The 288,358-nt window shown below is 46.6% G+C and overlaps 3 protein-coding genes and 1 pseudogene across 5 annotated transcripts in view; all 4 read left to right on the top strand.

Moving 5' to 3' along the window:
* The window catches only part of LOC146353177 (intercellular adhesion molecule 3-like), a 20,630-nt gene extending 1,440 nt beyond the window's left edge, over window positions 1-19,190 (top strand). For 2 of the 3 annotated variants that reach the window (XM_084835887.1, XM_084835885.1), the window contains exons 2-8: window positions 1,950-2,018; window positions 7,211-7,468; window positions 9,603-9,920; window positions 10,570-10,848; window positions 13,515-13,772; window positions 14,800-15,111; window positions 18,299-19,190. In XM_084835887.1, the coding sequence (XP_084692013.1) occupies window positions 1,955-2,018; window positions 7,211-7,468; window positions 9,603-9,920; window positions 10,570-10,848; window positions 13,515-13,772; window positions 14,800-15,111; window positions 18,299-18,438 (1,629 nt within the window). In that variant the 5' untranslated portion in view covers window positions 1,950-1,954 and the 3' untranslated portion in view covers window positions 18,439-19,190. Of the gene's footprint in view, window positions 1-1,949; window positions 2,019-7,210; window positions 7,469-9,602; window positions 9,921-10,569; window positions 10,849-13,514; window positions 13,773-14,799; window positions 15,112-16,584; window positions 16,732-18,298 lie in introns of those variants that run through there. The other variant, XM_084835888.1, reaches the window with a different exon arrangement.
* A 9,947-nt stretch (window positions 19,191-29,137) lies between these two features.
* Window positions 29,138-62,015, top strand: ICAM5 (intercellular adhesion molecule 5). The gene is made up of 11 exons (XM_084835889.1): window positions 29,138-29,263; window positions 33,659-33,931; window positions 34,549-34,866; window positions 38,478-38,756; window positions 41,102-41,380; window positions 47,280-47,522; window positions 48,426-48,668; window positions 49,104-49,346; window positions 55,555-55,797; window positions 58,367-58,630; window positions 61,174-62,015. Exons 1-11 carry the CDS (start codon window positions 29,197-29,199, stop codon window positions 61,389-61,391), a joined length of 2,670 nt encoding a protein of 889 aa, XP_084692015.1. The 5' UTR covers window positions 29,138-29,196; the 3' UTR covers window positions 61,392-62,015.
* Window positions 62,016-86,798: 24,783 nt separating this feature from the next.
* On the top strand, window positions 86,799-284,739 carry LOC146353174 (A.superbus venom factor 1-like). The gene is made up of 40 exons (XM_084835880.1): window positions 86,799-86,869; window positions 104,895-105,087; window positions 116,259-116,421; window positions 124,291-124,361; window positions 127,555-127,646; window positions 131,313-131,395; window positions 140,402-140,492; window positions 143,024-143,126; window positions 143,591-143,711; window positions 145,924-146,039; window positions 146,200-146,358; window positions 147,536-147,739; window positions 151,674-151,868; window positions 154,174-154,335; window positions 158,947-159,076; window positions 159,226-159,297; window positions 161,144-161,344; window positions 164,085-164,187; window positions 170,166-170,251; window positions 170,394-170,533; window positions 176,351-176,563; window positions 179,428-179,491; window positions 184,385-184,471; window positions 194,556-194,759; window positions 198,240-198,315; window positions 222,196-222,355; window positions 234,788-234,883; window positions 238,225-238,375; window positions 252,428-252,591; window positions 256,126-256,281; window positions 258,455-258,608; window positions 261,154-261,208; window positions 264,188-264,275; window positions 271,909-271,998; window positions 275,751-275,856; window positions 277,039-277,128; window positions 278,086-278,163; window positions 280,893-280,976; window positions 283,402-283,540; window positions 284,105-284,739. The coding sequence occupies exons 1-40, from the start codon at window positions 86,799-86,801 to the stop codon at window positions 284,244-284,246; spliced, it is 4,953 nt and encodes a 1,650-aa protein (XP_084692006.1). The 3' UTR covers window positions 284,247-284,739.
* Window positions 210,618-217,994, top strand: LOC146353175 (uncharacterized; annotated as a pseudogene).
* Window positions 284,740-288,358: the final 3,619 nt, after the last annotated feature.

Here is a 288,358-nt window from a genome sequence, read left to right as displayed (position 1 = left end):
CATGGGCTTCAGATTCCATTCACTTAAAAATTATGCCTATAACATTAATAAAATTGCAATTCAATACAGCAAGATTAATCTTATCATGTCATCAGTCTTATAACAAGGAAGCAGGCCTACAATTCATTTCCAGTGACCATATAGCCAGTCTAATAATAATAATAATAATAATAATGAGAGCAATTAAAAAGGATAAATAATGATAACAAATCACTAATAAGTTTTATAATGTTATATGATAATAAAGGTTAAAAACAACCTTACAACAATCAATAATATATTTTATACTAGATATATAAATGGGTGTGCAGGTTTCTATGCACCCTCAAACAGTATATTTAGGTACAGTATGTCATATCCATTTTAAAGAAGAAGGATTTTTTTTTAAAAAAAAGGAGAAAGAAAAATAAGAGAAAGCAGACGGAGATATATATATATATCTATATATATATCTATATATATACAATTAACTCTGGCCTAATCTGCGTCACTCAGACTAGACATAACCAGTTAACAAAAGCTGTTTATTATGGATTCCAGTTCATGGGGCTGTAACAGAGATCTCACTCATTTTTGCGTTTAGCCATGCCTCTGCCATTTCATGATTCGGGAACTTCTTCATCTGACCTTCAGAAACAATGCACAGCGTAGCAGGATATTTTAAGTAATATTGTAAATTCATTTGTTTTGCCAGATTTTTCGCCTTGATTAATTGTCTTCTTTTCTCAGCAATTTCTTTAATGTAATCCGGGAATAACATAACTTTATCTTGTTTCCAAAAAAGATTTCCACCCCCTCTTGCCAAACACAGAATATAATTTTTTTGTGGAGATTCTTGCAAATTGGACTATAATCGTATAGGCAGTCCCTTTGGAATTTGACACACGGAATACCTGCTCAATATCAAGTAAATAAACAGATGACACAGGGAGTATCTCATGCAAAATCTTATCTACAAAAGTAGACAAATTTACATTACTTACTAGGCACATCCTTAATGCCAATTATACGTACATTGGCTCTGCGAGTAAAAGCCTCCAGTTGAGAAATTCTGACAAGCGAGTAGTTAAAAACCTGTGATGCAGTTTCGTTGACAGCCACCCTATCTTCCAGCTCTTTAATCTTTGCCTCCATTTTTTGCCAAGAATTGTTAATTAAATCCACAGCCCCTTGCAGGGTAGTGATGGAATTTTGAATTACATCCAGCCTTTTAGCCTGTTCAGCTACTTGCAAAGACAAAGTTTTTATCAGAGTAAATAACTCCCCTATATTTTCAGTTCTCGGCACCTTTGCCAAAGGAGGTACGGGGGGAGTAGGCGGAGATACTCTCCTTGATGTAGCCATGTTTCTCTTCAAACAGATATTGCAGGTCCACAGATATCCTCAAATATTGTTAATATTTCTTAAACCATTCCTCAGATGTTGGTATTTCTTAATCCATAAATTCAATGGAGCACGTCAGCCCTAATTTCTCCTATTTAAATAGGAGTTTCAAAACAACTTTTGGCAATGATTAAGCTCTGGGAGGGTAGTCTCGGAATCCAGCCCCCCTGCCGCTTCGCCAAGAGGACTAATTTACCAAGACTTAATCCAGATGCTGCCTTGTTGACTCCCCTTTTCATTCCAGGGGAGGGATGAAAAGGTTTTTCAACCTTTTAAAAAGCTGTTTGAGATAGCCTCCCGCGGAGTCTCCGTGGGGTGCTGCAAGGGCGACATTGGCTCTGACCGGAAGTCAAGGGGAAGCTGAGTTTCCCTTTCAAACAGGTTGAAATTCAGGGTGTTGCTGATTTGTCTTTCGAACTATAGGGATGGATTTGGGGTCTGGAGCTGGTGACTAGAGCTCAGCCTTCCCTAAAGTCCAGCCTCACAGTTGTCACTGGGAATTTATCTGCTATAATCTTTAAATTGTTTTGTAAGTTAAACCCCTGCTTCTGTTTGTTTCTTACCAGTCATCATGAGACCCTGGCAGTTTTGCACTGGCTTTCTGTGGTGTGCTGTGCTCCTCCTGACACTTGCAAGTAAGTGCCCTGCAACTGGACCTGTATACTGAGCTTAATCCCAATTCAGAGTCTTGGGGTTATTATTATTATTATTATTATTTATTGCATTTATACCCTGCCTTTTTTCCTCTTGCAAGGAACCCAAGGCAGCTTACATGATCCTCCTCCTCTCCATTTTATCCTCACAACAACAACCCTGTGAGGTGGGTTGGGCTGAGAGTCTGTGACTGGCCCAAAGTCACCCAGTGAGCTTCCATGGCCGAGTGGGGACTAGAACCCGGATCTCCCAGCTCGTAGTCCAACACTCTTGCCACTACACCACACTGGCTTTAACTTGAAGTATTGCCTCTTTCCATATGTATCTACCTGAAATTTGAGGCCCTTCTTCAAGTGTCCCCACCATGAAGTATGGTGGGTGGCTACTAGAGAGAGAGGGCCTTCTCAGTCGTGGCACGCTGATTATGGAATACCTCCCCCGAAAGGTGGAACCTGGTGGCTCTGATGTTGGTGGGGCTGTGAATCCATTTCAGGTTTCAGTCAGAACCAGCCAGAACGCTAAAGCAGCTATCCAAGGTGCTGAACCCTATCCCCAAAATAGGCTCAGCACCTTGGATGCCTCCTTTGGAGTTCTGGCTGGTTCTGACTGAAACCCAGAAAGGGTTCACAGCCGCACCGAAATCAGAGACACCAGCAGCATCCACTGGTGCCTATTCTAATCTAATTTCAGTGCCAAACGCCTTTTTATTTTCCCAGGCCTTTAAAGTCTTGCTGTATCTTTAAACCAGAAGTATATAACTGTGTCCTGGGGGTTGCAGGAACCCTCCGAAGTCGCAACTGTGGCCCTGGTCCCCCAGCCACTGAATTCCTCCCTCTGCCAATTTCCCACCGATTGTACTGATGCTACCAGCAATCTCAATTGCTCTTTCCAGTGGGGATAGAGTGATCTGTATGAGAATCTCTGGGGGAGGAGAGAGTCTTCTGCATCAGGATCATGGAGGGAGAGGGGGGAGAGAAGGCTCTCCACTCCCTCCCCCTGTGATCCTCATACACTTCGCTCTTTCCCCACTGGTGCTACCAACGAGGAAAGAGTGATCTATAACAGGATCACTGGTGTTTGTATGTGCATGTGTGCGCATGCATGCATGTGCAGCCCCTGAACCCCGAGTCAGCATCACATGTGGCCCTTGTGGTGAAGAGGTTGCACATAGAATCGTAGAATGGTAGGGTTGGAAGGGCCCACAAGGCCATCTAGTCCAACCCCCTGCTCAATGCAGGAATCCAAGTCAGAGCATCCCCGACAGATGGCTGTCCAGCCTAGTCTTGAATGCCTCCAGTGCGGGAGAGCCCACCACCTCCCTTTAAACATCCTTGCTTTAAAACCAGATTTAGCTTTGCTGGTTTTTATTTTCTGCTCTGTCTTCCCAGATGTTGTTTTAAAGCTGCATTTTATCTTATTATATTTTTACTGTATTGTTGTATACTTTCCATTCTATTTTATGGGAACATTTTGTTACAGGGCAGCCTGCAAATAACACACGGAAACTTTCATGATAGCTATGCAAGGCAGCCTTCCCCAACCCGGTGCCCTCCAGATATGTTGGACTGCAACTCCCATCATTCTCAGCAAGCATGGCCCATGGCCATTCAATGGAGGGCACAAGGCTGGGGAAGGTTGCATTATACAGATATCATGAAAGCCTTCCCCATCACCCCATGCAAGTGAGTAACATTGTCCTTCACTCCAGGCCAGAAGTGCAAATCGCACGGTCCGCACGCTAGTGCCATGAGGGCTATCAGTGTGGACTGACTGATGCCTGTTATAACGGATGGATTAATTAAGTACCAACAAGCTCTTCTGAATGAGAAAATAATAATTTTGAATAGAAAGACTGAATGGGCTCTACCATTGCAGTTGGCTCAACTACTTTCGGTTTTAAAATAGGGCTCAATGGCCATTTCTAATCTACACAGCTCTGTAAGCACCCTGTAAGGGCGTGTCTCAGGTTCAACTTATTATCACAGCCAAAACATGCCCAACGTTGCATGGGCTAAAGAAATACATTTATCTAGTGAACTGTCTGGGGGTCAGATGCACAGAAATAACACATTCACTGAGTTCCCTCAATTACAGCAGTGTGGATACACCAGAAATGGTCGTTACATTCTGTGCCCAAATTCTCCACTGAGAAAGCAGACATACGCTGGAGTTCCAAGGAGTTCCAGGCAGCATAAGGAGGGTTACCACTTTTATCCTTGCCCGGAAGTAGGTTATGCTGAGAGACAATGACAGGCCCTTGGTCACGCTCTGTGCGCTTTTGTGCTGGAGTGGAGATGGCACCCAGATGTCTCCACTCTGTGCCTGATGCGCGAAGCGCTGCATCTCACTGGCTCTGCTCTCATGGTTCAGAGCAGGGGTGGGAAGGCTTCAGGCTTGCAGGATCCGCACTGTGTTTTTTTTACTAGAATCCTGAGATCTGCCAGCTGGAGCCTGGTGTAAAAGGCATACCGCTGGAATGAAAGAAGTTATACCTGTTTTGAATACCAGAACTGAGCAGAGCCTAGACTCCTTCAACACAAAAATCCACTCCTAGCTATCCCAAGCGTTTTCCATTTCAGGAGTCCAATTTAGAGTGGGATGGGGGGAGCCATTTTTGTTGTTGTTTTGTTAAACAGTTGAGTGTCAACTGTTCCTTGCAGATCTACTGCAAATTATCCAGAGATCTACAGACAGATCTGGGGGGTGGGGGATCTTCACAACAGCAGAATGAGACACGCGTTGGATTATTACCTGGATTTCAATGGAATTGGCTTTGGTCCATCAGGGACACACGAAGCAAGATAAGCAGACTGTAGCGTATCTTTAAATTTTGCTTTTCCACACTTGAAAGGAACATACTTCCGGGTGGGCTGGGAGAAGTAGAACTGAACTGGCAGGAGCTGCTCAACTAATGAGAGGCTTGTTTGCAATGAGTAGAGGTTGCCCGCTGCTGCTACTACATTATGAATGGAAAGCAACTAATTCTCCCCATGTGTGCAGATTTCCCTGAAGAAACCAAAATCCCCAGTTTTCCAGTGCAGCATCTGAAGGCTCCTGAGAGTCCCCCACCCCAATTTCGCCACATCCCAGCAATCAGCTGCGGAGTTATTGCTTCCACCCCATTTTTCCCCATGGGTGCACTTTGGCCTATTGCTTCCAACCTCCCTTCCACCACCACCCTTTCTCCCTTTCTCCTCCTCCCTGCTCCCAATGAGAACTGAAAGATCATTAAAGTATTATGTAAAGGGACTTTACATAACAATAGAGGAACTACAGAACATCAAGAAACACAACATCAGGAAAGAGCCCTTTAGGGGAGTTATTAAAGTTAGCCTTTAACCCTTTCACTGCAGGGGAACGAGATTTATTTCTTACTTCTGAGTAAACATGCACAGAAAGGGGGGGGATATGTTAAAGATTAAAAGCAGGCTACCTAAGGTGACTGAGTGTCCCCACTACTGTGGTAATGTGAGGGGCTGCTGCTGTGGTCCTGGGGATTTTCTCAATGGAAATGGGAAAAACTACTTCCACTGGGGAAATGAGAGGGAATGGGGCACCCACCCCCTTTACCACGTCACTGCCAGGTCACAGGGACACAAAAGAAATGTAATGTGGGGGACATGGCACACTGTGGTAAAACCGCTGGGGAGCCGCTTTCAGTAAAAAAAGTTGGAGTAAAAGGAGTTTCAAAAAATGCGGCTTTTCAAGAGGGAAACGGCTGATTGGTGACAACATCATCTGTCGCGAAGGAACTCAGACTGCCCCAGCTTGGAACTAAATTGCTCGTGAAGACAGCCCCTAGGTCTCCCTTCTGCCTACCCTTGTGTTAGAGCAGGGACCCATCACTTTTTCGAGCCTGAGGGCCAAATTTGGTGTTGGTAGAGGTTCTGGGGCTCGCAAGTGCACGCATGTGCACACGCCCACTAGGAGGGGAGGCGCACGTACACACGCGCGCGTGCGCACACACCCCAGTAGGGGAGGCATGCGCGCACACAGGGATTCCTGGGGATGCCTACAGAGTTGCTAGAACCCCAATGAGCATTATGGTTTTCACACTGCCACTAGTGGGATGGAAGCAGCTATCCTGGCTGCTTTGGTGTTGATGGGGAAGGAAGAGGCTTACCTCCTTCATGCTCCAGCAGCCCTGACTCAGTTGCTGCCTTACATCCATTAGGAGTAAGCAAAGTAGCAGTCCAGGCTGACTGCTGCCCAATTGCCAAAATTGATTCACACTGTGCCGCTGCATGTTTCTTTTCAACGACGCCTTCATGGCAGCAGTTGGAGGCATTAGACGGCTGCCAAAAAGGGCTTGTGGGGGCTGTGGATTGTGCATCCTAGGATAGAGCCAGAGAGCCTGTGAGGACCACCTCCTGCTTCCTCTCATCCCCGGCACTGCAAAACAAACGGACACTATGCTCACCCTATAAAACTCACATGCTTCCTTCCGGTATCTTAGATTCACTTCAGAAATTGAGTGTAAATGGAATGAAACTTTCAATAAAGGGTTTGAAGAAATGGCAACTAGCACTGGGAATGTAACCTCATGATGCAAAATGCTAAGAACACAAAATCGGAGACAGAGAACAGAGAAAAATTGGAGACAGAGGCTTTCTTTGCATGGAGCTTTTATCCTGCGATTGAGATTGCTCCTTCACAGAAGCTTGTGGGCTCTTTACATGACACCATGTCCTTCCAGGGCATCACCTGCACTAGATGCCCTTTGTTCCATTTTTAAACAGATTGCAGCTACTGAGCTATCAAATTACCCCGTTGTGTTCTGCTTCAGTTTCCTCCGTGAAAAGAGTTAAAGTGGCAAGAAGAGGAACGAGATCCATGAAAGCTGATGGATCAGCTATGGGGGGAAGGAGGGGGGAAGCGGAGGGGGAAAAGGAAGCACATAGAAAAGGGAGTAATTGTGATCCTGCATTTAAAACAGAAGCAGAAAGCCCCGTTTTAAATGCATGATTTTAGGCTGGTGTAGAGATGACCAGAGTCAATAGGTTATACAAATTCTTTCTCCTTTCCTTTAAAATGATGTTGGAGAGTGGACACAGTGAGATCTTGCTTAACTGAGAACACTGCATTGGGTGGTCTGAGGCACTTCAGACAAAATTGGGATGAATTTACACATTTTCTTATTACATTTAAATGAAAATTGTATATGGACTTTCAGGAGCTAAGGAAGCAAAATTCATCAGAATTTGGCCAGAAGAGCCTGTGGTGGAATTTGGAGGCTCCATTGTGCTAAACTGCAGCTCCAACTGTGATAGAATTCTCCTTGAGACCAGCTTAAAACAGGTTTCTGCAGGAACTGGGACAACTTGGGAAGCCTTCAATCTCACAAATGTCACCGACTGGAAGGCCACCGCATTGTGCTATGCTACTTGTGAGAGTGGTTTAAAACCTCAGCATACAAAGATCACGGTTTACCGTAAGTCATGCGTCAGGCTGTGTTGGGATAACAAGTGGTCATGAAGGGCTGCTGACAGTCGAGGGTGCTGCTTGCCTTGAGGGGAGCTGGAGGCTGCTCGCTGAACACCGGGAGGACTCGCCCTTTCAGGGCCACAGGCAGCTGGAGGTTGAGTCTCAGCTGGAAAGAAAGTGGCCGGCTCAGGAAGCTCAGTGTAAAACCCTGACTGACTCCCACCATTGGTCCATCCAGCCCAGTAATCTGACTGGGAGTGGCTCCCCAGGCGTCACGCAAGGGATCTTTCCCCGCACATTAACCTAGGATCCAGGGCCGTGGTTCCCTGACTTTAGAACTCTAGACTTTAGAAGCTTGCCTTGGTGCTGCTGGCCCTGGGCTTTTTGGCCCCAGCTGAAGCCCTTTTGATTTACCCAGGCCTTTGAACTCCATTCATTCCTAGCTATATTCTTCTCTTCGCGTTGCCGACGCTGGGTTTCATGTTGCTTTCTGCTCTTTTAATCACTGCACTTTTCTTACTATTGAAACAGTTTTATAATGTATTGTTGTATGTTGTAAACTGCCATTGCATTTTTATTATAAACTGATAGGATATTAAAATAAATAAAATAAAATGAGAGCTGTCTAGGGATGTACGAAAGTCACTTACCTTTTACGAAACGCTACGCTATTTGCGTTCCCCTTATTTTCGCCGTAGTCTACGTAAATGTTTACGTAGACTAGACATGCCAAAAAAAGGAACGCAAATAGCGGCGCCCATGGGCGCCGCCATTTGCGTACGCACGGTTGTTGTTGTTTTTTTTTAACTCAGCCATGATAGGTTATGTAAACATTTACGTAGCCTATCATGGTATTTTTTAAAAATCTAGCTGTGATAGGCTACGTAAATCTTTACGTAGCCTATCACTTTTTTTTTTTTAACTTGGAAATGGCGGAGGTGGCAGCCGGTCGAAAGACCGGCCGCCGCAGCCGCCACCGCCAGGGAGATTTGCCCAAGGTAAGTCCCGTCCCGGGGGGTGGCGGCGGGGGGGTGGCAGACTGTTTTGCCACCAATTTCGGGGGGCCAAATGCGCTGGCATTCGGCCTCCCCGAGATTCGTGGCGAAATTCTCTGACATCCCTAGAGCTGTCAGAGATTGAACCTGGGAGGTTTTGCTTGCAAAGCATGTGCTGTCCCGCTGAGCTATGCCTCTTCCTCTACTCTTCCCTGCCCAACTGAAGGATGATGTAGGCCCCAAGCTCCAAGAAAACTGTCATTTGATATGTGCATAAAATTCGGAGTTTTATGCAAATGTTTAATGGCAACCCTATCCCAGAGTATGTAGTCATCTATTTTTAATAGGGATCTTTACAATGTCCCAGCCTAAAGGCCAAGGGCAGATAGCTATATATTACCAACCATGCAAAATCATCCAGGTCAAATGACATAAATGCTGAAATGCCTCCATCACCCCCATCACCCCTGTGTAACCCTATAGCAAAACCATCCCCGATGAGAATGGTTTCCTGGGCTGCAGTTGGTTAGATTCTGGATTTGGTGAGGGAAAGTGGCCCACCGTTGAGGGCCAAACCCTGGGAAAGTCCCTCTAGAAGCACAGAAATGTCTCTTAGGAGAGAACATTGGGAGCACCTCCTCCCCACGTTTTCCCTTTGCTCATAGCCAGTCCTGCCCCAAGAGGCAAGACTATCTAGTCTTTGGACTAAAAATAACAAAAATACATAATCTCTGTACCAAAGTAATTTGAATTCTTGTCCTGGAGAAGATCAACTCTGTGACCTGTATAAATTATGCGAATCAGGTACTTTTTCCTGTTTCCATGTAGGTTGCATAATTTAGTCTGCCATTTTTACTAGTTTGCATAATACAATCTAAATTTGTAGAATGCAGGCACTGAAGCTTCACATCTCCACAAATTGTTCGAGGGTTATCTGAGGATTGTTTAACCCTCAAATAACCCATGGTGCCCGGGTTCGCGCAACATGACCACCATGGCATGTGCCTGCCACAGCTCACATATTCAAAATGGCAGCCCACACTGGTTGTCAAGATATGCAAACAGGCCCAGAAAATTAATTATTTTAAACTTTCACCCCCTCTTAATTATATTAATCAAGATTTATGCTATTGTATTCTATTCTAGGAGCTCCAGAGCATGTCGTGCTGGACCCAGTGCCAAAGATGGAGGTGGGTAAGAAGTATACTTTGACCTGCCGGGTTCCCAGTGTTGCCCCCATCCGGAAGCTCACCATGACCTTGCTCAAAGGGCGAGAAAAACTTCTGGTGCGGACATTTGTGAATGATATTGCACCTGAAGCTGCCGAAGTTGTGGTGACCTACAACATAACCGCTCAGCAAAATGACCACAAGGCAGAAATCACCTGCCACGCAGCTCTGGATCTGAGACCTGAAGGGCCACGCTTTGAAAAGGCATTCAGCAGTGAACCACTAACAGCTGTTGGTGAGTTCACCTCTGCTGCTCCAATTCCCTTATAGGAAAGTTGCAGCTAGACAAAAGGCATGCATTCATTGAATTTCTGCTAATGGGCATAAACCCAGTTATACATTTTGATAGTGCAAGTTGTCTACAACTCCAGAGATGATGGATTTCCCTCATGTTCGTTATTTGGGTTCCCTTGCATATCCTCAAGAAGGGCATCTTTGGGCTTCAGTTTCCCATCCATGATGGAAGTATTTCATTTTGTTATTGAAATGGAGTAGTTCCTGGCAATACGCAAAGAAACTACAGCTGAATATAAGCTCATCTGCACATCATTTTCATGCTTTTGCCTATAATGTATTTCCATTGCTCCAACCGGAGAAGGCAGCAAGTGCACAGAGGCATTCTGTGGCCACGGAACATATTTACTTCTCAGTTTGTGGGGATTTTTGCCTCCTTGGGTTCATTTTTTAAAAGGTGTTTTGGACTTCGGCAGTCCTTGGCATTCCCCAGCCATGCTGATACTTTTTCTTTGTTTCTCTGTGGCATCGTTTTGACTCCATTTCTGTTGCACCGGCACTCACCACCAGAGCTCGCTATTTGAGGAAGATATTATCTCAGCTGCGGTTGCTCTTAAATAACTGCCTTGGTTCTTTTCTTGCCTTGACAGTTTTTCCAATGGATCCCCGTCTCGAAACCCCGCTGTCCATAGAGACCAATACGGAGATGACCGTGACATGTGATGTGTCTGGAGTTTTCCCAGCTGAAGACGCCCAGTTCGATCTCTCGTTTGCAGGGGAGAGAAGGAACTTCAGCAGAAGCGTGTCAGGGGACAGAGCGAGTGCCCAGGCTCTGGTGTCCTCCCCGTCAGCAGGGGAACATAAGCTGATCTGCACAGTCTCTCTGGGGCCAGTGACCAGAACGGCGGAGAAGGTGGTGAATGTGTACAGTGAGTTTCATCTCTGCAATTAGCCTGTCTGAGCTCCCGACGTAAGATTCCCCTCCTTCCATCCAATCAAACTGGAAAGAGCTACAACTTGAAATTGCCTTCGTTTGGAAAGAAAACCCACGAGTGGGCCGGATCCAAACTAAGTTAGTTGGACTTGGTTCCATTTCACATCATTTGGGACTTAAGTTAAATGATGAATAACTTGTCGTGCTGATATTTTCAACGGGGCCTATGTCCAGCAAACTTAGTCTGGACCTACCCAAGGCCACTGGGTGAGATCATGTGGGGAGGTATAGAATTTGAGGTATTGATGCCATCCGGCACTGTGGTCCCAATCTGGAGTGTTCCATTATAAAATGTGTATGAGCTAACACACGGAGCAGGGTTTTTCACTGATGTTCCCAACTTGCAGTGCCCGCCTCAAAATTCCTCCACCCTCTGTTAGTCACTTTGTCACACTAAACATATTTTTCACAAAAATGCATTCTCAATAGTATGTTGATATGTTTTTTTGAGCTGAGAACTTCGTTGGAACATTTGGGATGGGCAAAATACAGTGAAAAACTAAGTTCCAATGTACACGTTAGTCCAGGAGGTGAAGTCATATCAGAATTTGCAAATACCAAAATTCTTCAAGCTTCCCTAATTTATAACCCACCCCTGGGGTTCTTACGATTCTATGCAAGCTGCTACAGCAAGGGAGGGCAGCATGCGCCTCCCCCACTGCAGCCCCTGAGGGGATTTTTTAATGGTGTCTGCAGTGGCTACAGTGCTAGAAGACCCCTTGGATACCTGCTGCAGGTCCAAAGAGTGTTTTGTTTTGTTTTATTTGGGGGGGGGGGAGAGGTTATTAAATTAATTAATTAATTAATCACCCATCTGGCTGGTCACCCAGACACTCTGGGTGATGTACAACAATAAAAACAGTTTATACAATAAAATTCTACATTAAAAACATCACATTTCTAAAATTACCCTAGCCCACCCCAAATGCCTGCCTGAACAGCCATGTTTTTAATGCATGGTGGAAGCTCATTAAAGAAGGGGCATGGTGGAGTTCCCTAGGGAGGGAGTGCCACAGAGTGGGGGCCACCACAGAGAAGGCCCTCTCCCTCGTCCTCACCAGCCTAGCTGTCCTGGCTGATGGGACAGAGAGAAGGCCATCCGAGGCTGATCTTGTTGAGCGGCCTATCTGGTCTGGTGTTGCTGGAGGTGCTCCTTGAGATAGGCTGGGCCAGAACTGTATAGGGTTTTAAAGGTCAAAACCAACACCTTGAATTTGCCCTGGAAAACAGCTGGTAGCCAGTGCAGCTCCTTCAGCACTGGAGTGATGTGATCTCGCCGGCAGCTGCCTTTAATCAGGCGAGCCGCCACGTTCTGTACCAGCTGCAGCTTCCGAACCATCTTCAAGGGTAACCCCATGTACAGCACATTACAGTAGTCTAAACGAGAGGAGACCAGGGCATGTACTACCAATGGGAGCAGATGGTCGGGAAGGTAGGGGCGCAGCTGCCGTATCAGATGGAGTTGGTACAGCGCTGTCCGGCTCACAGCTGACACCTGAGCCTCCATGGACAGCTGGGAGTCTAAGATGACCCCCAAGCTCTGGACCTGGTCTTTCAAGGGTAGCCGCACCCCATTCAACACCAGGTCAACATCCCCCAACTCCCTCTTGTCTCCCACCAAAAGTACCTCGGTCTTGTCAGGGTTCAGCTTCAGCTTATTCCTCCCCATCCAGCTACTCACCGTCTTCAGACATTTGGACAGGGATTCTACGGCCAACCTTGGTGAAGATATGAACGAGAGGTAGAGCTGCGTGTCATCCGCATACTGATGACACTGCACCCCAAACCTCCTGATGATAGCCCCCAGCAGCTTCACATAGATGTTAAATAGCATTGGGGAGAGGATGGAACCCTGTGGCATCCCACAAGTAAGTGGCCACGGGTCCGAAACCTCCTCTCCCAGTGCTACCCTCTGGTACCTGCCGGAGAGGAAGGACCGGAACCACCATAATAAGGTGTCTCCAATGCCCAACCCCTCCGAGCGGTCCATAAGGTAACCTTGACCAGGATACCGTGGTCAAGGTTAACTTATGTTCAACATGTATGGTCACATTTTTAATGTTCGAGCCATAAGCACTGGTAGCATTGCAATGATAGATGCCCTCATGTTCTATGTTGACATGCTGTTATACACCAGTGTTGTAAATCTTGTCACCTTCCTTGCAATCAGCAGTTGGTTGTGGGTTTCCCCAGGCTGAACAGGTAAAAGTCCCCCCACTGCCCTCATCTCAGGTCAACAAGGGCAGCTAAAATTGTTTTTTGGGGTCCGTCTAGAATGCGGAAGGGGTTATTTCCTTTGGCAAAAAAAATCCTGCTATCCGGGCTCCAGACACGCCCTGAAAGATCAATGCCAACCATCCAAACAGGTTCATAAATGTTACTAAGCCACTTTTTTCTTTTTATTGGTCCACCTCCCACATATTTTTATATTATCCATTTGTAGTGCATGGTTGCCCCGAAAGAAGACAAGTATAAACTCTCACAAATTGCAAAAGCTTCCCAGGCTAGTTGCCTAGAAGCCATTCTTACGCACCATAGGCAAGTGGCTATTTACAAATCACTGGGAATGTAAGCGGGAATGTTTTTTTTTTGTCATTTTAGGGGTGTTTGAAGTAACCGTTTTTCCACAGAATGCTGTGTTGAGACCGGGCAGTTCTGTCTGGTTAAACTGCAGCTCCACCTGCAAACCTTTAACCCAGCGTCGCCTGGATACAAATCTTCAAACGGGGAGAGTACTACGTGGGCCGGGGTGGGTGTCCACTCAGCTCCTGAATATCACGGACTGGACGTCGTCCCCTCAGTGCTACTTTCAATGTGGAGGGAGAGTGAAAAGAACAGCAGCTAAGATCTTAACTTACTGTGAGTGAAACAAGGGGGTTGTGTGCGTTATGGTTTGATAAGGCACGCAAGAAAGATCCCAGGACCTACTTTTGCAAAATGGAATTTCTGCTTTGCCACATGCCCAGCTCAAGAAAACACCACTGCAGTCTTCCACGAGCATTTTGTCTGCTGCTTGGAGCAGATCTCTCACATGAGCATTCATTTTGCACTTGTCATCAGCTGGCTCAGTGAATGTCCAAACAGTTTCTCGGGTCTACACAAATAGGAGGTCACATGGTAAAGCTATTCCCAGATTGTACCATTTCTGACTGCACGTTGGGCAAAAGACTAATGTTGAACACCCCGTGGTTTTTGTTTTAAAGATGGCCCTGCGCGCAAGAGCCCTGCTACTAGATTCTTCCTCGTTGACATCTCAGCCCGTTCCAGGCAGATATTCTGTATACACATGTCAGTCAGGGGTGGAACCTCCCTATAAAGCCACTTCTAAATACTTGACATTCGAAGAACAGGCCGTCTCTGACTCCAGCCTAAAACCACATTCAGAGAACTATTATCCAATAAAGAAGCAGCTCTTAATGAGCTTCTGTAGCAAGTAGGGGTGACGAAGAAGTGGGGAGCAGGGCCAGGGCCAGTATGTGGCATACGTGGGCAACTGTCAGGACCCTGGGGCCCGTGTTGGGTCTAATGATGCTACCACAGGACTGCTGCCACCATTGCTGCTGAAGTGGCTCATCTTGGTGGTGGGGGCCTAGGGGCTGCCTGGGCCTGGCAATGTGGCCGAGTGGATCTCCAGGCCCATGTGACATGCCTTCACATGGCAGCACCGCCCACCCCCAAACCTGGAGCTGGGCCTGATGGGGAGGATGCCTTCAACCCCAACAGGTCCAGTTGGATCAGTGAAGGCACTATCAGGGTGCATTCAACCCATCCAGATCTTGGCAGTTGAGGTGGGAGAGAAGAGTAAGGCTCCAACTTCCTCTGGAACGGGAGTCCAGCAGTCACTCCAATTACCTTTGTCTTTCTCTTGCTTAATGTGTCATTTCAGACCCTCCAGAGGATTTGACAGTAGAACTCCAAAAGTCTTCACCAGGCCGAAACTGGGCCTATAACCTGAGGTGCCGTGCTATACGGATGGCCCCTAACAGTAACATCACTATGACCTTGCTCAGAGGGGCAGAGAGGCTGCATTCACAGACCTTTTGGAACCACACCACGCCTGAACGTGCCAACTTCACGATCACTCATCCCTTTACCCTTCAACCACAGGACCACGGGCGGGAGGCTACTTGCCACGTGAATCTGGAGTTCAGCCCGCATGAGGAGCCATTCAGTTCTGCAGTGAAGCTCAAGACTGCTGGTGAGTTTGCAGGCGCAACACATGCTTTGAGCACGTTTCTTAATCCAGTTCTTTATTGGAATTAATAGTCCGTCTCATCCTCTCATTTTAGCAGGGCCTGCAACTTTTAAAAAGTTTTTCCACTTTGGATTGTATCCTAACAATGTTACCAAATGCAAGGAAACCCATTGCCCCCTTCCCCGCTTCACTATTTCTTACCCTCCATAATAAACCCATATTTGCCATAGCTAATTTAGGGCACAAACCTATGCATGTTTAGAGAGAGAAAAAGTCTTACAACTGCCAGCATCCCCCAGTCAGCCATGCTGGGTGGGGAATGCTGGGAGTTGCAGGACTTTTTCCTGTCTAAACATGCAAAGGATTGCACCCTTGAACACACAAAGGTTGAGGGAGAAAACAGATTCTTCCCTAACCAATAGCTTCTCACCCACTCCTTTCTCATATCATCTGCACATCTCATCTCATCTACACATATCACAAGCACATCAATCATCTGCACATCTACTCAGAGGTAAGTCCCATTGACTTCAAAGGGATTTACTCCTGGGTAAGTGTCTCTAGGATTGCAGCCTTATCCAACTGAAATAACACAGCCAAAACTCTTCAGTGGTGAAATGAGTGGGCAAGTTTCAAGTGTGGAGTGCATAGGAATGTAGGAAGCTGCCTTCTCCTGAGTCAGACCCTGGGTCCATCTAGCCCAGTATTGTTGACACTGACTGGCAGTGAGTCTCCGGGGTTTCAGGCAGGGGTTTTTCCAGCCCTACCTGGAGATGCCGGGGAGCGAACCTGGGACCTCCTGCATACAAAGCATGTGCTCTGCCACTGAGCTACTGCCCTTCCAGAGCACCAGCTTAAAGTTTAGCAGTGAGCATATAAAGCCAGTCCATCATGCCCAGTAACGTCTACTGTGGGCTCCTTCACACGGAGCTTTTATCCTGTGATTGAGATGGCTCCTTCTTGGAGGTTTTGCAGGTTCTTTACGTAACAACATGATCCTTCAAGGCGCCTCCTGCACTAAATGCCCTTTGTTCCATCTTTAAATAGATCGCAGATATTGAGCTATCAAATTACCCCGTTACGTTCTGCTTCAGTTTCCTCCCTGAAAAGAGTAAAAGTGGCAAGAAGAGGAGCGAGATCAATGAAAGATAATGGGAGACTCAGATATGGGGAGAAGGAGGGGGTGACAAAAAGTCTTGTGACACCTTAAAGACTAACCAATTTAGCCTGGCACAAGCCATAAAAGTTTAATCAGATGCATGAAGCGTTACTGAGAGTTTCAGGTTTTTATACAGTACATATGGGGCAGGGTGGGGAATTGTAACAATGGGTTCAGAAGAAAATTAAATGTAGAAAGTAATAGTTATTACTAATGCTATTAATAATGGCCATTCACAATTCAGTTGCTGCTGATAACACAAACATTATTGACACTAAGTAAGCCAATTAACACATGTTGTTGTTGTTGTTGTTCAGTCGTTCAGTCGTGTCCGACTCTTCGTGACCCCGATTCAAGCATCTGGCAACCAAAATGAACCTGTTGATGAAGTCTAACTCAGCAGTTTCTTGCTCTAATCTCCCTTTGAAATTTCCTTGCCCCACAATGGCCCCTTTAAGATCAGTGACAGAGTACTTGGAGACTGAAGTGTTCTTCCACCGATTTTTGAAGATTGCCATTTTTTGATGTCAGATTTGTGTCCATTTATTCTTTTCCATAGGGACTGGCCTGTTTGCCCTATGCAGAATGTAGAAGGGCATTGCTGGCAGATAATGGCATATTTCATACTGGAAGAGGAACAAGTGAGCAAACCCCTTATGTTGTGGATGACAACATTATTAGGCCCTGCGATAGTGTTTACGGCAAAGATACAGGGATGGGAAAATAATACATGGATACAAGTCTGACATAAAAATGGCAATATTCAAAAGCCAGCACTTCATTTTGAAGCATAGGCTGAAGGTGATGGGGGGCACCCTGGAAGCCTAGGCAGTGGAGGTGGGGCTAAAGGATATGGCCAGGAGTAGGGGTGTCGGAGGAATCCCCAATAGAATTGAATGAGTTCGGATTTCTATGAATCTGACCTACGGATTCTGCAGCGCACCGGCTTTTCCCGAGCTGCACAGATTCTGCTGAAAATGTGCATTTCCCCTATAGGCTAAAGCATGAAAATGCACACTGGAGGCATTTGCACACTTGGGGGGATTTGCACATTTTTCTAGTGCAAATTTGCACAAATGTGGGAAATTGGAAAAAATCTGATTCCCTCAATGAGCAGCTGTAGCCGACAGAATGAACGGCACCGGACAATCCACAAAACGCAGATGGAACCGTTTTTACAAAACCCGTGAATCCCTAGCAAGGAGTGACGGGGGGATTTTGCCTTAGCTCTGTGTATGTTTGTGTCTCCTGGTTGTTTCTTTTTTGGTGTGATGCATGTTAGCTGGCTTCTTTGCTTGCTATGGTGTGATGTGGGTTTATGCCTAGTTGTGTGTGTGTGTTTCTCTGAGCATCGCACCAGTATGCCTTCTGTGAAATGAGTATTTTGCTGTGCACGGTGGGGGCAAATATGTGATTCGGCAGGCATTGTGGTTCAGGCTCTCCCTCTGGCTTGTACTCAGTTTCTTGGCCAAGTTACTTATCTCTTGCAGTTCATCTTCTGCAAAATGGGAGCTGGAGGAGAAAGCTGTGGATTTAAAAGAGGGTTTTGTATTTTGTAGCTCAGACCTCACTTCTGCCTTGCACTTAGGTTTTTGGGCAAGTTACTTTTCTTTTAGCTTCACCAATTTGCCTTCTGGGAAATGGGTGTTTTCTGAAGGGCCATGGGCACCATGGCAGCCATTTTGTGAGAGTGTCCATGACACTCTCTCAAAATTTCAAATGTGCCCACTGGTACAAAGAGATTGGGGACACCTGTCACTTCATGTTCAGAGACAAGTTTGTGCCATGTAAACAAAGTGACCCTGAATTGCATCTGCTTTAACACAGACTGCTGGTTGGGAGGTATGAAGCCCAACTTAGTGAATGCATCCCAACTTTGCTCATTAATGTTCTAGAGAACCTTGATCTCGTTGGGTGAGATAATTACTGTTCTTTCTGGTTTTCCCTGTCTTGGATCTAGATATGTTGTCAGTTACCTCTGTGTGATTTGCAGGAACATTTCCCCTCTTCTTTTCTTTTTCTCACTTTCAGAAAGCTCTAGGGCTATAACTGTGGCGGCTGTTTCTATAGCTGTGCTGGCTGCTGAGCTGGTGGGCTTTCTCATCTGCAGTCTGATCCAGGTGCGTGGATCCTCTAGCAAAACAAGATTAAGAAGGGCAAAACAAATATGAAGCTAAATGAGCAACAACGACAACAAAAGTAACAACACAGACTTCAGCAGAACTCCTGTTTTATGAACATCCCATATGCGAGCAATGAGTTATGAGTCATGAAGCAATTTTGAATTGTTTTGTACATGAAAAAATACCACGAATGTAAAGTAATAATAATGAACATTGGAATCATAGTCAGGTCGAGTCTTGAGCCTGATGCCCACAGAAGATGATGCCAGGAAAGTTATTATTTCCTTTTGGCCTCAGGTCTCCTGTACCACCACTCAGGTCTACAGCATTTTTCTTCCCCACCACCACTCTCTTTCTTCTGCTTGAGGTGAATCAATCACAGTCCCACTGCCACGGTGGCTGGTAGGTGTCATAAATCTTCTTGATGTATTTAGTACTTAAGGGTTGTATGTATTTTGGGAGTTTGACTATGATAAGTAGAAAACATACAATAGAATGCCATTGTCCATATTTTCTCCTAAAAATCAGGATCCCAATAGACAACAATACATTTTATAGGAATGACAAATCACAGATGGTATCCTCCCTCTGGAATGACCTCCCCTCTGCGATATGTCAGGCACTGATGATCATGCGCTTTCAACAATGATTAAAAACATATTTACCGTGGGCTTTCCTAGTCATTAACTTGTATAAATGTTATTGTGCTTTTATAATGATGTATTTTTTATAATTTGCTGTAAGCCACTTCAAGGTTTTTAAAATGGGAAGTGATATTCATAAATAAATAAATAAATAAATTCATCCTTTGATAGTCTGACAGCACAACCCTATACATGTCTACTCAGAAGTAACCCCCCTGGGTTCAATGAAACTTACTCCATATGGACTAAGTTCCATTGAACCATTGAATCTATTATATGGATCGATGATACCACAGTTCCACTGAATCTATTAATCATAGATCCAATCACAGATCCATTTAATCTATTAATTCTAATAGAATTAGAGCCTGAACTGAACAATGCATCTTCTACTGATGTAGCACACTTGGTTACCAGTTGAGTTTGAGACATGCTGATACCAGATAGGGAGAATCTGAGCACAAATCTGTTCAGTAAACGGGACATTTCTTAGGGTGGGGGGAATGGGCAGGAAATGTGTATTTGTCTTCCAGAGGAATCCTTTTGCAGTGCACCAGATTAAATAAACAAAAAGGTCCTATTTGTCTTGCCCCACTGCTGCAGTGAGAGGCTTGGACTATCCATAATTGGCCATGTTCAAAGGGGGCAACCTTATCTTAGCCTGGCTTCCTGGCTATGTATATTGCTGCCATCCCCAGAGCTTTCTTTATACTCAGGTGCTCTAGAAATAAGGGTATACCAAGTGGTTTACTAGCTTCCTATATGTCTAGGGCATGCTCTACTCCAAGCCAGACCAATCACGATATGGAGGCCGTCCCTCCAGGCTTCAAGTCTGGGATGTAACTTGGAAGTAGCCATCTTGGTTCCCAAAATGCTGCTCCTGGTACCCAAGTGGGCTAGATCTTATGGCAGCAGCAGGGAAAGCACCCCCGAAGATGGTGCTGAGCATTATACCCCAGGGGTGGGCAACTTGTGCCCCCCCATATGTTTTGACCTACAACTCCCATCAGTCCTAGCCAGCATAGTTAGTGGTGAAGGTTCATGGGACCTGCAGGCCAAAACATCTGGAGGGCCACATGTTGCCCACCCTGTTATACATTATGTGCAGACTTCCTATAGTAGCCAGTCTAGGAGGGCTGAGAAGGACAACAGAAAGATGCCATCTTGGACATGCTTCCCCAGCATGCAGCTGTTGTCACCATGTTTGAGCATGATGCACCCCATGTTCTTAAACCAAATCTGCAAAGGACGGTGGGGGGTGGGGGTGGAGCACCTCGAAGACGGTACCGTTCATCTGGGTGACTTCACTACACTTCTTTTCGGGTCCTCTGCTGCCCGGCTAGCTTTACTGTTCGCCGAGAAACAATAGAATAGAGTGGCAAAGTGATCCCTTTAGTCAGAAAGAAACTCAGAGCCACACACCTGATTCTGTATCTTAAACAAGAATATATGTATTCAAGCAAGACTGAATACAAGCATCGTACTCAAAGAGGAGAAGAAACGACTCTAGCATCCTATGTGGTCTCCGGATCCTTTTTGATGGAACAGGTAACATCTAGGGTGCAATGAACTTACCCAGTATTTCCAGGCTTTGTTAGCCGTTGGTGCCTTTCACTCCCTAAAAGCTGGCTTTAGGGATGTACGAAAGTTCCGCCACGGATCTCGGGGAGGCTGAATGCCAGTGCATTCGGCCCCCTGAAATCGGTGTCGGAACGGCCCCCTGCCCCGCCCCCCCGGGGCGGGACTTACCTGGGGCGGATCTTCCTGGCGGCGGCGGCTCCGGCTGTGGTTTGGCGGCGGCTGCTGCAGTGCCCGGTCTTCTGACTGGCCGCCGCCGCCGCCATTTCCAAGTTTTAAAAAAAACAAACGTGATAGGCTTCGTAAAGATTTACGTAGCCTATCACGGCTAAATTTTAAAAAACACCGTGATAGGCTACGTAAATGTTTATGTAGCCTATCACAGCTGATTAAAAAAAAAAAAACCCGCACGTTCCTTATTTTGGCACGTCTTAGTCTACGTAAACATTTACGTAGACTATGGCGAAAATAAGGGGAACGCAAATAGCGTAGCGTCTATGCTATTTGCGTTCCCTTTATTTTCGCAGTAGTGTACGTAAATGTTTACATAGACTAAGACGTGCCAAAATAAGGAACACAAATGGCGGCGCCCATGGGCACCGCCATTTGCGTACATGCGTTTGTTAGTTTTTTAATCAGCCGTGATAGGCTACGTAAACATTTACGTGGCCTATCACGGCTGACTGCAGGGACGCAAATGGCAGCGGCCGGGCAGAGCAGAGCCGGCTGGCCAGGATTCGGGGGGGGGGAGGGATGAAGCGCCTCCCCCCAGCATCAGCATAATCCGCGAACAGGTGAGTGACTTTCGTACATCCCTAGCTGGCTTGCCCTGGCAGTGTGACCTCTCTCACAGTGAGTACAACTAGCCATGGCAATCTCAAATAGCACCAAGAAACACTTTGAAGTGCAAAACCTATATTATTTCCCCCCCACCCCGCCCCGTTCCCATCACCTTTGAAAATCAAGCCCTGTGCATGCCAAATGCTCATTTCCAGGCTTCCTGTTAATGAGCACACGGTGAGAAAAAAATAACTATATTCTCACCCACATCAGAATGCCAAGGTATAAATTAGCAACCCACAACAAACGGCTATTCTGTACTCAACTAGATGCTAGAATTCTAGGTTGCTCATACCACCTACAACCAAGTGCCTTCCATAAAGACAATTTTGTAAGGTGTCAAATCAGTCTTAGCAGTAAAATGTTAATGATAAGGGTCTTTTTAGAAAAATGAGGGAAGAGATATTATCCCACTTTGATATGTCAGGTCTCCAAAGCATCCCAACTCCTGGACCTTGCTGAAGGCAGTACAAAGCTGTGTGAGCAAATGGGCTATAGAAAGACTGACTACTTGCTCGGGGTCAAGCTCAGGGCCACATCTTTAGCCCTTGCATGGCTGGTTTTGAAAAAAATGAACAGCAAGTGCCCCCCTCAAATCGGATCAAGACCATAGTGTGTGTGTGCAGACCTTAATCCGCCCCCCTGCCATCCCAGTTCACTTCCCCTGTCCCGTTGCCTGTTTAAATTTTTTAAAGCAAGACCCACCCAAAGCCTAAAGCCTTGAACGCCTTCATGTCTCATTTGGCCCTCGCTCAGCCAAAGCGGAGAGTTGCTAGCCATGGAATGGGCACAGGAGTGGGGGATGACACAAGGTTGTAAACAGAGAAGGAAGAGAGGCAGATTATAGACAAAAGATGCTTGCCCAGAGTCTGCTTGGCGCTGCCGCCCCGCCCCTTGGCCACCGGCACAAAGCACCAGTAGAAGTCCTCCCCCTGCAAATGGGACGGGGAGTGGGCTGAAAGAAGATCAAGGTGGGATCCTGAGCTGGGTTGGTTGGGAAGAAATCACAAAGCCATGAGGCTGCCGCCGCCACCGCTGTTGTACTCGGCCCCTTAGTCTCCTCATCACTGTGGTGCAATGTGTGGTGCTTGCTTTTGAGTCGTTGTGCGTGTGAGTCATGCTTCCATGCTGCCCTGAATAGGCCGAAGGCCTCCCCCTCCGGGGCATGAGAGAGTGGCGCTGCGGGGCACAAGCTTGGAGGGACTCTGGAGTCTGGTGGGAAGGGCATTTGTGGGAGAGTTGCCAGGGGAAACAGGCAAGGGGGACTGTGCATCAGCATGCAATGAAGGAAGAGGGCGGCAGAGTTGTGTAACTGTGGGCATGAATGTTCATATTCACCAGCCTTCCTCAGCCTGGTGCCAATCATAATCATAATCATAATCATAATCATAATCATAATCATAATACAAATAATAATAATAATTTCCCTCCTTTTTCCCAATACTGGGACTCAAGGTGACTTTACAACATTAAAAATGTGTACAGTTAAAACATATAATTAAAAATATACAAAAGTTATAGATATAATTAAATCATCAATAATACTAAAATTGTACAAAATATCAATTTACAAACAACAACAATATAAACAATAGTACCAATCCATCATATTCTCACAGCTCCAGACTATCTATCCCCAAATGCCTGCCAGAACAAAAAAGCCTTGGCCTGCCTGCGGAAACATACCAAGGAGGGTGCCACTCTTGCCTCCCTGGGAAGGGAATTCTAGAGCCTTGGGGTAGCCACCGAGAAGGCCCTCTCTCACGTTCCCACCAGGTGAGCCTGTGATAGTGGCAGGGCCACAAGAAGGGCCTCCCCTGAAGATCTCAGGGCACAAGCAAGCTCATAGGGGAGCATACGGTCTTTCAGATAACCTGGACCTGAGCCGTATAGGGCTTTATAGGACATGACCAGCACTTTGAATTGTGCCCGGAAACAGACTGGGAGCCAGTGAAGCTGTTTTAGCAGGGGAGTTGTATGCTACCTGTAGCCAGCCTTTCAGATGGGTTGGAGCACAACTCCTATGATCCCCAGTCAGCATAGCTAAGTGGTGGTATAAATTGACACCCTTTTACTTTTTTCCACAAGTGAATTGTTGCCAGCCATTTCCAGGGTGAAAAGTAACGAGCTGCATGGGGTACGACATTGCAGTGGAAGCTAAATGGACAAAGCGCAGCAGAGCCCTTATAGATGGCGTGGGGGAGGGGGGGATCCACGAAGAGGTGAAATAGCCCTTCTTCGTTCTCTAAAGGCAACTCTGGGGTTGCATGGAAGGATCCAAGTTTGGATGGCCTTCACTTAAGCCTCCCACCCCCACAAAACCCAGGATCAGTAGATTTTTTTAAATGGACTATTTTAATACAAATATAACTATAAAAACTGCAAATGACAGGGGCCACCTTAGAAGAAGCTTCCCCACTCCTCTCTCACACACAGGAAGGAATGCCTCTTCCAAGAGCTTTTCTACATGAGGCTGTTAATCTGCTGTATCTACTGTGGGTTTCGTCGCAGAATTAAGATTCGAGCACTACATGAGGAGCATTTCCTTTCCTGCTTTTCCACTAGATAGCCTCTAGGTGGAACTATGGTATAGCAGAATAGCATAATTATACAAGTGGAAAAAGCATTTTGTTTCACTTTCACAAATAATACCACATTTCCCCTGCTTTAAAAAACTTGCTGAAAGTGCTGTTTAAAAAGAGAACCAAAACTGGAGGATCATGTCTTCATCTAAAGAACTCATAAACAAACATCAGTAGGGAATGATGAGCTTATGATAAATGCTCCATGTAGGAAAGCCCTGAGATAATGCCTGGTATGACACACTTCTAATCAGGAAAAGCAAATAAAGTATGCTTTTTGCTTCAGAACTGTTGGTCTTACTCATATACACATTTATGTAAATCTAATCGATAACTAATATTCATATCATAGAATCTTAGAGGTGGAAGGGCTCTTGGTGGTCATCTAGTCCAACACTCTAATCAAAGGAGGTATCCAGTTGCAACTACAGCATCCCTGACACAGCCGTCCAGCCTCTGCTTAAATATCTCCAGCAAAAGAGAGACTCCTGAAGCAGTCTGTTCCACTGTCAGCAACTCTTACTGTTAGGAAATTTATTTGAATGCTTAGCCAAAATCTGCTTCCCTGCAGTGTCCAACCACGGGTTCTAGTTCTGCTCTCTGGAACCACAGAGAACAACTGTGCTCCACCTTTTGTGTGACAGCCCTTCAGATAGTTCAGGACTCCCCTTAATCTTCTCTTCTCCAGGGTAAAACATGTCCAGCTCTTTCCACCATTCCTGATTATTAATGGACTAAGATTTCTCTAACGGACACAATTTTGCAGTGTGCATGGTACTCAGCCTTTCTTTCTCTTGCCCCTTGTTGAAGCCCTGGGCAGCTTACACAAAATGTATCTTTTTAAAGGGGACAGGAAAATAGTTTTCCCTGCATAATTCTATAAACCTCTAACACAGCCTGCACCGTTTGGCAGCCAGCCAGCCAGTCACCCACATAGCACCTGGCCCCCCTCTTGCAAGTTTTTGCCAGGAGGGAGGGTGCACAAGCTCCCAGCAGCTGTCAGTCCTCCGGCGAATGGCTTGGCCAGGTTGTCCTTCTCCTTGCTTCAGTGGTCAGAGGGCAACTTACAGCTGGGTTTTTGTGTGGAACTCTTAACAACTGTCAGTTCAGCATCTGAGGACAGACTATCCTTCCTTTTCCCTGATGGCGTTCTTGCTGAGACTGAGGGATGTGGCACGCGCTCAGAGCAGCTGCTCTTTCTCTGGCTGGTAGTTACAGGGCCAGGCTGTCCTTCCTTGTCATGAGTGGAAATGCATCTGGTTAGATTCCTGCAGGAAAATCTCTCTCTACCCAACTACCCCTGCTTAGCAGTGACACTGCTGCCACCCCTCTTTGCCACTTCCCTTCCACTCTCAGTACTGATTTGTTTCTCAGCTTTCTTCTCTTTCCTTCCTTCATCCCACCAGTCTCACTCCTGCTGCTGAACAGTTATGGAGGGTTCACTGCTAAAGTTACTGAGGGTTTATTTAAAAAGAAAAAAAGCAGATCACAGCATGTGCTGTTGCAGTACACGCTTACATAGATGTCAATGAGACTTACTCCAAGGTGAGCACATACAATTACAGCCTTAAAATACATTCACAGTGTTCTAGCTAGGGATGTAGTATGCCTATGATGAATTCCTTGCTGGATGTGGAGCCATGTGTGCAAACAAATGATGAGTGTTGCACATGAGCAATTCCTAGGTCCAGGGCCAACTGAAGACATTTTGCTGCCAGAGGTGATGGACAAAATGGTGTCTCCTCCCATTCCATGTGCAAAAGCTAACAGAATTGGCAACTGAACCTTACTTAAACACGGTAAGTGGAATAGCATCCTCCACTGCACTAGAGGGCAGCAAGCTGGCTTAGGGGGTAACATGGTACACAGAGCTCTGTTCTCCTACACCTGCCCATTGCTTCCTGCCTCCAGCATCTGCCTAATGGTAGGGCCGGCTCTGCCCATGTCTGACCCAACGGCTGTGGATTCTGCACACATATCCCTTCAAAGAATGCTGGCACTTACTGGGAATTTGAAAGCACAGCAAAAATGACTATTTCTTTATATGGGGGTGGGGGATATCGCTGGAGGTAGAATAGTTCTACAGAGTATGAAACTTGGGGAGTTTCTGGATGAGGCTTTTCTTGTGCCATCACATTGCCTCATTCACAGAATTGTACAGGGGCCCAGACCTCATCATCTTCTTCCAATTCCAATTCTGCCAAAATAACAATACAATTCAGTTTGAGAACGTCACCAAATTCCTATTTGTCTGAAACAGATATTCCCACAATAAAACAGGGCCACTGTGTGTGCGGCGTGTTGGGTGGGGGGGTTGAGTGGGGGCTTTGGGCTCCCGCTCCACTAAAATTTGAAATGCCAAGCCTGCACGCAGTCCCAAAGTAATCTCTTTAGAACCATCTGGAGCCATCAATTGTGTGCTCAAACCACCCACATATGACCAGACTATTATTATTCCTGCCTCCTCACCACCACCACACACACACACACAGCCTCCTGCTGCTGCTGGGAACTATCCTTGCAGCCACTTGTCTCCAATCAGTATCACAGCAAACACCTTTGCATGTTTACTCAGATGTAAGTCCCACTGAGTTTGATGGAGTTTACTCCACAGTAACTGTGTTTAGAATTGCAGCCTACGCTCTTTGGAATACAGCCTCCCCCCCTTTTTTTTTTTGCTGTGTGTAGGCATGTCAGTCAGTACATAGCTTGAAGAGGGAGGATGGATGCACTAATGCAATGGAAGGGGGCAGCACACGTTTATCTGTTTGTTTAAAATATTTTGCCATGTCTTTCAACATAAAATTGCCAAGGTGGTGGAAAACATATTTTAAAACCAATTACAAAAGAACAATTAAGACAAATAAAACAATAATATTTCCCAACAGTGGCTGAATCCCCAGAAGCCGTTTAACACCACAAAGCCACGAGAAGCCAATTAAAAGCCGAGGAGAAGAACAGAATTATTTTTACTTGGCAGCTAAAAGTCCCAACACCTTGCACCAGGCAAGCAGATAAGAGTCAGATATGGTGGTTATATCCCAATTCCCACCTTTCCTCCTAGGAGCCCAAGACAACTTACATGCTCCTCCTCCTCTCCATTTTATCCTCACAACAACCCTGTGAGGTAGGTTAGACGGAGAGTCAGTGGCTGGCCCAAAGTCACCCAGTGAACATCACAGCCAAGTGGGGGCTAGAACCCGGGTCTCTCAAGTCCCAGTCCAACACTCTAAACATTGCACCACACTGGCTCTTCCACAGAGGAGGAAGGGAAGGTACCATGACTTGAAGAAAGGTCTGGCTCAGGATGGGAGTGCCAAGGAATAACATGCATTAGAGCAGGGCCAGGCCAGAGCGGGAGAGCAGCTTGATGTGTCTTCTAGCAGCAGCCCAGTTTGTATTACAGAGCCAGGGAAGGGGCCCTAGGCTCAGAATTTGGGGTTCTTCTACAGTTTGCCTTGTGGCTATTGCTGAGAGGCAAGTCAGGAAAACAAAATTAATCCAGGCAGCTCTGCTTTTGTCCCTGGAGCATCCTTCGAACAAGAAGCCTTGCCAAGGTATCCTCTCCGGGAGCTGGCAAGGCTCATAAGCACACCCACAGGACCAGATTCTCTGTAAGGCATCCAGAGTCCAATATGGCTCCTTGTTTTCATACCTAAACAGGGGATGAGCCATCTGTCACTACAATTATGTCACCCACACTTGTTTTTGTCTTAGTAGGGCCTCCCTGGCGTTTTCTGCATGACATTCTGGAGCTTCTTGTCCTTGGATTTGAAACTCCCATCTCAGCCCGCAACACCCTATATATTTGTTTCGTTCTATTTTCCCACATCAAGATTTTTGAATGATGGAAATGATATAGTTCTTTGGCTCTCTACCATATCATCCTTGTAAGTTTCCTTTCTGATGCAGCTTTGTGACAGACATCTTGGACTAACCAGATTCTCACAGTGTGCTATTGGGGCATGTTCTGCCAATACAACAGCCAGGTCTGGCTTGAGATGTTTTGAAGGGTGAAGTGAGGGTGGAAAATATAAATGACAACTTTCACTGCTACCATCTGCATTCCACTAAGTATCATGGGGCACAATTCATAGCAAGTTCTCCTGCACAAGCCTCAGTGAAATTTGCATTCTGGCACTGCTGTGTACCTTTACAAATATACAGGTAGAGCAGGTAGAAAGCAAGTAGGAAAACAAGCAGGGCAGTGCTAGTCTTAGAGAAGCATGTAATAATGATGACGATATCACCTCAATGCACATGGTACTTGACAGAATAACTTAAGGGGAAAAGACAGATTTCTGCCCCACAGAGTTTACAACTTCAACACGCGCTACAAATGCAGGGAGAAGTGACTGGGGGGTGTGGGCTAAGGATTGGGGGGGGGGCAGGTTGACCAAGGGAAGTTCAAAGCCAATTCATGTGAGAACTGTACACAGCCACTTTCCCCTCTGCCTCAATAGCATCATGCTATTTTATTGTGTGTTGTTTGGTTTTAGTTTTTGTGAACCGCCCAGAGAGCTTCGGCTATTGGGCGGTATAGAAATGAAATAAATAAATAAATAAATAAATAAATAAAAATAAATCATGCGTGTGCAAACAAGTTGGTTGTCTGACTCTTCCATCATGGTCCCAACAAGCCACACTTTTGTACACTGTGCCGTTCGCAACCCACATTTGGAAGACTTCCAGACCAGCAAGCTAGGTTTGCATCCCATTATTCAGGTGACCCCATTCCTGCTATGATGTGCATGGAGCGATCCAAGTCCTGCACTTTGCTCCTCGGTAGGGCAAGGCTTCCTCGGGACTCCTGCTCTGCTGAGCTCCTGCATCCATTCCGACCACGGTATTGGAAACGGGATGCAGGAATGGATGGACCATTCCGCTGACGCTACAGAGCTGGCTCTCCGTCCCTTATGAGTTATTGGGGAGTGGGAAGAAAAACACCCACCCACAGCTTCTGCCCCTGAAAACAGTTGGACTCCTGCTGCAGCTGAGCTTTCTGTGCCGCCTCTGCTTCTTCCTCTTCCTTAGATACCAAGTTACCAACGCTAAACCAATCGGGAGCCCTATTTCCCCTCCCTCCACTCTCTCGCTAATCTCTCCTCCCCCCACCCCTTCCTCTCTCCCTCTCTCTCCAGCTCAGCTTTGCTTCCTTAGCCATGAAGCTCGAGAGGCTTTGGCACCCTTTCCCCTGCTGCTCCCTGCTCCTGATGCTCCTGCTGGCCGGTAAGTGTCCAGTGGTCCACGCACGGATGCTTTCCACCACCCCACCCCAGCCGGTGGCGACGGGCTTTTGGGACGATCTGGTGACAAAAGCCGGGGGAGGGGAGCCTGTCTTTGCTTGTCTTTGCTAGATGGATGCAGCTGGAAGAATTCGCCTGGCCTGTGTGAGATCAGAACAAGGGGGGCATTCTCCATCCGTGTGCATGTGTGTGTGATTCCTCTGGACTGTGCAGGCATCACTGCCTAGATCTTGCAGGGAATCCGCACGTGTCTGAACCAGACAGCTTGTCGTTCTCCTAGGGAAATCTCCCAGCCCCTAGTTCTCGTCCATGCTCTGTGTTTCCTTTCACCCCTTTGGGTTTGGAAAGGGGAAGAGGGAGACTCGTTCTTTTGGTACATTTTTTATTGTTTATATCGTAGCAGTGAGCTTTTATTCCACGCTCTTACACAGAGAACGGAGGGTCCGAGCACTGCATGGGTGTGTGTGTGCGTGCGTATCTTGGTGGACTCCTCTGGGGTTCTCTTCCAAGCTATGTCTGGGATGAAGGCATGGGGTTTGGATGGCTGGGAACTTGGGATGCCCTGGGTTTTTCTCCCTGGCTCTAAGAATGGAGTTCCTTCCAAGGTCTAATGGCGCTGCTTAATTTCTAAAACAAGAGGTACTGGAGCTGAAGACCATCTGGATTGTTAGAAGAAATATTTCCTATTCATGCCACATGTGTGTGTGTGTATGTGGGGAGTTTGTGGTTACTTAGCAATACAAGAAAGTCCCTCTGCACACGGTCAATGACACTATCTTGACATTGTCCAGCATCCAGCCCTGCCTCAGCTCAAGCTGTGTCTGCTGGGCTAGAGAGAAGGGCAGGGATGAAAGCCAGGGATCTGGGTTCTGACCCGGATCCAAATGCTGGGAGGGAGATTGGGGCCTGCGGGGTATTCAAATGGACACTCTTGCCTTATCCTGCAAGCTCAGGCAACTTGCAACATTTTAAAGTATCTCCCTCTTGTTGCATTCATTCACACAGCTAGCCTGATCACTTAGCTACAAAGGAGAACAGCAGGGCTTCTCCACTGTGAGGCATAGAAGAGGGGATTTTGACAGGTGGCAGCTTGTCATACTGGAGGGTGGAAACGCTCTTTTATGCACAGCTATTACAGGTACAGGAGCCTTGTCCTTCTTTTGCATCTGATCATCCAACACATATCTATGCATCCCTCCAGCACAATCCCATAGTTTTAATCCATGCAGCTGAATAGAACACCTATTCTTCACCTGTCTCCCCACACCTCCATCTTCCTTCCCACCCTTTATTGCCTCCCTTGTGTCAAAGATTAGACTGTAAGTGCCTCGGGGCAGGGATCTATCTTTTCATTTCCTGTTTCCCTTCTATTTACGCTGCCCCATCTCTATCTAAGCAGCCAAAATGCCTTGCTAACTACTTCTGCTCCTTTTGCTCCACTCATGCAAGCCCTCGCCCTTCCAGCGTAGAAACTCTTCCTTAATTCAAAGCTCCCCACCACCCTTTATATTCTTTATCTGGAGCAACCTAAGTGTAAAGTGGAAGACGAGGTTCCTGCACCTCCCATAATTGTGCAGAAAAGGGGATTTCAGCAGCACACCTGGAGTACTCTGTCCAGTTCTGGGCACCACATAAGAATGAGATCAACAAACTGGCACATGCCCAGAGGAGGGCAACAAAGATGGTGAAGGACCTGGAGAGGAAGTCCTATGAGGAAATGTTGAAGGAGTCAGGTATGTTTAGTCAGGAGAGAGAGCGATGATTAAGAGGTGATGTATGATGGCCATCTTCAGATATTTGAAGGGTTGTCACATAGATGATGGAGCAAATTTGTTTTCTGTTGCTCTAGAGCAGCTTTCCCCAACCTGGTGCCCTCCAGATGTGTTGGACTACAACTCCCAGCATGCCCCAGCCAGCCATGCCTCAGGGTAGAAACCAACCTATGGAAAAGGTTTCCAACTAAGCATTAGGAAGACCTTCCTGATGGCACAAGCTGTGGCACTGACTGCCTCAGAGGCTGGTGAACTCTGCTTCATTAGAGGTTTTTAAGCAGATGGCCATCTATTAGCGATGCTGTAGCAGGCAGCAAATTTCCTGCATTGGCAGGGGGTTGGACTGGAGGACCTTTGAGGTTCCTCCCAACTCTATGAGTCTGTGTCACAGGGGATGGAAATAATGAAAGGGACAGGAACCCTGCTCCTCTCCTTTGCATCTGGTCACTCTGCTTCACCCATGGATTCTCTAATGCTATTGATTCTCTCTCTCTCTCTCTCTCTCTTACACACACATACACACACTTCATTGCCACCAAACAGAAGATGCTCTTCAGACGTTTTAGTGTTAAAAAAGGTCCTGTCCTTAGTATTGAGGGAAGGGGACTTAGTTCCTACCAGCTTCTTTCCAGCTCTGGGAGAGGATCAGAAGTCTAGCTAAGTGTTAATTAAACTGAGTGATGGGCACAGGAATGGTGGAGAGGTGATGGAGCAAGAAATTGCCAGGGGAGGGAAAGGAACAGATGCCCAGATCCTATTTCTCCTGCTCTTGCTCCAGTGCAGACACACAAGAATTAAGCCACTGAAGCTTTTTGCATTCCTTGGTCCAGAGGCAGCTCCACATTTGGGGGGAATGGGACTGCGACTCTCTGCCTTTCCCCCACCCACTTGTGGCAGAGACATCCCCCCTCCTCTGACAATCTCAGCAGAGTGCAGCATATCTGCCCTACCCTCCACCCCACCAGCCCCAATGAGCACCAGCCGCCACTGCCTTGATCTCTAGTTTAGGGCTGATTCCAGATTAAGCTTTTCTTATGCAACCGCCCTGCCTCATTCATGCAATTTTACGAGGGGTCCCAGCAAGCTCATTGACCACCTGTGACCCTCTTGTGCTTCCCACCAGTTCCTCCATCTTTTTTCTTTTCGTAAAAAAATGGAACATTAAGGAGGAAAAGACAGAATAGCTGCACAATCCCTTTTGATTGTTAGCACCAGGAGACCACCGTCTGGAAGCACTGCAAGAAGAGAGGAACACGCCTTATACGATTCAGACCACTGGGGCCTCCACCTTAAGACTGGCTACACTAATTGGCTGCAGCGGCTCTCCAGAGTTTCAGGCAGAAGTCTTTCGCACCCCTGCCTGGAGATGGCAGGGTTTGAACCTGGGACCTTCTGCATGCAGAGCAGCTGCTCATACCCTGAGCTATGGCCCCCTCAAAGCAGTCCCCAGAAGAGGGCTCCTGTGTGGAATGTCGCGACTGATATTTATTTATTTCATTTCATTTCATTTTTATACCGCCCAATAGCCGAAGCTCTCTGGGCGGTTCACAGAAGCTGATATTGATACCTTTATACAGATATATAAGCATTTTTATTTGATCGCCCTTACGAATTAATGCATCATACACGCTGATGTTTTGCATCTTTGTATGTACTGGAGCTCCTGCTCCACCACAGTGTATACCATCTCCAAATACAGCACGTATACTGCTCTCAAAATTACTAAAAGTTGTGCGCACGCACACACAGCCCAGAAATTATGCACAATAGAAAAAACCAGGCTTCGACTGCATCATTTATGTAGGTCACAGAATTCAACTTTTCTTATTAGTGCAGAATACACACCGCCCCTGCCTGCAGCCTGCCGCGTCGGTCAGCACTGTAACCCCCATATTGTGGACGGTGTGAAACCGAGGCCTGGTTCTCACTGGGATGGTGAAAAGCACTTCTGCGCACTTGTATACTGGAGTGAGCTTCCATGCACCAAATCCCCTGCCTATAGAAAACTAGCATGTGAGGGAGAAGGCTAGGGGAGAACCCTTCTCCCCGTCTGCCAGTCTTCTATGTAAAGAGACTTTTTTTGCGTGGATGAGCATTCCACTACGTGAGCAGCACCTGTGGCCTGCGGTGCCGCAGTCCTTCGGGCACAGGTTCCCTGTGTCACAGTACAATCCTGAACATATTTACTCTGGAGGAAGTCCAGGTGTGTCCAATGGCATTTACTCCCTAGTAGAGCATTCTTGGATCGGATGCCTTCCAGATCTTTTGGACTACAACTCCCAGCATTCCTGACCATTGGCCAGTCTGGTCAGAGTCAAAGTCCAAAACATCTGGAGGGCTCCAAGCTAGAGGAGGCTGTTTTAGTGAGTCTAAGACTGCAGCTTCGGTGAGAGAAGGCCCTTGTCCTTTTAGTTCTTTCAGCACCATGGCCACCACCGTGGTGTTTCTAAAGTGCTATGAAGGGACTGGGCTGGATTTCTAAGACTGCCGCAGCCCTGGATGTTACATCCTCTTTGACTCTGGATTCAGAACCCTGTGATCCTCTGTGTGACCCGTTTCCTTTTGGTTTGCCAATTGGCGAAATGCTTGTGGATGCCCTGTTTCAGGAGCTGAGCAGCACGGGTTTGATGTGACCGCTTGGCCGGAAAACCCTGTGGTGGAGCATGGAGGGTCTCTCTGGCTGAATTGCAGCACCAGCTGCCGGGAGGCAGATGCCAGGGGAGGCGTGGAGACGTCGCTGATCAAGGAGGGGAGAGACAATGGGACCGGCTGGGCATCCTTCCAGCTTGTGAACATCACGGAGTGGGCATCTGCAACGGAGTGCTCCTTCAGCTGTTATGGGGAACATAAATCTGTTCGTGCAAACATCGTGGTGTATCGTAAGTGGCTATGAAGCAACCATTTGTTATTTATCCATTGCATTTGTATCTTTTGGTTCCTCCGAGGAGGTCGGCGCAGCCTTCCCCAAGCTGGTGCCCCACAGATGTATGGGACTACAACTCCCAGCATTCCCCAAGTTGAGGTTCCTGGCAGTTTCCATTTCGGAAATGCTCTTGGGGGGCCTCATTACAGTGGTGGGTGGGGCTGAAGGCAGAATGGGTGATGCCAAAGGCAAAAAGGGCGGACCCAAAATTAAAAAAAAAACACACCACCAGTATATTTTAGCTTAAAACTCTTACTGCCAGTAAATAAGCCTTAGGAGAGGCATCTCAACCATTTATAATGGTGTGTGTGTGTGTGTGTGTGTGTGTGTGTGAAGCCTGCAAAAAAGCCAGGAAGCCACCAAACGATTGGTGGTTGGGACAAAGGGGATGTGGCCAGGGAAAGAGGGTGTGGCCTTCTGGGGAACCTTGGAGGGCTGGATTTGGCCCCTGAGCCTGAGGTTCTGCACCCCTGGTCTAGAAAGATTTGACCCTTTCCCCCCTGTGGGATTTCTACAGCAGCTTCCACCTCCATGTGGAATTCCACACCAAGGTGCGTCTATGTCTTGTTCCAGAGATTCCAGAGCAGGTAACTTGGGATCCGGTGCCCCTGATGGAGGTGGGCAAGATGTATAACTTGACATGCCGGGTTGCCAGCGTTGCCCCCATCCGGAACCTCACCGTGACTTTGCGTAAAGGAAAGGAGAAACTGCACGAGGAGACATTTCAGAATCGCAGTGCACCTGAAGCCAGTGATGTTGTGGTCACCTACACCATAACTGCTCAGCAGGAAGACCACAGGGAGGAAGTCACCTGCCATGCGGCTCTGGATTTGAGGCCGCAAGGACAGCTCCTTGAAAAGGCATCCCTCAGCAAGGTCCTAAAAGTTTTTGGTGAGTTAGCCGGTTATAATTTTGTATATTCCTTTTTCTCTTCTCTTAGGAACAGAAATTAATAAATTATTTTTTCCACTGAACATAAATTACTTGCATAACTGTATAATGAGAAAGAAAATAGTTCAGAAGCTGAAGAATGAACCAGCAGAAGTATTTTTTGTTTTTAGACAAGAGACTAACATACATTAAAACGGGTGGGCAGACTTCAGGCTTGTGGGATCTAGTTTGTTTTTTTACTAGAACCCTGAGATCCAACAACTGGAGCCTGGTGTAAAAGTCATGCACTTCCAATTCTGAGCCCAGGAATTCGTTTTGAGTACCAGAGCTGAACACAGCTCACAGCTTCTTCCACAGAAAAGTCCATCCCTAATTATGGCAAGCTTTATTTCTTCATTTCATCAGTATAATTTAGGGTGGGAGGCAATTCATTTTGTTGCTGTTATTATTAAACACTTGGAAGGTCAGGAATCCTTGCCAATCTACTGCAAATCACCCAGAGATCTTCCAGTAGATCCAGATCTACCTTCTGCCCACCCTTGTATTAAAACACTCCACATACCAGAGCCAGCATCAAGGGTAGGAATGGTCGGGTACCTGCTGAGGGCCCACACTCCAGCAGGGGCCCACTGACAAGAGCTTCACCTTTGCAACCTGCTTGTTCACCGGCCTCTTGCTCTGGTCTGGACTACAGTGGTGGTGGTGAGAAGCAGGAGCAGGAGATGCCCCGGCCTCCTTGCTCCCTGGCTCTCAGCCTGGCGCAGCTCCTTGGCTCTCAGTCAAGCAAGCAATGAGATGAGAAAGGAGGAGCACAATAACAGCTGGTGACAATGGTGTGAGCAGGTAGGCTGACTGAGAGAGGCGGGCCTATTGAGGGTGACTTGGCCAAGGGCCCTCAAAACCCTGGCCTCTGGGATCAAACCGGGAGTAGGCACTAGCGAGTATCAATCCCCCCATTGTTCCTCAGAGTTCTCAGTGAATCTGACTTTAATTTGGATTTCCTATATGAGGTGCAGAGGGAATTCAATGGCAGGGGGAGGGACCTGCTCCAGTCTCAAGCCAAGGAAGCAGCGGAGATGGGAAAACGCGGAGAAGGCAGAAGAGGGCCGGGTTAGGAGAATGACCAGGAGGAGTGAAGGCTTAAGGAGAATGACCAGAAAGGAGGCCAGTTGATTAGGGATTTTTAAAAAGTGTATCCTAGGGATTAAAGAGGGGCAATTATTCCCCTTGGAAGGAAAATGACCCACTGGGAAGGTACATTTAAAATGCAAGTTGCCCTAGAGCTACAGAATATTTTCTATAATGAAAGTCTCCCACGTCTGTGCGGCACACAGGAATCCGTGCGTCCACTGCAGTCCTCCTGAATGGCTTCACTAGTGTAGGCAGAAAAGGGGCCATTAGAAAGCAAAGAGGGTCAGATAAGTGGAGTGCAAGTGGATGGGACTCCTCTTTTCTTTCTCTTTCTGCCACCCCCTTTTCTCTCTCTGCCTCTCCCTCTCCCACACCCAGTGGGCCGCCAGAAGAAGGACATATCGCTTGTGCTAGAAGCCTGAACTGATTGCTTGCAGGGGACTTTTGAAATTAGGCTGAGGGCCACATGTAGCCCTAGGACCGCACAGGCTGCCCACCTCTGCTTTAAAGATGCTTAGGGTGCAATCTTGTGCATGTTTAGACATAAAAAAGCCCTACAACTCCCAGTGTGGCTGGCTGGGGAATGCTAGGAGTTGTAGAATTTTTTTCTGTCTAAACATGCATAAGATTCCACCCTTAAGGCCTTTTTAGAACTAATGATATAATCAAGTTAGTTTCTGGAGCTGGAAGTGGATTCAAGAAGCTGGACCACTTAAGAATTCCCATTTGCCTCCTTTCATCTCATAGCTTTTCGGACATGTCCTCTGAGCAATTATAATTCAGGGCAGGATGCTGGGTTTGAAGGCCATTGTTGTGAGCCAGGTTACCAAGGACCTTATCCTTACTACAAAAAAAGGATCTCTGGCCCTTGTTTTTTCTTCTCATCCCCCCAATTCCCAGTTCCATGTCCAGGAAAGGTGTTCTATTGCCGGTGGGCATGCAGGGAATATGTCATTATTCTAATCCTGTTAGTGAGAGTCTATTAATAACTCTGTGACAAAGACACTGCCTATTCCCCTCAATCTTTTTTCTTCTTCTTTTTGCCTCTGAGCTTGGTGCTTTAATGAAGCTGTGATGGCTGGTTGACTCACAGCCTTTGTTCTGGTGCCCAGAGACAAGCTGCCCCCAACCTCACCTGGGCGTTTGGAACATACTGAAAAGGGGCTTAATGGATGGCGGAAACGCAGGAAGCTTTCTTTGAGGGGTTACTTTGCAGTGTGCTCACACACACACACACAGAAGACATTGTACCCTGCAAATATTATTTATTTACTACTTTTGTCACCTTTCCTAAAAAGCTCCAGGCAACTTTCAGGAATAAATTTATTTAAATTTTTTAAAAAAAATTTTAAAAAATATTTTTTTTTAAAAAATAAATAAATCAAATCCTACAAGAATATCAGTTGAGAAGAACAAAGAAAACAGTGAGAAGAGCAAAACAATGAATGGATGTGTTATGTTGCAAAAGCCTTCACACACTGCTCCATCACGTGACTGCTTGCACCGGAATGTGAATGGGGATGCACACTCACAAATATGCATCCCATTGAAAGCTGTGCCGCGTGGGTGGACGGCATACGCTCTTGGATGGGCGTGCAATTTACACTTGCTGTTCCCAATCCAAAGAAGGGGAACCATGTATGGAAGACCGTTCTGTGGGCGCAGATCCCTTCGCTGGATTGGGGCAAGAAGGCATGACTTCTCTCTCGTCACAGCAGTGATTCTCAAGGGGTTCCTTCGAAGCTTATCAAGGGGCTTCCTCAGTGAAAGCCAGCATGCCACTGCTACGGCTGGTCCCCTGCTTAGGGTGCCCTTGAAGTGCATAAAGAGCAACCGTGAGACCTTAAAGGACTGGACAGCAGGGGCTCTTTCAGACCTCATGATGAACACTGGAAGATTGAGCATGCGCAGTCATGGCCTATTTCCACACATTCATATGTTGTTTGGAAAGGGCTAGAGAGAACTAGGTTTGAACAGGGCCGGCCCTACCATTAGGCAGAGCGAACTGGCCGACTCAGGAGCAGCAAATTCATTAGTTATTTAAGTTATTGTATTTTTACTGCCGAGGAGGGAGAAGAAGCACTTGTGGAATTTCCGGCCCAGGGTGCCGAAATAACTTGACCAGCCTTGGGTACTAATCACCTTAACTGGTGGGGAGGGGAGGGGGATGTACTTTTCCTTTTTAGTCAGCAAAATATATGCCAATCCTGGATAAAAATATAGGAGTATTGCTAATGGCGTTAGTAGAGAAATGGAAGTGCAGGGACTGGCTGAATTTGTTTCATTAGATGACGATGATGATAAAGCTCTGAAGAGGGGTGTACATAGAGTGGATTCTCCTCCTCTGGCTTCAACGTGGTTGGGGGCTGCTAACAAAAAGCATGAATCTGCAGAGGTTTGGTTGGCAGAGAAATAGTTCGAGCGCCTCTGCACTTGGACATGAGTCCTGGTCCATCAATGGCATGGTTTCTCCTTTCCAGACTTCCCGGTGGGTCCCCAGCTCCATGCCTTGCGCTACATAGAAGCTAACACCAACATGACCGTGCAGTGTGATGTAGTCAGGTGTTTCCCAGCTGAGGAGGCCCAGTTTGACCTGACCTTCGCAGAGGAGAGACTGAATGCCAGCATCATTGTGTTGGGCACTACAGCAAGAGCCCAGACTCAGGCCTCCCCTTTGAGAGCAGGAAACCATACGCTGAGCTGCACAGTGTCCCTGGGACCAGTGACCAAATCTGCGGTGGAGACAGTGCATGTTTACAGTGAGTGGCTGCTCAGATTTCCAGAGAACGATGGTTCATATCAAAAGTGACCTTGTGTTAGAATCGTTTCTTCTGTGAGAGGGAATGATAATTGGAAGCACAATATAGAGCTTTTCTACATGAGGCATTTACTGTGTGCTTGCGATTCCTTATGTTTCTTTGCAGGCTCTTTAGATGTCATGATCCTCCAGTTTCGCTTCTGTTTTTCAGAGCACTTTCCCGGTTTTGTTTAGAACAGAGAAAATGGGGTATTATATCTGAGAGCGCTGTTTCTCCATGTGTATTTGAGCTATTCTGCTATAGCACAGTTCCACCTAGAGGCTATGTTGCAAAAAAAGCAGGAAAGGCTACTCTTTGTGTAGACTTTGAATCTATATCCTGCAACGAAACCAAAAGTAGATATAGAGATTAACAGCCTCATGTAGAAAGCTCAGTCACCAGTGGGCTTCACTGTATAAGAATGGATGGGAGAGAGATGGCCAATCCATACATGCCATTTGTAAGTGTACAGTGTGGACAACAAGTGAGGATAACCTTGTGTTTACTATCATGTGTCTCATATACTGGTTCCTTTGCAGTGGAGAGCAAAGTGAGGCAAAGGCAGCGGTACAGTTAGGTAATTTTAGACTCTGAACTTAATTGTCTTGTGGTGGTGGTGGTGATGGATGGGTAGAGGGCTGTATAGATCATAGAATCATAGAATCATAGAATAGTAGGGTTGGAAGGGGCCCACGAGGCCATCGAGTCCAACCCCCTGCTCAATGCAGGAATCCAAGTCAGAGCATCCCTGACAGATGGCTGTCCAGCCTCGTCTCGAAGGCCTCCAGTGTGGCAGATGGTAATGTGTATTACTGCAAATGGACTTACGGGGGCCCCAGCTCTTTAGAATATACTGTGCGTTACTTCACATCAAAATGTGGCAAGGCAGCCAGCCGTGCTGAATTTGGGGGCCCTCTTACTCATGCTACTGAGTGGGGCCCTGGATGCCCGCCCCACCCCGGCAAAGGCCGAGGGGAGGAAGTGAACACTGTCTGTATCAACAACACCGACTCTCCTAGTTGCTCAGAATAGCAAGCAAGCCTGACGCAGGAGTTTTCATAGGGGCTCGGGGGTATCACTTGACTCTCTCTGGCCTACTGGTGCAAGGGGGCTTTCTTAACTGGCTGGGGCTGGTCTCCCTGCAGTTCCTTCCTCCACAGCTGGGTGGCAGCACACAGGCTGAATGAACCCCATCTCTCTCCCCCCACCCCCCAGAACCACCGCTATCCCCCCGGTCACCAGTTCGAGACTCAGTGTGGATGTGAGTGCTGCTGACATGTAGATGATACCATTAAAAGCTTCTTCCTACTCTCCTACTGTTAGAGGAGGAAAAGACCTTGGCCTGCCTGGGAAACTGCGGCCAGTTAGAACAGCTAGTACTGCTCTAGGTAGACCAGCGTTCTGCCTCATTAGAAGCCACTGGGCTAGCATCCAAAGCACTGTGCAGCTATTCCCCACACACCCAAGGGTGTATGTATGTGTGCGTTTTTCTGTTTCTCAAGCAGCCCTTCCCTCATGCCTCATAACAAACCACTTTTGAAACTGAGGCTGGGGAGTGATCACAAATGCAGTTTGTGAAGAAGCATAAGAGAATCTGCTGTTCAAAGAAAAGGTAAAAAACACACCCTCAAACATCTCCCAAGTTAGCACTGTGGATCCCTGTGCATCCTTGCTTATTTTTGATTAACAACAGACCCTCGAGTGTGTCCATGATCCCTAGTGCCAGTCTGTTCTTTTAAACATTAGCTTTTCTCCTAGAACAGGGCAACAGCAAGAATTCCTGGTCCCAGACCCTACAACGAATTAGGCTTTTAAGGTAAATGTGTGGATGGCTGATGCCCCAAACAAACACCACACGTCAAGTGTCCCCCTTCTCCTCCATAGCTTCTAGCAGAATATACCTCATTTTAGGATGCCCCAAGATTTCTTATGCTCCTGCTTCCCACCATTGGCAGTCAGTGATGTGAAATGGGGTTGGGAAATGCAGCATTTAATTAATGTATTTATTAAAATATTTCTAGCCCACCCTATATCAATAAATGTCACAACATTACAACCTGAGGTAAGTTCTATTGGTTGTTATGCAGGGGGAGAAGAAAATTAAGCCACATGGCAGCTGCTTTTTAGTGGCAGTCACATGTTTAACCACCACATCTTGTTTAGCCCTAATGCCTTCTTTTTTAGAATGCCCTGATTCCCATAGACTTCTCAGAAAAGGACTGGCATTTAAAGTCATTAACAGCTGGCACTAGATACCATTTCCTGAGCAGTTATAGGAATGACATTCTTCTTCATGCTAATTGCAGGTTTCCCTGAGCCTTCCCTGGAGATCCACCCATCTCAGACCCTCGTAAACAATCCTGTGGTCATTATATGCAATTCTCCAGCTATTCAGCCACCCAGCATTTCTCTTCAGATCAAAAATGCTTCTGGAAGGACCTTGGCATCTGGTGATCAGCTCCCTCTGCAGTTCACCTTGATAGCTCAGGAGGAAGATGATGGGAGGGAATTTGTATGTGAAGTGGAACTGGCAATTGGCAGAGACATGATAATTAAACGCACATATGCCAATCTTACTGTCTTCTGTGAGTACAGAACTTCCCTTCAGAAATACCGTTTGGTTTGTTACCTTTACATTAAAAATGTGTGCATTATATGATGTTCAGTGGCATCTCCATAAACCCACATCCTTCAAGGAGTGAGGTATTCTCTTTTCAACCCATCTGACAGCGAGCAAAGGACCATTCTGGGATGCATTCCCAAGATGCATCGCATTTTAATTTTTGTAATAACATTAAAAGGCCGTGAATGGTATGGTGTGATACACCAGAATGCTACACCAAGGTGGCCTAAATTCTCTCCCCAAAACTGCTGAATTGTGCAACCTGTGTTTATTGTGCAAATTGGGCAACTTTGTATACATTTACCTGTCGAACATAGCTCATTCTACTTCTGTTTGAGAGTCTACATCTGGCCTTCCTGGGGTCCCAATCCAGCCCTCCAGAGTTCCCCAAATATGATGATGATGATTTATTGCATTTCTATACTGCCCCCTAGCCGAAGCTCTGGTGGTTTACAAAAGTAAAAGTTTACAAAAGTAAAAAGTAAAAATAACGGTGTCCCTTTCCCCCAACCACTGAGCATTTGGTGGTTTCCCAGGTTTTGTGCAGTCCGTTTCCCCTCCTCCCATTCTTAGTTACTGGCAATAAGACTTTTAAGCTACAGTATGCTGGTATTTTTTATATGTTGGCCCTGCCCCTTTTCCTTTGGCTCCACCCCCTTTGCCTTTTTTATATGTTGGCCCTGCCCCTTTGCCTTTGGCTCCACCCCCTTTGCCTTCAACCCCACCAACACCTGGAACGCGGCCCCTGAGAGCTTCTCTGAAATTGAATTTGACCCTTGTGCTGAAAGAGGTTCGACACCCCTGATCTCCACATTCAGGCTCTTCCCTCCTGGGAATCTGCCAGTTCAAAATGCAGCGGTGGGTGGCGGTGGGGTTGCCTGTTCCTCTGAGGCTCCAGCAGTATGCAAGCTCTTGTCCCCTTGCCACACCTGTAAGGCCCCCCCCACTTGCTTTGTCAGCAGTCCTTGCAGCTTGCCTTGAAAACAAAAACCTAGCAAGGCCAGCCACGCTCATGCCTGCCACAGCCACTTCACATATAATACAGTGTCAGCCGAATTTAACAGCCAGCGGGAGAGAAGGAGCCAGACTAACCCATTTGCAGCTTGCTGTCTGTCAGGAAGAAAGAACCAAGAAATGTGATTAAACGCTGCAGCTTGTCAAGGACTCCTGGAATTCGTCCTGGTGATTAAAGAAGGGCCAGAGAAGAGAAGAGGATGGGAGGAGCGGGGGCTCCTGGGTTTAGCTTGTGTCATGGGGAAAGGGAGCAAAGTCGGAGGGAATCTCGTGGGTGGGACCGTGGAGTTGAGGCATGGGGGTTGTTTCTGTGGAAGCTGAAATAACTAAGGGTCACACTACATGGCCCAACCAAGCATAGCGTGTGTGAGGGGGGAATCCAATTTTTAGAGAAAAGAGGGTGCACAGGTGGTGGGTGGTAAACCCTCCTCCTCCTCCCACAGCTCCCATCTTTCTCTTTTGATACCACTTTCTCCCTAGGCCCTTGTGAAGGAGTTAATCTGCTCTGCCCGTTTGTGTTATCCTTACTTACAAAACGCTTGCTTTCTCTTTAGATACTGGTTCATTTGTAATTTAATGTTCTAATTGGTTTCATTTATTATTTTTGTATTGCCATGTTGTATTTTAATGTAAGCCATTTTAATATATTAAGTGGTGTAGAAGTATTATAAATGAATAAGTAGGTAGGTAATTTGGAGTTTAGAGGGTGTGCCTGCCGGGGGAACCTAAGGGAGGAAAAGAAACAGTGCAATTCTATTGCATGTCTACTCAGAAGTAAGCCTCATTGAGTTCAGTGGGGCTTACTCCCACATAAGTGTTTGCCACCCCCACTCCCCAACACCTCATTTGCACAAATCTATCCGCACCATATTCACACACCTCTCTCTCTCTCTCTCTCTCTCTCTTCCCCTTCTCTGGCCTGGTTCACATGATCACAGCAGGGGGAAATAAGCCATGGTGGCTTATTTCTCCTGCTGCATGCACCAGTCACATACTAGGGGGATGTGCATAATCACCCTCATCACCATGGCTTGTCATGTCGTGTAAACCCAGAGAGGGTAGCTTGTTGTGGTGGTTAACAAGCCATCCCAGAACCCTAAAACAGCCCATGGGTTCTGCAAATTATGCAAATCCCACTGGCATACAAATGGCATGTGCGGTGGGGGAAATAAGCTACCATGGCTTATTTCCCTTGCCATGATCCTGCGAACCAGGAATCTGTCTCCTCTTCCCTGCTCTCTAACCTTCTCTCCTTGCCAAAAATCCCCTTTGCATGTCAATTAGGTTTAGGCTTTTCTAAACTGAATTGAAGTTGGGGGGTGGGGCAGCAGTGCATGGGGAGGCTTAACCCTTTCCTCCCCAAATGCTGCTACCCTCCTGAGCTCCCTCCCCTGTGTGGCACTTGGGGGAGGGGGGAGAGACTATAATTGGGACCTTCTTTTCCCAAGCCTAATCGCTGTATGTGGGGGAGCAAGGAAGGCAGGCCATGCGCCAGATCCAAAGATGCCATGGGCCTTATTCGGCACACGGGGCCAGAGGTTCCCCACGCTTGGCACAGCCTATACACCAGGGGTGTACTATGAGAAATGTTACTGTGAGAACCAGAAACTTGACATAAATCTGATTAGCTAAGAAGTTGGGAGGCGGAGCTAGAACAGGGTATATAAGTGAAGCTAGGAAGTGGTCAGTCAGTTCAAGAGGTAGAAATTGGAAGGAAGAAGCAAGGATGGAGGGTAGCAGAGGAACCAGACTCCAGGGACAAAACTGAGCTGAAACCAAGGAGGCTGGAAGCTACACTGCCAAAGTACTTGGATGAACTAGGAGAAATTACTTTATTAATAAGACTTGGCTTAAGTATGGAAACGGTCTAGATCAAGGATAGGCAACCTGGTGCCCTCCAGATGTTCTGAATTACAAGTCCCATATGCCCCAAACTTCATGGCCAATTGTCAGGGATTATGGGAGTTGTAGTCCAGAACATCTGGAGGGTACTGGATTGCCTACCCCTGGTCTAGACAATGTTTAGAAGGACGCATTTGGATACTTCCACCCCACTTTATGTGCAATTGGGAAAGAGCAGGTTTAAACAAATGCTGTAACATGTAGTCTGAGTCTTAGACAGTAGCTTTATCCCAATGACTATAGTAGAAATGGAGGGCGGGGAGATGTGCCTTTCCAAAGAAGTATCAATGTACATGAGGGTTTGGCAGTACCTGGGACTGCCACACACACTAAACCTGCACTCAGATGGTCTGGCAGAGAACAGGTTGATCGTCTGCTGTTAGCCATTGTAGCTAAATGGAACCTCCATGTTCAATGATAATATACCTCAGTAAGTACCCAGTGTTAGGAGGCAAGAGACAGGGGATGGCCATCTCTTCATGAGTCTCTTTGTGAACTTTCAGAGGCATCTGGCTGGATACTCCCAGAGACAAAGCGGGACAAGTGGAGAATGTAGACCTTACTCTTTCCAGGCATCTTTCTCTGACACAGGTGCTAGATCACTGAGGCTTGCAGCTGTGGTGAATTTCTTGGAGGCAACAGCTCATTATTATAAACTTGATTCAGTCTCTGGTCTTTTTACATGATCAAAGAGTTGACCCAAAATTTGGTGACCAGCTAATCAGGGGATTGTTTTTTGAGGTGCATCTCAGCTCATATACTTGGGTAAGCCAGCGGTGGGCTGCAGGGCTGGTCTAGCTTCAGACAGGTTTGGGGGTTCTTCAGTTTGGGACTGGGCTGTGGTTTTGGAGGTAGCGAATAATTGTATAGGGTCTTATTTATTTATTTTGGAGGGCAGGAGCATTAATGATGTGGTTGTTAGCTTCCTTTCCTTTTCCTTTTTTTGTTTTATTTACAGTTTTTCACCATGGTGGCAACTGCTTCTAAGGAAGTAAAAAACCACCCCACCTGCCCCAGCAGCCGCCTGAGTGGCAGGACTCCCCTCTACGCCACATTTCCCTCTCAAAATGTCCCTGGAACAATGCTAGTGTCACTCTGCTAATGTTGTTCCGGGGACATGGTGGTGGCTGAATTTCTGCTCTGGCTGCTGTCAGCACGTATAGCAGCTTTTTAAACCTTAAAATAAAAAGAGCAGGGGGGAAAATGAATCCCGCTCCCCCTCATTCTGTCACCCGCAAATAGGAGAGTTAGATTGGATAGGCCATTTTGGGTCAGCCCAACTGGGCAGTAGACAAGTCAGAAGTAGGCAACCTCATACCCTCCAGATGTTTTGGAACACGACTCCCTAGCCACCATGGCCAATGAACAGGAGTTCTGGGAGTTGTAGTCCAAAACATATGGAGGGCACCAGGTTGCCTACCCCCAAGATAGGTCATAGTTCAGTGGTGAATTGCTGGCCACTTTCTGTCACCTGGTCCTTGAAGGTTGCTGGGATTTGTGCAAAGACTGCTAAATTAAGCACTGATCCAGAAATGCACTTCCAGTGTTCTCAAGCAAGAGGGCATACTTGGGCTCCTTTAACACAGATTAGCTATGCTTTAGCTAAGTTTGAGTGAGAATTTTGCTCAGTTCAGTTGATTTGCAGATTTCTTCTTAAATGGGATGGAAAACGTTGAAATAAAGAATGAACATAGGAGAAAGCAAAACTAAGAGGTTCATCCACCTAGGCCTACCTTTGTATGCTTAGCCCTTAAATGCCTGGGTTTGAGTCCCATGGTATTTAACCATGGCTGTGGTGCTGAATTAGGGTTACCACCTCTTTTTTTTCTGGCAGGCTCTTTATGTTTAACAGCTCTATGGCAGGCAGGTACAACATCTTCCTCTCCATGCTGGGAGTAGCTGTACCTATTGAATTTGGCCAGTGCAGATGGGTGAGAATTTCGTTGGGTTCGTTTTTTTTATAAGAACTTAACCAAAATTTACAAATGTCTTCATAAACGAGATTGAAAGAATGTAGGATTTAAACAAATTGGGAGGAAGTAAAACTGACATATTTCTCCATCCGTAGCCTTAACTAGTTATGCCTTAACAGTGTGTTTAATTGTTTGTTTATAAAATATAGCCTGCTTTTCTATTGCATATAGCAGTGCCCAGGAATGTAAGCACTCATGCTTCCTAGGTTTACAGCACAATGGTGGACAACTAGGATTCTAGTTTTAAAAAAAATAAGGCATGCAAGACTGAAATCCCCTACCCCTGGTGTAAATAATACCACAAGGATTGCAAGCATTCAGAGATAGATGTTCAGAGTTTCCACTATAACCATGTAATTGAAGAGTAACCTGAAAAAGTGAACAAGGGACTAAGTTAAAATACCTGTCATTGCCCTGAGTTCACAATAGCTCTGAATTCACAATAGTAGGGCAGGAAAGTTCAACAGATCATTTTATTTTCTTACTTATTCATTTAAAATATTATACCCCGCCTTTCCACTAAAAGGTGCTCAGGGCTGCCTACAAGATAAGAAGCCAATTAAAGCAACAATAACATGTAGGTCAAAACTGTGAAACCAGGGCCAGCCTAAGGTGTTTTGATATCTGAAGCAGAAAACCACAGCAGGCAAGGCTAGCTCAGCCACAAGAGTTTCTTGGGTAGCAAACTTTGCTGGCGCATCGCCTGGAATATAATAAGTAACAGACAATTTTTCACTCTTTAGCAATAGCCAGAACTTTCCGCTTGAGCCTATCACCTCACCCTTGCTCATGGTAGGACCAGATCTTCCCAAAGCAACCCTACATGCCAATGAGGCTTAAGTAATTGTCTTTGCCCAATGCCACCCAAATATTCCTGATCAACATTATCCAGCATTAAACCTCCCCCTTTATTTCTTACCCAAAGAGAGAAGAGCCTCAACCAATGTGTGTGTTCCCCTCTGCACACTGCAGATGTGCCAGGAATGGATGAGTCCACTTGCCCCAGCAGCCCTACGTGGGTAGAGGGAACACTGCAAGTGCTTCGCTGCATGGCCAAGGGAAACCCCAAGCCATCTGTGGCTTGTACCAAAGATGGCCGCGCTTACAACGTGGAAAAGGAAGAGCGAGTCAACCGGAGCCATACCGGCATCTATAACTGCACTGCCACCAATGAGCTTGGGTCCAGCACTAAAATAGTCACCATCCGTGTGGAATGTAAGTGACATTTTTGTGTCATTGTATACGAGGCAAGAGAGGATGGTGTCCCAGCTAGTTAATCTGTTCAGGTATCCAGTGATAAGAGCTCTGAACTTAGCACATGAACATGTCAGATGCAACAGCTTGTCATATCCTGACCTCAAGCAGAAGCCCAGAAAGGGCAATGGGGCTGTAGCTCAGTGGTAGAGCAGCTGCTTTGCCTGTAGAAGGTCCCAGGTTCTATCCCTGGCATCTCCAGGTAGGGCTAGGAAAGAATCCTGCCTGAAACTCTGGAGAGCCATGGCTGCCAGTCAGTGTCAACAATACTAGGCTAGATGGACCCAGGGTCTGACTCAGTACAAGGCAGCTTTCTTTGTACCTACGTTCCTAGCTCCAAGTGAGCAACATGGACCTACAAAAGCTGGAGGCTGACCGAGGCCTGTAACTCCCTTGGTCCAAACTACCTGTCCTGGGCTTGCCACCCACTCCTCTCTGAGGGGTGCAGCTTCTTCTAAAGACAGTTCCCTGGCCTGGAGGCAAGTGCTTCTGTGCCTCTTGGTGGCTTCTTGCCTGGCTCGTTCCCAGTGCCGCTGTGAGTGGGAGGTGCTTGGCTCATAGGAATTGGGCTCAGTGGGGAATGGTCTACAGGAGGCATGGCTCAGCGTCTGCAGGTTCACACTTGTCAACCTCAGGTTCAGTATCTGAAACCTGGTTGTGTCCTCCAGTTGACAGTACGGTGGCCACAGATACATCCAGCTCATCCTCCTCCATCTCTGAGCCTTGCCTCTTGCTCAAGGCCAAAGCCAGGGCCTGACACATCCTTAATTATGAAGACCCCAGAGTAACCTGAGCTGCTTTGTGGCATATTTGAGTTTCCTCAGCTATCGCTTAATGCATTGTCCCATCTCCTCTCTGTTGCAGATGGGCCTCAGCTGGGTGAGTTCGACTGCCCAAGTAACCAAACATGGCTGGAAGGGAGCCTACAGAATCTCAGTTGCCAAGCTGATGGCGTTCCAGTGCCGGAGGTCTCCTGCACGAAAGATGGCAAAGCGTATGATGCCAGAAGGGTGCAGAACGTCACACAAAGCCATGCCGGTGTTTACCACTGTAATGCTACCAACGCACATGGGTCAAGCAGCAAGACGGTCGCAATCAGGGTGGAGTGTAAGTGCAACTTGCACATTACATGCAGGACATGTGAGCTGATGCTGAAGAAATAAAACATTTATTATTTTTTTTAAAGGAAGAAGAAGAAACTAGGCACAAGCCTGGTTTCTGCAACATGTGCAGATGAGTCCAAACTTTAATCCTGTGGATTTTAATGGGGCTTAAGATATATAGTATCTCTCCACAAAATTTGCAGCTCAATAATGTACCTAGGATTGGAGTGTTAAAAACAGACTGAGTTCCCACCAGAAACTTCCTAGGTGTCGGAAATTAATTCCTTTTGCACTGAAGAGGCCAATGTGTCTTCAGTGGGAATTGTCAGGAAGTTTCTCTGGCTCCCCAGCTCTGGATAACTGTGATTCACATGAGACCTATGTTTGCACACAGCATTTCCATTGCAAAATCAGTGTCTATATCTTTTTTATCTTCTAGATGAGCCTGAAATGGACAATTCCAGCTGTCCCCAGAATTGGATGTGGACAGTGGGGGAAGAGCAAATTTTTACCTGCTTTGCCTGGGGAAGCCCAGAGCCGACTGTTGAGTGCACTAAAGATGGTGTAACTTATAGCCCTGGGATTCTCCAGATTGTCACTAGAGAATACGCCGGCATCTATACCTGCACAGCCACAAATATGCATGGCTCCAGCACCAGGGCTGTGAGCATCCAAGTAGAATGTAAGTGAGCACTGACTGGGGGGCCACATTGGCAGGTTTTTGACTGCCTGGTTGTTTAGGGCCGACCCAAAACAACTGATATCATTTTGTGTTCTTTTTTGTGCCTCTCATTTTAGGGCACAATCCTGATTCTATCTAAACACGCATAGGATTGCATCCTTGGTTGATTTTTGGCTCAGTTCTAATGATATGATGGAATGATAATAGGTAGGGAGGTTTATAGCATTCTGGGGCAGAACTGTGAGGTACACTAGAAAACTGAGACCCTGTTTTGGTTTGAGCTCTGTCTCAAAGGAATGTGATGAGCTACTTTTTATCTGCAGTCTGAATTCAGCTGAATGACCAACTGGCACTCCCCCCCCCCCCCCCGGTAGATGAGGGAGCCTGTAATCACAGACAGCCAACTCCATATATGAAGTTCTGAGTATGCAGAATGGATAGCTATTACCTAGCCCTGTGATTTTCAAATTTTCTAGCTGAAGGAAAACTGTCAACATTTGCCAGGGAAGCACCAGTGCACCACACATTGCAGAAGATTCTAGGGTGCATAATCAGTTAACAAGGGGTGCAGGCCAGGTTGGTTAGTCTCACTGTTGATCTGCTGAAACAAGAGGGCACCCAGGGAACTCTCTCAAAACTTCCCTGTGGCTGCATGTTGCAAGAGAAGATCAAGCTGTCCACCATGTTTGATCTTCTCACTGAGGAACCCGTGATAAGCTTCCCCCCAGGAGCACTTTTGAAAAACACTGGCCTCGCTTTTTGCAAAATGTCATGCTCTCTCTTGATGTTTTAGATAAGCCAGAACTGGATGAATCTAGATGTCCAAGTAACTGGACCTCGGTGGAAGGGGCACTGCCCACCTTCGCCTGTAAAGCTAAGGGGGTTCCGCCTCCAGAGGTTGTATGCATCAAGGATGACATGTCATACCACCTTAGCCAGGGACAAGGGATCCTGATCCACAATGGAACCTTCTGGTGTAATGCTACAAACCGGCATGGGACTGTGGCCAAGGCAGTCAAGGTTGCAGTTGAAAGTCAGTGGTGGCTACGGTCTGGAGCAGCAACCTATTGAACCTTGTCAAGCCCTTATTCTAACCAATGCTAAGGGGACTGGTCCGAGGTCTTTGGTTAGTCTAAGTAATGTTCTTTTACTCTGGGAGCCAAGTTTCTCTGATGCCCTTAGTTAGGGGTAGATGGTTTGTGTCAGGGTGGAAACTGAGCCAATAGAACCCCAGAGCAGTTCTGATTCTGAGGAGGATCAGCAATCCGTGGGAGAGGAGCCAGCTCATCCCTCACAGGCACAGCAGCTGGCAGAGATTCCTCCTGCCGGCATTCCTGAGATAGATAGTGATCCTAGCAGTGAGAAAGTGTGGGAATGGGGCTTGATAGACGCTCGATGCAGACGCAGGGAACGATGAGCGATGGAGGGCGTGGAAAGGAGGCGTAGCGCCCATTTGGCGCGCAAGCAACGGTCACCTCCCATGGACCTAAGGGAAAGAGGGAGGATCTTTCCCTAGCCCATAACTTCAGGGTCTTCAAGTGACTCTCCTTCAAACGGGGACCAACTGCCTACCCGGAGCATAGGCTACTCTGCTGTTCCTTGCTTAGTCGCTGGTGATAGCATCTGAAAGGTCATTAAGTTGTAAAAGGATTAAAGCCTTGAAACGAATCCTTTCGTCTGTGTCTTGAGTTGGCTATTGGAGTAGACTGAAAGAGGCCACTAGGGCACTCCTGACAGTTTGCCCATTATGCTGGGTGAGGGGGAGAGGCAGAACCTTGTAGTCTGGGAGATTTCCCAGGTTTTGAGGCAGTTCAAGGGGAAAGTGTTTGCTTGAGTGGCTTTTAAAAACTTTTTTTACCTGCTGAATCCAAATCTGGCTGTACCTAAGCAATACCTTGTCAGGAATGGCTCAGGATTTCATGGCCACCATGTCAGCCATGGGCCTGTCTCATATAATATCTGGTCCAACACACGTGGCAGGGCACACTTTGGTTCTGGTTTTCTTTACTGGATTGGTAGAAAATGATCTGTGGATGGGGGAGCCGGTTGTGACTCCATTGGCCTGGTCAGATCATTATCTGATCAGTTTTGACCTTCAGGCTACCTGTAACCGCTGCAGGGGTTAGGGACCAGGTTTGATGGTCTGCTGCTGGAGGCTGATGAATTCAGATGAATTTCTAAGGTCTTGTGGGGATTTTCCTGCAGGTTTAGCTGGCAGTCCTGCTGAGGCCCTGGTCTTCGCTTGGAACGAGGGGAGGACCTGGGCTATTGCCTCGACCCGTCATAGAACTGTGTCAGCTCCTTGGTATTCTGAGGAGCTCAGGGCGATGAAATGACCGTGTTGATGGTTAGAGTGCAAATGGCGGGAGACTTGTAACGAATATGATAGAACACAGGCAAGAATCCATTTGCAATCTTATTCTGTGGCAGTGATAGAGGCGAAGGAACCTTACTTCCCCACCATCATTACAACTGCTCAATGTCAGCCAATGGAGCTTTTTCAGCTGGTTAAAGGCCTCTTGAGTGTAGGCTTTAGAGTACAACAACTTGAACCCCCAAAGGCCCAATTTGCTAGACATTTTGCAGATGCTATTGCTCGTATTTGTGCTGAATTGGATGCCATTGTTTTGACAGAGTCTGAAATGGATGGGGCTAGTGCACCATCTAGTCATGTTAGGGATACCTTTCAACTTGTACAACCTGAGGATCTGGACTAACTGCTTGAAAGACTGAGGCCTACTACTTACACCTTAGATCTTTGTCCATCCTAGCTTGTGAAATCTGCCAGAGCTGCACTGAGTATCTGGATGTCCAAGGTGGTCTATGCCTCCTTGAGGGATGGTGAGGTTCCAGCAGCTTTGAAGGAAGCAGTGGTGAGGCCCTTGCTGAAGAAACCAGATCTCGATCTTATGGTTTCAGATAACTACCCACCCTGTATCAAATTTGCTATTCTTGGGCAAGATGCTGGAGCATGTGGTGGCCTTGCAGCTTCAGGCAGTGTTGGAGGATTCTGATTTTTTAGATCCATTCCAATCAGGTTCCAGGCCTGGCTATGGGATGGAACCAGCCTTGGTGAGGGGAGTGCAAGTTGGACCTCTCAGCAGCTTTCGATATCATCAACCATGGTATTCTTCTGGATTGTTTTGGGGTTGGGAGGCATGATTTTAAAGTGCTTCTAGTCCTTCCTGGAAGAGCAGTCTTAGAAGGTGGTGCTGAGGGACATTTGTTCCACCCCATGGCCATTAGCCTGTGGGGTGCCACAAGATTCCATCCTGTCCCCTGTATTTTTTAATGTCTACATGAAACTGCTGGGGGAAGTCATCTGGAGGTTTGGGCCGAAGTGTCATCAGTATGTGGATGATACTCAACTTTATCTCTCATTTCCATCTACACATCCTAGGGAGGCTGTGGAACTCTTGAACCAGTGTCTGGAGGCTATTTTGTGGTGAATGAGGGTGAACAAGCTGAGAATTAAGACAAAATGGAGGTACTGTAGGTTGGGAAAAGATCTGGAATTAGGAGTGAGCAGTGAAGTGGCCAGGTTTGCAGATGACACCAGATTATTTAGGGTGGTTAAAACAAAAAGGGATTGTGAAGAGCTCCGAAAGGATCTCTCCCTGGGAGAATGGGCATCTAAATGGCAAATGCAGTTCAGTGTAAGCAAGCATAAAGTGATGCACGTTGGGGCAAAAAATCCCAACTTCAAATATAGCCGGATGGGATCTGAGCTAGCAGTGACTGACTAGGAAAGAGATCTTGGGGTTGTGATGGACAGCTCAATGATGAAGATGTCAACCCAGTGTGCAGTGGCTGTAAAAAAGGCAAACTCCATGTTAGGCATAATTAGAAAAGGAATTGAGAATAAATCTGCCAACATCATACTGCCCCTATACAAATCTATGGTGCGACCACACTTGGAATACTGTGTTCAGTTCTGGTCACCACACCTAAAAAAAGATATTGTAGAGCTGGAAAAGGTGCAGAAAAGGGCGATTAAAATGATCAGGGGGCTGGAGCATCTCCCCTATGAGAGAAGGTTACAACAGCTGGGATTGTTTAGCTTGGAAAAAAGGAGGGTAAGGCGAGACATGAGAGAGGTCTACAGAATTATGCATGGTGTGGAGAATGTGGATAGGGAGACATTTTTCTCCCTCCCCCCAAATACTAGAACCCGGGGTCATCCTATGTAGCTGATTGGTGGGAGATTCAGGATAGATTAAAGGAAGGACTCCTTCACTCAGCGCATAGTTAAACTATGGAATTCGCCACCACAGGAAGTAGTGATAGCCACCAGTTTGGATGGCTTTAAAGGGGGCTTGGACAAATTCCTGGAGGAAAAGGCTATCCATGGCTACTAGTCCTACTGCCTCTATGCTGCGTCCAGTAATCAGAGGCACCAGTTGCTGGGGAACATGGGTGGGAGGGTGTTGTTGCGCTCATGCCCTGCTTGTGGGTTCCTGGTCAACAGCTGGTTGGCCACTGTGTGAACAGAATGCTGGACTAGATGGACCCTTGGTCTGATCCAGCAGGGCTCTTCTTATGTTCTTATGAAACCAACTACCCTGGATGGAGGTTTACAACTGGGCTTAGATGGGGTTGCACTCCCCCTAAAAGACCAAGTATGTAGTCTAGGAGTCCTCCTGGCATCTGCACTAACTGGGTGCTCAGTTAAAGGACTGCTCAGAGAACAGCTCAGGTGGCTGTTGTGTCCAGAAGTGTGTTTTACCAGCTTAGGGCCACAGCTGACATACCAGCCTATCCAGAGAGGATGGACCTTGCCTCAGTTATCCATACACTGGTGACATCCAGGATAGAATACTGTAATGTGCTTTATGTGGGGCTGCCTTTGAAGACAGCATGGAAACTTCAGCTGGTGCAGAATGTGGCTGCCCAAGTGTTGGTGGTAGGGATGTCAGAGAATTTCTCCACAAATCTCGGGGAGGCATTCGGCTGGCATTCGGCCCCCCGAAATTGGTGGAGAAATGGTCTGCCCCCCCGCCCTCCCCCGGGACGGGACTTACCTTGTGTGAATGTCCCTGGCGGCTCTGGCGGCTCTGGCGGCTCTGGCGACGGTTTGGCGGCGGCTGTGGCGGCCGGTCTTCTGACCGGCTGCCACCGCCGCCATTTCCAAGTTAAACAAAACAAAACAAAACGTGATAGGCTACGTAAAGATTTACGTAGCCTATCACGGCTAGATTTTTAAAGAACACCGTGATAGGCTACATAAATGTTTACGTAGCCTATCACGGCTGAGTGAAAAACAACAACAACAACCGCGCGTATGCATGGCGGCGCCCATGAGCGCCGCTATTTGCGTTCCTTATTTTTTGGCACGTGTAGTCTACGTAAACATTTACGTAGACTACGGCGAAAATAAGGGGAACGCAAATAGCGTTCCCCTTATTTTCGCTGTAGTCTACGTAAATGTTTACGTAGACTACACGTGCCAAAATAAGGAACGCAAATGGCGGCGCCCATGGGCGCCGCCATTTGCATACGCGCAGGTTTTTGTTTTTTTTCCCACTCAGTCGTGATAGGCTACGTAAACATTTACGTAGCCTATCACGGCTGACTGCAGGGACGCAAACGGCGGCGGCTACGGCCGCTGCCATTTGCGTCCCAGCAGGACAGGATTCGTGGCCGGAGGGATGGGGTGCCTCCCCCCCGGCCAGAATTTTGGGGGGGGAGGGATGGGGTGCCTCCCCCCCCGGCCAGAATTTCGGGGGGGAGGGACGGGGCGCCTCCCCCCCCGGCCAGAATTTTTGGGGGAGGGACGGAGCACCTCCCCCCCACCGCGAATCAACTTTCGGGTTCAGGTAAGTGACTTTCGTACATCCCTAGTTGGTGGGAGCAAGGGGTCAGTTCATACATTGCCTCTACTGTGCCAGCTGCACTGGTTACCAGTGTGTTTCCGAGCCCAATAAAGTACCGATTTTGACCTTTAAAGCCTTAAACAGTGTGGGACCAAATTAATTGAACGACTGCCTTCATCCATATCAGGCTGCCTGCACTTTAAGAACAGAAACAGAGGTCCTTCTCACTTGCCCACCTTTGAGGGCAGTTAGGTGGGCAAGTAGTTGAGAGAGGGCCTTTTCTTCAGTGGCCCCTCACCTCTGGAATGGGTTGCTGTTGAAGATCTGTCAGGTCCCAACATTGTGGGCTTTTAGGAAGGCTCTGAAAACCTGCTTGTTTTCTCTGTGTGTATCAGCCAAGCCTAAGATGGACGAGACCAGCTGCCCAAGCAACCAGACCTGGCTGGAAGGGACTTTGCAGTCACTGGCCTGTGAAGCAAATGGAACTCCCACCCCGCTTGTCTTGTGCATCAAAGAGGGAGCCACTGAGGAGTTCTACGGAGAGCGGAATGTCAGCAGGAATGACTCTGGCATCTACCAATGCAAGGCCACGAATGGCCACGGGACCGAGAGGTGGAGGGTGAATGTGCAAGTGGAATGTGAGTCATCAGTTTAAACACAGCCCTTACTCAAAATGTCCAGGGGCATCTATGCCTGACAGCGGGTGGGGTAGCAGTGGTGACTCTCTTTATCCACAAGCATCCCTATAATCCCCTGGTTGGCAATTATTGGGCTGGCCATGATGGAATGATGGGAAGATGAAGGGGTGGGAGAGCAAGCCCCCTCACCAAGTGGTTTGCTGGTAATAGAGGCCCCCTCACACACACACATTCGACCCTCTTCCTATTAGTAAAGTGTGTGCAAGAGGGATGTACAACCCTCCCAAAAAGGCAAGAAGTGGCAAATTTAGAAATAATCACAATAATTTAAATAGAAATATAACCCTTCTCACCATAGTGGGGAAGACTGTGACTGGGTAGCCAAAGTGTCTGCCCAGTCTGCTGTCCAGGGCCAGATCTACACCTTGTGTCATATTCATATGATCCCATCATGGTGAAGCTATATCCGTCTTGCGCATTTATACCTCACACACAGTGACATCTGTTGTGGTATTTTGGATAATACAGAATAAAAACCAGGAAATAATGCTAGAAAATCGGTCCCAGGGCATGGTCTGAAGGCACATGAGGCAGCCACCTTGCTAAGTGGGTCTGGGTCTGGTCAGTGCTTGGAGGGGAGACCACCTGGGAACTTCATGTAGCCATCTTGAGTTCCATGATGGAAGAATGGTGGGATATAAATACAAGAAATAATAATAAGAAATAATAATAATATATGGAATGCGTAATGTGCCCCAACAGTTATCAGTGCACTTCAGTGCTGATAAAAACCTCTAGTGTAGATTTAACCCAGGTGCAAATTGTTGATGGGCAACTTCAAGGCCCTTCCTTCCTCTCCCTTCTTACAGTTCTTTCTCTTTAAACTGGACTTGGACTGGTCAGCCTTTCAAACAGAGGAATGCCTTCAAACAGAGGATTGTCCTCTGACATCTCTCCTTCTCCTTCTCCTTCTCCTTCTCCTTCTCCTTCTTCATTTCAGCCCTGATATATTGGAATGCCCTTTCGTGAGAGGTGTGTTTGACCCTCTGTTGTCCTTTTAGAGGCAACCTAAGATTCCCCACCCCCACCCCCACTCTGCCTTTGAAGGCTAAATTATTGCTGCTTCTGATCTGCTGCACTTGTGCTTGTTTTGTTGTTGTTGTTCAGTCGTTAAGTCGTGTCCGACTCTTCGTGACCCCATGGACCATAGCACGCCAGGCCTTCCTGTCCTCCGCTCCCTCCCGGAGTGTGCTCAAGTCCATATTCATTGCATCAGTGATGCTATCTAGCCTCTGCCGTCCCCTTCTCCTTTTGCCTTCAATCTTTCCCAGCATCAGGGTCTTTTCCAGGGAGTTTTCACATTAGGTGGCCAAAATATTTGAGCTTCAGCTTCAGTATCTGTCCTTCCAATGAGCACTCAGGGTTGATTTCCTTTAGGATGGATGATTTGACCTCCTTAAAGTCCAGGGGACTCGTAAGAGTCTTCTCCAACACCACAGTTCGAAAGCATCAATTCTTCGGCGCTCAGCCTTCCTTACAGTCCAGCTCTCACAGCCATACGTTACTACTGGGAAGACCATAGCTTTGATTATATGGACCTTTGTCGGCAAGGTGATGTCTCTGCTTCTTACTATGCTGTCTAGGTGTGCCATAGCTTTCTTCCCAAGGAGCAAGCGTCTTTTAATTTCATGGCTACTGTCACTGTCTGCCGTGATCTTGGAGCCCAAGAAAATAAAATCTGTCACTGCTTCCATTTCTTCCCCTTCTATATGCCAGGAAGTGATGGGGCCAGATGCCATGATCTTATTTTGTTTTTAGCTAGTTTTAAATGGATATATTCTCAAACCTTTTTGTACACCCCTTTGAAATTCATGGAAAAGCAGTGCATCTTAAACAAATGTTTCCAGGCCTTCTCTGCCTGGCAAGTATTGCCCCCAGTACCTCCAACCATGCATGTGTGTTTCCCTGTTTTCTTCCTGACACTCTAGCATATTGTTTAGCAGTCAAGTCTTACTATTAAAATTGTATGTACTGGAGGGAGGACAGGGCAATGCCATTGTTAGGAACACCACCCTGATGATGGTGGCACTCAGGCATGGGAGTAGCTTTGTTCTGCATGGGCTGCTAGGCAGCATTTTGATTTAGCAATATGTCACGTGGTGCTGGGGCTTGGAATGATGCAAACAGGTATGAGGCAAAGGAGATGGCTAGAGTAATAGCGCCTGAAATCACAAAGAAAGCATTCTTGTGTTGTCCCCTGCCCCCTCTTCTTCCTAGTTCTAATAGGAAGAGGCAGTTGGTAGGTTTCCAAAGGTTGCACCAGTGAATTAAACCCAGGGGGATTAACTTCCCCTCCTTCTGAATTTCCAGTGATATATTTCTCCTGACCAGGCTGGAAGGCTAAGAAGGAAGAGTTAGAGTGATCAGTTCAGATACATCTTGTTTCCCTTGTAACTCCTTGAGCTCAGCTAACTAGCAGCAGTGAAATACCACAGTAATGAAGAGGCAGATACAGCTTGGGTTTTCTGGGTGAACTGGAGCCACCCCTTTCTTCCACTTTTGTTTCCAGACAGGCCTGTTATCTCTGGTCTGGCTGTCAGTGCTTCTTTACCCATCAGAAGGGGAGAAAACGTCAGCATCACCTGCCAGGCGGATGGGTCCCCAGCTGCCAGCTATACTTGGAGAGTGCCTCAGGCCTCCAACCTCAACTATGTCAGCAACAACAGCACAGTGACCATTGTCGGTGCAGATGGGCAGAACAGTGGTGTGTACCAGTGCACAGCTAGAAACAAACATGGGCAGCAGCACAGCCAGGTGGAAATCCAGGTGGAAGGTAAGGCCACAAAGTGGAAAGGGTTTGAAATATACTCCTGCAATTGCACCTTGGGTGCTAAGATAACGAAGTCTAGAGCAGGGGTGTTTCTAGATGGAGGGGTCCTAGTGCTATCAATCAAAAGGCACTGTGTAGCTATTTTATCTTTTCCTCCTTAAACAGATTTTCCGCAGTAAGAAAAAAGGTTGAAGAAGTGGTGGGAAAACACAGGGGGGGGGGGGTCCAAGTGGAAGATGTGGGTAGACTTCAAGCTTTCAGGATCTACTTTGTTTATTTCCTGGAACCCTGAGAACCATTAGCTGGAGCCATGTGCAAAATCGTAGCTTTAAAAAAAGGGCAGACTAAGAATTAAGGAATGAAGCACCCCTGACTGCATTCAGCTAGGAATTTGTTTTCAGTACTGAACTCACAGTCCTTACACACAAAAATCCACTCCTGGTTTTCCTCCAAGCATTCTTAATTTTAACAGCGAAATTTGGGGCGGGCGAGGATGAGGGAGCTGTTGCTATGGTTAAACAATTATGAGTCAGACATCCTTGGAGGTCTACTGCAAATCACCCAAAGGTCTACCAATAGATACCACTCTAGTTTCTGCCCACCCCTGGGCTAGACCAGCCACCATAGCTGAGTGTTGGCAAAAGAACAGGCCAGTCAAGGACATGGTGAGCGGTGTCTGCTTGACAGACCTGTATCAAGGAAACTTTACATCCATACCGAGGGAAACTAGATGTTACACAGCAGATGCCTTCTCCCATCATTCTTCTTTTTTTAATGGAACGCAGTCATAGAAGGCTGGTCCCCTCGAATTTGCAATGGTATGGTAGAGATGTGGGGAGAGGGACTGCTTAACCTTTTTATTTGTTCAAAATCACACACATCCCCTAGTTCAGTGTGGTGTAGTAGCTAGAGTTGGGAGATCCAGGTTCTAGTCCCCACTCAGCCACGGAAGCTCACTGGGTGACTTTGGGCCAGTCGCAAACTCTCAACCCAACCTACCTCACAGGTCTGCTGTTGTGAGGATAAAATGGGGGAGGAGGAGGACTATGTACGCTGCCTTGAGTTCCTTGGAGGATTTATTTATTTAAAACAAACAAACAAACAAATAAAGGGTTTATTTATTTATTTAATAATAAATGTCATAAATAAATAAATTCAGGGCTGGAGAACCTGTGGCCCTCAGATCAGGGATGTATGAGAATTTCATTTTTGCTCGCAAAACATGCAAGGGCAGCCCATTCAAAGCTCCAAACGTGAGCACAAGCATGTGTCCGCCAAAAATATTCACAAATTGTTGAACATGCCCTTGCGTTCATCTTGTTCCCAATTCCCAGTTTGATTTGTGCAAATATCCTAATTTGTGCAGATTCCCTCTGTAGACTGAATCAGCCCCACTTTAGCCAGTGGAGGAAAGCTGCACAAATTAGGAAAATGACATAGATTTGGGGAAATTTGTGCAAATTTCCTGTTCGATCACTGCTCGATTTGCGTAATTTTCCTGTTTGTGCAAAGTGAGTAGCAATTGCAAACACAAACAGGAATCAGGCTGCTTTTCATTAAAAATATTTTTTCCAGTCATACAGAGACTGTGGGTGCTCCCAGGAAGAGAGGTCCTAGCAGTACCCATCAAAAGGCATTGTGCAACTATTCCATCCTTATCGGATTTTTTGCAGAAAGAATCAAGGATGCAAGAAGTGGTAGAAAAACATAGGAGGGCTAAAAATGGAAGATGACAACATCTGGACACACACATACTCTGTAAAATTCCATGAATGAGGGCAGGGCAATTGCATCGCCTGAAAGCATCCTTTCCAACACTTCTGTCATCTAGTTAGAATAAATTATGCAAATGCAACAATCCAATTAAAACTGTAACATTTATGCAAATTTTGTTCTGCTCCATTCTGAAGCTTCTGCAGACTTTGGAAACGTTTAGCAAAGAATGTTGGGAGCGGGACGAAGAAGAAGAGAGGTAACAGAGGGGCAGTTGGAGTATATGGGGAGGAGAAGAATATGACTGGTTCCAGCACACTGGAAGCCCAGAAGCAGGACACAAAGACAGCATTCTTCTCCTGTTGTTTGTCCTCCAGCACCCTGCCTCGGAGATTTCTTTATAGTGATAAATTAGCCTTCCCCAAGCTGGTGCCCTCTAGATGTTTTTGACCACAACTCCCAGCATTCCTGACCACTGGTCATGCTGGCTGGGGCTAATGGGAGTTGAAGTCCCAAACATTTGAAAGGCACCAGGTTGGGGAACGTTGATCTAAACCATTTGTCCAGATAAAACAGCTCATTTAAAACAAATTAATAAAGAGAGGCTTATTAAAGGTAAACTTTTCTCAGATGCAGGATGAAATTGAAAAAGGAACAAGATACCCTCATGCCAAATGCAGCCTGCCCCATGTGGGCTGACATGGCTTGCATTTAAATTTTTACTCAGGACCTAGTGAGGGTTGCTGAAAGCTTCCCTGGTTCTCATGCAAGAATTCCTTTTGTAGGGCAAAAAGCTGCTAACTATATGCTGTGTTCTGCTTCCTCCTTTGCAGATCATTGGCTGTATGTTATTGTTGTCATAGCAATTGCTGGTGCCACCATGTTGGTCCTAGGAGGAATGGCTGGGGTCATTTACTACCTCAAGTCCACAGCCTGTAAAAAAGGAGAGTATAATGTGCGCGATGCAGAGAACTCTACTGAAGCCACTTGTCTCAACCGGGAGAGGCCCTGCGATGGTGACATCTATGGTATACAGCTCACCAGGACCTGAGCAAGTCTGGGCAGGTACCTTTAGGCCTTGTCTCCCCAGGCAGAGAGGAATAAGTGAAAGCAAACTTTCTGTACAACCCTCCTATTTCTATCACCATCTCTGCCTCTGAAGGAAGGGTGTGTGAACCACACAGCCCTCTGCTTCGCTGTGGAATTTATTAACAGCTGATTGATGGGCACACTGTTGAGTGTTCTCAGGATGGAAGGCCAATTTTACAGCCAGGCACTCATAGCACTTGCCCAGATGAGTGTTAAAGCAGCCTTTCTCTGTCACACTTCGTCCAGGCTCTCTATTACTTCTGTAGTGGAAATGTGGGACTGCATTGGTCCTCGGAAATGTTACATCTGAGCAACTAACTGCTGTTCCGATATGGGATCGGTTTATACCTGTTAATGCCGGTTAACATATTATGGTTGCAACTTCAGTCACTCTGGAAAGTTACAGATGATAGGATGCCTTGCCAAAATGGGAAGTATCACCTCTGGACCACAAATCCTCATCTATGGAGCAGGACTTCATGCTTTCTAGGAGGACAAGACGAAGATTGTAATTTTTAAAAGAAATATTATGGAGGCAAGGAACCTTAATAGCACATTGAATAAATGCAATTATTAATTGATGGTTACACAGAAAGTTACTCTGAGAATTAGTCAAACTGGATTAAGATACCAAGGACACACGCTTAATCTGGATTAATATAATTTTGTTCTAGCTTGGCTTAACTATGATTCTAATTGAATTACACTGAACTGAATCAAGCCCATCACTTCCTGAAATAAGATACAATAGGAGATCAAGGTGAACCAAATTAATCCTGAACGTTCATGCCTTTCAACTTAGTTTGATTGGTTTGCCTATGAGACTGAAAAACTGAGGGGTGTCCTGAAGTCAACATCATCTCCCCACCCCTATACTTAAGCATGGCCAAGGAAGTGTGAATACATTTTGTGAAAGTGCCAAAATAGCCTCTAGCTGACTGTTAGCCTAGGTAACCAATTGCATATTTAAAAAGGGTCAGAAGGAAGGAAGTTTGAGGGCTTTGGGAGCCAGTAAGGCAGGGCCAGGGGCCAAATCCGGCCTTCCTGGGTCCCAATCTGGCCCTTGGCAGTTCTCCAGATGGCCACACCTCCTTGCCATGACCCCACCCCCTTCCCCCCAACAACCGATTGTTTGGTAGTTTCCAAATTTTCTGCAGTTTTTCCTCATTCTAAAAAGTTGAAATGCCTCTCCTAAGGCTTAGTTACTGTCAGAAATGGATCGTCCTTTCCCTTCACAATCAACACCACAGTGGACAAAGCTTCAGGCTAATACGACTTTATTTTGACTCTGAGACTGCCCCAGACCCTGAACAACTAATCAACAATCTCTAAGTGGAGGAGATGAACCAGAGGGTAGAGAAGTTGCTGGCAGTTTAGGTATGCTTGCTTCGCAGTGATGCCCCTCCCTTAGGGTGGCTCCCTCCTACGTTGGCTTCCAAGAGCAGCTATCTGAGTGGAGCAGCTGAGCCCTGCCCCTAACTTTTCCCACTTTGTTTTGTGACACGCCCCAGTGTCTCTCAAGTCATGCCCCTCTTCCTCCTCCTCGGAAACTTGAGTTTTCACAGTGGAGGGAAGGAAAGGGGCAAGGACTCAGCCTGGGCCATCTGTTTGTCAAGGCCTTCGGAGGAACCTCTCCCAGCATCAAGGCGCTCTAGGGAGGGTCCTTCCCCCATGCTTTGATCTAGCAACGCTGACTCAGAATCAGAGCTGTCAGACATCTGAAAGTGCTGGGACTCATCCCTGACAGTTACTGGCAATAATACCTTGAAGCCACGATATACTGGTATTTTTTGTATTTTTGGACCCACCACCTTAGTTTTTGGCTGCACTGTAATGCAGCTGCTGAGAGCTTTTCTAACACTGAATTTCACCCTTGGGCTGAAAGAAGTTCTCCATAGGGATGTTAGAGAATTCCGCCACTGATCCCAGGGAGGCTGAATTCCAGTGAATTCGGCCCCCCGGAATCCGTGGTGGAATGGAGCAACCCGCCCCACCACCCCATGAAAGCCCCACGAAATGGAGCCTACCGCTACGCCGGCCGCCATTTGCATCCCTGGCAAGCCGTGATAGGCTATGTAAGTATCTACATAGCCTATCACAGCTCAGGGCAGGGACGCAAATGGCGTAGCTGCTGCCATTTGCGTCCGTGTCTTTAGCTGTGATAGGCTACGTAAATATATACATAGCCTATCATGGCAAAAGACGGGCGCAAATGGTGTAGCGGCCGCCATTTGCGTCCGTGTCTTTAGCCGTGATAGGGTACGTATATATTTATGTAGCCTATCACGGCTAAAGACACGGACACAAATAGCGGCAGCTATGGTGGCCGCCATTTGTGCCCCTGTGCAGCCTAGCAGCCAGATATCCAGCTGTGGGCGGCCCTGGCCGGCGGCTCCGTGGAGTCGGCTGGGGAGGATTCCGGGGGGAGGGACGGAGTCCCCCCCACTGCGGATTGCCCGGCACGGAGCCAGGTAAGAGTTTCGTAAGATCCCTAGTTCTCCATCTCTGCAGTGAGGGAACCACAAATGAGTGGATGCAGGTCCATGGGATCCATCTCCTACTCTTTCAGTTAGAATTCCAGAACCTAGCACCCTCTAGATGTGTTGGACTACAACTCCCATCAGTCATGCTTATTGGGAATGATGGGGGTTGTAGTCCAACACATCTGGAGGGCGCCAGGTTGAGGGAGGCTAATTTAAAAGTTATGAACCCCGAAAGGACAGCTATATAAATGAAGCCTGAGAAAGCAACCAGTCCCCTCACTGGTGCTTTCATATTATAGTGGTAATACATAATGGGATCAAGGCCTCACCATGATCTGTTGCTCCAAATTACAAGGTCATGGTTTGTAGCAGATTAAGGTTCACAGCCACTGTGAACCTTCAGGGATGTAGATCTGTCGTTTGCCATTCCTGAAGTGATAATCGCATATTTGTTGTTGTGGACAAGTGTCCCAAGCAGATTACAAGTATGCGAATATTATCACAGTCATGAAAGAAAAGACAGTGGTGGCTTAATTGTAGGAGCTGTTGTAAGTTCAGTCAATTGTGCACATGTGGAACGCAATGAAGAGTCCAACCTGCATTCATGGATTCTGCTGCCTGAGCTTTGGAATGAGGAATGTGATGCCCACTTGTCAACTGCGCAACAGTGTGCTGCTGTCTGTGCTTTTGAATAGGAAAGACAATGGTCCGTCATGAAATGCACGCACACTTGTACACAATGCACCATGATGGAGTCAACCCCCCTTTGCAAAAATCACACCTGGGCTTTTAAGCAACTCCCATTCATTTCAATGGGGCTTATACAAGAAATCTAAAGGCACCTGATATGCAGCAACCTTGCTAAATGCTAAACAGGCCTAGTCTGGCCAGTGCCTGCCTGGATGGGAGGCTACAAGGGATCTCTGTGTGTGCCACCTGGAGTTCCTGAAGGAAAGGTGGGATGGGAAGCTATACTTCCAGGTGGGGGGTGCTTAAAGTGAACAGCTCACTTTTGAAATGCTTAGTTCCCTCTGACACATCTGCCTAGAAGTGACCCATGGGGAAGTCTGCAAGTGTCCCACTTTTGAAAATGAGACCTTCCTTGGGGTGCTTCCATTTAAAGATCAAACTAGGCATGAGGGCAGAAGCCATGGGTTTTATGTCCATCATGTTTATGTACAAAGCAGGGGTGGGGGTATAATTTTGCCATCAAGAGGGGTGTGTAGGTGAGGACAGTAAAATCCTCGCCCATCTTAATTGTCACGCCAACTTAACTGCCAGCCCCATGCTCTGTCATGCAAGCTTCTCCCCCTGCCCCCAGTTCACCTTTGATACTGGAAGCCAGCCAGCTAGAAAGGGACAAGAGCCTGGGGTGACAGACCAGGGGAGAAGACAGAGGGCTCAGTTCTTCTCACCTGCAGGCAGCTTTTGATGCAAACAGGTCCGAAGACACAGGAATAAGCAAACATGGGTGCTGCCATCATGTCTAGTTTGCCATTATCAGCAGCTTCCCACGCTGTTGATCAGCTCCGCCAGAAGCAAAGGAAGTGGGGTATAGTGGATACCTTGACAAAGCCAGCAGGTACCTTCTTACCTACACGTACAAGTCCAACCCTTCCTATGTTCCTCGGCTGCGAGGAAGGCAGCATGGCTTTTCTCCAGTATTGCTGCTGAAACAACTCAAATGCAAACCAGAGAATCAAATACAGGCAGCTTAGCTAACAGTCTTGCCCCTCCCATCATGGCAAGGTGAGCTGTCTTCTTTGATTTTTAAACATGCCATATGACTGGCCCTGCATTTAAATGCAAGACCATTAGTCTTTTAAGGAAACTATTAAGAGTGCAAAACTGCTCTGAGGATGCTTCTCAGGGCCATCACAGGGTGCCAGCTGATCAGCACACAGGCAGCTTCCACTACAGACTTGTAGAAACATTTTCCCAGGCCTTGGCTCTGAAGAGGAATGGGTACATTTGGACTGAACACACTGGGGTGATTCAAGATCATTCCCGCTAGTCTATATACTATATAGACTCCCACTAGTCTAAATAGTGGGCGATCTCAGGCCCAGGGTCCCAATTTAGCCCCCTGAGGTCCTGCTCTAGCCCTCCAGGGTAATCTACATGGCCATGCCCCCTTTCCCTGGCCCCACCTGCTTTTCCCTGACAACCAATTGTTTGGAGGTTTCCTGGCTTTTGTGCAGTTTTTCCTCATTCTAAAAGGCTGAAATGTCTCTAAGGCTGAAATGTCTCTAAGGCTTAGTCACTGGTGGTAAGAGCTTCATAGAATCATGGAATAGCGGGGCTGGAAGGGGCCCATGAGGCCATCGAGCCCAACCCCCTGCTCAGTGAGGGAATCCACGTCAGAGCAGCCCTGACAGGTGGCTGTCCAGCCTCGTCTTGAAGGCCTCCAGTGTGGGAGAGCCCACCACCTCCCCAGGTAATTGGCTCCATTGTCGTATTACTCTAACGGTCAGGAAGTTTTTCCGGATGTTCAGCCGGAATCTGGCTTCCTGCCACTTGAGCCCATGATTTCGTGTCCTGCACTCTGGGATGACCAAGAAGAGATCCTGGCCTTCCTCTCTGTGACAACCTTTCAAGTACTTGAAGAGTGCTATCATATCTCCCCTCAGTCTTCTCTTCTCAAGGCTAAACATGCCCAGTTCTTTCAGTCTCCCTTCATAGGGCTTTGTTTCCAGTCCCCTGATCATCTTTGTCGCCCTCCTCTGAACCCTCTCCAGGTTGTCTGCATCCTTCTTCAAGTGTGGTGCCCTGAACTGGACACAGTACTCTAGATGAGGCCTAACCAGTGCTGAGTAGAGGAGAACTAGTACTTCCCGGGATTCGGAAGCTATGCTTCTATTAGTGCAGCCCAAAAGAGCATTTGCCTTTTTTGCAGCCACATCACATTGTTGGCTCACATTCAGCTTGTGATGGACAACAATTCCAAGATCAATTCATATCCAGCTTGTGATCGACAACAATTCCAAGATCTTTAAGCTACAACAGTCTGGTACTTTTTGTTTTTGGCCCCGCCCCTTTGCCTTTGGCCCCACCCACTACCAGAATGTGGCCCCCAGGAGCTTTTCTAAAACGGCATTCAGCCCTGAGGCTGAAAGAGGTTCAACATCCCTGATATACATCTTTACATCCGTCTCCTTCCTTGGATGCTTTTTAAAAGCACTAGACAAATTCAAGAAGGACAAGTCTAGCAACAGCTCTTAGCCAGGATAATCATGATAGCCAAATTGAACTGCCAAGCACAGCAGCAGTATACCTCTGAATGCCAATGCTGGGGGCAAAATGCAGCCCTTATGCCCCGCCAAGGCTAGCTACTGTTTGGAAGGAAGAATGCAGGGCTAGATAGACAGACTTTGGTCTGATCTAGCAAGGCAATTTCTTATCTTCATAATTTTGTTAAAGATGCAGCTCGTTTGCAGGAAAGAGAGTTCCAGCAGTAACCATATCTCAACACAGCAGGAGCAGCAGATGTGTCTGTTCCCCCTGCCCCCAAAGTGATAGCCAGCCAACAGCTTTTTGTTAGCTCATACATTTTGTAGGATGATCAGTGGCAGCTTCACACCTGAAAAGATCTCCTCTTTGGCAAGGAGACTGCAGCCTAATAAAACAATCCAAGCATAAAAACAATCCAAGCAGGTGGCGAGTCCTACTGTGAGTGTGAATGCTGAAGGGTGACCCAGGAACAAAGGAATGTTATATTCTCCCTCTTTAACAAAAGAGACAGTTTTCTATGCTGATGAAACATCTATGACAAATCTTCAGTGAGAAACAGTGTCCTAGACCAACCTTTCCCAATCTAATGCCCTCCAGATGTGTTGGATTGCAACTCCCATCATTCCCAGGGTGCCAGGTTGGGGAAGACTGTCCTAGAACATTGTGGCATGTAGCATATTCTTGGGGATGTTTCTGGACCCCTTTCTTCAAATAATGTTTTACAGACCTCACTTTGTTGATTGTTCTGTTCATTTGGCCATGGTCCCAACCTTGAGCCACAGGAATAAAAGTAAGCTAGCAACTGTTTTATATGAAGATAGATAGATGGTTTCTGATATTATAAGCATTTGATGATATGGAATGTTTGTATAATTTTAACCTGGTGCCTTGGTGGAGGCCTACAAAGAGCAGAAAGTATTCCCTCTGCCCCAGTATCTCCTGCACTGATGTTTTCTCCTCTTCCTACTTTGTAGTACTGGTGGCCACAGATGGTCCACCAAGGGCTGTGGCTAGAGGCCCAGGCAGCCTGTAAGGAAAATAGTTTTTAATAACCCAGGTGGAAATATTGTTGCAACACTGCATGTTGCTCAATAGATTTCTTATTGTAATTGAAGATTATTTTGGGCAAGGTTTATTGATAAATCATTTTAAACACATCCGCACCCTAGACATGTACTATATTCAGGGCACCAAAAACCAGCCCATTTGAGGAGGTCTGACATTGTTTCCATGATCAGGCACTGGTGAACCTCAGCCTCATCATACAGCTGCCCTCATTCTCTTTCACAGGCCACACTCCAATGGCCCTTGTTTGCAAGGATCAACATATGCTGATTGGAAATGTCTAATTCCCCCATCATCCCACTCCCCATCACAACCACTCCCAGACATGCAGAAGCAGTCTAAGACAGCCTTCCCCAACCTCATGCCCTTCAGATGTTTTGGACTACAACTTCCAGCATTCTTGACAATTGACCATGCTGGCTGGGGCTGATTGAAGTTCAAAACAACTGGAGGGCACCAGGTTGGGGAAGGATAATCTAAGAGTTCTAGCATAGGAAAACATGGATGCAACCTTAGATTCTCCTGTCTTGTAGACATCCAGTTGCCCACTGTCTGTATGGAGAAGGGATCCAGGTCCACCCCACTATGGATAGGTGGGGTGGATGGATTGGACAGACTGGTCCAGGCAGAACACCTCCCTATGCTGGAGCTCTTAAAGAAGCAGGCACCCCCTCCAAATCAGGATCTTTGGAATCTCCTAAACCAGGCCTCTTCAAGTTGTGACCTACCAAACCCAATGGCAGCTTACCAGCCATCTGTTATATCCTGCCAGACAACCCAGACAGCCTGTTTTTGCAACCCTGGGCAGGCACCAAAAGCAGGAGGTGTGCTGAGCCCCTGGTGGTGGGCTGCATTTAACTTGATGCATTGCAAGTGCAGGCCTGCCTGACACATTTAAGACCCATTCAGATATATACCTGGTTTGGTGTTATAACAACTTGGAGGCCAGGTAGCTTCCCAGGAAAAAGCAGATATCTGTTTCCCCATGACGTAGGGGTGGACGAAAGTCACTTACCTTTTCTCGCAGCTTGTTCGCGGTGGGGGGGAGCGCTTCGCTGCTCCCCCCGCGAAGTTCAGGCCAGGGGGGGAGGCTTCCCGCCTCGCCCGGCCGAAATTCAGGCCGGGGGGGAGGCTTCCCGCCTCGCCCGGCCGAAATTCAGGCCGGGGAGGAGGCTTCCCGCCTTGCCCGGCCGCGAACACGAAAGTAAAAAAAAAACAAAACAACGTCCCCTGATAGGCTACGTGACGATTCACGTAGCCTATCATGGCTAGATCTGGAAAGTCAGCCGTGATAGGCTACGTGAATCGTCACGTAGCCTATCACGGGTAACTTAAAAAAAAAAAAAAAAGCGCATACGCGAATGGCGGCCCCCATAGGGAGCCGCCATTCCCCTTCCTTATTTGGTCGCTGTAGTCTATGTCAATGTTTACGTAGACTACGGCGAAAATAAGGGCAATGCAAATAGCGTTGCCCTTATTTTCGCCGTAGTCTACGTAAACATTTACGTAGACTACAGCAACTAAATAAGGAACGCGAATGGCGGCTCCCTATGGGGGCCGCCATTCGCGTACGCGCTTTTTTTTTTTTTAAAGTTACCCGTGATAGGCTACGTGACGATTCACGTAGCCTATCACGGCTGACTTTGCAAATCTTGCCGTGATAGGCTACGTGAATCGTCACGTAGCCTATCAGGGGACGTGTTTTTTTTTTTTCTTTCATTGCAATGGCGGGGGCGGCAGCCGGTCGAAAGACCGGCTGCCGCTCCCGCCCCGCTCGAACACCGGACGAACCGCCAGCCGGACCCGCCGCCGGGAGGGACATTCAGGGAAGGTAAGTCCCGTCCCGGGGGGGGGGGGGGCGGGGTGCGGGGGTGTGTGGAGGATTTCTCCCCGAAACTTGTTCGGGGGGCCGAACACGTTGGCGCTCGGCCCCCCGAAGTTTCGGGGAGAAATTCTGACGTTCCTGAGCTGGATGTGAGAAATCAGCCATGAATACCCAACCATTTCTGCTGCTCTATGGCAGGTTTGTAGATGGATGGGAGCCAACATGCCTGGAGGATGCCAAGTACAGCCCAGACACAGGTTTGCCACCTCCATAAGCACTAGGCCTTAGATGGCTTTAATTTAAAGGATCAGAAGGACTGTCTCAGTGCCATTCATCCTTTCAGTGCAGGTGCTTGGGGACCGTAGTAGCTGAGAACGTGCTTTGCATGCAGAAGGCCCCAGGCTCAGTCCCTAGTACAGCCTTCCCCAACCTGGTGCCCTCCAGATGTTTTGGACCAACACCCATCGGCCGCAGACTCCTCTAGGAAACCTGATCAAACATACTCATTTCTCCTTCCACTGCTAAAGACACTCTCTACAGACTCCACTGCTACTCTCTAAAGCTGCCTTCTCCAACTTGGTGCCCTCCAGATGTTTTGGACTTCAACTCCATTCAGCCCCAGCCAGCATGGCTAATGGTCCAGAATGCTGGGAACTGTAGCCCAAAACATCTGGAGGGCACCAGCTTGGGGAAAGCTGCCCTAGCATCTCTATCTATAAGGAATTCAGGGGGCAAGGCAGGAAAAGCATCCTGCCTAGGACAATACTGGCTAGATCAGGGGTGGGGAACCTGTGGCCCTCCTGATGCTGTTGGACTCCACCTCCCATCAGCCCCAGCCAGCATGGCTAGTGGTCATCAATAGTGGAAATTGTAGTCTAATAACATCTGGAGAGCCCACCCCTGTGCTTGATGGAACTGTGATCTGACTCAGAAGAAGGCAACTTCATATGTTCATTTGGGTGGTATGTTTGCTCCATTGGAGAAAACCCCTAAGAGCTTTATTTTGGTTGTCTGAACGCAAACCTATCTGTGCAGCCATTGCCTGAAGCTTGACCAGGATTCTGTGAGAAGTGTGGGATGTTCTGTCAACATAGCTGCTGAAGTTCCTCTACACCTGCTCCAGAGATGCATAACCCACTCCCCTATCCATAACTTCCAAACTAAAGTGTGCCAAGCAGACAACAAAAGACAACAGGGCTCTCCATGGCAGACACCTTGAGTGAAGGAATAAAACAATCCACATGGTTTCTGAGTAAGTGAACTAAACCTTATGCTGTTGGGAAACCAGCCCTGCAGGGCTCCTAACTTATCTGGCCATTGGGCAACCTTTCTGGTTCAAAACAAGGAAATCAGGTGCACTCCAAACCTGAAGATAAATAATCATAATTTGATCAGTTGATCTGTCTGTCTGTCCCGTGGTGGCTCCTCCTCCCACTCCCCACCCCACCAGTTTCTTTCTGCTTATGTACATCTCTCTCCAGCCAATGTTCTCAAAGAACAGATTTTGCCCATTTCCGTCTATCAGAATGACAGAAAAGGAACTGAAATATAATTGAAACTTGTTTCCTAAAACCAATTTCCTGAAAACCAATCCCTTTCCAGGGACCACAATGTTTTAGTATGAACTTTTTCCCAGCATATCATTATTTCTACAGATTAGAAGGAACACTGAAGTGAAAGATGAAAATCCAATCTCAGAAACATAAGCATAATAAATAAACCTGTATTATAATGATTCTCTCATTTTTAAAATCGCAGCCCTATTTTTCATGTTAATTAAACCATGCGTGCTCACATGTGGGTTCACACGGCTTGTACAGAATTTAAAAGTCTCATTTTGATGAAGACAGATTTTTAATGATAAATAATTAATGGGAGAGAGGTTCATTAACAAAGCTCTTTTTTTTAAACAAAAGCGGGACTAATTGCACTTTGTGATTGCTTGCTCCTTGGGGGCAGTGACGTAGCTATTTTTGCCTATAAAACTCTGTAAAGCTCCATGTACACTGATGGCGTTGTATAAAATTAATAATAGTAATAATAATACTTCTTGACATGTAAAAAAAACCCAAGTTACCAGTTTAGACATCAGTCCTTTCTTACAAAGAAGTGTTTCAAGCTATGTTTTAAATCTAGTTTTGTAAATGTATATTTCTGGGACAGCAGTAATTTTAACGACAGGCTGGGTTCTGTAATGCTGCTTAATTACTATTTCCTCTACCAAGTCCTTCAGCGAACCATGTGCAGTATGGATGGGAAACAAGCATTTCCTCATTGTATGCAATGAAAGGGTTTTTATTTTAAATGGTAAAAGGATTTGAATTGTGCTGACTCTGGGGCACCTTGTTGGATGAAGAAGAAAAACCGCAGTCTTATTGAACTAGGTCAGCAACAAACACAAACTGGAAGGGAAAAAGAGTTATGATCCCTTTATTGGTGACCTGCTATCCTCTTGCCTCCAGCTGCAGCACTGTTTTTTCATCATAAAAAGCCTGGGAAGACGTGATGCATCAAGAGTCAAATGCAATACAATAAGCAACGTCTTCCGGAATGCAACAGCATGGCTTTGGCAAGAACGAACTGGAGAGACTTTGCATCATGTCAGGAATTATAGTGGAAGGTGTTTTTATTTTGTGTACATATGCAAGTCTGTGTGTGTGTGTGGGAGGGGAGCATTTAATGGACACTTAATAAAACTTCATGAAATTGTTGAGCGAGAGGCTGAGCTTGCCAGCAAGTTAAACTGAACATTAGAAATCATGGTTACTAGGAAAGATACTGTAACTCTTACATGCTGACCAAAGGGAAAATCTGCTTGTATGTTGTGGCAACTCCTCACCCCCATCAAATTATATGCCAAGGGCCTTTAAATCCTGCACTTAACTTCAATAATGCATGTCTGCTCTTTAGTATAAATGTGGTCAACCATATGCCTGCTTTATTCTGAAGATTATTTAGAAGTTTCTGCAGAATTTGAACAGTGGAAGTATGGAGCACTGGTCTGGAAGATGAGAGTGTGCCTGAGTGATATGTGTTAAGGGTCTTTAGCCTAGATCAGCCTTCCCCAACTGGTACCCTCCAAATGTTTTGGACTACAACTCCCAGATTCCTGACCACTGGTCATGTTGGCTTGGTCTGATAGGAGTTGAAGTCCAAAACATCTGGAGAGCACCAGGTTGGAGAAAGTGTGTAACAGAATGAATTGGGTTGCTCAAGTGGGGAACAGGCACTAAACTTGAGCCTGGGCCCTTACTTCAATATGGAGACTTAGCAATGACACAAAGACAGAGATTAGAATAATCCAATATATGCCTAATACAGAAATATAAAGATGTTTATGTGTAAAACATGGAGGAAGCCTCAGGATGGGGAGAGAGAGAGATAAACAGAGTGACATGTGAGTATGTCACTCTGCTCAACAGGGGTAGAAGGGTGAAAGGGTTTCAAGAGCCTGCTGTTATCTGGGAGTTCATCTTATGAACTGGGACACTGGTCAGGAGGTTGGATCCTTAATATGAATTATGGATGCTTAACCCATGCAGGGCTCCACGAGCAGGTTCTCCGCACCAGTAAAAATCGCTTCACAGAACATACTTCCTGGTGGGGGTGGGAGTTAGAGTGAATGTGGTCTGACTGGCAGGGGCTGCTCAACCAATAAGGGAGGCTCTCCCACCCGCCCTCCCCCCTTTCTCCTTTCCCCTGAAAGTCCAGATGCACCTGCATTTCAGGAGTAAGCCTCATTGAGCACAATGGGAGTTACTTCCGAGTAGACACATATACGCTTGTGCTGGGGAAGGCGGGGGAGAACACAAAGACAGGAAACCAGCCCCCACTTTAACTTGCAGGATCTCTATAATGAAGGGTCGAAGCAGTTACTTCCTATGGCAATAAACCAAACAAAGGAGAATCGGAGCCTTGAGATTGTGCTTTACCACACTTAGGGAATTGGGCTTTAAACTGTGCCATGTCAATTGAGGGGGATCTCTGTAAGTTCTGATGTGGGCATTCAGAGGGCAAGCCTTATTCAGCACAATGGGAGTTACTTCTAAGGAGACACTAACTGGTTTGTGCAGGCACAGGAAACACACAGGAAACACCCCTTGACCAGGGTCACCGTGCAAGGCACACCCCTGGGCAGGGCTAGCATAGCCGAGGTCAATGCGGGGGTTGGGGCACACAGCAACTATACCGCGGAGAACCTGACTTAAGGAAAAGAATCAGACTTCAAGCAGTCTCAGGAAATCCGGTTTTTCCCCGATAAGCTCCGGAGTGGCTGCTGGATGGCCACGGCGTCATGTATCTCTAATGACCTCAACATGCAGCCAGCTCGGAGTAAATCATTGCTGGAGACACCCCCCCCCCCCCGTGGTCTAGTCTAGCAGTTGCCTTTAGCCTTGGTCAGATCAAGGATGATAGCACTGGTCATGTTGGGGAAGATGAAGGTAGACCCAGTCTTCTCTGCTTCCTCTCTATTTGAACAGATAATCGGTAGGATGATAAGCAGCTCCAGAAAAGGCAGACCGGTCATGCATTAAAGCCGGGATGGGGAATGTGCGGCCCTCCAAATGTCATTGGTTTGCAACTCCTATCAGCCCTCACTATTGGCTGTGCTGGCTAGGACTGATGGAAGTTGCAGTCCAACGTCTGGAAGGTCACACATTCCCCATCCCTACATTAAAGGCTGCTTCAGATAAAGATGCATCTTTTATAATTCTGAACAATAGGGGGAGCAGTGAGCTAACTGACCCAAATGAGCCACTCACCCCCTCCCCCTGCCTAGAGATGTTTTCCTTTTTTTTTTTTAACAAGAGGCAGATCCAAGGGGTGTCTTCCACAGTTCCAACCCTACTTCTCTCTTTCAGCATATTAACCAGAGAAGTGTCTGAGGGCATACTTCTAGGAGATTGCATACACCCCTGCATGAATCCATGTATCCCATCCTCATTGCACATATACTGGCAGAGAGCTGTATACTCAATGCTTCCTGGAGCCTCTTCCTCCAGCGGGCACAGAGGTGGTGGATATATCACCTATGGTGGCTTAATTTTTCAAGGCACTTTCCAGCCCCTCCTCAGTCACACCATGATACCCATCCAGATTCACAGTTTGAGAATCACTGATATGCTTTATAAACAAATGAAGTAGTGTTCAAGTGGTCTCAAGTTCAGAGATTTCATTGCAATATATTCTGGATCTTTTCTAACCCTTCACCCTGCCTCCATAAAACTTCAAACAGGATTATGTTGTAAATGTACATACCAAGTTTCAATATGATCTCTCAGTACTTAAAGAACAAATCGCATTACAGTATGTTTTACATCTTTCCTGGCCAACTTGCAAATAGTGCAAGACACAAACCACACATTACTTTAAAGATGTAGCTAGCACCTATGTCTTCCCACACTGCCATTTTTACTCAAAAAGAAGGGCAGGGGATCTAATCCAGATTGGGATCCTAATGTGGGGGGTAGGAAGGCTTTAACCCCTTGCCCCCTGCTGCAGTCTTCAACCAGATTGGGGGTCCCACACTTGCAAGTTACATTGCTCTAAAGTCATCCATTGCTTTCCATCATTTTGTTTCAAGAGTCAGGGGTCTGAACATGAAACACAAAATGGAGTCCTAAATATGTGCATAGCTTTTATTAATACTGTGCTCTTCAAAGACATTGCAATCCATTTTCCATTTTCCTTCCCTCCGCTTTGAAAACAAGTAAAAGGGACAAGCTGATATTTGCCCAGAATATGTACCAAATTTCATTCTGATATCTCAGTTCAACAGAGTTATTGCCTGACAAACAAACAAAATGGTGAATGGGCTCGTAAGCCAAAAACCTCACTTTGCTCGGTCAACAAAATAAAATAAATGCATCTGGTCTTAGAGGCACCAACTTTCAATTAAATTTTTTTAAATAGATTTTCATAAAAGAAATAATAAGAGTGGAAAATAAAAATTTTAAAAGTCTGTAAAACATACTGATAATAATATAAAGACAACAACGAGGACATAAGTATAGCAACAGAAGTAATAAACATCCAAGAAATTGAAAAATAGTTGGGATTATATCAATACTAAAATATTAGGCCTGATGCCAATTATTTAGACAGTCCCTGCCCACAGGGTTACAATCAAAAAGACGAAGCACAGCAGGAAAAAAGAATGGGGAGGAAAGAGGGGGGAAAATAAGCTTTTCAGCAGGGCTGGTGGAATGGCGTTATTCTCTCTCTCCTCAGCTCAGCCTGCTGGAATGGCTCGCTGGTCATTAAAGAATTGTTAGCTGATTGCTAATCAGCCTCCTAAGCCATTAACCAATAGACAAAAAGTAAATAAACATACATATTATCAGAGCTTTCACATAGGTGCCCTTTTCAGACAGCGAAGGAACCTGGGACAGAACGGATAATTTAGGTCACAGTCCTATGGCCTCTCTCTCTGCCCCATGGAGAGGGAGGTCCAGGGCTGGACAAGGAGGTTTCCCCTTGTAGGCCTCCTGTTGGGGGCGGAAAGCTCAGCTGCCCTTGCTGCTCTGGAGCTGGTGCTCCGGTGGTATCAGGGGGTGTGCTGAGGAAGGATATGGATCCAGTGGATTTTATTTTCCCCTTGTTGTATTGGTATACCAGGAATGACTGCAGGAATCAATGGGCCTCCAATGCGACTGTTCTTTAATTGGCACACACAGAAGTGAGAGCTTAGGAGAAACTCCACCTACTGTTGCTGCTCCCAATTCTACGGGAGCTGCCAAGCTTCAAAAATAGTAACTAACCCACAGTACCCCCTAGAATACATAATACCCCTCTTAATTATTGTTACTTTTATGAAAATGTATTAAAAGGGTTTAAAAATGGTTTAAAAGGGAGGGGGGAAAGGAAAGTTGCTGCCTTGAAGACCAGATACATTGTCCAGTGGATCCAAACCCTCCCTGTCCCTCTGGCACACCCCTGCAGCAGGGGCAGACTTGGCATACTTATTTCCCCTCCGGCCCCCTCCCTCCACTTCTGCCCTTCCAGGGCTGTTCTTCTGCCTTTGGTTCTCCTTCCACCAGTGCCTTTGGATTGCTCAGCCTGTAAAGCAAAGGTATTATGATCCATTAGAAGGAACAGCCATCTTTAATATTCCCAGTTACAGGTAGACACCAGGGGAAAAATTGCTGCCAAAGGACAAACAAAACTGCCTTTCAGTCCCCGCCCCACTGATTAAAATCCTCCCCCCCAACCTCCAACACCCCCCCCCCCAGACACACACTGTAGGAGTTAATTTCTCTAGTGGGTCAGTTGCGATGTTCTCCTGGGGGGGGGGACTGCGTCATCTTGTCCTGGAGGAGGAGCTGTAGTTATCTGAGGAGAGCTGGAGTCCTGAGGAGAAAGACTCTTGAGAGGGGAAAAGGCAGAGAGCGAGAAAGAGGGGCAGCACCTTGGAGAGTGGGAGGCTCTGCGGCAGCTCCACAGCCAAGCCAGGGAGCGCCTGGAACGGCTGGCAGAGGCCTGGTCACTCCTTGCTTGAAGAAGCAGGTAAGGGAACCTCCAAAGTAGAGACTCTGGGACAGAAAAGGCATCGCCTTGGCGCCAATGGGAGCTTTCCTCCCACTCCAAATAGCCTCTCTGGATTGGGGCTGTGATGGCGCAGAACTCCCCCCCCACACTACAGATCTTGTCTCCCCTCCCCTTCTGAGCCCCTGCTATTTCTTTTTTTAAGCGGTCACCACATGAGGGCTAAGGACAAGAGTAACATCACATATAGTTTGGCCCCACAACAACAGTGGTTATTTGAACAAGGCCCAGGCTGGTGCCAAAATGTGGTATTCTGTCAACGGCCTCTGAACCATTTAAATGCCATGACACTCGTTTGGCCTTATCCTGCTTAAATAGGTTTCACACATGTGTGCATGCACCCCCCGCTTCCCCTCCCAGTTAAATAGGCCCCATTGGTTTGGGTATTCTAGAAATTATTTACCTGTTAGCATTTTGCCATCTTTGCTGCACAGCTCGTCTACCATTCCTTTTTTTCTCCTTTTGCTTTTAACATACCACATTCACACCTGTAATGTTGTGTAGATTGCCCTTTACAGCCACTATCTCCGCAACACTCCCTTCCTGGAAATGCCTGAGCTGCCATTGTTGCACAAAATGGTGGCTCGGGGAAAGAGTGGGTGGGTCTGCAGCACTTGTCAGTCGCTCACTGAGCTGTTGAGGCGCTTGCATGGCAAGCGGGTGCGGGCGGTGGCGGAGGCTTGGTGAGCAACCAACGGCCCCAGACGGAGGTCCCTAAACAGCCATCCCTAAACAGCGCAACCGCGTTATTATGAATGGCAGGCTACCATTGCCAATGGGGAAAGCAAGCTACACAGCTGTTCTGAATGAATGAGACAGTACTGCTAAGTGGGAAAGAAAGCCTGTGTCCAAAAGTGCCCTGGGCCACCCCACCCCTTGACCAGGTCACTGCCAGGTCACAGAAACACCACACCCAGTATTTAATATGGGGAGGGGGGGACCAGCTACACTGCAGTGAAACTACTCCAGAGCCGCGTTTAAGGAAAACTACACACTAAAACTTTCCGAAAATGTGCTTTTTTCAGAGGGAAGCTGCCAGGTGGCTGCTGATTGACGACAGCGTCATCTGTCACTAATAACCCTGACATGTTCTCCCTCTGCATTAAATTGGCCATGTAGATTGGGCTCATCTCTGCAATTCTGGGCTATCCGACTGTACAGTTCCTTAGTGACCTGTCCCTCCTTCCACTTCCTGTTTGTATCCTTGCTTGTTTATTTTCAGATAATTGCTTAGCTTTTTGTGTAACCACATTGGCATCTTCTGTTGTCTTCCTTTCCCCCGCCTTGTTGGGATTGTTTCTAATTGTACCTTTAGTATCTCCTTCGTTAGGAACTCTCATCCCTCTTGAACTCCTCTTCCTTTTAGTTTCCTAGGGATGTTGCAGGTGCCCATTTCGGTCCACAAATCTGCTGGACCGCCGGTGCCAAAGCCCACTGAGCTGCGCCTGCCAAGCCCTCCCCCCTGCTTGCCAGTCCCCGGACCACCCTCCCATGCTCAGTAAGCAGCCCGCTACTTACCCGGGCCTGTTTGTCTCTGTCCCGATCGCCATGTTTTTAAAAAACATGGCGATCGGCAGCCCGTGCCCATAGACTTATACGAAACATAGTGCTGTGAAACTAGAGTCTATGGGCGATTCACACCAGCTGAACAGTCCCGGGTAAGGAGCGGGCTGCTTACTGAGTGTGGAGGAGGGCTCGAGGGCAGCCTGGAGCTAGTGGGGGCAGGGGCTGGGCGGGCGCCCGGAGAACCCGGATGGGAGAGTACTCGTCCATCCCTAGTTTTTCTTGCCATGGAATCCTACTTAGCATTACTCTAAGAACTCTAAATCAACATCTCTAGCATTACACGGTCACTTTCCCCCAAAGTTCCTGCTATGTTCACTTCATCAACTAACTCTTTCCCATTGGTCAGAATCAAGTCAAAGATGGCGGATCCCCTCATTCCTCCCTCCACTCCCTGTAAAAGAAAGTTGTCAGCAAGTCACGTCAGGAATTTCTTGGAGAGACCATGCTTGGCAGAGTTTGACTCCCAACAGATATCTGGCTAATTAAAAAACCTCATTAATACTATGTCTTGGAATATCTGCAGTTTGCTTTCGGAAAACATCATCCAGACTTTCTCCTTGGTTGGGGAGGTAGTAGACTGCAACCACAGAATGGTTTTTATTCCTTCCTTCCTTTATTTTGACCCAGATGCTTTCAATAGGGCTACCATTTTTTTTAATGTATTTATTCATTTCATTTCATTTCTATACCGCCCAATAGCTGAAGCTGTCTGGGCTGATCACAAAAATTAATGTTCATTCTCTTGAATTTCTGTGCTGGTGTGTACATATTCGTGTTTGGATAATTCAACAAGATATTCATAGCTGCTGTTTCTGTATTTGGCTTTTATATGCTCTCAAAGCCAAATACAGAAACAGCAGCTATGGGTATGGAAAGGGTGGTCCTAGCCAAAAGGAAGGCTCAAATGGGACCTGGTCTGCTTTACATCCTCCTTGCCTCTTTCCTTTCTTAGTGTAGGGAAAATATTTTTAAATATGGAAAGTGGTATATAAATTGATTGAATAAAAAAATAAGTAGCAGCTCTTGGAGTGTCTAGGGAAGTGTCACTGCTGGTTTGCTTCACATTTTTAAATCTATTTCATGAATCAATCAAACTTTATTATAAAATTACAGACTGAGTCATTATTCATTACCCTGCCTTTTTCCTCAGGAGGAACCCAAGGTAGCATACATGGTTCGCTCCCCCTCCCCATTTTATTTCCACAACAACCCTCTGGGGTAGATTAGGCTGAGAGAAAATGACTGGCCCAAGGTCATCCAGTGAACTTCATGGATGAGTGGGGATTTGAACTCAGGTCTCCGCATTCCTAGTCTAACCACTACACTTGCTTTCTTTTACTACACGGTATATTTTATAGTATATGAGGCTACCTCTTTGTTTTAGTGTCTGCCTGCTTCTATCTCTGCAATTTTTTAAACTAACTACATGTCTTTTTTGTTTGTTTTGCTTATCGGCACATGTACAAAGTAGAGTACATGTCCATTGGGAGGTCAAGGCAAATTGTGGCTCCCCTCCCTCCTAGCATGGAGAGGCAAACGATGGGTAGCTGCTTGAATACAAGCAGGTTGTATACTATAAAATGTGTATTACTTCTTAAGTTCTCATTAAGGAGAAAAATGGAGCAAATATGATCAAATATGGACTAGAGTCCATTTTAGCAGCTACCCTGAAGCAGTGATGGCATCCAAGAAAGCTTGCTTCTCTGCCACCATTGCGTCTATGCTGTGCTGTTTGGAGGAAGTATTCTAATCCTAAAGAGGATTTGTCTTGTAGGGCCAGGGGAGATGCTTTTTCCAAAAAAAGTATGGTATCATCTTGTGTGATTGATCACATATCCCTGCAGGCAATGGAGTGGGACAGGGAACATGGATGCTTCCATAAGACTAATACCAGCTCTCAGATTAACTCCATGTCCAACGAAAAATTATGTCCAAAAAAGGCAGGGCTAGCCTGTAGGGGTACAATATGTGTAGGGCTCCAGTGATTCCAGGGATGTTTCCATTTGTATAAGTGCAGATTTGACGGCCTCATTGTGTGTACTCACAACTTGTAAATAGTGGGACACATGTCTCAAAAACACATTGGGTCTTCCACTAATGTTCAAATGTAGGAGATATGTAGCTGACTATTCAAAGGTCAGGAAAAGCAGTAGTTTCTGGCATTGTCCAGCTGTTATTTTATACATAGAATCATAGAATCATGGAATAGTAGGGTTGGAAGGGGCCTACAAGGCCATCGAGTCCAACCCCCTGCTCAATGCAGGAATCCAAGTCACAGCATCCCTGACAGATGGCTGTCCAGCAGCCTCATCTTGAATGCCTCCCGTGTGGGAGAGCCCACCACCTCCCTAGGTAATTGGTTCCATTGTCGTATTACTCTAACAGTCAGGAAGTTTTTCCTGATGTTCAGGTGGAATCTGGCTTCCTGTAACTTGAGCCCATTATTCTGTGTCCTGCACTCTGGGATGATCGAGAAGAGATCCTGGCCTTCCTCTCTGTGACAACCTTTCAAGTATTTGAAAAGTACTCTCCTATCTCCCCTCAGTCTTCTCTTCTCAAGGCTAAACATGCCCAGTTCTTTCAGTCTCTCTTCATAGGGCTTTGTTTCCAGTCCGTTGATCATCTTTGTTGCCCTCCTCTGAACCCTCTCCAGTTTCTCTGCATCCTTCTTAAAGTGTGGTGCCCAGAACTGGACACAGTACTCCAGATGAGGCCTCACCAGTGCTGAGGAGAGGGGGACTAGTACTTCCCGGGATTTGGAAGCTATGCTTCTATAAATGCAGCCCAAAAGAGCATTTGCCTTTTTTGGAGCCACATCCCATTGTTGGCTCATATTCAGTTTGTGATCTACAACTATTCCAAGATACTTCTCGCTTGTAGTGTTGTTGAGCCACGTATCTCCCATCTTGTAACTGTGCATTTGGTTTCTTTTTCCTAGGTGCAGAACTTGGCATTTATCCCTATTAAATGTCATTTTGTTATTTTCTGCCCAGCACTCCAGTCTATCGAGATCACTTTGAATTTTGTTTCTGTCTTCCAAAGTATTAGCTATCCTGCCCAATTTTGTGCCATCTGCAAATTTGATCAGCATTCCCTGCACCTCCTCCTCCTCCAAGTCATTAATAAACATATTGAAGAGCACTGGGCCCAGGACTGAGCCCTGCGGTACCCCACTCGTTACCTCTCCCCAGTTTGAGAAGATCCCATTGATAAGCACTCTTTGAGTCCATTTCTGTAGCCAACTGTGGATCCACCGGATCATTGTTTTATCTAGCCCACGTTGAGCTAGTTTGCTCATCAGGATATCATGGGGCACTTTGTTGAAAGCTTTGCTGAAGTCGAGGTATATGATGTCTACAGCATTCCCACAGTCCACAAGGGAGGTGACTTGATCAAAAAATGAGATCAGTTTCGTCTGGCAGGACTTGTTCTTGACAAATCCAGGTTGGCTTCGAGTAATCACTGCATTGTTTTCAAGGTGGATTGCTTTATCATCTGCTCCAGACTTTGGGGATTGATGTCAGACTGACTGGTCTGTAGTTCCCAGGTTCCTCCTTTTTAGCCTTTTTGAAGATAGGGACAATATTAGCCCTCCTCCAGTCATCTGGCACTTTCCCCGTCCTTCATAATTTCTCAAAGAGAATAGACAGCAGTTCTGAGAGTATAGACAGTGGTTCTGAGAGTATGTCCTTAGGAATAAATATAGACAAAAGTAACTTGTGGTAGGGGCAGGTTATGACTCTTGCCATATAAAACGCAGAGATGTCTGTCTGAACACCAAAGAGTTAATCAGGAAACACTAGTTATCAGTTGGTTTCTAATAAGAGGCTTGTTTTCCTAGCCAGGGTATCTGGAGAGAAACAGAGGTTGGGCAGTTCCCAAAGATGTTCAGTTGCAACATATTTATATGTTTACTTGGCAAGGCTTGCTCAAAAGCAAATTGCATAAGTCTCCCATACAATCCTATCCCCAAGTTTGGCCCACTGTGCAAGGATAGGACTGTTCCTTAGGGAGCAATCCTATGGCCACTGGTCAGCAGTTAGACGGGCATAGGATATCTTTTCTTCCAGGAACCGACCTCAGAACCCGCGTGGAACAGCCCCGTGCCCCGCACTCGCAGGAGGAGCGTGAAGGGGCCAAAACGGGGCATTCCAGGGGGCATTCCGGGGCAGGGAAGGCGGAAATGCTGGTACAACACATCCTATGTGTCGTCCAGCAGCCTCCTCCCCCACTCCGCCTTCCCGCAGCTAGACAGCCGAAATCAGCTATCCAGCCACAAATGCAGGGCAGGAGAAGCGTGGAGGGAACAATCCCCTCCGTGCTTCTCCTGCCCTGCATTGGATAGGCGGTCGCCTCCGAGTTCGGAGGCAGCCGCCTATCCCCACAAGATTGTGCCCTAAATCTCCCAGAGCTGGTGGATCCCAAACACAGTAAATCCACAATGGTGTAGCAATATCTTCCCAGGGGTAAAGTGAGTGAAGCAGAGAGGACCAGAGCTTCTTAAGCTCCCAAGTGTTACTTTCCACCCACATGTGGTGGCATTACGTTACACCAATGAAAGAGGAGACATCGATTCCTGTGCACCCATTGAAATCAGTGGTGAGCGGCATGGGACTACATCATTCTGCCACTATGACTTTAAACAGAGCAATTGGTTCACATGAAAATTCGTACTGGAGGTCGTTAGCAATGTCTCAATTTCTTTCTGTAATGATACATAGGAATATAGGAAGCTGCCTTATACTGAGTCAGACCATTTGTCCATCTATCTCAGTAGTAGTAGGGATGTACGAATCCCTTACCTGGCTCCGTTCTGGAGCTTCCGCAGTGAGGGGGAGGTGCTCCGTCCCTTCCCCTGAAATCCTCCCCAGCTGGCTCTGCTCTGCAGCGACTCCGCAGAGCCACCGGCCGGGTGCATCCGCAGCCGGACATCCAGCTGCAGCAGGTCTGCGGACGCAAATGGCGGTCGGCATAGCGGCCGCCATTTGTCTCCCTTCTCTGAGCCATGATAGGCTACGTAAATATTTATGTAGCCTATCACGGCAAAAGCGGGGACGCAAATGGCATTTGTCTCCCTTCTCTGAGCTGTGATAGGCTACATAAATATTTATGTAGCCTATCACGGCAAAGAGAAGGGATGCAAATGGTGGCCGGCGTAGTGGCCTCCATTTGCAGCCAGTGGCCGCAGCCCAGCAGCAGCTGGAGCCGCTGCTGCTGCCTGAGCCACAGCCAGGTAGGCTCCGTTCTGGGGGGTTCTGCAGGGTGGTGGGACGGGTTGCTTCAATGGAATTCGGCCTCCCTGGAATCCGTGGTGGAATTCTCCAACACTCCTAAGTAGAAGTACTAGTAGTAGTTTATTTGTATTTAGCCATAGGCCATCTACTCAGACTGGCAGTGGGTCTCCAGAGTTTCAGACAGGAATCTTTCCAGCTCTACCTACAGATATTAGAGGTTGAGACTGGGACCTTTCCCATGCAAAATATGTGCTCTGCCACTGAGCTATGGCCCAGAGCAGTGCTGACCTGAAGAACTGTGTGACCTACAGTGATACTTCTTTCCAGATACATAAGCATTTTCACTTGATCGCCCTTCAATCAGTCATTCAGTCACTTGATCACCCTTATGTAATTAGGGATGTACGAAAGTCACTTACCTTTTCAAAGGGTGACATCTGCGGTGGGGGGGAGGCGCTCCGTTCCTCCCCCCGAAATTCTCTCCGGCCGGCTCTGCTCCTTGGAGATTCCGTGGAGCCGCCGGCCAGGGCTGCCCACAGCCAGACATCCGGATTTCGGGGGGCTGAATGCACTGGCATTCGGCCTCACCAAGATCCGTGGCAGAATTCTCTGACATCCCTATATGTAATAATGCATCACACGCTGACGTTTTATATCTTTGTATGTATTAGTGCTCCTGCTTCATCACACTTCCTGCCATCTCCAAATACAGCACAGCAACTGCTTGGCAGATTCCTTAGGCTACTTTCAGTAATGTTTAATATTTTATGGGTATTGGGCCATTCAGGTAGTTTGTTCAGGTCTGCATGATCAGATTTCTTCCCAGAAGTCCCCATTTCATCATGCTGTACAGTAGACATGTGAGGAATTCCAGTAAGCGTGGTCACTGCTGCTTTGTATACTGGCACACGTAAGCATCCTGTGCACCCAAATTATTTGCTCAGTTTCCATCTTACCTCTCCCCAGTGCCAGATAAAAGCTTTAATTATTTTCATCAACGTTTGCTTCATGACAAGGTCTGTCCAAAGGTGGTATGAACCGTTTGCCATCCAGGCTTCCTCAGGGAGGGATTTCCATAAAAAAATAACATGCCATTGATTAGAAGGACCTGACTTTTGTGACCACCCACCTCAGTTCAGAAGGCAGGGGCGCCTGGAGTAGGGATTCAGTAATGACCTAAGTACCCAGATAGGCACATAGAGAGACAGGCAGTCCTTCAAATATCCTAGTTCCAGATCATGTTGGGCTTTAAAACTTAATACAGGTATTTTTAATTAAGCCCAGAAACTGTGTCATGACCCTGACCCTGAGCAGCAGAGTAGGAGGAATCAGCTGGATTGGGAAGACCAGGAGTGCAAGCCATGGAGGTCCTGAACATACAGGCCTGATGCCAAGGTTGAGCTGGAGGAGCCTGTCAACCAGAAGCCCCTTGAGCAAGAGCCAGCCAGAGTGGGACCCCTGGAGGCATAACCCCTCGAGCCAGATTCCCCTGAGGAATCAGCCCCTTTTTGCACTCCCCAGTGCCTGTTCACCAGCACTGGCAATGCACAAGGCAAAAGCTGACTCAGAGGCTATACTCCAGGCTAGAGGACTACCCCTTTAAGACTCTCCACTCTTCAAGAATGGGGTGGAGCCTGGGAGGGGAAGTCTGGCTATAGCAGGATAAAAAAGCCTGTTGCATGCATGCTAGACCTTATTGGAAGAAGTTGTCTGCCTGGAGCAATCCAAAGTCATGCAATCCAGCCCTACCCTACCTGCTTGACTAAACCATCCTCAGGTATCCACCATACCCCATTGGCTGCTGCTCATGATCAGGACAGGACAATCCAACTGAAAGCCAGGTTGTTGATTAAGCACAGGTGAGGTCTGTTCCCTGGCCCTCTATAGCAGTGATTTCCACCCATGGGGGACCCAAGACTGCTACTCCCATCATCCCCAGCCAGCATGGTCAGTGGTCAGGGATGATGGGAGTTGTGGTACAAAACATCTGCTCTACAACATTCTGCAGCAGTTGTCATTGCCAAATATTTTCAGAGCACTCCCATGGAAAGGGCATTGCCATAACCTAATCTGGAGTGTGTGCGACGTGTGTCCCCATCCCAGTATGTGGCATGTGTATATCCCTACCCCAGAGCATCTGTGTGTGCACGCTTGTTTGTGTGCATGTTTGGCCTCCAGATCCCCCAGCAAAATAGGATTTGGCCTTCAAGGGCCAAAAAGGTTCTGCACATCTGTTTTAAGGCATCAAAACAAATTGCCATGAAATTCTATTATTTTGCCTCTGCTAGTCTCCCTAATTCTCCTCCCTGTTTACTGATTAACCACTGGACTGTTTGCACAAGGGCTTAACTTAAAGGGAAGGGGGGCTCATAAGACAAATATCTGACTCACAATCTGCTGTCCAGGCCCTCTGGATTACCATGGAGGGAGCTGTTCTCTATTTTGTGGCTGCTCTGGTGGTCAGTTTCCCAGCTGCTTCTCACAGCCAGCTGTAAGTATTTTAAAAATTCTAGCATAGGGACTTTAAGCAGACCTGACCTCAGCTCAGAAGAAGCATTTTCTGTGCAATTTCCACCCCATCTCTTCTCTGATGTTATCTGCCGAGGAGATCCATCAGATACAGAATTTCCTCCTCCTTCTAAAGGTTTATATGATGGCTTCTTATGAAACAAATTTTCCCCATGAAATGCAATTCTGTGTTCAATGTAGCAATAGCATTGGAACCACATGTAAGAACAGAAGAGTCCTGCTGGTTCAGACCAAAGGTCTAATCTAGTCTATTATTCTGTCTACAAACAGTGACGTTCCTGGTCCTTCTGGGAAGGTCTCAAGCATGGAGCAGTGGAAGTAGCCCTTCCCTGGATCTGGTATGCAGGGGTATTCTGGCTCTAAACATGGAGGTTCCATCATGGCTAATTATTTAGCTGTTATTTAAATCAGCATGCTTAGCAACTGGATACATCTGTAGTTTGCTGGGTGTACTTGTGCTGGGTTGCTGCAGTCAACCCTGGCTTCTCACTGTGTGTTTGCACAGCCATATAGTCATGTGACTGATCTTGTATTGATGATCTCAGCAGCAGTCTGATTACTGGGTAGGCTGCAATTCTCACATGCCACTGCTGAGGTCCAGACAAGAGAAGCAGGAGATCCATGATCACACCTCTACTGGAGGGGTATGTGTTAAAGAAGTTAAAAGCAGCCAACAGGAGGGGCAACAAATCAAATTGAGGTTGTGACACTGGGAGAGGGCAAGGTTAACCTTGTTTTATTGTGTGCCATTTGGTTTTAATTTTTGTGAACCGCCCAGAGAGCTTCAGCTATTGGGTGGTATAGAAATGAAATAAATGACTTTTTCCTCTGTGCCATTTCCTTCATCTAAATTGTGCTCTGCTCGAAACTGTTACTTGAATGGGACCTGTGTGTTCTTCTGTACAGGGCAAATATCAGCTTTGGGGATGAGCAATTCAGATAAGGGAAATGGTACAGGGAGAAATTGTTAAGAGGGCTAAAAGAAAGAGGGAAGGAGAAATGAAAAACAAGGGAAGAAAAAAAAACATGATCTTCAATAAATCCTTTATACCAGCTTTCCTCCACCTGGTACCCTCCAGATGTTTTGGACCACAACTCCCAGCATTCCTGACCATTGCTATGCTGGGTGGGGCATCCTCTCCTCATGGCTGTCAATTCTCTCCTGCAAATGCTTCCTGTGTTCCTACATTCACATTACCTCAGCAAATATGGTTTTGGAACACACATTTGTCAAGTTAATGCACAGTTCCTCCCTGAGGCTTGCTTGTATGGGAGTGAATCTGTTGCTGCCCCTTTAGCCTTTGCTCAGCTCAGAACGTGGCCTAGCTTAAATGAGTTGCTGACTAAGTTTCTACACCCTTCCTTGAACTCCTTAAAATATGTCATATAATTATCACTTTCCACTTGGGCCTCATCTACACGAGGCTTTTACTCTGGTTCTGCTCCAGCTCCAAGTCGATCATGTCAGATGACATGTGCTGCTCTCTGTAGCTATCCTGGCATTTCTTGCCCTAAATCGGTTTTTTTTTCAAACGCATTTTGTGTCAGATTTTCCCATCACAGTAGCTTCAATGCAGTTCGGGAGTCTGTGTGATCTTACCTGCCTTTAGCATGGACTGGCGGAAGTGGTGCTGATTGGCGGAAGGGAAAGTTGCATGGGGCGGGGGTGTGGGGAGAGCAGAGGGCTAAACATGTCTACCTGGAAGTAACTCATTTCCTTCAGTTCCACTTTGCTGAGTACAGGAGCAGCCCTGCTGCTTTGAAACTGCACTGTTGCAAATGTGGGCTCAGTCGCTGCCTCCCACTTTAAATATTGATTGAGTGTGGGAGTGGAGAGGGGAGCCAGCCCTGCTGTTTTGAAACTGCACAGCTGTCAGGATTGATTCTGAGAGTATGGAAATAGCAGTTTAGACTCAGAAGGAGAACAGCAAGAACCGGCTGTTCAAACTGCTAGCAAGCTGTTCCCTTGGCCCCACCTTCCTCATGCACACACACAAGAAGAGAGGCTTCAGTCTCACGTCTTTAATTCACTATCAACAGGTTCATTACAGATGCAAATCCCCAAAGACTCTCAGGCTACAAAGGAATAACAGCAGGGAATCCAAATGGGGACTAGGATGTTGCTAGAAATTTGAACAAGGACTTGCTGGCTAGAATAACCTAGGGAGGGAAACCCCTCCCATCCAGTGATGCTCCTCTACATCAACCCTCACGCATTACCAACCGTGTCGACCGTCTGAGCTCCACCTATAACTTTTCCCGCTTTGCTCTGCGCCGCAGTCTAGCATCTCTCAGGTCACGCCCTGCAATTTCCTCCTCCTCCTCCTGGATTCTCATGGGGGGGGGGCCTTCAGGCCCAGCCATCTGGGTGCTAGCATCCTGAGAAGCATATCTGAACTGGCTGGGGAAGATGCCTCCCCCGGTTCTTGCTGTTCCCCTTTTGAGTCTGAACTGCTAACTATCTCCATATGCTCAGAATCAATCCTGAGAGCAGCCATGAAGGAGCACAGCTAAGAAACGGTGGACGCCTGTTGATTTGAAGCTGCATATCTAAGGAAGGGTGGATGCCAGGATGGATGATTTTCATGAATGTTTAGCCAGAAGCACTTCATTGAGGCTGTGCGTGTGTGTGGGAGGGGCGGAAGCCTGTTGATTGGGCAGTTAATATTAGGGATGTCAGAGAATTCCGCCACGGATCTCGGTGAGGCCGAATGCCAGAGCATTTGGCCCCCCGAAATCCATGGCGGAACGAAGCCCCCCTGCCCTCCGCGTGAAAGGCGCGTGAAACGGGACACTTAGCCGGAGCCATTTGCGCTGCTCTGTGAATGGCGGCCGCCTCCGCGGCTGCCATTCCCTTCATCACTATAGCCGTGATAGGCTACGTAAATACTTACGCAGCCTATTATGGCTAACGCAGGGACGCCATTTGCATCCCTGCGGAAGCCGCGAGAGGCTACGTAAGTATTTATATAGCCTATCACGGAAAAAAAAGAGGGAACAGAAATGACTGTGGCTATGGCGGCCACCATTTGCATTCCCTTTTTTTTGCCATGATAGCCTACGTAAATATTTACGTAGGCTATTACGGCAAAAAAAGAAAAAAAAGAATGCAAATGGCATAGTGGCCGCCATTTGCGTTCCCCCCCTTTTTTCCATAATAGGCTACGTAAATATTTATGTAACCTATCAAGGCAAAATAAAGGGAACGCAAATGGCGGCCGCTGTACCGCCGCCATTTGCGTTTGCTGTTTTTTTTGGGGGGGGGGTTGCCGTGATAGGCTACGTAAATATTTACATAGCCTATCATGGCAAAATACAGGGACGCAAATGGCGGTGGCTATGGCCTCCGCCATTGGCGTCCCTGCAGGCTGCCCAGTGGCCAGATGTCCGGCTGCGGGTGGCCCTGGCCGGTGGCTCCGCGGAATCTCCATGGAGCGGAGCCGGCCAGAGAGAATTTCGGGGGAGGGATGGAGCACCTCCCCCCCACCGCAAATGTCACCCTTCGAAAAGGTAAGTGACTTTCATACATCCCTAGTTAATATACATCAAAGACAACATGCTAGTCGCTTTCCCTCTTTGCCGGCTCCGCACTCTCTGCTTTCAGTGTCTTTTGCACTCCTGCTCATTCTGCTCAGTCTCCAGGCAGTGGCGGCTGCCTGCCTGCCTGCCTTGTAAATGCCTGTGTTTGTGGGGTATGTGGGGTTTGTCATGAACATCTACTCATAAGCAAGTCTTACATTGCACTTTGTTGGACACCCGGGGGACGGGGAGCAAGCCTCCGCTCATTGGCTGCCCCTCACCTACGCAATTGCTGATGTTCATTTCTATTGGATAAGTCTGCAGTAAATCACAACGTGTGCTGCAGCAGAAGCTAATTCGCAGCCGCACTACTGCGCAGCTACAGCGGAATGAAGGTTGAAAGTAGTGCCATGTAGACGGTCCCTTGCTCTGTCAAACCCTGTGACTGAGATGAATATCAGCACTACCATCTTAGAGGGTGTTTGTTTCTTGACTTTTCCAAAGTAAGAGAGTTAGAAGATACATATAGGAAGGACAGGGAAGGGTGTACTGGAGGAGGTGTTGCTCTTTACATCAAAGAGGACATAGCGTTGAGCAGACTAGATAACCTAAAAGGGACACACTCTTCCACAGAAGTGCTGCGGGTAACAATACCAGGTTCTAAAACTAATTAGGTACTAGGAACATGCTATCGTTCCCCCAGACCAAAATGCTCAGAGATACCTTGAGATGGAAAAAAAAAAAATCAGGGAGGCCTCCAAACTAAGGATGTATGAAAGCCACTTACTGTTTTGTGGATCTGCTTCGCGGTGGGGGGAGAGGCACTCCGTCCCTCCTCCCGAAATCCTCGAGGGGGGGGAGGTGCTCCGTCCCTCCCCCCGGAATCCTGCCCGGCTGGCTTCGCTCCGCGGGGATTCCACGGAGCCGCCAGCCGGCTCCGCCCGCAGCCAGACATCTGGCCGCTGGGCAGCAGGGATGCAAATGGCGGCGGCTGTAGCCACTGCCGTTTGCGTTCCTGTACTTAACCGTGATAGGCTACGTAAATATTTACGTAGCCTATCATGGCAAAATAAAAAAAACACGTACCTGCCATTTGCGTTCGCTGTTTTTAGCCGTTCTAGCCTATATAAATATTTATGTAGGCTAGAACGGCTAAAAATAGCGAACGCACATGGCGGCTGTCGTAGCTGCCGCCATTTGCGTACGCTGCACCCAGCCAGGAGACCAGCCGCTGCCGCCCCCTCACCTGCTGCCGCCGCCCCTGCTGCCCCTGCCGCCGCAACTGCCGCCCCTGCTGCCGCAACTGCCGCCCCTGCTGCCGCCTCTTCCGCCACACCCACCGCCGCTGCCGCACCTTCCGCCCCCGCCCCCGCCGACTGGGTCCAGGAGGCTGGTGGACTCCCCCACGCTTGGCCTCCCAGACCCTACACACTGAGCCGTGGGCACTGATGGACCTGGCCGCCGAGTGCCCCAGAGCTCAGCAGCACCTGGGATCAGCTTACCCCACGCTGCTGGTGCTGCTGCTTCCTTCTCTCCCTCCCAGTTTGGCTACCTGGGTGGCAGCAGCAGCACCGGTGGGGCAGGAGGACAATGAGAGAGGCTTCCTTCTTGTTGTCCTCCTGCCCTGCCGATGGGATGGGGGGAAGAGGAGAGGTGAGCATGCCTCCCTTCTCCCCCTCCCCCCATCCTGGCAACTGTGGTGGCAGTGACACTAGCAGGGCAGGAGGACTTACTGGGCCCATCCACTTGCACATGTCCTTCCTTGCCTGTCCTCCTTTGTGGCCATCATTTTAATGCAAGATGGAGGCTCTTGTTTTTTGTAAGTCTTTTGTTGTGGAAATGGCATGTCAGGGCCACCATTGTGTGCAACAATGGATTTATGAAAAACAAGAGCCCCCGTCTTCTATTAAAATGCCAGCCACAAAGGAAGATGGGTGCAGGAAAGACACAGGTGAGCTAGGTCTGGACGTGAGTGGAAGGGTCACCAAACCCTCCAGGGGCTCGCATGGTCTGGCTCACACATGCTGAGTGCAGACTCAGTGGCATCCATACATCCATCCCTAAAAGGATAGATATCTGTGCCTGAACTTATGTTTTCAGGAAGGGAGTCTGAGTAGGGATGTATGAAAATTCCGCCATGGATCTCGGGGAGGCTGAATGCCAGCGCATTTGGCCACCCGAAATCGGTGGCGGAATGGCCTGTCCCCACCGCCCCCCCCGGGACGAGACTTACCTTGGGCGGATCTTCCTGGCGGCGGCGGCGGCTCCGGCGGCGGCTCCAGCGGCAGTTTGGTGGCGGCAGCTGTGGCGGCCGGAATTCTGACCGGCTGCCGCCATTTCCAGTTTAAAAAAACAAAAAACAAAAAAACGTGATAGGCTACGTAAAGATTTACGTAGCCTATCATGTCTGACTAAAAAAAAAACACCCCCCCGCGCGTACGCAAATGGCGGCGGCTATGGCCGCCGCCATTTGCGTTCCTTATTTTGGCACGTCTTAGTCTACGTAAACATTTACGTAGACTAAGACGGCGAAAATAAGGGGAACGCAAATATCATAGCGTCTACGCTATTTGCGTTCCCCTTATTTTCGCCGTCTTAGTCTATGTAAATGTTTACGTAGACTAAGATGTGCCAAAATAACGAACGCAAATGGCGGCGGCCATGGCCGCCGCCATTTGCGTACGCGCGTTTTGTTTTTAACAAGTCAGCCGTGATAGGCTATGTAAACATTTATGTAGCCTATCACAGCTGACTGCAGGGACGCAAACGGCGGAGGCTACGGCCGCCGCCATTTGCGTCCCTGCTAGCCAGCGGCCGGATGTCCGGCTGCTGGTGGAGCCGGCTGGCGGCTCTGCAGAATCCGCAGAATACGGCGAGGATTCTGGGGGGAGGGACAGAACGCCTCCCCCCCAACCATAAACATAATCCGCGAAAGGTAAGTGCCTTTCGTACATCCCTAAGTCTGAGGAACTAAATTGAGGCAAATAGTGGTGACAATGAAGTTCTCAACCTTATTGACAAATTGAAAGTTAATAAATCACTGGGCCTAGATGGCATCCTTCCTAGAGTTCTTAAAGAACTCAGATGTGAAATTGCTGATCCTCTAACAAAAATATGCAACGTGTCCCTAAGATCAGACTCTGTACCAGAGGATTGGAAGTTGGGCAATGTAACACCCATTTTTAAAACAGGTTCTGGGAAACTACAGGCCGGTTAGCTTAATGTCTGTTCCAGGTAGGGATGTACGATTGTATTCCTTCCATGCCACTTGACTTCCGCAGTTTGCGTCCAGTGCTCCATTCTGCTGTTCACAAGCCCCCAGAATTCTCTTTTTTTTCTGCTCCGAAAATTATGTAAATAAATACGTACCGACAAACATAATTCCTGTACCCATCCGTCTCCACGAGTCCACATAACTTCCATAAGAATCACTATTTTTCATAAATGTTTACGTATTTTTTCCTCCCCTGCCATGCAGTAATTACTTTCAGTAAAAACACTTTCTCTTCCTTGTAGGGGCTTCCCAAAAGAAGGCTGTCTTAGGTGTGCCTGAGAGATAAACTATTTGTTTAAAGCAACACTGTTTTAAAGAAAGAAAAACCCTTTTAAATGACCATGCACGATGTATTATTCTCCCTGCTAAGCTTTATATTTCCACATCCAGCGTTGTTGTTGACATTGTGAGGCTGAAATAGAGAGGAGAACCAACTCTGTGCATGTCTACTCAGAAGTAAGTCTTACTGAGTTCAATGCAACTTACTCCTACACATGTCAGCACCCCACTTGCCCCCAGCTCAGCTTTGTATTTCCACATCCAGCTCATTAGCAAACCTCCTGTTAGTTATCTCAGAAGACCCTTGGGTGAATGGGGGGGGGAGGGGGTTTCCAGGGAAACAGCTGGATTGGGGGAGAAGCTACACACACACACACACACACACACATTGGAAGAATATAGTTCTTCATATTCTCTAGTATGTTTATTCCTCATTTTGTCCGTTCCCTGAGCATGTGCAAGAGTGTGCTTTTTATTCAAACAAAGAGAAGCTTGCTGATCTTTCTCCTCATGCTACATTTGTACAAGTGTAACTGCTTCAGAAAGAACACACAAACAATGTGCATGGTTGAGACCAGCCCAAAGTCACCCAGTGAGCTTCCATAGCCAAGTGGGGACTAGAACCCCCACATCTCCCAAGTCCCAGTCCAACACTCTAACCACTTGGCTACACTGGCTGTCTAACCACTACACCACACTGCTGTTAAGAAACTCATGAAAAAGAGACAGTATAATGGAAAGTTCTGTGTGGACAGGAAGTTTCAGTCTGTTTCCTGCCTCCCAGCTGAGCAGAGCAGAGTAGAGGAAGCTGCTCCACCTGGTCTAGGGACTATAGAAGCAAGCAAGCTCCCAGAGAGTGAGCAATCAGAACGAGCAAACAGGATTTGGCCAGGGGAGTTGCAGTGGAAGAAGAGACAAAGGAAACAAAGGCAAAGAGGTAAGGGGGCTGGAGGAAGCCCAGGGGGCTGTCCTTTTTCCTTCTGAGTGGCTGTGAGCTCACCAGGTGCTCCTGAGAGCTCCAACTGAATTGGGGGTGTGTGGCAGGGAACTTCTGCAGGAAAAGTGTGTGCTCCCTTACTGAGCAATGGCCATCCCCTGCCCACCTTTTCTACTGTATTGCCCCTGCAGTGGGCATTGAACTCTAGGGATGTCAGAGAATTCCGCCACGGATCTCCATGAGGCCGAATGCCAATGCATTTGGCCCCCCGAAATACGTGGCGGAATGAAGCCCCCGCCCCCCCCACGAAAAGCTCGTGAAACGGAGCACTTACCTGCTGCCATCCGCACTGACTTGCGAATGGCGGCTGTGTCAGCGGCCGCCATTCGCTTCTTCATCATAGCCGTGATAGGCTACGTAAATAATTACATAGCCTATCACGGCTAACGCAGGAATGCCATTTGCGTCCCTGCGGAGGCCATGATAGGCTATGTAAGTATTTACGTAGCCTATCACAGCAAGCCAAAAAACCCCAAAGTGTACGCAAATGGCGGCGGCTATGGCGGCCACTGTTTGCGTTCCCTTTTTTTCGCCGTTTTAGCCTATGTAAATATTTACGTAAGCTATTTCGGCGAAAAAAAGGGGAACGCAAATGGCGTAGTGGGCACCATTTGCGTTCCCCCTTTTCCCCACCGTAATAGCTTACGTCAATATTTACGTAGGCTAAAACGGCGAAAAAAAGGGAATGCAAATGGCGGCTGCTGTAGCCGCCGCCATTTGCATCCGCTGTTTTTTTTTTTTGGCTTGCCGTGATAGGCTACATAAATATTAACGTAGCCTATCACTGGCTACCATAGGGACGCAAATGGCATCCCCTATTCAGGACGCCATTTGCGTCCACACCAGCCCAGCCGGGGATGCAGGCCCTGCTGCGGATTGGCCCTTGCCGGCGGCTCTGTGGCCTCGCCGTGGAGCAGAGCCAGCCAGGCAGAATTCCAGGCGGGAGGACCAGATCGCCTCCCCCCCGTCGAGGATTCCGGGGGGTGGAATGGATCGCCTCCCCCCCCCCCCAGCAGATGCCCTGACCGGAACCAGGTAAGGGATTCATACATCCCTATTGAACTCTTAGGTTAGAGGTGCCAAGATAGTGATAAATCAGATTCATAGAATCATAAAATAGTAGGGTTGGAAGGGGCCTACAAGGCCATCGAGTCCAACCCCCTGCTTAATGCAGGAATCCAAGTCAGAGCATCCCTGACAAATGGCTGTCCAGCCTCATCTTGAAGGCCTCCAGTGTGGGAGAGCCCACCACCTCCCCAGGTAATTGGTTCCATTGTCGTATTGCTCTGACACTCAGGAAGTTTTTCCTGATGTTCAGCCGGAATCTGGCTTCCTGTAACTTGAGCCCATTATTCCGTGTCCTGCACTCTGGGATGATCAAGAAGAGATCCTGGCCTTCTTCTCTGTGACAACCTTTCAAGTACCTGAAGAGTGCTATCATATCTCCCCTCAGTCTTCTCTTCTCAAGGCTAAACATGCCCAGTTGTTTTAGTCTCTCTTCATAGGGCTTTGTTTCCAGTCCGTTGATCATCTTTGTTGCCCTCCTCTTAACCCTCTCCAGTTTGTCTGCATCCTTCTTAAAGTGTGGTGCCCAGAACTGGACACAGTACTCCAGATGAGGCCTAACCAGTGCTGAGTAGAGGGGAACTAGTACTTCCCGGGATTTGGAAGCGATGCTTCTATGAATGCAGCCCAAAATAGCATTTGCCTTTTTTGCAGCCACATCACGTTGTTGGCTCATATTCAGCTTGTGATCGACAACAATTCCAAGATCCTTCTCGCTCATAGTGTGGTTGAGCCACGTATCCCCCATCTTGTAACTGTGCATTTGGTTTCTTTTTCCTAGGTGCAGAACTTGGCATTTGTCCCTATTAAATGCCATTCTGTTGTTTTCTGCCCAGCGCTCCAGTCTATCCAGATCACTTTGAATTTTGTTTCTGTCTTCCAAAGTATTAGCTATCCCTCCCAATTTTGTGTCATCTGCAAATTTGATCAGCATTCCCTGCACCTCCTCCTCCAAGTCATTAATAAAAATGTTGAAGAGCACTGGGCCCAGGACTGAGCCCTGCGGTACCCCACTCGTTACCTCTCCCCAGCTTGAGAAGGTCCCATTGATAAGCACTCTTTGAGTCCGATTCTGTAGCCAACTGTGGATCCACCGGATCGTTGTTTCATCTAGCCCACTTCGAGCTAGTTTGCTCATCAGGATATCATGGGGCACTTTGTCGAAAGCTTGCTGAAGTCGAGGTATATGATGTCTACAGCATTCCCATGGTCTACAAGGGAGGTTACTTGATCAAAAAATGAGATCAGATTTGTCTGGCAGGACTTGTTTTTGACAAATCCAGGTTGGTTTCGAGTAATCACGGCATTGTTGTCAAGGTGCTTCCAGATGGATTGCTTTATCATCTGCTCCAGAATTTTCCCAGGGATTGATGTCAGACTGACTGGTCTGTAGTTCCCACGTTCCTCCTTTTTACCCTTTTTGAAGATAGGGACAACGTTAGCCCTCCTCCAGTCATCTGGCACTTCCCCCGTCCTCCATGATTTCTCAAAGAGAATAGACAGTGGTTCTGAGAGTTCTTCTGCCAGTTCCTTTATGACTCTAGGATGCAGTTCATCTGGCCCTGGAGATTTGAACTCATTCAAAGTAATGAGGTGTTCCTTGACCATATGCCTGTCGATCTCAAGCTGCAATCCTGCCCCTTCAGCCTGTACTTCGCCTTTGCCAGGGGGGTCATAGACTCTCTTTTGGGAGAAGACTGAGCCAAAGTAGGAAATGAGCACCTCTGCCTTTTCTTTGTCATCTGTTATCATTTTTCCATCCTTATTTAATAGCTGAACCACCATTTCTTTCCTCTGCCTTTTACTATGCACGTAGCTGAAGAAAGCCTTTTTGTTGTTTTTAACATCCCTTGCTAACCTCAGCTCATTCTCAGCTTTAGCCTTCCATCCCTGCAATTCTGTGCTATCTGCCTGTACTCTTCCTTTGTTACTTGGCCTTCTTTCCACTTCCTATATGTGTCCTTTTTTGTTTTCAGGTCATCCCTAAGCTTTTTGTGAAGCCACATTGGCTTCTTCTGTTGTCTTCCACCTTTTCTTCTTGTTGGAATTGTTTGTGATTGTGCCTTGAGAATTTCCTTTTTTAAAAGCTCCCACCCATCTTGGACTCCTTTTCTTGCTAGCATCGCTTGCCATGGGACCTTACTGATCATTGTTCTGAGTTTATGAAAATCAGCTTTCCTAAAATCCAGGGTACGCGTTTGACTACACTCAGCTTTTGCTTCCCTTAGAACCAAGAACTGAAGTACAACATGGTCGCTTTCCCCCAGAGTTCCTGTAACTGCTACTTTATCCACTAAGTCATCTCTGTTGGTTAGGATCAAGTCAAGGATAGCCGATCCTCTAGTTCCTTCCTCTACTTTCTGTAGGAGGAAGTTATCCGCCACACAAGTCAGGAATTTCCTGGAGGGGCCATGTTTTGCAGAATTTGTCTCCCAACAAATATCGGGGAAATTGAAGTCCCCCATTACTACTACATCATGCTTCCTTAAAACATTGGCTATTTGCTTTTCAAAAGTTTCATCCTTGTCTTCTCCTTGATTGGGTGGCCGGTAGTAGACACCGACCACCAGGTTCCTTTTATTCTTTGCTCCATTTATTTCAACCCAGATGCTCTCGATGGGGCTACCAAGCTCCTCCTCCTGTATTTCTGTGCAGAGATATGTATTTTTCACATACAGTGCAACCCCACCTCCCTTTCTGTTCCTCCTGTTCTTTTTGAACAAGTTATATCCTTCAATTGCTGTATTCCAGTCATGAGAGTCATCCCACCAAGTCTCAGTTATACCTATCAGGTCATAATTTCCCTCTTGTATTAAGAGTTCAAGTTCGTTCTGTTTGTTTCCCATACTCTGGGCATTAGTATATAGACATTGAAGACCATGTGCTTCATAGTCTGGCTTTCTTCCTACATGTGTCTGAAGACTATTATTGGGTGCTATCAGAGCTGTTCTTTCCATTGCAGTGCATGCGCCTATGTCCATTGTTACCCCCAACATTACATCTCCCTTCCCCGTAGGATTCAGTTTAAAGCCTTCCTGATGAAGTTCTTCATGCTGTGGCCAAACACATTCTTCCCAGCCTTTGTGAGGTGCAACCCATCCCTAGCCAACAGCCCATCTTCCAGGAAGTATAGCCCGTGGTCCCAGAATCCAAATCTCTCTCGTCGGCACCACCTTCGTAGCCAGTCATTCACCCGGTGTATTTTTCGTTCCCTTTCTATCCCTCTTCTAACTACTGGAAGGATGGATGAGAAAACTATTTGGGCCCCAAAGTTCTTGAGTTTCCTTCCCAAAGCTTCAAAGTCTGACATGATCTCTTCGTAGCTCCGCTTGGCTGTATCATTTGTTCCCACATGGATGAGAAGAAAGGGATACCTGTCAGTGGGCTTTATGAGTGCAGGCAACCTTTCAGTCACGTCTCTAATCTGTCCTCCCGGGAGACAACATACCTGGCGAGTCCATGGGTCTTCGCGACATACTTGGGTCTCGATCCCACGCAGCAAGGAGTCTCCCACTACTACCACTCTTCTCTTCTTCTTCTTGTAGGCCTGGGTTTCATCGCCTCTGTTTGACTGACCTTTAGCCTCTTGCTCACTCTCATGCAGGTTCCCCTGTGATTCTTCCTCTGCAGGCTGTCCTCCAGTCTCATCTGCAAGTACCTGGAATCGGTTCCACAGCTCCACTGCTTCCACTGGTGCAGAGTGGCGTCTAGTTCTTCTTCTCCTAACTGTCACCGTTTTCCAAGGAGTATCCTCTATTCCATTTTTCTTCACCTCGGCATTTCCCACTGCCTCATCTTGCTGTTGCTCTTCAAGCTTCTGGTCTGCCCTTTGCTGCTGTAGTTCCCCCATTCTGTCCAAGAACTCTTCGTGTTCTCTTATTCCCCGGAGGGTCGACAGTCGCTGCTCCAGTCCACTTACTTTTTCCTCCAGCAGCGTGATCAACTTGCACTTGTTGCAGGTGTAGGCCATGTTGTTCTCAGGCAAGAAAACAAACATTGCACACACCTTGCAGGTCACCACCACTGGAGAGTCTTGTCCTTCCATAGCCTCTTTTCCCTTTTTGTGTCTAGCTTTGTGATTGTTCTAGACTAGCCTGTGCCTGCTCCTCTACTCAGTAGAGGTTAAAAGCAGAGTCCCACTGGTGTGGAAGTGTGTGTTACAAGACAAATAAATGAAAAAAAGTTAGTAAAAAAATAAAAAAAAATGTTAGGGGCCTCCCCCTTGACCTCCCCTGCCGAACTCCCCTGGCCAACTCCTGTTTGCTCCCCCTGTTCACTCACTCTGTTAGCTCGCCCTCTGGGAGCTTGCCTGCTTCTGTAGTCCCTGGACCAGCTGGAGCAGCTTGCTCTGCTCTGCTCTGCTCAGCTGGGAGGTGGGAAACAGACTGAAGCTTCCCGCCCAGTCAGCTGCTGGGAGTACTCAGGCCACACCCCTCCAATTCAGTTGGAGCTCTCAGAAGCACCTGGTGAGCTCACAGCCAATCAGAAGGATAAAGGTCAGCCCCCTGGGCTTCGTGCAACCCACTTACCTCTTAGCCTCTGTCTCCTTTGTCTCCTTTGTCTCTTCAACCACTGCAACTCCCCTGGCCAACTCCTGTTTGCTCCCCCTGTTCGCTCGCTCTGTTCGCTCGCTCTCTGGGAGCTTGCCTGCTTCTGTAGTCCCTGGACCAGCTGGAGCAGCTTGCTCTGCTCTGCTCTGCTCAGCTGGGAGGCGGGAAACAGACTGAAGCTTCCCGCCCAGTCAGCTGCTGGGAGTACTCAGGCCACACCCCTCCAATTCAGTTGGAGCTCTCAGAAGCACCTGGTGAGCTCACAGCCAATCAGAAGGATAAAGGGCAGCCCCCTGGGTTTCCTGCAACCCACTTACCTCTTAGCCTCTGTCTCCTTTGTCTCCTTTGTCTCTTCAACCACTGCAACTCCCCTGGCCAACTCCTGTTTGCTCCTCCTGTTCGCTCGCTCTGTTTGCTCGCTCTCTGGGAGCTTGCCTGCTTCTGTAGTCCCTGGACCAGCTGGAGCAGCTTGCTCTGCTCTGCTCAGCTGGGAGGCGGGAAACCATTCAATTAAGTAAACCATTCAATGGTTTACTTAAAAGGAGACTTCATTGGGTAACTTACAGCACACAGGCGTACCCAATGGTTGGATCAGACAGCTTCTCTGAACCAAGAGCCATGAAGTACAGTGGGTTTTATACAATGCATGTTAGCAATAAGCAGCATAACAGCAGCAAGTGCCCCTAGCGTGCATTCCCAGCATGGACTAACAGCACTAGGTTCTCAGCACAGCCACCTGTAGTTTTATGGTAAACAAACTCTGCTTCTCAGGCACATCAGTGATAAGACATTCTCCTCATTAGCAAGGAATGTTCTGAGAAGGCTGTTATCGGCCTTTTGACATATCTGCACATGCTCAGGGACTTACTAGCATGGGAATTGCACCAATAATGAACTTAAGCAAGCATTATGGAACTCTAGGCCCCTCTAACACTACAAATGACTTGGCTACACTCCTGGGGCCAATACACCTACTAGCTCAGCTCCTCTATCCTCCACTCCTAAGTGACCTGAGATTCATATCAGAGGAAATGGGGAGACGGAATGGAGGCATGTTGGAGGTGTGTGTTCAGGGAGACCATTTGGGCAACTTAGAATCTACCAGACTTTGATAGATTCACAATCGGATATCTCTATTTGTATATGAAGGGCTCAGTAACTCCTGATCATCACACATTTTGCCTCTCCTCCATGACAGGGCCAAGTACTTTCTGGGGCCTCAACTGTAGTTGAACCTTGAGAAGTTTTGCATTTCTGGTATAATTGGTATAGACCAGCCTTCCTCTCCCTGGTGCTGTCCAGATGGTCTGGATTTCAAATCCCATCATTCCCAGCCACAATTCTCAATGGCAATCTGGTTAGGAATGATGGTAGTTCCAGACCAAAACATCTGGAAGGGCCCAGATTGGGGAACATGGGCATTCACCATGTTATTGGTACCCTGAGGGATCGGCAACAATATTGAAAGCCAGGCATCAATTACAGTGTAGAGGTGGGCCATCTGAGACAGGATTAAAGCAACATGTCATCCTAGGTCTGAGGGTTCTCCTAGATAACCTTCCACAGGATCAATTGTGGGGTACAGTTCTAGCACTCAACCAGAACATCTGTCTGGGGATGGCAGGGGAAGGTCCATGCTACTTTGACTCCTGAAATGTGAATATTGTGTTTAGCTGCTTAGCTTCACCTAAAGAAATGGTGGTTCAACTATTAAATAAGGATGGCAAAATGATAACAGATGACAAAGAAAAGGCAGAAGTGCTCAATTCCTACTTTGGCTCAGTCTTCTCCTGAAAGAGGGTCTATGACCCCCCTGGCAAAGGTGAAGTACAGGCTGAAGGGGCAGGATTGCAGCTGGAGACTGATAGGCATATGGTCAAGGAACACCTAAGTACTTTGAATGAGTTCAAATCTCTAGGGCCAGATGAACTGCATCCTAAAGTAATAAAGGAACTGGCAGAAGAACTCTCAGAACCGTTGTCTATTCTCTTTGAGAAATCATGGAGGACGGGGGAAGTGCCAGATGACTGGAGGAGGGCTAATGTTGTCCCTATCTTCAAAAAGGGCAAAAAGGAGGAACCTGGGAACTACAGACCAGTCAGTCTGACATCAATCCCTGGGAAAATTCTGGAGCAGATGATAAAGCAATCCATCTGGAAGCACCTTGAAAACAATGCAGTGATTACTCGAAGCCAACCTGGATTTGTCAAGAACAAATCCTGCCAGATGAATCTGATCTCATTTTTTGATCAAGAAACCTCCCTTATGGACTGCGGGAATGCTATAATATATGTCGACTTCAGCAAAGCTTTTGACAAAGTGCGCCATGATCTCCTGATGAGCAAACTAGCTCAAAGTGGCCTGGATCAGGTGGATCCACAGTTGGCTACAGAATCAGACTCAAAGAGTGCTTATCAATGGGATCTTCTCAAACTGGAGAGAGGTAACGAGCGGGGTGCTGCAGGGCTCAGTCCTGGGCCCAGTGCTCTTCAACATTTTTATGAATGACTTGGAGGAGGAGGTGCAGGGAATGCTGATCAAATTTGCAGATGACACAAAATTGGGTGGGATAGCTAATACTTTGGAAGACAGAAACAAAATTCAATGTGATCTTGATGGACTGGAGCGCTGGGCAGAAAACAACAGAATGACATTTAATAGGGATAAATGCCAAGTTCTGCACCTAGGAAAAAGAAACCAAATGCACAGTTCCAAGATGGGGGATATGTGGCTCAACAACACTACAAGCGAGAAGGATCTTGGAATAATTGTAGATCACAAGCTGAATATGAGCCAACAATGGGATGTGGCTGCAAAAAAGGCCAATGCTCTTTTGGGCTACGTTAATAGAAGCATAGCTTCCAAATCCTGGGAAGTATTAGTTCCCCTCTCCTCAGCACTGGTTAGGCCTCATCTGGAGTACTGTGTCCAGTTCTGGGCACCCCACTTTAAGAAGGATGCAGACAAGCTGCAGAAGGTTCAGAGGAGGGCAACAAAGATGATCAGGGGACTGGAAACAAAGCCCTATGAGGAGAGACTGAGAGAACTGGGCATGTTTAGCCTTGAGAAGAGAAGACGGAGGGGAGATAGGATAGCGCTCTTTGGGTACTTGAAAAGTTGTCACAGAGAAGAAGGCCAGGATCTCTTCTCGATCATCCCAGAGTGCAGGACATGGAATAATGGGCTCAAGTTACAGGAAGCCAGATTCCGGCTGAACATCAGGAAAAACTTTCTGTTAGAGCAATACGACAATGGAACCAATTCCTAGGGAGGTGGTGGGCCCTCCCACACTGGAGGCATTCAAGACGAGGCTGGACAGCCATCTGTCAGGGATGCTCTGACTTGGATTCCTGCATTGAGCAGGGGGTTGGACTTGATGGTCTTGTGGGCCCCTTCCAACCCTACTATTCTATGATTCTATGACCAAAAAAGAGATCTTGGGTTTGTGGTGGATAGCTTGATGAAAATGTCAACCCAGTGTGTGGCTGCTATGAAAAAGGCAAATTCCATGTTAGGCATAAGTAGGAAAGGAATTGAGAATAAAACTGCCAGTATCATACTGCCCTTATACAAATCTTTGGTGTAACCGCACTTGGAATACTGTGTACAGTTCTAGTCACCACACCGAAAAAAGGATATTGTAGATTTGGGGAAAAATTAGAAAAGGGCAACTAAAATGATCAAGGGCCTGGAGCAACTCCCCTATGTGGAAGGGTGACAGCATCTGGGACTGTTTATCTTGGAAAAAAGCGAGTAAGCAGAGACATGATAGAGGTGTACAAAATTATGCATGGTGTGGAGAAAGTGGATAGGGAGACATTTTTCTCCCTCTCGCATATACTAGAACCCAGGGTCATCCTATGAAGCAGGTGGGAGATTCAGGCCAGATAAAAGGAAGGACTTCTTCACACAGCGTAGTTAAACTATGGAATTGGCTACTAGAAAATGTAGTGATGGCCACCAGTTTGGATGGCTTTAAAAGGGGGTTAGACAGATTCCTGGAGGAAAAGGCTATCAATGGCTACTAGTCTTGATGTCTGTGTGCTACCTCCAGTACCAGAGGCAGTGAGCCTATGTACACCAGTTGCTGGGGAACATGGGTGGGAGGGTGGTGTTGTATGCATGTCCTGCTTATGGTTTCTTGATCAACAGGTAGTTGGCCACTGTCTGGACAGAATGCTGGACTAGATGGACCCTTGGTCTGATCCAGCATGGCTCTTCTTATGTTCTTATACAGCGTGGGGATGTGGGCTGATATTTCCATGCAAACAAATTCAGTGCATGATATCTTTGTCCTTCACAGCTACTCCCTCACCATGCCTGATGTTCTGCGGATAGAGAGTGAAGAGAAGGTTGTGGTGGAGGCACATGGACTTCGCTCCCCAACAGAGGTCACAGTCTCTGTCCATGACTTCCTGCAAAATAATACTTTGTACTACCAGGTGCGAGCTATCCTGAACCAAGAAAATGGCATGATGGTGACTCCTGTCATAAAGGTGGGTCTGTGGTGATGGCCGTCAGTGGCGCTACCAAGTATATGCAAAAATAAGTCAGTAATTTTGGGATGGTTAGCCTTTATGAATGAAAAAAGGTGAAGAGAATGAAAGGATGAAATACAAGTGAAGTCAAAGAAAACCAAAGGAAATGAAGTAGAATTAAGCTCTCCAATAATGCCTGAATCTATTATCAGATGGAAACTGATTGATAAAGGTTCCAGGCCAGACCAATTTCAGAGGTTAATAAAATATATCTCAATCTATGCAAGCAAGCCTGCTTGTTTTGCTGAAAAGGTTGTCAGCGGGGCAAGTACATACAGTCACAGTGCAACTCTATCAATCCTGGCTATTTGAGGAACTTCTAATTTATTTCCTCCCCTTGCCAAAGTTGGCCTGAGAAATTTTGCTTCCCCAAACAGCTTCATCGCAAGATCCTAGAGATGTGCTGCTGGATCCCTTGTAAGATTACAGGATAAAGTTTAGAGCAACTAATGCCTCCTTTCCCCATCTCTCTGAAACCTACAGTGGCTTGCTACAAGGGGCACCAGCATGCAGACCAATCCAAGGAGGGCCTCAGGTCAAGTTCTTGCTGATTGTGACATGAGGAGAGGAGCCAGAGTAACCCAGGCAGAGAAGCAACTAGATTACAGTGAAAATATTTGTAGGGATGGCGGAGAATTTCTCCCCGAATCCTCGGGGGGCCGAGCGCCAACGCATTCAGCCCCCCGAAATTGGCGGTGAAATTCTCTGCCCCCCCGCCCCCCCCCCCGGGATGGGACTTACCTTTGGCAAATGTCCCTCCCGGCGGCGGTTCATTGGCCTTTCGTCGAGGGTGGGGGCGGCAGCCGGTCTTCCGACCGGCCGCCGCCGCCACCATTACAAAGTGTAAAAAAACCCCCAAACCCCGTGATAGGCTACGTAACGATTAACGTAGCCTATCACGGCTAGATTTCCAAAGTCAGCTGTGATAGGCTACGTAAATCGTTACGTAGCCTATCATGGGTGACTTTGAGAAAAAAAAAAAGCGCGTACGCAAATGGCGGCGCCCATAGGGCGCTGCCATTTGCGTTCCTTATTTGGTCCTGGTAGTCTATGTAAAGATTTTTACGTAAATCTTTACGTAGACTACCGGGACCAAATAAGGAACGCAAATGGTGGCGCCCATAGGCCGCCGCCATTTGCTTACACGCCTTTTTTTTTTTTTCAAAGTCACCCGTGATAGGCTACGTAACGATTTACGTAGCCTATCACGGCTGAATTTGGAAATCTAGCCGTGATAGGCTACGTTAGTCGTTACGTAGCCTATCACGGTTTTTTTTTTTTACACTTTGTTTCACGGCTGGGGAGACGGGGCGCTTCTCCCCGGCCTGAATTTCGGCCGGGCGAGGCGGAAAGCCTCCCCCCCCAGCCTCAATTTCGGCCGGGTGAGGCGGGACGGCTCCCCCCCCATCCTGAACTTTGGGGGGAGAAGCGAAGCGCCTCCCCCCCACCGCGAAGCACCCCTGCGAAAAGGTAAGTGACTTTCGTACATCCCTAAATATTTGGGGATGATCCAACCGACTGGCAGGCACATTTTTATGCAGAATTAGGGAAGAGCGTCTACATGCCAGATCTGCAGCTGTTGCTTTATGCTGACTTGTAGCACTAGGCCCCTTCATGGATCACTGCCTTGTTGTGGCGAAGGGCTTGCATAACTCAGTGAAGCCATAAGCTATGCCATGCAGGGCCACCCAAGACGGACAGGTCGTGGCAGAGAGTTCTGACAAAATGTGGTCCACTGGAGAAGGAAATGGCAACCCACTCCAGTATCCTTGCCAAGAAAACCCCATGGAACTTATCAGGCTATGAACTTGAGCACGCTCCGGGAGAGAGCGGAGGACAGGAAGGCCTGGCATGCTATGGTCCATGGGGTCACCAAGAGTCGGACATGACTTAATGACTGAACAACAAGCACTAGACACTGGGGTTATGTATATCCTTGGTCTGAAAATGTAATATTTCCCAACCCTGTTTCTTTATCCCCCAATGGGGGAGGGGACATTTGTAGGCCTGCCTTACAGCTCCTCAGATTGCAGGCACTTGATCTTTTTCCTGAGATATCATTTGATTTTTATCCTACCTGTTATTCCCACCCCCTCCGTGGGGGCCAATAGGAAGAAGAGATGTGGCCAACTGGGGAACAAATGGAAGTTTGCACAAGTCCAGCTGCTCAACAGAGTGACTAATATGTAGTTGGAGTGACATACATCTGCCCAGCAGCTCTTAAGACAAGGATGCAGAACCTCTGGCCTGTGGACTAGACACAGCCATGGGCATCTGCTCTGAGGGGCAAAGGGATGCAACTGCTGCCCCCTGGATTCTGAGAGCAGCAACAGTGGTTGCTGTGCTGCACCTGCCCTGTCTAGCTCTGCTTTCAATTTCCAGCCACACAGGCAAGGCTCAGGATAGGACAGGACAGAAGGTTAGTAAATTAAACACAGGAGCGGGGGATGCCCATGAGTTTAACTGGCACCATGGGAGCGCCTCCTAAGGCAAAGAGGTAGCAGCAGGCAGCAGTGCAAATCAGACTCCACACTGAAGTAGCTCCAGTCTGAGAGCAACAACAGCACCTTGTGCTACACACACCTGCCCCATCTATCACTACTCTTCAGTTCCCTTCAACATCGGTGGGCAAGGCCCAGTGAGGGAAGGTCAGTAAATTAAACCTGGGGGTGGGATTCCATAGAGTTCAGTTCAGAGTGGCTGCAGTGCAAATGGTAGAATGTGGACCTGGAAAGGGTGGTGAAACTGGCTTTCTGGCAAGCCGAGCCAGGCAGCTTCGCAGCCTGTTAGGTCCTCAGGTTTGTAGCCCGTGGGAGTGCCTGCCTCGTAAAGCAAATGGGCAGTAGTATGAGGGGCTCCCTTGCTGACTGTGACTATGCAAATCACTGACTTCCCATCCTGTTCCAGCTGGCATGGGCCCCTGGCTGAGTTCACTCTGAAGGGAACTAATGAGTTATTTTCCAGCCCACAGGTGAGGTGAAGTGGTAGGAGGAACATCGCCCATCTGGGCAGTGGTGGTGGTGGGCAACTGACAATCCCTGCCAGTCCTGGAATCTAGGAATGTACGAAAGTCACTTACCTTTTCGAAGGGTGACATTCGCGGTGGGGGGGAGGTGCTCCGTCCCTCCCCCCCAAATTCTCTCTGGCCGGCTCTGCTCCGCGGAGATTCTGCAGAGCCACCGACCGGGGCTGCCCGCAGCCAGACATCTGGCCACTGGGCAGCCTGCAGGGACGCAAATGGCAGCTGCCGTAGCCACCGCCATTTGTGTCCCTGTATTTTGCTGTGATAGGCTACGTAAATATTTACGTAGCCTATTACAGTGAGAGGAAAAAAAGGGAACGCAAATGGCGGCCACTACACCATTTGCACCCCTCTTTTGCCGTAATAGCCTACGTAAATATTTACATAGGCTATCACGGCCAAAAAAAAGGGAACGCAAATGGCGGCCGCCGTTGCCGCTGCCATTTGCGTTTGCTGTGTTTTTTTTTTGCTGTGATAGGCTACGTAAATATTTACGTAAAAAAATACAGGGAAGCAAATGGCGGTGGCTACGGCAGCCGTGGTTTGCGTCCCTGCAGGCTGCCCAGTGGCCGAATGGCATCCCTGCGTTAGCCGTGATAGGCCACGTAAGTATTAACTACGTAAGAATTCTCTGACATCCCTACCGGAATCAAGGGAACATATTCCTTATGTACGCTGGCTTTTTGTGGCTTAGCATGCAAACATTAACAGGATTGGGCGGTCAGTGTTTGTATGTGAAAGCACCTTATGCTTTCACCCACAAAGGCTGGGATTGGGAAAGTGCTGAAAGAGAACATAAGGGAAAGGGAGAGATGGCTAGCTGTCACGTTAGGAGCATGGCCATTCCAAATTTCATTCATGCTTATGGGCATGCGCAGGGAGGGGCAAGGCAGGGCAATTGACCTCCTGAGGATGAATCATAATCTCCAGATTTCCAGCTTTCATTTTTTTAAAAGCAAGTCTCTAGCCCTTGTAGAATCTGAAATATACAGCAAAATGTGCAGCCCTATTCTGCCTATTCATTTTATGAGAAACTACCCTACTCCCATCTTTCAATGTTTTTAGCCAATAAATGAAGTCACAGCAATGGTTAACACACCACTGTCTCGGTTTGTTAACCCTTCTGGGTGTGTTAAGCCCTTTTGGGGTCTTCCCTGTTACGAAGTAATTGCAGCTTCGTAAAAAACAATCTATAAATCCAGGAGTTTCTTGTAGCTGGTTTTGGGCAGGAGTGTGTCTACCAAACCCCTTCATGGATCACTGCCTTGTTGTGGCGAAGGGGCTTGCATAACTCAGTGAAGCCATAAGCTATGCCATTCAGGGCCACCCAAGACGGACAGGTCATGGCAGAGAGTTCTGACAAAATGTGGTCCACTGGAGAAGGAAATGGCAACCCACTTCAGTATTCTTGCCAAGAAAACCCCATGGAACGTATCACAACGCTAAAATATATGACGCCGGAAGATGAGCCCCTCAGGTCGGAAGGTGTCCAATATACTACTGGGGAAGAGCAGAGGGAATTTCCAAGTAGCACCAGAAAGAGTGAAGCGGCTGGGCCAAAGCCGAAAGGACACTCAGCTGTGGATGTGTCTGGTGGTGAAAAGAAAATCCGATGCTGTAAAGAACAATATTGTTTAGGAACCTGGAATGTCAGATCAATGAATCCAGGTAAGCTGGAGGTGGTGAAACATGAGATGGCAAGATTGAACATCGACATCTTGGGAATCAGTGAACTAAAATGGACAGGCATGGGCGAATTTAATTCAGGTGACCATTATATCTACTACTGTGGGCAAGAATCCCTTAGAAGAAATGGAGTAGCACTCATAGTCAACAAAAGGGTGCGAAAAGGAGTACTGGGGTACAATCTCAAAAATGATAGAATGATCTCAGTACGAATCCAAGGCAAACCATTCAACATCACAGTAATTCAAGTCTATGCCCCAACCACTGAGGCCGAAGAAGCTGAGATTGATCGGTTCTATGAAGACCTACAACACCTTCTAGAACTAACACCAAAAAAAGATGTCCTCTTCATCATAGGGGATTGGAATGCTAAAGTAGGAAGTCAAGAAATAACCAGGATGACAGGCAAGCATGGCCTTGGAGTACAAAATGAAGCAGGACAAAGGCTAATAGAATTCTGCCAAGAGAACACGCTGATCATAGCAAACACTCTTTTCCAACAGCACAAGAGGCGACTCTACACATGGACATCACCAGATGGTCAATATCGAAATCAGATTGATTATGTACTTTGCAGGCAAAGATGGAGAAGCTCCATACGGTCAGTAAAAACAAGACCTGGAGCTGACTGTGGCTCAGATCATGAGCTTCTTATTGCAAAATTTCGGCTTAAATTGAAGAACGTAGGGAAAACCACTAAACCATTCAGGCATGACCTCAGTCATATCCCTTATGAATATACAGTGGAGGTGAGGAATAGATTTAAGGGATTAGACCTGATAGACAGAGTGCCTGAGGAACTATGGACAGAGGTCCATAACATTGTTCAGGAGGCAGCAACGAAATCCATCTGAAAGTGAAAAGCAAGGGAGAAAGGGGAAGATATACCCAACTGAATGCAGAGTTCCAGAGAATAGCAAGGAGAGACAAGAAGGCCTTCTTAAATGAACAATGCAAAGAAATTGAGGAAAACAATAGAATGGGAAAGACTAGAGATCTTTTAAAGAAAATCTGAGATCTCAAGGGAACGTTTTGTGCAAAGACGGGCTTGATAAAGGACAAAGAAGGCAGGGACCTAACAGAAGCAGATGAGATTAAGAAGAGGTGGCAAGAATACACAGAAGAACTATACAGGAAAGATCTTAATGTCGCTGATAGCCATGATAGTGCGGTCACTGAGCTTGAGCTGGACATCCTAGAGAGTGAAGTCAAGTGGACCTTAGGAAGCCGTAGCCGCCGCCATTTGCATACGCGGTTTTTGTTTTTTTTTCCGGAAGGCTGCCCCGACCGGTGGCTCTGCGGAATCTCCGCGGAGCAGAGCCGGATGGATTAGGATTTCGGGGGGAGGCGCAGAGTGCCTCCCCCCCACCGTGAATCACCCTTTTGAAAAGGTAAGTGAGTTTCGTACATCCCAGAGAGTTTTCTCTTCGCATTAGATGGCCAAAATATTTGAGCTTCAGTATCTGTCCTTCCAATGAGCAGTCAGGGTTGATTTCCTTTAGGATGGACTGATTTGACCTCCTTGCAGTCCAGGGGACTCGTAATAGTCTTTTCCAGCACCACAGTTCGAAAGCATCAATTCTTAGGCGCTCAGCCTTCCTTATAGTCCAGCTCTCACAGCCATACATTACTACTGGGAAAACCATAGCTTTGATTAGATGGACCTTTGTCGGCAAGGTGATGTCTCTGCTTCTTACTATGCTGTCTAGGTTTGCCATCGCTTTCTTCCCAAGGAGCAAGCGTCTTTTAATTTCATGGCTACAGTCACCATCTGCGGTGATCTTGGAGCCCAAGAAAATAAAATCTGTCACTGCTTCCATTTCTTCCTCTTCCATATGCCATGAAGTGATGGGACCAGATGCCATGATCTTAGTTTTTTTAATGTTGAGTTTCAAACCAGCTTTTGCACTCTCCTCTTTCACCCTCAACAAGAGGCTCTTTAGATCCTCTTTGCTTTCTGCCATTAGGGTGGTATCATCTGCGTATCTGAGGTTGTTGATAATTCTCCCGGCAATCTTAATTCCGACCTGTGATTCATCCAACCCGGCGTTTCTCATGATGTACTCTGCATATAAGTTAAATAAGCAGGGCGACAATATGCAGCCTTGTCGTACTCCTTTCCCAATTTTGAACCAATCGGTTGTTCCATGTGTGGTTCTTACTGTTGCTTCTTGACCCTTGTACAGGTTTCTCAGGAGACAGGTAAGGTGGTCTGGTACCCCCATCTCTTTAATAATTTGCCAGAGTTTGTTGTGATCCAAACAATCAAAGGCTTTAGCGTAGTCAATGAAGCAGAAATAGATGTTTTTCTGGAATTCTCTTGCTTTCTCCATGATGCAGCGAATGTTGGCGATTTGATCTCTAGTTCCTCTGCCTCTTCAAAACCCAGCTTGTACTTCCGGTAGTTCTCAGTTCACATACTGCTGAAGCCTAGCTTGTAGGATTTTGAGCATAACCTTGCTGGCATGTGAAATGAGCGCAATTGTACGGTAGTTTGAACACTCTTTGGCATTCCCCTTCTTTGGAATTGGAATGTAAACTGACCTTTTCCAGTCTTGTGGCCACTGTTGAGTGTTCCAAATTTGTTGGCATATTGAGTGCAGCACTTTAACAGCATCATCTTTTAGGATTTTAAATAGCTCAGCTGGAAGACAGTCATCTCTGCTAGCTTTGTTGTTAGTAATGCTTCCTAAGGCCCACTTGACTTCACTCTCGAGGATGTCCGGCTCAAGTTCAGTGACCACTCTATCATGGCTATTAGGGACATTAAGATCTTCCCTGTATAGTTCTTCTGTGTATTCTTTCCACCTCTTCTTAATCTCATCTGCTTCTGTTAGGTCCCTGCCTTCTTTGTCCTTTATCATGCCCGTCTTTGCACAAAACGTTCCCTTGAGATCTCCAATTTTCTTGAAGAGATCTCTAGTCTTTCCCATTCTATTGTTTTCCTCAATTTCTTTGCATTGTTCATTTAAGAAGGCCTTCTTGTCTCTCCTTGCTATTCTCTGGAACTCTGCATTCAGTTGGGTATATCTTCCCCTTTCTCCCTTGCTTTTCACTTCCCTTCTTTCCTCAGCTACTTGTAACGCCTCATCAGACAGCCACTTGGCTTTCTTGCATTTCTTTTTCTTTGGAATGAATTTAGTTGCTGCCTCCTGAACAATGTTACGGACCTCCGTCCATAGTTCCTCAGGCACTCTGTCTATCAGGTCTAATCCCTTAAATCTATTCCTCACCTCCACTGTATCTGCATAAGGGATATGATTTAGGTCATACCTGAATGGTTTAGTGGTTTTCCCTACGTTCTTCAATTTAAGCCGAAATTTTGCAAGAAGCAGCTCATGATCTGAGCCACATTCAGCTCCAGGTCTTGTTTTTACTGACTGCATAGAGCTTCTCCATCTTTGGCTGCAAAGTACATAATCAATCTGATTTCGATGTTGACCATCTGGTGATGTCCATGTGTAGAGTCGCCTCTTGTGCTGTTGGAAAAGAGTGTTTGCTATGATCAGCGTGTTCTCTTGGCAAAACTCTATTAGCCTTTGTCCTGCTCCATTTTGTACTCCAAGGCCATGCTTGCCTGTTATCCTGGTTATTTCTTGACTTCCTACTTTAGCATTCCAATCCCCTATGATGAAGAGGACATCTTTTTTTGGTGTTAGTTCTAGAAGGTGTTGTAGGTCTTCATAGAACCGATCAACCTCAGCTTCTTTGGCCTCAGTGGTTGGGGCATAGACTTGAATTACTGTGATGTTGAATGGTTTGCCTTGGATTCGTACTGAGATCATTCTATCATTTTTGAGATTGTACCCCAGTACTCCTTTTCGCACCCTTTTGTTGACTATGAGTGCTACTCCATTTCTTCTAAGGGATTCTTGCCCACAGTAGTAGATATAATGGTCACCTGAATTAAATTCGCCCATGCCTGTCCATTTTAGTTCACTGATTCCCAAGATGTCGATGTTCAATCTTGCCATCTCATGTTTCACCACCTCCAGCTTACCTGGATTCATTGATCTGACATTCCAGGTTCCTAAACAATATTGTTCTTTACAGCATCGGATTTTCTTTTCACCACCAGACACATCCACAGCTGAGTGTCCTTTCGGCTTTGGCCCAGCCACTTCACTCTTTCTGGTGCTACTTGGAAATACCCTCTGCTCTTCCCCAGTAGTATATTGGACACCTTCCGACCTGAGGGGCTCATCTTCCGGCATCATCTCTTTTAGCCTTGTGATACGTTCCATGGGGTTTTCTTGGCAAGACTACTGGAGTGGGTTTCCATTTCCTTCTCCAGTGGACCACATGTTGTCAGAACTCTCCGGCATGACCTGTCCGTCTTGGGTGGCCCTGCACGGCATAGCTTATGGCTTCACTGAGTTACGCAAGCCCCTTCGCCACAACAAGGCAGTGATCCATGAAGGGGTGTTTGTGTGTACATGGGGTTGAATAGAAGGGGTTAAAAGCTTTCTGGGCAGCACTTGCAGAGCAGAGCGATCCCCTGATCTCATTGTGAGGTGCTGAAACTTCCCAACTTAAGAAAGCCGCCCCTCCCCCCCATGTGCGAAAGTCGGTATTGTCCTTGTAAAAGCAAGCAGTAGCACTGTTCTCGTTTGTGTGTATACTGGAAGAGGGGATTGAATGGAGAGGGGTTACGCTTCTCTTGTTTGTGTGTACATGAGTATTGAATAGAAATGGCTAAAGGTTTTCCAGGCAGCACTTTCAGAGCAGAGCAATCCCCCAATCCCATTGTAAAGTGCTGCTGGGGTGGTGGTGGGAGCAGGCAAGAAGGAGAAATGGAGGAGAGACAGCAAAGCTGCTCTACCAGGCTTACAGACTCCCACCATGTTGTGCTTTGCTGGCAACCAATAGCAGAATGGCAAAGAGGTGAAAGGGTGCAGGCGTGGCTAGGGATGGGTGGATTCCCTAACTTCCAGTCTGTGGGAAATCTGCCCCGGGGGCAGGGAGGCGATCCGTTCCTCCCCCCGGAATCCTCCCCCCGGAATCCTCCAGAGCCAGCTCTTCTCCACAGCTATTCCGCATAGCCGCACGCTGGCTCCGTATCGCTGTGAGGAATGAATACAGCCACAAATGGCGTAGCGGACACCACTTGCGGCCGTAAAGCCCTTCGTTTAACCTAATTGCAGCCATTTCTTTTGAATCCGGCCTCATTTGGGTCCGCGGCGGAATTCTCCGCCATCCCTAGGCGTGGCAGGGTGACACTCCCGCCCCATCATTGTCACAGGCATCATCATAACCGCACCCCCTAGAAAAGCCCTCACAAAAGCAGCTCATTGTGCCATGGCAGAAGTACATGGGCAGGAGGTGGTGGTTTGATGGCGCTCCCTGAGAAAACACTGCATTTTCCCCGTTAAGAAATAACACAGGGAAATGGGGTGGGGGTGGGGGTGGACAACAGCTGCAGGGCAACAATGTTGTGTACAGTGCTTGGGAGAAACTATGCCCGAAGAATGATAATCGCATTATAAACTCTGTGTGAAGGAGCCCAAAGAGCATACACAGGGAAAGCGGACCAGTGTGTTGTAGCAGTGCGTGCTATGCATGCGGAATTACAACCACAAACGGCTATGAAGTGTTGCACCCCCCTGGAAAAATGCCTGCTTATGCCCATGGATACAAACCGTCTGTCTGAGAGTAGATACAGCCCATCTGACCCACCCAAGGGCCCCACCTGACCTGCCAGTTCCCTGCTGCCCTTTTATCTGATCAGTGATAGGAGATAAGGGATTTCCCCTCCTCCCTCCCATGCTTCAGTGAGGCTATTAATGTTACCAATGGAGGCCTTTGAAAGATTCATTGTAGCGGGCGGGGGGCATGTTTCGGAGGGGGGAGAGCTGCTGGGAAGAGAAGTGTTAACCCTCCCTTCCCCAATGCTATGACCTCCCCCCCCCAAAAAAAATTCATTGCAATGGGGAGTGGACATTTGGGGGGGATCACTTTTGGGGAGGGAAGAACCAACCCTCTCCAGTGCTCTAAAAATTGCTCAAAAATCACCCCTGCCCCTGCTGCAGTTAGGCTTTTTAAAAGCCCCTATTTGCACCAGTGGAGGCTTTTTAAAAGGCTGATTGAAGTGGGGAGAGTGTATGTGTGTGTGAATGAATGGGGCCTGGGGAATTATTTTGGGGTTGCATGCTAGCAGTTGGGTAGCTGTGCCCAGTCTAGACTGTGGTCCCATCCACTGCTGGCATGCGGCCCCTGGAAAAGGTTCCCTTACCCTGCCCTAAGATTAAAAAAAGCTCTGTCATTGCCCTCCTGCCAAGTGAAGAAGGTGTGTGGGAGTATTCTGAGAGTGCTGTAAGGAGGCTCCCATCCTTCAACACCCTGAATATAATATCTGTGATAGCATTTGCCATGCTGGTAAATGCTAGATGTTAGTTCTCTAACCTCTGATCTTCCCATACAGGTCCCTGCCAAAGACATGAAGATGGATTCAAAGCAAAACCAGTACGTGGTTGTCCAGGCCAGCTGTTCTCAATTCACACTGGAGAAGGTGGTTCTGGTCTCCTTCCAGAGTGGCTATATCTTCATCCAGACAGATAAAGCCATCTACACACCTGGATCTCCAGGTAACGCCTTTTGCTGGCTCCATCTGTACAAATATCTGGGACCACCACAGTAGGGGTGTGAAGTCGATATCCTCCTTGGGATCTGTCCTTGGCTTCTCTGCCAGAACTTTACTGTTATGATATACCTTCCTTGCAATAATTCTTGAGATGAAAGCAGCTTGAAAGAGGGATTACTCATTCCACCCTTGCCACTGGTAATCAGTGTTTTCATTATTAATTAATTAATTAATATGTATATACCGCTCCATATCTAGAACAGATTCTGGAGTGGTGAACACAAAAGATGACACCTTAAGAGCATAAAAAGGTTAAAACACTACATTAAAATTACACTTGTTTATTGTTTTAAAAGCCTGCAACACCCATTTGACCACAATTGACAGTGGAGCAAAAGGAAGAATGCCATACAAAGCAATGCTTCTCAAACCATTTTGAAACTCTCTTTTTAAAAAATGTCCTTCTCCTGCCTATGTTCAGTTAGGGCTACTTTAAAAATGTTTTGAATAGGGATGTCAAAGAAATTAGTTCGGTTTGTAAATTTATACAAGTTTACACAATTAGCACCTCCTGGAGCTGAAAGTGGACTTGAATGCTATTTGCAATCAGATCAACACATTCAAGAACAGAAGAAGAGTTATGCTGAATTAGACCAAGGGTCTATCTAGTCCAGCATTCTGTTCACACAGTGGCCAACCAGATGCCTGTGGGAACCCCACAAGTAGGACATGAGTGCAACAACTCATGCTCATGTTCCCCAGCAAATGGTGTACATAGACATACTGCCTTTGATACTGGAGGTAGCATTAAGGGCTTCTCTGTACCAGCAATTTATTGCATGCTCGTGATTGGCCACTCATGGAAGTTTGTGGTTTCATTACCTGATGTCGTCAACATCCAGGGCCCCTCCCACGCTTTTTCAGTTTTATCCCACCGTTTTATAACACTGGACTAAATCAGGTCTTTAAAAAAATGCACAGAATCTGTAACATCATGTAATGCTGCCATAGTGCTATATTTCAGCCACTAGATGGTGGTGTCTAAAGGAAAACATAGGAAAAGTGCAGAAATGGAAGGTTTCAATTCAAACCCCTGGTCACCCATGTCCGCCATGTAATGAAGCTGATTGTAATCCTGCAAAGAATTCAGGAGCAGAAAGCCCCAGTAAGGCAGCAGGATTTTCCATTAATGTGGATAAGCCCATAATCATGATGACTAACTGCTGATGGCCTTACCCTCCGTGAATTTGTGTAATCCCTTATTAAAGCCATTCAAGTTGGTGGTCATCACTACACCTAGTGGTAGCAAATTCCATAGTTTAACTATGCGCTGTAGTTCCTTAATCTCCCACCAGTCTGCTTCATAGGATGACCCAGGTTCTAATATGAGAGGGAGAAAAATGTCTCCCTATCCACTTTCTCCATACCATGCATAATTTTGTATACCTCTATCATGCCTTCCCTAGCTCACCTTTTCTCTACGTTAACAGTCCCACATGTTGTAACCTTTCCTCATAGGGGAGTTGCTCCAGCCCCCTAATCATTTGAGCTGCCTCTTTCTGCCCTATTATGAACTTGTGACCCGATTCATGCATTAAAAAAGAGATTGAAAGATACAAATGCTTGAAAAAAGCACATAAAAATGCATACATTAGAAAAATGTGCACAAACACGCTTTAGTTAATGGGAAAAAAGTCGACTTTTAACAAATTTGCACCAAAAATGCATACATTTAAAAAATGTGTACAGAAATGCATATGAAGTTCCATGTGAGGAAAAAAATAGGTCAGAGAAAAAATGTAAGTGCAGAATCCAAATGCTGTATTATTAACTTCCTTCTGACATTCCATGTTAATAAATACCTCTGAGAGCATCTCCAGAGGTTTAAAAATTATGTAGTAAGTAGCTATTAGCCATATCCCAGGAACTCCTTTATACAGGAAATCAGGCACTTGCAGAAAAAAATGGTGACAATTTGTCTCCATCCATCTGTCCAAATTAGACTGGAGTGGAAAGGTGACTTGGAAATCACATCACTGGAGGTATTCCACAGGGAAATTGTCTCCCCTTTTGGGAGTGTCCATTACTACTTGAAATTTTGAAAAAGATCTTTATATGTTTATAATTAGGGAGAACTGGCTTTCTTGAGGCTTATGACTTAAGGTAAGAGCTGGCGCAGGGGTGGGGTGGGGTGTTTTGTTTTGTCTTAATGCAGAAATACAAAACAAAGTCACTTCAGTCGCCTCCTGTGTAGTACCTGGTTGTTGTTCAACTCTAAGAAATTTTCACAAAAGCATTTCCCCAGCATTTTCCTCAGTCCAAGTGCTGGGAAAATGCATTTACCTTGCAACAGACATGCTAAGTGGGGGGAATATTTTGTGATCTCCTGCAGCAACTGCACATGTCTGCATGAAAAGTGATTGCCCAGAAAGTTTCATGAAGTGAAAAATGTTTACTTGTTGACTAGGGTTATTCTACGATAAGAACCAACTTCAAGCCTGTTTTGTGGTCATGGCTCCCGATCAAGGAACTCTGCCTATCATAGTTCTGTTTTATATAAGTCTGAGATCTCTCACAAAAAAATCTGAGTATCCCCCAAGAATGGCACTTTCCAGGGTTCTTTGGAAGAAGGCATGATGCTTCTGTCTCAAACCAATTCAGACTGGGAATGCTGGCTTTTCCCAATGTTATGCTTTTTAAAACCCAGTCATGCATCTCTTGATGTCTCCCGTTGCTGAACAGCTCTTCTTTTTCCTCAGTCTGTCCTGTTCCTCTTGCCCATGAACATGGGCTCCCTTTCCACTTTGAGAGACTCTCCCCTCCTGTCAGGGAGAAGAGAAAGGAGTAAGCCCCTTGGGGCAGGGACCTGCCTTTTCTGTTTTCTTTGCTGATGTTACTCTTTGAAATGTCATGTACATTGATGGTGCTCTATAAATACATGAATTATAGTAATGATGCTTCTTTCTGAAGGTGAAGCTTTTCTTCTTTTGAGGGTGAACAGAAGATGCCTCTGTTTCTCCTCTGAAGCATTCAGGGCTCACCATGGTCAGAGATTCAGAGGACACAGGTGTTTTAACAATCTGAGCTTACTAGATGCCAAGTTCTAACCGTTTCCCTTGGAGGGTTAAAAATCCAGACATTGTGAACTTTTAATTCACTGTTTGATTTGTCTTATATTTTTAGTGATGCTGTGTAATTGGTTTTCTTTCTTCTCTACTGTTGGAAATTTTAACTTCAATTTGATATTTATGGTTTTCTGTATTTTAATATTGTATTTTTAACCTTTATCTTTTGTGAACTGCCTGGAGAACATTGTTACTGGGCGGCCTATATAAACATCATATATATATATATATGTATATATATAAAAATGTGAGCAAACACAGTTTTCAAACTCCATGGGGGGTGCAGTGGGGGAGGTCTGTTGTCACTGTAAGGCCTCAGGCCTGAACCAAGCTACCAGTAGTTTTAGAGGGGCTTAGATGATGCATAATGCTCTCTGACTTTGGCTCAGTTGGCTGCTGTTTTCCCTAACAGGCCTCTTGATTTACCAGGATGAGTCAAAGGTCAATAGTACTGCCTCAGCACATTCCATGCTAAGGAGCTGCAGTGTCTTATCAGGATGTGCCTGGGAAGTGAAGCTTGTTTGCCTTAAAGCTGCAGGTGGCTGTGCTGGGAAACCTCGGATTTGTTTCCCTTCTGATCAAGCACTGTTAGCCTATGCTGGGAAAGCGGTAGATGAATGCTAAATAACATTTGCTGTTGTCATGCTGCCTGGCTGCCAACATGTATGGTATAAAATCCATTTTATTTATTTATTTATTTATTTATTTCATTTCTATACCGCCCAATAGCCGAAGCTCTCTGGGCGGTTCACAAAAACTAAAACCAAACAACACACAATAAAACAATTTAAGATATATAGAACATTAAAACCACAATATAACAATACAACCACAATAAAACCTAGCAGCAGTACAGGAGTTTAAAATACAGATTTAAAACAGCAAAGATAAAAATTTAGAAAGCTAAAATGCCTGGGAAAATAAAAAGGTCTTCACCTGGCGCCGAAAGGAGTACAATGTAGGCGCCAGGCGAACCTCACTAGGGAGCTCATTCCAGAGCCGGGGTGCCACAACAGAAAAAGCCCTCCTCCTAGTAGCCACCCGCCTCACTTCCTTTGGCAGGGGCTCACGGAGAAGGGCCGCTGATGATGATCTTAAGGTCCGGGCAGGCACATATGGGAGGAGGCGATCCTTCAGGTAACCTGGCCCCAAGCCGTTAAGGGCTTTGAATGTTAACACCAGCACTTTGAATCGGGCCCGGAAATGGACCGGCAGCCAGTGCAGCTGGAAAAGTACTGGCGTAATATGAGCTTGCAGGCCAGTCCCTGTTAACAATCTTGCTGCCCTATTTTGGACCAGCTGAAGTTTCCGGACCGTTTTCAAAGGCAGCCCCACGTATAACGCATTGCAGTAATCCAGACGAGAAGTTATCAGAGCATGGATAACTGTAGCTAGGCTATCTCTGTCCAGATAAGGGCGTAGTTGGTATACCAGCCTAAGCTGATAAAAAGTGCTCCGTGCCACTGAGTTCACCTGTGCCTCAAGTGACAGTTCTGGATCCAAGAGCACCCCCAAACTACGAACCTGATCCTTTAGGGGGAGTGCAACCCCCTCCAGAACAGGTTGAATATCACCTAGCCGGGCAGACGAACCACCCACTAACAGTACCTCCGTCTTGTCTGGATTGAGTTTCAGTTTATTAGCCCTCATCCAGTCCATTACCGTGCCCAGGCACTGGTTCAGAACAGCCACTGCCTCACCTGGTTTTGATGAGAAAGAGAGGTAGAGCTGGGTGTCATCCGCATATTGATGGCACCTCAGCCCACACCTCCGGATAACCTCCCCCAGCAGTTTCATGTAGATGTTAAACAGCATGGGGGATAGAATAGAGCCCTGTGGAACCCCATGGCACAATTGCCATGGCACAGAGCAATAATCCCCCAGCACCACCTTCTGGAATCGGCCATCCAAGTAGGAGCGGAACCACTGTAGTGCAGTGCCTCCAACTCCCAACCCAGACAACCTATCCAGAAGGATACCATGGTCGATGGTATCGAAAGCCGCTGAGAGGTCCAGGAGAATCAACAGGGTCGCACTCCCCCTGTCCCTCTCCCGGCAGAGGTCATCCCACAGGGCGACCAAGGCAGTTTCCGTTCCAAAACCAGGCCTGAAGCCCGATTGAAATGGATCTAGATAATCCGTTTCATTCAAGAGTGCCTGGAGCTGTCCTACAACCACCCGCTCAAGCACCTTGCCCAGGAAGGGGATGTTGGCCACTGGCCTATAATTGTTAACATCCTCTGGGTCCAGGTTAGGCTTTTTCAGGAGTGGTCTAATTACTGCCTCTTTTAAAGCAGCAGGCACCACTCCCTCTCTCAAGGAGGAATTTACAACCTCCTGGACCCAGCCGGACAACCCCTCCTTGTTTGATTTAATAAGCCATGAAGGGCAAGGGTCAAGCACACAAGTGGTCGATCGGACTTGGCCAAGCACCTTGTCCGCATCCTCAGGCCTCAGTAACTGAAACTCATCCAATAAAACTGGACCAGACGGTGCTCTGAACGCCTCTACCAATGGAACTGCATTAATCGTGGTGTCCAATTCATGACGAATCTGAGCGACTTTATCCTCAAAGTGCCGCGCAAACTCGTCACAGCGTGCTACCGAGGGTTCCACCGTCTCTATCCCTGGCCCAGAATGTAACAGGCCGCGAACCACTCAGAAAAGCTCCGCTGGGCGACACTGAGAAGATGCAATGCTGGTGGAAAAGAACTGCCTCTTTGCCACCCTCACCGCCACAGAGTAGGCTCGATAGTGGGCTCTTACCTGTGTTCGGTCAGACTCAGCACAAGTTTTCCTCCACCTGCGTTCTAGCCATCTCCCCTCTTGCTTCATTGCCCTCAGCTCAGGTGTATACCAAGGAGCTGGCCGGGCTCTGCTCAGAGGGAGAGGGCGCTTGGGTGCGATCGTGTCAACCGCCCGAGTCATCTCTGCATTCCACAGAGCGACCTGGGCTTCGACAGGAGCACCAGCCATACCAGCAGGAAAAACCCCCAGAGCCCTCTGGAATCCATCGGAATCCATTAATCTCCGGGGGCGGACCATTTTAATAGGTCCCCCACCCTTGCAGAGGGGAAAGGCCGCCAGAAGTCTAAACCTCAGCAGGAAGTGATCTGACCATGACAAAGGGACAGATGTTAATTCCTCTACTTTCAGATCACCATCCTCCTGCCCAGTCGAGAAAACCAGATCAAGCGTGTGTCCTTTTATATGCGTTGGGCCGATGACATGTTGGGACAGCCCCATGGTTGTCATGGCGGCCATGAAGTCCTGAGCCGCCCCGGATACAGCGGCCTCGGCATGGAAGTTGAGATCCCCCAGGACCATCATCCTGGGGGCCCTCAACACCAAGTCCGAGACCACCTCCGTCAGCTCAGGCAGGGAGTCTGATGGGCAGCGGGGTGGGCGGTACACCAACAGAATCCCTAATCTGTCCCGGGTACCCAACACAAGGTACAGACACTCAAGATCTGCACTCGAATGAGCAGGAAGCCTGGAGAGGGAGATTGAATTCCTATAGACCACGGCAATCCCCCCTCCCCGACCCTCAAGTCGGTGTTGGTGCTGCACTGAGTACCCAGGAGGGCACAGCTGGGAGAGAGTGACCCCTCCCAGTTCCCCCACCCAGGTCTCAGTAATACATGCCAGGTCAGCCCCCTCATCCACAATCAAATCATGGATGAGGGAGGTCTTATTTTGGGCCGACCTGGCATTCAGCAGCAGCACCACCAGACCCGAGGGCAGACTGGTAAGGCTGCCAGGAACCATCAGGTTGGGGGAAGAACCAGAAGAGGGGACAGCTGTAAGGTGTCTAGCCGCTCTTCTCCTCAGCTGGCCTGTTAATCCCCCAACGCCATACCTCCCCCTGCCCGTGACCACAGTTATGGTGGCACCTCCCCCACCCCCTGAGTTGTCCAATAGTCCTCCCAGGCACATATTAAAATATTAAGATATAAAATATACAACAGTTTAAAAGAATATAAAAGAGATAAAAGAGAACAGCAGCTAAGAAGGAGCAGATAGTCCACGTTTGCCCCTTCCCCTGGTCTTTAAAGCTGCTGCCCTCTGCTGCTGCTGCTATTTGCTGCTGGTGTTGTGGCTGCTGGTGTCTCTGGAGAGGCAGGTGGGTAGATCTTGCGACTCCAAGTGCGACGCTAAGTGCGCACTTAGTGTAGCACTTGGCGTGACGCCGAGGCGCTGCCTCTGGCAGCCCCGCCTTAAGTACCTGTGGGCGGGGGCAGAAGCAGGCTCAGGCTCAGGATCACCCGGTGCAGCTGCTGGCTGGTCCTCCTTCCCCAGGCTCCTTCCCGAGCAGCCTCTGGCAGCCCTGCCTTACCCCATTTTACCCCATGGCTCTGGGTTCAGCGAAGCTGTCTGATCCAACCATTGGGTACGCCTGTGTGCTGTAAGTTACTCAATAAAGTCCTCCTTGTAAGTAAACCTAGATCTGATTTATCACTATCTTGGCACCTCTAAATTAAGAGTTCGAAGCCTACTGCAGAGGTAATACAGTCACGCACCTCCCCCACTCCCAGTTAGCTCCTCCCAAAGCTGCTCTTGGTTTTCAAAAAGGACGTCAGTTGAATGTTACACATGTTTGCATATAACATCTAGTTTGCCCCCAGACTTAAGATGTCAGTGATGAAAGAGCAGGTGGGGAGCTTATCTCAGTGCTCTTCCAAGATGCCAACGCTTTTCACATTGACTCACACTTTTTTCACAATTTATGATGCTCTTTTCTTTCTCAGTGTTCTATCGTGTATTTTCTGTGGGTCACAGCCTGGAGCCTGTGCTGAAACCTGTGATTGTCGATTTTGAGGTGAGAGCCATGATGAGTGTGCCTGTGTGTAATCCTTGAATCATAATTCATGGCTGGCCTGAGTGTCTACGGGTTATAGTTCATCTTTTACATTTGGTCCTGTATGCCTCCACCTAGGAGAACCTGGGACTCCAATTTGGTAATCTCAGTAGCTGTATCCACCCCCCACAAATACACTGTAGATATGACCAAACAAAAGCATGAATTCAGATTTATAAATGGCAACAGTAGCAACATAACAGAATATAGCATAGACTGAACCACAATGAAATAAAAAACTTCCCACTTCCTCCCAAGGTCTAGGGGTGCCAACGGAAATCTGTATCCCTTAAGCATTACTCATGGTTGACCCAAAGATGCAAATTGTTAGCGTATGTGCTTGAACTGTTGTTTTCAGGAAGGGAATCTGGGGAACTGAGGCAAATAGTGGTGATAAAAGATGAAGTTCTCAACCTTATTGACAAATTGAAAGTTAATAAATCACCATGCCCCAACGGTATCCATCGTAGAGTTCTGGGAGAAGCAATCTTATGGTCCCTAGACAGCATCTGGGGGGCCCTAGGGTATTATGGATTCCCAGCTCCGAGGTGAGAGGCAGTGCTCCGACCTCATAGCTGGAGATCTGTGCTCCATGCCCCCTCTGCCTCTCCCTCACAGCCAGTGTGGAGAAAATCCTGCTGGCTGTCTCTGCAAGTTTGCAAAAGTGACCTCGGAGAGGAGGTAAAGGTGTGTGTGTGTCCCAGTGGGAGGGGAGGGGACTGGAGAGGCCGGCTTATGCATTATCCTGAGGCCTCTCCAGCCTCCTTCCCTTCCCCTCTGAGATGTCCCAGATAGATGGGTGAAAAAACCTGTCTAGTTGAAAGGCAGAGCAGAAGGCAGAGCCGAGGTGAGGATTGCTCTCTGCCGCACCTCCCGCTCTGCACTGGATACTCGTAAGCCTTCAGGTTTGGAGGCTTACGAGCATTGAGGGTACCATCAATAGGATTTCACCCTACAGACCTAAAATGTGAAATTGCTGGTCTTCTAAAAAATATATGTAACATGTTGTATTGGCCCCAGGAGCATAGCCAAGTCATTGGTAGTGCTAGAGAGGCCTAGAGATCCATAATACTTGCTTAAGTTCATTATTGGTGCAATTTCCCATGCTAGTAGGCCTCTGAGCATATTGAGATGAGTCAGAAGAGAGTTCACTGCCCACAGCCAGGGCAACACATTTGGTGCAGTGAGCAGGGTGCCAAAACTACTGCTATGTTCAGATTCAAAGGGAAGGAGGATCGGGGGGTCGGTGTGTTAAACTGACTCCCAGGCTGGCCACAGTTGGAGCTGTGGGGTCCAGCCACAAAGCAATTGGCTGTCCTGTGTAGCCTGATTGCATGGCCAGAGGTCAAAGAGGACTGCACACCAGTGGGTCCGGAAACTGCGTTAGAATCTCTGCAGCTGGGAAAGTGATCAGCTAAGCAGAAGCAGTGTGCAGGACGTCTAGCTGGGTTATTGTTGACAGCTTTAGGAGCTGTCGAGCAGAAGGAGTCAGAATGGAGAGAGAAAACAGCAGAAAAAATCCAAGGATGACCTGGGAGAAGAGCAAAATCTGAGGCTGTTAATTAGAGAAATGTTGCAAGACAGCCTGGCCTCTAATGAGGCGTGGGAGCATGAAGCTGAGGAAGTCGCCATTAAACTGATACGCCAAGCTCAGGAGAAGTGTCCACAGCGTTCCGAGATGTGCAACATCATCACCTCGCCTGTTTGGGATGAAATCCCTAAGAAGTGGAAACTGAAAATGAAGACCCAGAAGATGAAGACATGGAACAGAGTAAAGGTGAAGAATCAGTGCCCCCAGAGCACGGGCTAGATCCGTCTTAGAGTGGAAAGTCACCAGAGGATGGTCCCAAGGCAGAACGAAGTGGAGAGACCACGTTGAAGATCTCTGTCAAGGTAACCATTGAACTGTTTCAGTGTTTAACTTTGAATTGTTTTAGAATTTCATGGAGCCTATAGTTACTGACCATCAGCCATATGATTTCTGAAGAGTGTAACCATTAAGCTCTTGCTGTAAGATTCCCTGCAATAAAGGAATCTCACTGATTTGAGTGTCCAGTGTTGGACTGCCTGAGCATGTGTGCCAAAGAGATCGAGAAAACCTGTCAGCACATTCCTGGCCAAGCCAAAATGCTACTACCATGCTCCTAGAAGCTGCAATAAACTGTGTAAGCTGGGAGACCCAACCTGATTGAAAAGAAAAGAAGATATTGGAGTAGCTGTCTCCAAAGACACAGAGAACTGTGTAGCTGGCTGGCTGATGCTGTCAGTGATGTTACCGTTGCAAATTAAGACTGTTTTCCTGTTTCCGTTTACCTCATCGTGTCCTGCTTCGAATTTGGGATTTACAAAAACAAACTGTGAAGCTTTACTTTGAAGTCCTGCAAATCACCCCACCACCTCCCAAAGAAGATTGATGGCTGCCTGAAGAATGCAAGTATAATAAGGCGACCCCCATCACCCTGCAACTTCCTGAGTTTCGGCACTCTGTTTAAGTTTGTGTGCCAGGTTGAGGGAGAAGAAGAGAGGGGGGTGTCATGGTGTAAATCCCTGGCTAGTCTATCTAGTAATTGATAGCCCCCAGAGTCCCCCCCACCCACGCAAGCCTCAGTTTCCTTAGTCCTTGTTTAAGAAGTGTTTAAAAGGATAATTGTTGTTTCCTTGCTGTTAAGAGCCGTGCAGTTCAAAACTGCCCTGTAACCATAAGTTTACTGTTTCAAAGGGGAGGGGATCATACCCAATTAGCTCTCCTTTTCTCCTTGCAAAAGAGATGGTTTTTTGAACCTCCAGGGTATCTCCTGCACTAAATGACCTTTATTCCATTGTTAAAAAGATTGGTGATAATGAGCTACTAAATTACCCCGCTTGAGTTCCCTCCATGAAAAAGGAAAAGCCACAAGAAGAGAATCTAGACCAATGAAACATATGGAAGACTCAGATAAGGGGGGGAGGGGGAAAAGGGTGGGGAAGCACATGTAAAGGGAGTCTGTTGTAATCCTGCATTTAAAACAGAAGCAGAAAGCCCTGTTTTAAATGCAGGATTTTAGGCTGGTGTAGGGATGTTCACAAACCAAGTCTTGTGCTACAGAGGTACTGAATACACAATGTAACTGCAAGCACTTTTCATCTCTTCCTTAACCTTTTCCCATCCCTCCAGACACCTGAAGGCATTGTAGTCAGCCACAGCCAGCTGATTATCAACCCTGATTCGTATTTGATCCATCCGTACTCCTTACCTGAGACTGGCAGGTAATTTACCATGAATATTACAATGTAGCCAATCTCCAAAGAAACAGCAAAGATAGGAAAAGCTCGATGATGTGTACGGTATCCTCTGTTCTGCTGACATTTGTCCTGTTGAAGTAGGAGTACCTCAAGGTCCTACATACGTCAACATTATTGACTGATTAATCTCATTTGTAGTATCCCACCTTTCTTTCAAGGAGTTCAGTGCAGCACACATGAGGCTATTCCATTTTATCCTCACACCAATCTGTGAGGTAGGTTAGGTGGATGGACAGTGACTTTCCCATGGTCACTCAGAACTCGATGGCTTAATGGGGATTTGAATGGAGGAGGAGTCAGGGTTCAACCTCCTTGTATCCGGGTCTTAAGGCTTCAGGGTCAGGCTTTCTGTTCCATACTTAACTCTCTATTTTCCACTGATGAGCATCAAAAACATAGAGCGTCCCTGTCTTAGTATCCATAGCAATCCCAGCCATGCTATGAAGAGGTATTATTTCATGGTTGTTGTCATGATTTCAATATTCACGTTGATAATCCCTCTTATTCAGTTGCTTCCTGTCTCCTCTGCCTTGCCTCTTCCTTTGACTTTCTCCTTGGGCTGACTCTCCCACATGTTGCTTTGGGCCCTTGATCTTGTCTTCACTAAGAACTGCTCTGTGTCTGGCCTCTCTGCTGTGGAATTCCTCATCTTATGTCCTAAAGCACTGCGTGCAGTCCACCCTCCCTGTGTTCTACCTCCTGCTCCTTCCATGATTTCCAGCTCATTGATCCAGTGGCCTTCCCTGAAGTATTATCATCTCCTCTGCTGCTTCTGTCTGCTCTGGAGACTCTGCAGTTACCACCTCCAGTCCATCCCTGTCATCACATCTTGACATGGTTGCCCTGCTCTCCCAATGTACCATTTGCCCCTCTCATCCCAATCTTCCCTCACTGACTCCATTTTGTATCTTTACTAATGTGCTTATGCAGCTGAACACATCTGGAGCAGAATATATGAGTTGGATGACTTCATTTGCTATACATTCATGCTGTCCTCCTCTGCATCTGTCATCTACCTGGCTAAGCAGCACTACCTCTCTGATCCACACCGATTCTAGAGATCCTCAGCACCTCTTCTCTACCTTGGTTGTTGTGTAAAACCTGCCCAGTCGTCTCCCTGCTCCTTGCTCTCTGACCAAGATGTCTCCTCCTCCTTCACTGCTAAAACTGAAGCCATCCGCTCTGGCCTCTCTTCCTCTCTCTTCACCCTCCTCTACCACTCATCCCTCCTCCTACTCCTCTGTCTTACATAGGGGTGGGGGAACCTGTGGCCTTCCAGATGTTGTGGGACTACAGCATCACCCAGACCTTGGCTATGCCAGCCAGGGCTGATAGGAATTGGAGTCCCAACAAAACCTGAGGGACCACAAGTTCCCCACCCATGCTCTAACCTTTCCTCTTTCATTACATCTCACTTAGGATGGCCACTTACATAGCACCTAAAGAAAGGACAAAAGAAGGCAGAGATTTGTAAAAAATAAAATAAAATAATGCATATACTAATGCATTGATGCAAATGTAGAAATAATTACTATAATTTAAATAAAGGTGCAATCCATCTCATCTTGGTGGGGAAGGCTGAGTAGGTGACCTGTGTGCCTTCTCAATCTGCTGTCCAGGTGCTAAATGATGCTGGGCAACTTTAAGAACCCTGCTTTCCCTGCTTTCTTTCTTATATGTAACTGGATTTGGGGGGTGTCTCCACAAGTGATTTAGTGTGAGTTTGCTGAATTTGGTGGTCATTCAGGGCACATGACATCATGGCCATCCCACAGCCCAGAGTTTTGCACTGAAAAACCAGTTTTTCTGAGACTACCTTTAGTCTGATTATTTTCCTTAATTCAGCTTGTCTAAGCTTCTGTTGTGGTATGTACCAACCCTCCACATTTACTCTGGCATGATAGCCCTGCCCAGGGATGTGTCTTTCACCTGGCCATGACCTCACTGATCCCAGTCAGGGGGGTGTCTCCCCAATGTTTCCGCCATTTTGCAGCTGGCTGTCAGAGTTTTGAGCTACCTCATGGTATTTACTTCACCTTGCCTACCACTAAACTCTGGTGGCCATCCCTGCAAAGTATAGGTGTGCTCTGGGCAGCCTCTAACTTTTTTAAAAAAGTAAAGCATAAAAGTGCAAAGTTGAAATAGGGCATTAGCGCTGCATCATGAACCCGAAGTAAGTGCTCCAGGTTCACCAACCACAGCCACCTGTGGACTGTAAACTGTATTGATCTTGGACATTTCAAGTACTTATTGTGTCAGGGGATAAGGCTTACACTGCTAAAAATACCGAGGGGTGAGGAATACGTATACTCAGTGAGGTCGTGGTTCCTGAGGTAGTTGCTGGGGAACCCGCAATTGCGCATTTAAAAGATATCCCTATGGCACTATAGCACTATTGTGAAATCATGTATTTGAACAGGAGTAGCTATACCCCCTATGGCGCTATAGCTATATAGTGCTATAGCACTATCACGAAATAGCACATTTCAAGTGCAATAGGGATATCTTTTAATGCACAATGGCAGGTTCCACAGTAACTACCTCAGGAAAAAATCTTGGGGGGAATAGGGGATAGATTGGGAAGGCAGGCGCTAACACACACTAGCCAGAGAAGGCAGAAAGGGTGGAACAAGGCGAGAGTGGGAGGGAGTGAACAGGCTCTCTACGTGCTGACATGGATGAGACTCCACCCGGTAGCCACCCAAACAATTCATGGCAACTGCTATGTGACCTGCCCAGAGCCCCAGGCTAGCTTTGTGATAATCCAGGCTTTCAAGCCCCATGTGTCCCCAGATGGAGCAGATTCAACTCCAGTAAAAACCGCAGCAAAGTAGTGGAGAGTGAACTAAACCCATTGCCATGCAGATCCCTCCTTGGACTAGACACTCTTCAAATGGAGGACTTTCCTTTATAAAATAGGACACATGACCACCCTAACCTTGCTTGTTGAGTTGACTATCCTGCTGTTCTCATATAAACCCTCCATGTGCCTATGTCCTCCCATTTCCTGGTTACTATCTCCTCTGTTATTACCCAAACACTCTCCTCTGGATCCTTCTCTAATGAATCAAATTAAAACATGACATGCTCATCCCTATTCTCAAGAAACCATCCTTTGACCCATCTTCACTCTCCAGCTACTGACCCTTCTATCCTATGCCTCCAAATCCCGGAGTGTGCTGCTTACTTCTGCTGTCTTGACTCTCTCTTCCCAAGTCCAATTTCAGTGCCTTCCAATCTGGTTTCTGCCCCCTACGCTCCACTGTCCTCACATAAATCACTGATGACCTCCTCAATGAATAGGCTTCTATTCAGTCCTCATTCTTCTTGACCCTTCTGCTGCCTTTGATATAGTTAACCATGCACTCCCTGATTTGAGTCCTGTTTAATGCCCTGGCTGGGTCTCTTGTGCTTCTTAGCTGGTTGGTTTCCCTCTTACCTGTCTAATCACATTTCCCCTGTGTCAAATGCTGGATTTTAGCTTCTCAGGGCAGGGACCTATTCTCATCTCTTGTATCCTGTAGAGTGCGATTTATACTGATGGCACTGCATACATAAATAAACAAATAATAATAACCACGAGCTCATAAAGTAGATGCAATGAAACAACACTTCATTTTTCCTTTCTAGTTTGGGTACTTGGAAGATGGTGGCCAAGTATAAAGGTCTTCCAGAGGAGACCTTCACCACACAATTTGAAGTCAAGGAGTATGGTAAGAATGGCTAACCCTGCTCAGGATTACCCTGCCCAAACGCGGGTTTCATTCCCTGTTTAATCCCATGATTCTTTCCCAGAGAAGACTAATTTTTGTCCTACACTTTTTGTGACAATTTATCCTTTTATAGATATATTTTATGATCTGGGATTTTTGTATTTAGCTTTGATCCTGGATCAACAGGTAACATATCCTATGACATATTCCTGGACAAAGTATCACCAAGGAATCTGTATGTTTACAATAAAAAGAGTTTTTTAAAATAGAGGACTCTGAGATCTGGCATGTCTTTTCATCTTTTACATTAAAATCTTAAGCGGTTTTTACATTTTATAATATAAAGAGCATTAAATTCAAAAGGATGCAAAGTGGTTGCAAGCAAAACACAATTTAAAACATTCTAAGTTTAGTTCTAGGAGCATTGCCTTCATTTTAAATATTAAAGCATCTTACCCAGTGAAATTTCTGAGCTGGGAGCAAAATGGAGCAGAGAAGTCGATGAGGACTGGTGCCATTGTCTCCTGAGGACAGCTGTTGCATCCTGTGAGAACTGATGTTGGGTTCTGAAGTTCCTGTATTTTCCTCTCATATTTATCTGATTCCTTATCAGTGCTGCTTATATGATTCCCTTCCATAGAATGGAATTTCTTTAACAATTAGTTACTGTTTTTTTCCAAAGTTCTCAGCTATGATTTTGGGGAGTAATACATTTACTTCATTACTTGTCAGCTTTTCAGAGCTAGACCTCTTGAAAACAAGATAACATCTCCTTCTCTTCCGCAGATTTACTATTTTTAATTTTAAGTGTTTCTTAGTTTTGTTTATTTCTCACCCACAATATTTTATGTTCACATATTTGCGTCATAAGCTGAACATGTACAGTTGTCTAACAGTTATTCTTCCTTTATCCAGCTTTCTTTTTTATTATTTTTAATCAGTTTTTTTATTGTGAGTTTCAATAAAACAAAAACAAATGAACAGAATTAAAAAACACACACTGATATAGCTACATACTTTAAAGATCTCAGTTTCAATTATTACAACATTCTAAAAAAAGAAAAAATAAATTATACATAAACTGCAATAAAACAGATCAAATATCCATATATAGGGCCATTTGCAAGTGGTGGCGGTATACCACTCTTTCGAATGTTGCTAGTGTTGCTAAGTCTTCATTGCGTTATAGGTGGTGAGCTTTTATCCTTCCAGTATTGTGATATCAGTCTTTTGGCCATCAAAAGGGCACGAAAAATCCATTTACACTGACCATGTGTTAAATTCCAAGAAGCAGGTAAATAATTTAGGAGAACATGTACATCAGTAAGTATTAAAGAGTTTTCCAACACAAAGTTTATCTGTATGATAACTTCCTCCCAAAAGGAGACAACTATTGGGTATTTCCAAAACATATGATTAAAAAAAGCACTAACTGTATTACATTTCCAACAATTAGCTGAGTTAGACAAACCTTTATTAAAGAGACATTGTGGCATCCAATAGACGGGAAACAAGAGTTTTTGCTGAATAAGACATAACTGAAGATCCAGAGACAGATCAGATACTTACGCCGGAGATCCATTGATTAGGCAAAATAGAACAATCCAGTTCCCTGTTCCATTCCTGCTTAAGTCCCTGTGTATCATATTTATTCACTGATAATAAGTATTTATAAACATGAATTGTGGGTCGATGTACCTGATCACATTCAATAAGTGTTTCCAATAACAAAGGGAACTCCAATGCTATGAAAGCAGCAGGAACGAATCTAGATGCTGATAAATGTTGCAGTTGTAAGTATTGTCATTAAGCTATAGCAGGCAAATCAAATTTATCTCATAAAGCCAAAAATGGCAAAGACTTGTCATCAGCACTCAATAATTGATCCACAGTAAGATCATCTTATCCATCCAGGTCCACCACAACAACATGTTCTTTCCAGTTTTTAAATCTGGATTTTCCCTTACAGTCAATTTGGCATGGAAAATGGATCAAACTGTAATTGACATGAAATTATACGCCACATGTTTCTGACTGCTCCACCTTAATATGCTGAGAACCTGATGCCATCCATTTGGAGAGAGGCTCCAGACAGGAAGATTCCAAAACTGAGCAAGGTGGAAAATCAAATCTAAGTGGAAAAGACCAAAATTTAGTGCAGGTCAGCAGATAAGCCCAATGATGTGTAACAAGTTCTGGAAAGCCAAACCCACCTTCTTTAACTGGGATTTGCATCCTTTTCAAAGATATTCGTGGGGGAGAGCCCCCACCCCAAATTTGCAAAACAAAGCATTAAACTTTTGGAAAAATTTGCCAGGTGTAAGTAAAGGAATCCCATGTATAACATAAACAATTTGAGGTACAGTATTCATCTTAAGTGCATTAACCTTACTCCACAGACTCAGCTGTAATGATGCCCATCTATCTATGTCTCATGAAATATCATTAATCAACTTATTTAAATTTAGCTTAATCATTTGAGATATATCTCTAGGGATAAGTATTCGCCGTAGTTAATAAAATCTGGGTGCAATCAAAATGGCCAATTAGCTCATACACTAGAATATACCCTTTCTCCAATCGGCATCATTTCTGACTTTGACCAATTAATTGAATAGCCAGAAAGTTTAATCAGTTTAATCAAAGTTGGAACCGACAACTGGAGTTTCAAAATAACAAAAAATCATCAGCATAGAGGATAATTTTAAATTCTAAACCAGCATGCACAAAACCATGAATACTACTGTTTTGCCCAATAGCACAGGCCAGGGGTTCAAAACATAAACCGAATATCAGTGGAGAAAGTGGAAATCCTTGTCTGGTGCCCTGCCCAAGTAGAAAAAAAGCCAAAAGTAAACTTTGGTCATAACTCTAGCCCTTGGGGCCAAGTATAAAAATTTAACCCATTTCAAAAATTCTACAGGAAAGCCAAAATTAGTCAATGTAATAAAAATAAATGTCCAATGAATTTTGTGAAAAGCCTTTTCTGAATCCAAAGAAATGATGGTCAGTTCTTTTAGAATTTAAGGCGACCAAATTGACGACTAATCTAAGATGATCAGCCCCCATCTGTTTTTAATCAATCCCACCTGGTCACCTGGTCTGGTCTAACCAATAATGCAATAACTTGTTGCAATCTATCAGCCAAAATTGCTGTTAATATTTTAATATCTATGTTAATTAATTATATAGGTCTATAATTGGCACAGTAGGTATGGTCCTTGCCCGGCTTAGCAATCACAGTAATATAAGCATTGTTTAATGATGAAGAAAGGATACCTGATTCAAAAATATGATAGAGTTTGGAGCTAAAGGGTTGGAAAATGTTTTATACCACTCAATAGGAAATCTGTCTGGACCAGGTGATTTCCCAGTGTTCATATTCATAATTGCTTTCATAATTTCCTCCAAATGCAAGGGAGCCAAAAGAAGCTGTTGTTGTGAGGAATCTAAGCATGGAATATTAACATGAAAAAAGCACCCATATCCTGCGCTGATATTTCACTACCAGTACTATAAAGATAATATAAAACATGAAAATTTGTGACCCTGATGCTGGGAAAGACTGAAGGCAAAAGGAGAAGGGGACGGCAGAGGATGAGATGGCTAGATAGCATCACCAGTGCAATGAATATGAACTTGAGCACGCTCCAGGAGGGAGCGCAGGACAGGAAGGCCTGGCGTGCTATGGTCCATGGGGTCATGAAGAGTCGGACACGACTGAACGACTGAACAACAACAATCTATAGGAGAGGTTTATATTGTGTCACTCTCATCTAGGGATGTGAGAAACCATCCCAGCTCGGGTTCTCCGGGCACCCGCGGAAGCATGGCCCCTCCTCGCCTCCCCTGGACCTGCGCTCAGGCTGGCCATGAGCCTGGCAAGTTGCCTGGCCTCACTGCGATCCTGTCCAGTGAGCAGCCACCATTTTCCCGCCTTTGTTGTCTTCGCAACAAGGAAGTTTAAAAAAATGCTCATATTTAAATATGCGCAGTTTCAGGCCAGGGAAGCGTAATATGTGCAATACCTCTAATATTGTGCACATTCAGCTTTCCTGGCCCCAAACTTCCAGGAACTGGACTGATCGTGGTGGGTCCAGGAGGGTTCGAGTGGGGGGCAAGCGAGGACAGCGTCTCAGCGGGTGCAGTCCAGGGGTCATGGGGGGGGGGTGATGGACTCCCAGACCCAGTTGGGCACCCACAACATCCCTATTCTCATCTTTGATAGCCAAAATAAAAGTTCAGTGCTTTTGCTGTTTAAGGCGATGTGCAAGGATCTAACTTGGATGTTCACCATTTTTGCAATATGCCTGTTGTAAACAGGTCAGGGCAAATTCCTCCTGCTGTGAAAGAATATTGTTTATCTCATACTTAGCATCCTGCAACTCCTGATAAAGTTGTATAGTAGGGGAAATGGCAAATGTGAGAGCCAGTGTGGTGTAGTGGCTAGAGTGCTGGACTGGGAGTCGGGAGATCTGGGTTCTAGTCCCCACTCGGCCATGGAAGCTCACTGGGTGACTTTGGGCCAGTCACAGACTCTCAGCCCAACCTACCTCACAGGGTTGTTGTTGTGAGGATAAAATGGAGAGGAGGAGGATCATGTACACTGCCTTGAGTTCCTTGGAGGAAAAAAGGCAGGATATAAATGCAATAAATAAATAAATAAATAAATAAATAAGAGATTACAACTTCTTATCTAAAGATATCTGTTGAAATTTTTAAAATGTTTGTTTGTAAGAATCATAAGCAATAATTCGGCCCAGTATAAAAGCTTTGCTGGCCTCCCACTCAGTGGCGCATGAACCAGCTGTGCCATCAATTCAGCTAACATCTGAATTTTAAACTCCTCATTATTAACAGAAACATTAAGGCGCCAAAGACTGGGGACCTGGGGTGTCTGAAAATTGCAGCCCTAAACATACTAGGGCCTAGTTTGACACTACCAATGTGTAAATCTTACAATCTATTATTTGACTTAGCAAAGATGAAGAGATCAAAAAATAATCTAACGTAAAGCAATTATGATGAGGTGGTGAAATAAAGGTATACTTTCTATCAGCAGGATGTACTATTCTCCAGGCATCAAATAAACCAAATTGAACCATATAAGCTTGGAGTGCCAGTCTCACAGTCATTTGGCTCTTAGGAGGAGGTGTGCTCCTATCCAACCAAGGGTCTAAGACCTCATTAAAATCCCCACACACAATCAAATAATCATAAGCAATATCAACCAGTTTACTAAAACATTCATGAAACTTAATCAGAGAGTCATTATTAGGCCTGTAAACATTAATCATAGCAATTATTTTATCCATATATTTCCCAACCAGAATCAAGAAATGATTCTCAGGATCAAGAATCACCCATGCAACTGAAGTGGAAAGTTGTGTATGAATTAAAATTGCAACCCCTTTACACTGTGTTGAGGTATCTGTTACATAAGCCTCACCAACCCAGTCCTTTCTCAACAATGTTCATCCACAGGCATCAAATGGGTTTCTTGTAAAAAAAGGCATATCAAGACTAAACTCTTTTAACTTCGAAAGCACTCTTTTCTGATTATTCACATTTTGCAACCCCTTCACGCTCCGTGAAGTCACATTAAGCATTGAAAAAGAAAAAAACAAGTTATTTGCCCCTCCACACAAACACATCTTACCAGATTTACAAAGAATACCTAGATGTAAGTAACATAACAAATACATCCTTAATATAATATATTTAGGTCTAACTATTCCAAAAAAGTTTCAGAGTAGCATTTGTTATATTGAAACTGAGAAAACCATTGAAATTACACAAAAGTATAAAGAAAACTGAAAAAATAAAATAAAAATAAAATAACCCAGTTTGTGTCCAAGTCTCCCATCGAACCCCAAAAAGAAAAGTGCCAAAAAACCCCAAACAAAACAAAACGAAAATACTTAACAAAAACAAAATGATAATAATCAAAACCCAAATAACTTTTTGCTTCCGTTTGAGATGGCACGCAACCCCACACCTGGCTCTTCTCCCACATGTTAAATGCATGCACAAATCAAGAAAACAAACAAGCAAACTTAACAAGCGAAAGAAAACCCCCCAGATAAAAACAGATGGGTATTTTAAGTAATGTTTTTGTCTGCTTATAGAACTAAATTTAATGTAATAATTACATATAACCTATATTTAGTAAAATGTAAGTAAATACTATATGTATGTATGTATGTATGTATATATATGAAAGAGAAGTGAGAGGAAGGTGTGGAAGGATTTTTTAAAAAAAGGAGCGGAACCAACAGGTTGGAATTTAGATGGCCTGGATCTTTTATCAGCAGAGCCAGTGTAAAAAATGCAAACACTGGCGAACTACCGAAGACTGGCTGAAGGCCAGATCAGCTTCTAGGTGGCTGCGGAAGAAGTGGGAAGATCCTTGGTTTTAATTTTAATACCAGTGAGAAATGATTCCACCACATCAGCACTTTGAAACTTCTTCATCTGGCCCTCAAAAAATACACAAAATATGGCTGGAAATGAGTTTCCTTTGCCAGGCTTCTCAGATTGGTAAATTGTCTTCTTCTGTCAGAAATGTCTTTGGTGTAATTGGAATAGAGCGTGATTTTATCATTAGCTGGCCCCACTGAAGTTTACCTCTCTCCCTAGCTATGTGCAGCAGGTATTCTTTAGTGGAGGCCCGTAGAAGCAGAACAATAACTGGACCCACTCTGGATCCTTGTGTAGAACCAGGAACACGATAAGCATGCTCAATATCAAGTGGAAAATCTGGAGGCAGTGCCAGTAACTCACACAGAAATCCAGTTCCCCACTTACTGGGGAGCCGCCATTGTGAGCGCATGCAGGTCCTGTGGTGGGAAAGGAAGGGCGCTGGCGAGAGCCTGTGCGACAGCAGCGGCAGCGCCTCCCCTCGGCATGAGCACCAAGCCAATCAAAAAGCTGGTTGTCTCCACTGGTGGGAACAGAGGTAGGCAGTTCCCTCTCTCAGCCGTCTGAGGCTCATAAAAGAGCGACGACTCGTGTGTTTGCTGGCACCTTTGCTGTTGCCGGCTTCCCCACCCACCCACACCCAGTAATAGTAGATCTTGCAATGGACAGAAGTCAGTCGCCAGGAATGGGGCTGGGAAGGAATTTTACCTGTCTTCTAATTGGCAAGAAAGGGAGGGACAGGGTTTTCGCCTTCCTCATTGCAAGAGTAGTCCATGTGAAAATAAGTTGAACTATTTGAGTGCTCTCTTGGTAGAATTGTATTGTTTATGTCACAACTTTGTGGGGCGTGATAGGCATTGGGCTGGATCAATTTGGAAGAGAGAGCGGGATTGGGCTCCCCGCTTCCCTGCGGTGGGATCCCCTTAAGGGATCTGGTTGGGTGTGGCACCAAGACCAGGCCAGCACCATGGCTGCAAGCGTGCCACATCTACGTAAATATTTACGTAGGCTAAAATCTACGTAAATATTTACGTAGGCTAAAATGGCAAATCAAAAAGGGATGCAAATAGCGCCCGCTACGCTATTTGCATTCCCCTTTATTTTCGCCATCATAGTCTACGTAAATATTTACGTAGATTAAGACGGTCAAAAATAAGGAACGCAAATGGCGGCGGTCGTAGCCGCCATTTGCGTACGCGGTTTTTTTTTTTTAAACCCAACCCAGCCATGATAGGCTACGTAAATTGTTACGTAGCCTATCACGTCTTTTTTTTTAACCCAGCCATGATAGGCTACGTAAATCTTTACATAGCCTATCATGTCGTTTTTTTAATATTTTTTACAAGAGACTGCAAATGGCGGCGGCGGCAGCTGGTCAGAAGACCAGCCGCTGCCACTGCAGCCACTGCCACCCGGAAGATCCGCCCCAGGTAAGTCTCGTCTCAGGGGGGATCCGCGGGGGGGCAGGGGGGACAGGCCGTTCCGCCACGGAGTTCGGGGGGCCGAATGCACTGGCATTCGGCCTCACCGAGATCCGTGGCGGAATTCTCTGACATCCCTAGAGGGAATATCGGGCAGCAGGTGGGCTGCCTGATGGGGGATCCATGCCCTATGCCTCCGCCAATCCTATTCAAATCAATAAAGTTGTGGCCAATTTAATAACCCATTTAACTTGGTATCTGTGGTTTGTTCCTTTCATCTGCTGCCTGGACACAATTAGACGCTGCGCCGCACAAACATATCCATAAACTCTGCTAGGCGAACCTGTGCAGGCTGATCCTGAATCCCAAGAATACATAGATTAGATCTCCCAGTGAAGCTTCTAGTTGAGAGACCCGAGCAGATAATACACTGCGGGAGGCTTGCGTTGCAGTTTCATGAGCAGTAATCCAGTCTTCAAGTGAATCAGCTTTTGACTTCCATCTTTTGAAGACAAACGTCAGTGAAGTCTACGGACCACTGAAGAGTATTGATGGAATCCTGAATTGGCTGTAGTTGGCCCAGCTCCTTGGACTAGAGAGATAATCGTGAAGAAATATTTTTTATCAAAACAAGCAGGTCTTCGCCTTCAGATATGACTTTAGAAACATTTGCAGGGGGGCAGTGGTGGTGCAGGTGGCATTCCCAAACTTCTCTTCCCTTTTGGTGAATCCATGGTCCTGCATGCCTCCAAAGCACAACAAGCAGATATAGATGTATAAAACAAAAAACTAAACAAGGTTAATAGCAAATACCTAGATAACATGACGGTCTCAAGGGAGTTTTTTTTAAGTTGAAAATTGGGAGAGATGCAGCCAAGATCTGATTACAACACCATCTCTGACCAGAAGCCTTTTCCCGGCTTTCTTGCTTGATGCACTCGTTATGTCTTTCTTGAGTTCAGCTGGGAAAATTTCATCATTCCCATAGCAGGCTCCTAGGTCAGGGAAAGGTTTGGTCAAAAGTCACAGCATGTCAGCACAAATGCTTTAGAATGCCTCTGTTAGAATCAAACTGATTCAAACTTCATATACTAATACATTTTAATATACCATTTGTTTCTCTATGAAAATTATAACCTTATCTCCTCTTTTATTTTATCTCCAGTGTTGCCAAGCTTTGAAGTCATACTGGAGCCATCAGAGAAGGTTTATTATATTGATGGTGAGAGGGATTTCACAGTGTCTGTCACAGCAAGGTATGTGTATGCAACTGTGGAACAGTGAGGGAAAATGAATTCAAATTGTCTTAAAATATTCAGAACAATGTGATTTACAGCCTGGTCCCAAACATCCTTGTGACTTCAATAGGACTTATTTCCTAGTAGCATGGGTGTCCACAGGAATTTTTCTGGGGGTGGAGGATGGGGGCAAAACTGCACAGCAGTTTGTGGTTGTAATTCACGCGCACAGCACTTATCTCTTTACACACCTGTGCACTTTCCTTGTGTATGCTGTTTGTTGCTTAGCATGACATTCCACGACATTTAGAAGCCTACACAGAGTAGCAGAAGATCCTGGGGACTGAACAGCCCTAATGCAGAAAACTGTTCTATTCAAGAAGCATCATGAACTCTAGCAAAACTTTATTTGGAGTGAAGGATAAAAACACACACTTAGGAGCAATGACAAACACACAAACATAGTACAGCTGTTTTAAGAATATCATATCAGATATTTTTCTGGCATCCCGGCCCTTATCATAACATTGGTTGAATCTACACATAGAAGTTATACCGTTATCATACCGTTATCATAACTATTGGTGCCCATTGGTGTCATGTGTACCAAGAGTTATGATAATGGTATGATAACGATATAACTGTTATGTGTAGATTCAGCTGTTGACAATTTCACATGACTTGTCCTCGAATGATTTCCTTCATCTTGGAAACATTGACGAACACTCTCTAGAACAGACTTCCCCAACCTGGTGCCCTCCAGATGTTTTGGAGTGCAACACCAGCATTCCGGACCATTGGCCATGCTGGCTGGGACTGATTGGAGTTGAGGTCCGAAACATCTGAAGGGCACCAGGTTGGGAAAGCAGCTTTAGAGGCTAGCAATGGAGTCTGTGGGGAGTGTATTTAGCAGTGGAAGGAGAAATTAGTATGTTTGATCAGGTTTTAGGTTTCTAGAGGAGCCTGAACTACTCATTTTACTTTTCACATTGTTATCAGCCATTTTTTACATCAGCTAACAATCCAACTTTTGAATGGCTTGAATTCTAAACTACAGCAGTATTTTTTTGGAATTGCATATTTTTCCTTGAACTGTACATTTTGTGTGTGGTTGCCCATTTTTTAAAAAAGCCCTGATCGCATCAGAGAACAGGTCCACCATTTCTGGTAGATCTAGTGACTGAGCAGCGATAAGGCCTGGGTACCAGGTCTACCAAGACAGGTAGACCTCTGAAAGATCTGTACTAGGTCTACTCCTCTGTTGTTTCTCAGTGGGTGGGTAGACCTTTTCTCAGACAAAGCCCAAATGACAGAGTGCTCTGATGTCAGAGGTGCCCAGTTATACCTGCTGGGCTCTTGCTGTCAGGGCAGGGAAAACAGCAGAGGCCTTTTTGCCTCTCCATCCTCCTTGACACCATTTTTCATTAGACAGGCGTCAGGGCCTAACTCTCCCTGCCTACCTGGGGTAAGGACAGCAGCTGAGAGGCTGCTGAAAATCCAGTGGATCTATGGCCTTCCCCACCCACTGGCATGCCCCTGACACTCCCATTTTTCCCTTGCCTAGGTCAGAGTTCTGACTTCAAGAGAGAGAGTCACTGCAGCGTGTTTCATGGCAGCTGGGGGGGGGGATCCTCAGTCATATCTCCTTCTCCAAGGCAGAGCTCTGTTTCCAGCCTCAGAGGGGGAGATCTACTGCATCCATATGGCCCCTAGGATGTTGTCTAAGGGCCACAGGATTGCTCCCTAAATAAGTTTAAAACATGAAATCCTGCAAACGCCCAGAGTATCTCTGTTTTTAATCAGGGTAACCTGCCCCCACTTTCTCTCTCATAGGAGGGAATACCTCTTCTAAAATGATGCCTGCTATAAAACATGTGTGCATTATCTAAAAACAAGTATACTTCTTTTTTCAATATTATTTTTACCTACATGCAATCCTACGCAAATTTAACTGATAAATTAATTGAAACTCATGTGATTAACTGATTACGGTTATTTGATTAATTCAAATGGACATCTTTAGAATTGTGACTATTTCATTTAAAAGATCTGGGAAAGGTGTTTCTTTTTCCAGGTAACAGAATACAGCTTTAGTCACAAATATCCTAACATTTTGCATATATTAAATAAACACGATGCATTACATGGGTTCAGTATGATCTGAGTTATGAGGTCATTATCACACAGAAACAGGACCTATAAAAACCAGTTTGATTCCTAACCTACAGCCTTGGTTGTCCTGCTTCAACAACACAGCTGCCATTTGAGCTGAGAGCATTCTATGAAACATAGAAATCCTGTTTTGCAGGAAATTGATGGGTACTCTGAAGGTTATTCACCCTTTCTTGACTGGAGTAAGTAGCCCATCTGTTCTCTTGTCATTCTTCGACCCAGTTTTCTGATGGTCTGTTTTTCCCTCTTATGCTTATTTTGCTAATTGGCTCTCTCAAGACACCTTTATTTTTCTTGAAAATACTTTATTGATTCTTGTTAACCAAGAAAACCTTACAATCATTAACCTTAGGCCTCAATCTCATTTGCCCTTCCAGGTTCCTCTACGGGAAGAAACTAGATGGTGTGGCCTTTGTCCTCTTTGGAGTAAAACTGGATAATGAGAAAACGGGTATCCCAGATTCACTCCAAAGAATTCTGGTATGATGGCCCACGCGTACTACCTTTGCCTACATGTATGTGAGCGTACCACCTGAATTTCCTCTGCTACTCTAAAAAGGAGTAGACAATCTTTTAAGGCTGTGGACACATTTGGCAATTTGAGAAACTGTTCTGGGTACCACCTCAAAAGAGCTGCCATTGGAGACATGGTAAAGAGTGTACAGTGCCCAAAAGAGTGCAAAGCAGAGGTGGGGTTTTGAGCCCCAACTCACTAAACAGGTCCTTTGAACCCAGTTTTCAGCACCAACAGAAACCTATTTCTCAGCTGCCAGTAAGAAAATGTGTTAATTAAAAAAAATTAGTGGGAGGGGTAGGGTACCTTGGTGGTCACCAAGAAAGGTGTCTGAAGGCACATTGGTGCCCATGGGTGCCATGTTGCCTACCCCTTCTCTGGGCCCTGTATGGGTGGGATAACAAAACCATTCTTTTTCTTATCTTTTCAGATTATTCATGGGGCCGGGAAAGCAGTCTTATCAAGAGCCATGCTACAGACCCGATTTCACAACCTCAGCGCGCTCATTGGTCACTCTCTCTATGTCTCGGTAACAGTGATGACAGAATTCGGTGAGCAATGGTTTTAACTGCAGATGAAAGAGCAACTGTTTCATTGGAATAGGTGGAATATGAATTATGTGGCGCAGTTCAATGTCAGTTTTGGAATTTTCATTTCCTTCTGATTTGGATTCTTGGCCTGTTAGAAAATGTGGGAAGTAACCAAATCAGTCAATCAACCAAATCAATCAATCAATCATACAGTATTTATATACTGCCTTTTTGCCAATCCATTCAAAGTGGTTTGCACTATACAATAATTGTTTCCAATCTAATAGACACAATACAGGAGAAAAAAGGTATGAGGGGTGGCAGAAGAATGGCAAAAGGGCATACTGGAAGGGACCTGATTAGTGTACACTTGTCCATTAATTTGAAATAACTCCAGATTTACCCTTGTGCTGCTTAGAACACAATTTCATAGAATTGAAAGGGGCCATTTAGGCCCTTGAGTCCAACCCCCTGCTCAGTGCAGGAATCCAATGTAAAGCATCCCTGACAGATGGCTGGCTGTCCAGTCTCTACTTGAATACCTCCAGTGATGGAGAGCCCACCACCTCCCTAGGCAGCTGGTTCCATTGTCTGACTGCTATGACCCTTAGGAAGGTTTTCCTGATGTTCAACCAAAATCTGCCTTCCTGTAACTTAAGTCTGTTATTTTGTGTCAGATAGTCTCAGATGATAGAGAACAGATTGCAGAACTCTTCTGAGAGACAATCCTTTAGGTGCTTGAAAAGTGCTATCATCATATCCCCCCTCAGTCTTCTCTGCTCAAGGCTAGACATACCCAGTTTCTTCAATCTTTCCTTGTAGGAATTTGTTTTTAGTTTCCTGAATATCTTTGTAGCCCTTCTCTGAAATGGTTCAAGTTTATCTGGAACAAGTTTATTTTTAACAAGAAGTGTGGTATCCAGAACTGGACATAGTATTTGAGGTGTGGTATGACCTGTGCAGAGTAGAGGGGAACTATCACTTCCCATGATTTTGAAACTATACTTCTCTTGATGCCACCTAAAATTGCATTTGCCTTTTCTGCAGCAACATCACATTGCTGACTCGTATTCAGCTTGTGATAGGCTGTAACTCCGAAATCCTTTTCCTTCCAAGGTCCCATGGCTGCACAGGCTTCCCTGAATGTGCACGTTAATTGCATTCACAGAGTTAACATCACATCTAGTCTGGCCTTTGTGTGTCTGTAGTGCAGCCTTCCCCAACCTTGTGCCCTCCAGATGTTCTGGACTTCAATTCCCATCAGCCCCAGCTAGCATGGCCAGTGGTTATGAATGCTGGGAGTTGTCCAAAAGATCTGGAAGCAAGGATGAAAAAATGTGTACTTGAGCAAGCTTGGGAATGTCTGAGAGGGAGAAGAAAGTACCAGCATAACCCCCAACATAATGGGCACTATATCATTGTTGGTAAATATGTCATTTTATTCTACAATATTCTAATGCAGAAACAATTAATTTTTTAAAGTGAAAAACTTGAGTCACCTCCTGGGGGAAAACATTGATAAATGGCTATAGGAATCAGCACAATGAATTTGGGGTTCTTTTTACTTGTTCTGTAACTTTTTTGCGATTACATTTTCAAAACTTTATCTGCAGCTATGTTGAAGACTAAAAACATCCTTCTTAAAAAGATGTCTGAAATTCACAGGGTTCCAAGTAGAACCTGTAGAACACACACCAGTTTTTCCAATTCAGTGACCTCATATTGCTCTCACTTATTGCTTCTGGAGTTGTCACTCCACAGGACTATTCATCATGAGCCAAGCCTTCCTTAAAACTATAGGCATGATCCAAAGCTCCACATAACTCCAGTTAACTTATCTGCCCCTCCAAGGGCTGACCTGTTTTTGTTTTTTTTAGTTTGTCAGGGAATGCTCTATCTGCACATAATGCTGAAGCCCAAGTGCCCAGAATAAAAAAAAATGGGGGGGGGGGATATCTGTACATGCATGCCTCAGGACTCCATGGGCCCAACAGGTTTGGCTGCACATTAGACCATGTCTCAATACAACCATATAATGTGCAGGGATTCCATGGCCTGACCGATGCCCAGGGATTCTTCACTAACTAAACTGATATAAAATATTCCCTGATGATAGTAAGCTTGAAAAAACAGAACTGCTGGATCTGGAGCAAATTAAACTGCCTGGCTTTACCCATCCCCGACCCCCGGTTTTCGTTCTTTCTTACCCACAGCCCCTTTTTTCTTTCTTCAGGCAGCAACATGGTGGTGACTCAGCAAACTGACATCAGGATTGTGACAACTCCCTACGAGATCCACTTCACAAAGACCTCCAAGTACTTCAAGCCAGGGATGCCCTATGAACTGATGGTAATATTCATCACTTCTCCTCTCATGGCCCAGCCTGCTTGTACTGTCTTAAATCTACTCATAAATAGCCGTAGAAACTGTAGTTACATGGAGTGGGGAAAGTGGTTTAGATTCAGTAGAGACTGAGAATTCTATTCTCATTAATCTCTTTTTGTCTCAGGTGTATGTCACCAACCCAGATGGCTCCCCAGCTCCCCATGTCCCTGTGGTAGCAGAACTTCTAGATATTACAGGGAGGGATACTGCAACTACTCAAAGTGACGGGACTGCCAAAATCATCTTGAACATCCCTGAAGATACTCAAGAGTTAAGAATCACCGTGAGTTGCCCTGAGATTGTGCCAAGTTCTATTTTCCTGTAGCAGAAGAGGAGATCCTCCTATGGGTTGCTCCTCCCATTTGCTCCAATTGGCAAGACATGTAACCAAGCAGAATTGCCCTCTTATACAGGAGAGCAAAACTTGTCTTTACAGTTTCATTCCTGCCATAGCTCCAAGTAGGCTGCTGGAGACGTTGCTCATGCCTCCAGCCTCTTTTTTCTATCAGAACTGCACTTCTTTTCTTACCTCCTATCTTTTCTCCTCAGTTTCTAACTAGCATTGACTGTACTTGAACTTCAGTTACCAATAAATTGTTTTCTAGGTTTCTTCTTACCACTTGCACTCTGTATACTCTTGTGTCCTTTGCATGCTGTTCAGCCACAGTTACACTACAGGCTGCCATTTACAAGCTATTTAGGGTGCTTTTATGCAGGAGAGTTAAATTGGCTTGCGCTTAACTCGGTCCACAATGTGATGCTTTGTTCTGAAGCTTCAGTCAACCATGCATAAAGGCCAAACCACATTTTTTTATCCAGAGGTGCTGGTAAAGGGTCCACAATCCTTGTCAATGTATGCACTGATGCAAAGTGCAGACATTCATTGATGTCAAGCACTGAAGCAGGCCACATCACAGAGGAATGTAGTAGCTCTTAACGGTCTCATGATATGTATCTTGTTTTCAACACCAGTGTGGAGCTTCTGCTCATCTCTTTTTGCTGAAGTTAAAAGGATTCATTATTGCTTCAAGATTCAGGGCTTCTCCACACGGAGCTTTTATCCTTCTATTGAGATTGGTTACTCACGGAAGTTTGCAGGTCCTTTAGATGATGGCATCAACTTCCAGGGCTTCTCCTGCACTAAATTACCTTTATTCAATTTTTTAAAAGATCGGAGATAATGAGCTATCAAATTACAGCGCTTGAGTTCCCTCTGAAAAGAGGAAAACCCGCAATAAAGAGGAGCTAGATCACAGTGCCATCTAGTGGCTCTATACTGAAACATATGGAAGACTCAGATAAGGGGGAAAAGGAGGGGGAAAAGGGGAGGGGAGGAAGCGCATGTAAAGGGAGTCTGTCGTGATCCTGCATTTAAAACAGAAGCAGGAAGCCCCTTTTTAAATGTGGGATTTTAGGCTGGTGTACAGATGCTCTCAGTTAACACTTCTCACTCTCCCTAGGTAAAAACCAACCATGAGATACTCCCAGATGAACGGCAGGCCAGTGAGACAATAGTGGTTACAGCCTACGAAACCCAGGGAGGATCTGGAAACTATCTTCATATAGAGAGAATGACAGCTGCACAGGTCAAAGCTGGAGACAAATTACATATTCGTTTCATCATAAACAACCAGGATGTACAGACCCAGTATTTCACCTACATAGTAAGTAGTGGGAACCTAGAAGGATGGAAATCCAAGGTCCAAGTCTGCATTCACTTTTAATGTTCACATTATTTGGAAGGAGGACTGGTAGCTGACAATCACTTATAATTGAAAAACACATGATTGTGGAAGGAAACCATGCCATATGCGAAACCTCAGCCTCAGAGAGAGAAAAAGAGATGGAGAAAGTGTGTGTGTGTGTGTGAGATAGAGAGAGAGAGAGAGAGAGAGAGAGAGAGAGAGAGAGAGAGAATGTATAATATAGTGGCAATACATTACACTGACTGGAGGTATGGGTAACATTAGCCTGGCGGTTCTTTCTTGGGCATCCTTTAATTTCCCAAATTAAAAAGAGACAGGCAAATCTCAAAAGGTGCTGATGGAAAAGTGTGTTATTTTTGTGAAAGCAGTCCACTTTGCAGTTGTTAACCTGGGTGTCTTTTGATCTGGAAGCAGTGCTGCCCTATCTACATTTTTCTGCTTGAGGGCTCCTTCCCTCCTGAAACGCCCTCACCTGTCAGTGTCCTAGGCCCCTGTTTACCTCAGAAAATAGCATAGGTGGGAAGGCAGCAGCTTGCAGGGGAAGGGTTAACAGCTCCATCCTCCACTTCAGATTGCCTCCTCCTGAGGGGGCTTCACAACAGAGAAGGAGCCATTGGGCCATGTACTAAGGGACCAGTGAACTTCTGCCATTGATTCATTAGGTAGCCGTAGGCAAGCTACTGTTCTCTCAGCCTCAGCTCTCCATCTGCAATAAAGGGTGTTGTTCTAGCATGCTCTACCTACATGTCTGGGGAAGTTCTGTAGCCGGGGCACCACCTCAGGTTTCTGAGGGCAGGGAGGTTCTCAGCAAAGTTTAAAGACCTGTTTCTGGAGATATTCAAGCTTAAAGTGCAAGAAGCAGTGCATTTTTCATACTTCGCAATAACTTCCAATCAATGTTATTAACATCAAAAACTCCTAAAGCAAAGGTGCTTGTGCTTTTGACATCTTACTTAAGTATCATAGACACAACAGTAAGCAGGGTAGGACAGAGCATTTCTGAGTTTCCAAAATCTCTACCATTCCTATGAAACTGTATATTCTATTTTTGATCTTCAAGGGAGAGTTCCTATGTTTATGTAACAAAAAGGCATCCGCATATAAGAGGGGTGTATTGGCAGACTTGGGAACCCTGAGGTTTACAGAAATACAAAACATATTTAGGTAAAAAATCATAAGGGTGAGAAACACCCCCCCCCCCGCCAACAGCCCAATGAGGACTGACCATGTTCAGTGGGCTTGGAATGCTGACTGAGTGTAGGGGATGGAATCGAATGGCTGTAAAAGGAAGGCAGAGGAATAGCCACATAATTATGAAAAAGATCAAAAGAACCTGTCAAGAAATCCATTTTCTTTTCAAAGTTTAGTGCCTGAGATTGCTGGGTTGCCTCAAACTCCCTGCAGTCTGGGCAAGGACAATTACCCAGGTAGACTGCCACCATCCCTTACAGCAACCTGAGAGGGGACACTTAGACCTTTCAGGACACACTCGGGGTTCAGAAATAAGGGCCCAAGCCAGCAACCATCACTAAGCCTGAAACTTTACACAGTACCAAAACCAAGCAGAAGGCTCTGAAATTAGTACTAAGGTTTAATTGGAACAAAGCACACGCAAATTTTGAAATAGGTGTTCAGTTTATTTACAAAAAGGAAGTGGGGGGGGGAGAGAAAAAAGGGCATACAAGAATCAGAGTAACCTTTGGAACAATGCTCCAGGCAAAAATAACAAAGCAATACCTAAACCTATCCTATACATTACCAAAGTACAGATCTTCCGATAGGATTGGGTCCAGTCCAGGTTCCAGAAGCTCACAAGCCCAAAAGGAAGTTAGAGCATGAAGATGAAAACGAGACCAGAACAAAAACAAAGGTGAAGACCAAGATGAAGATCAAAGAAAAGCATTTTGTCTTTGTGTAATTTTGGCAAGAGTTCAGCTCTGGCCTTGAAGGCCTGGAGACGACAGCGACAGGAAATCACACACACAGGTGGTTTAACAAGTGCATGCAGAGCCAGCTTCATGAAATGGCATTTCTTATAGGCAGCTAAATCTCAAATAGAAAATGGATTTCTTGAAAAAAAACCCTCTCATTATCTGGAGAAATCATTTCCTGGGTTCACACTGAGAAGCTATTTTTAAGTGTCCCCAGGGATGGAAGTACAAGCTTCTCATAGAAATCAATGGCGAAACCCAAGATTAAAATGGTACTGGGATTGGGCACAGGTATGTCCTACTCCACCCTCACCACCACCACCACCAATGTAGCAGCAAAGAGAAAAGTTCCTGCTTTTCCTAACTCAGTTCTTATTTTGGGTGAATTAAAAACCAACAACTGTTAATGCAAAATCCAAAACAAATGCAGTTCATTGTCCCCATATTGCGGCTTGGAACAGGCTGTGCTTGGGCGAAAGTGACTTACATTGTCACTCACAGTACACACTGAATACTGCAGATCACACTATGAGTAGTTTACAAGAACCCTGCAGTGTTGTCCAGAAGTACCAGACTCTGATTACCGGTGGAAGATTCAGCTGAATCTGGGAGATCTGGCATTGCATTCGGGGCAATCTAACATGTCGGGTGGCCGGCACAAAGCTGAGCACTAACTCGGCTCCTATTCAGAAGTACCGCCACCACCTGGTGGAGACCTTGGTAAGGGTGGCAGTGAGGGTGAGTGGCTGTTGTAGTGGGTGACGGCACTTTTATAATGGGAGCCAAGTCATGCTCGGCTCCACCGTGTAACTGCTGCCAACCACCTTAGGTTACCCTAAATACATGCTTGGTGGGCAGCAAGCACAGAGCGGATCACCCCTCCCCACAACCAAGTTATTCTTTAACTCATCTTCCTTCACTCCTGGATGCCACGGTGTTTCCACCAACAGAGCAGCAACTAAAACCAAAACAGACATGACTTCAAAGTTGAAGCTAGCTATGTATTATTTTCCTTCACTTTTACTCTAGTCTAAGTGCAGGGGGCCCAGTCCAAATTGGGACCCGAGGGTGTGTATGGAGGGGGTGTTGAGGGGACTTTAACTCTTCCTCCCCTCCTACGTTCCAGATCTGGATTGGACCCCCCCGCCTGCAATTTATATTATAAAATAGTTTCCTTAAAGCAAATGGATTGTTTGCAATATAAACTGCAGATGCGCCCCCCCCAATTCGAATCAGGGCCTGGGGGGAGTGGTAAAGCCCCCCCCACACACACACATATGCTAGGCCCCTGATCCAGATTGGGCCCCTGCACTTACTCTGGAGTAAAAATGGAGGGGGTAGATGTAGGTTCCACTAGCTATGACATTAAAGTCATTCTGCTTTGAGTCTAGGTGAGCATAGAGTGGAGCCTAGCCAGGTGGATGGGATCTTGGAGGGAGTGGGGAAGACGAGAAGGAAGGAAATTAATAGGTTAGCAAAACTTACAATCATCTGACAGGGCTTGGGTCTGTGATGTATGATCAACATACCACAAAACTGGGTACCATGTTGCATAAAAGGTTTTGGTTTTTGCATGACCTTTAATGATCTTTCTGTGGTGGGTAAGGGTATCCATTAATAAATGATCCGAAAGCTCTGAAACCAAGTGTTGATTAAAAAAAAGCACACTAACGTCTCCACTGACTTGCAATTGTTGCTTTTTCTTCTGCTAAAAAATGTAAAATAAAGTCTTTATGCAGGGTAGACTGTAAATCTTTTTGCAAGATACCTAGAATTGCAAGTACTGGAGCCTTGGTGATGTTTTGTTTGGTCATATCGTTAATTCCTTTGAAGACTTTGTCCCAAAATCAATGGCTCTACCAGAGGACATGACCACCACATGTGGATAAGTGTATGAGCCCCGTGATGTCCCCTCCAGCAGCTGTTTGGAAAAACAATCAGTGTTTCTTGTTCACCATCAGATCTTGAATAGAGGGAAGATAGTTAAGGCTGGGAGGCAGCCCAGGACAGCTGGACAGAATATGGTGACCATGGCTCTGCACATCACCCCAGAGCTCATGCCTTCCTTCCGGATTGTGGCTTACTACCAAGTAGGGAACAGTGAGATTGTGGCTGACTCTGCCTGGGTGGATGTGAAGGATTCCTGCATGGGAACGGTAGGTCACTTCTCCCACTGACTTTGCTACAACAGTATCCATGCAAAGCTTCCCTTTCCTGCAACTAAAGCAATAGTGTGCATACTACCAAAATCTGGCAGATTTTCAGATAATTTGCATGAGATTTCTCTTCCACAAATTAGTTTCAGCTCTGGTCAGAAGAACCTTGCAAATCACATCCAGATGTATTAGCCTGTGGGCTTCTCCTCATGGGGCGTTTATCCTGTGAGTGAGATTGGTTATTCATGGAAGTTTGTGGGTCCATTACATGATGTCGTCAACCTCCAGTGGTTTCTGACCATTTCCGCGACTTAATTTGAAACAGAAATAATGAGCTAATAAAAAGAAGCACTTTGAATCAGGCTGAATTTGTTCATATAGGGATGGGCGAACCACCCTGTACCTGCCCTGCGCGCCATTCGACGGACCCCCACCACTTACACGCATCTGTTCAGCTCCCTGATGGAGCTGGCGGGCAGTCTGTGGGTGCCCAGCAAGCAGCATGTGGCCATCTAACTCCTCGGTGAGGCACCATTTTGCGTAAAAGTGGTGGCTTGTTATTTTACATAAAAGAAGTTTTACATAAATGGTGGATGTAAAGCGGCCATTTATGCAAGATCAGTGCGTTCCCGCTTGTAATCTTGCATAAATGGCTGCTTTATGGCCACCATGGCAGCTTGCTGAGGAGTTGGGCGGCTGCGCAGTCTCTATTTTGCCTCTGGTTTGCCTTTTACAGAGATGTGGGAGATGCTTTTAAGATTATGGTAGTTCTGCATGTGTGAGCACTAGAGTTCTTCATGTTTCAGACCCCTCAAAGGTCTCTAGGCATTATCCAAGGACTAGAGACCTTTGAATAATGTGAATGTTAATTAGATGTAATGTTATTCACATTTTTAGCCCTTGCATGGGTAGGTTTTTTAAAAAAAAATACATAGCAGGTGCATGGGGTGGTAAACTGAACTGAGACTGTGGTAGAGGGGGTTTGCCCCCTCCATGGTCCCAATCCAAATTGGGGGGGGGGGACCCAAACCTGCTATTCGTAAAGGGAGGAAAGCTCCCATTGGCATCCGCTATTCTAAATAGTGGGTTCCCTGCCCCACAGTCTGGATCAGCACTGTAGTGGGGGCAAAGGCTTAAAGCCCCCATCCATTCCATGTCACAGCCCCAATCCAGTCTCCTTACCACACTCACACACCTGCTATTTTTGTTGTTGTTTAAAACACCCAGCAACACAAGGGCCAAAGGTGTGAGTAACATATGTCTAGTTTGGCCCGGAGCGAGGGGCAGATGCTTCTTGACCTTCTTGCTGATGTACGTGTAAACAAGTGCTAGTGCGCTGCTTCTCTTCCTCCACCATTTTCATGATAGCCACTTACCAGGGTTGCAAGTGTTATTTGAGTTCCAACCATTCTGGATCGCATCCACTGCAAGATGGAAGTGCTCTTCTCTATTAAAGCCATCTTTGGGTTGTTATTTTTAAAGCAAAGCTGCTATGGTGAGTTTACAGACACAACCCTGCTTGATAAGCCAGCCCAAGACAAGGTGTTATGGAGTACAAAGAACACAATGTATAGCAGGCAGAGAAGAAGGTGTTGTGTGGTGTGGGGTTTAGGCACTGGTCCTTGGTGTGAGAACAGCTGTTAAAAACACTGTTAGTCCTGTTTTTATCTGTGATAGTTAGTATGTAAGAGCTAAGTATGTATTTGAACTTTAAAAATTCCTTCTTGAGGTTGTGGGGAAGGAGAACCAGGTTTGGAGGTTTACAATTCAATTCATGAAAATAACCAGATGCTTTTATTTGGGGGGTCTCAGCACATCTAACTTCTGAAGGTCACACAGAGGACTAGCCCCGACCGACTATGGTCTATCAATGTGATGTGTACAACTGGCTTCCTCCTGTTATGCCTGTTCTGAGCTTCCAACGGAATAGGAACCCTGCCTTTTCCTGGGGCAGTTCGCAGCTGCACGTTGCAGATCAGAGGTGAGGAATTTCTGGCCCTCCAGTTGTTGCCAGACTACAAATCCCAGCAGCCCCAGCCAGCATGGCCGATGATTAGGAATTATGGCAGTTGTACTCCAACAACATCTGCAGGGCCTCAGGTTCCCCACCTCCATTGTAGATCAAAGCACATGCTCAGCAAGCTGCCTTTCGGTTCCACCCTTATTGAGTCTTTAGAAAAGGAAACGAATGGGAGATTTTTAAAACATCTTCAGCTGTTTAAAAGATGGATACAAAAAGTGAAGACCAGTCAGCCAAGCATCTTCCATCTTTCAAGACTGACCCTTATTGTCTTTGTTCAAACAGTTGATTGTGAAAGGAGCAACTGAGGCAGACAATCGAATTCACGAGCCAGGAGATCTGATGAAAATCAAATTGGAAGGGGACACGAATGCTCGGGTCAGTCTTGTGGCTGTGGACAAAGGAACCTACACCCTAAACCGGAAGCACAGGCTTACCCAAACAAAGGTGAGGTGGGAAATTCCTTAGGGTAAGAACCCTAGTCGATGATCTAGTTCGCATGACCCGACAACCCATGATAAGTTATCAGTCTTGTTTGTTTCAGAGTGGCTTGTCATGATATCTGAACCCAGCATGGTGGCTTCAGCGTGGTTTGTTAAACATGCAGAAGCCACCCTAAGAACCCATGGCTTGTTGTTGGGCTGTTTAGGATGGCTTGTTATGACGTGCGAACCTGGCATGATGGCTTGTGCCAAAAGGCTACAGAATCTCTTGGCAAGAGTCTCAGAAAACCTGACCACTCCGTTTTTTGTCTCACGATATCATTAGCTGTATGTCGGGGTGGCAACATCTGCGTGCTCAAGTCCCATTCATGTTTGCAATTCATACTCGCTCTGCATGAATGAGAGAATTGTACAAATCAAGCAGCAATCGACTGTGAAATGTGTGGACCAGTGGTGTGGTTTTTTTGTTTGTTTTTAACTTTCTGAAATTGTACATAAATTTAGTGGAGGGGGGGAGCAGGGACCAAAAATGAACATCCCCCCCCCATAGGCTAAAGTGTGAACATGTGGTTTTTGGGTGGATTTGTGCTTTTTAACCTTTTTTTCACTTTGGGGGATATTTGTGCACATTGGCATTAACAAATGCACATTTGCACACGTGCATTAAGTAATGTGCATTAGTCAATGCTAATGTGCGCAAATCTCCCCCAAAGTGGGGAAAAGGTAAAAAAGTACACGCACACCCAATCCGCATTTTCACACTTTAGACTTTGAGGGGGAAATGCATATTCTTGGTCTCTGGTCGTTCACCCACCCACCCACACACATACACACACACAATTTACTGTCAAGAAATCCATTGTCTTTTTGAGATCTAGGGTTTGCCCGCACTCATTAAACCACGTGTTATTTCATGTTAATCTTGTCTCCAGGCCTTCAAGGCCAGAGCTGAACTTTTGCTAAAATTATACTGTGGTGAACAATAAAAGATAAGAGGATAAGAAGATAAAGGAATAAAACTCCATATGAAAAATTGTTATTTTAAAAAACAGTACCAGTAAAAACAATGGCTGGTCAGTCAAGGAAGACTTCCTGAAATATAGTTGTTTTCTGGAGGTGCTGGAAACAACACAGTGTTGGTGGCTGCCTGACCTCCAGCGACAGGGAGTTTAACAGAAAGGGGGCCACTACACTGAAGGCTCTTCTCTGGGTAGACTCCAGTTGGACCCTAGGTCCATGGAGAACCACCAGGATCATGCCCTCTGATGACCTTAGTGACTGGGCAGATTGATAAGGGAGAAGGCGCACTCTCCTTTATCCTGGTCCCAAGTTGTTTAGGGCTTTAATGCACAATCCTATGGTTGCTAGACAGTGTCTTGATGGCCATAGGATTCTTTGGTTTCTGGGAGCCAAGCTCCCCACCCCCACCCCCGCTGCCTCATAGGTGGCGCCGTTTGTCCCCAGCTCCGTGCTTGTAAGAGCAGCATGGAGCAGGCGAAAGGGGGGCATTCCTGGGGGTGGGGAGGGCACTGTTGAAGCGCCATTACGATGCTTTCCATGCGCCATCTGGCACCCCCCCACACTCCGACACGCCCCGGATAGACTGTTGAAATCGGCCATCTAGCCACAAATGCAGGGCAGCTGGAGCGTGGAGGAGAGGATCTCCTCCGTGCTGCGCCCATCCTGCATTGGATAGTCAGCCGCCTCTGAGTTCGGAGGCAGCCAACTATCGCCATAGGATTGCAGGCTTATACATGAGTACCAAAATCTTAAACCTAGCTCAGTAGCAAATAGGCAGCCAGTGCAGTTCCCTCAGCAAAGGAGTTGCATGCTGAAAAGGGGAAGCTCCTGATAATAGCCAAGCTGCAGTGTTCTGCATTAGCTCCAGCTTCAGGAGCATCCTTAAGGGCAGCCCCATGTAGAGTGCATTCTAGTAATCCAGTCTTGAGGTTATTAGAGCCTGTACCACTGTGGCCAAGCTATACCTGTCCAGGGAAGGCCGTAGTTGGAGAACCAGCTGAAGCTGGTAAAAGGCACTCCAAGCCCCCATGGCCACTTGGGCCTCCAGTGACAGTGATGGATCTAAGAGTACCCCCAGACTACAGACCTGATTCAAAGGGAGTGCAACCCCATCCAGAAAGAGCCTATCTCCAGGGCTCAGGAGCCACTCACCCACAGGGCTTCCATCTTTCCAGGATTCAGCTTCAGTTTATTGGCCCTCATCCAGCCCATGACTGCATCTAGTCCCTGATCCAGGATTTGCACAGCTTCACCTGATTCAGATGTCACAGGGAGACAGAGCTGTGTGTTGTCAGTATACTGATGGCATTCAGCTCCAAATCCCCTAATCACCGCTCCCAGGAGCTTCATATAGATGTTGAACCATGGTGGGGACAAGATGCTACTCTGCAGACCCCCATAGCAAAATTGCCAAGGAGTCAAGGAATGGTCACCCAATGTTACTTTCTGAAATCAGCCCCACAGGTTGGTACAGTCAGGACTGTAATGACTGTAGCACAGCACCTCAAATGCCCATCCCACGGAGTCAATCCAGGAGGATACCATGGTTGATGGTATCAAAAGCCAATGAAAGATCAAGCAGAATTAGCAGAGTTGCACTCCCCTGTCCCTCTCTCAACAAAGGTCATCCATCAGGGCAAGCAAGATTTATTTGGTCCCATAACCAGGTTGAAACCCAGACTAGAATGGGTCTAGATAATCAATATCCTCAAGGGGTGCTCTAGCTTGCCTTTGGGCTGTGAGCTTCTTGATCCTGGACTGGGCCGTATCCTATTGGGAGACCTGTCCTTAGGTAACATATAGGATAAGTTTAGGTATTGCTTTGTTATTTTACCTGGAGTATTGTTCCAAAGGTTTTCTCTGATCCCTGTATACCTTTTTATCCCTTTCCCCCTTCTTTATTGTAAATAGATGTAACACCCATTTCAAAGTTTGCATGTGCTTTATTATTCCACTTAAGCCTCAGTACTAAATCGGGAGCCTTCTGCTTTGTTTTGCTCCTGTTTAGAGTTTCAGGCTTGGGGCTCGAAATAGAGAGTGCCGGCTTGGGCCCTTATTTCTAAACCCTAGGTGAGTCCTGTAAGGACTGAGAGTCCCCTGGCTGAGGTGGACATAAGGGGTGGTGGCAGTCTACTTGGGTAATTGTTTGTCCCTGCCTACACTGCATGGAGTTTGGGCAACCCTCTATCTCCCTTCTCTTTGCGTACAATTTTGGGAAGTTAGAAAAAAAATACACCTGATAATCTGTGAAACACAGAAAGAACAGATTTAAGAAAGTTTTACTCTTTTAAAAAATGTTGTGCCACAAAAGACAGTGGGATAAGTGCCAAGAGCGGGTAGAAGGACCAAGGGGGAAACAAACCGTGACAAACAGAGGAGTGCCTGATCATCTGTTGGCAGCAGCATGGGTTAGTGATGGATTAAACAAGCCACTGTGGTTTGTTTTCAGGGTGGCTTATCGTGACGTGTGAACTCGCCCAATAAATGTTTCCAGTGCAGATCATACTCAGGTCTATGATACACGTGATACTCAGTTGCATATAGTTTTCCCCTTATTTTTTTTAACAACCTGTAGTTATAAAGGCTACATTCAACAGCAGAAGACACAAACACATCCATCCATACACACACTGGTTCTCTCTCTTCCCCCCCCCTTTACTCTCTTTCTCTATCTCCTCTTCCCTCCCAATTTGCCTTCTCTCTTTAATTCCCCCTGTGTTGGAATGAGATGTAAGTCTCAATCCTATGCTTTGGGCCCTGATGAGATGCAAGCCTCCAAGCTCAGAGGCTTCTCTGTACCCTCCCGCCAGCAAGGCAGGAGGAGGACGGAGGCGGGTTTCATTTCTCCATCCTCTGTGTTTGGCTTTTTTCTCTAGATGGGCCTCTGAGCCCATCTAGGGAGGACATGCTTGCTGACGGGCAGGACTGGGGTTGGAGAGGTCATAGGATTCCTCATATCCTGACCTCTCAGCTCCCCTTCCCGCCCACGGGAGCGCCCCTCTGAGGCTGGATCTGCAACCTTGGGAAGCAGCCGGCATGGTTCTTTTTCCACAGCGGCTGTGAGGGGGTGGGGGGAGGGATCAGATACTGGATTCCCCGTTCCATGGTTGTAGCAGTGTCTATGGCCTCAGAAGAATCCTATGGTCCCTGGTACACTCTCCTGGGACCATAAGATTGCTCTCCTAGGGAAGAAAAGCTTCCATTAGCACCAATGGTATCTTTTTTCCTAAGCCTAATTGCTCTGCAGGAGGGGTCATAGTGTATGGGGAGGAGGGGTTAACTCTTCCCTCCACAGCTCCCCCCCACAGTGGCAATTAATGATCAAGTGTTTTCAGTGTTGAACATGCTGAGGGCCAAGATAGAAGTATGCTCAGTTACACTGAGTTTTTCTCTATTTTTAAAAACAAAATGCAGCTGTGGAGGCTATAATAGGTGGTAGAAGACTCATGCAGGTGGTAGGGCTTTTTAACCCTTTGCTCTGTAGTGGGCTTTCCACTAAAATGTAACCCTGCATGTTGTTTCTCTGCCAGATGGGAAAAGATATGGGTATTTGCACTGTTTTTTCTATCACTGTTGCTTGCCCATTCCATGCCAGATTTGGGACACCTTAGAGAAGAGCGACATTGGATGTACGGCTGGTAGTGGGAGGAACAACCTGGCTGTGTTTGCAGATGCTGGACTGGCCCTTGTGACCAACAAAAATATTTCCACACATGTAAGATCAGGTATTATTTGTGTCTATGTTTGTGCTCTAGAGGGACCTACGTCTGAGTAGACATGCAAAGTGTTGGGATGCATAAGAAGTGGAATTCGGTAGAGTTGTCCTGTTTGATGTCAAGGAGTTTTTTCCCCCATTCCTGCCTTTTTCCCCCAGAACCAAAGTGCCCTCAGTCTGCAAGACGCAGGCGCCGCTCCATACAGCTCACTGAGTCGAAGGCAAGCAAAGGTATGTGACAATACCTCACATCAATACCCCAAGAGGTCAACATCTTTTGAGCTGGCCTTGGTCAGTAATATCCTGAAATGCACAAAGGATTGGAAGAAAACTCTGCTTGCTTTGCTTTGCTGTTGAGTGTAAATATTGGAAACTGATCTTTTGTGTGGCTTCCTTTGTTGAGGAATTTCCCTCTTCCTGTGCAGTGGCTACCAGTTGCTGCTCTCTCCAGGAAAAAGACAGTGTCAGCTAAGGTTTTTAGAAATCTCTTTTAGAAATCCATCATGCATAGTAAGAAAGGGCAAGCATCTCCTGTAGAAATCCCAGGGAAGGGCCTATAGTTTGTTGGTACAGCACATGCTTTGCATGCATAAAGCCTCAAATTCATTCCCTGACACCTCTGTTTTAAAGATCTCAGTTAGCAGATGCTGGAGAATGTATTTATTCAGTTACAATGTTTATATAGCATCCTTCATCATTTCTCAATTCCAAGGCAGTCTGCACTGAATTAAAGCATAACAAGAAAAATACAATTTCAAAAACCACAAAGTAAAATGACAGATTAAGCAGGAGCAGTGGTAATAAAAAGTGTCACTAGTGGGTTTTAAAACCTGGAAGATCTCTGCCTGACACCCTGGGGAGCTTCTACTGGGCTACATGGGCCAATGGTCTAAATCAGTATTTGTGTTTTTTTCTTAGATCACTTAGCCAAAGCTCCTAAATTGTCTAGCAATTAAAAAAACTCACACAAAATACAATAAAACAATAACAATCTCTTAAAATAAACTGTAAAACTAGTAAAAGTCAAAGCAAGAAGGACAGGGTACTTGGATGAATGAAAGTCAGGGTACTAGACTAATTCTTTCTAGGGATGTACGAATCCCTTACCTGGCTCCATTCCAGGGATCCGCGGTGGTGGGGAGGCGATCCGTCCCTCCCCCCGAAATCCTCTCTGGCTGGCTCCGCTCCGCGGCAGCTCTGTGGAGCCGCCGGCCAGGGCCGTCCGCAGCCAGAGTTCCGGCCGCAAACAGGCTGCTGCGGACGCAAATGGCGGCCGCCGTAGTGGCTGCCATTTGCGTCCTGCGAAGCTGCCGTGATAAGCTATGTAAGTATTTATGTAGCCTATCACGGCAAGCCAAAAAACAACAACAGTGTATGCAAATGGCAGCGGCTGCGGCGGCCGCCATTTGCGTTCCCTATTTTTAGCCGTTTTAGCCTACGTAAATATTTACGTAGGCTATTACGGCGAAAAAAAGGGGAATGCAAATAGCGTAGTGGGCGCTATTTGCGTTCCTTTTTTTTTTTGCCATAATAGCCTACGTAAATATTTACGTAGGCTAAAACGGCTAAAAATAGGGAATGCAAATGGCGGCTGCTGCAGCCGCCGCCATTTGCGTATGCTGTTTTTTGTTTTTTTTTGGCTTGCCGTGATAGACTACGTAAATACTTGCATAGCCTATCACGGCCTCCGCAGGGATGCAAAAGGTGTCCCTGCGTTAGCCGTGATAGGCTAAGTAAGTATTTACGTAGCCTATCATGGCTATGATCAGGAAGTGAATGGCAGCCGCAGGGCGGCCGCCATTCGTATGTCAGCACAGATGGCAGCAGGTAAGTGCTCCGTTTCACACGCCTTTCGTGGGTTGGGGGGGGCGGGGGCTTCAGTCCGCCACGGATTTTGGGGGGCCAAATGCACTGGCATTCGGCCTCACCGAGATCCATGGCGGAATTCTCTGACATCCCTAGTTCATTCACAGGACTTACCAAATAGCTCATGCTGTCTCTCGTGTTGGGATGGTAGGGTGAAAGTGGTATGAGGAACAGCCATTGTCAGAGGCTTCATGAATTTTGGATGTTTCAGTAACTCAGTACCAGGAAAAGACACTTCAGAAGTGCTGTGAAGACGGCATGCTTGAAGCTCCGATGGGGCACAGCTGTGAAAAGTACACAGAATACATCCTGGAGGAGACTGCTTGCAAGGACGCCTTCCTTGAGTGCTGTCGCTTCATCAAAGCCATCCGGGATGAGAAGCAACGGGACAAGCAGCTAATGCTGGCAAGAAGCAAGTAGAGGGTTGTTGCCGTTGTTGTTTTGAGACTGCTCAAATGAACAAGATTGGGAAGAAGGAAATACTAGTGACTACTAGTGGGGATGTATGAGAATTTTGTTTCAGTTCGCAAATCACTTGAAAATGCCCCATTTGCACATTTTTTCCAAAAATGTTTGCAAATTCCCAAACTTGTGTTTGCAAAATGTGCATTTTTTAAAATGCACACGTTAAAAAATGCAGAACTTTAAAATATGAACTTCAAAAATATTTTAAAATGCACACTTTTAAATATATTTGCATGTTTATGCTGTAATGGGGGGGAGTGAGCACTTTTAAAAATGCACACATTAAGAAATGTGAACTTTTAAAAGTGTGGATTTTTTAAAAATGTACATTTTCACACTTTAGTCAATAGAGGAAAAGTACGCACTTTTGAAAAATGAGCACTTTTCCCCGTTGGAATGAACTGAAAAAACGGGTCGCGAAACAGGAGCAAGCCGAACCAAGCTTTAAAGTAAAGTTCAGAAAATGTTACCAAGTTCAAGCATGCCTGGTTCTCCTGGTCCTAAGTGACTTGTTGTCTCAGAATAGTAGGAATACAGTCCTTTGAATTACATTTTCCCTATAATTTATATAGCGCTAACACTGTATGTGGCACTTTATATAACCAAAAGGACGAGTCAGTGCCCCAAAGAGATGACATTCTTGGTTTTGACAGAGAGGGAGTCAATGAGACAGGAGTAAAAGGGAGACCGGAGGATGAAAATGCAGTTGCATTGCATGTCCGTAGACTTTCTTTCCAAGGCAGAGGGAGAGACTAAAGTTTCAAGCCAAAGCCTTCACTGGAAAATTGGGTTTTCAGGAGGGATCTGAAAGACGAGGAGAGAAGTGGCATCATATAGGTGTTCTGGGAGGGAAAGGCACAGGGGGAGTCAAAGAGTTAGAATTTAAAATGTTCTTGATTTATGGTTTTATCTAGGAGTGGCGGACAAGCTAGAGTGATCATTTCTTTTTCTGGGCTGAATGGGCAGAATCCAATGGGGCCTTTCTGCGCATGGCCAGCCCCGCTGGTTCCAGTCCACAAGTGGAACACAATGTAGCACTTCCAGGGGCAATCCCCAAAATGAACAGAAACACTTGTTTCTGGAAGGGGGCAGTTTGGCAGAGCCCTGGAAGGGCCCCGTTCGATTCTGCCCCCTATGTCTAACTGGCTAAAACCAATTATTTTGCCTTTGGTGAATTTCATCTTGTAAATATTACATATGGAACTTTGATTAGTTATTTAAGCAAGGAAGGGATAAGTGTAGGGATGTGTGAATCAACAAACCTTGAGCTCACTGAAGTTTTCCGACTTCCATCTTGAAGCTTGTTTCGACTTGAGTCTGTATCGGATTGCAAGCTTTGTTTTTTTCCTTTTTGCATGAGAATCTGTGCATATTTTCATGCCTAATCTTCTAAACGTAGGCATCAATTGTGCCAGTCTTTGCAATATACGCATTCTTCTCCCATTGATTAAAGCGTATGTGTATTGTGTACACATTTTTGGTCTGTGAATCGCAGTGGAAGCTCAGAAATGTACAGATGTGGACCGTCCGCAGATTGTATCTGAGTCCATGTTCAGTCCAGAAGATGCAGTCTGGGTAAATCCTGATCAAAACCAAACAGAAATACATTTCTCATACATCCCTAAATAAGTGGCTGTGGGGCAGGAATTAGGACTGTTAACTAAAGCCACCACGTGCAATGCTACTAAGGCTACCTACGTGTGCATTTGGACTTCCAGATGAAAGGCACAATCCATGGCTGGCAGGAGAATGCAGGGAGTTGTAGGACTTTTTTCTGTCTAAACATGGATAGGATTGCACCTTTAGTCTCTAAGGCCAAATGCACACATAGGTCACCTTAGCAGCACTGCAGTTGGTGGCTTTTGTTAACAGTCCTAATTCCTGCCCCACAGCCACTTGTCTAGAGATGTATGAGAAATTCATTTCCGTTTCGTTTTGATCAGGATTTACCCAATTCATACTTTTTGGACCAAACATGAACTCTGACACAATATGCAGTTGAAGTTGGTATATTTCCAAGCTTGCAGTGTGCTTCATGCACCCCCCAAAAATACGCTTGACAACATGCGCACACTTGAAAAAATGTGCATGAAAAAATGCATTCACTTGAAAAATGCACACAAATACACTTTAATCAATGGGAGAAGAATACAGACATTTCAAAGATGCTGGCTAGGGTATACTGAGATATGTAGGGGGTTTTCTCTCCAAATATGCATAGGATTGTGCCATAAGATACACAGAATCCTAGCATTTTGCTGTCTAAAAGTCCTCAGTTGAGCAGGTGCTCCAGGAGCAAGCATTGTCTAATTAATGCAAACGTTCAAAGAATGTGCACTGGAGAGAGGTGAAATCACAGTGCTGGCATCTCCATGGTGGCAAGGAGCTATGGCAGTGCCTGGTCATCCTGCAGTATCTCCGTCTTGATTGAGAAAATGTGGCATGACCCTTGGCCCTTCCTTCAGAGTCCTTCCACACTGGACAGCACATGCACAACCAAGTCACAGGCAGGAGCCAGCCAAGCACGGTGAGATGGTGGCCTGATGGCTTTTGATTCTAGGCTGCAAGTGCATTCTCTCCTCAAAGGGGAGGTTTCCAGAGGTCAAGCTTTGGGTCAGTTTTCTCCTCCTCTTGAAGGGACATAACAGTAACAAGGTCTCTTAAGGATGTGTCTCTTGATTTCTCAGGTGGCTTTGAGGATGAATTCTTTGAAGAATTTATATCCACCAGGACTGAGTTTCCAGAGAGTTGGTTACGGCAAACACAATGGCTGTTTTCTAACAAACAAGGGTATAAGGCTTTTACGACTACATTGTCTTAGTGCACTTATGCTTCAGCTATAAACAGATGATCTGACAGTTATTCCCTTTCCCCAGAGAACACTGGAACTGGAACTGCACGTGCACTCCCGAAGAAATAGACAGGGCACAGGTATATGGGAAACTAGGTCCACATGGGTACCTAAGGCCACAATTTTATTTACTGACAACAGAATTTGCAGCAGCACACATCTGTGGGTCTATCAACTAACTGTAGAGCCACCTGGTTACTCCCTTTGTTTGCAGTCAGGGCAAGCTAACCTGGCCTCTAGGTAGGGAGCAATCATTCACTGCTCCCAGCTTTTCAGATGCTGAGGGAGGTCTTCTGCATCAGCCCCCCCCCCCTGCACACACACACACACACACACACACACTGCCCAGGGCCATAAAGCTCCAGGTGGGTGAAGCAGGTCTGTTTCAAAGGGAACCTGTGCCCTGCCTCCCGGATCCCACCACCCTAAGTAGCAATTCTCAGGAATCCCCCATCACCTTAAAGGGCTGAGATGCAGCATGAAAGTAGACTCCAAAGCTATGGGCACTGACCATAACTGAGTGCACCTGCACTCAGTCCCATGCAACCTAAGGCCCTCCTTGTGTTTGCCCAAAACTGGTACCTAGTGAGGGGAGTGCCATTAGTGTGAAAAAATAAGGGGCCCTCATTGTTCCCCCTAACCTTGAGGTAGTTCTTAAGGGCTCAGACTGGACCCAACTCTGCTGACTGGACTGCTGAAAGGAAAATTGGTGCCACAGCCCCACTAGTCAGTCTTTGTCCTCCAGAGCTTAAAGAGGACACCACCCTCCACAAGGTGTACATTCTGAATCCCTAATGCCCTACCAAACACATTCCCTCTTCTGCTCACCATGAGTTCCCCCACTCTTAAACCCCAAATAAGGCAGTCAGGACAGCTGTATGCAATAACAGAACTTCAAAAGATGAAGTACAAACCATCCCCCAGTGGGCTTCTAGCCCACCTAATACATCTGGTGAAATCAGCTGTCTGGAATTTTGCTGTTGTCCCTGCCCCCTGGATCAACCCTCCAGGATTTCCTGGATCCCCAAATCCCCTGTTGTGTCAGCTCTGCCATTTGTTTTGGCCAAAAAGTCCAGGGCCTCCAGCTTACTTTTAAGAGTGTGGGACAATGGTCTATTACACCATAGTGTAAGTTTTACTGGAACTGGCGAGAAGAGTGGCAGGCCCTCCACTCTCAAAAGTTGGTGAACTCCCTACCTGGCATAACAAACCCTGGAACTGCTTGCTCTGCTTCAATCCTCCAACCTTCCAAAATGCCATAAGCATGATGTTTGCCCAGATTCTTGCGAATGGTGCCAAGCCAACTGCCAGGATCTTTCCATCCACATGGAGAACCTGGTCTTGGGGTAGGGATCTCTACCCTAGAGCAAACCCACCCCTTATTACCAAACATGGAGAATCACCCCTCACCACTGGGTAATCACTCCCTTCACTTCCATTGCCACCATTAAACTACACTCCTTTTATTTAATATATACCTTTTCCGCCAAAGTAGCTGGTCATTAGGCGTGAGACAAAACAGTTCAGAGATGCCAGAAAAGTAAACAAAGGCCTTCATCATACAAAGCTAAAAATCCTGCAATTTACCAGGGCTTCTGCTTCTGGAATCTTTGTGGGATTAAATTGGCTCCTTTCCACCTGGCTTCTCGAAAAAACTAAGCTTCTCAAGAAGTTCTATGTGTTTCATTACAAAGCCACTAGGTGGTGCAGTTATATTATTTGCCATGAAGCAACTTTAAACAGTATACAGGGATTTACTGCGACTCCATAGTGGGAGGAGGGAAAATCCCAGACTTGCTTTATCATGAAAAACAATGCAATAGAGCTCACAAAGAGTGGGAGGTGCCCTGGAGGAGGACAGCGTCATGTACAGGACCTGCAAACGTCTATGAGTAACCAATCTCAACAGCAGGATAAAAGCCCTGTGTGAAGGAGCCCAGAGATATATAGTACTTAATTAAAAAGAAAACAAAAAAGGATGGCTTTTTTTTTTTTAACTTAAGAAGGTTGTTACTACCTTTAAACAGGGCTTCTATATACAGTTAGGTTTTCCACCGATCAGGTGTTAGAAGCCACAGTTCCAAACTCAAGCCAATTCCCCTATCAAGCTCCACCTCAGTTAGCTCACAGGCCTAACAATGAGGGCTTGAAAGGCAGTCTTCTCTCTGGTCAGGTTTGACTTCCACCTGGAACTCTCAAGGCTGTTCACCAGGCTTCTCCCAAGGCTCCAGTTTGGTCCAGCAGCTTGTCAGTCTTCAGACAACGACCACCAGCTGTCACTCAGGCATCAGTTCTTTCCTCCAAAGGTCTCCTCTGCACACCTTCTCTAGCTTCTGCCTCACATGCTCTCAGCTTGGCCTCCCGGTCTTGTAGCTGTTCTTCCTGGCTGATGTCTTCTTCAGGCTCCCCAGCCTCTCACAAAGACACCTCCTGACAACGCTTCCTCAGGCAAACTCTCCTGTCAGACTCCTCGGACAGATTCCTCCCTGACAGACTCGAGTCTCCACAGCTTCTTATATTCGCTCCAGTTAGAACCTTCCAGTCAATCAGCTTTGAGGTGGCCAACATTTTGTCACCCCATCTAAGCTTTGGACCAATGGGCATCTTTAGAACGTTCTAACCAGTTCATACTAGGGATGTACGAAAGTGACTTACCTTTAACGAAATTTGATTCGAGGTGGGGGGAGGTGCTCTGTCCCTCCCCCCCTGAAATTCTGGCAGGGGGGAGGTGCTCCGTCCCTCCCCCCCCGAAATTCTGGCCGGGGGAGGAGGCACGCCATCCCTCCCCCCCCCGAATCCTGGCCGGCCGGGTGCGCAAATGGCGGCGGCCGTAGCCACCGCCGTTTGCATTCGCGCAGTCAGCCGTGATAGGCTATGTAAACATTTACGTAGCCTATCACGGTATTTTTTAAAAATCTAGCCATGATAGGCTACGTAAATCTTTACGTAGCCTATCACGTTTTTTGTTTACCGGAAATGGCGGCAGCTGGTTGGAAGACCGTCCGCCGCTGAACCGCCGCCAGAGCTGCTGCTGCCAGGAAGATTCACCCAAGGTAAGTCCCGTCCTGGGGGTGGGGGGGGGGCAGACCGTTTCGCCACCGATTTCGGGGGGCCGAATGAGCTGGCATTCGGCCTCCCTGAGATTCGTGGCGAAATTCTCTGACATCCCTAGTTCGTACAATTTCAATCCTGCCTTCCCATTTAAATAGACAGAACCTGGCTTCATTTTCACCTCCTAGTGGTAACAACAGTAACTGCCAATTTGCCAACACACCCTATTTACAATGCAACACTCCTCAGGCACAAACGTAGAGTAAAAGCATACATTTTTCTTTTACTGTTAACCCATTCAGACCCTTAGTGGTCGAAATAAAACATAATTAAAATTTTTACCTCAGTTTCTTCACAATTTGCTTATGTGACAATGTGTCAGCAATGCCATTTTCAAGTGGAGGTACATTGCATGCACACACACAAAAAGGATACTGGAATGGAGACACTGTAGGTTAATACACTGACCAGTTCAATGACCATGGATGTCTTTGAGGTAAGGGTGTTGCTGAAAATGTACTGTGGTCAGGTTCTCGCAACAGAAGTGCCTGACAGAGTTGGCCTGTTGGTCTGCCAAAAGCCAGACCACCACTACTATGGGAAAAACCTCCAGGACCAGAATTTATTGCACTACCTATCCCATAAGTAGTATTCAAAATCATAGGCACCAGCTGCATCTGAGTACATCCGCAGCTTGGCCTCAGTCTTCTGGTCTTCCCTCCAAAAGGATACTTGGTTAAATTGCTCCAGGAACTGCTGCCATACTGACATGTCCATTTGCATCTCATGTGTAACCCAGCTATTTGTAACACCCTGATGTGTGTGTGTGTGTGTGGAGCTGAACCCCATCACACAGGCATCTCAGAAAGGCAGCCTCCAGAAAAACAACCCTGTATGTGAAGTAGAGCTGCCCCAACAATTCCTGCAGTTCCCATAGGATAATCTTAATTATAATTATTAACTTTGTGTCACTTCCCACTGCAAAAAGCAGTCCTGGAGCAACCTACACACAAAAAATGGAAATCTATAATTAATGACAGAAAAAAACCAATGTCAATATAAACCATAATCAGCACAACACCATAAAGAACATAATCTAAAAATAATACAGTATGAAAAGTGCTCATCTACAATTCACAAAAATCTCTCCCCCTCCCACCCCACCCCAGAATGACCACCACAAAAGCAGCCCACGACAGTTGAGCCATAACTAATGTCCAGATGTCTGGGGAAACAACACCATGTACCATGGGGAAATGGCTTAGAGATATCTTTAAATATAGTAAGCAGTGTATAAATGTATTAAATAAATAATAAAATGCATTAATAATTTAATAAAATGCATTAAATAATAGTGAAATAAGTGTGTCTTTGCCTGTCGCCAAAAAGATGACAGTGTCAGAACCAGAAAAGCTTCCTTGGGGGAGAACATTGCATAAACACAGGGCTGTCACAGAAAAGGTCCATTCCCAAGTTACCATACCCAAGCTTCTCTTGGAGGGGGCATACAGAGACGGAGTCCTGAGTCAAGTAGGGCTTTATAAGTTAAAACCTGCACTTTGAATTTGGCCTGGAAACAAGTTGGCAACTAGTGCAGGTGAGCTAGGACTGGATTTATATGTTCACATCACCTAATCTCAGTTATCAACCTGGCTGCCAAATTTTGCACTAGCTGCAGTTTCTGAACCAGGCAGCCCAACATGCAGTGCATTGCAGTAATGTAATCTAGAGATTCCCAGAGCGTAGATCAGGAGTCCCCAATGTGGCAGTCACAGTCACCATGGTGTATGTGCGGGCACTCACAGAACTTTTTTAAAAAATATATTTTTTCCATTTTTTAAATATACATACATGGATTTGTATATATCCGTAGCAATGAATACTTACGAAATGCATACAACTTTCTAGCAATTATACATAGGCTTCAACAAAAGCGGACCAAATATCCCGAAAAGTAGCCATTTGAAGGTAGCAGCAATATGGTACCTGTTCATATATTGAAAGCATTCTAAGTTCCTCAATCTATTGCATTATAGGAGGTGAGTGTTTATCCTTCCAGTATTGTAATATCAGTCTTTTAGCTGTCAAAAGGGCACAGAGAATTCATTTATGCTGACCATTTGTTAATTTCCATGAAGCAGGTAAATAATGTAAAAGAGCATGTGTATCAGTGAATATTAATGACAGTTCCAGCACAAAATCTATTAGAGTAATAACTTCCTCCCCAAAAGAAGAAACTACTGGACATTGCCAAAACATACGTTTAAAAGAAGCATTAGCTGCATTGCACCACCAACATGTAGTTGAATTAGACAATCCCATTATTAAATAAACATTGTGGTGTCCAGCAGACACAAAACAAAAGTTTTTGCTGAAGATGCAACCTAAGATCCATAGGCGCAACAGGTAGATGCCAAAGCATCTTCACCTCCCTGAGATGAAAAGGAGTAGAGCTGTGTGTCATCAGCATACTGATGACAATGCACCCCAAAACTCTGGATAACCCCACACAGCAGTTTCATGAAGATGTAAAACATGGGGGATAAAATCAACCCCTGCAGCACCCCACACCAGAGGCCCCATGCGGCCAAGCAATACCACTACCACCCTCTGGAATCTTATATGCTTTGCAAACATACCTCAACTAGGGACTTTCGTCCATCCCTAGTGTGTGGGTGGTGTTTATTTTATTTGTAAAAATAAAATAAAAATAGATTTTGAAAAAAGGAAGAGGGCAATTATGTATCTGGTTCCCAGTTTTGAAAGCAGCCACACACATACTGTCACCGACCTCTAGATCTCATCTGAGACTGCACCCCATAACAGCTGCAACCAGGTATGACGTGGCACCTTTCTCCTTCTCTAGAATCTCATCCAAGACGTTGTCTTTTTACCTGAAGGATTCCATCACGACCTGGGAGGTGCTAGCTGTGAGCATGTCAGACACAAAAGGTAAAGGATTCAGGACAGCAGGCAGGAGAGGGGAGATGGAGTTGGGCCACTGCCTGCCTTGGAAAACATCCTAAAAGGAGCGTGGATGCACAGCTGCTCTGGATTCTCAACCTGCTTCCTTTCCCGTTGACCCTCCTTGCAGGAATCTGTGTGGCTGAACCTTATGAGATAAGAGTAATGAAGGAGTTCTTCATCGATCTACGGTTGCCTTACTCGGTAGCGAGGAACGAGCAGGTGGAGATTCGGGCTATTCTCTACAATTATGCAGAGCGGGACATCAGGGTAAGCTTTGGGATTTTGGCAGGGTGCGCATTACAAAGTGCGGATGTGTGTACCATTTGTCATTCTAGGGTCTGTATTGGATGCTGGGGTACAGCCCTTGGATACTGCATAGCTGTATGTATTCCAAAAACTGTGCCACAGCATTGTCTGGGCTACTGCAAGGAATTCAGATATTCACCTCTTGGATCATGCAGGACAGCAAAATAGAGCCTTGGCCGTGGGGTGGTATGGGGCTCACAGTTGTACCTTGGGGCAGAAGGCTTAGTATCCCTGTACATTTGTTCTTTCTTTGGGGGATAACAATGAAACTTCTGTACCTCATAGTCTTCAGAGCTAGTTTAGTTTAATGGAGCTGGTAAGTCCTTAGAATTTAGAAAGAGGGTGTTAGGCAAGTCACTATTCTCTCAGCCTCAATCCTGCCATCTGCAGTATGAATATATGAGCCTCCCCAGGACCTTGGGGCCTTGTTCTGAGAGCCAGCGTTGTCTGACTTCAGGCTAGCTGGTACAAGGAATAGCGCTGTTTCAGTAGTAGCCGCCTTATTAGGGAACTCCATCCCCAGAATGATAAAGCAGGCCTATTCTGTAATTGTCTTTGGAAGGTTAGTAAACTATTCTCCTCCCAATAAGCATTCAGTATGGCTAGCTGAGATCTTTTAGCTGCACTGATGGTGGAGGTGGTTTTTAAACAATATTATTCTAAAAGTGTTAAAAAACTTGTTGTACAATTGCATATTTTCCCATTACTAATATTTACATAAATCAGTACATGATATAATATCCTTATGTCTTCAGTATATACGTGTGTGTGTGTGTGTGCGCACGCCCGCACGCCCGCACAAGTGCAATATTCATACTTAGAAGATGCCTTATTTATTTTATAATATTTAACACAGCCGTAGAAACTCAGTAGCTCCATAGGTACATTTTGATTATAATTCCACAATATTAAGAATACATCCCAATTTTCATAATATATGCTGATCTTATTAGCCTTTTCTCTCCCTTTTCAAAATCTGACCAGGGCTGTCTTTACACAAGGCATTTATTGTGAGCTCGTGATTGGTCACTCATGGAAGTTTGCTGGTCATTTACATGATGCCGTCAACCACTAGGGCACATCCAGCTGTATTTGATCTTTATCCTGCTAAAAAAAAACCCTCAGATAATCCACTATTTAACTGTAAATCTTGATTAATAGCCTTGGCTATTGGGCAGTATAAAAATGTAACAAACAAACAAACAAATAAAAATACGCACAATGGGCAGTATCCAATGGGGTGCTTGGCCCCTGCCAATTCTTTTCTGCCCCACTGGTTCAGTTTGTTTTGACCGAAATTACCCAGTTTGTACTTCCTGGACCCAAACATGAACCCAAACACAATCTGCGGTCAAAGGCCATACATTTTTGAGTTGGTGTTGTATGGAACAGAAAAATGTGCACAAAAAATGTGTTTTTGAAAAATGTGCACGAACACACTTAATCTATAGGAGAAAAATTAATGTTTCAGAAATGAGCACAATTGATTTGGGGAAATATGCAGGAGTTTTTTATGCAAAAAGAAACAAACAATGCTCACAATCTGATACAGACACAAGTCAGAATGAGCTTGGAGGAGAAATTAAGGAGAGCCATGCTGGATCAGACCAAGTATCCATCTTGTCCAGGATTCTGTTCACACAATGGACAGAAACCCACAAGTAGGACATGACTTGCACCTCACACCCGTGTTCCCTTGCAACTGGTGTACAAAGGCATACTGCCTCTTATACTGGAGGTAGCATATAGTCATCAGAACTAGAAGCCATTGATACCCTTATCCTCCATGAATTTATCCAATCCCCTTTCAAAGTAATCCAAAGTAGTGGCCATCACTACATCTTGTGGAAATGAATTCCATAGTTTATATGCACTGTGTGGAGAAGTACTTCTTTTTATCTGTCCTGAATCTCCCACCAATCAGCTTCATGGGATGATCTCAGGTTCTAGTATTATGAGAAGGGGAGAAAAATGACTCCCTATCTACTTTTTCCACACCATGCATAATTTTGTATACCTCTATCATGTCTCCCCTTATTCGCTTTTATTCTAAGCTAAACAGTCCCAGCAGTTATAACCTTTCCTCATAGGGGATTTGCTCCAGCCCCTTGATCATTTAAGGGTGCAATCCTGTGGCTGCTAGTCTGTGGCTAGATGGCCATAGGATAGGTCAGTTCCCTGAGAACCGACTTTCACCCCCTCCCGTGCTGCCTTGTAGGCAGCGTGGAATGGCCCTGCGCTCCGTGCTAGGAAGAGGAGTGCGGAGCGGTGAAAATGGGGCATTCCTGGGGGCGCGGCAGGGTGGGGAAGTCAGAAATCCGGTATGACATATCCAATGTGTCTTCCGGATGCTGCTTCCTGCCCTCCAACTTCCTGCAGCTAGACAGCTGAAATCGGCTGTCTAGCTGTAAATGCAAGGGCGGCTGAAGTGCGGAGAGGATGCTCCCCTCCACGCTGCTCCTGTCCTGCATTGGATAGGTGGTCGCCTCCGAGTTCAGAGGTGGCTGCCTATCCCAGTAGGATTGCTCCCTCTGTTGCTCTTTTCTGTACTTTTTCCAACTCTACAATGTCCTTTTTTAGGTGCAGTGACCAGAACTGTATACAGTATTCTAAGTGTGGTTGCACCATAGATTTCTAACAGTGGAGTATGATGTTGGCATTTTTATTTTCAGTTCCTTTCCTAATTATGCCTAACACAGAGTTTGCCTTTTTCACAGCAGCTGCACATTGGGTCAACATCTTCATTGAGTTTTCCACCACAACCCCAAGATCTCTTTCTTGGTCAGTCACCACTAGCTCCAATCCCATCAGCTTATATTTGAAGTTGGGCTTCTTGCCCTAATGTGCATCACTTTACACTTGCTTACATTGAACCACATTTGCCATTTGGATGCCCATTCTCCCAGTTTGGAGAGATCCTTTTGGGGCTCCTTGCAACCCATTTTTCTTTCCATCACCCTAAATAATTTGGTGTCATCAACAAACTTGGCCACTTCACTGCTTACTCCTAATTCCAAATCATGTGAATAAGTTGACAAGCACTAGTCCTGTGGGACCCCACTGTTTACATCCCTCTACTATTTATATCCCTCCATCCCTTCCTACTGTCTGCTTTCTGTTCTTTAAACAGTTACTAATCCATAAGAGGGCCTCTCCTCTAATTCCATGATTGCTAAGTTTGCTCAGGAATCTTGGGTGAGGGACTTTGTCAAAAGCCTTTTGGAAGTCCAAGTAAACAATGTCTACCAGATCACCCCTGTCCACGTGTTTACTGACACTCTCAAAGAACTCTAAAAGGTTAGTGAGGACTTACCTTTGTGGAAGCCATGTTGATTTTTTTTCCCCAGCAGGGCTTGTCCTTCTATATGCTTACTGATTTTATCTTTAATAATGCTTTCAAGCAATGTATCTATTTATTTATTTGTTACATTTATATCCCACCTTTTTTCCTCTTTGTGGAACCCAAGGTGGCTTTCATAATCCTCCTCCTCTCCGTTTTAGCTTCACAACAACAACCCTGTGAGGTAGGTTGGGCTGAGACTTGTACAGACTTAACGGAACAGACATTAAACTAACTGGCCTGTAATTTCCCAGATTCCCCCGCTGGATCCCTTTTTAAAAATTGGTGTTACATTGGACATTCTCCAGTCCTGTGGTACAGAGGCTGATCTTAGGGACATGTTGCATATTTTTGTTAGACGATCAGCAGTTTCTCATTTGAGTTCTTTAAGAACTCTAGAATGGATACCATCTGGGCCTGGTGATTTATTACGTTTCAGCTTGTCAATAAGGTTGAGAACTTCATATTTGGTCACTACTGTTTGCCTCCGTTCCTCAGACTCCCTTCCTGAAAACATCAGTTCAGGCATAGGTATCTGCTCTATATCTTCTGCAGTGAAGACAGATGAAAAGAATTCATTCAGCTTCTCCACAATCTCCTTATCCTCATTTAGTACTCCTTTTACTCCATTGCCATCCAGCAGCCCAACTGCCTCCCTTGCCGGGTTCCTGCTTCTGAGATATTTAAAGAATTCTTTATTGTTGTCCTTGATGTTGTTAGTGATATGCTCCTCAAAATGCTTTTTGCATCACTTATTGACTGCTTGCATCTCCTTTGTGCAAGCTTGTGCTCCCTTTTGTTTTCCTCATTTGGGCAAGACTTACATTTTCTGAAAAAAGCCTTCTTTTCTCTAATAGGTTCCTTGACCCTCCTCATTAACCATGCTGGTAACCTCTTGAACTTGGTGCTACCTTTCCTAACCTGTAGTATACAATAGCTGAGCTTCTATTACTGTGGTTTTGACTAACCTCCAAGCAGTTTGAAGGGATTTAACCCTCTTGATTCCCCCTTCCAACTTCCTTTTTACCAGTTCCCTCATTTTAGAGAGGTGTGTCCTCCTTAGAAGTCAAATGTGACTGTGTTGGACTTGCTTGGCAATTTCCACTTAAGTATGTATTAAATCTGATAGTACCGTGGTCACTGTTTCTAGTTGGTTCGACACCATTTACATGATACATCTCGTCGTACTAGGTCCTGGGTGACACCACTTAGGGTTAAATCCAGGGTCACCTCCTCTCTCGTTGGTTCCATGACCAACTGTTCTAGGGCACAGTTGTTTAGAGCATCAAGGTATTTAACCTCTTCGTCATGACTGGAACACGCATTTATCCAGTTGATGTTGGGGATAATTGAAGTCATCCATTATTACAATACTTCCTTCCTTGGAGGCCTTCCTGGTCTTGTCTTCCATCCCAAGATCACCCTGAGTGTTCTGGCCTGGGGGACGATAACATGTTCCTAGTACTAAATGAGGTATGGAGCCTGCTATTGTCACCCACAGCACTTCTGTGGAGGAGTCCCTTTTAGATTGCCTAGCCTGCTCTACACTATGCCTTGTTTGACATTTGACATACTGACCAACACCTCCTCCAGTACACCCTGACTTTATCCCCATCTTTCACTTTGGAATAGATAGTAACTGTACTCTCTCCTCTTTCCAATTATAACTCTTTATCTAATTTCTCTGACTCTCACAACCACTATCCATGCCACTTTAAGCCACGTGTTATTTATATTTTGGTCCTCTTCTTTAATCTGAGTTGATCCCTCAAGTGTCCATCTAACACTATAGCCCTCCTATACCCTTATAGCATCAGTCCCTCCTTCTCTCTCTCCTTTGTATCATACTGGCATATTGCTGTGTTTTCCCTAGATGTTATCTCACTCTATATTTTTAATCAAATATTTGCTGGTGCCTTTTATATTCTGTCCATATTTGTTTTATATTATCTTGTAATAACTTGTACACATTTTTATGCTCAAGGCTATGGTCTGGTGTGCTTTTCATTCTCCGGTCTCTCCTGGGAGCTGTTGTTCTTGCTGTGGTGCACAGTAGGTCTTTGTTAAATATCATAACTCAGTTCATTTGGGCGCATGTGTAGATGATGACATGTGGTAACAGTGCATTTGCATCACCTTTTGTGTTACATGTGGTAACCGTGCATTTGTCACAGTGCAAATGAAGAACGTGACAATGGAATTTGCAGGGGAATATGTTTGTGTCACCAGTTGTAAAGCTGTGTTCATGCTTGCAAGTGAAGAATCCACTATGATCACTGGAAAAAGACTGTGTAGGATGAAGACAATGCAATTTACTTAACGGGGAAAGCAAAGGAGTTGCAAAGCTGCCCCACACAAGGGCACTCCCTTCCCCGTTGTTAAGAATATATATTGCCCAGACAGACAGCAGTATGGATCACCTTCTCATCTGTCCTCAGGTGCAGGTGGCACTGGTACATGACACAGCTCTCTGCAGCGCTTCCACTGCTGAGCCAGGCTACAGGTGGATACTCACTGTTAAGGGCCAGTCTTCCACAGTGATGCCTTTTGTGATCATTCCACTGCAGCTGGGACTACACAAGATAGAGGTTAAAGCAGCTATCTGGGGCCAGTTTGGGGGTGAAGATGTGCAGAAGAAGCTGAAAGTTGTGGTATGTAATGAGCTGGATCCTCCAGTGACTCTTGGAGAAAGAAAGGCTGGAGCCTCTTGGATTCTTGACATTGAGTTCATTCACCTCTCCCCAACAGTGATTTATTTCATTTATGTCATCATTGTAGAATGGAGCACGTTCCTGTGGCACTACTTTAATTTGGAACTTGTATGGGGCAGTGGTTAGAGTGCTGGATTAGGCCTGGGGAGACCCAGTTCCAGTCACTACTGTGCCATGAAGCTCACTGGGTGACACTGGCTCAGTCACTCAGGCTAACTTATCCGGCAAGGATAAATTGGGATTGGACTACACCTTGAGTTACTTGAAGGGAAGAGATAATATATAAATATAATTAATAGCAACAGCAACTACAGCAGCACAAACCATATTGTGCACCACTGTGGCAAGATCTGAAGGAACAAGAGGGAGAAGCATCCAGCTCCAAGGAGCAGCTGTGGCTTTGGGAGGTGAAGAAACCTGCTTCTTGGTCTCTTCAGCAACTCATTTGCTAGGACCAATTTTTTCTAGGCACCAGTAGTTCCTGAGTTCCTTGATTTTTTGCATCTCTCTGGATAATATAGTAGAGGAAGTTGCCTTTGTCAACCAAAGCTGCTGTGTTTGCTGAAGCAAGGATGAGTGTGTGTAATATCATGTGCAGCAGCAGATTGTAGCAAATGCAGAAGAGATGCCTCATCTAAAGGGGATCACCCCATGCCCATGAAAGCTCAGTGCAGTGAAAGATCAATGCAGCTTCAATGCAGTGAGGCAGAGACCATTAAAAAGAAAGGAGCCATAGAGTAGAGGAGCAGACCAAATTGTGGCAGCTTCCTCAGGTGGGAGGCAGAGTAGGAGACCGACAGATCTGGCCTATTGGTCAGAATTCACCTGGATGTTCTCCTGTGCAAGTCATGAGGAGAAGCTACATACACAAGAGCACAACAGTACGCTTGGGCAGCTCCCATTCACATAAAAGATCCTGACTGATGCTGCTTCTATTTGAATTAGTGAGGAACAAAATGCCATTTGTCATTTCCACTTTAGGCACCAAAATGTTTTGGATCAGCCTTGTGGAGGAGAGGTTGTTTTTTTTTTAAGGCTGCAGTTCTATACACATTGAGCCTTGTGTGGCGCAGAGTGGTAGGCGGCAGTATTGCAACCGAAACTCTCCCCACGACCTGAGTTCGATCCCAGCGGAAGCCGGGTCTCGGGTAGCTGGCTCAGGTCGACTCAGCCCTCCATCCTCCCGAGGTCGGTAAAATGAGTACCCAGCTTGCTGGGGGCAAGGTAGTCACGACTGGGGAAGGCAATGGCAAACCACCCCGCTATAGTCCGCCATGAAAACGCCAGTGTAAGCGGTGTCCCTTTAGGAGTCAGCAATGACCCGGTGCTTGCACAGGAGGAACCTTTCCTTTTTTTTTTTCTGTACACATTTACAATGGGGAGAACTCTATTGAACTCAGTGGGTCTTACAGAGGGGCAAGGACAGAGCACATGCTTTAAATGCAGATGGTCTCAGATGAAATCCCCCACATCTCCAGCTAAAAAGTTCTCAGGTAGCAGGACTGGAAAAGACCTCTAAGTGACACTAGGAGTGTATGAGACATTTCTTTCATTTCATTTTTGATCAGGATTTACTTAGTTCACTCCTCCCAGACCTAACACAGACTGGAACACAATCTGCAGTAGATGTCTGTATATTTCCAAGCTTGCAATGTGATTTGCAGATCAAACAAAAATGTGTTCGATAACGTGTACATTTGAAAAATGTGCATGAAAAATTGTGTACTTTTGAAAAATGTGTACAAACACAGTTTAATCAATGGGGAAGAATGCGTAAATTTCAAAGATGCACACAATTGATGCATACATTTGGAAAAATATGCACCATAATACACACTTATTTTCATGCAAAAAGAAATAGAGATCGCCATCGGATATGGACCCAAAATGGAACAAGCTTTGATGTGGAATTTGAAGAACTTCAATGAGTTCATGTTTTGCTTGTACACACATCTCTAAGTGAGACCTTGGAGAATGACCACTTGTTAGGATAGATAGTATTGGGCTAGATAAATGAATGGTGTGTCTCTGCATAAAGCAGTTTTGCAGAGAGGGTATACTTCAGTGACACAGTCACTGCTTGGCACAGAGAGAGCCTTGGCACCTCCAGTTAAAAAGATCCCAGGTGAGCTGGGAAAACCCTCTGCCTGTGACCTTGGGGAGCTGCTGCAAATCAGAGTAGATAATACTGGATCTCACATACATTACTTCCTTTTAACAGGGCCAGCTCCAGGCTTGAGAGGACCTGGTCAAAGTGTCTGGTGGCCCACCCCTCTGTGGGCCCTGGTAGTCCTACCCAGCTGTGGTGGCAGCACTGAAAACAGTGCTGGGCAGCTGGCTTTAGACACCCTTTTAATTTCCTACAAAGCTCCAGAGTGATACTAGATTGAGGGCATTGTGGGAAATGTAAAGGGTGGCTAGATATAGCTGCAGGCACCGCTGGGAGTACTGGGTCAGGAAAACAAACTGAAGAGAGAAGTAGGGCAGGTATCAACAATGGGTCTTTCCAGGATTCAGAGCCCTAGAAGCTGCCCAATAATGCCAGGTACTGACACCAGCCCTGCCTTCTAAGTAAACTTTTATAGGACCTCCTTCTCTTGGTGAGCTCCATCAACTTGTTAGGACATCAGTATGAATTGCATCCAGCAGTGGTTGCAAAGAGTCACATTTGCACCAGGGACTAGATCTGATGCCCTGGTTTTATTTTTCCCATGTTGCTGTTCTGTTTCTCTTTGCTGCCATGTTAAGTCTTGTTGCAGTGAGACTCTGGTAAAAGACAGTTCCTGTTCTTTCTTCTTTACCAGCCTGAAGGGAAGCTGAAAAAGCTTGTAAAAACATTTGAATTGGATCCAGTTACAAACGGTACCAGTAAGTAACGGTTTATTGCTGTTCAAAGTTCCATTCCCACTCTGTCTTGAATCCTTTGAAAGCCTGTCTCTGTTGTCTAGCCCTTATACTTACTTTGTTTTAATATTTCCAAGTAACCTGGATATAATTTTGCCTGTGAAATTTCAGGCATGGGGTTCTTTTATCATGGGGAGGTCATCATATGAACACAGAAACCCAGGTGCATGTAAAGCTTCTGAATTGTGCACCATCAGTCCTGTGAAGCTTTGGCCTTATGTAAACATTTCTTCACCCTGGGGCAAACTTTAAAAATACTTTCCCCCTACCTGCCCAAGTTTTGAACAAAAATGATTGTCCTACAATCCTGGAAAAAATAAAATAACAACTCATCAAGGGGCAATGGGTAGATTTTGTTCACTGGGAGAACTTTGGAGTTAATTTGTCTTATGATATGGGACAGAAACAGTCTTAGTTGCCCTGGTTGATGACTCACACTGGGGAATGGATGGGGGGAGTGCAACCCTGTTGGTTCTTTTGGACTTCTCAGTGGCTTTCGATACCATTGACCATGGTATCCTTCTGGATCATTTATCTGTTTGGGCTTGGGAGGCACGGTTTAATAGTGGTTCCAGCCCTTTCTGGAGGAGCGCTCTCAAGGTGGTGCTTCTGTTCCACCCCATGGCCATTAGCCTGTGGGGTGCTGCAAGGTTCTATCTTGTCCTCCATGCTTTTTAACATCTACATAAAACCTCTGGGGGAAGTCATCAGCAGGTTTGGGCTGAAATGTCATCAGTATGTGGCTGATACTCAGCTCTACCTCTTGTTTTCATCTGCACATCCCAGGGAGGCTGTGAAACTGTTTGGGATGGATGAGGGTGAACAGGCTGAAACTTAATCCAGACAGAGGGAGCTACTGTGGGTTGGGAAATCAACTACTTTGGATGGAGGTTTACACAACTGGTCTTAGATGGGGTTGTATAGTTGAATGGTGGGTGGCTGTTGAGTGTGTGGGTATTTTTATGGTGGTAAGGATGTGCCTAGGAAACTCTGATACAGGGACCCATGGAGGGGACACCACTATTCCAGTGACTCGGGGCAGAAGGAGATACAGCAGGAGGAGGGGGTTGGGACTAGGGATGTCAGAGAATTCCGCCACGAATCTCGGTGAGGCCAAATGCCAGTGCATTCGGCCCCCCAAAATCCATGGCAGAACGAAGCCCCCGCCCCCCCAACCCACGAAAGGCGTGCGGGACAGAGCCCCCACCCCACGAAAGGCGCGTGAAATGGAGCACTTACCTGCTGCCGTCTGCGCTGACTTGCGAATGGCGGCCGCTCTGCGGCCGCCATTCGCTTCGTCATCAAAGCCGTGATAGGCTACGTAAATACTACGTAAATACTTACGTAGCCTATCATGGCTAACACAGGGACGCCTTTTGCGTCCCTGCGGAGGCCGTGATAGGCTACGTAAGAATTTACGTAGCCTATCACAGCAAGCAAAAAAACCCCAAAAAACACCCACGTACGCAAATGGCGGCGGCTACGGCGGCCGCCATTTGCGTTCCCTTTTTTTCGCCATCTTAACCTACTTAAATATTTATGTAGGCTATTATGGCAAAAAAAAGGGGACCGCAAATAACGTAGTGCGCGCTATTTGCGTTCCTTTTTTTTGCCATAATAGCCTACGTAAATATTTACGTAGGATAAAACGACGAAAAAAAAGGAACGCAAATGGTGGCTGCTGTAGCCGCCGCCATTTGCATACGCAGGTGTTGGGTTTTTTTTTTTTGCTTGCCGTGATAGGCTACGTAAATTCTTATGTAGCCTATCAGGCAGCCCATCCACAGCCAGAACTCCGGCTGCAGATGGCCCTGGCCGGCTGCTCCACAGAGCTGCTGTGGAGTGGAGCTGGCCGGGCAGGATTCCGGGGGGAGAGACGGAGCGCCTCCCCCCCCCACCGCGAAGCACATCCGTGAAACGGTAAGTGACTTTCGTACATCCCTAGCTGGGACATCATAGTAGAATGGGTCACAGGTGTTTATACACTGTTCCCTTTCAACCCCCCTCCTCTAGCTCTCATGTACCTAATAGCTCTTCCACTGTGCCCTCCTGTCTTGCGGTGCTGCTATTTAATGCCAGATCGGTCTGCAATAAGACCGCACTCATTTAATCATGGATGAGGGGGCCGACCTGGTGTGTATTACTGAGACTTGGTTGGGTGAGCTGGGTGGAATCAACCTGACTCAGCTCTGCCCACCTGGGTACTCAGTCCAGTACCAAAATAGGTTGGAGAGCCAGGGGGTGGGGAGTTGCTGTGATTCATAGAACCTCCATCTCTATCACTAGGAGTCCACTCCACCTTGGAGCGGGCCTTGAGGGGTTGCACCTGGTGTTGGGCCATAGAGACAGATTGGGGATGCTGCTGGTGTACCGCCCACCCTGCTGCCCAGCATCCTCCCTGACTGAGCTGGCAGAGGCAGTCGCAAGTGTGGTGTTGGGTGGTTCTGGGTGACTTCAACTTCCATGCTGAGGCTGTCTCCAGAGTTCCAGCTCAGGACTTCATGGCCTCCATGACAACCATGGGGCTGTCTCAGTATGTCATCGGCCCAACACATGCAGCAGGGCACAGCCTTGATTTGGTTTTTGCTCCAATTTGTGAGATGGGTAGTCTGATGATTGGGGGCTCCAAATAACCCCATTGTCATGGTCAGACCATTTCCTGGTGAGATTTGAACTTACGGCATTACTCTCCTCCCGCGGGCGGCAGGGGGGGACCTATTTGGATGGTCCGCCCCAGGAGACTGATTGAATCCAGTGGATTTCTGAATGCTCTTGGGGATTTTCCAGTGGAGAGCGCTGGTGATCCAGCTGAGGCCCTAGCTTCACTGTGGAACAGTGAGATGTGGAGGTCCATCAACTTGATTGCACCTGAGTGCCGTCTCCGGCACTGTGGAGCCCGTTCTGCTCCCTGGTATACTGGGGAGCTGCAGTCAATGAAACAGGCTGGACGTTGGCTAGAGCGCAAATAATGCAAGATTATCAAGACACATTTCAATCTGGGTTTTGTCCTGGTTACAGGACTGAATCAGCCTTGGTCATCCTGATGGATGACCTTTATCGAGAGAGGGATAGGGGGAGTGCAACTCTGTTAATTCTGCTCGATCTCTCATTGGCTTTTGATACCATCGACCATGGTATCCTCCTGGATCGACTCCATGGGATGGGTATTGGAGGCACTGTGTTACAGTGGTTCCAATCCTACCTACGGGGCCAATTTCAGAGAGTAACATTGGGTGACTATTCCTCAGCCCCTCGGCAATTGAGCTATGGGGTGCTGCAGGGTACCATCTTGCCCCTAATGTTGTTTAACATCTATATGAAGCCGCTGGGAGCGGTCATTAGGGGATTTGGAGCTAGATGCCATCAGTATGCTGATGACACGCAGCTCTATCTCCCTGTGACATCTGAATCAGGAGAGGCTGTGCAAGTCCTTAATCAGTGCCTAGACTCAGTAATGGGCTGGATGAAGGCCAATAAACTGTAGCTGAATCCTGGCAAGATGGACGCCCTGTTGGTGACTGGTTCTCGAGCTGGGAGATAGGCGCATTGCCTGTTCTGGCAGGGGTTGCATTCCCTCTGAAAGATCAGGTCCATAGTCTGGGGGTACTCCTAGATCCATCATTGTCGCTGGAGGCCCAAGTGGCCGCTGCAGCTCGGAATGCCTTTTACCAGCTTCGGCTGGTTCGCCAGCTACAGCCTCTCCTGGACAGGGATAGCTTGGCCATGGTGGTACAGGCATTAGTAACCTCAAGACTGGATTACTGCAATGCACTCTATGTGGGGCTGCCCTTAAGGCTGGTCCAGAAGCTGGAGCTAGTGCAGAATGCAGCAGCTTGGCTGTTGTCGGTAGCTGCCCCTTTTCAGTGTGTAACTCCTCTGCTGAGGGAACTGCACTGGCTGCCTATTATAGAATCATAGAATCATAGAACAGTAGGCTTGTTGCAAGTGCTGCCTGCAAATTTATCAAACTATTCCCATATTCCCACACTCCTTGGGAGTATAACTGTAGGGACTGTCATGATGAGCTCCTGCGCTTCAAAATGTATCACTACACCACTGATGCAGATGCAAAGCAGTTTTCACGTGAAGCTGTTTTTAGACTGCAGTCAGAAACCAAGCAAGCCAGTGTGTTTAGTTCCCTGGAGTCAGGCTGACATTTGTGGATTATGTTGACAGTTCCTCAGTACTGTAGATTCATACCCGCACGCTCCCCACTACACCGGTGGAAAGATGAGCCTGGGAGAGAGAGAGAGAGAGAGCGCACACAATTTGTCCAGGAGCACATGGAGACAAAGGCAGAAAAAGTGCCCTAGTTGGCAAGTCTTAGCCAAGCCTGCACAACGTGTGACCCACTAAGCAAACATGTTCCACCAGCCATGTATGGTGGCCTGCTTGGGGCTTGGTAAACATTGATTTTTGCTGTCTGGGCTGGGATTGAAAATCTGGGTAGGGAGGGGTGTTTTCAAGCATCTGGCAGGCCAACATACATGGATCCAGACTGGTGGGTCACCTAGTTGTGCAGGCCTATTTTAGGATGATGTTCTCCATAAACCAGGGGTGGGCAACTTGTAGGCCAAAAACTCCCATAATCCCTCACCTTGGGCTATGCCGATGGGAGTGGCCCTCCAGTTAGTTTGTCCTACCCCTGTCATAAGCTATCTTTCTTCTGTCATTACAGTAATATCTCTGTCTTCCTATGTAATCCCTCTCTGTAAACCATCCATGTGTTGCTGTACCACTTCTTCACAAGCTCGAAAGAGAAACAGCTCAGTGTGCAAATATGTGTCTTGAATGCTAATTTGCAAAGCCAGTATTTCTGCCTCCTTGTGATGTTCCTCCTTTTCCTTCTTTTTTCAGATGGAGTCCAGGAAGTGAGAATCAGTCCCAGTGATTTAGCAGATATTGTTCCTCACACAGAACCGGAGACCAAAATTAGCATTATAGGTAAGTTACTTTCAAGTATGGAACTGTAGGACTGTAGAACTGGAAAGAACAAAATACTCTCCTCAGCTTCTGCTGCCACCCACCATGGAGAATGGACTGCTTAAAAAAACCCACTCAACACACTTTTCAAATGGATGGAACATAGGGCTGGGACTCCCCAGCTGATCTCAATGAGCATGGGGGTGGGCAAAAGCGTCCCCACAGATATAATGGTGCTATACTGCTTAAAGCTTTAAAGAGAATAACCAGCACCTTTAATTAGCCCCAACAGCTAATTTTAGCAGCTCCAGATTCAAGATCTCACCCTACAATTCCCACTTCTTACTGAATGTACACTTCTAGACATGTGTACAAATGTGCAAACATTCTCAAGACATGCATGTGTTTTAAAGGATCTTTTACCCTTGGCAATAGGTAGTGTTTGGAAGAGCTGAAACCCAAATAATCCACATGCAGACCAGCTTCTTCACGCAATGGGGAATTTATTATGCTAGCAAGGATTTAAATGACATAAATGTACACTTATGGATTTGGGAAATCAACTTGTTAGAGTGCTCATAAATCACATATACAAGCAGCAGCAAATATATAGAGCATTTCAGAGCCTGCGGAGAGAACTTGACCATGGGGGAATTAGCTTAATTCTTCCAAAGGCTGGATCTGAGAGTTTCTTCACTTAAAACCAGTCTGCAGACCTGCACTGGCAGTCTGTGTCTGTCTGGGATGGGCTTGTGAGTGCAAGAAGTTAAAAAGGAGGGGATTACATAAATCACAGCCCCTATCACTCTTGGGAAAGAAAAAGAAAGGTTTGGCATGAGCGTTAGAAAGTGGGTAGGAAGGAAGGCAGTTGCAAAGGGATCTATCCTGCTGTGGGGTGGTGCAATCAGGCTGCTTCTGATGCACAGTCACAATAGTGAAACTTGACCCCCATGTTCACAGCTCATTCACACCTCTTTAGAGTGCTTTGTGTGCATCCTGCTTGCTCTTGTTTCTCTGCTTGTTTATTTCTAGGGGTGTCAGAGAATTTCTCGCCGAAACTTCGGGGGGCCGAGTGCCAACGTATTCGGCCCCCCGAAGTAGTTTCGGGGAGAAATTCTCCGCGCCCCCCGCACCCCGCACCCCCCCCGGGATGGGACTTACCTTTCCCGAATGTCGCTCCCGGTGGCGGGTCGCAGTGGCAGTTCGGCAGGGCTTCGACAGGGGCGGGGGCGGCAGCTGGTCTTTCGACCGGCTGCCGCCGCCGCCATTCCAAGAAAAGTAAAAAAAAAAAAAAAAACGCCCCCGTGAAAGGCTACGTGACGATTAACGTAGCCTATCACGGCTAGATCTGCAAAGTCAGCCGTGATAGGCTATGTCAATCGTCACGTAGCCTATCACGGGTGACTTAAAAAAAAAAAAGCGCGTACGGCTAATGGCAGCCCCCATAGGGAGCTGCCATTCCCGTTCCTTATTTGGTCGCTGTAGTCTACGTAAAGATTATGTAGACTACAGCGAAAATAAGGGCAATGCTATTTGCGTTGCCCTTATTTTCGCCGTAGTCTACGTAAAGATTTACGTAGACTTGTTGTTCAGTCGTTCAGTCGTGTCCGACTCTTCGTGACCCCATGGACCATAGCACGCCAGGCCTTCCTGTCCTGCGCTCTCTCCTGGAGCGTGCTCAAGTTCATATTCATTGCATCCGTGATGCTATCTAGCCATCTCATCCTCTGCTGTCCCCTTCTCCTTTTGCCTTCAGTCTTTCCCAGCATCAGGGTCTTTTCCAGGGAGTTTTCTCTTCGCATTAGGTGGCCAAAATATTGGAGCTTCAGCTTCATTATCTGTCCTTCCAATGAGCACTCAGGGTTGATTTCCTTTAGGATGGACTGATTTGACCTCCTTGCAGTCCAGGGGACTCGTAAGAGTCTTCTCCAGCACCACAGTTCGAAAGCATCGATTCTTCGGCGCTCAGCCTTCCTTATAGTCCAGCTCTCACAGCCATACATTACTACTGGGAAAACCATAGCTTTGATTAGACGGACCTTTGTCGGCAAGGTGATGTCTCTGCTTCTTACTATGCTGTCTAGGTTGGCCATAGCTTTCCTCCCAAGGAGCAAGCGTCTTTTAATTTCATGGCTACAGTCACCGTCTGCGGTGATCTTGGAGCCCAAGAAAGTAAAATCTGTCACTGCTTCCATTTCTTCCCCTTCTATATGCCAGGAAGTGATGGGGCCAGATGCCATGATCTTAGTTTTTTTAATGTTGAGTTTCAAACCAGCTTTTGCACTCTCCTCTTTCACCCTCAACAAGAGGCTCTTTAGATCCTCTTCGCTTTCTGCCATTAGGGTGGTATCGTCTGCATATCGGAGGTTGTTGATAATTCTCCCAGCAATCTTAATTCCGACCTCTGATTCATCCAACCCAGCATTTCTCATGATGTACTCTGCATATAAGTTAAATAAGCAGGGTGACAATATGCAGCCTTGTCGTACTCCTTTCCCAATTTTGAACCAATCGGTTGTTCCATGTGTGGTTCTTACTGTTGCTTCTTGACCCTCGTACAGGTTTCTCAGGAGACAGGTAAGGTGGTCTGGTACTCCCATCACTTTAAGAATTTGCCACAGTTTGTTGTGATCCACACAATCAAAGGCTTTAGCGTAGTCAATGAAGCAGAAATAGACGTTTTTCTGGAATTCTCTTGCTTTCTCCATGATGCAGCGAATGTTGGCGATTTGATCTCTAGTTCCTCTGCCTCTTCGAAACCCCGCTTGTACTTCCGGTAGTTCTCTGTTCGCATACTGCTGAAGCCTAGCTTGTAGGACTTTGAGCATCACCTTGCTGGCATGTGAAATGAGCGCAATTGTGCGGTAGTTTGAACACTCTTTGGCGTTGCCCTTCTTTGGAATTGGAATGTAAACTGACCTTTTCCAGTCTTGTGGCCACTGTTGAGTGTTCCAGATTTGTTGGCATATTGAATGCAGCACTTTAACAGCATCATCTTTTAGGATTTTAAATAGCTCGGCTGGAATACTGTCATCTCCGCTAGCTTTGTTGTTACTAATGCTTCCTAAGACCCACTTGACTTCACTCTCTAGGATGTCCGGCTCAAGTTCAGTGACCGCACTATCATGGCTATCAGGGACATTCAGATCTTTCCTGTATAGTTCTTCTGTGTATTCTTGCCACCTCTTCTTAATCTCAGCTGCTTCTGTTAGGTCCCTGCCTTCTTTGTCCTTTATCATGCCCGTCTTTGCACAAAGCGTTCCCTTGAGATCTCCAATTTTCTTGAAGAGATCTCTAGTCTTTCCCATTCTGTTGTTTTCCTCGATTTCTTTGCATTGTTCATTTAAGAAGGCCTTCTTGTCTCTCCTTGCTATTCTCTGGAACTCTGCATTCAGTTGGGTATATCTTCCCCTTTCTCCCTTGCTTTTTGCTTCCCTTCTTTCCTCAGCTACTTGTAAAGCCTCATCAGACAGCCACTTGGCTTTCTTGCATTTCTTTTTCTTTGGGATGGATTTCGTTGCTGCCTCCTGAACAATGTTACGGACCTCCGTCCATAGTTCCTCAGGCACTCTGTCTATCAGGTCTAGACTACAGCGACCAAATAAGGAACGCGAATGGCAGCTCCCTATGGGGGCCGCCATTTGCGTACGCGCTTTTTTTTTTTTAAGTCACCCGTGATAGGCTACGTGACGATTAATGTAGCCTATCACGGCTGACTTTGCAGATCTAGCCGTGATAGGCTACGTAAATCGTCACGTAGCCTATCACGGGGGCGTTTTTTTTTTTTTTTACTTTTTATTTCGCGGCTGGGCGAGGCGAGGCGCCTCCCCCGCGGCCTGAATTTCGGCCGGGCGAGGCGAGGCACCTCCCCCCCCGGCCTGAATTTTGGGGGGAGAAGCAAAGCGCCTCCCCCCCACCACGAAGCAAGCTGCGAGACGAGGTAAGTGACTTTCGAGCACTCCTATTTATTTCCCTAGATAACTTCACCACTGGTTATTAGTCCAGGTTCTTCGAAGAACCCAGGCTTATCCTAGAGGGAACAACAAAGGAAACAGGAGTCCCAGCCACAGTCCTTGCCATTGGAGCACCAGGGCAAGCTGCACAAGGTGGCTGGGGATCCAACCCAATACAATCCAAAATACGATCAAATTATACGTGTGCATACACACACAATAGAAAAGGGGATAAAGGCTGGAGCCCTGGTGGCGGGGGGGTAGTCTGTTCCGCCATGGACTCCGGGGGGCTGGATTCTAAAGAATCCGGCGTCATTGGAGTCCGTGGTGGATTTCTCTGCCATCCCTAGCTTTTACAGACTGTTGCTTAGGGCCAGGTGGGGACCTAAGCGACCCGACTAAGCTTAGCCTAGGCAAAATAAGCAGGAGATGAGAAACAGAACCAAGGCCTCCCACACCCTTTTGGCTGTTCTCTCTGAGGTTGTGCCAGCTTAGCAGAGACTTTGGGGTTTGTTGGAGCTCCCACAGAAGTGAGTAGGCGAAGAGTCCAGAGAATCCAGTAGCGAGGACCCAGATGATATAAGTTCATCAGCCATGGTTGGAACCAGTAAAAAAATGGTACACTGAACGTGCAAAACTCAGGGGATTTGTCCAATTTGAACAAAGAAATTGATGTCATGCTAGCATGACAAAAACACAGAAGTTGTATGAGAAATCCTCAAGTACTGAGAATGGCTGTTCTTGCCCCAAAACGATGGAATTGATCACCCTACTCCAAGAAGGAAAGGTTCCTCCTGTGCAAGCACCGGGTCATTGCTGACCACTAGAGGGACGCCGCTTGCGCTGACATTTTCATGGCAGACTGTAGCGGGGTGGTTTGCCATTGCCCTCCCCAGTCATGACTACCTTGCCCCCAGCAAGCTGGGTACTCATTTTACCGACCTCGGAAGGATGGATGGCTGAGTCAACCTGAGCCGGCTACCTGAGACCCGGCTTCTGCTGGGATTAGGGATGTCAGAGAATTCCGTCACGGATCTCAGTGAGATCCCGAAACCCCCAAAATCCATGGTGGAACGAAGCCCCCCCGCCCCCCCCCCCGCAAAAGGCGCGCGAAACGGGACACCTACCTGCTGCCGTTCGCGCTGACTTGCAAATGGTGGCTGCGTCCGCGGCCGCCATTCGTTTCATCACTATAGCCGTGATAGGCTACGTAAATGCTTATGTAGCCTATCACGGCTAATGCAGGGACGCCATTTGCATCCCTGCGGAAGCCGTGATAGGCTGCATAAGTATTTATGTAGCCTATCACAGCAAAAAAAAGGAATGCAAATGGCGGCAGCTACGGTGGTCGCCATTTGCGTTCCCTTTTTTTTTGGCCGTGATAGCCTACGCAAATATTTACGTAGGCTATTATGGGAAAAGAGAGGGGAGCAAATTTGCGTAGTGGCCGCCATTTGCGCCCATCTCTTTTGCCATAATAGGCTATGTAAATATTTACGTAGCCTGTCACGGCCAAAAAAAAAGGGAACGCAAATGGCGGCCGCCATAGCCACCGCCATTTGCGTTCGCTGTTTTTGGGGTTTTTTTTTTGCCGTGATAGGCTACTTAAATATTTACATAGCCTATCACGGCAAAATACAGGGACGCAAATGGCGGCGGCTACGGCAGCCACCATTTGCGTCCCTGCAGGCTGCCCAGCGGCCGGATGTCCGGCTGTGGGCGGCCCTGGCCGGCGGCTCCACGGAATCGCCACAGAGCGGAGCCGGACGGAGAGAATTTCGGGGGGAGGGACGGAGCACTTCCCCCCCACCGTGAATGTCACCCTTCGAAAAGGTAAGTGACTTTCGTACATCCCTAGCTGGGATCAAACTCAGGTCGTGGGGAGAGTTTCGGTTGCAATACTGCCACCTACCACTCTGCGCCACATGAGGCTCTACTCCAAGAACCATCACCTAAATAAAAGAGGGTGCTTGAAGCAAATGGCTGCTCCATTAGCAGTAGCTGTGGCCAGCCTATACAAACCTCGTGGAAGTATTCTTGCTATCTGACCTCCTGTTTTGACATCTGGAAGTCATCATTGCTAATGAGAAAGAGGAATAATTTCAGGCTTGAAACAGGGAAGACTGGATAAATTTTGTCTTTTGTCTGCCTTGGGCTTTGCATATATATAGTTTTGATTGGTGCGCTAATGCCTGATCTAGCCTTGTGTACATGACCCGGCGGGCCGCTGAGCATCTCCCCCTCTGCCCATGGCCCCATCCAGTTAAGGTACATAGTACCCCTGAACATGCCTTGAGTTGGCTTTAAAGGGAAGTTTTATTTCAGAGCAGAACCATAATCCACACTACTGTGCTGTCTGCTTCTAGTTCTGCTCCCCCTTAGGGTCTAGGTTATGGGCCCATAAAACCAAAAGAACTGAGGCAGGATCAGAGAGAAATATTTGCCTTAAGTTACAGTATATCTGATGGGTTTGTGCATGTTTTTCCCCATGCCTTTTGTTGCATTTATCCATGAGGAATTATTTTTATGAAGCTTGATCCTATCTGTGTTGTTTACTCAGAAGTGCCACTGATTTCAATGAAACTTGCTCTCCATTAAGCGTGGATAGGAGGTTTGCAATATACTCCAGACTCTAGCTGTGAATCACCCCCAAACCCATTTTTACACCTTGTCCAAAACAACAGACCCCTTTTCTTCCTTCCTTTCATTATTACAACAGCCGACCTTCCTCTTTCTTACAATTCCTCCCTCACACATATTCTTTCTCCCTCAAACTGTGCCTCACTTTCTTGCTGTCCTCCCCACACACACACAACACACACACACACCTATCCCCACAGGAGCACGCATCCATCATTCCTTATTCATAGGCACTAAAAGAGATTAGTATAAAAGGGAGTTACTAAAAGGAAGGACAAAGATGTCCATTGGAAACAATGGCAGCTATTGGTAGGTCCATTAGGGATGTCAGAGAATTCCGCCATGGATCTCGGTGAGGCCAAATGCCAGTGCATTCGGCCCCTCGAAATCCATGGTGGAACGAAGCCCTCTGCCACCCCATCCTGCGAAATGGGCCTGGAACGGAGCACCTACCTGCTGCCGTCCACCACGCTGCATTGCGAATGGCGGGCTCGTCTGCGGCCACTATTCGCTTCTTCCATATAGCCGTGATAGGCTACGTAAGTATTTACGTAGCCTATCACGGCAAAACTAAGGGAAGACAAATGGCGGCGGGTACGACGGCTGCCATTTGTGTTCCCTTTTTTAACGTAAATATTTACGTAGCCTATTACGACAAAAGAGGGGCGCAAATGGCGTAGAAGCCGCCATTTGCGTTCCCCCCCTTTTTTTTGCCGTAATAGGCTATGTAAATATTTACGTAACCTAACACAGCAAAAAAAAAAAAGGGAACGCAAATGGCAGCTGCCGTAGCTGCCTCCATTTGGGTTCGCTGTTTTGGGGTTTTTTTGCCGTGATAGGCTATGTAAATATTTACGTAGCCTATCACGGCAAAATACAGGGACGCTAATGGCGGCGGCTACGGCTGCCGCCATTTGCGTCCCTGCAGGCTGCCCAGCGGCTGGATGTCCGGCTGCGGGCGGCCCCAGCCGGCGACTGTGGAATCTCTGCAGAGTGGAGCCGACCGGAGAGAATTTCAGGGGGAGGGACGGAGCGCCTCCCTCCCCCCAATGCAAATGTCACCCTTCGAAAAGGTAAGTGACTTTCGTACATCCCTAAGGTCCATAGGCAATAAAGGGAGCTGAGATTGCCATTGTTTCCAGTGGACATCCTCATCCTTCCTTTTAGTATGTCCCATTGTAAAAACTGGATTTCCACAGAGTGGTTGACTGGGGGCTTCTTCACAGGGAGCTTTTATCCTGCTATTGAGATTGCTCACTCAGGGAAGTTTGCAGGCCCGCTTCAGATGATGTTGCAAACCTCCAGGGCATCTCCCATACTAAATGATTTTTATTCCAGTGTTTAAAAGATCAGAGATAATGAGCTATTAAATTACCCCACTTGAGTTCCAGCCATGAAAAAGGAAAAGCTGCAATAAGAGGAGCTAGACCAATGAAACATATGGAAGACTCAGATAAGGGGGGGGGGAGTGCATGCAAAGGGAGTCTGTTGTGATCCTGCATTTAAAACTGAAGTAGAAAGCCTTGTTTTTAATGTGGGATTTTAGGCTGGTGTAGAGATGCTCTACATGATAGGCAGGGCGGGGACAGATAATGAAAGGAAGGAATAGAAAGGGGAAGACTGGGATAAGATGAGAAAAGACAGTCAGGGTGTCTGTCTCTACATTAAGCAAAACCCCCACATACTTACTGGTGCTTTCTGTTTTCAGTTTCTTTGTGGGATTATGATGGGCTCTTTTACATGGCAGACACATGGTTTGAATCGAGGGAGCACCTTCCACCCTCCCTAGCATGGGTGCAAAGGAGTAGGGGCAGGGAGTCTTGTTTTCATCACTTAACTTGTGCTGTCCTGTTTCCTCACAGCCCCAAAGAAAGCTGTGACTTACTTCTGAGTAGACATAAGATCGCACGGTAAGAATGTAACCCTCTGCACACTTACTTGGGATTAAGCCCCATTGAATTTAATGGGTGCTCTGAATCAACAAAGAACGTTGATTCTGAGCTTGGTGGGGTGGGAGATCAGATCTGTCTCCCTTTGTTGCAGGGAGCCATTTTACCCTCTTCTCCCTCTGATTGGCCTGTGATTGAAAAATGTGCTCAAGTATTTACATAGCAGACACATGGTTTGAATGAAGGAAAGTCCTTCCTTGTCAAGTTCACAGTGCTAAGCTGGCATTACACACCACCAATATGGCACCATTAACATTTATTACTAGCTTATCTGCAATCTTTCTGAAAGCAGGATAAAGGGGGAACTGTGTGGGAGGCATCCTGGCGGTTGACAACGTCATGTAAAGGACCCACGAACTTCTGTGAGTGACCAATCACAAGCGTGCAATAAATCGCTCCTATGGAGACACCCTCCAAGGTATAGAGACACAGATCTGGGGTAGAGAAGGTGGCAAAGGGGTTAGAGAAAGGGAGGGAGGAAAAGAAGGAGGCAAAGAGACTGTATGTGGTCTTGAGTCTAAAAGCACTAATTCTCAACATGGAAGAGGGCAACAGAAAAGGCAACCAAATAACAGAAATTGAAAAGGGTACCAACACTCACAGGGATGTGCCTCAAGTTTCTTCCCTTCCTTACCTCCTAGCACTGTCTCTGGGAGGTGACTCTAGGGAGTGCTCCTACCACCCTGCAATGAATGAGGGTGAGTAGGCAGAGAGCTTAACCACCAGTGGGCTGGACAGGCTGAGGTAGGGGTGTACGGATTACTCACCCCGTTCTGGGTGGGGCTGTCCGCTGGGGGGGGGAGGTGATCCATCCCTCCCCCCCCAAATCCTCTTTGCATCCCTGCTCTTTGCCGTGATAGGCTACGTAAATACTTATGTAGCCTATCACAGCTAAAGTAGGGAGGCAAATGGAGGCTGCAGACCAGGGCAGCCATTCACGGCCGCAGACCGGGGCAGCAGACAGACCGGACGGCCGACAACAGGTAGGGTCCGTCCCGGGGAAATTTCGCAGGGTGGCTGGGGGGATTGCTCCATTCCGCCACGGACTCTGGGGGGGCCGGATTCTTGGAGTCCATGGCGGAATTCTCTAACATCCCTAGGCTGAGGCATACCTGATTCTAGTCTCCCTTCAGGACAGTGTGTGTAGCACACACCACAGTAAGACTTTGTAAAAGGCATGGAAAAAAACAAGCCAAAAACCAAAGGCAGCTGCCATCCCTCTCAGCAGCCTGCCATGTGCATTGAGAGCTGCTGCTACCACCCCCTAGTGCCTTAAATGTAGAATTGCACTTGAAACAAAGCAGACTGTTTTTGTTGATTCTAACCTTCCTGAGTATTTAAAAAGTTTTGAGAGGCCGTGAGGGAATGTGTCCAGGCACTGCTCTGGAAAAGGAGCCAAAATGGTCCGTGCCTGAGCAGCTTGTGTAGTTCTGCCCAATGATGGGGCCGGAACTGCTTATTCCTGCCAAATCGCATGGAATCTGCCCTGCTACCAGGCTGCCCTGCTAACACACTGCCTTTCTGCATGCTTGGCTCACACATGAGCATTGTTTTCATGGCCAGGAAACCCTGTGGCTCAGCTTACTGAAGACTACATTGATGGGACCAAAATGGACAAACTCATCGTAACCCCTTACGGCAACGTAGAGCAGAACATGATCACCATGACACCGTCGGTTATTGCCACCCACTTCCTCGACAACACTGGGCAGTGGGAGAAGATTGGGGTGGAACGAAGGCCTTTTGCAGTCCTGCAGATCATGAGGGGTAAGGCAAACAGGCACGTCTCCAGACTTGTGCTCCCTTCATGATACAGAAATGTGTTTGTTTTTAATGCATCTCTGGATTGTTCAAGTAGAACAGGGGTGGGGAACCCCAAGTCCAGCCCTCCTGGGATCCCAATCCAGCTCTCTGAAATTCTGTGTATGGCCTCACCTCTTTTCCCCCAAGCACTGATCACTTAGTAGTTTCCTGGCAGTAACTTAGGGCGCAATCCTATGCATGTTTAGACAGAGAAAAGGCCTACAACTCCCAGCATTCCCCAGCCAGCCATGTAGTTGGTTACTGGTAGTAAGAAGAACTGTAAAACTACAATATGCTTGTATTTTTTGTATTTTGGCCCCACCCCTTGTGTTTTCGGTCCTGCCCCCTTTGCCTTCAGCTCCACCCATCACTGGAATGAAGCCTCCAAGAGCTTCTCCAAAATTGAATTTGATCCTTAGCCTGAAAGAGGTTCCCCAAACCTGAAGTAGATGGTGCCTGGGGGAATATCCATTTCAAGGCATTTTGCTGCTCCATGTCATTGTGTTACATACAGCATGATCCAAGAGGAGCATCCCAGCTTCCTCAATGACATTGCAAGGGATCATGGGGTCTGGTTATCTCAAGTTGTTTTCCTGCCCAAGTTCAAATTGTACATCGACCCCTGGTAAATTACCATAAATTGAACAGCATAGTAAATGGCACATTAAACTATGAAGAGTTTGCCAGGGCTGTGTACAGACAGACCTAGAATCAAGAGGAGATGAGGGTTTTCTGCTGCAGGCTTGTCTGCATCTCTCTGCTTTTGCTCCTCAAACAGCAAGCATACAGCCTCCAAATTCTGATTACGTCTTCCTGTTCACTCCTCCACTATGTTTCAGGCAGCCTGTCCACTCTGGGGGTTTTCTTCAAGTAAACTTTGCATGATTATCTCATCAAACATTTGTTTGACCCTTTGTGGTTTGTGATTATCTTTTAAGTGTTAATGCTCTTTTAAAATAGGATTTTGTTTATTGTTGAAAAACTGTTTCAAGGACTGGGAGAAGAAGTAGCTTTGTGATTGACACAAAAGCCATCCAATTAGCACCATGCAAATCCAGCTTCTAATGTGAACTTGAAAAAGCTAAGGAATCTATTCTAATTCCCTAGCAGGGTGGTGGTGGAGGTTGTGACGGTGACCTCTAAGAAATACTTATTAATGCCATCTAGTTCAGTTGTCACAGTATTCTCACAAGGGAGGGAATTTCCATCTCCATGGTGATTGTCAGGAGCGCCCTAACTGCCTCTTGCAGTCCCCACCAATAGCCAACTCAGGACACAGACGACGAGGAATTCTTTCCGAGACTTTATTCCTTTATGACTCTTTCAAGAATACTAGTCCCTAGCGACAAAGCAAGGAACAGCAATGGGGAAAGATAGCAGAGTAGCCTAAGCTCCAGGTAAGGCAGTTGGTCCCCATTTGAAGGAGAATCACGGGAAGACCCTGAACTTATGGGCTAGGGAGAGATCCTCCCTCTTTCCCTTGGGTCCTCGGGACGCGACCGTTGCTTGCGTGCCAAATGGGCGCTACGCCTCCTTTCTGCGCCCTCCATCTGTCGTCGCTCCCTGTGTCTGTGGTGAGCGTCCAGCAAGCCCCCCCCCCAGCGCTCTCTCACTGCCAAGGTCACTATCTATCCCAGGAATGCTGGCAGGAGGAATCTCTGCCAGCTGCTGTGCTTGTGAGAGATGAGCGAGCTCCTCTCCCACGGATTGCTGTTCCTCCTCAGAATCAGAACTGCTCTGGGGCTCCATGGGCTCAGTTTCCACCCTGACAGTGATCTAGAGAACAGAGCCACCAAGACAGAAATTGACAACAATGACGATGATTTATCTATAAAGCACCTGAAGTTTTCTAATTTCTGTACATACAATAAAAAACAAGACAGGGTCTGCCTACAGGTTTATATTCTAATAGGCATGATATAAAAGGAAAAGAGAATGGGGAGGATAGAGGAAAACAAGCCAATTCAGGTACCTGTTCTTAAAGTTCCATAACTGATATTATAATGAACAACAGCCATGGAGGATACCATTCCGGCAGGCGAGGAGCCAAAATGGTAATTGGTCCAAGCTGACCTGCCTTCACCCACAGGCACAGCCAGGTGCAAATGGCAGCTCAAAGTGTATGAACAGTCTTGTAGTTGTACTTGCAACAAGCTCTGGCCTGACTCTCTCCTTCCTATTTCTGTTAACATTTTGATTAGGGATGTACGAAAATCACTTACCTTTCCGGGATTATGCTGATGGTGGTGGGGGGGGAGGCGTTCTGTCCCTCCCCCCGGAATCCTCACCAGGGGGGGAGGTGCTCCGTTCCTCCCCCCCTGGAATCCTGGCCGGCCGGCTGTGCTCCGCAGCGATTCTGCCGCTGGCTAGCAGGGACACAAATGGCGGCAGCCGTAGCCGCCGCCGTTTGCATCCCTGCAGTCAGCCGTGATAGGCTACATAAATGTTTACATAGCCTATCACGGCTGATTTAAAAAAAACAAAAAATGTGCGTATGCAAATGGCGGCGGCCATGGCCGCCACCATTTGCGTTCCTTATTTTGGCACGTCTTAGTCTATGTAAATATTTACGTGGACTAAGACGGCGAAAATAAGGGGAACGCAAATAGCGTAGCGTCTATGCTATTTGCGTTCCCCTTATTTTCACCGTCTTAGTCTACGTAAATGTTTACGTAGACTAAGACGTGCCGAAATAAGGAATGCAAATGGCAGCAGCCATGGCCACCGCCATTTGCATACGTGCGTTGTTGTTTTTTTTTTAAGTCAGCCGTGATAGGCTACATAAACATTTACGTAGCCTATCACGGTGTTTTTTTAAAATCTAGCCGTGATAGGCTATGTAAATCTTTACGTAGCCTATCACTTTTTTTTTTTACCTGGAAATGGCGGCAGCGGCAGCTGGTCGGAAGACCAGCTGCTGCAGCCGCCGCCGCCGAACCGCTGCCGGAGCCGCCACCGGAGCTGCCGCCACCAGGAAGATCTGCCCAAAGTAAGTCCCGTCCCGGGGGGTGGCGGGGGGTGGCGGGCCGTTCCGTCACCGATTTTGGGGGGCCAAATGCGCTGGCATTCGGCCTCCCCGAGATCCGTGGCGGAACTTTTGTACATCTCTAATTTTGATGGGGCAAGTCAGGCAATTTCAAAACTGCCCTCACTTACCTTCAGGACCCTAATTGGTGTTGTGCCCCCCTGAGCTAGTGTTCAGTGTAGAATTTCCATGCTGAGAGACCAGAAGGGAGGGAGTGAAAAGAATATAATCCAGAGTGAATGTGCAAAGGAAAAGATGCACAGCTGACTTGGGACAGTTCAGCAGAAAAGGCAGGGGAACAAGGCTACTTTCTCTGCAGGACGAGTGCTGTGTGTTAATTCTGCCATTCTGGATGTGTGTGTTTCAACAGCTGGACTAGCATTTCACAGCTCTCCTCTTCTTCTTACTCCTCTTTTTAGGTTACAACCAGCAGTTGAGTTTCAAGCAAGCAGACCACTCCTATCGTCCTGTTGGAGGTGGCAGATCTAGCACTTGGTAAGTGCAGTACTTCTGTGGCCACTGTCCATGCCCCTTCCATCATGGACGGGCCCTTCATTTTCCTTCCCTTTCGTATTATATTTAAACTTCTTCTCTTGACTTCCAAATGTCTTCTCTTGCTCCTCATTTACTTCACTACTTCTCCCTCTCTGTATGTCCCTTGCTTTTTTTCATTCTTCTCAGAAACCCAAATTTCACCTAGAATGTTCCTCACCTGCAGCACTTTCTCCCTTGCAGCTCCCTCTCACTGGAATTCTTCGACACCTTCCTTTACTATTATTGCTTTTTCTAAAACTCTTCAATTCACTTTGGCATATTTGAATTGATCTCCTATTCTTTTCCTCCTTCTCCCAATCCCTTGTGTCTAGTATCTTTGATGTCATGCATGAAGACAGGGCCTGCATCAGTATTTATTCATTTTAATTTTACATACACTGCATAGTTACTGTAAGTGCTTCTATAATAAAAGAGGATGTGTGCTGGTCTGTCTGTTAGAGCCATAGTGCCAGGACTATGAAACCTAGATACCTGAAACCTGGTATGCATACTGACCCAGGAGTATACACCTCAGGGTTATTTTGTTTTTAAAACACACTATTTTTTTAATTATTCTTTGTGTCTTTGATTTTTTTATTTGTACCCCACCTTTCTACCAAAAATGGCATTCAAAGTAGCTTACAGAAAAAAATTAAAATTGATTAAAGCAATAAAACAATATATTAAAATACAATAAAAACATAACAATTACAGGGGAAAAATATTTAAAACAGCACCCAACCATCAAACCCATTTTCAGGTTAAAGGCCTTCTTAAATAAAGTGGTGTGACCATGGCCAGATCAGACATCTCTGTTTAAATGTGCCCATGTGAATTAAGCCTGCAGTAACTTCTTCAGTCACTAGGGGCAGACTTCCCTAGCCAGGGCATAACTTTCCCGTCAATACAGTTTGAATCACCAGAAGCCACAGGCAGTTAATAGCCTGAAGGACAGAGTTATATGCCTGCTCCTCTGCCCTGCTGTGGGGCAGCACCCCCCTCAGGGATAGACCCCTCCCCCAGGGGGCTATAGAGTGCCTCATGGCTGAGGCCATGCCTAGGGGTACAAGCAGGTCTGGCTTCACTCACTTTACAATGTGTCTGACTCTGACACTGATGTAAGTTTGCCTGAAGGCTTTGTTGTATCAAACTAAGGGTTATTCCAACCTGTGCAAAGCTGGGTTCATTCATTCGTTCCTTAGAAATAAAATAATCACAAGTGGGACCTACAACATTACACTGCAGTGTATCTTCACCTCCTAACAGGGCTGGTCTTCTTCATGGCTCCAGCCAGCCAGCCAGCCATGCCATCCTCCAGGATAGTATATAAGCTGCAAGGGGCTCAAATAGGCCATTCTCCTCTCCTTCCTCCAGTTTTCTGGGTTTCTTTTCCAATTGACACAATATTGATACAATTTATAGGCCCTGTAACCTAGTTTAGCCTTCCCTAATCTTGTACCCTTCAGATATTTTTGATGACAATTCCCATATTCCCTGACCATTGGCCATGCTGGCTGGGTCTGATAGGAATTGTAGTACAAAACATTTGAAGAGCACCAGGTTGGTGAAGGCTAACCTAGGTTCTCTGGACAGCTTAGGGAGCAACCCTATGGCCCCTAGACAGCGTCCAGTTTCCTGGATCCAAGGTCGGAGACAGTGTTCTGACTGCAGACCCAGGAATCCGAGCTCCCTGCCCCTTCCCCTTCACACCCAGTGTGGAGAGAAGCGTGCCAGCTGCCTCTCCAAAGTTGCAAAAGTGAACTGGCCCTCTGTCTTTCACAATCATCCCACTATCCCCCCCACACACACACACATAGGCTCAAATTCTCTCTCTCTTTTACACACATGCACACATTGTGCAGTAAGGAATTGGTGGGAGGTGAGAGGGCGAAGGAAGGGAAGTATCCGTGGGCAGGCTAAAGCAGTTTCCCAGATCTTGAAATAAGAGCAGAAGAACTGATGCTCCCTTGAATAAATCCCAGTGAGGAGAAGACCAGGGAGCAGAATGGAGCAGGCACAACACTGACAGGACTTGGAGAGGCATAGAAGGGGAGGTGTGCTGGCCAGCCAGTTGCCCCCCTGGGCTCCATCCTCACCCAGCAGCTTCTGGATCAGGGCAGAGGGAGGTTGCTGGGTTTGCAGGCAGGTCAGCCATGTGTACTGCTACTGGGGCATTGCTTAAAAGAAGTTTGGGAGGGGATGGGAAAGAGACCCTGCTGCCATGCTCTCAGAACTCCCAGTCAGCATGGGGAACATGCATGGGGGAAGTGGGGCATGCATACTCTAGCGCAGGGGTGGGCAACTTCCAGAGCATGGGTGCCAATTCCACGCCCCCCCGAATCCACCTGTGGCTGCCGCCTGCCATCACCCCACCACTGTTCACTGAAATTTGGTGACACAGCAGCAAAAGCCCTTAGCACAAGGAAAATCAACCCTTTTTTGCTGCTGCGCCACCGAATTTCGGCAGCAAATTCGGAGATGATAGAAGGTTCGCAGAAAGGGCTGTGTTACCCACCCCTGCCCTAAAGCGTTCCACCCTCCTTTACAACCCTGGTGGTCAGTGCCTCTGATTCTCCAACCTTAACTTGAAGTATTTTTTCCCTAGTGGGGAGAATGGGAGTGGAGGGAGCAACTCTGATGGGGATAAATAGCCGGAGAAATAAAAGGTCAAGTAGCAGCAGCCACTTCTCTCCCTCTGCTCAAGATACCACTTTGTTTTTGTTGTTTTTTAAAAAAAACATCATGGGAAATTCATGCTTGACTGCCCAGAGCAGGAGAGATGAAACTGTGTGTCAGATGAAATTCCACTGTGGGTGTTGGGTACAGCCCAAGCACTGCTGTGGGCCCTATAGTTTTGGAGTCAGAATATGATTCAGAAGTGGACCTGGATGGTTTAGAACCCAGTTCAGTTGTGGGAAGCCTGACAGCTTAGCTCTGCCTGGTTTCTTATCTGATGGCAGGCTGAGGGAAGGGGGATGGTTTGGGCCTGCTCACGCTGTGGAATGTCAGAATGGTGAGATCCTAGCTTTGCCTGGCCTCCCATCGGATTACAGGCCGAGGGAGAGCAAGCCTCCTTTTCAGTCACAGCTGCAAGATAAGGCTTTGAGTCAAACTTCTGATTTACAAACTGAGAAACCTTCTGTGGGAATAAAGCAGGAGGAGGACTCAGCAGAGAGAGGGGGCTTTCTGACGTGTCACCCAGGTTTAGATGCCCTCTCCGATGTGGTGACCGTTGATGGGCCAGATTTCCTTGTCAGGATAGATTGTCAGAAGGGGGGCTTAGCAGCCCCTCCCCTGTATTTAAGCCAGTGCACGGGCTGAAAACCTTTGCTGGGAACAATGTTGTTTATGCCCATAACACTTTCTTGCCTGGACTTTCCTTGAATTCTTGTCTGCCATGAATTGTGTACCTTTGCCTTGGATTAGCCAGAGTGCTTTCTTGCCTGGACTTATCCTTGCTCTTGAACCATGTCTGTCTTGAAACACATAAACTTCGGACCCCAATGTAGAATCTGTTGTTGGACTTGATCTGACTGTGTATGAGTTCTAGTGTTGAAACTTCCATGATCTGTACTATCTTGCTGGACTGTGATTGTGAACTTTGTATTCTTGTCTGTTTTGAATCTCATACCGGGAGCTGGTGGAAAGGCTAATGAACCTTTATGGTGTAGTGACTAGAGTGTTGGACTGGGAGCCAGGAGATCCAGGTTCTAGTCCCCACTCAGCCATGGAAGCTCACTGGGTGACTTTGGGCCAGTCACAGACTCTCAGCCCAGCCTACCTCACAGGGTTGTTGTTGTGAGGATAAAATGGAGAGGAGGAGGATTATGTACGCCACCTTGGGTTTCTTAAAGAGGAAAAATGGCGGGAAATAAATAAATAAATAAATAAAGTCCTCTTCCTTTAACCGGATTGCTTCCTTGTTTGGATTTATTGTGAACCTTGGATCCCTGCCTGCCAGAATTCCATATTGTGAAAATCATATTTGTGGGACTTTAGCTTCTAACTTGATATTGTGTGAATACTAGCCATTGAACTGCTTCTTAAAATAAGCAGTGAGCCAATATTAAATGCCTTTGCTATCTGATTTATGGAGGGCTGTAACCATTAAATTTTTACCGTGAGGTGTAAGAAATCTTTCTGCGTAACATGATTTACCACACTAAAAGGCCTCACTGATGTTTGTGTTGCTGTGTTAGCTTGCCAGTGCAAAGCAAAAAGATGGGTCCCAACAGTGGGCCAGATTCAGCCTGTGGGCTGGAGGACCTCCTTCCCTGCTCTTAAAAGGTGATTTAGGACAAATTTACACTACAAACCAATTTTGCTTCTTATACCAGTTTCATGGTATCCCCAAAGAACCCTGGGAATTACAGTTTGATGAGAATGCTATCAGCAATGTGGATAAATAAGGGATTATAGCAGTCTGAATACGAATGCTAGGTTCAAAAAGCCTTGTTTCCAATTAGCTTACAGTGCATGTACCCACACATGCCCACGGTCCTTCAGTACCAACCCCATTCCTCTGGCACTTGGTGGCAACACTAAAGCTGAGGAAATTATGGGAATACTGGCCCCCTGGCTGCACACTGAGCCTCTGATTTTGGTATTGGCTTTCAATTGGGTGAGAGAGAATGATACGCACTCGAAATTACTGGTCGTATATGTGGGGAACAAAGGAATGGGGACTCGATGGGAAATAGGGACCAACCTGTGCTAGATGGGATTATACTCCCCGGAAGTCTCCAGCTCATGGTTTGGCATACTCCTGGACTCAGCCCTGAACCTGGATGCCCATGTTTCGGAAGTGTCCAGGAGTGCATTTGCACAGCTGAGTCTGTGCACCAACTGCACATATTCCTAGAAATGTCTGATCTGGCTACAGTCAGGCATGCCTTAGTTACATCCCATTTGGACTACTGTAGTATGCGCTACGTGGGGCTGACTTTGCAAACTGTTCAGAAACTTCAGCTAGTCCAGAATGCTGCAGCAAGACTGTTGACAGGGGCTTGCTACAGGGAGCACATGACTCCCTTGTTACAACTACTTCACTGGCTACCAGTCTGCTTCCAGGCACAATTAAAAGTGCTGCTTATGACTTATACAGCCCTATACAGCTTGGAACTAGGCTGCCTGAAAGACCACATTCTCCCATATGAGCCTGCCTGGTCCTTAAGATCTTCTGGAGAGTAGGGATGTCAGAGAATTTCTCCACGAATCTCCGGGAGGCCAAATGCCAACGCATTCGGCCCCCCGAAATTGGTGGAGAAATGGTCCGCCACCCCCCCACCCAGAATTTCGGGGGGAGAGACGGAGCGCCTCCCCCCCACTGCGAAGCAAGCTTCAGGATCAGGTAAGTGACTTTCGTCCATCCCTACTGGAGAGGCCCTTCTTTCAGTACTGCTGCCTTCAGAGGTGCTTTTGGTGGCAACCAAGAGGGCCTTCTCAGTGGCTGCACCCAGGCTGTGGAACTCCCTAGCAACTAATGATGGGTGGATTCCCTACCTGCTGGTCCGTGGGGAATCCACCCGCAGGGGGGAGGTGATCCGTTCCTCCCCCGGAATCCTCTTTGGCCTGCTCCACTCCGCGGTGATTCCGCAGAGCTGCTGGCCTGCTCTGAAGCGCCAGCAATACGGCCACCATGCCATACTGCTGGCTGAAGGGGATTGACTGCAGACGCAAATGGCGTCCAGGACGCCATTTGCAGCGTAAAGCTGTTAGTTTAAAGTAAATGCAGCCGTAAATGGCTGCATTTAGCTTCAACTAAGACCTTTACGGCCGCAAATGGCATCCTGGACGCCATTTGCATCCCTGCTTTTTTTTCACGCGATAGGCTTCACAAATATTTGCATAGCCTATCGCATGAAAAAACAGGGACGCAAATGGCGCCCACCACGCCATTTGCGGCTGTGTTTTACATGGTCTGGCGCCTGGGGGGGCCACCAGGTTGGAGATGCATCACCTGGAGCACCCCAGGAAGCTGAACTCTACCGTAGGGACTGGTGTACGAGCCTGTCTCCCATCCACCCCATTTTCACCTTTCTTCACCCACAAGTACATTCTGTCCTTTTCCACATTAATCTGCTTAAAAAAAAAAAAAAGAATCAGCACAAACATTACATGCGTGTTTAAATACACATTTTAAACCTATTTTCTTTCAGCCTTTGGATTTCTCTGTATCTTTTGAGACCTTTAAAGTGCCAAGAACTGCACCACAAAGGTGCGAAATCTGGTGGAGATTTGTTCTGATCGATACAGTAGTCTGAGGGCTGGAGATGAGATCAAGGGCCTGTTTCCACTAGCAATATACTCCGAGCTGGCTGTGTATGGAGGTTGTTAGGGATACATGACGTCATGACCATCCAGCAGCCACCCTGGAGCTTATCAGGGAAAAAGCAGATTTCCTGAGACTGCTTAAAGTCCAGTTCTTTTCCTTAATTCGGGTTCTCCGCGGTATAGTTGCTGTGTGCCCCAACCCCCGCATTGACCTCGGGTATGCTAGCCCTGCCCAGGGGTGTGCCTTTCTGTGTGACCCCGGTCAAGGGATGTCTCCTGCCTCCTGCCTCTGTGTTTCCTAGCACAAAGAAAGTAGTGTCTACTCAGAAGGTACACCCATTGTGTTCAATGAGGCTTGTCTGTCAAATGCATACATAGGAAGTAATTACTTCCCCCCTCTGTTACAGTGCTCAAGCGGAGCAACGCTTTAGGAAGCTTGGGGCTCCTTTAGAGGTTTGTTTGCCAAATGCGCACATAGGAAGTAAGTACTTCCCCTCTCCATTACGGAGAAAGGGGGGGAGAGCCTGTGGGGGGAGCTCCTCTCATTGGTAGAGCAGCCCCTGCCACTCACATGATGTTCACTTCAACCCTCCCACCCTACCAGGAAATACGTTGTGTGAAGTGACTTAAAATGGGGCAATGCACACCCTTGTGGAGCCCTGCCTGGACCAAAATCTGCTCCTAGAAAAATGCAGGTAAGCCACTCCTCCCTTCTCCTTCCATTGTCATGCAAACACGGCCCAGGTAGTATCAGCATTTGCAACCAGCCAATGACCAAAGCATCCCTTGATGACACACAGCCTCAAATACAACTCATTTATTTATATAACATTAACAAAAAACCTTAACGTATATTATTCCTTCTCTGCAACAAGCAGGTGAGCTCCAGGAAGTTGTCTAATGCAAAGGGGTAGATCTGGCGAGGAACAACACTTATTTACTGGTGAGAAACCCCACTTTCCTTGGGATCTTAGGGGATGCCCTCTTGGCAAGGAGACCTTCCACTTTCCTAGTAGTCCCAGAGGAATCCTTCTTGGGGTGTACTTCCCCTGTCTTCCTGTGACTCTGAGGGGATGGGGGCTTGTCAGGGCTATGTAGCAATTTCTTATTGATCTGTGGGGTGATCTGCTTCATTGGGGCAGTCCCCATTTCCTAGGTGCCTTGGGAGATGGCATTTGGGGCTAATGATAAGTCCTAGTTTTGGAGGGGCATGAGAGGCTGAGTTGGTGGGGAAGCCCTCAAGTTTCCTGGTGGTTCCTCCTTTGCTAGACACAATTTCTAGCTTGGAGGGAGTTTGTTTGGAAGGCTCTGGAAGAACTGCACAGGGAGAACTCAGGGTGTTTCCTGGGCTCCTGAGCATGGCTTGTTGGACGGGGGGAACCTGCAATTTAGGGATGGCTGTGGGGGGTGCCATTTTGGCAGGCAGAACCCCCAGTCTGTTGGGAGTTGAAAAACCAGCAGGCCTGGACAAGACAGAGGAGAGTGTGGAGAGGACCCACAGTGGAAGGAGTCCCCACTCTTCTCCCAAGTGTCAGCTGCAGTCAGCTTGTTGGGAAGCACATTTGCTTTGTCCTTGCTGCCTTGGATCTGGGCCCAGGCCTCCTTAAAGGTGGACGTCATCCTTCTCATGGGGTTTTTGGATGGCTTCTTTGTACCAGGACCATGTTCAGGGTGGTTGGTCCTAAACTGTTTTGTTTGTGTGCTGGACTGCAGGGGGTATTTCTGAAGTTTCTTTCCCCTTTGGGCTGGGTAGCCCAGACTTTGGTCTCCATTGGATGCTGTTGCGCCATCACTCCCGATGACTTGCGACTGGGTCTGGTGCTCAGATCCGCAGGGACACTGGCTTTTCCTCCCTTACTGCATCGCTGCAGAGTACGTTCCTTCACCTCACTCAGTTTCAGCGACTCCGCCAACCACCATTTCTGGGCGTGGGTCTTCTTCATCTGCAGGTGGAAGTCCAAGTCAATATGTGCACTCCCATCATACACAATCAGTTGTGGGTGGACGTGGACAGGTGGGTCTTCCTGAGTCTGGGTTTGGGCTCAGGCAAGGTGGGGGACATCCGGCACCTTTCCAGCTGGCCTGTTTTCCCTGCTGTGTCCTTTGGTGTGGCTTCGGCCACACTTGGCTACTTAGACAAAAGGAGGAGTATCGGGTGGGGGAACTCCTCCTTCATGATTTGAAATGCCAGTTCCTGCGAGAGGGGCTTAGTTTGCTCCAAAATCCCACTTTCTTTCTCTATGGACAGGAACGCATTACCAGGGGATGAATCATCCCTCACCAGTTGCAAAGAAACTTTGAGTCCATGTGCATGAGGCATGGCAGCAGGCACCTGCTTGGCAGTTTCAGATTTTCCTAAGCTTCCTATGCCCTGACTGCCATGGCTGATTGGTTGGCTGTCCATCAGGATACTAAGTTTATCCCCAGTTGTAATATTCTTTCCTACATCATCCTCAGAAGAGTCAAGTCTTGCAGGGCAGGAAACACCTGGCGCCTTTCCTGCTGGCTTGTCTTCCCCTGCTCTGCCCTTTGTTGTGGTGTGGGCCACAAGTCTTGGCTCCTTAGAAGAAAGGAGAGGGGTTGGCTTTTGAAATTCCTCCCTTATGATTTGGGGTGCAGATTCCTGTGAGGAAGCCTTCATTGGCTCTGAAATCCCACTTTCTTTCTCAGTGGAGAGGAGGGGTTTACGAGGCAATGGCTCATCCACAACCTGCTGCAAAGCAGTTTTAAGTCCATGTGCCAGAGGCATGGCAGTAGACAATATCTTGGCAGGGGCACCTGCTTGGCAGTGCCAGACTTGGCTAAGCTCCCTATCTCTGGGTTGCCATGGCTTTCTGTTCGGCTGTCTCTCAGGGTCCTAGGTTGATTACCAGTCATCAGGGTCCATGTGAGGTTCTCCTCAGAAGGATCAAGTCTTGCAGGGTGGGGCCTATCTGGCGCCTTACCAGCAAGCCTGTTTTCCTCTGCTCTGCCCTTTGGTGTGGCTTGGTCAGCACTTGGCATTTTAGAGGAATGGAGGACTGCTGGTTGTTGAAGCTCCTCCCTCATGATTTGGGGTGCAGAGGGGGGCTTCCTTTGGTCTGAAATCCTGCTTTTCCTCTCAGTGTACAGGAGGGGTTTGCCACAGAATGGCTCATCCCCATCCTGTTGCAAAGTAGTTTCAGGTCCATGTGAAAGAAGCATGGGAGTGGAGACTTGCTTGGCAGTGCCAGTCTTTGTCAAGCTCCCTATACCCTGACAGCCATGGCTGATCAGTGGGCTGTCCCTGGGGGTTCTTGGTTTCTCCCCAGCCCTAACATTCCTTCCTTCATCATCCTCAGAAGGATCAGGACTTGCAGGGTGGGGGACATTTGGGTCCTTTCCTGCTGGCCTGTTATCCCCTCCTCTGCCCTTTAGTGTGGCTTGCACTGCGCCTTGCTCCTTAGAAGAAAGGAGGGGTGTTGCCTGGGGAACCTCCTCCCTCCAGATCTGGGGTGCTGATTCCCACGAGGGGACTTTGTTTGCTCTGAGAGCCCCCTTTCTTTCTTGCAGTACAGGAGCAGGACGTCCTGAGGATCTCATCTCGGGTGCACAAGATGCATGGCTTTGAGCATGTACTTGGCAGTGCCCAACCTGGCCATGGCCACCGGTTGGTTGGGGAAGATGTCTGGCCACTTGATATTCACATCAGTTTGGCATGCTGGCAGGGAAGGTGAGAGCCCAGCTGGGATGATGCTAGTGATGGCTGGAGACAGGGGGAGCGGAGAGAGTTCCTGGGGCTCTGGAACGCTGCAGGTGGAACCTGAGGAGAGACAGGAGGACATAGAGATGGGCTGATTCATTGGCTGGCATGGCAACTCAGGGAGATAGGGAGGGGCAGTGCCCAGGGGTGAGAGAAAGAGCTCCAACCCACCTCCCACCTGATCCAAGCCTTATCTCAGAAATTCAGCTCAAAGCCTCACAAATTCAAGGAGATGGGGGTTTTCCCCGAAAGCTCTGGCAAGAGAGGCTGGTGGAGGCTGTGGGCGTTTAGGTGGGGACGAACAACAAAGAAGGGGGAGGCAGGCTCCTGTGCTCAAAAAAGGAAAATGTATTATGCTCTATGCATTTCTGAAATGTCTCCTCCTTCAGAAGCTGTTTAAAGCTCTAATGTGAGAGCGATATGCTTTAGAAGTAGTGCGTACAAGCATTCAGAGAAAAGAATTACTGTTCATTTTAGAACAAGAGACTGAATGGGTTTAATGGGCATCTTTAGGCAACTAAAATATGACATCATCTGCATAGAAGAGGGAGGTATCAGCAGCCTTTTCGGACACACCAAGGTTTATAGAAGTGCAAGAAAAGGGCCAAGTCAGCTGGTGCACGAAGGCCAAGAACCCAAGTGCTTCCCACCATCCCCTGAGTCCCCAAACTAAGAGACCAGCCTGCTCACCACTCTGCATTTCTTGTCTCCTCTGCCAGCTTTTCTTTGGAGCACGAGCCTGTGACATGGAAGGGAAAAAGAAAGAAAGGGTTGGGTAGGTGGAATTATAAAATGCTCTCCCCAGAGAGGCTTGCCTGGGGACTATTTTACAATCTTTTCGGTGCCAGGGGAATACCTTCTTATTTCCCCAGGCTTTTTAGTTCTTTTCTGATCTTTCATTTCCTCTGGGTTTTCGTTTGGCTTTTACTTTTGTTTTATTCTGTTTTAAACCTATGGTTTTTATATCATGTTTTATGATTTTATGCTTTTAAGTTTTACACTGTGAACTGCCCGGAGATCTTCGGCTAATGGGTGTTATAGAATGTAAATAAATAAACAGGTGAAGGGAGAGAGGCTCTTAGGTTAAGAAAGGTCATCATATTTTCTGTAAGTCTGAGATGGCACCCTATTTTATCACGATCCACCCACTGATGTGCCAAGCTCCACCTCTTAGCTCCCAGACTCTGCCCCCTGCATCTCAGGTACTGACCCTCTGCAGAACTGGTAATCCCTGGTCAATAATGGCTGCCTATGAGCTCGCATAGGGATGCCTCCTATTTTGACTCTTAGGGCATCTCCACACCAGCCTAAAATCCTGCATTTAAAATGGGGCTTTCTGCTTCCATTTTAAACGCAGGAACAAAACAACTCCCTTTCTCACGTACTTCCTTTCCCCCCACCCTTTTCCCCTCCTCCCCCCATATCTGAGTCTTCCATTATCTTTCATTGATCTCGCTCCTCTTCTTGCCGCTTTTACTCTTTGTGGAACACAATGGGGTAATTTGATAGCTCATTATCTGTGATCTGTTTAAAAACGGAACAAAGGGCATTTAGTGCAGGAGACGCCCTGGAGGGACACAGCCTCAGGTAAAAAGCCTGCAAACTTCTGTGAAGGAGCAATCTCAATTGTAGGATAAAAGTTCCATGTGAAGAAAGCCTTAGAGTGGGTTCATCTCCCAGGATAGGCTGTGTCCAAATTGGGTCCATAACTTTGAAGAGGGTGAACACCTCCCTATCCCGATGCTACATCTACTTTACAAAAAAAATGAAGTAACATCTGTTTCGGGTAGTGTCTGTTTCTGCCCTGAGTCCCATCTCTTACCAGAAAGGCTGTGGCCATCCAGTAGACCCCGACAGCCATGGAGATGGCCAAGAATGCAGGCAGATCCAACATCACTTCTCCCCACACTATCTCCATGTTGACACTCTGTTGATCCAGAGTGTCAACTGCCAACTGCTCTGGAATTTTCTGGGCCCAGACTGGACTCCCCTCCTGTCGTCACTCCCACATCACAAAGGCCTTTTGCAACCTGGGGGGAGCTGGCTGGACCTCACAATGGGGCAGCAGCACCCAGGCCACCAACTAGCACCTCACAGGAACACAGGAAGCTGCCTTATACTGAGTCAGATCATTGGTCCATCTAGCCCAGTACTGTTGACATTGACTGGCAGCAGCTCTCCAGAATTTCAGCCAGGACTTTTTCAGCCCTACCTGGAGTTTTTCCAGTCCTACTCTGAGTAGGGGGGATTTATGGGAGACCCTCTCACAATGGCAACCCCCTCAAAGGTGGGCCCTTTCCTCCAGCTCAGGCTGAAACTGTTCAGTACTAGACTAGGTTGTGCCCAGAAAAAAATAATGCAGATTAAGCTATTTCACTAGATCTTTTTTCTCATTTCCACTGCATAAGCCAGAAAGGCTACAGAAAGTGTCTCTTGCAACCAAAGTCTGCTTGGCCAGAGGAGTGTGTGTGCCTTTGAATCCAGGCCAGACTTCTCCAGGAATACCAAAAAGGAGGCCCTACTACATAAAAGGCCCTGCGTTCCTGCAAATGAAGGCCCTTTTGTGTTGGATAGAAGGAAAATAGGGAATGGCCACCTAACATGTCTGGAATAAACCTTCATCCACCCACCACTGCAGTGAAAGAATTGTGAAGCAACAGAACTATACTCCATTTTTGTATTTTGTTTGGGTTTGCCATAGATGGCTTTAAAAAGGCCCTGGACCCAGGGGAGTTGCTTGGCCTGTGCCCAGGGGAACCAGATTTATTTCTCAGAGCCAGCAGTGTCCATTACTTCCAACAGCAGGTTTTGTCCTAAGCTTAATTACCATGCGACGGGGAGGGGAAATTTTTGGATGGGGGTCACACTTGGGGAGTGAAAAGCTAACACCTCCATAGACATGACCTGCAGTTCCTCCTGAAAATTGCCACCCCACATGTGTCCTCCTCCCCCTCCTTGTTTTTTGTTCTGTTTTGTGTGTATGTTGCAGCAATAGACAAATATCATTGTCAGGGTGTGAGTCTCCAGAGACGCATCTGTCAGACTTGGAAGTGGCTTTGTAGCAGCTTGTCTTACAACAGGGTACTACTGCATACTTTGGGCATAACAAAACCTTCAATTTCTGTAGCTGTTATGAGGATCAGCATGTATTCAAGCCTTCCCCCAACCTGGTGCCCTCCAGATGTGTTGGATTACAACTCCTATCATTCCCAGGCATGCCGTCCCCTGGTTGGGGAAGGCTGAGGTATATGAACAACATTTTCAAATCCATTATCTTTCCCTTTGCCTTTGCCTTGGAGAATTGTTGTGGATTCTCCAGCATGGGGTTCTGCAGGGGTCCGTTTCTCCCCCATGCTGTTTTGCATCTACATACAACCATTGAGTGGCATCACCAGGGGTTTTGGAGTATGTTGTATTGTTGCCCACAGTATTCTGGTGACACAAACCTCTATTTCTTCTTCTCATCAACTTCACCATCCCATGAGGCTGTGGATATGCTAAATGGCTTGTTTGTTTTTGTTTTTTGTGAGCCATCCAGAAAGCTTTGGCTATTGGGTGGTATAAAAATGAAGTAAATGAAATGAATCTCCCATATGAGGGAAAATCAATAGAAGAGTTAAAAATGATGTTAATAGATCACCTCAGAGGCAGGGGTGCTGGAGAAGCTGAGATATCCACTAAGACATGCACATATAGAAATGTTGCCTCCGAACTTAGAATTTAAAAGAGATAAACTGAGGGCAGAGATGCAACTGAGAGAAAGACAGAGAAGCGGGATTAGAAAAAATAAGGCACCAAAGAGAAACTGAATTGGAGTAAGACAGAAAGAACAAGATAGGCAGTTAAAAGAGGCAGAGTTAAGGCAAAGAAAGAGAGAGACAACAGAAAGAAAGAGACAACAGAGGTGGAATTAGAAAAAAATAAAGCACCAAAAAGAAATTGTCATGAAAAGGACTGAATTGGGAAAAGAGAAAATGTTGAGGGAGGATAAAAGGAGACCTGAGGAGGAAGCCAGACCTCCTAAATTATCTCCTGAGGATTTTACCCCATATGTGGTTGGGGAAGATCCACAAGTATTTTTCACCACATTTGAAAAGGCTGCCCAGATGTGCAATATAGCTTCCAATGAATATATGAGATTTATTCCTAGTTTGATTAAAGGGGACTTGTCTGAAGTATATAACAGCTTTCCGGTGGACAAAGTAGTGGACTTTGAAACCTTTAAGGCTGCTGTATATCAAAGGTTTAGATAAGGGCCAGAATTTTTCTGCAATTGGTTTAGGAACATTACAATAGCATCATGTAAGTCCTATGTGGAGTCTGGTTATAAGCTTATTATTTTGAGAAATGGATCAGTAGTGCTAATGTTAAATCCAAAGAAGTTCTGAGGAATCTTATGGTTCTAGATCAATTTTTATATCAGTTGCCTCAGGATATAAAACTTTTGGCTCTAGTTTGAAATCCAAAAACTGTCAAAGATGCTGCTGAGTTAGCTGATAGTTTTGCTTTAAATAGAGGATTTAATTTTACTGGTAGAACAAATAAAGATTACCAGAATAGAAATATGAGTAAATCTGGAGGATTTAAGGGTGAAGTTGATAAGGAGAAAAATCAACAGACCTCTGAAAATCATGAGAGAAGATTTCAAGTAAAACCTTTATTTGGGAACACAGACAAAGCTTGTTATAACTGTAGCTTAGTGGGTCACATTATGCGCAATTGTCCTCGACTGGGGGATAAAAAAGACAAAACTACTCCAGTTAGGTGAGTACAAGTTCAAAACACCCCTGAGGTAAAAGAAACCCAGGGTTTGTCCTGCAACATGTTGAAGTGGGAAAAAGTGGCAGATATTGATAACACCGAGAGAGAGAGAGAGAGAGAGAGAGAGAGAGAGAGAGAGGTTAAATGGAAGTGATTATTTAGCTGTTTTAGACATGGGGATTGATTTTTTTCTTATAAACCATCGGCTGGTTAATAAAGAGGACATTTTATCTCAGAAACATGTCACTATTAAAGGCATTACTGGCAAACCTACTCAGATTCTGTTGGCACAAGTCACTGTGTTGTGGAGAGGATCTGAGGGACCATATGAAGGGGTGTGTGTGAATTCTTAACAGAGTGAGCACTTTGTCTTGGGCCGAGATATTATGACATGTGGGAGATAAGTATTTTTATCATAAGATCACAAACTAAGGCCAGAAAGCCAGATCCAAAAGGTGAGGCCTACCCATAGCCATCTACAGTAGGAGAGGCCTGCCCTGCAGTAGACATAGCAGTTGAGGCCTATCCCCAGTCAGCCTTGTCGCTTAGCAACCAGAGTGCCCGCCGAGGAAGCTACTGTATCTCTGAGCTCCTGGAAGGCAAGTTCACTGGTTGACAGTGAGTTCAGACAGACAACTGTAGCAGATCCTAGCCTGCAGTTTTTGAGGTCTCGAGCTGTAGAGAGAGAGACTCAGTTCAATGAGTCACAAAGAAAGCAATTGGGGGGGGGGGGGACTGCTTTATAGGAAATGGCTACCTGCAAACAGGAGAGACAGTTATGAAGCTGAGAGGCAATTAGTTTTCCCTCAACCATATAGGGATCAGCTCAAGTCTCAGGCTCTCTTAACGCCTGGCATTTTATCCCACTGCAAACAGTTCCTTTTGCTTCTGCATCCTTTCTGAGATCTACACTGGCCCTGTATACAGGCATCTCTCATAGTGCTTCACTCCGCTGTATACCTTTTCATGGCTGGGCGGAGCTTGTTGGAAAAATAGGGACAGACGTGCAATTTACATTTACACCTGGAGTGTGCTAGCGGTGTTTCTCTGGTGGCTGCTGGCCACTTCTCCCTCCCCCTGCTGATTATTGGTTTCTGTAATGTGATTGATGGCTCTGCCCATCCCTCCACTCTGTGGTCCCTTCTGCCTTCCCTCCTGCTTGCATCCCAATTGTACGCTGGCTTACACAGAGAGGAGTGCAAGTGCATTCAAGGGGGCTTCTTCTTCCCAAGGATGTATGCATATTATTCCCCCCTCCCACTCGCATGCTGTTTTTGCTCTTCCACCTGATTACAGCCCATTTGGCTGCCCAAGAGTCCACCTTGTGATCCCTTCCCACCACCACAAAGTCAGGCCATTCTGGCCCTTCAGTGTACTTACAATGCTACTGCTCATCCACCCCAACCTCCTGCACAGTGGCAAGGCATAAACCACCCCAGCCCCCTTCTCTTGCCCTTCTCTTTTCCATGGCTTGTCAGGTATCTTTGGTTCCATGATCCATAGGGATATTAGGACTGCATTTAATCTGGTCTGCAATTTCAGGTCCATCCTTCCATTTGACCTCTACTTTGCCCATGCCTGCCTCTTTTCAAGGAGGGAGGGAAAGCCTATTGAATGCAAATTGGCTTCAGAGTTTCTTTCTTATGTGAAGGTGATGGAGACCGCCTTTCCCACCCAAGCATTACTGCCCTATCTAAAGCAGCTCCTTAAAAAACAAAACAAAAAAAAACCCATTAAAAATTACCATTCCAAGCTCTGCATGGTGAATTTATGCAAGGAAGTACAAAGGCACTTTAAGTACCCAGTGAGATCCCATCAAACTGGTGAGCAACAGGGAAAAGAAGCAGTCAAGGGCTAAGGATGACAATCCTCCTCTCATAGATTCCCCTCCCATTGACTTCAGTGGAGTTGTTAAGTCAATGGGAGTGGGAGGTTCCAAGCAAATGCACTGAAGGGAAGTGGGGGGGACTTAAGACTGCTACTCTAAACAGACTTACAGTGCACTCCTATGCAAGCCTACTCAGAAGCAAGCCACACAGAATTCAATGGCATTTACTCCCAGGAAAGGAAAGGGTCAGTTCAGCAAAACTCCATCTTCTAATGTAGACTTTCTTCCTGTTGCAGTTAGAACTCACCCTGGATTCTATACACTTTGGGGAATGTAGCAGTAAAGAACAAGATTTGTGGAGAAAGAGAAGACATCTCTGTGCCCTTAAAACAAAAACACAGCCTTACAGCCAATGAGTTTACTCAGAAGTAAGCACTGTATTGCTTATCACTGTATTGTTGACTTTGTTGTGGCTGTTTGGAGCAGGAGCAGCAGCCGCCATCTCAGCCATGGGTCAGACAGTAGAGGGGAACTGGGGTAGACTGAAAGACTGATACAGTGCACCTCTGAAGTAAACAGAGATGCACGCTGCTGCAGCACCCATAGTGAAATGGGAGAGGAGTGGAAACAGTCGGCTGAAGCGACCTGTCCCCACCCTCCCATCGATTTGTTGTCATGACAACGCTAAGCAACTGCCCAAGGACACCCGCCCAGCACATGCCCACACAAAGCGGGATGTAGTGCTAAGGCAGAAATACACAGGGAAGAAATGGTGATTTCAATCCCAAGTGCAGAAAATGCTGGATTTTCCCCGTACTCAAATAACACAGGGAGAAGGAGGGGAAGCTGTGAGAAAGCAGCAGGAGGGCAATGACATCTTTTAAACCATGCAGGAAAATCCATGAGCCAAGAAGAATGATTGCACTAAAAAACCAATGTGTGAAGGTGCTCTCTGTCTGGCTCATGAAATTCCCTGGGCTGTACATATTTGTTGTTGTTCAGTCGTTCAGTCGTGTCCGACTCTTCGTGACCCCATGGACCATAGCACGCCAGGCCTTCCTGTCCTGCGCTCTCTCCCGGAGCGTGTTCAAGTTCATATTCATTGCATCCGTGATGCTATCTAGCCATCTCATCCTCTGCCGTCCCCTTCTCCTTTGGCCTTCAGTCTTTCCCAGCATCAGGGTCTTTTCCAGGGAGTTTTCTCTTCGCATTAGGTGGCCAAAATATTGGAGCTTCAGCTTCATTATCTGTCCTTCCAATGAGCACTCAGGGTTGATTTCCTTTAGGATGGACTGATTTGACCTCCTTGCAGTCCAGGGGACTCGTAAGAGTCTTCTCCAGCACCACAGTTCGAAAGCATCGATTCTTCGGCGCTCAGCCTTCCTTATAGTCCAGCTCTCACAGCCATACATTACTACTGGGAAAACCATAGCTTTGATTAGACGGACCTTTGTCGGCAAGGTGATGTCTCTGCTTCTTACTATGCTGTCTAGGTTGGCCATAGCTTTCCTCCCAAGGAGCAAGCGTCTTTTAATTTCATGGCTACAGTCACCGTCTGCGGTGATCTTGGAGCCCAAGAAAGTAAAATCTGTCACTGCTTCCATTTCTTCCCCTTCTATATGCCAGGAAGTGATGGGGCCAGATGCCATGATCTTAGTTTTTTTAATGTTGAGTTTCACACCAGCTTTTGCACTCTCCTCTTTCACCCTCAACAAGAGGCTCTTTAGATCCTCTTCGCTTTCTGCCATTAGGGTGGTATCGTCTGCATATCGGAGGTTGTTGATAATTCTCCCAGCAATCTTAATTCCAACCTCTGATTCATCCAACCCGGCATTTCTCATGATGTACTCTGCATATAAGTTAAATAAGCAGGGTGACAATATGCAGCCTTGTCGTACTCCTTTCCCAATTTTGAACCAATCGGTTGTTCCATGTCTGGTTCTGACTGTTGCTTCTTGACCCTCGTACAGGTTTCTCAGGAGACAGGTAAGGTGGTCTGGTACTCCCATCACTTTAAGAATTTGCCACAGTTTGTTGTGATCCACACAATCAAAGGCTTTAGCGTAGTCAATGAAGCAGAAATAGACGTTTTTCTGGAATTCTCTTGCTTTCTCCATGATGCAGCGAATGTTGGCGATTTGATCTCTAGTTCCTCTGCCTCTTCTAAACCCAGAAGGCTGGACATATGGGGACTGACAAAACATGACAGCATTTACTAGCCAATTTCTACTGGCCTTATATTATGCAGGAAGTCACCAATTACTGCAAGTTCTGTACAGTCTGCCAGAAGGTGGGGAAAGCAGGGGAGAATCTCCGCGACGAGTTTAGTTCGCTCTCCACTTTGTTGTGGTTTTTATTGGAGTCAGATCTGCTCCGTCTGGGGACACCCAGGGGTTGAAAACCCGGATTATCCCAAAGCTAGCCTGGGGCTCTCAGCAGGTCACACAGCAGTTTACTGCAAATTGTTTGGGTGGCTACTGGGTGGAGTCTCGTCCACTTCATCTTTTAGAGAGCCCACCTTCCCACTCTCACCTTGTTCTGCCCCTTCTGTTTTCTCTGGCCACTGTGTGTGTTAGTGCCCCCACCCCTCCCCAACCTATGTCTGACCCTCCCCACCCATTTTTTTTTAAAAAATACTTTCCCTCTAATATCACAATAGTGAAATAGCAACAGGACTAAATACGCAGCAGCAACCCCTCACATTACCACATTAGTGGGGACACTCAATCACTTTAGTTAGCCTGCTTTCAACTGTTAACATTTCCCTCCTTCTGTGCATGTTTACTCAGAAGTAAGAAATAAATCTCGCTCCCCTGCAGTGAAAGGGTTAAAGGCTAACTGTAGTAACTTGCCCTAAAGCTCTCTTCTCAGCTGCTCATTGCTCTCTTAGATTGCTATTGACCTTGTGCTTCTTTGAAGTTCTGTAGTTCCTCTGTTATGTAAAATTGCTTCTCTGCTTGATCTTGCCTAGGGATGGCCAAGCCCATCTCCATCCTGGGCAGGGAGAGCTCAATGAGCTGCTCCCCGCAGCTCGTGCAGCCTGGGCCTGCTCAGTGAGCTTCCTTACTCGCCCCACCTGCCCGCGAGCTGCGCGAGCCACCCCTCTTCTTTGCGCCGGCTGTCAAGGGCTGATGCAAGGAACGAGGGTGACGCCGGCCAGCCCCCAACCCTCTTGCCCTGGCCTTCTCTAGAGGAGGCCAGGGCGAGAGCACTGGGGTGCTGCTGTCGCCCCTTTTCCTCGCGCCGGCTGTCAAGGGCCAGCGTGGGGAAGGAGGGCAACAGCGGCCAGCCCCCAGCCTCTCACCCTGGCCTCCAGGAGGTGGGGGTGGGGGAGAAGAAGATAGGTGCCTCTTACGGAAAACGTACGGAAAATGACCAGCCTGTCCCACACCACTGCCACTGTAGCAAGGATGGGGGAAGGAGGAGAGGCACTGCCTTCTTCCCCTCTCCTTGCTAAGGGAGTGGGTGCCCGAGCTCTTGCCTGACTCAGCACGCCATGAGTCAGGCAAGAGCTCAGGTCCACGAGCTGGTGTCCAGGGGGCTGAATCGGCAACTTCTCGCCAGGCTTTGAGCCCCAACCAGACGCTCACACTATCCCTAACCTTGCTTTCTCATTGTGAGCAGGCTGAAGGAGAAAGTGGGTGGAAGCAGTAGGCAAAAGTGCACACATGGGGAAAAATAGGGTGGGGAGCAGTAACTCAACAGCAGATTGCTGGGATGTGGCAAAATTGGGGGTGGGGAGCTAGAAATGGGGAACATTGCAATCCTATACATCTCTACTCAGAAGTAAGCCCCATTGGATTCAATGGGGGTTCCTTCCCTTTAAGTGGGTTTGGAATTGCAGCCAATATCTCCCAGCGGAGTTCTGAGAAACAAAACAAAGGATGTGAGGAGGAGGAGGAGGAGCTGCCGCCGCTCTTCCAAAATGGGCAAACTGAAATCTGAATTTTAAGACTTCTTTGTTAACCTCCAGAGTTCCCCCTCACCCCAATGTCACCACATCCCAGTAATCTGCTTCAAATTCAGTCTTCAGATTTCAGCTTGCCCATTTGAAAGGGATTCTCCTTATCATCATTATCATCATCATTAGGGGTTCTTTGATGTTCTCTGATTTTCTCAGTTATGTAAAATTCCACCTCCACTGTATTGATTTATCGCAGTAACGTTCTTTTCAATTTACGGGAGCATTCATAATGTAGTAGCCATGGGGAGCCTGAACAGGGGCAGGAAACAAACCTCACTCATTGGTCTCCCCACCTTTTTTTACTCTATGTCCACCCACCCCATACCCCACTTGCAAACAACGCAACTCCCCCTGCTCCCAGGTGGCTGAGGTGGGTGAAACTGGAGTACTTACTTCAGGTTCACGATGGAGCAGCAAGGCACTATTTTGATGTTGTGCTTTTAACTTGGGGGGTGGGGATGGCTGCCAGAGGTTAGTGGTAGGCAAGGCAAAGTAAATACCATGAGGTAGCTCAGAACTCCTGAACAGCAGGCTGCAAAATGGCGGAAACATCGGGGAAACACAGGGAGGGGAAACATCGGGGGAATACCCCTTGACTGGGGTCAGTGAGGTCATGGCCAGGTGAAAGACACACCCCTGGGCAGGGCTATCATGCTGAGGTAAATGCGGAGGGTTGGTACACACCGCAACAGAAGTGCAAACAAGCCAAATTAAGGAAAACAATCGGATTAAAAATAGTCTCAGAAAAAACAGTTTTTCCATGAAAATCTCTGGGATGGCTGCGAGATGGCCATGATGTCATGTGCCCCGAACGATCTCCAAATGCAGCCCACTCACAGGAAGAGAGTTGAGAGTTCCATTAAACCCCATGCCTTTAATTGGCCAGCCCTTCTATAGAGTGGCCATAAATATTGTTGGACCATTTTCAAAGCCAACACAGAGTGGGAAAAAATTAGGGATGTCAGAGAATTCCGCCACGGATCTCAGTGAGGCCGAATGCCAGTGCATTTGGCCCCCCGAACTCCGTGGCGGAATGGCCTGCCCCCCCCCGCGGATCCCCCCTGGGACGAGACTCACCTGGGGCGGATGTTCCGGGTGGCGGCGGTTCCGGCGGCGGCGGCAGATGGTCTCCAACCGGCTGCCGCCGCTGCCATTTCCAGGCTTGTGTGAAAAAAAAAAAAAGACGTGATAGGCTACGTAAAGATTTACGTAGCCTATCATGGCTAGGTTTTAAAAAAAAGAAAAAAAGGACGTGATAGGCTACGTAAATCTTTACGTAGCCTATCATGGTTGGGTGGGTTTAAGAAAACAAACCGTGTACGCAAATGGCGGTGGCTATGGCTGCCGCCATTTGCGTTCCTTCTTTTTACCGTCTTAATCTACGTAAATATTTACGTAGACTATGACGGTGAAAATAAAGGGGAACTCAAATAGCGTAGCGGGCGCTGTTTGCGTCCCCTTTTGATTCGCCGTTTTAGCCTATGTAAAGATTTACGTCGGCTAAAACGGTGAATGAAAAAGGGACGCAAATAGCACCCACTACGCTATTTGCGTTCCCCTTTATTTTCGCCGTCATAGTCTACGTAAATATTTACGTAGATTAAGATGGTAAAAAGAAGGAACGCAAATGGCAGCGGCCGTAGCCGCCGCCATTTGTGTACGCAGTTGGTTTTTGTTTTGTTTTTTACCCAGAGCCCTCCGCGGATGGAAATCCGGCTGCGGACGGCTCTGGCTGGCTGCTCCGCAGAGCTGCCGTGGAGCACAGCCGGCCGAGGATTCCAGGGGGAGGAACGGAGCACCTCCCCCCCCCGGCCAGGATTCCGGGGGAAGGGACGGAACGCCTCCCCCCCCCATCAACATAATCCGCAAACGGTAAGTCAGTTTCGTACATCCCTAGAAAAAATATGTTCTCATAGTGGTAAACTTTACTGCAAGATATCCAGATGCTGAGACACTGAGATCTGTGGATGCCACTTCTGCAGCTGGGGCATTGCTCAAAGTTTTTACACATTTGGGGTTCCCACATGAATTAATCTCTGATTTAAGGATAGTTTTCCTGTCAGAGGTTGTAAACTGCCTGTTTAAGCGTTGTGGGATCAAGCACCTAACAACTACAGCAAAGGTTCAGAGCAAAGGCAAAGCTAAGAAAGTGTTGTGGGACAATTGTGGAATATATAGCTCCCAATGAATATATGAGATCTATTCCTAGTTTGATTAAAGCGGACTTGTCTGAAGTATATACTAGCTTTCTGGTGGACAAAATAGTAGACTTTGAAACTGCTGTATATCAAAGGATTTAGGGGGAAATCAGGTTACTGGTTCAAAATAAGGTTTCACCCAAAATCCTGATGTGGTGCACTAACTGGTTCCACTAGAGCCAGAATGAATCAAAATTAGCATATAAAAGCACAGATGCCAAAATATGGGAGAATGTTAAGGATGGACGAAAGTCCCTTACCTGGTTCTGCAACTGTGTTCGGTGGGGGGGGGGAGGCGCCCCGCCCCTCCCAGCCAAAATTCAGGCCGGGGGGGAGGCGCACCATCCCTCGCTGCCGAAATTCAGGCCGGGGGGGAGCACCCCGTCTCCCCGGCCGCGAAATAAAAAAGTAAATTAAAAAAAAACACCACGTGATAGGCTACGTAAATCGTTACGTAGCCTATCACGTGGTGTTTTTTTTTTACTTTACTTTACTTTGTAATGGTGGCGGCGGCAGCCGGTCAGAAGACCGGCCACCGCCCCCACTGAAACGCCGCCGAAATGCCGCCGGGACCCGCCGCCAAGAGGGACATTCGAAGGTGGTAAGTCCCATCCCGGGGGGGGGGTGGGGGGGTGGCGGAGAATTTCACCACCAATTTCGGGGGGCCGAATGCGTTGGCATTCAGCCTCCCGGAGATTCGTGGAGAAATTCTCCGCCATCCCTAGAGAATGTATGTATTTTGGATTTGTCCAAGTTTCTAACCTCTACCCTCTTTAAGAGGGTTGGCCTGGAAAGCATCAGACAGGGTTTGGACTAGGATTCCTCTTTAAGGCAGAAACCACTGTAGTAGATAAACAGCCTGTTGTAGGAAGGAAAGGGGAGAGGATACCATTGCTGTGCACTGCAGAATGCTTCCCCCATGATGCACTGTTCGGGTGTAAGCTAAGTTGTAAGTCAGCACGATATGTGAGACTTTGGACAAGCCACAGTTCCTCTATTCATTGATTCCCCTGCCATGCTTAGCTTCACATAATAAGGCAGGTAGCTAACTACAGCAAGAAATATAAGCTGAGCTGACACACCATGTTTTTCACAGGCTAACAGCATATATTGCAAAGGTTTTCACCATGGCTGTTGGACCAGTATTTATCAATGCTGGTGTGCTCTGTGGATCTGTGAAATGGCTGATTGCGGAGAGGCAAAAACCAGATGGAACGTTCCATGAAGAAGCTGCTGTGTTGTCCACATCAATGACGGTATGCTTTCTCCTGTTATTAATTGACTTGAACAGGACCAGCAATTTTGTAGTTCCTAATTCCGGTGAACAGAACAGAGGACTTAATTAGGAGATTGGTCCATCCATGTTTGTCTTCTGCCTGATGACAATGACAACGACAAGTTGGAAGCTCAGAGGGGTTTCAAACAGGACATAATAATGATATGCATCCCATATTGTGGTTACTATGTAACAACTTTTCTGTAGTGTGCAGAATACAGAGTGGCAAGTGACACAGCCACTTCCCAGAGCTCATACAATCTTCAACAGATGAACCAGAGGGATAGATGACTGGTAATGGCCTGAGATGTAAGCAGTATACAAAAGTCCAAGTATAAAAGTGTTTGATAGAAATGGAGAAGTAAGGCTTTGCCAGAACCTAAAAAATTGATCTTGGGGAGGGACTTGGAGAAGGTCTGATCTGATGAACAGAGTGTAGAGGGCTGTTAAAGGCATAGAGATGAAAATAGAAAAACTGTGTGGAGAAAGAGGGGCCAATAGTAAATGAGCTTCTGTAGAACAGAGGGAAGGAGTGTAAGGGGTGATAAGGGAGGACATACAGCCAGCGGCAAAGAAGAATGGAGACTGCTTTGGTTGCCCTGTGAGATGGCCTTTGCTGGGAGAAAGGCAAGGGGAGTGCGTCCCTGTTGGTTCTTCTAGATCTCTCAGTGGCCTTTGATACCATCAACCACAGGATCTTTCTGGTGAGGCTGTTTCAGTTGGGAGTTGGAGGCACTGTTTTACAGTGGTTCCACTCCTACTTGGATGGCCAGTTCCAGAAGATGGTGCTGGGGGACAGTCGTTCTGCCTCATGAGACTCTGTTGTGGCATCCCCCAGGATTCTATTTTCTCCTCCATGCTTTTTAACATCTACATGAAGTTGCTGTGAGAGGCTTTCCAGAAGGATGGACTGAAGTGTCACCAATATGCCCATGACACCCAGTGCTATCTCTCCTTTTCATTAAATGCAAGTTAGTCAGTGATTATCCTGAATCGGTGTTTGGACTCAGTAATGGGCTTGATGAAGGCCAATAAACTAAGAATCGAAACAAGATGGAGGTTCTGTTAGTAGGTGGTTCATCTGACCAGTTAAGGGGCATTCAACCTGTTCTAAATGGGGTTGCAGTCCCCCAGAAGGAGCGAGTTCATAGGGGTGCCCATAGATCCAGCTCTGTCACTTGAGGCCCAAGTGGCTTCAGTGGCACGAAGTGCCTTGTATTACTTATGGCCCTACCTGAACAGAGATAGCCTGCAACAGTTATCAGTGCTTTGCTAACTTCCTGCCTATATTATTGCAATGTGTTATACGTGGAGCTACCTCTGTCTGGATACTTCAGTTAGTGCAGAAGAGATACAGATGGCCCAGTCCTTGCCCCCACTCGCATGCCCCCAGACCCGTGCTTGAGCTCCCCGCCACTCGCAAAGCCACCTGCACTCAACCGGGACTTGTCCTCGAGCACTGCAATCACCATTTTGTGAAAAAAAATGGTGATCGTGATACGCGCACATCTAGTTGTATGCAAAATGGTGCCATAAATGGCCCATATATGCAAGATTACAGGCATAATCTTGCATATATGGGCCATTCATGGTGCCATTTTGCATATAACTAGATGTGCATGTATCGCGATTGCCATTTTTTTTTCAAAATGGCAATCGTGGTGCTCAAGGATGGGTCCTGGGTGAGTGCCAGTGGCTTGGCGAGCGTGGGGGGGGCAAGCGGGGGCATGGGCAGGGGGTGTCTGCTGGACTCCCAGACCAAATCAGGAGCCCACACCATCCCTAAGAAGAGAGCAGTGAGGCTGCTTACTGGGACTGTCCGTTTCAACGTATTACTCCAGTGCTCCATCAACTGCATTGGTCCAGTGTGCAGTGTTGGTGCTAACCTTTAAAGCTCTAAATAGCTTAGGACCAGTCTACCAGAAGGAGTACCTTCTCCCATATGTTCCTGCCAGATTGCTGAGATTGTCTTTGGGGCTCTTCTCTGAGTGCCGCCTCCCACAATGATGCGACAGGTGGCTACCAGGGAAAGAGCCTTCTCTGTAGTGACCCCCCATCTGTGGAATGCAGTTCCCAGGGAGATCTGCCTGACATCTTCACTGTACACTAAGGCCTTCTTCTTCCAGCAGGCTTTTAATCTTTGATGTTGCTCTGATGATTAATTTTACTGCTAGCTCAATATTTTAAATGTTTAATATTGTATTACATTGACACTTCTATTACTGTATTTTTGTTTGGTTATTTTTTTGCTTTTTTGTTTTGTTTTTTATATTGTAAACTGCCCTGAGGGCATTTACCAGTTAGGCCATATAAAAATCTAATAAATAAATAACTAAAATAAATTGCCCTAGCCTATGCTCTTGAAAACTACATGTACTGAGGGTACATTTTTGCTTCCTAGTTTTCTACTACATTTCTTGTCCAGTTATCTTTCTATTTGCTGTTTGTGGAAGAGCTTTCTCAGTTTCGTGTCGGGGGGGTTAGGAAAGAGGCTCCTTCTCCTCCTCCTCCTCCAGATCAGATACTTCATCCCTGGCTAGTCTTTCTCCAAGCTAACTGCCTCCTTCCCTTGAGAAGAAGAAAAATTCCCCCCCAAATTCAGAGTTCCCTTTTTTAGAGTTGTGTTTTCCTTGGTTAACATACACACAAATGTACCTGAAGAATTTAAACCTAGGCCAAAGGTTCCTAACCTTTTTGGGCTGGTGGGACACTTGGAATTTTGAAAGAGTGTTGTGGATTCTCTCACAAAATGGTTGCTATGGAGCAGGCTTGTCCATTTACAAAATGACTGCCATGTGGGCATGACCACTCACAAAACACCCATTAAACCAATTTTCCAGAAGGCAAACTAATGAGGCCAAAAGAAAATTAACCTGCCCAAGTACAACGCAGAGATGGTATGTGAGTTCAAAAACACAAAACCAGTATTTTGAACCCACAGTTTTCTGCTCTAACACACATTTCACAGAAGGCAGACTGATGAGGCTCAGAAACAAGTAACGTGACCAAGAAACCGAGTGCAAGGCAGAGGTGGGGTCTGAGCCTCAAATGCCAAATCAAATATTTGTCCCCACAAAATACCAGTTTCACAGAAGAGAAAATCGTGATGCTCAGAGAAACACATACCACAAAAGAACAGCAACAACAACAACCAGGCAAAACACACACACAATCCAGGCAAAATACACACATACCAAAACAAGCAAACCTAGCAGCTTACACATGCACACATCACATAAAAAACCAGCAAATCACATGCATGCAGAGCATTGGCAAAACTCCCCCACCCCCGCTCCCCACCACATTCTCTAGCCCATTGGGACACTCTCTACCAGCCCAACTTACCTTTTTATTTTTTTCTGGGCTGCTGGACATGCTTCAAAATGGAGCACTGGGCTGCAGCCACCCACCCTTTTTATTTTCTAAGAATGCCTCTATGGCCCACGAGGCCCAGAGGCATTATTGGAAATAAGATGGCGCCGGAGGCTGACACTTCACTTTGCAGCATATGCCCAGAGGCATCACTTTGGAGATCCCAGACCGAGACATTACAGAAGGAGATGCCATCACTTGGTGGGAGACACAAGCTTCCACGGAGAAGGCCACACTTTTAGTCCTTGGTATTCTCCCCTGACTCAGAAGGTCATTGCAAAACCTTTGGAAGGAGGCCTCTTCTTTATCAGCAGGCAGGGTCTAGCTGCTCCTTTGGAAGGAGAGGGATCCTCTCCCAGCCCCCAGACCAGACCAGACCAGACCAGACTCATGTAGCAAATTCAGTGCCCCAGCAGAGATCTGGAGAGCTCCGCTTTAAAAAAAGAAAGGCATTTTCCTCTTCCCTGCCCAACACGAACCACTCAGGTACAGGAAAAACAACCACATTGCCAAAAGGGGCAACAGGAGCACTACACTTTTCCCACAGGGAAGCTTGCAGTGTGCAATGGCGGCTTCAGACACCTTTGCTGCATCCTCCCTTTCCTCCACCTGATACCACCACATCACAACCTGGAGCCCCTTCTGCCTCTCACAGAACAAGTAGGGGATACGTTCAGAGTCCTGCTGGCGCCCCAGTGTTCATCCCACACACTGGGATGGCAGTGGCTCAGTCTAGAATGCTTTCAATAGCAGACATGGCTGCCATTTGGGGGCAGAACAATGAGGCCAAATGCCCACAAGTTGGCTCCTGGCGCCACAACACTATGCTGCCTGGGGGTGTTAGATAAAAAGTCCTTGCTTTCGGTTTAGAAGAAAAGGATGCCAGGCAGGCAGCAGTGGATCCAACACTATTTTATTGAACGTTTTGCAAAACGGGTGCAGAGCAGTCTGGACCCTGAGACACGTGTGCAAAAGCCCTTTATATCATATCGCTTCTATTGTTCTTACCAGTAACCAATGAAACAGTTAGTACATCGGCTCACTAAGTCAATATCCAATGAACAGTCACTATCAGCTTACCAAGCTGTTAGTCATGAGCGCGTCAGTATGATTCCCTTTTTGCTCCGCCTATATTTTCCCGCCACTCAGGCTCTTACATAACTTGAGATGCCAACGGTTATGGAGCCTCCTTTTTCTAACAATTCCCTCCTTTAAGTCTTTATTCACGTCTTAAAGCATTTAAAACGGAGTTTCTTTATCAGCACAATAAAGCAAGAGCATCTGCTTTGACAGAGCGGTTTCAATTAACCGCTGGGATAAGCCTCTAGCGCAGGGGATAATGCAACAACCAAATAACACTAAAACTCCTATCATCACTACAAGCGAAATAAGGATTGAGGCTGCTAGGTGTTTCCATTTTCCAAACCATCTCTCTAACCAGGCAGTCACGGGGTTGTTAATCCCTGAATTCTCGGCTAATTCTTCAGACAAGGCAGTGAGGCCCTGCAAAGCCCTTGTTACCGTGCCATCTGGGGCAGTGTTGTTAGGGATGAAGGTGCAACACCGTCCACCTAGCATGACACAAACCCCTCCTTTTTCTGCTAACATCATATCAAGAACACGCTGATTTTCCCAAGCCATTTGGCTGGTGGCATCTAGCTGCTCAGCCAATCCTTTTACAGCATCTCGAGTATAGTTTATAAACCTCTGTTGATTATAATAAACGTAATTGATCCAATCTACATTTTGTTAATGGTCACCCACCAAAACAGGGTAGATTCAAATCCTGCAGAAATTTGATTTCTTCCTTTGAACTCGTCTGGCACTCCCCTTGGTACTCCTATGGAGTCAATATATATTTGATCATCAAAAGGGGTTACTGATCGTTTCTGCCGGGGTTGGCCAGTCTTCTCTGCTGGATGGTATGCAATTGAAAAGGGGACTGCCAACTGAACTAACCCACAAGCTCCGGACCAATTGGAGGGCAATACCTCATACAACTCTAGACCACCACAATACCACCAGAGATCAGCTTGTGGGATTGAAAGGGAATTATTCCTAAAGCGGGTGGAATTAACACATCTTACTTTACTTGTCAGGTTCCCTATACGCCCCTCTGTGTCTGCAAGGTTTCAGTGTATGCATCCGGTATGGTTTCTTCTTTGCAGGAAGACTGTGGAAGGTCTGACACGATCCTTTGATTTGAGTGGGGGGTATAATTTATTGAGGGTTTGGCATTCCTCCTCTCCCCATGCATCAGGGTGTTGGAACAAACGGATCACGCAGGTGAGGAGGGAAGGAGTGTCCCATCCCAGTGGAAAGGGCAGCACCTTTGCTACAGATCTCCCTGTGGCACAGACAAAACAGTCAGACTTATTTAAAGACTTGGCTGTATACTTTATCCACTCTAACCACACATTATCAGTTTCCTCTGTTATTGGGATTCCTAACCTGGTTCTCCAGGGACGCCTCTCTTTCTCGGGGATCTGTACCAGAAGTGGTTTGAGGGGTGTTGGTGTGACATTTCGGGGTTTTATCTTAAAGCTGTCAAGCCCAAGTCCTTGAGGTATCACCATCCACGTTAATATTTCTTTAACTAACATTACCAACACCACCCACAATACTTGCTTCATATTACAAGTTTTTTGTAATTCGAACCCGAGCTTTTCCCAGATGTTGTGACTTGTATATTACAGGCGATTGTGGCTCCTGGATGGCTTCTTCGCCTGTGTCCCTGGCAGCTTCCGGAGGGGTGCCAGGGAGCAAAGGACCGTTGCCCGTGTCCTCCTGTTCTTTCCAGGTGACAGAAGGAAGCGAGGGTCGCTTAATGGCTTTATCCGGCTGCAATGTGTCCATTTACTAGAACCCACAAGCTTTACACACGAGTGGCTGGTTGGTTCCACCAAATAAGGCCCCTCCCACCCTTCCTTTAAAGCTTCTTTATTCCACTTTTTCAGCAACACCTCGTCTCCCGTCTGGAAGAGATGGATAGGTGCATCTAACGGCAGTCTCTGAAACGGAACGGAATAAGCTCGTAGCTGTGAAAGAACAGACTGTAGAGAAGTCAACTGATCCCTTAGCATCTGATCACCCACCTCCCACTTGACTTCCTCCCTCCTTCCGCAGTGTACCCGAGGCGGGAACCCAAACATCAGTTCGAAGGGGGACAATTTTATGTCCTTTCTTGGCATCCTTCGAAGCTTCGTTAAAGCTATTGGCAGAGCCTCAACCCAAGTGAGCTTCACCCCTCGTTGGAGTTTGGTTAAAGTCTCCTTGAGGCTCCGATTGATTCTTTCAACCTGTCCACTTGCCTGGGGCCTCCAGGGGCAATGTAAATGCCACTCTACTCCCAGAGCTTGTGCCAGCCCCCGTGTAATAACTGAGGTGAAATGTGAGCCCTGATCGGACTCTATAACTTCGGGCAGGGAGAACCGGGGCACCACCTCCTGTAACAATTTAGCAACAACAGTTTTAGCTTGGCAGTTCCTACATGGAAACGCCTCTACCCACCCCGTCATTTGACATACTATTACAAGCAAATACCTGTAACCCCTACATGGTGGCATCTCAGCAAAATCAATCTGCACCCTCTGAAAAGGATAGTAGGCCCATGGTCGCCCTCCTTTTGGAGGAGGGGGTGCCCTGGGAGGGTTGGTTTTCTGGCAGACTTCACAGGTTGCGGCTAGTCGGTGGGTGCATACAGTTAAGCCAGGGGAGACAAACAGCCTCTTGCAATAGTCGATCATGGCTGATGCTCCAGGGTGTCCAAGAGAATGGTGAACTTGCTCTAGAACAACCCTCTGCAGGGTCTGTGGAAGAAGCAGTCTTCCATCTGTCATCTGGATCCATCCGTCGTCGCAGGGACTTATTCCGTGTTCTTGTGCCATCCGTAACTCAGCAGGGGAGTATGTGGGGTGCTCTTTTCTTTTGGGTAGAATGAGGAATGTTCCTTGGATTCCCTCTCTGGCTGCTCTTTTTGCGGCCTCATCTGCCTTCTGGTTTCCCTGTCTCCATTTTTCCTCTTTTTCTTTCCCATGGGCTCGGACGTGGACAACAGCTACTTGTGAGGGTAGCTGGAGGGCATCCAGAAGATCCACTATTAGGCCGCCATTAGCCACTGGAGATCCGTTTGCTGTAAGGAATCCCCTCTGTTTCCACAGTTGCCCATGCATGCACAACGGCGAAGGCATTTTTGCTATCGGTATAAATATTTACTCGCTTTCCCTTGCTGGCTTGCAGGGCTCTTGTCAGGGCTACCAGTTCAGCGGATTGGGCGGAGAAATGAGGAGGCAGCCTTTCCTCGCGCACACTCTCCTCTAGAGTAACGATGGCCGCTCCTGTGTAGCGCCTTCCATCCAGCATATAGCTAGATCCATCTACAAACAGATCTCTGGCTCCCTCTATTGGTTCATCCTCAAGGTCCGGTCGGCCTTTGGTGTCTAGGTCTAATACTTCAAGGCAGTCATGATCTGGGAGTCCTGATCCGTTTGTGCCCAGTAATGTTGGCAGTAGTGTGGTGATATTAAAGCTAGAGCAAGCCTTAAAAGTGAGGTTTTCGTTTGTTAGTAAATCTATTTCATATCGGGAATGCCAGGCTGGGTTGAGAAATTTGCTTCCTCCTCCTGATCCCAAAATTTGTGGCACTCCATGCACCCAAACTTCAATGGGTCCTCCCATAGTCATTTTCTCGGCTTCGGTACAGATCAGAGCTGTTGCCGCTACTGCCCTCAGGCAACTTGGCCATCCTCGTGCTACGACATCTAGGACCTTGGAATAATATCCCACTGGTCTCCAAGAGGGTCCTTTTCGCTGGCAAAGCACTCCCGAAGCTATGCCCTTATTTTCATGCACATAAAGTCTAAATGGCCGGCTGGGATTTGGTATGGCTAGAGCAGGTGGTGACACAAGAGCAGCTTTAAGACTGAGAAAAGACTTATTCATTTCCTTAGTCCATTTCCATTTATCCAGTCTATCTTTCTGCAGCGCCTCATACAGCGGCCGCGCTGTCTCCCCGTAGTTTGCTATCCATAGTCGGCAGAATCCGGTCAACCCCAGGTAGGCTCTCAATTCGCGGGGGGACTTAGGGACAGGAGTGTCACGGATGACTTCAACTCTTTCTTGCCCTAGGCTCCGAGTCCCTTTAGTTATGTGGTAGCCTAGGAATTTTACAGTTGGTTGGGCCAACTGTACTTTTTCTTTTGACACTTTATACCCCCCCCCCCCGCTAGATAGTTGAGGAGGGAAACCGTCCCACTCAGGCATGCATTCTTGGCCTTGGCTGAAATCAGGAGGTCGTCACAGTACTGGAGGAGATGCACCTCTGAGTGCTGCTGGACCCAGGGTTCGAGATCCTTTTGGAGCTGCTGGCCAAAGACGACCGGTGAGAGATTGAGCCCCTGAGGGATGACTGTCCATGCTAATTGAACTTTTGACCCCCCCTCTGGGCTTTCCCATTCAAAGGCGAGCAAAGGCCTTGAATCAGGGTGGAGGGGGATGCTGAAAAAGGCGTCTTTTAGGTCTATGACAGTGAACCAGGTGTGCTCTTCTGGAATTCCTACAAGGAGGGTGTGTGGGTTGGGGACCACAGGATGGGGGGCCTCGATCTGCTGATTAATGAGCCAGAGGTCTTGCACTAAGCGGTAGCCCTTGCCCCCCCTCCCCTTTTTGGCACAGCGATGATGGGCGTGTTATAGGGGGACATTATCTCAATGAGCCGGCCTTCTTCTCGGAGCTTTGTTATTACTGGTTGTAGGCCCTCCTTTCCTTGGCGGGAAAGGGGATACTGTTTCACATGAACAGGCCTTGCTCCCTCCTTGAGGGGAATTTTGTATGGTGCTGCCGACTTGGCACAAGAGGCCCCTCCAATCCCGGCCCAAGCTAGAGGGTTGACTCTGTTTTCTATTAGGCTCCAGTCCTCGGTGGCCTCTGGGGTGGATTCTTCTGCAACCTTCAAAAGGGCCATTTGGTAGTTACTACTCTGCTGTTTAGGGAGCCATATCTCCATCCTTCCGTCAGGAGTAAAAGCAGTCTCAATTTGGAGTTTAGTCAATAAGTCCCTTCCTAGCAATGCCACCGGAGGGGGTACAGACAAATGCATGTTCTAGGTGTGTTTTCCCAACCTTGGTGAACAGGGGATGAGAGAGGGGCACTTGGGTTGCCCTTCCCTCGACCCCCATTATGGTGGTGAACCCTCCACCTCCCGTTGGGGGCTCACTGAGGGGGAGGACGGACAGGGCGGCCCCTGTGTCCACAAGGGCTTTGTAGGAGCGGCCCTCAACCTTTATTTTGACCATGGGGTCCCGTCTTGCCTCAGAGACGGCTAAGAGGGGGCCGGGCCCCGGTCTGTCCTAATCTCTTTCCTGTTCATACAGAACTCTCTGCGCTCCTCTCGTATTTTCCCCTCTCTCTTTCTGCTTCAAAGCCTCACAGTCACGCTTCCAGTGCCCCATTTTCTTACAAAAGGCACATTGATCTTTCCCCAGGGGAGATCCTTTCCTTCCCCCTTTCCTCCCCTTTCTAGCTCCCTCTTTGTCAGGTTTAAGAACCGCAGCAAGGAGCTTGGCCTGCCTCTTGTCTTTTTCTTTTCCTTCTTCTTCTCGCCTCTCATAAACCTTTTGAGCTACTTCAACTAAAACTCCTAGGTCAGCTGCCAACCCTCCTTCAACTTTTTGCAACTTCTTTCTGATGTCCTGGCAGCTATTTCCCACGAACTGAGTCGTGAGGATCCTTAAATTATTTGGATCATTCAAGTCAATGTCAGTATATTTAGCGAAGGCTTCCCTCAGCCTTTGGAGGAACACGGCAGGAGGTTCGTTTTTGTCTTGCTTTAGAGTCAGGACTTTTTGCAAATTGGGGGCCCTTCTCGCGGCTTGCTTCATGCCTGCTAAAATGAGTCGAAAATAGTCAGCATGTAAGCGTCTATGTGCTGCTGTGGCCACCCCCCAATTGGGTCGCCCTGTGGGCAGAACCTCCGCCGTCTCCTCCTCAGTTGCCTGGGGATTTTCCTCCCTATACTTGGCTCGTGCCCCCGCAAGGAAGGTTGGCTTTTGGCTGAGAAAACAGGTGTTCAATAGCATTTGTGTATCATCCCATGTGGGGTTGTGAGTAAGCCTCACATTCTCCATCAGAGACAGGAGTGGCCCGGGATCCTCTTCAAAGGAGGGGTGAAATTGTTTCCATTTATACAAATCAGATGTTGTGAATGGGACATAAACAAACATCGTCCCTTGAGGATGTTGGGCGGTAGGGTCGGGGACTTCTCTGATGGGGAAGGTGAACTTCACCGGTGGTTGGGGGTCCTTTCGCAGGTTGTAGTTAGGTCCCCCTTTTGCTTCTCTCTATAGGACCTCCAGTCTTTCCTCTAGGGAATATAGACGATCTTGGAGAGTGTCCTGGCATTCAACTAGAGGGGTGGGGTCCTCTGGTACTATTTCGTGTGAGGGGTCCTTCTCGGGGGCATCTAACCGCTGGGCGGGCCCCTCAGGAGAGTTGCAATGGTGGTTGCAATGAGCGCCCTGCGACAGCTGTCCCGTAGGGAGGAGGAAGCAGTAGGTCCTCCGGTGCCGTGGCCACGACCCTGGGTGGTCCTTCTTTTGGTGGTTTCCTTTTGACCACCATGGGAAGGGCAAGGGACATGCATTGAACAACCCACGGAGCGGGCCTGCCGCCAAGGGGCACACAAGTTGCCCACGAATCAATATAAGGGAACTGGTCCCAACTTCCCCTCTGTGCTACTATTGTTCACACATCAGATACCAAGGTTGGGTCAAAAGACCCCTCGGGTGGCCAATTGGGTTCTAATATTGGCCATTCCCAGGTGCAAAAAAAGACAAGACGATCCTTTGTCATCTTAGTTCCATAATCCTGCTTAAAATGTGACCAATTGCTCAAACAACACTCCAAGGGCGTATGGGACTTCTTCGCAGACTTAGATTGGGACCCGCCCATGACGGTGGAAATTTCAATCAGCAATTCTTGCGCTTCACCCTCCTCTGACCTAGCCCGTCTCCGGGGTAAGGAAATGCAGATCGGGGCTCCCCACTCGCTTCGCCCGTAGGCGTCTCACACAATCACAAACACACCACCGTCCCGCGTTTATCCCCTAATGTAAGCTGTTTCACTTACCCCCAAAGCCTCTTCTGTCCCGCCCGCAGCTGCGTCCAGCTGCTTATTGATCCACTGCCGGTGCCTAAAAGGAGTGATCACGTCTCCCTCTTCCTCTGGCATTAGTCCCCAGGCGCCTCTGCCGCCACCGTCGTGAGGAAAAGGCAGTGTAAAACAACCGCCTGTGGCCACTTCTCCTCCGCAGCCCCTCGGCTCAGCGCGAAGGGGACACGCCCTGAAGCAGGATCCGAGTCACGGCACCAAATTGTTAGATAAAAAGTCCTTGCTTTCGGTTTAGAAGAAAAGGATGCCAGGCAGGCAGCAGTGGATCCAACACTATTTTATTGAACGTTTTGCAAAACGGGTGCAGAGCAGTCTGGACCCCGAGACACGTGTGCAAAAGCCCTTTATATCATATCGCTTCTATTGTTCTTACCAGTAACCAATGAAACAGTTAGTACATCGGCTCACTAAGTCAATATCCAATGAACAGTCACTATCAGCTTACCAAGCTGTTAGTCATGAGCACGTCAGTATGATTCCCTTTTTGCTCCGCCTATATTTTCCCGCCACTCGGGCTCTTACGTAACTTGAGACGCCAACGGTTATGGAGTCTCCTTTTTCTAACAGGGGTGAGTAATATGTGGAATGAGCAGGAGCTCTCTTGGAGAGATCATAGCCACTTTCAGTTATGGGAGATCAACTTTGTTTCCAGGTGCCCAGTTCTTAGAGTGTCCTTGAACAGCAGAAGGTTGATAAACTTGGAAATAATTTATTTTTAAATTATTTTCTAAAGTTGAGTTGTACCTGCTTTCATATGGCTGCCTCTTCTGCAGTAATCTGAGCTATGACTGTTGAAACTTTAGGGGAAAAGTGTTTATATTGACACTGCATCCAGAGGTTGATGGCTGTCCCCTCTCCTTTTGCTTCCTTCTAGGGAGGCTATCAGTACAGCGAGCCAACGGTGTCATTAACAGCCTTTGTCCTGGTTGCATTGCTGGAGACCAGAGATATTTGCAGGAATCAAGTCATGGTAAGTATCTCTATGTGGTGTAACATCTCCTATAATACAATGTAAAAGCAGCTGTGGAGGTGCAAGTTGGACACATATGGTATCAGTAACCCCCCCCCCCCGAAGCAAAGAGATAATTGGGGGGCTGATTTAAATAGGGGAAAAGCATAGTGTTAAAGCCTTAAAATGCCTCTTCCCCTCTGCTGCAATAAATCTCTTTAGAAATCACAGGGTCTCCTGCACCACATCTAATTTCCCCCTAATAAGTAGTCTTAGGTTACACTCGTGTTTTCAGAAGGTAAGTGTGTGACCAAGATGAAACCTAAATATGCATAACTGCATTCGTTCACATCCCTCCCGTGTCAGCCTTTGCCTCTGCCATTTCTCCCCTTTTTTATTTCTGCACACACCCCTGACCCAAGCCAGCCAGGGGCTACAAGTGCATGGAAGCAAGGTTCTGTGGGCATATAGCTAACTGGATGGGGAATCACATGCAGAAAGGATGCGGTGAGCTATTGCCAGCCTGATCCAGCAGCCAGGACTGCATAGGTGTAGTCAGAAACAAAGCCAAAATCTCACTGTTCAGATGCTTGGGAGGGCGAATGCAGATTGCATTCAGTTCTTCCCTAATCCCTGCTCTCTTCCCTGCCGGTCCGTGAGATTACCATTTCTGTTATAAGGCTGCACACACCCAGCCCCAGCTGCTGTGCCCACTCAGTTTATCAGTGTCAGTGACTAGACAGTAAGCTTCCTGGGGGAGAGGCCTGTCTTTTGCTTCTGCTGCCCTGAACTCTGATAGCATTACATAAAGAATTTATTTAAACCCACCCACCCAATTAGTACCCAACATTCTGGCATGGTGTAGCTTGACCGGGGGGAATCTTCCTGACAACAGAATGAGAAGCATGTTGGAGTATTAGCCAGATTTTCACAGAGTTGGCTTTGCTCCGTCAGGGACACACGAAGCAAGATAAGCCAAGAGTACCGTGCCTTTAAAATCTGGTTTTCAGGGGTCACACAGAGCTTGGCTTGAAAAGAACATACTTCCAGGTGGGGTGGGGGGAGTAGAACTGAATGTCATCAAACTGGCAAGGACTGCTCAACCAATGAGAGAGGCTTGTTTCCCACCCCTGTCCAGGCTCCCCCTTGCTACTACATTATTATGAATGGAGAGCAACTAATTTCCCCCATGTGTGCAGATTTTTCTGAAGAAGCCAAAACCCTCAGTTCTCAAGTGCAGCATCTGAAGGCTCCCCCTGAGAGTTTCCCCCCACCCCATTTTCGACCCATTCCAGCAATCTACCTCAGGAAAGTTACTGCTCCTGCCCCATTTTTCCCCATGTGCGCACTTTTGCCTTGAGAAGCCAAAATGCCCAAGTGCAGCATCTGAAGCCCCCTCCTCCCCCTGAGAGCAGCTCAGCCCCTCAGTGTTGCTCCTTTCCAGCACTGTGCCCCGGAGTTGTTGCTTCCAGCCCCCACTTTCTCCCTTTCTCCTTGCTCGCAATGAGAAGCTCCCATAAACTCGAAAGATTGCTACTGTGATGAAGCAGAGAAGGGACTTTACATAACAGAGAAACAACTTTATATCAGAGAAACTACATCAAAGAAGCACAACATCACAATAGAGATTTAAGAGAGCATCAGGGAAGCAAAAAAGAGTGCTTTAGGGTGCTTTACTAAAGTTAGCCTTTAATCCTTTCACTGCAGGGGAGCAAGATTTATTTCTTACTTCTGAGTAAACATGCACAGAAAGGGGGGAGGATATGTTAAAAAGCAAGCTACCTAAGGTGAATGAGTGTCCCCACTAATGCAATAATGTGAGGGGTCGCTGCTGCGCTCCTGGGGATTTTCTCAATGGGAAAAACTACTTCCGCTGGGGAAACACGAGGGAATGGGACATCCCACCCCCTTGACCATGACACCGCCAGGTCACAGGGACACACAAGGAATGTAATGTGGGGGACATGGCACACTGTGGTAAAACCGCCAGGGAGCTACTTTCAGTAAAAAAAGTCAGAGTAAAAGGAGTTTCAGAAAATGTGGCTTTTCAAGAGGACAGCGGCTGGTTGGCAGTGGATTGGTGATGGTGTCATCTGTCGCAAAGGAATTCAGACTGCTCTAACTTCACACCAAATTGCTTGTGAAGACACCCCAGGAAACTGAACCCACGATGCTGCTTCGTAGAGCAAGCTGATTTGGCTCTCTTCTTGCGGCCTGTGGAACACAGTTTTTGTCCCACCTTAGCAGTCTTCATGCTTGCTTGTTTGCAGTTCACAGGCTTAACGACTTGCCTGGCCAGAGCTTGCTCTGCCTGATGATACCTCACATTTGGGTATGGTTTGTTTTCTCTGGGGCCAAGTGCGGTGATCTCTGGCTTACCACCCACTATCTTTGCAATCTCACTAGAGAAACCCCAAGTGCAGCATTCCCTGTGGGGTCCCCCTCCTTCTGCCTTATTCTAGGGATGTACGAAAGGTACTTACCTTTCCGCGGATTATGCTGATGCTGGGGGGGAGGCGTTCCATCCCTCCCCCTGGAATCCTGGCTGGGGGGGAGGCACTCCGTTCTTCCCCCCTGGAATCCTGGCCAGCCAGCTCCGCTCCGCAGGGATTCTGTCTATGCTATTTGCGTTCCCCTTATTTTTGCCGTCTTAGTCTATGTAAATGTTTATGTACATTTACATAATGTAAATTATGTAATTTACATAAACGTAAATTACATAAATAAACGTAAATGTTTATGTAGACTAAGATGTGACAAAATAAAGAACGCAAGTGGCGGCGGCCATGGGCGCCGCCATTTGCGTACGCGCATTTTTTTTTTTTTAAGTCAGCCGTGATAGGCTACGTAAACATTTACGTAGCCTATCATGGTGTTTTTTAAAAATCTAGCTGTGATAGGCTACGTAAATCTTTACGTAGCCTATCATGTTTTTTTGTTTTTTGTGTTTTTTTAACTGGAAATGGCGGTGGCGGCAGCCAAACTGCCACCGGAGCCGCCGCCGCCAGGAAGATCCGCCCCAGGTAAGTCTCGTCCCGGTGGGGGGGCAGGGGGGCAGACCGTTCCACCACCAATTTCGGGGGGCCGAATGCGCTGGCATTTGGCCTCCCCGAGATCCGTGGCGGAATTCTCTGACATCCCTACCTTATTCCCATTTGGAGTGTGGAATATCTCCAAGTCAGTGTACAGTGAAAGAAAAGGACACTTGTCCTTTTGGTGTCCTTGCTTTGCCTGTAGTTAGTATGAGAGACTCTTTCGTCTAACTTGCTGTACATTGCATGCTACAGTTATTTTCAGCATAATGTTTGTAAATTGCTCCCCAAGTGCTCCTGATATATATATGCTCTGCTTTTATTATCCAGAATGTAGAGGCCAGCATCACCAGAGCCAGTAGCTATTTATCGGGAAGATATGAATCTTTGCAAAACCCTTACACCGTGGCTCTCACGTCCTATGCTCTCGCCCTAGCAGGGGTGCTGAACAATGAAAGAGTACTCCTGAGAGCATCCACAGGTAAATGTGTCGGCAATTAATTGATTACAAGAAAAATATAATCACATTTCAGCTTAAATCTAGAGAGCAGTGGTTATGTACAAAAAGCTGATATTTTGAGAAATGCACACAAAAATATGTATGAATTTTCATACAGACTTTTTAAATAAATCATAAACTGATGCAGAACTGAGAGAGAAATAATTTTAACTTTGGAAAAATGAGAAAATGTGTGAAATGAGACTTGACAGATTAATCCATCTTTAGTGTCAAGCTAAATTCGGTATTGTTTTGTTAATGAAACCTAAAACTGCCAAGGTTTATTTTAGTTTCGAGAGTTCATCATATTGCTGAGAGTTATTTATCTGCCCTGTACTTACACAAAACCTTTGTAACATAATTATTCCTCAAAATGGAAGAATGACTGCAAAATAAATAGTACTGCCAAAATTATCAATATTCAATAGGGTTATAACAGCTCCAGAATACAAAGGGCAAATGTTCCCCCAAAAGTCTCCATTTGTGACCATTAATAAAGATAGATATAGATATAGATATAGATATAGATATAGATATAGATATAGATATATATTGTGCAATCCATCAGAGTTTGGGAGACTATCAGATGTGAGAATGGTACAATGTATCAGAACAAGATATTGATTTAGTATACAAGAGTTTATTTCAATAAAAATGATGAATTTAATGATGGCCAATGATGAATTTAAACTGTATGATAATGAAAATAATTTGAATTTTTGTAAGTAAATCACAGGTATCGAAAATGGAAGGAAAAATCCAAAGTTCATAACAAAGAATATTGCAGCAGTGACGGAAGATAATTAAGCAATTTATACAAGAGTTCTGAACAAAAGATCGGCAATACATTTGATGAAAACAAGAAGGATTTAGAAAGTAGATTAAGGGCACAATCCTATGGCCACTGGTCAGTGGCTAGATGGCCATAGGATAGGTTGGTTCCCAGGAACTGACCTCGAAGCCCGCGCTCTGAGGGCGGTTCCCTGAGAACTGAATTTCACCCCCTCCCGCACTGCCTCAAAGGCAGCGTGGAATGGCCCTGCGCTCCGCACTCAGAAGAGGAGCGCAGAGCAGCAAAAACGAGATGTTCCTGGGGGTGTGCTGGGGTGGGGAAGTCGGAAATCCAGCGCGACACATCCTACGTGTTGTCCAGCCGCCACTTCCACACTCCGAATTCCTGTAGCTAGACAGCCAAAATTGTAGGGATGTTGGAGAAATCCTCCATGGACTCCAGTGAGGCCGAATTCTTTGGAATCCAGCCCCCCAGAGTCCGTGGCGGAACATACTACCCCCCCCGCCACCCCCCAAAATCCCTGCGGGACGGACCTACTTGGTGGTGGATGCGGCGGTGGATGCGGTGGCGGCAGCTCCGGCTCGTCTTCCGGCTGCTGCCAGGCTGCTGTGGCCGCAAATGGCGACCGTCGTAGCAGCTGGCCATTTGTGTGGCTGCATTAGGCCATGATAGGCTATATAAATACTTACGTAGCCTATCACGGCAAAGAGCAGGGGCGCAAATGGCAGCCGCTATGACGGCCGCCATTTGCGGTCACAGCAGCCCGGCAGCGGCCGGAAGTGCAGCTGTGGCTGGCCCCGGCTGGCGGTTCTGCGGCCTTGCTGCAGAGTGGAGCTGGCTGGGGAGGATTCCAGTGGGAGGGACGGATCGCCTCCCCCCCACACTGCGGATCCCCGGAATGGGACAAGGTAAGGGATTCGTACATCCCTACAAAATCGGCTGTCTAGCTGCAAATGCAAGGCGGCTGAAGCACGAAGGGGACGATCCCCTCCGCACTTCTCCTGCCCTGCATTGGATAGGCGGTCACCTCCAAGTTCGGAGGCGGCCGCCTATCCCATAGGATTGCTCCCTAAATAATATTGAAAGACGCATATTAGACTTTGAGAAGACTGAGGAAAAATTGGCCCAGAGCTTTAAAATGGGTAGCATTTTACAAGAAGATCAAGAGGTATTGAATAATTAAATGAGTAAAATATTCTGTAGAGGAATGTGAAGCCTCTAACATAAGAAGTGAAATTAAGGTTCAGACTCTCGAAATGAAGTGGAGAAAATCAGGGCTAATCTTAGGCACAGCGAGATGACAGAAAGAGCAGTCAGTTGTTTGTTATTTAATTTATTATTGTATTATTAATCCTAGGAGGAGGTGCCTGTAGGATTATCTGTTTTAGGTTTAAAATTAACTTTGCCAGTCTTGGGTACTATGCAGCTTGACTTGATAACAATCATAGACTATAAATTTTATAGAAAAAAGGCAGCAAAAGAATATAAAAACTCCTAGCAGACTGAGACAGGTTGAACCACTTAGGGCACAATCCAATGCGGGGTGAGCAGAGAGCAGAGGGGATCTTCTCCTCCACACTCTGGTTGCCCTGCATTAGTGGCTAGATAGCCGATTTCGACTGTCTAGCCAGGGCGCCTCAAGAGTGCAGGTGGGGGAAGGCCGAATGGTACATAGGAAGCGTCATAACAACGCTTCCACTGTACTCTCCCCTCACCACCCCCAGGAACATCCCCTTTTCCCCTGCTCCATGCTGCTCTTGTGAGAGTGGAGCTGAGGACGAACCACGCCTCTTACGTGGGGGCAGGGGCTGGGAGGTGGTTCCTGAAAACGGAATAATTCTATGGCTGTTTAGCTGCTCTCTAGCGGCCATAGGATTGCACCCTTAAATTTTGGAAGCCAAGTTCTGCTGTATCTTCTGGAGGGTATTCTTCGAGTGAACCCTTCCCTCTGGACAGCAGGCAGGGCCCAGTCAAGACAGAGGTGCACAACCTCAGGTCTGGGGTCCCAATTCCACCCTCTGTGGTTCCCCAGATCTTCCCCTTCCTTTGGCCCCACTCTCTTTCCCCAACTGCTGACTGTTTGGTGGTTTCCCAGCTTTTGTGCAGCTTTTTCCCTATTCTAACAGGTTGAAATGCCTCTCCAGAGGCCTAGTAACTAGCAGTAAGAGCTTTACACTAAAATATGCTGGTATTTTTGGTATTTTGCCCCATCCAGTTCACTTTCGGCCCTGCCCTTCACTGGACTGTGGGCCCCATGAGCGTCTCTGAGATGGGATTCAGCCCTCAGGCTGAGAGAGGGTCTGTGGCCCTGAATCAAGGTGAGCCTCAAGGGGGGGGGCCACCCTGTCCTCTCAGACTGGTCCTACCTGGTTTGAAGTAACAGGGTTCAATCTGAGCTCTATGGATATCATTTTTAAAAAGAAAAGAAAAGAGGGCATTTTATTTTAGAAGTTGGGATTTTTGTTTTCTTCTCCTACTTCAACCCGCCTGACACGTCTTAGTCAAGGAGGGGAAGGGAGGACACTAGCAGGGCGACAGCATGACTTGTGCAGCGAAGAGGCAATGCCCTTCACTGCTTCCCTTCAGCATCCAGGACTGGCATTAGAGGACTTGGGCCCCTGCCACCTTAACTGGGTAGGTGTGATGCCGCATATGAGCGGCATGCCAGGTCTGATGGGTAGCCTGTGGCTTGGGCTGTGGCCGGCATCAGTTACAAGGCATGAAGACAACAGCCACCCCAGCTGGGTGGGTGATGCACATCTGGAGCTTGAGGTCGGTCCTCTCACAGTCTCTTATGTCCTAGTGCTGCAATGGACTCTCACATCCTGCCCCTCTTCTACAGGGAATTGGGCTGCAAGTTAGCAATTCTGCACCTTTTTTTACTGCTGCCTTGTCCTTCCTCCACCCGGGGTTGAGGCAAGGGCTTATTTGTCACGCAGTGCAGCCTGTGCATGCCAAGACAATAGGGCAGCTGACAGGACACAGCAGCCTGGACAAGGCCTCTCCAAGCTGACCTTACAGGCAAGTAAAAAGCTTCCAGGTGGCACAGGACAGGGGAGTCTTTCGAGGGACCTTATGCCCAATCTATAGCCACTTCTGGACCCCAGTGGTGTGCAACCCCAGCCTGAGGTTCTTTAATGGATCTGTCAGCTGGTTGCCAGGTTGCCCACTAAAACTTCTCAAAAAAGAAAAGAAAAGAAAAAAGAGGGAGAAAAGAAAAGGATGTGCAGTTCTTGTCTGTTTGCAACATGCGTGTGTGCGTGGCTCTTTTGTGTAGTTTGAGAGTGATCTTATTAATTTGAAGAAATAAATTAGGTGGAATCAATTAACTTTAGAAATGATTTGGGGAAATTAATTGGCTTGCATTTATGTGAAATGGGTGGTCCGTTGGAGCAGAAAACTCCAGGTTAAAATGAATGGTTTTGGTTCTGAGTCTCAAATCTCATGTCTGCCGTGTACTCAGGTTCTTGGGAAAGTTACTTTTCTTTTAGCCTCGTCCATTTGTGTTCCTGTTAAATGAGTGTTTTGTGATTGGCTGTGCCCACGAAGGCAGCCATTTTGTAAATGGGCACTCCCACCCAGCAGCCATTTTGTGACAAAGCCTATGACATTTTCTTAAAATACTAAATGTGCCCACTGTCCCCCCAAAAGTTTGGGGACTCCTACATTACCTCCAGCCAGGAGGTTATCAAAGCATGAATCTCTGTGGTGAGGTTACCTCTATCCAGGAATAGCTATAGCTGGTAAACCAGCAGAAGGTGGTAAAAGACACTTCATGCCACCAAAGCCACTTCATCATGATTCCAGTCATGTTCTGGATGACTGGAATAGTCATTCCAGAACTATAGTCTTAACTCTCAACCTTCAAATCCCTCCTCAAAATCCATCTATTCCCTGAGGCTTTTGCCTTATCCTCTTAACTTTCATTCCCAGCTGCAACCAAGCTTTTGACCACATTCATCCCTTGTTGTTTTATCTTAAAAAAAAAATAAAATTGTATGATCCTTGTGGGCAGGGTCCATAATCATTTTGTTTATGTAACTCTGTAACATACCAGGTACATGGATGGTACTGTATATATAAATGCAAGTTGCAGAGCTTTGCACGTTGATGTCCTCTACTCTGGAGGCAGTCTTCAAGGCTCTCAGTCTCAAGCAACTTGAAGCAGAAACTGCATTAATTCCAGAAATGAAATTCAGGCTTGAGCAAATCTTAAATCATGTGGAACTACTTACAAGCGTAAAGGAACAGGAGCGAACCCCAAGCAGAGGAAAACCTGCATCCCAGGATCTAGTAATGCCTGTTACTACCTCAAGGACTGATTTCAGTCCTATAGATTACAAGATAGTAATCTCTTCACATCAAGTGGCCCTTGATGTCTTCCCTCTACAAAATGGCTTCCTCCCTAGTTGGCAAGAGAAATCCAGAATTCTGTCAAATCTAAATAATTTGCTGAAGCTGGGCCTAACAATTGGAGATCTGAAATCTTTTCAGATACTCCCGACATTACAATACCAGAGAAGATTGGTGCTGACCCTTTCTTCACCTTGGATGGTGAGCAAAATAATGGCGTCAGAGGCTATTCTTCAAAAATTTAACATCAGAGCCAGCGAGACGGGTATTTCAAAATAGGGAAGTACAACCCTTATTTCCATCTTTGGGCCAAGCTAGACCTTTGCTTCCAAAAACACAAGATCTATCTAATGGGGCACCATTGACTGATTTAACTCTAGATCTAGTACAAAGTAAACTACCAACCAAAGATCCTGTACCAACTAGTTCCTCTCAGGCAATGTCGAATTTTTATTCTATAATTGTAAACCTCTCTGATAACTCTGTTGCAAGAGAATCCTGCACAGAGCAATGCCTAGCCTGCTCAACATATATGTCCAAATTTAAGAGAGATAACAGCAGAAGTAAATTTTCTGGCATCCACAGAAAAAGCCCCCTCTTCACAAATCTTCACTCCTACATCACAGCTAAAGAATGGGGCTATTTGTTGTGATGTTAGACACAACAAAATTACTGTTATACCCTCCCCTTGACTAGCAGGAAATAGAGCCCCATTAACTTCCTCGGCACTGTCTTTAATTTCTTGGAATATAACAGGATGGTCTAAAAAGCAGAATGACCCTTCTTTTTTTGAGCTAATTACTTCATTCAAGATAATTTTATTTCAAGAGATGTGGCTTTTGAAAGAATTATTATTAGATGATTATTTATTTATAACAACAGATGCCAAGGCTCCAATTTCTAAAGGCTGCCCATGGGGGGGGGGGGTGTTGCCTGTGGAATTGCAACATCCCTTGAGGTATGCCCGAATGAACTGATTATCCACCCCCCTTGGTTTCAAGCTATTAGTCTTCAGTTTAGAGGACTACATTTGATACTGATTAACGTTTACGTTCCTCCAAGGGGCTCGCCTCATTATTCTGCCCAAATGTGGCAATTGCTGGACAAATCAATTGGGGCCATCCAACTGAAGTTTCCCAGATCCATGATCATCTTGGCTGGTGACTTCAATGCCCACCTTGGGTCATCTTGGGATCTGGTCCAAAATAATGAAGAGGGGTTGGACAAGTGGAGTCCAACTTGGGATTTACCCACAGTGCAGTCCAAAGACTGCTCAGTAAATAGTCACGGTCATTATCTTTGCTCACTGATAAGGGAGACAGGTTTAATCCTGTTAAATGGTTTAAGCTCTAAAGATCTTGAGGGTGACTTTACATTCTTCAGTCACTGGGGGGCAAGTGTGATCGACTACATTCTGATTTCAGGGGGTTGCCTAGAGAAGGTCAGGCATTTCTACATTGGTTCAATTGATTCAGAGCAGAACTAGGGATGTTGGAGAATTCCGCCACAGATTCCAGGGAGGCCGAATTCCAGTGAATTTGCCCCCCCCCCCGGAATCCATGGCGGAACGAAGCAACCCTCCCCCCCCACCAACCCGTGAAATGGGCCCGGAATGGAGCCTACCTGGTGTTGGCTGTCTGGTGCTCCTTTTTGGCCGTCTTAGTCTACGTAAATATTTTTGGCCATCTTAGTCTACGTAAATATTTACGTAGACTATGACGGCGAAAATACAGGGGAATGCAAATAGTGTAGCGGGCGCTATTTGTGTCCCTTTTTGATTCGCCATTTTAGCCTATGTAAATATTTACGTAGGCTAAAACAGTGAATCAAAAAGGGATGCAAATAGCGCCCGCTACACTATTTGCGTTCCCCTTTATTTTCGCCGTCATAGTCTACGTAAATATTTATGTAGACTAAGATGGCCCAAAATAAGGAACGCAAATGGCGGCGGCCGTAGCCGCCGCCATTTGCGTACGTGGTTTTTTGTGTTTTTTTTACCCAGAGCCCTCCGCGGCCGGAAATCCGGCTGCAGACGGCTCTGGTCTGGGCCTGGCCGGCTGCTCCGCAGAGCTGCTGCGGAGCACAGCCGGCGGCCATGGAGGATTCTGGGGGGGAGGAACGGATCGCCTCCCCCTGTCAAGGATTCCGGGGGAGGGACAGAATGCCTCCCCCCCACCATCAACATAATCCGCGGAAAGGTAAGTGACTTTCATACATCCCTAACACCATCTGATTGGGAAATATACTTCTCCACCGTACAAAGTGCTATTTGCAACATTTGTGGATCTGAAAGCTGCATTTGATTCAATCTCAAGAGTGCGACTATGGCACAAATGTAGAGATCTTCAGATTGACCCCCACGGTTGGGAGCGAGAATTCAGTGACTATGTACAAATTCCATCATGCGAGTTAGCCTGGGTACCAGCGGAACATTATCCAAAGTTATACCTGTCAATAGGGGGGTGAGACAGGGATGCCTGCTGGCCCCAACGTTATTTAATATATATCTGAATGATGTAGTAAATGCCCTGTCTGGTCCACAGTCCTTTCCACCTTCTCTGAGGCACTGTCCAGTTTCTGTATTATTATATGCAGATGACGCTGTCATCCTGTCTTACACTTTAGTAGGGATGAGACGGTCGCTGGTGGCTCTTTCCAAGTTTTGCCAGCAAGAAATGTTGACTGTGAACTATAAGAAAACAGAGGTTATGGAATTCGGTAGATCTAGAAAGATCCATGGCTGGTCGCTGGATGGCCATAACCTAGAGTCAGTAACTAAATATAAATATCTGGGAATCATTTTTTTCTAAAGCTGGCAAATGGGATAAACATATAAAAGGGACGGCAGAGAAAGCTAAGATTACAACTGGGGCAATCCTAAGGTTTTCAGCTGGGAGGGGAGGGCACTTAATTTCCCCACGTTTGGAACTTTATCGTTGTAAACTATTGCCACAAATGCTTTATGGGGCAGAGCTATGGGCAAATTCAAACCTGGCTGAGCTGGAATTAGTTCAACATGGGTTTTTAACAAGAGCTCTATATGTAGCAAGAAGCACCCCAAGGGCTATAATAAGAACTGAAACGGAGGTCTTACCCATCTCAAGCCTGGTAATGAATGCAGCAGCTCGTCTCTGGCTCAGATTGATTTTTCAGCTAACTTCACCATTGCTTCAGGCCACTTTTGATGAGATGAACCATGCAGCTGGGTCTTGATCAGGTGAAATGAGAGAGTATGTGACCTAGATTGGTTTCTCATATGAATTCCTTTTATCAAAGGGTCATGATGTGGCCAGATCACTCATAACGCAGAGGACAGCAGATTAGGGATGGAGGAGAATTTCTCCCCGAAATTTCGGGGGGCCGAGCGCCAACGCATTCGGTCCTCCGAAGGTTGTTCGGGGAGAAATTCTCCGCCCCCCCCCCGCCCGGGATGGGACTTACCGTTCATGAATGTCCGTCCCGGCGGCAGTTCGGCAGGTCTTCGTCAGGGGCGGGGGCGGCAGCCGGTCTTTCGACTGGCTGCCGCCGCCGCCATTACAAGCAAAGTAAAAAAAAAAAAAGCCCCTGTGATAGGCTACGTAACGATTAACGTAGCCTATCACGGCTAGATTTGCAAAGTCAGCCGTGATAGGCTACGTTAATCGTCACGTAGCCTATCAAGGGTGACTTTAAAAAAAAAAAAAAATCGCGTACGGCTAATGGTGGCCCCCCCTTCATGGATCACTGCCTTGTTGTGGCGAAGGGGCTTGCGTAACTCAGTGAAGCCATAAGCTATGCCGTGCAGGGCCACCCAAGACGGACAGGTCATGGCAGAGAGTTCTGACAAAATGTGGTCCACTGGAGAAGGAAATGGCAACCCACTCCAGTATTCTTGCCAAGAAAACCCCATGGAACGTATCACAAGGCTAAAAGAGATGACGCCGGAAGATGAGCCCCTCAGGTCGGAAGGTGTCCAATATGCTACTGGGGAAGAGCAGAGGGTATTTCCAAGTAGCGCCAGAAAGAGTGAAGTGGCTGGGCCAAACCCGAAAGGACACTCAGCTGTGGATGTGTCTGGCGGTGAAAAGAAAATCCGATGCTGTAAAGAACAATATTGTTTAGGAACCTGGAATGTCAGATCAATGAATCAAGGTAAGCTGGAGGTGGTCAAACATGAGATGGCAAGATTGAACATCGACATCTTGGGAGTCAGCGAACTCAAATGGACAGGCATGGGCGAATTTAATTCAGGTGACCATCATATCTACTATTGTGGGCAAGAATCCCTTAGAAGAAATGGAGTAGCACTCATAGTCAACAAAAGGGTGGGAAAAGCAGTACTGGGGTACAATCTTAAAAATGATAGAATGATCTCAGTACGAATCCAAGGCAAACCATTCAACATCACAGTAATTCAAGTCTATGCCCCAACCACTGAGGCCGAAGAAGCTGAGGTTGATCGGTTCTATGAAGACCTACAACACCTTCTAGAACTAACACCAAAAAAAGATGTCCTCTTCATCATAGGGGATTGGAATGCTAAAGTAGGAAGTCAAGAAATCACCGGGATAACAGGCAGGCATGGCCTTGGTGTACAAAATGAAGCAGGACAAAAGCTAATAGAGTTTTGCCAAGAGAACATGCTGATCATAGCAAACACTCTTTTCCAACAGCACAAGAGGCGACTCTACACATGGACGTCACCAGATGGTCAATATCGAAATCAGATTGATTATGTCCTTTGCAGCCAAAGATGGAGAAGCTCCATACAGTCAGTAAAAACAAGACCTGGAGCTGACTGTGGCTCAGATCATGAGCTGCTTCTTGCAAAATTTCGGCTTAAATTGAAGAACGTAGGGAAAGCCACTAAAACTTTCAGGTATGACCTAAATCATATCCCTGATGAATATACAGTGGAGGTGAGGAATAGATTTCAGGGATTAGACCTGATAGACAGAGTGCCTGAGGAACTATGGACGGAGGTCCGTAACATTGTTCAGGAGGCAGCAACGAAATCCGTCCCAAAGAAAAAGAAATGCAAGAAAGCCAAGTGGCTGTCTGATGAGGCTTTACAAGTAGCTCACGAAAGAAGGGAAGCGAAAAGCAAGGGAGAAAGGGGAAGATATACCCAACTGAATGCAGAGTTCCAGAGAATAGCAAGGAGAGACAAGAAGGCCTTCTTAAATGAACAATGCAAAGAAATCGAGGAAAACAACAGAATGGGAAAGACTAGAGATCTCTTCAAGAAAATTGGAGATCTCAAGGGAACGTTTTGTGCAAAGACGGGCATGATAAAGGACAAAGAAGGCAGGGACCTAACAGAAGCAGATGAGATTAAGAAGAGGTGGCAAGAATACACAGAAGAACTATACAGGAAAGATTTGAATGTCCCTGATAGCCATGATAGTGCGGTCACTGAACTTGAGCCGGACATCCTAGAGAGTGAAGTCAAGTGGGCCTTAGGAAGCATTAGTAACAACAAAGCTAGCGGAGATGACAGTATTCCAGCCGAGCTATTTAAAATCCTAAAAGATGATGCTGTTAAAGTGCTGCATTCAATATGCCAACAAATCTGGAACACTCAACAGTGGCCACAAGACTGGAAAAGGTCAGTTTACATTCCAATTCCAAAGAAGGGCAACGCCAAAGAGTGTTCAAACTACCGTACAATTGCGCTCATTTCACATGCCAGCAAGGTGATGCTCAAAATCCTACAAGCTAGGCTTCAGCAGTATGCGAACCGAGAACTACTGGAAGTACAAGCTGGGTTTCGAAGAGGCAGAGGAACTAGAGATCAAATCGCCAACATTCGCTGCATCATGGAGAAAGCAAGAGAATTCCAGAAAAACGTCTATTTCTGCTTCATTGACTACGCTAAAGCCTTTGATTGTGTGGATCACAACAAACTGTGGCAAATTCTTAAAGTGATGGGAGTACCAGACCACCTTACCTGTCTCCTGAGAAACCTGTACGAGGGTCAAGAAGCAACAGTAAGAACCAGACATGGAACAACCGATTGGTTCAAAATTGGGAAAGGAGTACGACAAGGCTGCATATTGTCACCCTGCTTATTTAACTTATATGCAGAGTACATCATGAGAAATGCCGGGTTGGATGAATCAGAGATCGGAATTAAGATTGCCGGGAGAATTATCAACAACCTCCGATATGCAGACGATACCACCCTAATGGCAGAAAGCGAAGAGGATCTCAAGAGCCTCTTGTTGAGGGTGAAAGAGGAGAGTGCAAAAGCTGGTTTGAAACTCAACATTAAAAAAACGAAGATCATGGCATCTGGCCCTATCACTTCCTGGCATATAGAAGGGGAAGAAATGGAAGCAGTGACAGATTTTACTTTCTTGGGCTCCAAGATCACCGCAGACGGTGACTGTAGCCATGAAATTAAAAGACGCTTGCTCCTTGGGAGGAAAGCTATGGCCAACCTAGACAGCATAGTAAGAAGCAGAGACATCACCTTGCCGACAAAGGTCCGTCTAATCAAAGCTATGGTTTTCCCAGTAGTAATGTATGGCTGTGAGAGCTGGACTATAAGGAAGGCTGAGCGCCGAAGAATTGATGCTTTCGAACTGTGGTGCTGGAGAAGACTCTTACGAGTCCCCTGGACTGCAAGGAGGTCAAATCAGTCCATCCTAAAGGAAATCAACCCTGACTGCTCTTTGGAAGGACAGATAATGAAGCTGAAGCTCCAATATTTTGGCCACCTAATGCGAAGAGAAAACTCCCTGGAAAAGTCCCTGATGCTGGGAAAGACTGAAGGCAAAAGGAGAAGGGGACGGCAGAGGATGAGATGGCTAGATAGCATCACGGATGCAATGAATATGAACTTGAGCACGCTCCGGGAGAGAGCGCAGGACAGGAAGGCCTGGCGTGCTATGGTCCATGGGGTCACGAAGAGTCGGACACGACTGAACGACTGAACAACAACAACAATGGTGGCCCCCATAGGGAGCCGCCATTCATGTACCTTATTTGGTCCCTGTAGTCTACGTAAAGATTTACGTAGACTACGGCGAAAATAAGGACAACGCAGATAGCGTTGCCCTTATTTTCGCCATAGTCTCCATAAATCTTTACGTAGACTACAGCGACCAAATAAGGAACGCGAATGGCGGCTCCCTATGGGGGCCACCATTAGCCGTACGCGATTTTTTTTTTTTTCAAAGTCACCCCTGATAGGCTACGTGACGATTAACGTAGCCTATCACGGCTGACTTTGCAGATCTAGCCGTGATAGGCTACGTTAATCGTCACGTAGCCTATCACAGGAGCGTTTTTTTTTTTTCCTTTTGAAGTTCGCGGCCGGGGAGACGGGGCGCTTCTCCCCGGCCTGAATTTCGGCCGGGCGAGGTGGGAAGCCTCCCCCCCGGCCTGAATTTCGGCTGGGCGAGGAGGGAAGCCTCCCCCGCCGGCCTGAACTTCGGGGGGAGCAGCGAAGCGCCTCCCCCCACTGCGAAGCAAGCTGCGAGACCAGGTAAGTGACTTTCGTGCACCCCTACAGCAGATACATCATGGCAAATGGACACAGCCAAGGTGGCTAATTGCAGGTCAAATGAATTACATGCTGGGTTGCCAGCTACATTCAACCAGGCGGCACAATATCTGGCGCTTCCAAGTCCCTATTCATTACGGGTTCTTATTACAAAATGCCGACTGAATAGTATTCCCTTGAAGGAAGTAGAGGGAAGATTTCATAATGTATCCAGGCCATGTCGGCTATGTCCATTTGGTTGCAAGACAATAGGGGATTGAATTCACTTTCCGCTAGAGTGTGCTAAATATGATAACTTGAGATCCAAATATATTTTTCCACTCCTAAAGAAAAAGAGGTTGGAAACATCAAGGGATAAGGTGCTTATGTTATTAAATGGATCAGACTATTATGTTGCTTTTAGAACGGCAAAATATATTAATTCTGCTTTGAAAGTGAGACAAGGGGCTTTGAATTCAAGCCTCCCAATTGTGCTCAGTTCAAGGTAAGATAAGACAAAATGGTTTGGTCTTAGGTTTTAAACATTAAATTTTAAGGGTTGTTGAATTTCTGGAGGTAACCAGTGATTGCTGTTTTTGTTTGTTTGTTTGTTTGTTTGTTTAATTTAAATATGTTTTAGCTGTAAGGCCTGGTTCATTGTTTTGCAAATGACTGGTTGTCAATGCAATACAAATTGAATTGGAAATTGGTATATATAAATAGTCATTATCACCATCATTGTCGTCATCAGTGCATTTCACTGACTGTCAAAATTATGAACGTGTCATGACATTACAAAAGTTGAGCTAGTGGCTGGAGGCAGAGCTTTCAGACAAAATACAGGTGACAGCTGAAGATTAGGTTCCATCTTACTGCAGTGAGTTTTGTTTTGCTTTCTCCAGTATAACCCAAAAAGGACCCAAGTGTCAGATTATAATGGATTTCAGTGATTTATTGGAATCACAGCATTCAAATGTGGAAAATATATGACCTCACTCAGCAATAAAATGTAGAGGAGTGGGAGTGTGTGTGTGGTATATAAACGTAGTATTTAGATGAAACAGCAACTATATAAAACTACTGATACCTACAATGGTAGTTACGGTTACCTCATATAAGGCCATTGCTGAGAGGGCTGTGCCCTTCCTTGTCACTACCAGGATGTGCGCCCCCCCCCACTGCCACCACAAGGGACATGACACACACCTCTACTGCTGCCACGAGGGCCATGCAGTGTCTTTTCCCAGTATACCAGGGTCGAAATAGGCTCAGACTAACAACATCCAGTTTTTAACTTGCTATGTGTTATAGCACATTGATAATCTCTTCATGGAAACTTGACAGAAATAAGATGGGAAGTGTGGCTGCTTGGAAAATGGGCTCATATATCCTAAAGATTTGGTTCTCTGCTGCTATTTAGACAGAAATCGGTGGGAAGATCACAATAATCATGCCATTAGCATTGAAGCTACCTCCTACGCCCTGCTGGCTTTACTGAAAATGAAGAAGTTTGATCATGTTGGTGTCATAGCCAAATGGCTGATAGCACAGAAATATTATGGAGGAACATTTGGACATATCCAGGTGAGAATCTGCTTTACTGCCTTTGACTGTGTTATAGAAATTTCAGTTGTAGTATGTCTGTTATCCCATGATTTTATAAGCTAGGCTATGTCTGTTTTACCTCAGTGTGAGACTGCCATGCTAAACAAAGACACAGCGCCTTATCAGAGACTCAAGAATGCCAAGAATGTGTTTACTAGAGTACAAGGCTACCTCTCTGCGCATGCCTAGATATGTCAAAGGTGCTGCCTGTCTTCTGTTTCCCTCTCAGCTAGACAAAGAGATTAGTACAGCGCAAGCGTAAGACAGCCCCAAAGGTCTTGCCTATATAAACTTTTGAATCACATCACTGGATTGTAACCTTTGATGGAGCGTTAGCCCCAAGGGTTGCCTTATTCTGCAGAATAAAATCGTGTTGGACCAGATCTCTGCCTCCTCTCGTTCTTGGTAAACGAATTAGAAGGTCTACCAGGGAAAAAAAACACAATTTTTGTAACAACTGTAGACTTTATGCAGTGGCTTCTGAAGAGGAAGTTCCCTAAGTTGAACTGCTTAAAACTTGGCAGTAGCCTGTACAAAACTGTCAATGGGGAACTGATTGAGGAACTCCTCTTTGTCATGAGAAAAGGCCTGCACAGATGTGTGGCTGAATTGTCCCTCTAGAAAGATGCTGGCTACACCAGCCAGATCAATTAGATTGCACCAAGGCATGCTGATCTGTCTCTTGGCATTAATGGGTTTTCTTTCCCTATTTGCTGCATTATCCTATCATTGTTTTAAGATTTTGAAATTGCCCTAAAATGGGTGGGCAACCTGTAGCACTTCAGATGTTTTGGCTTATACCTCCCATGAATGCTCACCATCAGCTATGCTGGCTGGGACTGATGGGAGTTGTAGGCCAAAACATCTCAAGGGCCACAGGTTGCCTAGTGCTGTTCTAGATGCTTTACCTAGCTCAAATCAAGACTGGCCCTACCATTAGGCATGAGGTAGATAAACTGGAGTAATTCCAAAGAGAGTTTTGAAACTTATTGAGAAACATCAGAAGAGGAAGCATGAGTGACTTGTGTTTCTGGTTCTGGGATAATCTGTGAAGAGTCATGCATTCCTGGAAGCACAACTCCCTCGCTCATTTTCTGTTTTGGCATTTCCATGTCATGGAGATGTTGTAGGTCTATAGCTCCCATCATCCCTATTGGCTGGGGCTGATAAGAATTGCAGTCCAATTGTTGCAGAACTCAGAGTCAGAGAGACCACGGAGTGAAGGAAAAAGAGATTCTTTATTTAACGCGCGGGCTTAAGGCTGGAATCATTTCCAAAGAGCCAGAAGCCCCGAAATACATCAGCACATTGTTTTTATAGACATTGTGACACATATGAAATGGCTCCTCCTCCCCTTCCCGTGTGGGGTTGCAGTCCTCAACATTTCTTCTCCTAGCACCATTGTTTATAATACAAGAACTGGGTTATAGGGTAGCCATGATAAGGAGAGAACAGAAGAGAACAGCAGAGAACAAGATAGACAATTGTATGACCTTTGACAAGATAAGGAATTCCTGTGTCTCGTTAGCTTACAACAATATATTCAAGGGAGAAAGAGCTCAGCAAGAACATGAAGCATGAGACTGCATGAGGCTACTTAGTCTGACCCCCGATATAGCTGCTACACAATAATGTCTGGAGGGTCACAGGTTCCTCACTGTGTTTTAGGGGGTCCATACCTGGCTGGAATCCATTCAGGCTTAATCCATCACATATGGACATTTCTTGGGGCTTCTCTACAGAGCGATTTATTGCATGTTCATGATTGGCCACTCACAGAAGTTTGAGTGTCCTTTACATGACATGTCAACCCCTAGGATGTCTCCTGCATGTTTCCCCAGTTATCTCACTTTCAAAAAGATGGGAGATAAGCTGTAATAAACCTTAATTGTGCAATATCAGCAGTGTGTAATCCCGGAATACCACTATAATTCAGCCACTAGATGGCTGTGTTTCATTGAACATATACAGCATTGCCAAGAAAGGAAGTCTTCAATTCCACATCACGTGTTCACGGTCTAAAGGAGCCCATCATAATCCTGCAAAGAAAATGGAAGCAGAAAGCCCTGGTAAAGTTGCGGGATTTTAGCCTGGTGTAGAAATACTCTTGTTCTTCAACATGCTACACAGTAGCAACTACAGTCTAGGACACATCAGAAATATTAAGCTAAATATCAGTCACTTACTGCGATGTCACAGTAAGCCAGAATTACCAAGAATTCTGGCTTACCATGAACAAGCAAGTGTGTGGGTACATACTACTCTTGCTCCTGCCAGTAGAAGCAATTAAACAAACCATAGAAGCTCCCTCTGGTTTATGTAGGTATGGTGGAGAATTCTGCCACGGATTTCAGTGAGGCCGAATGCACTGGCATTCGGCCCCCCGAAATCCATGGCAGAATGGCCTGCCACCCCCCCGCCGATTCCCCCCGGGACAAGACTTACCTGGGGCTGATGTTTCGGACAGCGGTGGCTCCAGCAGCGGCTTCGGCGGCAGCTGGTCTTTCGACCGGCTGCCGTTTGCATTCTGGTCTTTGCTGTGATAGGCTACATAAATCTTTACGTAGCCTATCACGGCAAGCCAATCCAAAAAAAAAAGGCATACACAAATGGTTAAAAATAAATATTTACGTAGAGTATTACAGCAAAAAAAAGGAGAACGCAAATAGCGCAGTGGGTGCTATTTGCGTTCCTTTTTTATTTGCCGTTTTAGCCTATGTAAATATTTACGTAGATTAGAATGGCGAAAAATAAGGAACGCAAATGGCAGCCGCCGTAGCCATTTGTGTACACCGTTTTTGTTTTGTTTTGTTTTTTGATTGGCTTGCCGTGATAGGCTACGTAAAGACTTACGTAGCCTATCATGGTGAAATACAGGGACGAAAACGGCAGCAGCTATTGCAGCCGCCATTTGCATCCCTGCTGCCCAGTGGCCAGATGTCTGGCCGTGGGCGGAGCTGGCCTGCAGCTCCGTGGAATCCCCGTGGAGCGGAGCCAGCCGGGCAGGATTCCGGGGGGAGGGACAGAGCACCTCCCCCACCACTGCAAAGCAGATCCACGAAACGGTGACTTTCGTACATTCCTAGGTTTATGTGATGTCTGAACTGGGATCTCTGGCTTGTTCCCCTCATAACAAGCCAGAATCGTAAGCTAAGAACAAAGCACAGTGTAAGACATTGGCTTGTTAGGTCCCTAGACATATGCACATGGGTGTTTAAAGAACCGTGCGTGTGTGTACTCAGATGTGAATGTCATCCACACTTAGGGGTTGGTTCCAGATTTGATCCAACCCTAAGTGTCTGTTGCAGGAAACCCCAGTGCCTCATCAGGAGACACATAGTACGCATGTTTGCTACATTAAGTGTGGAGTTGCTTTCAGTGGGCTTCAGTTCCCTGGTCTCCTCTGTCACCAGACTTTTCATTCATTCATTCATTCATTCATGCCAAGGAGCTAATTTAGATGTTCACTGCAAGGTGGTACTTCCTTACTCCATTTTCCCTCTACCATTCCAGTCGACCATCATGGTGTTCCAAGCTCTTGCCCAATTCGAGATCAACATGCCACCCGCTGAGATCCTGAGCCTGGATGTTTCCATTCTATTTCCACAAAGTTATCCAGTATTTTTCCAAATTAAAAATGAGAATGCCCGACTTCTCAAGACAACAGAGGTATGATATTCCTTTGTGCAATTTTAGGCATTATTCTTTGTTTAGATTTCTAACCCACCTTATTAAAAGGGTTCATGCAGGGATCACAAACTAAAGCTCAATGAAACCAGTGATATAAATTAACAAAGAAAGCTAAAATTATTGGAAAGACTTCCAGCAGTATATAACAGCCACTTCCCCTCCCCGATCCCCAGCCCTCGGCTACTATGCATATGAAAATCCAGCTGGACACATGGCTGCAGGAGTTGGAGCAGCAGCCCCAGCCAGCCAGGTCTCCATAATAAATGCCAGGTCTGCACCCTCATCCCAGATCATGTCATGGATGACAGATGTTTTCTGGGTAACAGACCTGGCATTGCAGAGCAGCAAACGAAGGCCAGAAGGTGGAGACATGCCTCCCTGAGCTATCCTGGGGCTCTGGGCAGGCCCAGAACGGGATAGATAGTACATATCTCTCCCTTGTTCCCCTTACCTGGCATGGCCTGTCCCTAGCGCTCTGCCAGTGCCTGCCACCCAGCCTCTTATAGTCTGGCCCCAAAGGCTCCCCCCACTGCCTCCATCAGGTGGACACATGCCCCCTTGCTTCTGCCTATCAGGCAGGCTACCCACCCCTAAAAACACAACAGAATCCCCCCCAAACCCACCCCCCACCAACAATTGAACAAAAATAAAAAAAAATATCCCCTTTATAAATACTGCCAGGCAGGAGGGCAGCTGGGGCCACTCCATCTTCCCTGGGTGGTGACTTCTCCTGCAGGTACTGGCTCTCCTAGGCCACTTCAGCCAGCCAGCTTATATAGCCCTTCCAAGAAGGGGCAGGTGGAGGTAGTCAACATAGCTGGCTCAGTATGTGGGGGCCTGGTCCTGCAGGGAATGGCAGTCTGCCAGGCAGAAGCCCACAGGGAGAGCAGTGGTAGTGGTGGCACCAGCACCAGCGAGCAACAGCAGCAGGCACTCCATCTTCCCTGGGTGGTGGCTTCTCCAGCAGGTACTGGCTCTGTTATTTTTCTTGCAACAGACTAACCTGGCTATCTATGTGGAAATAAGCCAGATATACCAGAAGTCTCCTCTCCTTAAAAAAAAACACAAAAAACTAGCAAGTAGGCATATCATTCTTAATTATCTTCTCTATCAAATTAGAGCGATCACCTCATCATAAAGTTGTAATGCTTTTCCTCGCTGTCGCTGTCATATTCACGGAGAATTTATGCTGGCCATTTTTGCCCCCACCACCTCCCCTAAAATAGATTCTCCCAAATCTCCATAGGAATATTTGCTCCTATATACTGTGCCCATTGCTTCATGAAGTCTTTTACTTGTTCCAGTATAGATTATTTACAAGTAATGTATACATTTTAGATAATAAATTACTATTTTTTTTTCAAAATCTATTGTTCCTTGATTTTTCTCTATTCAGTTCATAATGATCTAATATGAAAGGGTTTATACAGTTTAGGTTGCAATCCTATGGTCCCTGGGACCAAGGCCAGCCCTGCCATGAAGCTGGGTGAGGTGCCTGCCTCAGGCTGTGGAGCAGGAGGAACGGCGAACTATGCAGTCCCCCATGCCCCACCAGGAGGAACTGCTGCCTTAGTGGGCCACCCTCCCTCACCCCCATGCCTCCCTGCTGCTGCTTCTGTCACTGCCACCACCTGGTCCTCAAGTCCTCTTAGAGTAAACAGTGGATAGACAAGCTCTCTGAAGAGATGGGTGAGCTGGAAAAGTAGACAGCACAGCTCTTCAGAGACCTGACCGGGCCCAAATGCCTGGCTTGAGGATTCTTCCTCAAGGATTTGAGGATTTGGGCCTGGCTGGGACTCTGAAGAGCCACACCAACAACTTTTCCAGCTGACATACAGTAGTTCTTCAGAGAATGGGGGGAGGGGGATGTACACCAGTCCTTGAGCTGGTGTATTTATTTTCCCTCCAGCTGTTCCTGCCACCTTCTGTCCTGCCTACGCAAGCAGGACAGAAGGGCTTGGTATCTTGTATTGCCTACGCAAGCCAAGCAGGGCTTGGTATCTTTCAACATGGGTTCTTCCTACTGTGCCTTCTTTGGATTGCTCTGCCTGAGCTATAAAAGAAAATCTTATCTTATTTTCCCATATTAGCTATTTGTAGAGTTAATTCTTGTCTTTTGCTCACACTTTTTTATACCGTGGTTGCTTTTCAGACCCATTTGAATCAAGATTTAACTGTGAAAGCATTAGGCCAGGGACGAGCGACTATGACTATTACGACCATGTATTATGCAAAGCTACAGGAGGGGGAAGCAGCTCAGTGCAGGAATTTCGATCTGCAGGTTTCTGTTGAAGAAGTCCAGCTGAGTAAGTCTGAGTGGTGAGCTTAGATTTGTTACAAATACCCAGTTTTAATGAAAAGTGGACCTCCTGAGGTTTTAAATCTTGATGTGGATGATGTATATGCATGTAGGAGTGGGTGCATTCACATCAGTATTCCTGTCACCATCTCTTTTCATTTCAGTCTTGTCCCTCAGATTTCTGGAACAAATATTCATGTGATACCTATACATGCTTACTTCAGCAGAAAATTGAGGGCTGGGGTTCTAAAAACTGTTGATCTGTACATTTGCACCCATGCTTACCCTGAGAAATGTGATCCAGCTTGCCAATGAAGTGGGGTGTATTTTGGGTCCAGGTCATAGCAGTGGCAGTTGAGAGGGTTCACTAGGCAAAACTACTGGTGGCCCCAGTGTAGCAATAGCAGGGGAGGGGCTTTCCCACCCTTACCTTTCCATGCTGAGAACTGAGGGTACCAAAGCCTGCACCATTATGGTTGCTGACTGGGTGGTCGACCCTGCTGACACCAGCAACCTGTTCCCATGCCAGGGTGACTATCCAGTCAGCAAACATGTGCTTGCATGGTGCTGGTTTGGCAGCTCCTGCCTTCAGTGCCACTTCTTGCCCTTACGTTTTTTCACCAAGAATACCCCTCCCTCTCTATCGCTATCCAAATCCATAGGAATCTCCTTTCTCTTCCCAGCAGCACCTCCCTCTGCTCCCTTCATTCCATTTCTTTTGTGCTTCAATGAGTTGCTCTGAAAAGCCAAGTAAAAACCTTCTAGGGCAGAATTACACCGTTGCTCCTGTGATAATGGCTACCATCTACCTGAGGATGTCATCGCAGTGACTAAAGTGGATTCTCTAAAGGCAGCCTTCAAATCTAAAATGCTTAGGAACATAGGAAGAAACACAGGAAGCTTCCTTATACTGAGTCAGATCATTGGTTAATCTAGCCCAGTACTGTTGACACTGACTGGCAGTGGCTTTCCAGGATTTCAGGCTGGAATTTTTCAGAGCTGGGACCTTCTGCATGCAAAGCAGGTGGTCTGTTACTGAGCCACAGCTTCTTCCCTTAGGAACTGATGAACTACTGATGATCAGTGTAAACCCAGAGGAGCTTGGCTTTCCAATGTAAACCCAGAGTAGAAGCTGCCCTACATAAGGGTTTCTTTTCCATAGCCTCTGTTCTTGCTAGAGCCACCTTCACATGAGTCAACAACATGGTAAGGAAGCCTTCAACAAAGACACCAGGAGGAGCCTCCATAGGTTTTCCATGTCTCAGCCCTCACAACAGATGCCTCTTTGGGCACCCCACAATTTAAAGGCTTGTCTCTAGCCTCAGATGTGGTGGCTAGAAGGAACCACTGGCTCCACATCTATGGGGTGGATGCCAAAGCCAGCCTAGCCAGTATTCCACCCTAGCCAGTCCTGTGTGGCTCCTTTGGTATTCCTGGGAGAAAGAAGGTGTCCATGCATACCCTCACTTGGATGCTTCTCTTCCCAACTTCAGTGTCTTGGGGATGTAGGAGTCATTACCTTCACAGTGCAGAGGTATGGCTTCCTCAGCAGTAGGAAAACTCCTAGTTCTTTTCCTTCTTTGGGTGGGAGTTTTTTTGACATCTCTTTGGACTATCCTTCTAGCTTTTTAATCAGCTGGACCTCAAGATTCCAGTGCTAGTATCGCTGAGGAAATCCAAATGGTCAGCTGTCTGAATCAGGGAAGACTGTAGGCGTTATCACAATCTATGCCAGCCTCAGAGGCTGTGGGGCCCTATTGCAACAGAAGAGGGCTAAAAACAAAAATGTCTTAGTGTTATGAGCACTCAGGCTGGCTCTCCTCTGCTTTCAGCACCTGATGAAGGGCTACGATGTCCTGATTAGATCTGACAGCACATCCACAAAAGCTTGCATCAACCAGCAAGAAGGCATTCACTCTCACTTCTGTTGGAAGCTACCACCTTCTCCTCCTCAGCAGAGGGTTATATGGAATCCATACAAGCAGACCACTACAAGGGAACCCTTGACTCCTAGGCAGACTAATTCAGTCACTAGAAGCTGGACACAAAGCAAAGTAGTTGCTGAACTTTCATATTTTTGATGGGGTGACACAGCCAGGTTTGGAAATCCAGTAGTAGACCTCTTCCCTGCACCAAACAACAAACAGCTACCCAGATTTGGTATAAGAAATAGTCAATGTCAGTGTCAATTAGGGATGGGGAGGAATTTGGTGGGTCTGATTTCTGAAGTGGACTCACCTGATCTGCAACTCATATACCAATGCGCAGATTGGACCGTGGCCTGCTTCAAATCTGAATTCCAGAATGAGGTGGACATTGTAGTGAAAAAAGCATGATTGCCCCCCTAGGTTCAAGGGGGAAGCCATATTCTTTTCCCTAAAATGTCCCTGGCATGTATAGATGATGAATTAATCCCTTTTTCATAAAGATGTTGGTGCCATTGGACAGTCAAGCTTGCTATTCCTCAGTGATCTCACTGCAATGATCTCATTGCTTCATGGAATTTATGCAAAGAGACTGGTTCTTTTTTTCTTTTGTCAAACAATTTCTAGGTAATAAGGAAGCAACAGGAGCCCTAGGAGCAATCAAGATCAAAATCTGCACCAGGTAAGAATGTTGGGCTTTTAAGATAACTCTGGGCTGTAACTGGAGGTTCAGAGTAATAATGGAAGAGGCCAAAATAGTTGCAAGTTGTTTTTAGGAGAAAAGAGTGTAATCAGTATGTTCAGAAAGTTTCTCCCATTTCACAGCTTATCAGTAGATTAGCATGATAGTTGAATATACCATACTCTTGGCTAAGGATGGGTGAGAATTTTGTTTGGTTCATTTTTTTGATAAGAACTTATGAATTTCTTTATAAACAAGATGGAAAGAACCTCTCCTGTTCCTTCACTTTCTGTGTCTGCCAAAGACAGCATCTGATCAGTTCAGCTCGCTGCTACTCAAAGTTAAGCAAGGAAAAAACCTTTCAATACAAATGGTGTGTGTGGTGCTGCAGCCTTGATTGGCGCCGCAGCATTTCCTTCTACCAGTGACAGAGTAGGAAGAGGGTGAGGACCAACTGCCATCCCCCCCACCCCGGGTAAAAAAACCAGGAAGGCTGGCAGGGCAGCAGGACCCCAGGAAATAACTTTCCTGGGGGGCCCCTCAAACGTAGCAGTGTCTCTATTGGCAAGTAATCCTTTTGGAGAGTTATTTGAAAATGTTTTAAATTAAAGGACATGCAGAAGGTTCTTCCTCTGTTCCCTAAATAAGAGAAAAAGAGGCCTGCCAAGCCTTACATTCGTTCCTTATGCCCCTTTAAACAGCAGTTTAAGCATAGGAACTTCACAGACTTTCACAGGATGCCAATAGCCTGCTGATAAGGACAGGGTTCAGAGTTTGCACTTAGGTGAAGTAGCTTCTTCCACAGACAATTAGGTGATTTTAATGTAATCAAGAAGGTTATTGTCTAAAACTCACAGGTATTCAATACCTCCATTCAGGGTAAAACATCCTTTTGAGTTCTCTGAGAAATCCAGTATATCTCCTTGGATCTAAACAACTGAACAGGTATCTCTTCCAACCCAGCATTCAGATTGATCAGGTACCGCTCCAGGAAGAATTCTCATATATTGTTAAAGTAATTAAACATTTAAAGGCATTAGTAGAGGCTCCCCAGCAAGGGAACTCTCTAGCTTGTGTAAATCTCACGGAAGCATATAACCAGAAGCTCCACAGATATCTCAGATGTGCTTAGGAAAGAAAATATTAAGCAGTTAATATTTAAGATGTTTCCATTCCAAATCTGTACTGCTCTGAGAGTTTTGTTTTTTTTTCCCGAACACTGATGGTCTCCCTGGTGTCTCGCCTGCATCTTCAGGGGATTCACATTAAACTATATTTACCTAACAGTTTCATCTGGCTTTACTTTCGACAGGGACTCAGAATGCCCAGGTGATCTTGCAAAGCAGTTCTCATGGGTTTTCTAGTAAACCAGTAAAACATGTGTTCATTTCCAATGAATTCCCTCAAGATTTTGGGAGCGGGGGTGGTGGTGATGGTGGTGGTGGAAACCACCAATAAACCATCAGCCTAGTGGTCCCAGGGACTGCTGTATACCTTTCTTCCATTCCCTTTTCTCATGAGAACCCTGCACAGAGTAAAGGCCCTCAGTGCTTAGAACCTCGTTCTGGCCCCATTTTGGCAACAATCTCCCTGGACTTCCTCACTGGTTAAAACAATATAAAGAGGCCACACTTAAATGCCACTCCACAGGTGGCATTTCACCCCAGTCAAGCTGCTGCCCTTTAATGAAACATCACCACCACCATGCTGGATCAGGTGTGGACAAAATGGCTCTCTTATGCACGTGTGCTCCTCCATCCAAAAATCAGATTTCTAGGAAACGTTCTTGCTGATCTTAGCTCAAATAATGGGGCAACATATCCAGCCCAATGGCACATTGCTACTACTATCCATCCTTGAAGCAGAAAATGAACACTTAAATAACAGCAGCCAGGCTGAAAGTAGCAATGCACTGGAAATCAGCAACAGGGCCCTCAGTGAGAAGCTGGATGGACAGAGTCTGAAAAATGGTACTCTTGGAAAAATTAACATATAATATGAGAAAAATGAAAGATATAGTAAACCGAGACACATTTGCGAATACATGGTATCGCTTCATTGTGTATGCCAATAAGGAATCCTCCCCCTATAACTCACCAGCTGAACAAATGAAGTTTTTTTAAAACTCATTTTGAAATACCTTACTGTGTCATGTGTCCTTCCGTTTGTGTGCTTGTTTCTTGTTCCTAGTTTATATTCTTTTTTGTTGCTAATGTTTTGACATGAAGTGATCTGTATGACAACCTTACTGTACAGTGTAAAGGAAATATGAAAATAAAAAAGTTTAATATTTTAAGGAACAACAAATATGTATCCGGGCAAAGTGTCCTTCAGTTGAAGGGTCATACAGCAGATCTTGTAGAGAGTAACATCCCAATGAGTCCTGAGATACTGCTTTTGGATATCCCTTTGCTGTCTGCTCTACTGTCCCACTCAGTGAGAATGGAAAGTTGGACTTGCCGTGCAGCGCTCTTCTGGTCAGTGGAGAATGGAGCAGACATGCCCTGCCACATTATCTGATGTTACTCTAAGTTGATGGGGGCAGGTTCTCTCTACTACTTTTTTTGTTTGCGCAGTTACCTAGTTATAGCTAGGGACTACGTTGGATACCTCCTTCTATCTGTCCTTCTTATCATTATTCTACTTTTCTGCTGCACTTCTCAGATGATTCCCACACTGATCAGCTGGGGAAGGGGGGAGGTATGCAGGGGCCACGAGCCACATGAGATATGGCTGAGGGCTGCATGTGGCCCATGAGCTGGGGGTTTCCCACTTCTGCTCTAAGGCATCTGAAAAATTGGACACACACTGTGCTGCCTCTTCTCCACAGTCCTCAGTGTTCATCCTGAAAGCCAGGTAGCCTGGAACTAGCTTAGTGTAATCGTTTTGATATGAGGAGCTGTTAGAACTGAAGCCAAATCCATTTCTAAGCTGTGAAATCCATTCTGAGGGCAATTTTTCCTCTATCCCTGATTCTAGGTATCGTGGTGAAGTTGATGCTCCAATGGCAGTCATTGATGTCTCCATGCTTGCTGGTTTTGCACCTGACACTGAAGACCTTAAGAGGGTAAGTGAGCCCTGCTTGGTGCTGGAATTGTCTGCTTAAATTGTTCTTTTAAGATATTGGACTAGAAAATTAACTGCGACCAATGAAAAGCTTTTGATTAGGGGATTAGATCTATAGGGAGAATGGATTCAGGCTAATTATGAATGCCTCCTGTTGTGTTGCAGCTACTTACTGGGCTGGTTGCAACAGGGAATGGCACCTCAGTTCCTTGTAGTCAGATGTCTGTATAACTGTGGCCCCTGCCAAAACTGGCATTGGGTAGTTTCTATTGTCCAAGACTGCCCTATCATGAGACAAGGTGAGCCACCAGCTTAGGGAGCAGATTTTGGGTCCAGATTCTGGCTGTCAAGGGCTCCTTGGAGGCCTCTCTCAGTCTAATCCAGTAGCCAAGTCCAGACACAGACAAATGGATTCTTTTCAAAGCTTTATTCCTCTTTTACAACTTAACAACTCTACTGTTAGCAACTAGATATGAGCAGCAGAGTACCTATGCCCTACGTTGGAACAGTTGGTCCCCATTTGAAAAAGAATTACTGGCAGACTCCTGAACGTAAGGACTAGGGAGAGTCCCTCCCCTTTTCCCTTGAATCCTCTGGGCGCAGCCGTTGTCTGCGCGCCAACCGGGCACTACGCCTCCTTTCTGTGCCCTCCATTTGGCTCCGCTCTCTGTGTCGGCGTCGCACATCCATCAAGTCTGCTTCCCGCACTGTGTCACTCCCAGGACTGCTATCTAAGCTAGGAATGCTGGTGGGAGGAATCTCCATCAGCTGTCGGCCCTGGGAAAGGTGAGCGCGCTCCTCTCCCAGGAGCGACTCCTCTTCCCCAGAATCAGAACTACTCTGGGATTCTATGGGCTCAGTGTCTACCCTGACACTGGCTACAGAATAGGAGACAGTCAATTCTGACCCTTAGTTGGACACAAGCCACTGGGACGTTCTCCTGCACAAGCCTTCTTGGAATAAATGGGAGTTGTGCAAAACATATATTGAGCTGCCCCCTGTGCATTGTGGCATACATTGAATGATTTTGATTATCAGGTGGCATATAGCAAACTGTTATTTGCGGGTCTGATGCTCTGAAAGGGACAAAGCATTTTTGCTCAAATAAGTATAGTTAAGTCCTGTAACTTAAAGAATTTTCAATATCGTTAAATAGACTTAATGTGGTGCTGATTCTGACTGAATCATCCTTCTGTGACATGGGAAAGTAAGAACAATGAAGAGTCTTGTGACACCTAAAAGACTAATAAATTTATTATAGCATAAGCTTTCATGGCATAAGCTCAGAAAGAGTACATGATCAGATGTTGTGAAAAATTGGTTCTGCTTAGGAATGTGCAAAGTAAGTGTAACCTAGGGCAGAACCTGGTTGCAATGTAGGAATGTGTGTAACTTACTTGACAAATTTCTCTATTCTTATTGACACTTTCTGCTTCTCTCAAAATCTCTCAATACTTTTCCTGAGCAGGCACTTACAGCTTTCTTTTGAATTTTGCTGTAGGGAAAATGCAAAGACAACTTTGACCCCAAGGGATTGCTTGTTTCTATGTATCCTGCAACTCCTGGTGCCAGTGTAGTAGCCATATCGGGGGTCAGACTAAGTAGCCTCATGCAGTCTCATGCTTCATGTTCTTGCTGAGCTCTTGCTCTCTAAAATATATGTTTGTAAGCTGACGAGACGCAGGAATCTCTTAACTTGTCACCAAGGCTAAGGCCATAGTGATATGTATATCATGTTCTCTGCTGTTCTCTGCTTATCATGGCTACCCTATAACCCATTTCTTGTATTATAAACAATGGTGCTAGGAGAGGAAATGCTGAATACTGCAAACCCACACAGAAAGGGGTGGGGGAGATTTTGCATATGTGTCATAATGTCTATAAAAACAATTTGCTGATGTAAATCAGGGCTTTTGGCTCTTTGGAAGTGATTCCAGCCATAAAGCCCACACGTTAAATAAAGAAAAACTATTTTTCCTTCACTCTGTAGTCTCTCTGACTCTGAGTTCTGCAACATAAATGGTGCCGTGACTCGGATGTGGCAGGCGCTGAGACAGAGAGGTGGCAGTTGCCTGCTCTTGATCGCCGCACCGGGAGGGAAGGCTCGGCGCACGCCTGCCTTTCTTGGCGCCACCGACCTTTTTGTCGGGTGAACGGGAGAAAGCCTGCGCCGGGACTGCCCAAACGGCTGTGCGCGTCAAGAGAACCTTGGGAAGCGGAGGAAGGAACTTGAGCCCTGCCCATACTGCAGCTGCAATTGAGTTGAAACCCACATTGGAAGCCTTCAGGAGAAAGGCAAGTATATGGAATGAAAAGAGGGCCCTGCCTTTAGGAGAAAGGCCACTGGGAAGAAAAAAAGAGGGCCCCGCCTTATGAAGAAGGTCATTGTTAGTATACGTATACAAAAAGTGACCCACCCGATTGGGGGTGGAGGGGGAACTTGATCACTCCCCCGAGCAGGCACTAATACTCAGCAAGGCGCTGAGGAAACTGCTTCGCTCTAGTGGAAAAGTGGGAAAGTGGGTGGCAGGGACATATGAATGAAGTGGTGAAATTGATGATTGTGTGAGTGACTACTGCGGTTTCTGTTGCATACCGTCCAGGTGCCCAGGCCAGTAGCAAAGTGCGTGGTGTAAAAATTCCTCTTGTGCCGGTCAGTGAGACCCCTTACTCGCTGACCAATCCCCTTCCCTCTTTGTGTCTGTCTTCATCTTAAGTTGGAGGCTATGGGAGGTGGGGGAAGCAAGACTTGCACCCCCTTGAGATGTATGTTAAAAAAGAAGGAAAAAGATTTTTTTTTTAAAGGATTCAGAATAGAGAGGAAACAGCAAAAAAGCTCAAGGCCGAGCTGAGAGGAAAAAAAAAGAACAAGATCTGAGGCTGTTAATTAGAGAAATGTTGCAGGACAGCCTAGCTTTTAACGAAGTGTGGGAGTGTGAGGCCGAAGAAGTAGCCGTTAGCCTAGCGTGCTGAGAGAGGGGGGGCAGGAGAATTGCCCACAACATTCTGAGTTGTGCAACATCATCACCTCGCCTAATTGAGATGAAATCCCTAAGAAATGGAAACTAAAAATGAAGACCCAGAAGATAAAGGCGCAAAATGGAATAAAGGTGAAGAATCAGCCCCCAAGGCACAGGCTAGACCCCTCTTAGAGTAGAAAGTGTGTCATAAGACTGTCCCAAGGCAGAATAAAGCGGAAAGACCACGATGAAGATCTCTGTCAAGGTAGCCGTGTTTAGCTTTGAACTGTCCTAGTATTTCATAGAGCCTGTAGACCATCAGCTATATGATTTCTGAAGAGCGTAACTGTTAAGCTTTTACCGTGGGATTCCCTGCAATGAAGAAATCTTACTAATTTAAGTGTCCAGTCTTAGACTAGACTGCCTGAGTGTGTGTGCTGAAGAGACCCAGACAGCATGTTCCTGGCCAAGCCAAAATCACGCTACTACCATGCTCCTGGAAGCTGCAATAAACTGTGTAAGCTAGGAGACCCAACCTGATTAAGAAGAAAAGAAGGTATTAGAGTAACTGTCTTAAAAAAAACAGTGAGATCTGTGTAGCTGGCTGGCTGACGGTGTCAGTGATGTTACAACTTTAAATTAAGACTGTTTTCCTGTTTGAGACCCCAGCAAAGAAAGCTAACCTGAGTTATTTGTTGCCTGTGCCAAAGCAAATATTTGGCTGCCCTGTATCTCATCGTGTCCTGTTTTAAACTCGGGATTTACAAATACAAACAAACTGGGAAGCTTGCCTTTGAAGTCCTGCAAATCACCCCACCGCCTCCCCGAAGATTAATGGCTGCCTGAAAAATGCAAGTATAAGGCGATACCCATCACCCCCCTGCGTCCTGAGTTTCGGCACTTTGCTTTCGTGTACCAAGTTGAAGGGGAAGAGAAGAAAAGAGGTGTGTGTGTGTGTGTGTGTGTGTGATACTGTAAATCCCTGGCTAGTTTGTCTAGTGATAGATAGCTCCGAGAGCTTTCCCCCCCCAATTGCTGGATCTGCTCCATCATGCCTTACCATGCAAAAAGTGTTTTCCATTCATTGTGTTAAACTGAAAAAAGTTTGTTGTGTATATTTTATGATTTCTTAGATATCATAAAATATATGTGATATTTGCTGATTAGTGTTAGTTGCAACTCCAAATGATACTGAGTGTGGTTCCCAATGGATGACAAGAGAAAAGACAAAGACAAGTAGAGAAAGACAGAGACAAGTAGAAAAGTCAGAGAAATAGAGAAAGTGGCAGACAGATAGAGAAAGGGGGGGGGGAAAGAAGAAAGAGAAGGCAAGAGGCAAAGAGAAAGAACATTTGTAAAGAAGAAGCGTGGCCATAGTTGCCCCCAGGGTGAATTAAAAGCAGCTGATTGTGCCTGGAGCTTATTACCTGGGGGTAAAGTAGCCACAATAATGTAATAGTTCTTTAAGATGAAACAAATGTAACTAGAAGGAGAAGAAGAGCCTATCCCAAATGTGCATCATTGGGACTAGTGTAGGGCAGAAAGGTTTAAGTAAGTGAGTTTAACTTGAAAAAAAGACAAATGAAGAGACAAGGCTGGTGCATAGAGAGGAGAGTTTTATGTAAAAAGTTTGAAACATAATCTGCAATACAGGCAGATCAGCAAGAAAAAGAAAGCAAAAGAAAGAAAGAGAGATTTCTCTTCCCATACTAATGAGTAAAAGTGTTATCAAGCACTTTGCCTGGGAAGAGAAGTTTGTTTACAGGAAGCTGTGCCTGAGAACCAAACACTTCTAGCCTATCCTGAAAATGCTTGCTAGTGTTGTGCTGCCTCATGGGTTACATGTATGGTATAAAACCCATTTAGCCCAATAGCTCGTGGTTCAGAGAAGCTGTCTGATCCAACCATTAGGTATGCCTGTGTGCTGTAAGTTACCCAATAAAGTCTCCTTATAAAACAAAAAAAACAAAAACAACCCTGCTGTTAGAAGCCATGAAGGTAGGTATGAAGAAGTCAGTTAATATGACCAAGGTGTCTAAAGTGCTGCAAGGTGCCACCGAGGCCCCAGAGCATAGTTGGAGCGTCTTTTAGATGCCTATCGCCAATATACCCCCCTCGACCCAGAGGCCCAAGAAGACGTGGATGAAAAAATAGAAGAAGACCCAGCAGAGGCAGAGGCACAGTGTGCCCAGTGTGGACGAGATGGACATTGGTGGCATGAATGCCCAAATAAAATAAATCAAATACACAAAGGAGAAAACCAAAGGAGCCAGAACGGGTGAGAGAGAAGACAGCTTGAGAGGGGCCATGACATTGACTGTGAGGGGCCGTGACATTGACTTCATGATTGACACTGGAGCGGCATCAAAAGCAAACAAATGTTAGCCTTAAACAAGAAGTCCAAACACTGGGCAAAGTTCTTCAAGCCCAGCGTCGCTTTGTCTTAGAAAATAAGCCCCCAGTTCCCATTACAGAAGTTCATCCTTTCCAACCAAGAGATAAAGTATGGGTCAAAAAGTGGAAAAATGACCCTTTGACTCCCAGATGGAGAGGGCCAAAAACTGTTATACTTTCCACCCCCACAGCTGTGAAAGTAGCTGGAGTTAAACCCTGGATACATTGGACACGAGTCAAGAGAGCGAGGGGGGGGGAGTGGACTGTGACCAGAAATCCTGAAAATCCTCTAAAAATTATTCTGAAAAAGCAGTAAGAAGACTCAGGCTAGACCTTACTGTGGGCACACCGGGAGACTGTCCACCCTGCATACGGTCAGACCTGCAACTGGGGAAAATTGAAGAAGGGGACTAGACCCTACTGCAGCTAGCCAGGTGAATAGCTGCCCAGCGTACGGTCAGATCCCAAATAAGATCAAATATGCATGTTGTAGTGTTAGTGGTGTTGTATTATAGTTCCTTAATAAGGTGTGAAAAAGGGGGGTCTGCCCCTGGAGGGGGAAGTTTGTCCCAGCGATTCGCTGATAATTACTGGCTTCACTTAGCTAATATCACTGGAGTAAAGCATTTTTTTTTACCAAAAGATATACCTGCAAACAGGCTTATTAGCTCTTGCCTAATACCTGTCCGTAAGCATCCTGAAAAAATTCAAAACGAGACTATCTTAAGCAATTTTAATATAAACTTGACTTATTCCCAAAATTCTGACTGGGGCATAGTTACGAAAATCTTACCCCCTACAGAGTTCACTCTACGTACTCCCATCGTAGCTGGAACAAATGCCACTTGTGCACAAATAATTAATTGTCAAAAAAATCTTCTGGGAAATGTAAAGCTATCCCTGGCCCCCCCTTCCACTGTAATGAAATTCAAAACATATCTTTTAATTATGCACATATACTTCTGCCTCATGGATAATTTTGGACCTGTGGTTCCCGTACCTGGTCATTCATTCCAGCCAACTTGTCTGATAACCACCCATGTTGCCTTAGCCGCCTGGTGCCAATTCTTCCCCCGTGGCCAGAGAAAATCCGTTGACGGCAGCCTAGAGCACTCCAACTAACTGAAAATTGTAATAGCCACCTACAGCTATACTCTGACTCAGAAAAATTGGCACTGGCAGTATCGTTAGTTGGAGTTCCAGGTCTAGCCTTGGCTGATGGTCTAGAAATCAACCGGTTAGCTTGCAGCTTGGCCAAGAGCATAAATGCCACCTCACGAGCATTGTCATTATTAAATAAAGAGTTGCGTGATTTAAGAGGTGCTGTTTTAGAAAATAGAGCTGGTATAAATTACCTCTTCCTTCTTCATCATCTGGGTTGTGAGACGCACCAAAAGCTTTGCTGTTTTAATTTAACTAATAATAGTAATGCTGTAGATGAACAGATCAACAATCTGTACCATATAGTGGCTGACATAACAATAGGACAACATGATTGGCTCGATTGGTTAACCTCTTGGCTTCCAGATCTTAGCTGGCTCAAAGCATTATTTGTTCTGATCTTACCAGTGGTACTAGTAGGGGTGCTGTTACGTTTCTGCACTCCCTGGTTTATGCGTTGCTTAAACAATCTGTTTACTGCCTCGGCCACAAAAACAGCTGCCCGCTACGCTCTAATAGCCCAACAGGAGGTTAAGTGATATGTATGTTATAAAAAGTTTTGTATTGTGCTTTGCAGACTATTATGAGCATTTGCTTATCAGAAATGCTATAGTTGTAATAAAATTATGCATTTAAGGGGGAATGTAGTAGCCATATTGGGGGTCAGACTAAGTAGCCTCATGCAGTCTCATGCTTCATGTTCTTGCTGAGCTCTTGCTCTCTAAAATATATGTTTGTAAGCTGACGAGACGCAGGAATCTCTTAACTTGTCACCAAGGCTAAGGCCATAGTGATATGTATATCATGTTCTCTGCTGTTCTCTGCTTATCATGGCTACCCTATAACCCATTTCTTGTATTATAAACAATGGTGCTAGGAGAGGAAATGCTGAATACTGCAAACCCACACAGAAAGGGGCGGGGGAGATTTTTCATATGTGTCATAATGTCTATAAAAACAATTTGCTGATGTAAATCGGGGCTTTTGGCTCTTTGGAAGTGATTCCAGCCATAAAGCCCGCGCGTTAAATAAAAACTCTTTTTCCTTCACTCCGTGGTCTCTCTGACTCTGAGTTCTGCAACACCAGTGATGTTTCTCTTGTTTTCTCTCTGTGTTTAGATTTCTGCAGGAGTTGGGAGATTCAACACCAAGTCTGAAATGGATAACATCCTTTCTGAAAGACGGAATTTCCTCCTCTATTTGGATAAGGTAAAGACGAAGTAGGTCTGGTGGGTTTCTTGGCAAGGTCTATATGGGCTGAAGGGGATGGGATGCATCTTTCTGAGCTGACTTAAGAAGCATTTATCTTCATGAGTCATCTCTAACTACATCAGGCCCTATATGTGTATTGACAAGCTAATGCTCTGCTGTGCTTCGCATTGTCCTACAACACAGTTCAGCAGTTCACCAGTTGCTGTGGAACTTGAGCAGGAGGGTGCTGATGCACTCATGTTCTGCTTGTGGGTTTCCTGTTGGTCACTGTGTGAACAGAATGCTGGACTAGATGGACTCTTGGTCTGATCCACTAGGGCTCTTCTTATTTTCTATGGGGTGGGCAACCTGTGGCCCTCCAGATGTTGTACTACAATTCTCACCATCCTTGACAATTGGTCATCCTGGTTGGGGCTGATGGGAGTTAGACTCCAACAACATGTGGAAGGCCAACAACATGTGGAAGGCCACAATTGCCCTAAAACATGAGTTAGGCTGAGAGACAATGACTTGCTTGACATTGCCCACCAAACTTCATTGCTGAGATGGACTTTGAACCAAGTCTTTTCAGTCCAAGCTCAGGACTGCAAGAGGTCTCCTACATCATTTAAAAGCTCTATAGAACTGAGAATTAGTAGGATGAAAAGGAGTATCTATAACACTGATACAAATTCACCCTGTGGAATGTGGTATTTTCTCCCAGCCTGCCTGGGAAGGCAGACGCCACTCCCTGTAGGAATGTGGTGCAGCGTACAAGTGCCCAAGCCCACAACACCCTTCTTAGGGGAAGAATATTCAGTCCTTCATTCCTACCTGGAGAAATCTGCCCCCTTTTGGCCAGAGAAAGCAAGCACCCAGGATCTAAATCATTGCCTATCAAACTATTAACATGATTACTTAACAGAAGCTTTTTGTTCAGATTGGAGCATTTGTCCAATCTAGCATGACTCTTCTTAACTTAATGATACGTAACAAAATGTTCCATTGTAGTGGTAAGATTTTCCTGACATACCATTCTAATCTGCTGGCTTTCACCAAACTTGTGCTCTCATCCATTCCTGAATCCTGTTATACTCTTGAGTCTTAAAAATATCAGAGGGATTTAAAAGCCCGATCCTTAAACCATTCTGCCAGTAGGAGCAGCACTGAATGATGCAGTGACTTCCTGAAGATTGCATGGGATGTTAATGAGACACATGTTTCTTTCAGTGGTGAGCTTAATTCAGTGTGAGGACAGGCAACATGGTGCCAGGGGGCACCAGTATGCACCCAGCCACTTTTCTTGATGCCCACTGAGATGCCCTACCCCTCCCACATTTCTTTTCTCTTTTTTTAAAATAACAGGTTTTCTTACCAACAATTCGGATCACTTCAAAGCAAAGTGAGGACTTCCAGCTGCTGCCATCTTCATTTCCCATGAGTGCCTCTGGGCCACACAGGAGGCATTCTTAGGAAATGAAGATGGGCGGCTGCCAATCAGTGCTTCCCTTTGTAGCCTGTCCAGCCACCAAGGAAAAGTAGAAGAAAGAAAAGGCCCCTTGTCACTTCTGTCTCATAAGCTCAGGGTGGGGAGGGGAGCTAAAGAGAGCAGTGGGTAAGCCAGCTTGAGGAACAGGGAAGCTAGTGGAGAGAGGAAGCAGCAGGAAGATAGCAGGGGCTGAGGGAGTCAACGGGGAGACACCTCAGGGTTGTGTACTTGTATGTCTGAATAGATGGGAGAGGGGCTATATGTGTGTGAGAGGGAGAGAGAGGGGGTTTAGGGTGGATTTTGGAGGATCCTGAAAAGGAGTGGTGGTATTTGTTTGCAATGAGGAGAAGGGAGTGGTATGTATGTATGCATGCATGCATGATGGATACATGAGCTGCCTGCATGGATGGGTGTATGTATGAGAATGGGAGGATGGATGGGGATGTGGTGTTTGTGAGAGCACGCATGTCTATGGATGAGAATGGGGCGAGAGAGAAAGAGAGTGTATGGGTGGTGATCCACACTGAGAAAGAAAAAGAGATGGTGGGAATGAATTGGCTGGCAGAGGGTAGGGAGAGAAAAAGACTCTGCCTTCTGCGAAACTGTTTTTTTGTTGGCACAGAAAACTGGGTTCAAAGGAGTCGCTTAGTGTGTTCAGGCTCAGACCTCATCTCTGCTTTGTATTCAGTCTTTTGGACAGGTTACTTGTCCTTTGTGACTAGCCACACTTCTTCTGGCAGCCATTTTCTTGTGGTGCTCAGGGCGGTGTCTCAAATTGCCAGCTGTGCCCATGGGCCCCAACCAGGGAGTGGGTTACTTCTCCCACTCATAGGCAGTGCTATGCAAATTACTTCATCCATGGTCCCTTTCACTGGGAGGAGCCCCTTCCTCCCTCTTCTGCTACTGGCTGCTTCAAAGAAAAAGAGCTTTCACAGAGCTCCAGCTCTGTGAACTTCCTTGGTCGTGCTACATTCCCTGCCCCCCTGTTATGTATTAGTCAGTGAGGAGGGGAAGCAGGTCAAAGTGACATTTGTTTACCTGCTATACTCCCATGTTATAGTTCCATCAGATCCTAAAGATGGAAGCTACTGCCACATACATGTCTACTATATGGTTCATGGAAAAGAGATCCAGAACTGACCACAAAAGAGCAGAAGGAACTCCAGAGCTACATCTGTCAAGGAGGTGCAAGCATCCCAGTCAAGAACCATCTTCTTTTCAGCTTGCAGTGGGGTCAATGGCTCTGCACAGAGGAGAAAACCAGAGCTGGCCACAAAGGGTAGCAAAAGAGCCCCAGGAGTTTTGGCAAGGAGGCACAAGCATTCCAGTCAGGGATAATTTTGACAGGCAGTTGTCCTCTTCTGAAGAATCTCCTTAGGATGCTAAAGCCCTGCCTTACAAAGCAGCCATTTTAGAGCAGCACCAATCAGCCACAGCAGTGAAGCAAAAATGGCAGACAAAGCCAAGCATGGGTTAGTGAAGAGGCCATTCCCACAAACAAGTCCTGCTTTACTTCTCTGCTCCCAGTAGTTGATAATTAGTCCTTTCACCTGGAGTTTGTCACCTGGATAAAAATGGGTGCTAGTCAACGATTAGAAAATTAGTCAGTTCTGGAGAGAAGCTTAAAGCTAAGACCAGGAATAGCCTTCTTCTCCTTCCTTGCCATCCTGACCTGAGGATTAGGTTTAAGGAGTGCAGCCATTCAGTTTTGAGTAGCACATAAGCGCTGCTAGTGCCAAATCAGCAGAAGTCACAGTCCTCCCACTGAAAGGGACTAAGCATGAAGAAATATCCATAACTCTGCCTACAAAGCAAATACACTTAGATAATCCCCATCCACTGAAGAGAATGAACATTCACACAAGGCCCAACATTTCTTTCTCCAGTGGAAGGTTGGCATCCAACGACACAGGCTGCCTTTACATTAAAGAAAAAACCCGCAGGCCTCCCATTGTGGAGCCTTTCTGCATTTACAGCGGGCTCCCAGATGGCGACCACGTGATTGTGGAGAGAGGAAGCTTTTAATTTTCAAGGTTCCACAGAACTCCATGAAACAGCGCCATCTAGTGGCAGTTTTAATAGTGTAACAATCCGAGGATTTTTTAATACCTCATTTTTTCTGGAACTTTTTAACATGGAATAACCAGGAAATACCTCTGGATGTGCCCTGGAGGTTGACGACATCACTAAAAGCACCTACAAACTTCCATGAGTGAGCAATCTCAATAGCAGGATAAAAGCTCCAAGTGAAGAAGCCCTTATTCTTTCTTCTTCCTCCTAGGTTTCTCACACACAGGATGAATGTCTGCAGTTTAAAGCTTACAAGTATTTTGAAGCTGGTCTCATTCAGCCAGGATTGGTCAAGATCTACAGCTATTATACTCTAGGTAATGGCAACCGCAGTATAGTAGAGTCTAAATAGCGTAAGGTCTGTTTAGGGTGCAGTCCTATCCAGATAGGCGGCCACCTCCGAACTCAGAGGCGACCGCCTATCCAATGTAGGGCAGGAGAAGCATGGAGGGGATCATTCCTTCCGTGCTTCTCCTGCCCTGCATTTTTGGCTAGACAGCCATTTGCAGCTGTCTAGCCGTGGGAGGGCTAAGCGGGGGAGGAAGCTGCTGTACACATTGGATGTGTTGTACAGGCATTTCTGCCTCCCCACCCCAGAACGCCCCCAGACACGCCCCTTTTCAGCCGCTCCGTGCTCCTCTTCTGAGCATGGAGGACAGGGCTGTTCCACGCTGCCTTGGAGGCAGCGCGGAATTGTGGGGAGGTCAGTTCCTGGAAAACAAGATATCCTATAGCCATCTAGCCGCTGCCTAGCAGCCATAGGTTTGCTCCCTCCATGTATTGCAAAACTACTATACTGCAAACTGGGTTTCCAACCTTTTTTTGTTTTGCTGCCCACTTTACAGGTGCAGAATTCTAGAATGATAACATAGCATTAAGAGGCAACAACAGCGGGTCAGAATGCTATTAAAGTGTGGATAATTGTGCTGTGTGTTCATTGCCAAAGCATATGAAGGTAGTTTTGCTGGCAAGAAAAACAGCAATGTGGCTTGAACGGGGTGGCCAGCCCAACCAGCTGCACTGTGTAATTCAAGAGGGGCATCTCTTGTAAATGGGTCAGTTTGTGTTGCAAAATTCATTTCCAGGCCCCCAGACCCAGTCTGGAGAATAGCCCCCCGCCCCCAAGAGTACAGAAGCTGTCATCTCTGTTGCAGAGGATGCTGGGGTAAAACCACTAAAAGCATGGACTCAGGTGACCACTTAGAGAAGCTTGTGGAGCTGACCTGTCTTTCCTTATACATTTCCATCCCATAAAGTCAGGCTGGGAGAAAAGGGTGATTCACCCCTACTCTGCGTACTTCCCAAAACTTTCTTTTTGGGATTTCCTCCTGAGGGATTGAGGCTGCAATCCTATCCCATTTATCTGAGAGTAAGCCCCATTGAACTCAATAGGACTCAACTTCTGAGTAGACATGTATAGGATTCCACTGTAAATCTGTGAACTACACAAGCTTGTCAATGTGAAGTACAGATATCTCCTGTTTCCTTTCTTTTCTCAGATGAACAATGCACCAAGTTCTACCATCCATCCACAGCAAGTGTCCTCCCCATTAATATATGCCATGGTGATGTTTGCTTCTGCAGAGAAGGTAAGTTAAGATAGGGAGGAGAGATGCTACTTCTGCTCACCCAAACTCAGATTAGGAAGGAGTTTGGAAATTGGGGTAACATGGCATTTCCTATATCTGGTTCTGTGGTCTTATCCAGGGTGTATCTATAAGCTGTAGCATGGTTTAGGGTATGTACTTTTTAACCTTGCAAATTATTAGTATAGCCATTGAGGCTAATGTACGTAGGATAGCAAGTAGCTTGTTCAAGCCCCAGTGCAATCATTTAAGCAAGAGAGACAGAACCCATGTCACTGATGCTTTCTGGTCATTTCAGCCTGCACAGTAATTTCTCTTGCCATAGTGGAGATGACAAACAGAAGAACAGCTGTGTGCATTACATTTTTACAGAATACTTACCTTTGTTAGTTATTTTTAAACATACTACCTCTTTCTCTTGTTTGGGTACAAAAATGGTTTGGGGCAGACACATTAGTAAAAAGGGAAATAGTATTGCTAGGACTGCTTCTGAATTTCCAAAACATTTAGAAAATGATGAGTGGGAAGAAAAGGACGATCGTAGAATTCAGTGGCAGAATCCATCTGAATCTAAATTGGATCCCCAATCATAGCAGTTTCTGGTGAGAATATCAGGAAGTGCTAGTACATCGGGGTCTCTGTGCTTGCTGTAATTTAAATGCTGTGGATCAGGCCATCTGGGCTCTGTAGAAGAGGCTTGCAGGATAATGCAACTCATGGGAACCACAGTGATCTAATCAACAAAACAGTCCAGCAGTAACCATTATTGGGAACTGAAAGACAGTTAACACCAGATTCTGCTGTGTCTCTGCCTGCCTTCTTGACATCGTTTTTTAAATCTCAGCCTGGCTGCCTCAGTGATCCATCAATCACATCTGCTTAGTTATACTACTAGTGACTATAAGGGTTCATCACAGAGAGGACTTCCATGCACTCATTCTTTTTCTCTCTGTCCCAAAGAAAGCTGCTACCTGCACAATGACTCCATCAGTGTGCAGCAACGAGTCAAGGCAGCCTGCAAGCCAGGAGTAGATTATGGTAACTACAGTTTAATTTGAGTAATCCTATAAATCTGGAAGGAGCTGTTTGTCCAGCCAATTGTGCACTATTAATGCGCAATTAATAGTGCATTAATCTGCACTATTAATGGTGAACATCATATAGTACCCACAATTCACACATGGGTTGGTTGCCTCTCATTGTCTCACAGTAAGGCCACTTCTGTACATGTGGTGGGCTACCGCTACACAAACATATCCATTGTGTTTTTTTGTGGAGCAACTATGTTGTGGATTGTTGGCATGTGTTGTACTTCAGGCGCACCGCAAAAACTCATGCATTCTAGAATTAGATCTTTATCAATGAGGAGATTCTAAACTGTTCATAGAGTGAGATTTTTAGTCTGTGTACGGGACAGAAGCCTCAGTGGTACCAATGATTAACAGCACAGTCCTATGCATATTTACTCAGAAGTAGGGAATTAAGTGAAATTCATCGCACTGAGCTTTTGAAAAACAGATTTACCCAATTTACACCTCCGGGATGCAAACACAGACCTGAATGCAATTTGCAGTTGAAAATCAGTACATTTCCAACCTTGTGATGCATTCTGAAAAAAAACTTCAACAGCATGCACAGATTTGAAAAATAGGCACAAACATGCATCAGTCAATGGCTTCATTTGCCCATAACATTAACCCATGATATGGGTTGTTGAATTCTGTTTTTTTGTGATATGTTTATGTGGCTGCACTAACAAACCGTGGTTTGCTAATTATAAACAACTAGGGCTGTGCACAGACCCCCTATTTTGCTTCGGATGCCACTTCAGACCCTCCAAATCAGCCCCGCTTTGACTCAGACCAATTTGGGCCCCCTCTGCTTCGACTTGGTTCTGGATCCGAAGTGGGATTCAGATATCCGGATCACTCGGTTTGGGCATTTTCCCATTGACTTGCATGGGAAAACACAAATGGCCATAACCTTTTCAGTTTTCATGATAAATACATGAAACCTGGGGGCCTTTCTGCTGACATAGAGGGGATCCCACTTGCCAAATTTCATACAGTTTGGCCCAGTAACTTTTGTGCTAGGTGCAGCTGCAATTTGATTTTTTCCACAAAAACTCTCAAAGCAAAGAGCTATACCTCTCAGCCATGCGCCGCCTCCTGCCTGCTCAGCTGTCGAGGGCTGCTAGCCATCTCCTGCTCACGTGGAGGAGACAGCTAGTGAATGGCGGGGACATGTGCCACGCTGCTGGTTGGCTGCCCTTGACAGCCGACCATGTAGTAGAAGGAAGAGGTCTGATGCATGCCCCCCACTGCTAGCTGTCTCCTGCTCATGAGGAGGAGACAGCTAGCTAGCGGCGGGGGCATGCGCTACACCTTCTCCTCCTCCTGCCTGGGTGATTCGCAGCATTTTTTGCATATAGGTCTATGTGCACCCATAGATTTATATGGAAAAAATGCTGTGAATCGCCCATATACTCAAGATTCACGGTACTTTTTGCATATAAGTCAATGTGCACATAGTCTTCCAAATACCATGTTTTTCAAAAACATGGTGATCATGGTGGAGATGGAGGGACCAGCGAGTGGAGCAGGAGCTGGATGGGGGCATCTAGAGAACCTGGATGGGGGTGGGTTCTCACATCGCTAAGTAACACCACCAGAATGATCTCTATCTCTGAAACGCAGCCGTTTTCCTCCAGTTATTCAGTCTTCCCCCCTCCTCCACCACTGTCACTGATTGAAGATTGCTGGGTTATGTTCAGCCCTGATTTGGCAACTAGAGTTTCCATTCACCAAGGCTCCCCCCCTCCTCCTCCCCCTTCCCCCCTCCCTCCTTCTCAACCCCTCGCTAAACTTTCTCAAGTTGATACTTTGGCGCCAGGCTGTCTGGGTTGCTCAGAACGAATCACTGAGTCGGACAAGGCACTTCATATACAAGCTGCTTTGCTTTGGGATGCCTTGTTGCTATTCTGCTCCACCTCATATCATGCAGAGGCATGATAGAAGCAGCCCACTTTGACTCATTATTCAGGCTTCGAACCAAAGCGGTGCACAGCCCTATGAACAACCCAGAAAGAGAAACCATTGTTTGTTGTGGGATTGTGAACTCTGGGTTGTTTAAACCATGGGTTGTCATTATGCGCGAACACAGAACCATGGGTTGTTTTTCCAGGCTGCAGAGGTGGCAGGCAAGAGCAGTCAAAATAAACTATGCCAGTACTACAGCAACACAAAAGCATTTGGAATACTGTGAGGGAATAGACAAAGGAGGGGGGAAACAAACAAACTAGGGATAGAGAAAACAAATTGCAGTTTGTTTGATCATCCAGACACATCCTAGGGCAACAAAGTATAGGTTAAATAAAAATGGGTTTGTATTATGTGTGAACCAGACTAATAGGTGCATGTGTGCAAAAATGCATAATTTAATAATATGAACAAAAATGCATATATTAATGCTACATTGTGAAAAATGCATTATCAATTTCCATATGAATTTTGTTTAATTGCATGCTCATCCAGAAAGAGGAACAAGTTTGACCTCAGAATACTGAAAATCTTGGTGAGATCAAAACAGACAGATCCAGATCACCAAGTTTCTTGTTCTATCCTCAGAAAGCCCCTGTTTTCAATGGGGCTTACTCACAGATAGGTGTGCACAGGATTGTAATTCAAGTCTGTTTGTTAAGGAGTTGAGGCCTTTATTGGGGAAAGAATTCAACCATCCCAACGAATACATTTTCTCTGTCTTTTAAGTGTACAAAACCAGAGTGACTGAAACAGAAGAAGAAGGCAGTTACAACTACTATATCATGGAAGTTCTGGAATTTTTTAAAGCAGGTAAAAATGTCCCTCTTGAAGGGGAAAAAAAAACTTGAATATAAAGGCAAGGTAGCGTTCTCCTGTACCTTCTCGAGGGCTTTCCAGCACCTTTGGTTTAGCCCCTCCTTCTAGACCCTGCCACCTATTGAACTGAACCTTTCCAGGGAGTGGGGCTACCCTGCCCTCTCTAGATTGGCCCTGCCTCCCACCCCCCAATAGAAAGGAGAAGAAAACTATTTAATTTTTCCCTCATCTGTCTGACTGCCCAACACATTGTAGTTAGAGACAAAAGTGAGATTCACAAGAGGGGAGGAACCAGAACCTTTTTGCAATGAGAGATAGATAACACCCTCTCCCCAACATCCAGGCAGTGGGTATCTGAGAGAAGCATCCAGTCAGCAGAACAAGCACCAACCAGTGGGACATACTCAACCAAGATCAGGCAATCCCCAGCACAGGTTAGAAAGGTCTAAGCAGGTTCCTTTCCCCCCCAGTCAGAACAGTCCATGTTGGACTGTTGGACTGTTAGAGACACTGAGCACCCCCCCCCCCAGTCCAGGGATGCAAGTTCTTGACACAATCTCTGAAATGTAAAAAGCAGTTCTTCTTCGTGGTCTCTATGCATCACACATATGGGCTCTGTGCCTGCACTGAGTCTTATTCGGGAAGCTTCTATAGCTGAGGAACGCTTTTGGTGGGAACCCTCCCCCACTTTCCACTGAGCATGTCCAGGGGTTTCCACCCATTCCCTCAGTTCTCTTTTGACTGCCATAGTGGATAGCCTTCTTCAGAGCTTCCTCTCTGCTAGAAAGAGAATTGCAGCGTTTTCTTTTCTGCTGCCGCTGAAGACTTATTGTTGTTCTTCATGTTTTTTCTTGTTGTTCTCCACGTCTTCATCATCACTCCACCCCCCCCAAAAATAAAAATTCTTCCTCCATCATTCATCCGTCTATCAACCGCAAGTGTGGTGTTGCTTAAGGCTGCAAAAGCACCTTTTTGTAAGTGTGTCAAGTGTGGAAGTAAGTTGCCCCCCACTGACCCTCACTCCCTCTGCCTTTTTTGTTTGAGTGAAGGCCATTTATCCAATTCCTGCTCCCTGTGCCAATTGTTTACTAAAGAACAGGTTGGACAGGCTTAAGGCAGAGCTGTGGGGAAGAGCGTTACTGGCTACAGATCCAAAGAACGCTGCAGGGTCTTCTGCAAAAGACAACGCAGGGACAACTATGTCTTCGTCTAAGTCGATGGCCCCTCACCCGTCAACTTCCATGTTTATGTCCCTGTTCAAATGGACATTGGGACATTGTTTATGTCCCTGTTGAAATGGCTTTTGGGATGTGTATTCTCCAGCATGTTTTATACACTTCATGTCCATGTAGCATGTTGTCCCACCAAGGATAGAGTGCTGTTGCTCAATATCCCAGCTCAGGATACCCTCTTCTGCGAGGCAGAAAGAAACACTGGAGGTACCACGAGGGTTTTATCTCCTCCGTTGGTGGAGGGTTTCCTTGTCCCACCTATATCTGTTTCAGGTGACCTCACTGCTTGAGGAATATGTAGGGGGTGAGCTTCCAGGGTTTTCAGCATGAAATAATTAGGGATGTACGAAACCCCCCTTACCTGGCTCCACTGGGTTCCGCTGGGGGGGGGGAGGCGCTCTGTCCCTCCCCCCAGAATCCTCACCTTTACGTAGCCTATCATGAATGGGGGGGGGGAAGACTGCAAATGGTGGTGGCGGCAGCCGGTCGGAAGACCAGCCGCCGCCGAAGCCACTGCTGGAGCTGCCGCCATCCGGAACATCCACTCCAGGTAAGTCTCGTCCCGGGGGGGATCCGCGGGGGGGTGGTAGGCTGTTCCACCACGGAGTTTGGGGGGCTGAATGCACTGGCATTCAGCCTCACCGAGATCCGTGGCAGAATTCTCTGACATCCTTAGCAATAATATGAATCCTGGAGATGACCTTTGGTCCTGTCCTGTCCCCTTCCTCTTCCTTCTGTGTTGACAGTTCTCCATTACTCTAATAAAGTAGTGTGTTCAAAAGGCCTCACTTAAGATACTGCATTGCAATGTATTTTCAATCTTTTTTATGTTCCCCATAAAACAGCTGCAGAGATTCAAACAGAGAATCATGTGGTAAATGTACATTGCATTACACTCTGTTTTCCATCTTTGAAGGAGCTCTATAACATGACAGTTTAATAAACCAAAGCTTCTATGCACTGTTAGAAAGAAATGCCATCTTTAATAGTCCAAATTACAGTAGGAGACTGTGGGGCAAGCCATCTTTAAAAGAACAATTTAACAAATCTGTCTTTCAATCCTACTGTCACTGATTAAATTCCCCCCCTCGCCACCGCCCTGGTTTTCAACACTTCTACCAATTAAATCATTTAAAGACCTTTCCTTTGATTCAAATATCTTTTAATGCTTTGTCCAATTCCTCCAGGGGAATACATAAATCCACAAGGCAACACAATCCACAAGTTTATCAGTCCCAGGAAATGCAAGGAATCTCTGCATCTGGAGGAGAACAAGGACTATCTAATCTGGGGTCTTGGCAGTGATATGTGGCTCACAGAAAACGAGTATGTATTCAGACATACGCAGGGCTGACTCTACCATGACAGTAAGATCACTGTATACATACTTAGAAGGATGTAATTAACAACACCTCCATGGTTGCTCCCACACAGCTCCAGAAAAGCAGAACGCTTTTACCCACCTAGTTCATCTTTACAGTATGTTCACATATTTGCCAGAAATGTGTTGCTGTTGCTTAGCCTGTCTCTTCTTGGAAGATTGATTCTTGACTTCACCACACCATCCCTTGAGGGAAATTATACATCTAATATTAATCTCAGCTTTATTTCGGGTGGCTTGAGCATACAGCATCCGTAGGCAGCACACACTGGGAACATCTCTTGGCCTTAGTGGCTGGGTGATCATGAGATGCTGTAGCTGAGAACCATTAGAGGGACCTTTCATTCCCTTTAGGTTGCATCTCCATAATCTCATGGGAGATACTACAGTCGATGTACTTCTGTGCACACCAAGCGAAATCACTAGGCTTTTCTCCAGCACCCAAGCTAACCATGCATGCTGTGATGCTAAAAATCTAAAGGGCTAAATCTCCCCTCTTACATTTCCAGCCTCAGCTACCTCATTACCAAGGACACCTGGATCGAGAACTGGCCGAACAAGGAAGAATGCCAGGAGGAGCAACACCAAGCCCTGTGCAATGACCTTGTTGAGTTCTCTAGTACAATTACCTTTGTTGGCTGTCAGACCTAATTTTAGAATGGCCATTTGCAGTGAGTGGTTCACGCTAAAATGGGTTTGAGCCAATGATCAGAAGAAAATGTCGCCCTCAAAGTTCCAACTTCTTATAGCTGTTGCTATTTTATTTTCCTACCATATTGTTTATAAAATAAATATGTGACTTCTTTCTGTGATGTCTTGTGTACATCATTAACTAATAGCCTCCCACCATCACCCCATGTACACCTCTAAAGTTCCCTGGAGAGAGGAACTGATAATTAAACCAAGCTTAAATGTGTAGTACAGATACTGTGTGCCCTGTGTGTCAAAGGGTCTAGAAAACAAGTGTTGTTTTGATCTTTTGCTTCCTGTGTGAAGATGTCTACACTCTGCTTAACACTGGTCACACCACTTTTAGAAGGGCTGTGAATGAAATTATGTCAACGCCTAGCTTATTTCTGCTTCATTTGTAATTAACATTTTAGTGTATGCATTTTACATTCCAACTAAATGTCCCAATACGTTGCTACCATTTGTCTTACTCCGTTGGTGGCGTAATAATCAGAACATAACATTCTAGAACAGGCCAAAAGTCCACCTTCTTGTTTCCAAGAGAAACACACACAGCACTGTGTGTCTCCAGCACCTGGTATTTGGAGGTATACTGCCTATGCTCAATCTGTCCTCCATGAATCTTTTTCTAAAATCATTAGGGATATCAGAGAATTCTGCCACGGATCTCGGTGAGGCTGAATGCCAGTGCATTCGGCCCCCCGAACTCCGTGGCGGAACAGCCTGCCACCCCCGCCCCCCCGCAGATCCCCCCCCGGGACGAGACTTACCTGGGGTGGATGTTCCGGGCGGCGGCAGCAGCAGCTGGTCTTCCAATCAGCTGCCGCCGCCGCCATTTCCACTGTTGGGGAAAAAAAAAACAGACTTGATAGGCTATGTAAAGATTTACGTAGCCTATCATGGCTAGGTTAAAAGAAGAAAAGACGTGATAGGCTACATAAATCTTTACGTAGCCTATCACGTCTGACTTTAAAAAAACAACAACGCACGTACGCAAATGGCGGCTACGGCCACTGCCATTTGCGTTCCTTATTTTGGGCCATCTTAGTCTACGTAAATATTTACGTAGACTAAGACGGCGAAAATAAGGGGGAATGCAAATAGCATCCGCTACGCCATTTGCGTTCCTTATTTTGGGCCATCTTAGTCTACGTAAACATTTACATAGACTAAGACGGCCCAAAATAAGGAACGCAAATGGCTGCGGCCGTAGCCGCCGCCATTTGCGTATGCGCGTTGTTTTTTTTTAAAGTCAGACATGATAGGCTACATAAAGATTTATGTAGCCTATCACGGCTGACTACAGGGACGCAAACGGCGGCGGCTACAGCCGCCGCCTTTTGCGTCCCTGCTAGCCAGTGGCCGGATGTCTGGCTGCTGGCGGAGCCGGCCGGCGGCTCCATGGAATCCCCGTGGAGCGGAGCCAGCTGGCCAGGATTCTGGGGGGAGGGACGGAGTGCCACCCCCCCCCCCCCAGCGGAACCTGGCAGAGCCAGGTAAGGGCAATTTTGTACATCCCTAAAAATCATCTAAACTACATTGCAGTCATCCAAAATTAATATTTGTATTACACAGTGTGACAAACTCCTACTTCTGATATGGCCTGTAGGCCCCTTCCAACCCTACTATTCTATTCTATGATGTAGTTCCACAGTCCCTGCTAGAGCATCTGGTAAGGTAATACCCTACTGGGTAACCTGAATAGGCTTATCTCACCTTATTACACTTCTTTTGTCTTACAAAACCCTTGAGCTCTTTTTTTGAGTAGGTTAATGGGTTCAAACTGGTGGAACCTTTTGAGCTGTACATTAGAGCAAATCGGAAGATGGGTCCAGCTACTAAGTAATTTTCTGATTTGCTGGCTAGACCACTGACATCAGAAACAGAGGCTATCACATTATTGGACAAAACAACAATCTTTGCTAAGGGGCCAGCTTTTACCAAACTCAGATTCCCATAAAACTAAGAGTGCACTCACTCTTTCTAGAGCCTTCTGTTGAGGCCATTCTCTGCAATTAACTTTGCACTCAAACCCAAGACTAACTAGATTAGTTAAATTAATTTTATTGATTTGGGCGTGTGCGTGTGTGTGTGTGTGCGTGTGTGTGAGTGCATGAGAGAGAGATTGCTGCCTTCCCTTGTTTTTTCCCCTTTGCCCCCCAAAATAAATTCCTTTTTATATTTCAACATTTGGCTGTGTTGTTATAAAAGGGAATTCTCCACTTGTATTCTTAGGATTTGTATAAGTGTCTGTGTTTCTGCGTGTTGGGCAAGAAAATCCAAATCACCTCCTTTTTCAGCTGGGCTGAAGGGAGGGGTTCTTGGCAATAGGGTTTGGAAATGCCCCAAGTAGCTGGACAGTCTGGAGGTCAATCTGGAGTAGTGGCAGCCTATCAGTTATTCTTTTTCTGGGGAACGCTTGTAATGAAGTGGCCCCGCAGCAGGAAAAGTAATTCCCCCTCCCAGACCCATAATACAAGGCTTTATGGAATGCAGGCAATCTACCTTGAATAGGTTACTTTATTGCTCTCTATAATTACTGGTTTCCATACCTAGAAAGAAAGCCTGTCTTAAGTTAAAAAATTGGAATACAAAACTGGATCCAGCTCCATCCAGGACATAACGGCCTTTGATTTGGACCTCTGTGCCTCTCAGATCTTCATCTTTAAAAAAGTTTTTGAAGTATTCATATACTAAATATACTAAACTATTTGAAGTATTCATATACTAAATATACCCGATACTCAACTAAATAGGCCATTTACGCCTGTAATCTTGCGTATATGGGCCATTAATGGTGCCATTTTGTGTAAGACTAGATGTGCGCATAATCGTGATCACCACCATTTATTATTATTATTTTGCAAAATGGCGCTCGCGGTGCTTGCGGATGGGTCCTGGATGAGTGTGGGCGGCTCGGCAAACACAGGGGGGTTGAGTATGGGTCCTGGGGCATGTAAGCAGGGGCGCAGCAGGTGCCCTGAGAACCCAGATGGGGGAATGCCCATCCATCCTTAGCCACATCTTCCCAGAGCAGCACAATTTGGGGGTACTTCATAACATTGGTTCAGCAGATGCAGCTGAGTCTGCCTCATCAGTAGCCACAGCTAGGTCTTCATCCTCATGAGTAGTGCCTTGCTCCTGAGTAGACCCATCTTCTTGAGTATACCCCGAGCAAAAGGGTCTTCTGGAAGCCAGGTGAGCACTTTGACTATGGCTCTGAGGGTGCCACCTGGTCCTTCAGTGTCAGGGCTCTAATGGTGAACTGTGGGGAGAGAGAGAAGAGTCTGGAACCAGGGCTGAACTCAGCACAGGGTTGAAGGGGTTCTTGGAACATCAGATGAGGCATCCCTGCCAGAGGACCCCTCAGGTTGCCCCCAGTCTACAATAGGAAAGAGTTTTGCTGAGGGGTCAAACTCCTCTGATGAGGTCTCCTGTGGGCTTCAGTCAGCTGGGAACCTGACACTATCCTCCCTGCTGGAGTGTTTTCCACTCCCCAGTTTGTGTGGATGACATTCAGGGTTCCTTTGCAATCAGTGTCAGGTAAGTTTCTGCCTATGTTAGAAAGATTCCTCCCTCTTTGAGGCTGCTGGAGTGGGTACCCTCTTAGCGATTCATGAGTGCTTTGTGTAGTTCCACTGTCTGACTGACCCAGCACAAGGGTAAGTGAGACTAGGCTGCAGAAGGTGTGGAATGTGTGTCGAATGGGTGGATGGCCTCAACTGGAGTTTCTGATTATCCTGTGCTATCATATCCAAGCAGAACACACTCATCCCATTCTGTTTCCAGGATAAGTTCTATGTGCCCTCCCAATGGGGTGCACTATATCCTGTGCCATGTTTGAGAGGTTCAGCACATTTTTGGAATGGGCTGTTAAAGACAAGTTGGGCGTGCAGAGCATTGTCCATTACTTGGATGACTTCCAGTTTACCGGGCCTGGAGATTCTATTCAATGCACCAACTTGATGCAGGCCTTCGGCACTCTGGCGGATGAGCTTGGGGTTCCATTGGAACAGGAAAAAAAACAAAAACTGAGGGTCCGGCTCCGGTCTTAACATTCTTGGGGATTGAAC

This window comes from Heloderma suspectum, chromosome 2 (assembly GCF_057233095.1).
Source record: "Heloderma suspectum isolate Gila_16-S chromosome 2, 16-S_ref, whole genome shotgun sequence".
In the NCBI taxonomy this organism is placed as follows: Eukaryota; Metazoa; Chordata; class Lepidosauria; order Squamata; family Helodermatidae; genus Heloderma; species Heloderma suspectum.
This window is presented reverse-complemented; position numbering and strand designations above follow the sequence as displayed.

Coding starts and splice junctions, on each gene's coding strand:
- ICAM5 (XM_084835889.1), top strand. CDS start 29,197: ATGAAGCTCGAGAGGCTTTGGCACCCTTTCCCCTGCTGCTCCCTGCTC. Junction 47,523..48,425: donor AGTCACCATCCGTGTGGAAT/GTAAGTGACATT, acceptor TCTCTGTTGCAG/ATGGGCCTCAGCTGGGTGAG. Junction 58,631..61,173: donor GGTGGAAATCCAGGTGGAAG/GTAAGGCCACAA, acceptor CCTCCTTTGCAG/ATCATTGGCTGTATGTTATT.
- LOC146353174 (XM_084835880.1), top strand. CDS start 86,799: ATGGAGGGAGCTGTTCTCTATTTTGTGGCTGCTCTGGTGGTCAGTTTC. Junction 127,647..131,312: donor TCCTTACCTGAGACTGGCAG/GTAATTTACCAT, acceptor TTTCCTTTCTAG/TTTGGGTACTTGGAAGATGG. Junction 238,376..252,427: donor ACTCCTGAGAGCATCCACAG/GTAAATGTGTCG, acceptor GCTGCTATTTAG/ACAGAAATCGGTGGGAAGAT.